This window comes from Mustela lutreola, chromosome 1, assembly GCF_030435805.1.
Source record: "Mustela lutreola isolate mMusLut2 chromosome 1, mMusLut2.pri, whole genome shotgun sequence".
NCBI classification, from domain to species: domain Eukaryota; kingdom Metazoa; phylum Chordata; class Mammalia; order Carnivora; family Mustelidae; genus Mustela; species Mustela lutreola.
Window position 1 is genome coordinate 288,884,583 of NC_081290.1, and position 275,628 is coordinate 289,160,210.

Here is a 275,628-nt window from a genome sequence, read left to right on the forward strand (position 1 = left end):
AGAGGTGGAGATGGTTTGACCTGGAGGATTTGTTGGTGGGGGAGAGGGGCAGGGTGTACCACGAACTTGCGACTCTGGGCCAGAGATTCCTGCAAGGCCAGATGTGCTCTGACCCAAAAGAGATGTAGAATGATGCCAGGGAACAAAAGCCACACAGTTGACCAGCTCACATTAAGCCCATCCCCCTGACAAGGGGAGGGGCAATGCACCCAGGCAAAGATGCCTAGGAATCCGAGCAGCAGGCACGGCCCCCAGAAGACAGACTAGAAGAAGAGGCGAACGATAAGCTTATTTCCCACAGGATTGTAAAACTCCAGCACCAGGGGAAAATAACATAGGGAGCTCCAAGGGTTCCCTTATGACTTGTCTATACGTTAGGCTAAAATGTTTACATTCCTTCTTTAATTTCTTTTCTTATTTTTTCTTTCTTTTTCTTTGTTTTTACCCTGTTCCCATTTCAAATAGATTCTTACTTCCCAACCTATTTTATTTTATTTTTTTATTTATTTGTGAGAGACAGAAAGAGCAAGAGAAGGAGGAGAGCAGAGGGAGAGGGAGAAGCAGACCCCCCACTGAGCAGGGAGCCTGACACGGGGCTCAATCCCAGAACCTTGGGATCATGACATGAGCTGAAGGCAGCTGCTTAACTGATTGAGCCACCTGGGCACACCCCCAACCAATGTTTTTAAGTTGCTTCTTAACTTTTGTTTTTTTCACATCTATGTTTTAAAGATTTATGCCCCATACTAGCCTGCTTTTCACTCTACTCAATTTATCTTAATATATATATAAGTTCTGATTTCTTTGCTGTTTGGGGATATAGTGCCTTCTACCACACAGACCAAAAATCAAACAAGAACAGGCAGATCGCCCTGTTTTGTCCACCCTGAGAAATTATAATCTCTCTCCCCACCATCCCCATTTTTTCTTTTTTATTGTTTTAGATCATCTTGGCTCTGCTTGCATACCTGTGGTGGCTTTTGACCACTTCATATTTTTTCTAAGGTGCATTTTGCTTGAGTCATGGTTGATATTTTGGATTCTGTCCATTCACTCAACCATCCCTTGATAGAATGACTAGGAAGAGGAACTCCCAACAAAAAAAAAAAAGAACCAGAGACAATGTACTCTGCCACAGAACTAATGGATATGGATATAAGCAAGATGTCATAGATGGAATTCAGGATAGTAATCATAAAGTCAATAGCTAGGCTTGAAAAAAAGCATTAGTGGCAATATAGAATCTCTAAGAGCAGAAATGAGATCCAATCAAGCTGAACTTAAAAATGAGATACAGTCTAAACTGGATACTCCAACAGCCAGGGTTTATGAGGTAGAATAACCAATCAGTGACCTAGAAGAAGAGCTGATAGAAAGGAAGTCGAGGAATATAGGAATAGGCAGCTAGTAGTCCATGAAAACAGACAGATCAATGATGCCATGAAACATTCCAATGTCAGAATTATTGGGATCTGAGGGAGTGGCGGGAGAGAGAGGAATAAAAGGTATATTTGAGCAAATCACAGCTGAGAACTTCCCCAGTCTGGGGAAGGAAACAAGCATTCATATCCAAGAGGAAGAGAGGACCCCACCCAAAATCAATAAAAATAGATGAACATTCTGACATATAATAGTGAAGCTTGCAAATCTTAAAGCCAAGGAAGCTATCCTGAGAGAAGCTAGATGAAAGAGATTCCTTATGTGTGGAGGGAGGAACATCAGAATAACATCAGACCTATCCACAGAGTCCTGGCAAGCCAGAAAGGCCTGGCAAGACATATTCAGGGGACTAACTGAGAAGAACATGCAAGAGGGATGGGGCAGCTGGGTGATGGATATTGGGGAGGGTATGTGCTATGATGAGTGCTGTGAATTGTGTAAGACTGATGAATCACAGACCTGTACCCTGAAATAATACATTATATGTTAATTAATTAATTAGTTAATTAATCTTTGAAATGTATCTAAGAATACTTTATCCAGCAAGGCTGTCATTCAGAATGGATGGAGAGATAAAGAGCTTTCTGGACCAGCAGAAACTGAAAGAATATGTGACCACCAAGCCAGCCCTGCAAGAAATATTAAGGGGGATTCTGTAAAAGAAGAAAACCCCAAGAGTAATATGGACGAGAAATTGATAGAGACTACCTAGAGGATCAGGGACTTTACAGGTAGTATGATGGCACTAAAATTGTATCTTTCAATAGTTACTCTCAATGCAAATGTATTAAATACTCCAATCAAAAGATACAGGGTTTCAGATTGGATTTTAAAAGCAGGACCCATCCACATACTGTCTACAAGAGACTCATCTTGAACCTAAAGACACCTCCAGATTGAAAGTAAGGGCACAGAGAACAATTTACCATGCCAATAGACCTCAAAGGAAAGCTGAGGTAGCAATTCTCATATCATACAAATTAGATTTTAAACCAAAGACTATAGTAAGAGATGTAGAGGGACACTATATCATTCTGAAAGGGTCTATCCAAAAAAAGATCTAACAATTGTAATTATCTATGCCCCCAACCTGAGAGCAGCTAACTACCTAAACCAACTAATAACCAAAATAAGGAATCATACTGATAATAGTACATTGATAATAGGAGACTTCAACACTCCCCTCACAGCAATGGACAGACCCCCTAAGCAGAAGATCAACAAACAAGAGCTTTGAAGGACACACTGGACCAAATGGACTTCATAGATACATACAGAACATTCCATCCTAAAACAACAGTCTTCTAATTCTTCTTGAGTGCCCATGGAAATTTCTCCAGAACAGATCACATACTGAATCATACATCTGGTCTCAACTGATAACAAAAGACTAAGATTATTCCCTGCATATTTTCAGACCACAATGCTTTGAAACTGGAACTCAACCACAAAAAAAATTTTGAAAGGAACACAAACACTTAGAGGTTAAAAAGCATCCTGCTAAAGAGTGAATGGGTCAACCAGGAAATTAGAGAGGAACTTAAACAATTCATGCAAACCAATGAAAATGAAAACAAATCAGTTCAAAATCTATGGGATACTGCCAAGGCAGTCCTCAGAGGGAAGTATACAACCATCCAAGTCTCACTCAAAAAATTAGAAAAATCCCTAATGGCTAGTGATGATGAACATTTTTTCATGTGTCTGATAGCCATTTGTATGTCTTCATTGAAGAAGTGTCTGTTCATATCTTCTGCCCATTTTTTGATATGATTATCTGTTTTGTGTGTGTTGAGTTTGAGGAGTTCTTTAAAGATCCTGGATATCAACCTTTTGTCTGTACTGTCATTTGCAAATATCTTCTCCCATTCCATGTGTTGCCTCTTTGTTTTCGACTGTTTCCTTTGCTGTGCAGAAGCTTTTGATCTTGATGAAGTCCCAAAAGTTTATTTTCACTTTTGTTTCCTTTGCCTTTGGAGACATATCTTGAAAGAAGTTGCTGTGGCTGATATCGAAGAGGTTACTGCCTATGTTCTCCTCTAGGATTCTGATGGATTCCTGTCTCATGTTGAGGTCTTTTATCCATTTTTAGTTTATCTTTGTGTACAGTGTAAGAGAATGGTCAAGTTTCATTCTTCTACATATAGCTGTCCAGTTTTTCCAGCACCATTTGTTGAAGAGATTGTCTTTTACCATGCTGTCTTGGTGATCACAGCTTTGTAGTAAAGCTTGAAATCAGGTAACGTGATGCCCCCAGTTTTATTTTTGTTTTTCAACATTTCCTCAGTGATTCAGGGTCTCTTCTGATTCCATACAAATTTTAGGATTATTTGCTCCAGCTCTTTGAAAAACACCGGTGGAATTTTTATTGGAATGGCATTAAAAGTATAGATTGCTCTAGGCAGTATAGACATTTTAACAATGTTTATTCTTCTGATCCAAGAGCATGGAATGGTCTTCCATCTTTTTGTGTCTTCTTCAATTTCTTTCATGAGTGTTCTGTAGTTCCTCGAGTACTAGCCATCAGGGAGATTCAAATTAAAACCACATTGAGATATCACCTTACACCAGTTAGAATGGCCAAAATTAGCAAGACAGGAAACAACATGTGTTGGAGGGGATGTGGAGAAAGGGGAACCCTCTTACACTGTTGATGGGAATGCAAGTTGGTGCAGCCACTTTGGAGAACAGTGTGGAGATTCCTCAAGAAATTAAAAATAGAGCTTCCCTATGATCCTGCCATTGCACTCCTAGGCATTTACCCCAAAGATACAGATGTAGTGAAAAGAAGGGCCATCTGTACCCCAATGTTTAGAGCAGCAATGGCCACGGTCGCCAAACTGTGGAAGGAACCAAGATGCCCTTCAACGGACGAATGGATAAGGAAGATGTGGTCCATATACACTGTGGAGTATTATGCCTCCATCAGAAAGGATGAATACCCAACTTTTGTAGCAACATGGATGGGACTGGAAGAGATTATGCTGAGTGAAATAAGTCAAGCAGAGAGAGTCAATTATCATATGGTTTCACTTATTTGTGGAGCATAACAAATAGCATGGAGGACAAGGGGAATTAGAGAAGAGAAGGGAGTTGGGGGAAATTGGAAGGGGAGGTGAACCATGAGAGACTATGGACTCTGAAAAACAATCTGAGGGGTTTGAAGTGGTGGGGGGTGGGAGGTTGGGGGAATCAGGTGGTGGGTATTAGAGAGGGCATGGATTGCATGGAGCACTGGGTGTGGTGCAAAAACAATGAATACTGTTATGCTGAAAATAAATTTTAAAAAATTAGAAAAATCCCATGCACAAGCTAACCTCACCCCTGAAGGATCTGGAGAAAGAACAGCAAATAAAGCCTTTAAAAAGCAGCAGAAGAGAAATTATAAAGATTAGAGCAGAAATCAATGAAATAGAATTAGAAGAATAGTAGAATAGATCAATGAAACTAGAAGCTGGTTCTTTGAAAAAATAAACCTCTGGCCAGAATTATCCAAAAGAAAAGATAATTGACCCAAATTAATAAAATCTTGAATGAAAGTGGAGAAATCACAACTAATACCAAGGAAATAGAGACAATTATTATAACTTACTACCACATACCGAAGCTACGTGCCAACAAACTAGGTAATCTGGAAGAAATGGATGCATTCTTGGATACTTATAAGCTACCAAGACTGAAACTGGAAGAAATAGACAATCTGAACCAACCAATAACCAGCAAGGAAATTGAAGCAGTCATCAAAAACTTCCCAAAAAACAAGAGTCCAGGGCCAGATGGCTTCCCAGGGAAATTCCACCAAACATCTAAAGAAGTCATACCTATACTACTGAAGCTATTCTGAAAAATAGAAATGGAAGGAAAACTCCCAGACTTGTTCTATGAGGCCAGGATTACACCAATCCCAAAACCATACAAAGACCCCACCAAAAAGAAGAATTACAGACTAATATTCCTGATGAACATGGACGTCAAAATATTCAACAAGATCCTAGCCCACAGGACCCAACAGTACATTAAAAGGATTATTCACCAGCACCAGGTGGGATTTATCCCTGGGATACAAGAATGTTTCAACATTTGCAAATCAATCAATGTGATGTACTACATTAATTAAAGAAACAGTAAGAACTGTATGATCCTCTCAATAGATGCAGAAAAAGCATTTGACAAAATTCAGCATTCTTTCCTGATTAAAACTCTTCAAAATATAGGGATAGAGGGAACATACCTCAATATCATAAAAGCCATTTATGAAAAGCCCTCTGTGAATATCATTCTCAACAAGGAAAAACTGAGAGCTTTTTCCTTGAGGGCAGGACACAACAAGGATGCCCACTCTCACCACTTTTGCTCAACATAATGCTAGAAGTCCTAGCCTCAGCAATCACAACAAAAAGAAATGAAAGTCATTCAAACCAGCAAAGAGGTCAAACTCTCTCTCTTTGCAGATGATATGATACTTTATGAGGAAGACCCAAAAGACTCCACCCCAAATTACTAGAACTCATACAGTAATTGATCAGCACGGCAGGATACAAAATCAATGCACAGAAATCAGTTGCATTTCTTTTGTTTTTTTAAGATGCAGCAATGAAAAATAGTTGTAGTTCCATGGTCATGGATAGGAATAAACATTGTGAAAATGTCTATGCCGCGCAGAGCAATTGACACTTTCAATGCCAACCCTATCAAAATACCATCGACATTTTTTACAGAGCTGGAACAAGGAACCCTAAAATTTGTATGAAACCAGAAAAGATCCCAAATTGCCCGGGGATTGTTGAAAAAGAAAATCAAAGCTGGAGGCATCACAGTCTGACTTCAAGCTATATTATAAAGCTGTGATCATCAAGACAGCATGGTATTGGCACAAACAGACACATAGATCAATGGAACAGAATAGAGAGCCGCAAAATGCACCCTCAACTCTATGGTCAACTAATCTTCAAAAATCAGGAAAGAATATCCAATGGGAAAAAGACAGTTTCTTCAATAAATGGTGCTGGGAGAATTGGACAGCCACATGCAGAAGAATGAAAGCATGTACATTGTCTTACACCACACACAAAGATAAACTCAAAATGGATGAGACCTCAGTGTGAGATGGGAGTCCATCAAAATCCTAGAGGAGAACATAGAGAGTAACCTCTTTCACATTGACCACAGAGACTTCTTTCAACACGTGTCTCTAAAGACAAGGGAAACAAAATCAAAATGAACTTTTGGGACTTCATCAAGATAAAAATCTTTTTCACAACAAAGGAAACAGTCAACAAAACTAAGAGGTAATCTTCTCCACAGAATGGGAGAAGATATTTGCAAATGACATATCAGATAAAGAGTTGGTATCCAAGATCTTTAAAGAACTTCACAAACTCAATACCTCCCCAAGAATTAATAATAATAATAATAATAATCCAGTCAATCCAGTCAATAAATGGGCAGAAGACATGAACAGACCTTTTCCAAAGACATACAAATGGCTAACAGACACATGACAAAATGTTCAACATCATTAGCCATCAGGAAAATACAAATAAAGACCACTATGAGATAATACCTTTCACCAGTTAGAATGGCAAAAATTGGGGCATCTGGGTGGCTCAGTCATCAAGCGACTGCCTTTGGCTCAGATCATGATCCAAAAGTCCTGGAATCGAGTCCCTCACAGGGTTCCCTGTTCTGTGGAAAGCCTGTTCTCCCTCTCCCATTCCCCCTGCGTGTGCTCCCTCTGCACTGTGTCTCTTTCTGCCAAATCAATAAAGAAAATCTTTTTTAAAAATTAGAATGGCAAAAACTAACAAGACAGGAAATGCTAACAAGGATGTGGAGAAAGGGGAACCCTCTTACACTGTTGGTGGGAACGCAAGCTGGTGCAGCCACCCAGGAAGACAGTATGGAGGGTCCTCAAGATATTAAAAACTAGAGCTACCCTACGACCCAGAGATTGCACTACTAGGTTCTTACCCCAAAGATACAGATGTAGTAAAAAGAAGGGCCATCTGCACCCCAATGTCCATAGGTCAATGTCCACACTTGCCAAACTGTGGACAGAGCGGAGACGCCCTTCAACAGATGAATGGACAAAGAAGATGTGGTCCATGTATACGATGGATTATTCCTCAGCCATCAGAAAGGATGAATCCCCACCATTTGCATCGACATGGGTGGGACTGGAGGGGATCCTGCTGCGTGAAGTACATCGAGCCGAGAAAGACACTTACCGTATGTTCTCCGTCGTACGTGGGACGTGCGGAGCACGAGGAGCAGCGCAGCGGACCCCAGGGGAGGGAGGGAAACTGAGGGGAAAGAAATCGGAGAGGGAGACAAACCATGAGAGATTCTGGACTCCAGGAACCGAACTGAGGGCTACAGAGGGGAGGGGGATGGGGTAACCGGGTGACGGTACTAAGGACGGCGCGTGTTGGGATGAGCCGGGGGTTATCTGCGACTAATGAATCGCTGAACACGACACTGAAAACTAATGATATACTATATGTTGGCTAAACAAACATAATAACAAATAAATTAAAACATTAAAAAGTAAAGACTATGTCCTACGGAACAAATGCTGGCTAGCCCCAAGAAGACCACAGGTGAGGCTATTTGTGAAAACATTCCTTATAAGAGGAAGTATGCGAAAGCTTCCCAACAGTCCGGCAGGTGACTTGGTGAGGTAAGAAAGCTTTGCATGCACAGGTGGACGCCAGGCAGTGGCCCAGACTGCAATCTTCACGTCTGAGAAGGTAATTTTGTCACCAGGAAGGATTATGAGGGGCTCAGTCTCTCGGGCTTCTGAGAGCCCGGACCTGAGTGACAGGTATGTAAGTGCACCCCACTGCTCTGCCGGGCCAGCGCTAGTGACCCACCTCGGGAGCACCCTGTTGCGGGGGGCTAGGCGCCCCCCTCCTGGGGCTCAGTGCATGTGCCCTTCTTTGCTTGCCAAGACGTTTTGTCTAGAACTACAGAGGAAGGTTTGTCCCTGTGAGAAGGTGACATATAACGCACACAGAACTGATGAACCAGGGAGGGACAGTATATGGCTTTAAAGTGTGGGGACAAAGATGAGAGAAAACGTCCACGTGTAGAGAGCGATGCGGGCGGCAGAGACGGAGGGTGAGCACAAGATTTTTTGCACATCTTCCAGGACTATTTGCCTTTTAAACTACATATTTATGATACTGATTTTAAATGTAGCTTAAGGTAACATGTAAGGGGCACTGGGGGGGCTCCGTGGGTTAAGCCTCCAACTCTCGGTTTGGGCTCGGGTCCTGATCCCAGGGTTGTGAGGTCAAGCCCTGCACCGGCTCCCGGCTCCACTCGGAGTCTGCGTGGGGTCCTTTCTCCTTTCTTTCCCTGCCCCTCCCTGGCTCGTGCCCTCTCTCTCTCAAGTAAGTGAATATATCGTCCCTTTTTTGTCTTTTTTCTTTTTGTTGTGTTATGTTAGTCACCACACAGTACATCATTGGTTTTTGGCGTTGTGTTCCATGATTCGCTGTTTGCGTGTAACACCCAGTGCTCCGAGCAACCTGTGCCCTCCTTAATACCCACCGCGGGGCCAACCCTCCCCCACCCCCTCCCCCCGACACCCTCATTTTATTCCCCAGAGTCCACAGTCTCTCATGGTTCACCTCCCCCTCCAATTTCCCCCGCTTCATTTTTCCCTTTAGTCTCCTAATGTCCTCCGTGCTGCTCCTTATGCTCCACATGTAAGTGAAACCTTATAATAATTGACTTTCTCTGCTTGACTTACTTCACTCAGCAGAATCCCCTCCAGTCCTGTCCCTGTCGATGCAAATGGTGGGTGTGCATCCTTCCTGCTGGCTGAGTAATAGTCCATTGTATGTATGGACCACATCTTAAAAAAAAAATAAAATAAAATAACATAAATGTAAAATAATCCAGACCACTTAATTTTAAATAAACAGTCTTCTAAGTAATTCTTAAAGACACAGACATTGTGGGCATCAGGACTCCCGGCCCCTTAGGGAGAAACACTGGGTCTCTCAGCAATGGCTGCAACCCCTCGCCGGCACTGCGAGCCCTTAGTGAGCACCTGCTGGATGCCGGCCTTGCTCTGGCCCTGGGGTAATGGCAGTAAACAGTACGTGAGACCCGACCTTGAGGTCTGATCTTCCAGGGGAAAGAGGCAGGCAGGAGCCTCAACGCAGCCTGCGAGGGGTGCAGAGTTCTGAAAGCTGCATAGGAAAAGGAAGGGAGCTGGCGGGAGCTGGTCCTGCCGGGCGCCGCGCGGAAAGACATGGAAGCAGCTGGGGGCCCGGTGCAGACAGCCCTCCTGTTCCATCCCAGTCTAGGTCACAGCTGTGCTATGGCCCCTCCACGAAGCAAGGGGGAGGTGTGTTTCTCCTAAAGGGAAAACCATTCCATGTGAAGAGCTAACCTTGCACTGAGAGTGTCTCTTTGCTAACTCTGGACACTAACATCTCCTTAACCGATACTGACTTCATGAGAGATGCTGTTTACTTCCTCACTGGGCAAAATTAAGAGCTGTCAGCAGTAAGCCCTTCGCTCCACTTTTCTTCTTAATTTTATAGATCTAAGAAATTCGGAATCTGACAACCATTCTTAGGCCTAGTAAGACATTCATTCTCTTCCACAGCAAAAATCTATCAGATAATGTGGTGGTCTGCTGACTTTCCTGGTGTGTCCACCTGGACACCAGAAAGCTCTCTGTGGATATCCACAGAAAAGAAGGCAGTCCCCAAACTCTTCATCAGAAGGCTGGCTGCAACTGTCTTATGTGTATACCAACTAGAATGATGCTGCCCACATTTCTTTGTCAGCAACCTGACTTTTTTCATAAAATATATAGCCTGGAGGGGCACCTGGGTGGCTTAGTCGGTTGAGCGTCAACTCTTTTTTCTTTAAGATTTTATTTATTTATTTGTCAGAGAGAGAGAGAGAGCACGGGCAGGCAGAGTGGCAGGCAGAGGCAGAGAGAGAAGCAGGCTCCCCTCTAGGCAAGGAGCCTGATGCAGGACTCGATCCCAGGACCCTGGGATCATGACCTGAGCCAAAGGCAGTAGCTTAACTGACTGAGCCACCCAGGCTACCTTGAGCATCAACTCTTAATCTCAGCTCAGGTCTTGATCTCAGGGCTGTGAGCTCAAGCCCCACACTGGGCTCCACACTAAGAAACCCATCACCGTATATCATGGATATCCCTCCTAGGAAGAAGACAGGTGTAAGTTTGGGTTTCACCAGGCACGGGCATGCATGTAAATAACTTTTACACAAGTAGGATCATGTAACATACTGGATTCATTTTTGTATTCTCCACTGCCTCTTTGCCTGCCTCCTACGGCCGGCCTCCTCTGTCCCCAACAACTATTCTGCTCCTCCCTGACGCACATACACAAAATATGTGTGAGGGATATTTCATACTCTTTCCGCAACCCTCCCTCCTGCCGTGTGGCAGGAGGAACAATTGGTCCAGGCTCTCAGGAAAACAGCATGGTGGTTCCTCAAAAAATTAAAAATAGAACTTCCATGTGATCCAGTCATTCCAGCCCTGGGTATTTATCCAAAGAAAACAAAAACACGAATTCAAACAGATACCTGCAGCCTCACATTCATGGAGGCATTACTGACCACAGCCAAGGTACGGAAGCTGCCCAAGTGTCCATCCATGGATGAATGGATAAAGAAGATGTGGGGTGTGTACAGTGGACTATCTCTCGGCCATAAAAACAGAATGAAATCTTGCCATTTGCAATGATGTGGATGGAGCTAGAGAGTGTGATGCTGAGTGAAATTAGTCAGAGAAAAGCAAACACCATGTGACTTCACTCATATGTGGAATTTTAAGAAACAGAACAAATGAGCAGCAGGGAAACAAAAGAGACAAACCAGGAAACAGAGTCTTAACTCTAAAAAACACACTGATGAGCCCGGAGGTGGGTGGGAAGGTGGGGGACGGGGACGGGCGATGGGGTGAGCAGTGCTCTGTTGCCCTGCTGTGGTGAGCACCAGGCGACGGGCAGAAGGGACCTCGCACACCTGAAACCAGCATCGCACTGGATGTCGACTGTCCCTCAACAGCTGGGAAGAAATAAACAAGAAGAAATACTTCGTACGGTTTTGTTCCCAAAATGAGATCCGATTGTGCTTGTTTCTCTACATCCACTTTTCTCACCAACAAATTCCTTGGGGAAATTTCTCCAATTCAACCTATATGGCTAATCTAATGTTTCTAATAGGTATTATTATTGGTGTCGAATTTGGTTGGGGGGGTTGCCAATGTGTGTGTGTGTGTGTGTGTGTGTGTACATATATATATGGTCTGTTTCTACTCACTTTTTACTTTTAGTAATTTCAAGGCAATTGTATTGATACCACCTAATTTTATTAAATGATGCTTTCAAAATAAAACTACACCAACTTACATCCCAAGAACAATGTACAAGAGCTCCTTTCCCCAACTTCATGAGCAATGGCTATCATCACTCCTGCTAATTTTTACCAGACTGGTGGATATCCATATCTTATTTTTAATTTGCTTTTATCTGACTGCCAGTGAATCTGACCTATTTGTCAACGTGTAGGAGCCATTGTGCTGTAAGGACCAGAACCAGTGGACAAGTCCAGCAAGGACTCAGGACACAAGATCAACACATGGAAACTGACGGTATGTCTGTTCACTTCTCATGAAGGATCTGAACACAAAATTAAGGAAAAAACCTCATGCCCAACAGAAGGAGAATGAAAGAATAAAATACTTGGGAATGGATTTAACAGGAGAGGTACAAAGCCAATATGCTGAAAGTGACAAAACATTGTTAAAAGAAATTAAAGGATATGTAAGTAAATGTGGAGATTGAATGTTTGAGCCCCACCAAACGCACTCACTGAGCACTGGGTGTAGACACGGAGACTCAATGGAAGTGATTGTGGTTACATAAGGTTAGAAGGGTGGGCTGATCCCAGAGGACTGGTGTCCTGGTAGGAAGAGACCCAGAGCACTCTCTCCATCTCTCGCTCTCCACTGTTCTCTCTCCATCTCTCTCTCCTCTCTCTCTCTCTCTCTCTCCTGCTAGGGAAAGGCAGTGTGTCCACACAGTGAGAACACAGCCATCTGCAACCCAAAGGAAGGATTTTCACCAGAAACTGAATCTGTAGGCACCCTGCTTTGGGGCTCTGCCCTCCAGGACCATGAGAATTAATTTCATTTGTTTAAGCCATCATGTCTGGCATTTTGTTATGGCAGCCAGAGCTCATTAATACAAAGCTCACAGGCCTGGAGACTTAATGAAGTTGAGATGGCAAGACTGAGTCACAGAGTCAGTGTGCTCCCCGTCAGAATCGCAGCTGTCTTCTTGGTGGGAACTGAGAAGCTGACTCTAAAGCCCACATGGAAACCCAAGTGACCTTGAGCAGCCAAAACAATCTTTGAAAAGGATGGGGCACCTGGGTGGCTCAGTGGGTTAAAGCCTCTGCCTTTGGCTCAGGTCATGATCTCAGGGTCCTGGGATCGAGTCCCGCGTCAGGCTCTCTGCTCAGCGGGGAGCCTGCTTCCCTCTCTCTCTCTCTGCCTGACTCTCTGCCTGCTTGTGATCTCTGTCAAATAAATAAATAAAATCTTTTAAATTAAAAAAAAGAGAGAGAACAGAGGGGAGGAGCAAGATGGTAGAGCAGAAAAAGATTTTTCTTTTTTTTTCTTTCTTTTTTAAAGATTTTAAATAAAATCTCATAAATAAATCTTTAAATAAAATCCCCCTCCTTTCTCCTCTGAGAGAGGCAGCGCAGGAGAGTGTAACAGGAATCTGCTGGGTTTGGAGACTCCAAACGGGGTGTGCACCAGAGACAGAAACGCTCCACCACAGGCCAGCTGAGCTCCCAGCGAGCCCTGCCAGACACCAAGGAGACAGGAGCGATTGACTGCTTTTCTCCGAGGGCGCACTGAGGAGTGGGGCTTCAAGCTCTTGGCTCCTCCAGACCCGGGGATTGGGCAGCCGCCATCCTCATTCCCGTCCTCCGGAACTCTACAGAAAGTGCTCAGGGAACAAAAGCTCCTGAGAGCAAACCCCAGCAGATGACTTAGGCCGGCCCCTGGCAAGGGCGGAGCAATTCCGCGGTAGGCAAGGACATCTGAGAATCACCGCAAGAGGCCCCTCCCCCAGAAGATCAGCAAGAACATCCCGCCAAGGCCAACTTCACTCTCAATGAGAACGGCAGAACTCCAGAGCTAGGGGAGTGCAACACATAGAATTCATGGCTTTTCCTCATGATCCTTTAGTGTTTCAAAGTTAATTTTTTTATTTAATTTTTTTCTTATTTTACTTTTTAAATTTTTCCTCTTTCCTATTTTAACGTTTTTTAACTTTTATCAATACCTTTTTTAAAAAAATCCTTTTTAATTTTGATTGTTATAGTCATATTCTATCCCTTCATTGTATTTAACCTTATTTTTTGTATACATACACGTTTCACTTTCTTTAAAATTTTGGGATACAGTTTCTTCAACAGATCAAAATATACCCTAAATCCAGTGTATGACATTGGTCTAGTCTCCAGCCTGATCACATTCTTTCCTTTTTTTTTAACCAACTTCTTATCAATTTCTTTTTTAGAATCTTTTTTAAGTTTCATCTTTACAGTCATATTCTATCCCTTCATCGTGTTTACCCTTATTTTTGTATATATGTCTTTATTTCTTTAAAATTTGGGGAGACAGTTTCTTCTAACAGACCAAAACACACCCAAAATCAAGTGTGTGGTCCTGTTCTATTCACCAGTCGAGAATAAAAAATATAGATATATAGATACATACATACATATCTATCTATATATATATACCAAACCTGAAGAGACCCAAAACTGGGGGGGGGGGGAGAGAAAAGGAGAAAAAGTATATGTATATCTTTCTTTCTTTCTTTCTTTCTTCTCCCCCAAGTCACAGGTCTCTTCCAATTTGGTTAGTGTGTATTTTTCTGGGGTCATTGCTGCCCTTTTAGTATTTTGTGCTCTCGTTCATCTATTCTTATCTAGATAAAATGACAAGGTGGAAAAACTCACCCCCAAAACAAACAAACAAAAAGAGAACAAAAGGCAACAGTGAAGGCTAGGGACCTAATCAATATGGACATTAGTAAAATGCCAGAACTACAGTTCAGAATGATGATTCTTAAGGTGCTACTGGGCTCAAAAAAAAGCATGGGAGATACTAGACAATCCCTTTCTGGAGAAATAAAATGCCTTTCTGGAAAAATAAAAGAACTAAAATCTAACCAAGTTGAAATAAAAAAAGCTATTAATGAGGTGCAATAAAAGATGGGGGCTCTTACTGCTAAGATAAATGAGGCAGAAGAGAGAATTAGTGATATAGAAGACCAACTGATGGAGAATAAAGAAGCTGAGAAAAAGAGAGACAAACAACCACTGGACCACGAGGGGAGAATTTGAGAGATAAGTGATACCGTAAGATGAAACAATATTAGAATAACTGAGATCCCAGAAGAAGAAGAAAGAGAGAGGGGGCAAAAAATGTATTGGAGCAAATTATAGCAGGGAATTTCTCTGATTTGGTGACGGGAACAAGCATCAAAATCCAGGAGGTGGCGCACCTGTGTAGCTCAGTTGGTTAAGCGGCTGCCTTTGGCTCAGATCATGATCCAGGGTCCTGGGATTGAGCCCCACATCAGGCTCCCTGTTTGGCAGAGAGCCAGCTTCTTCCTCTCCCTCTGCCTGCTGCACTGTCTACTTGTGCTCTCTCTATCCATCAAATAAATAAATAAAATCTTTTTTTTAATCCAGAAGGCATAAAGAACCCCCCTCAAAAAAAAAAAAAAAAATAGGTCAATATCCCATCATCTAATAGTAAAACTTACGAGTTTCAGTGACAGAAAATCCTAAAAGCAGCTTGGGACAAGAAGCCTGTAACATACAATGGTAGAAATATTAGACTGACAGCCGACCTATCCACAGAGACCTGGCAGGCCAGAAAGGGCTGGCATGATATATTCAGAGCACTAAATGAGAAAAACATGCATCTAAGAATACTATATCCAGCTAGTCTGTCACTGAAAATAGAAGAGAGATAAAAAGCTTCCAGGACAAATAAAAACTAAAAGAATTTACAAACACCAAACTAGCCCTACAGGAAACATTGAAAGGGATCCTCTAAGCAAAGACAGAGCCTAAAAGTAATAGACCAGAAAGGAACAGAGACAATAAACAGTAACAGTCACCTTACAGACAATACAATGGCACTAAATTCATATTTCTCAATAGTTACCCTGAATGTAAATGGGCTAAATGCCCCAATAAAAAGACACAGGGCATCAGAATGGATTAAAAACACAAGACCCATTGATATGCTGTCTGCAAGAAATTCATTTTAGATCCAAAGACACTTCCAGATTTAAAATGAGGGGATGGAAAACAATTCACCATGCTAATGGACATCACAAGAAAGCTGGGGTAGCAAACCTTACATCAGATAAATTATATTTTAAGCCAAAGTCTATAATATCATACTTAAGGGATCTCTCCAACAAGAAATCTAACAATTTTGCAGACTTAGGGTTTGGGGGAGGGGAGTTAGGTGAGCCTGGTGGTGGGTATGAAGTAGGGCATATATTTCATGGAGCACTGGGTGTGCTGCATAAACAATGAATCTTGGAACACTGAAAAAATAAAATTAAATTAAAAAGAAAAGAGAGAAATATCTATGCCCCTAACATGGGAGCAGCCAATTGTATAAACCAATTAATAACAAACACATCAACAATAATACCTTAATAGTAGGGGACTTAAACACCCCTCCTCACTGAAATGGACAGATCATCTAAGCAAAAGATCAAGAAGGAAATACAGACTTCAAATGACACACTGGACCGGACGGACATCACAGATATATTCAGAACATTGTATCTCAAAACAACAAGTAGACTTTCTTCTCTAGTGCACATGAAACATTCTCCAGAATAGATCATATCCTGGGTCACAAATCAGGTCTCAAGTGGTACCAAAAGATTGGAATCATTCCCTACATATTTTCAGACAACACTGCTTTGAAACTAGAACTCAACCACAAGAGGAAAGCTGGAAAGAACTCAAATACATGGAGGCTAAAAAGCATCCTACTAAAAAATGAATGGGTCAACCAGGAAATTAAAGAAGAATTTTTAAAAATTTATGGAAACAAATGAAAATGAAAACATAACTGTTCAAAATCTTTGGGACACAGCAAAAGTAGTCCTGCAAGGAATGTATATAACAATACAAGCCTTTCTCAAGAAACAAGAAAGGTCTCAAACACACAACCTAACCCTACACCTAAAGGAGCTGCAGAAAGAACAACAAAGAAAGCCTAAACCCAGCAGGAGAAGAGAAATAATAAAGATGAGACCAGAAACCGATGAAATTAAAACCAAAAGAACAGTAGAACAAATCAACAAAACTAGAAGCTGGTTCTTTGAAAGAATTAATAAGATTGATAAACCCCTGGCCAGACTTACCAAAAAGAAGAGAGAAAGGACCCAAATAAGTAAAATCATGAATGAAAGAGGAGAGATCACAACCAACACCAAAGAAATACAAACAATTGTAAGAACATACTATGAGCAACTCTACGCCAACAAATTTGACAATCTGGAAGAAATGGATGCATTCCTAGAGACATATAAACTACCACAACCATACCAGGAAGAAATAGAAAACCTGAACAGACCCATAACCAGTAAGGAGATTGAAGCAGACATCAAAAATCTCCCAGCAAGGGGTGCCTGGGTGGCTCAGTGGGTTAGGCAGCTGCCTTCGGCTCAGGTCATGATCTCAAGGTCCTGGGATCGAGTCCCACATCGGGCTCTCTGCTCAGCGGGGAGCCTGCTTCCCTCTCTCTCTCTCTGCCTGCCTCTCCGTCTACTTGTGATTTCTCTCTGTCAAATAAATAAATAAAATCTTTTAAAAAAAAAAAATCTCCCAGCAAACAAGAATACAGGACCAGACAGTTTCCCAGGGGAATTCTAGCAAACATTTAAAGAATTGATACCTATTCTCCTGAAATTGTTCCAAAATATAGAAATGAAGGATAAACTTCCAAACCCATTTTATGAGGCCAGCATCACCTTGATCCCAAAACCAGACAAGGATCCCATCAAAAAAGAGAATTACAGACCAATATCCTTGATGAACACAGATGCAAAAATTCTCACCAAAATACTAGGCAATAGGATCCAACAGTACATTAAAAGGATTAGTCACCACGACCAAGTGGGATTTATTCCAGAGCTGCAAGGTTGGTTCAACATCTGCAAATCAATCAATGTGATACAATACATTAATAAAAGAAAAAACAAGAACCATATGATACTCTCAATAGATGCTGAAAAAGCATTTGACTAAGTATAGCACCCTTTCTTGATCAAAACTCTTCAGTGTAGGGATAAAGGGTACATACCTCAATATCATCAAAGCCATCTATGAAAAACCCACAGTGAATATCATTCTCAATGGGGAAAAACTGAAAGCTTTTCCCCTAAGGTCAGGAACACAGTGGGACTGTCCACTATCACCACTGCTATTCATCACAGTACTAGAAGTCCTAACCTCAGCAATCAGAAAACAAAAAGAAATTAAAGGCATCCAAATCTGCAAAGAAGTCAAACTATCACTCTTTGCATATTATATGATAGTATATATGGAAAACCCAAAAGACTACACTCCAAAACTTCTAGAACTTGTACCTGAATTCAGTAAAGTGTCAGGATATAAAATCAATGCACAGAAATCAGTTGCATTTCTTTACATCAACAGCAAGACAGAAGAAAGAGAAATTAAGGAGTCAATCCCATTTACTACTGCACCCAAAACCATAAGATACCTAGGAATAAACCTATCCAAAGAGGTAAAGAATCTGTACTCAGAAAACTATAAAGTACTCATGAAAGAAATTGAGGAAGACCCAAAGAAATGGAAAAACCTTCATGGATTAGAAGAACAAGTATTGTGAAAATGTCTGTGCTACCCAAGGCAATCTGCACATCTAATGCAATCCCTATCAAAATACCATCAATTTCGTTCAAAGAAAATGAACAAATAATCCTAAAATTTATGTGGAACCAGAAAAGACCCCAAATAGAGGAATGTTGAAAAAGAAAACCAAAGTTGGTGGCATCACAATTCCAGACTTAAGCTCTATTACAAAGCTGTCATCATCAAGACAGCATGGTACTGACACAAAAACAGACACATAGATCAATGGAACAGAACAGAGAGCCCAGGAATTGACCCTCAACTCTATGGTCAACTAATCTTCAACAAAGCAGGAAAGAATGTCCAGTGGGAAAAAGACAGCCTCTTCAACAAAATATGTTGGGAAAATTGGACAGCCAAATGCAGAAAAATGAAACTGGACCATTTCCTTACACCACACACGAAAATAGACTCAAAATGGATGAAGGACCTCAATGTGTGAAAGGAATCCATCAAAACCCTTGAGGAGAACACAGGCAGCAACCTCTTTGACCTCAGCCACAACAACTTCTTCCTAGGAACATCACCAAAGGCAAGGAAGCAAGGGGAAAAGTGAACTATTGGGACTTTATCTAGATCAAAAGCTTTTGCACAGCAAAGGAAACGGTTAACAAAACCAAAAGACAACTGACAGAATGGGAGAAGATATTTGCAAACAACATATCAGATAAAGGGCTCGTATCCAAAATCTATAAAGCCTTATCAAACTCAACACCCAAAGAACAATCCAATCAAGAAATGGGCAGAGGACATGAACAGACATTTCTGCAAAGAAGACATCCAGATGGCCAACAGACACATGAAAAAGTGCTCCACGTCACTCAGCATCAGGGAAATACAAATCAAAACCACAATGAGATATCACCTCACACCAGTCAGAATGGCTAAAATCAACAAGTCAGGAAATGACCGATGCTGGCGAGGATGTGGAGAAAGGGGAACCCTCCTACACTGTTGGAATGCAAGCTGGTGCAACCACTGTGGAAAACAGCATGTTGGTTCCTCAAAAAGTCGAAAATAGAGCCACCCTATGACCCAGCAAGATACAAATGTAGTGGGGCGCCTGGGTGGCTCAGTGGGTTAAGCTGCTGCCTTTGGCTCAGGTCATGATCTCAGGGTCCTGGGATCAAGTCCCACATCGGGCTCTCTGCTCAGCAGGGAGCCTGCTTCCCTTCCTCTCTCTCTGCCTGCCTCTCCGTCTACTTGTGATTTCTCTCTGTCAAATAAATAAATAAAAATCTTAAAAAAAAAATTTGTTAAAGATACAAATGTAGTGATCTGAAGGGGCACGTGCACCCAATGTTTGTAGCGGCAATGTGCACAATAGTCAGACTATGGAAAGAACCTAGATGTCCATCAACAGATGAATGGATAAAGAAGATGTGGTGTGTGTATATATATATATGTGTGTGTGTATATATGTATATATATATAAAATACAATATTATGCAACCATCAGAAAATGAAATTTTGCCATTTGCAATGATGTGGATGGAACTAGAGGGTTTTATGCTGAGCGAAATAAGTCAATAAGAGAAAGACAATTATCATATGATCTCCCTGATATGAGGAATTTGAGAGGGAGCGTGGGGCGTTGTGGGGGTAGGGAGGGAAAAAAATTGAAACAAGATGGGATCGGGAGGGAGACAAACCAGAAGAGACTCTTAATCTCAGAAAACAAACTGAGCGTTGCTGGGGAGGAGGGAAGGGATGGGGTGGCTGGTGATGAACACTGGGGAGGGCAGTGCAATGGTGAGTGCTGCGGAATGTGTAAGACTGATGATTCACAGACATGTACCTTGAAGCAAATAATACATTATATGCTAATTTAAAAAATAAAAATATATAAATAAAATGAAAAAAAAAGGGAGAACAAAGTTGGGGTTCACATTTCCTGATGTCAAAACCTGCCAGAAAGCCACGGTGGTGAAGACAGTGTGGCACTGGCTTAAGGACACACACACAGACCAATGGAATAAAATAGAGAGCCTCATGCACATGGCCAGGTTTTGACGAGGGAGTCAAGATCCCTGGGTAAAGAAGCGTCTCTTCAGAGAATGGGGCTGGGCTGACTGCACAGCCACATATGAGGGGACGAGTCAGAGCTGTACATGACACCACACACAGAAGCTAATTCAAAATGGATCAACAAGCCCAAATTTAAGAATCAAACTGTACCACTCTTGGAAGGGGACCTGGTTAGATCTTCATGAACTTGGGTCTGGCAGTGGTATCTTAGGTCTGATGTCACAAGACAGGAACAAAAGAAAAAAATAGATAAATTGGACATCATCAAAATTTGAAGAGTTTATGCCTCAAAGGACATGGTCAAGACAGTGAAGATGAAGCCTAAGGTGGGAGAAAATATCTACAGATCCCAGGACCGATAAGGCGCTAGTGTCCAAAATATATAAAGAACTCTTGCAAATCGAAAATACAAAGATAGGGGTGGCTGGGTGGCTCAGCGGGTTAAAGCCTCTGCCTTCAGCTCAGGTCATGATCTCAGGGTCCTGGGGTCAAGCCCCACATTGGGCTCTCTGCTCAGCAGGGAGCCTGCTTCCTCCTCTCTCCCTGCCTGCCTCTCTGCCTGCTTGTGATCTCTGTCTGTCAAATAGTTGAATAATAAAAAACAAAACAAAACAAAGCAACAGAACTAAAAATCAGATAGCCAACAAGCACACGAAAATATTCTCAACATCATTAGCATCAGGCAAGTACAAATCCTCACCAGAGAGAGTACCACTTCATGCCCACCAGGATGGCTCGATAGAAAATATGAGACACTAGCAAGCGTCAGAGAGGATGCGGGAAACATGGGACCCTCGTAACTGTTGCTGGGAGCATGAGCTGCTCAGCCACTGTGGAAGGCAGCCCGGCAGCTCCTCCAAGCTAAACGCAGAGTCCCACCGTCTGACCCAGAAGTCCACCCAAGAGAATGAAAACATATGTCCACAGGATGCCTGCACTCAAAAGCTCATGGCAGCATCTTCACAACAGCCAAATGTCCATCAGATGATGGTTGGATAAAAGATGTAGCTGACCCATAAAATGGATTATTATTAACAAATAGTATCTGATAAACAAATAGTACCTGATAAACAAATAGTATCTGATAAAAAGGAATGAAGTATGGCATAGGCTACAGCAAGAATAAAACTCCACACGTTATGCTAAGTGGAAGAAGCCATTTGCAGAAGACTGCCTATTATAGCATTTTATTTTTATGTAATTTCCAAAATAGGCAAATACATAGAGACAGAAGGCAAATGAGTAGTTGTGTAAAGCTGGAGCCAGGGAGGATGAATTGGGGGGTTTTCTCCTGAGGTGATGAACATTCTGTATGCTCCATGGTGGGTGTAGTTGTGGAAACACTGACCACCACCCAGCTGTGCACCTTCAGTGGGTCAGTGCTATGCTGTGTCAGTTTTATGCCAACCAGCCATTACAAAAGAAGTCATCGGAGAGGTTGAAGGTCAGTGGAGAGGGTCCCTGCCCCTGGATGGAGGGTCCTTGTGAGGTCAGGGCACAGAAGAGTGTAAGCTAGAAAGGGGGTAGAGTAGTTGGGGGAGAGGTGCATAGTCGAGCACGATATGGGGTTGGGCTCATCAAGAGAAAAGTCAAGTAGACCCCCAACCGAGCGGAGAGGTCAAGACACCGAGAAGACCCAGAAACTATCGGAGAGCACGGCCTCGAGCCGGTAGCCAAACTCACTGAGCAGTGCGGTCCTGGCGTCCTGTTCGCATGACCAACCAACCACGGCAAAGCTGCAGGGTTCAAGGGGCATGAGGAGCACCCTAGGTCCAGAGCCAGTTCCCAAAGTTGGCAGTGGGGATTGTCATTTGCACGACTCAGTTCCTGTATAACCTTTTATAGTTTTGTCCAAAGATAAGTCCAATTCCAAAAGTGAGATATCGAAATCTCCTTCCGTAATTCCATTTTTACTTGTCTCCCCCATGCACTTGTAATCATTTTTGTTGAACAATGCAGCAGCTCTGCTGTTCGGGACACACAGGTCCACCGTAGTTTCAGCTTTTCCGTAGAGCTCACCTGCTAGCCTCAGCCTCTTTACCCCGTTCAGTGCTTTTAACCTTCAACGTCACCTAGTACACTTGCTGCCATGGGCTTGTCCATTCTTCTCCTCTGTATCACTCACCTGATTTTCAGCGCTTCTCCATCGCTCTGTTACATGTTTCTTGGAAACTTCCTGTGACCGAGTTTTGACTTTTTCCACAAGTCCCTGTCTTCCTCAGAAGAAGGCATCCCCCTCCTGAGGAGGCTGTCCTGTTACTCGGTGTCTGGACAGAGCATCCCTCAAGGATTTCTGCAGACGGGTGGGTTCCTGTATCCTCATTCTTTCTGTGTGGGGGTTTCCACAATATTCCTCAGGGTCGTTTCTCCTAGCAATCCTCCCTGAGACTCAATGAGTCTTTCCAAATGCTGACTCGACTGCTAACTAGCTCTGGGGATTGTCTTACTGGACGCATCACTCCTGCCTCTGCCCTGGCCGTCTGCCTGCCCCTGACCGCACTCCTATTGTTCCTGCATGCCATGTCCTCGGTGGGATCTCACCCCTTCCTCTTGTCGCTTTGCTTTGTGCTCCTGTTCTGTGATGTGAGATTTTCCTTTCACTTAAGTCTTCCGGAGCAATCATCTCAGCCCGTGACTGTCCTTCAAGTCATCCACATCTGCATCTGCATCTACAGCTACGGTTTTTTGCTAAATTGTACTTCTTTGAGGCAGTTTTAAGTTCACAACAAAACTTAGAATAAGCTGCAGAGGTCTCCCACAGACCCCTTGCCTCCCCACATGCACAGCCTCAGTCACCGTCGACGTCTCCACCAGACACAGCTTTGTTGAAGCTGATGAATCTGCACTGACATCCTTGGGTGCAAAGTCCTTCATCTACACCTTCACTCGTGATGTCATATGTTCTATGGGTTTTAACACACATATAATGGCATGTATCCACCACCACAGTGTCACACGGAGGGGTCTCCCTGCCATAAAGCCCTCCCCGCCCCACCTGTTAACCCCTCCCCCCACTCCAAACTGTACGACCGCCGATCCCTGTACCGTCTCCCTAGTTCTGCCTTTTCCAGAATGTCTTAGAGCTGGGATCCCACAGTCTGTGGTTGTCTCCTTTCACTTAGGAAGAGGGATTTAAGGCGTCTCCATGACTTTTCATGGCTTGATAGCTTATTTTTTAAACATTTTTAGCATATTTAATTTTAAAGAATATTCTAGTGTCTGGATGGACCACAGTTTATTTATCCATAACCTGCCGAAGGGCATCTTGGTTGCTTCCAAGTTTTGCCAATTATAAGTAAAGCTTCTATAAGCATCTATATGCAGGGTTTTGAGTGCACATGAGCTTTTGCTCCGTTGAGTTAATGTTAAGGAGCACAATTGCTGGATCGTATGGGAAGTGTTTCGTTTTGCAAGAAACCACCAAACTGTCTTCCAGAGGGGCCGCACCATTCTGAATGCCCACCGTGGTTAGAGAGCGCTCCTGCTGCTCCTTGTCCTTGCCAACACTTGGTGCTGCTTGTTTAGTTCTTCTAAATCATGATTTTTTTAGTTTAGTGACATGACATGATTGCTTATGTAGAAAATCTCACATAATCAACAAAAAAATATAGAGCTACTAAGTGATGGTAGCAAAGTTGCACGATACAAGGTTAATATAAAACATCAATTGCTTTTTCATATCCCAGCAAGGAGCATTTAGAATTTGACATTAAAAACTCAATATCATTTACATTAGCACCAAAAAATGAATTATTTAGGTAAAAACCTAATAATATATATAAGATATATTCAAGGAATCTAAAAAACTCTAATGAAAGAGATCATTCCAACTTGATGTGCAGATTCAGTGTGAGCCCAATAAAGATCCCAGCCTGTTGTCGACAAACTGGTGCTGGAGACTCTAGCAAAAAGCAAAAGACCCCGAACAGCCAACACTAATAGAGGAAAACAGAGCCCGAAGACTAACACTCCTCAGCTCGAGACCCACCACAGGCCACAGTAATCAGGATGACATGGCACTGCCGATAAAACAGACAGATACACGGAGCCATGAACAGAGAACCCGGAAACAGACGCACACAAAGGTAGTCAGCGGATGTGACAAAGGGGCAAAGGACATTCAGGGGAGAAAGGACAGTCTTTCCAGAAAACCGTGCTGGGCCTCTTGGACATCTCCATGCGAGAAAAGAAAAAAGAGGGGCTCCTGGGTGGCTCAGTTGGCTAAGCATCTGCCTTTGACTCAGGCCATGATCCCAGAGTCCTGGGATCACATCCCAGGATCGGCACCCAGCTCAGTGGGGGGCCTGCTTCTCCCTGTACCCCTCCCCCTGCTTGTACTGTCTCTCAAGTAAATAAATAAAATCTTTAAAGAAAAGAAAAAAGAAAGAATCTATATCCAGACCTTACACCCTTCCCAAAAATAAACTCAAAATGGACCACAGACCTCGCATAAGACACAAAACTATTAAAGTCCTAGAAGATAACAGAAGAGAAAATCTAGGTGATCTTGGGTTTGGTGACTACTTAGACACAACACCAAAAGGACATCCTTCCAAAAAAATTTAACAGAAAAATTTGTTAAGTTGTACTTCATGAACATTAAAGACATCTGCTCTATGAAAGACACTGAGAAAATGAAAACACAAGACACAGCCTGGCAGGGGGGGACACAAAACACATGTCAGATACAGGAATTGTATCCAAAATATACAAAGAAATTTTAAAACTCAACAATAAGAAAACAATTCAATCTAAAAATGGGCAAAAGAGCTGTACATACACTTCACCAAAGAAGACACAGAGATGGCACATAATCATATGAAAAGATGCTCTATGTTCTAGGTCACTCAGGAAATGCAAATCAAAACAACATTGAGATATCATCACACACCCCTGCTGGGAATACAATAATGGTGCAACCACTTTGGGCAATTTCTTACAAAACTAAATATACTCTTACCTTATGATTCAGCAGTCACATTCCTTGGTGAATTCCTTGGAGGTGAGAATTTACATCCATACAAAAACCTCCATGTGGATATTTCTAGCAGCTTTATTTATAATTGTCAAAACTTGGAAATAGCCAAGATGGCCGTCAGTAGACGAATGGATAAATAAACTGTGAAAAGTCCAGACAACGAAATACCATTCGGTAGTAAAAAGAAATGAGCTATCAAGCCATGAAAAGTCATGGAGGCACTTTAAATGCATCTTACTAAGTGGGAAAAAAAAGTCCAAAATGGCCACATACTACCTGATCCAAACGCTATGATGTTCTGGAAAAGGCAAAACAAAGGAACTGATAACAAGATCAGTGGTTGCCAAGGGTTGGAGGAGGGAGGGAGAGAGATGAACAGGCAGAGCACAGAGGATTTTAAGGCAGTGAAACTATTATTCTGTGTGGTACCATCACCAAGAATATATGTCATAATGATTTTTCGAATCCATGGAATATGCAACAAGAGTGACCCTAAACTATGGACTTCAATTAACACTAGTGTATCCATATTGGTTCATAAGTTGCAACAAATGTACCACATGAGATGTAAGAAATATGGAAAATTCAGGGGGTGGTGAGGAAAGAGGGTATATGGGAATCCCCTGTACTTTTCACTCATTTTTTCCTGTAAACCCGAACCTGCTAAAACTGAATTGTCTATTTTTTTTAATCTCCATGGGCATACACTTGACTTGTCTGAACTAGTCTTCCTCTCTTGTTCACCTGACATTCATCCCACCAGAAACTCCATTTTATTGAGATCTGGTGCCCAGACTCCTTGTCCCTCCAACTTGCTCACCCCCTTGTGTGATGCATGTGTCCTGCTGCCCCGTGGGGCCCACTTCACCTGCTGGAGCATCTGTAATGGCTGCATTCCCACAAGATGTGGAAGTTCAGACCTCCAGCGAGGCAACAGGTGGGATCCACTCTGTTCCTCAGTGCTCCCATGTCCTTCCAGAAGTAGAGGACTCATTTCATCTTTTTCTTAACTGTGCAGGAGCAGAGGCAGAGAACGCTCAGGAGGCAGACAGACACTAATTTGCACTGTGCTCCATGGCTTAATGTGGTCAGTCCTTGCCTAGGCCAGGGTCTCTGACTGTTCCCAACTTCTCATCAAGCTCAGAGGTTCAAGGAAAGCTGAGCCTCCTCTACCAGCTCACCTATGACCTCCCTGTCTGCTGCCCTTGAAAGACCCATGGCTGAGAATCAAGGTTGGCAACAGGGAAAAGATGCTACATAGTCAAGCTGCCATCACCAAAGAATGCCCTCTAAATTTTACTTCTGGATGTAGATGCAAACGTTATCAACTGAATACAACAATGTATCAAACTAAAAACACACTATGACCAAGCTGGGTTGCATCCTCAAGCACACAAGGATAGTTCAATACCAGGAACTCCAGTCAAAGCAGCAGATAGACAAAGCGCCACCTTCCCATTGACTAGGAAGACCTGGGATGAGAGCACAAGCCAGGCGCAGAGACAGCGCACTGATGTGTTAAATTCACTGTTCAATCAAGTACAAGGCTAACCTCATGAGGAATAAGGTGCATCACTTCAGAAATTATCACATAACGTGCTGATTTGGAGGATCCCTTGTTAGTATCAGAATCAGAGGTAAAGACTATAAAGACAAGGTGGGAAATTTTTATATTAAGGGGAGCAGTCCAGCCATGGGTGGATGGTTGGAGGCCAGTCAGCAGGAGGCTGATGTCCAAAGGCATGGCCAAGAGAAATTAGGAGCAGGGACATCTGGTATGCAGACTTAAGTTTTCCTTCTCAGTAGAGTAATCCTCTTGTGCTCACCTCAAGCTTTATAATCATCTCTTCAACCAAGAAACCTTGCATTGGCCATGGCTTGCTGTTTGGAAATAAATCACCCCTTCTCCTTTGGGGCAATGCTGAGAAGGGCAGCAGACTCAGAAGCTGGACGAAGTAGCTCAAAATGAATGGATGGTCTGAATGGAAAGAAGACAAACAGGAACCAGAGATATTTCTGCGGTTTTCAGAAATAATCAAGGAGAAAAAGGATTCCTTTCCAAATACCAGGACAGGGGCTGGATTATTCTTATTCTGGTCATTAAGGAATGGGCGTTTCCAGAAGGGACAAGGCATGGATAAACTGATGGAATATAAACACACACACACTTACTCGTACTTACAGAAACCAACCAAAATGTCATCCCTAGATGGCAGGATTATGGGAATTCTTTTCTTCTTTAGATTTTTATTGTTTCCAGTAAAGACGATGGACGATTTTTACGATCTTAACATAGAAGAGGACTATTGGAAGAGGTCAGCACAGCACAGGTAATGGCACCGGGGCAGGAGGAGCCATAGGTCACTTGAGGCCGACAGAGAGTGCAGGTGACCAGTGCCTGGGCTCCTCGGGAAACAAAGACATCCTGGAGCTGAGGTTCTAATTATAGGGCTCAAAACAAAAGTGGAAGAAGACAAATTTAGGAAACAGAAAGTGGATGCTCACCTGAGCCAGTAGGAAGGCACTGGCAAAGAGGAAAAATAGGGCTGGAAAACAGTATAAACAGGCACAAGGAAGTGACCTTGTGGCCTGTGAAGCCACTAGACAGGTATATAAAGGGTCCTGGCCCAGAAGTATCCACACCTGAGCACCTGTCCTCTGCACCTGCTCCTCTGACCTGATCCACTCTCAACCCACCAGAACCATGAGCTGCTGTGGCTGTTCCGGGGGCTGTGGCTCCAGCTGTGGGGGCTGCGGGTCCGGCTGTGGGGGCTGTGGCTCCAGCTGTGGGGGCTGCTGTGTGCCCGTGTGCTGCTGCAAGCCCGTGTGCTGCTGTGTGCCAGCCTGTTCCTGCTCCAGCTGTGGCTCCTGTGGGGGCTGCAAGGGGGGCTGTGGCTCCTGTGGGGGCTGCAAGGGGGGTAGTGGCTCCTGTGGGGGCTGCAAGGGGGGCTGTGGCTCCTGTGGGGGCTGCAAGGGGGGCTGTGGCTCCTGTAGGGGCTGCAAGGGGGGCTGTGGCTCCTGTGGGGGCTGCAAGGGGGGCAGTGGCTCCTGTGGGGGCTGCAAGGGGGGCTGTGGCTCCTGTGGGGGTTGCAAGGGGGGCTGTGGCTCCTGTGGGGGCTGCAAGGGGGGTTGTGGCTCCTGTGGGGGCTGCAAGGGGGGTTGTGGATCCTGTGGGGGATGCAAGGGGGGCTGTGGCTCCTGTGGGGGTTGCAAGGGGGGCTGTGGCTCCTGTGGCTGCTCCCAGTCCAGCTGCTGCAAGCCTTGCTGCTCCCAGTCCAGCTGCTGCAAGCCCTGCTGCTCCCAGTCCAGCTGCTGCAAGCCCTGCTGCTCCCAATCCTGCTGCTGTGTCCCCTGCTGCTCCCAGTCCAGCTGCTGCAAACCTTGCTGCTGCTCTTCAGGCTGTGGGTCATCCTGCTGCCAGTCCTGCTGCTGTGTCCCCTGCTGCTCCCAGTCCAGCTGCTGTAAGCCCTGCTGCTCCCAGTCCGGCTGCTGTGTCCCCGTCTGCTGTCAGTGCAAGATCTAAAGCTCTGAACCCAAACCTTGGGTTTCTTTCTCAATATTTGGTGAAACCTATATTCTTGTGGTTTCCCTAAATCAGCTCTTTTCACCTGTCCTCTCCTGATGCATCCACAACCTTCTCCTACTTTTCATTCCTACACATACCTCCTTCCTTGACTCATCTCCACCTCTGAGATCTGTCTTTAACCTCATCACTCAGAAATATTTTCTGTAGATGCCTCTGCTTAGAAGCAGGTGCCAGCTGATGCTACAATCAGCTCTTCCAACTTGGGTGGGAGCTGGCTGAGAAGCAAAGTCAGGTCCAGGTTTCTGAGTGAAAATTGAGACTGCTTTAATCTGGCTTCTTAGCCGTAAGGATGCTGGATCCTACTGGGCCACTTTCTGCTCACCTGTAACTCTCCTCTCCCTACAAGAACTTCCTTCTTTCCTGCTGCCTCTAACTCCACTTGTTTAAAACAATAACAATTGTATTTCCCTTTAATAAAATTTATCTTGTCTCTGTAAGCCAACTGTACACTTGGTGTGATTTTTTTCTTTTCAAACTTTTTCCCATATGGTGACAAATTAGCAACATCCTTGTAAATGGGCTTTTGGATCCACCAACTCTGTTGGCACATTCACAAAGAACCATGCATTGACTCCTATGTTCCCAATGGACACCAAACATCTTCACCCTCTCCGCTCCAAGGATAAGAGGGCTCAGCCCCAGCAAAGTGGGCGAGGGAGTCGGCCATGGGAGGTAGAGATGGGCAGCAGGTGCTGGGTGCTGACAACCATCTGAGCAGGGACTAGGCGTGTGCATCCATGTGAGTAAGAGATGGATGACCTTCCCTATCCCCTCACCACCCAGGTCCTATAGAGAACGCTGGTCCTTGGGAAGACCCCAGAACAGGCCAAGTTCAGGGAGAGGAAACATAAGCATCAGGATGTACCTTCCATGTGAGTTACAGTCCACCTTCGATTCAAATACAAAATTAGGATTCTAGGCTTCAAACTGGAGTTACCAGAAAGCTACAGCCCTGCTCACAGCACCATGAGACAACAGTCTCCCCCAGGAGAGGCAAGATCATCTTGGCACAAGGTTGTTTCACACTGACATGCGTGTTGAGACTATCCTCGGAACAGGGAACACAGGCACAGGCACTGTTTTAGAAACTATACCTTTTCCAGGGAGGAGGGGACAAACGTTACATGAGGATGTTCCTCAGCCAAATAAACACTGCATGAAAACACAGAGACACTGTGAGCAGCGAATCCCAATACAGTGTCCAGGAAAACCTAAATGGCTGCAGGTGATGGGCTGAAGAAATCCAGCATGCCCCTGAAGAAAGGATCCTTGAGATAAAAGAGATAAGATGTAAGAGAAAAAGACAAGTTAATCCAGAAATAAAATATCAGACTTTTTCCAAGCATAGTTAGGAGGCAAGGAGAGGGCAAAAATCTGTGCCAGACATCTCGTCTCACCAGGGAACGGGGTTATTGTTTGTTTTGTGATGTCAAAAGAAAATACGACTTAAGGAATTTGGGTCAAAATCTCAGTAGGGGAATTTTAGAAAGGTGGACGCCCTGGGGGCTCATCTGTATATTCCTACATCCCCACATAAAAACAGACCAGGCAGCTAGACAGGAAAACCAAAATTCCTTGGCTGAAATTTATAACAAGATCAGGTGAACTCCAAGGTACAAATTCTCAAGAGCCACAAGTTCCCTGTGGTATCAGCATCTCTGCAGGAGAAAGCAAAAGGAAGCAAAGGGACATGTGAGAGAGCTGAAGGCAGGACAGCCTCAGAAGAACCACTGGTCTATGTCAGAAAGCATGGTGTGTGCCTGGAGTTTAGCATCTGAACCTGGACGGCTTTCCCCACCGTGAAGGGGAGTGGCTTTAGGGGACTTCAGTGAGTCCTTAGGGCAAGAGATGGGCAACAGAAACAAACTCGACCCGACAGACCAACAAGTAGCCTGCCATTTCAAAACAAGCTAATAAACAACCAGAGGAACATAAACAAGACAAAGGAACAACATAAGACAGAACACCAAGTTTGGATGAGGGGAAACCCCTCATGGGAAAATGAGAGATAGAAGGAAAATCACTCCAGAAATCAAGACTAAAATGAAGGAAACACGGCAAACGAAAAAAAACACATTTTAAGGTCAAAATGAATGAGATAAAAAGGATTCAAGAGAGAGTGATGAATATTGAACACAGGCAAAGAAGATCCCAAGTGTTAAGCGTGGTCCTTGGGGAGAAAGGAAGCTGTGTGGGACAGTCACACGATGAAATCAACCTGAAAAGGCACGAGGAAGGAGAGGAGAGAAAGACTGACAGGCTGAATCTATATTAAATACAAAATAAGAGGCAGGTTTAAAACCAAATGTGTCAGAAATTACACTAAGTAGAAATGGACAAAAATATGCTACCTTAAATACAAAGATTGCTGGAGTAGATTTGCTTTTAATCTAATTTCATACCAACTCAAAAGCCACATTTAACCAAAGTATAGAGAAAGGTTAAAAATTTAAAAATGGGGAAAGATATGCATGCAAACAAAGCTCTGTCAATAGCAGGCCAAACAGAAACAAAAAGCCCCAAAGAGTTACTGGAGAAGACGAGTATCGCTTCCATAAACTAAGAGTTCCCACCACTTAAAATTTGCGTGTACGGAACGAAACAGCCTTAAAAAAGGAAGCAAAGCAGAATGGGACAAACTATGGAATGAAGTGGACCAAACCATAATCAGAGTGGAAGACTCTGAGGTTCCTTCTCCGTATTTTATACACAAGCGACAAGAAACATGGGGCAGATGTGGGGGATCTGGGCCCCCAAGTTAACAAACTGACCCAATAGGATTCATGGCAAGTGTTGTGCCACCAACTATACAATTCCACTCTTCTAAGTGCATGTAGAGCAGTCACAAAAATGAACGAAGCCTTGCCATGAAGCCTCAGCATGCACGGTGAATTCTATAAGTCACGTCGCCAGCTAATGGGTCCTCCCTGTTTATTACTTACCTTTTCTCCTTCATCCTCAGGCCAACCCCACCACCCTCCACAGACACCTGTCCGCACACCCTTCTCTATCACCTTCTGGAAATGTGTTTCCACATGTGGGCATACAGTCATGACAAGTAGTATTTTCCTAGAATGGGTGTTTATTTTTATTCATGGGGGGTTTAAAGCTTGTTCGATTTCTCAGTATTTTTTTTTTTAAGCAAATCTGAGATTGATTTGTTTTGCTACATAAAAATACAATAAATTATTTCTGGCCACTATATCGTATTCCGTTATATACATAGACCATGTTGTGAGAGTTCAGTGCCCTTTTGGGAGCTCTTTGCTGAGACAATACACCGTAATTAATATCCTTCTTCCTTAGCATCTGTATGAGTGTTTCTCTGGATAGAATCTGCACGTCAAAGGTACGCATGTACTCCACTCACGAAATCCCACCAGGCTGTATGAGCATTCTTCTGGGGTACATACAGGGGGACAATCTACTTGTCACAAGGAAGAGATAATACCCCGTATCAAAAATGCTGACAGAGTTCTCCCTCTCTTCAAAAACACAGTGGTATTTTGTTTTAATTTGGTTTCCTCTGGGGGCACCTGGGTGGCTCCATCAGTTAAGTGTCTGCTTTCAGCTCAGGCCATGAGCCCGCAGTCCTAGGATGGAGTTTGTGCTGGTCTCCCGGCTCAGCAGAGCATCCGCTTCTCCCTCTCCCTCTGCCATTGCCCCCGCTTGTGCTCTCTGGCTCCCGTTCTCTGGCGCTCTCTCTCTCTCTCTCTCTCTCTCTCTCTCTCTCTCTGTGTCAAATAAATAAGTAAAACTCAAAATAATAATAACAACAACAACTTGCTTTCCGCTGATGAAAATCAGGGTGACCGTCTCTTTGTGTTCTTATTGGCCGCGTGTGAACGCTCACTTCCCAGTCTCTGTCCATTCCCTGGTGGTTTGCAGTTCCTAGTACAGTCTAGACATTAACCCCTTAGTGATTATAAGCAGCAAGTGTCTTCCCCTGAAAGTCCAACCATCTTTTTATGTTGTTCCACAGTGACTGCCACTGAACACAAATGTATATAATTCTGATGCAGTTAAATCCACCATTTTCCTAACTATTACTTGTGCTCTGGGATCATATTTAAGAATTCCTTTCCTACCCTGAGCATAATAACCATAACCTCCAACAGATACTATCTCCTACACTTTGTATTTTCTCCTTCGCTTTTACATATACTTTAAGACCTTAAATCCATCTGTATTTTGGGGGGTGCGGCATTACCATCTAATTTTAATTTTCTTTTTTTTAAGATTTTTTTAATTTATTTAACGGACAGAGATCACAAGTAGGCAGAGAGGCAAGCAGAGAGAGAGAGAGTGGAGGAAACAAGCTTCCCGCTGAGCAGAACTCTGGGATCATGGCCTGAGCCAAAGGCAGAGGCTTTAACCCACTGAGCCACCCGGGAGCCCCTAATTTTAACTATCTGTATAGAGTGAGCCACCTTCCCCATTCAATTTCCTCATTCAAAAGTAGAGTTCCCAAATACATGGGCCTTTTATGGGTTCTTGTTCTGTATCTTCATCTATTTATCTGTTCCTATGTTAGCAGCAAGCTTTTATTAGATAAGAATTTATTCTATGTTTATTTTATATTTAATAATATCTGGCAGATATTTTGCTTATTATTCACAATTGCCTCAGTTATTCATGAACTTTGCACATAAATTTTAGATCTGTGGGAGAAATTCCAAAATTAAATCCTGTGGAATTCCAACTAAAATCGCACGGAATACATGGACTAACACGGGAGAAATTAATGTTTTATAATGCTGTCTGGCTATCCACGAACATGGTATACTTCTCCATTTATCCAATTCTTTATGGCTCAGAAGAAAGAAAGAAAGAAAGAGAGAGAGAAAGAGAGGGAGAGATGGAAAGAGAGGTGGGAAGGAAGGAAGAAAGAAAAAGATTGTTAGGGGCGCCTGGGTGGCTCAGTGGGTTAAAGCCTCTGCCTTCGGCTCAGGTCATGATCTCAGGGTCCTGGGATGGAGCCCCGTATCGGGCTCTCTGCTCAGCGCGGAGCCTGCTTCCTCCTCTCTCTCTGCCTGCCTCTCTGCCTACTTATGATCACTCTGTCAAATAAATAAATAAAATCTTTTAAAAAAAAAAAAAGAAAGAAAAAAATTTTTACAGTTTCCCCACAGAAGTCTCAGGCATTCTTTATCAATTAGTTCTTAGATATGTAATGTTTTGTTCACACTTTAAATAACTTATTTCCCACTAGATTTTCTCATTATTTGTGGTGAATAAGAATATGAGATTAATTCACAATAACACACTGGCATGCACTGAAGGGGACAATGGTGAGTGTGGGTGGAGAACAGGGACTCCCACCCATGCTCAGGGTGAAGAGCAGCCCAGCCCAAGCCCCTCCACTCCAAAGTGCAGGAGGGCTTTTAGGCAGGAAAGTGGCATAAGCTGTCAAATTGCAAAAGAAAGGAAACAAAAGGTCCAACAATGGGTAAAGGGATGAATCGATGGTTGTAGCTTCAGGAAGAAAATAGGTTAACTAGAGCCGTACAAACCACCTAGAGAAATCTCTTTACTACAACCACTGCATTTTGCAAAAGCAGTTTTCAGGAGAAAAGTAGTGCATTACCACTTACTATACTAAGTTTAAAGCCCGCAAAATAATGTTTCAAGAACACACGTAATATGTTTATTAAGCATGTGAAGACCACATGGGACTAACACTTTCCGATTCAGGAACTTGCCTAGGGTAGGAGGAAACAATGCGAGAAGAGGCGTGGACAGGGATTCACCCATCTTCCTACTGTTTTCATAACTCGGACATTTTTACATGTTTTTTTATGTGTTATTGCGTATACCCCTTGTACAGCTAAAATAAACCACTGTTAATCAAGTGACACTCTGCAGTTAAAGGGAATGAGCTGAACCCTTGCAAGGGATGGGGAACTCCCTCAAGTCTAGACATGGATTCTGGGAGGGGCTAGGTCCCAACGAGTAGCCAATAGCAGCTAATGGCACATAGACTTTACACCAGAGGCTGATGTCTAAAGGAAAACAGGAAGGGAGATCCTAAACATAGCACAAACAAGAACCAGGAAGTGACCATGTGGCCAGCATCACACCTCACACTGGGGCAGGAGTATATAAAGGGCTCCCGGCCCAGGAGGCCCCACACCTGAGCACCTGTCCTCTGCACCTGCTCCTCTGACCTGCTCCACCCTCAATCCACCAGAACCATGGGCTGCTGTGGTTGTTCCGGGGGCTGTGGCTCCAGCTGTGGGGGCTGTGGCTCCAGCTGTGGGGGCTGCTGTGTGCCCGTGTGCTGCTGCAAGCCCGTGTGCTGCTGTGTGCCAGCCTGTTCCTGCTCCAGCTGTGGCTCCTGTGGGGGCTGCAAGGGGGGCTGTGGCTCCTGTGGGGGCTGCAAGGGGGGCTGTGGCTCCTGTGGGGGCTGCAAGGGGGGCTGTGGCTCCTGTGGGGGCTGCAAGGGGGGCTGTGGCTCCTGTGGGGGCTGCAAGGGGGGTTGTGGCTCCTGTGGGGGATGCAAGGGGGGCTGTGGCTCCTGTGGGGGTTGCAAGGGGGGCTGTGGCTCCTGTGGGGGTTGCAAGGGGGGCTGTGGCTCCTGTGGCTGCTCCCAGTCCAGCTGCTGCAAGCCTTGCTGCTCCCAGTCCAGCTGCTGCAAGCCCTGCTGCTCCCAGTCCAGCTGCTGCAAGCCCTGCTGCTCCCAGTCCAGCTGCTGCAAGCCCTGCTGCTCCCAGTCCAGCTGCTGCAAACCTTGCTGCTGCTCTTCAGGCTGTGGGTCATCCTGCTGCCAGTCCTGCTGCTGTGTCCCCTGCTGCTCCCAGTCCAGCTGCTGTAAGCCCTGCTGCTCCCAGTCCGGCTGCTGTGTCCCCGTCTGCTGTCAGTGCAAGATCTAAAGCTCTGAACCCAAACCTTGGGTTTCTTTCTCAATATTTGGTGAAACCTATATTCTTGTGGTTTCCCTAAATCAGCTCTTTTCACCTGTCCTCTCCTGATGCATCCACAACCTTCTCCTACTTTTCATTCCTATACATACCTCCTTCCTTGACTCATCTCCACCTCTGAGATCTGTCTTTAACCTCATCACTCAGAAATATTTTCTGTAGATGCCTCTGCTTAGAAGCAGGTGCCAGCTGATGCTACAATCAGCTCTTCCAACTTGGGTGGGAGCTGGCTGAGAAGCAAAGTCAGGTCCAGGTTTCTGAGTGAAAATTGAGACTGCTTTAATCTGGCTTCTTAGCCGTAAGGATGCTGGATCCTACTGGGCCACTTTCTGCTCACCTGTAACTCTCCTCTCCCTACAAGAACTTCCTTCTTTCCTGCTGCCTCTAACTCCACTTGTTTAAAACAATAACAATTGTATTTCCCTTTAATAAAATTTATCTTGTCTCTGTAAGCCAACTGTACACTTGGTGTGATTTTTTTCTTTTCAAACTTTTTCCCATATGGTGACAAATTAGCAACATCCTTGTAAATGGGCTTTTGGATCCACCAACTCTGTTGGCACATTCACAAAGAACCATGCATTGACTCCTATGTTCCCAATGGACACCAAACATCTTCACCCTCTCCGCTCCAAGGATAAGAGGGCTCAGCCCCAGCAAAGTGGGCGAGGGAGTCGGCCATGGGAGGTAGAGATGGGCAGCAGGTGCTGGGTGCTGACAACCATCTGAGCAGGGACTAGGCGTGTGCATCCATGTGAGTAAGAGATGGATGACCTTCCCTATCCCCTCACCACCCAGGTCCTATAGAGAACGCTGGTCCTTGGGAAGACCCCAGAACAGGCCAAGTTCAGGGAGAGGAAACATAAGCATCAGGATGTACCTTCCATGTGAGTTACAGTCCACCTTCGATTCAAATACAAAATTAGGATTCTAGGCTTCAAACTGGAGTTACCAGAAAGCTACAGCCCTGCTCACAGCACCATGAGACAACAGTCTCCCCCAGGAGAGGCAAGATCATCTTGGCACAAGGTTGTTTCACACTGACATGCGTGTTGAGACTATCCTCGGAACAGGGAACACAGGCACAGGCACTGTTTTAGAAACTATACCTTTTCCAGGGAGGAGGGGACAAACGTTACATGAGGATGTTCCTCAGCCAAATAAACACTGCATGAAAACACAGAGACACTGTGAGCAGCGAATCCCAATACAGTGTCCAGGAAAACCTAAATGGCTGCAGGTGATGGGCTGAAGAAATCCAGCATGCCCCTGAAGAAAGGATCCTTGAGATAAAAGAGATAAGATGTAAGAGAAAAAGACAAGTTAATCCAGAAATAAAATATCAGACTTTTTCCAAGCATAGTTAGGAGGCAAGGAGAGGGCAAAAATCTGTGCCAGACATCTCGTCTCACCAGGGAACGGGGTTATTGTTTGTTTTGTGATGTCAAAAGAAAATACGACTTAAGGAATTTGGGTCAAAATCTCAGTAGGGGAATTTTAGAAAGGTGGACGCCCTGGGGGCTCATCTGTATATTCCTACATCCCCACATAAAAACAGACCAGGCAGCTAGACAGGAAAACCAAAATTCCTTGGCTGAAATTTATAACAAGATCAGGTGAACTCCAAGGTACAAATTCTCAAGAGCCACAAGTTCCCTGTGGTATCAGCATCTCTGCAGGAGAAAGCAAAAGGAAGCAAAGGGACATGTGAGAGAGCTGAAGGCAGGACAGCCTCAGAAGAACCACTGGTCTATGTCAGAAAGCATGGTGTGTGCCTGGAGTTTAGCATCTGAACCTGGACGGCTTTCCCCACCGTGAAGGGGAGTGGCTTTAGGGGACTTCAGTGAGTCCTTAGGGCAAGAGATGGGCAACAGAAACAAACTCGACCCGACAGACCAACAAGTAGCCTGCCATTTCAAAACAAGCTAATAAACAACCAGAGGAACATAAACAAGACAAAGGAACAACATAAGACAGAACACCAAGTTTGGATGAGGGGAAACCCCTCATGGGAAAATGAGAGATAGAAGGAAAATCACTCCAGAAATCAAGACTAAAATGAAGGAAACACGGCAAACGAAAAAAAACACATTTTAAGGTCAAAATGAATGAGATAAAAAGGATTCAAGAGAGAGTGATGAATATTGAACACAGGCAAAGAAGATCCCAAGTGTTAAGCGTGGTCCTTGGGGAGAAAGGAAGCTGTGTGGGACAGTCACACGATGAAATCAACCTGAAAAGGCACGAGGAAGGAGAGGAGAGAAAGACTGACAGGCTGAATCTATATTAAATACAAAATAAGAGGCAGGTTTAAAACCAAATGTGTCAGAAATTACACTAAGTAGAAATGGACAAAAATATGCTACCTTAAATACAAAGATTGCTGGAGTAGATTTGCTTTTAATCTAATTTCATACCAACTCAAAAGCCACATTTAACCAAAGTATAGAGAAAGGTTAAAAATTTAAAAATGGGGAAAGATATGCATGCAAACAAAGCTCTGTCAATAGCAGGCCAAACAGAAACAAAAAGCCCCAAAGAGTTACTGGAGAAGACGAGTATCGCTTCCATAAACTAAGAGTTCCCACCACTTAAAATTTGCGTGTACGGAACGAAACAGCCTTAAAAAAGGAAGCAAAGCAGAATGGGACAAACTATGGAATGAAGTGGACCAAACCATAATCAGAGTGGAAGACTCTGAGGTTCCTTCTCCGTATTTTATACACAAGCGACAAGAAACATGGGGCAGATGTGGGGGATCTGGGCCCCCAAGTTAACAAACTGACCCAATAGGATTCATGGCAAGTGTTGTGCCACCAACTATACAATTCCACTCTTCTAAGTGCATGTAGAGCAGTCACAAAAATGAACGAAGCCTTGCCATGAAGCCTCAGCATGCACGGTGAATTCTATAAGTCACGTCGCCAGCTAATGGGTCCTCCCTGTTTATTACTTACCTTTTCTCCTTCATCCTCAGGCCAACCCCACCACCCTCCACAGACACCTGTCCGCACACCCTTCTCTATCACCTTCTGGAAATGTGTTTCCACATGTGGGCATACAGTCATGACAAGTAGTATTTTCCTAGAATGGGTGTTTATTTTTATTCATGGGGGGTTTAAAGCTTGTTCGATTTCTCAGTATTTTTTTTTTTAAGCAAATCTGAGATTGATTTGTTTTGCTACATAAAAATACAATAAATTATTTCTGGCCACTATATCGTATTCCGTTATATACATAGACCATGTTGTGAGAGTTCAGTGCCCTTTTGGGAGCTCTTTGCTGAGACAATACACCGTAATTAATATCCTTCTTCCTTAGCATCTGTATGAGTGTTTCTCTGGATAGAATCTGCACGTCAAAGGTACGCATGTACTCCACTCACGAAATCCCACCAGGCTGTATGAGCATTCTTCTGGGGTACATACAGGGGGACAATCTACTTGTCACAAGGAAGAGATAATACCCCGTATCAAAAATGCTGACAGAGTTCTCCCTCTCTTCAAAAACACAGTGGTATTTTGTTTTAATTTGGTTTCCTCTGGGGGCACCTGGGTGGCTCCATCAGTTAAGTGTCTGCTTTCAGCTCAGGCCATGAGCCCGCAGTCCTAGGATGGAGTTTGTGCTGGTCTCCCGGCTCAGCAGAGCATCCGCTTCTCCCTCTCCCTCTGCCATTGCCCCCGCTTGTGCTCTCTGGCTCCCGTTCTCTGGCGCTCGCTCTCTCTCTCTCTCTCTCTCTCTCTCTCTCTGTCAAATAAATAAGTAAAACTCAAAATAATAATAACAACAACAACTTGCTTTCCGCTGATGAAAATCAGGGTGACCGTCTCTTTGTGTTCTTATTGGCCGCGTGTGAACGCTCACTTCCCAGTCTCTGTCCATTCCCTGGTGGTTTGCAGTTCCTAGTACAGTCTAGACATTAACCCCTTAGTGATTATAAGCAGCAAGTGTCTTCCCCTGAAAGTCCAACCATCTTTTTATGTTGTTCCACAGTGACTGCCACTGAACACAAATGTATATAATTCTGATGCAGTTAAATCCACCATTTTCCTAACTATTACTTGTGCTCTGGGATCATATTTAAGAATTCCTTTCCTACCCTGAGCATAATAACCATAACCTCCAACAGATACTATCTCCTACACTTTGTATTTTCTCCTTCGCTTTTACATATACTTTAAGACCTTAAATCCATCTGTATTTTGGGGGGTGCGGCATTACCATCTAATTTTAATTTTCTTTTTTTTAAGATTTTTTTAATTTATTTAACGGACAGAGATCACAAGTAGGCAGAGAGGCAAGCAGAGAGAGAGAGAGTGGAGGAAACAAGCTTCCCGCTGAGCAGAACTCTGGGATCATGGCCTGAGCCAAAGGCAGAGGCTTTAACCCACTGAGCCACCCGGGAGCCCCTAATTTTAACTATCTGTATAGAGTGAGCCACCTTCCCCATTCAATTTCCTCATTCAAAAGTAGAGTTCCCAAATACATGGGCCTTTTATGGGTTCTTGTTCTGTATCTTCATCTATTTATCTGTTCCTATGTTAGCAGCAAGCTTTTATTAGATAAGAATTTATTCTATGTTTATTTTATATTTAATAATATCTGGCAGATATTTTGCTTATTATTCACAATTGCCTCAGTTATTCATGAACTTTGCACATAAATTTTAGATCTGTGGGAGAAATTCCAAAATTAAATCCTGTGGAATTCCAACTAAAATCGCACGGAATACATGGACTAACACGGGAGAAATTAATGTTTTATAATGCTGTCTGGCTATCCACGAACATGGTATACTTCTCCATTTATCCAATTCTTTATGGCTCAGAAGAAAGAAAGAAAGAAAGAGAGAGAGAAAGAGAGGGAGAGATGGAAAGAGAGGTGGGAAGGAAGGAAGAAAGAAAAAGATTGTTAGGGGCGCCTGGGTGGCTCAGTGGGTTAAAGCCTCTGCCTTCGGCTCAGGTCATGATCTCAGGGTCCTGGGATGGAGCCCCGTATCGGGCTCTCTGCTCAGCGCGGAGCCTGCTTCCTCCTCTCTCTCTGCCTGCCTCTCTGCCTACTTATGATCACTCTGTCAAATAAATAAATAAAATCTTTTAAAAAAAAAAAAAGAAAGAAAAAAATTTTTACAGTTTCCCCACAGAAGTCTCAGGCATTCTTTATCAATTAGTTCTTAGATATGTAATGTTTTGTTCACACTTTAAATAACTTATTTCCCACTAGATTTTCTCATTATTTGTGGTGAATAAGAATATGAGATTAATTCACAATAACACACTGGCATGCACTGAAGGGGACAATGGTGAGTGTGGGTGGAGAACAGGGACTCCCACCCATGCTCAGGGTGAAGAGCAGCCCAGCCCAAGCCCCTCCACTCCAAAGTGCAGGAGGGCTTTTAGGCAGGAAAGTGGCATAAGCTGTCAAATTGCAAAAGAAAGGAAACAAAAGGTCCAACAATGGGTAAAGGGATGAATCGATGGTTGTAGCTTCAGGAAGAAAATAGGTTAACTAGAGCCGTACAAACCACCTAGAGAAATCTCTTTACTACAACCACTGCATTTTGCAAAAGCAGTTTTCAGGAGAAAAGTAGTGCATTACCACTTACTATACTAAGTTTAAAGCCCGCAAAATAATGTTTCAAGAACACACGTAATATGTTTATTAAGCATGTGAAGACCACATGGGACTAACACTTTCCGATTCAGGAACTTGCCTAGGGTAGGAGGAAACAATGCGAGAAGAGGCGTGGACAGGGATTCACCCATCTTCCTACTGTTTTCATAACTCGGACATTTTTACATGTTTTTTTATGTGTTATTGCGTATACCCCTTGTACAGCTAAAATAAACCACTGTTAATCAAGTGACACTCTGCAGTTAAAGGGAATGAGCTGAACCCTTGCAAGGGATGGGGAACTCCCTCAAGTCTAGACATGGATTCTGGGAGGGGCTAGGTCCCAACGAGTAGCCAATAGCAGCTAATGGCACATAGACTTTACACCAGAGGCTGATGTCTAAAGGAAAACAGGAAGGGAGATCCTAAACATAGCACAAACAAGAACCAGGAAGTGACCATGTGGCCAGCATCACACCTCACACTGGGGCAGGAGTATATAAAGGGCTCCCGGCCCAGGAGGCCCCACACCTGAGCACCTGTCCTCTGCACCTGCTCCTCTGACCTGCTCCACCCTCAATCCACCAGAACCATGGGCTGCTGTGGTTGTTCCGGGGGCTGTGGCTCCAGCTGTGGGGGCTGTGGCTCCAGCTGTGGGGGCTGTGGCTCCAGCTGTGGGGGCTGCTGTGTGCCCGTGTGCTGCTGCAAGCCCGTGTGCTGCTGTGTGCCAGCCTGTTCCTGCTCCAGCTGTGGCTCCTGTGGGGGCTGCAAGGGGGGCTGTGGCTCCTGTGGGGGCTGCAAGGGGGGCTGTGGCTCCTGTGGGGGCTGCAAGGGGGGCTGTGGCTCCTGTGGGGGCTGCAAGGGGGGCTGTGGCTCCTGTGGGGGCTGCAAGGGGGGTTGTGGCTCCTGTGGGGGATGCAAGGGGGGCTGTGGCTCCTGTGGGGGTTGCAAGGGGGGCTGTGGCTCCTGTGGGGGTTGCAAGGGGGGCTGTGGCTCCTGTGGCTGCTCCCAGTCCAGCTGCTGCAAGCCTTGCTGCTCCCAGTCCAGCTGCTGCAAGCCCTGCTGCTCCCAGTCCAGCTGCTGCAAGCCCTGCTGCTCCCAATCCTGCTGTTGTGTCCCCTGCTGCTCCCAGTCCAGCTGCTGCAAACCTTGCTGCTGCTCTTCAGGCTGTGGGTCATCCTGCTGCCAGTCCTGCTGCTGTGTCCCCTGCTGCTCCCAGTCCAGCTGCTGTAAGCCCTGCTGCTCCCAGTCCGGCTGCTGTGTCCCCGTCTGCTGTCAGTGCAAGATCTAAAGCTCTGAACCCAAACCTTGGGTTTCTTTCTCAATATTTGGTGAAACCTATATTCTTGTGGTTTCCCTAAATCAGCTCTTTTCACCTGTCCTCTCCTGATGCATCCACAACCTTCTCCTACTTTTCATTCCTATACATACCTCCTTCCTTGACTCATCTCCACCTCTGAGATCTGTCTTTAACCTCATCACTCAGAAATATTTTCTGTAGATGCCTCTGCTTAGAAGCAGGTGCCAGCTGATGCTACAATCAGCTCTTCCAACTTGGGTGGGAGCTGGCTGAGAAGCAAAGTCAGGTCCAGGTTTCTGAGTGAAAATTGAGACTGCTTTAATCTGGCTTCTTAGCCGTAAGGATGCTGGATCCTACTGGGCCACTTTCTGCTCACCTGTAACTCTCCTCTCCCTACAAGAACTTCCTTCTTTCCTGCTGCCTCTAACTCCACTTGTTTAAAACAATAACAATTGTATTTCCCTTTAATAAAATTTATCTTGTCTCTGTAAGCCAACTGTACACTTGGTGTGATTTTTTTCTTTTCAAACTTTTTCCCATATGGTGACAAATTAGCAACATCCTTGTAAATGGGCTTTTGGATCCACCAACTCTGTTGGCACATTCACAAAGAACCATGCATTGACTCCTATGTTCCCAATGGACACCAAACATCTTCACCCTCTCCGCTCCAAGGATAAGAGGGCTCAGCCCCAGCAAAGTGGGCGAGGGAGTCGGCCATGGGAGGTAGAGATGGGCAGCAGGTGCTGGGTGCTGACAACCATCTGAGCAGGGACTAGGCGTGTGCATCCATGTGAGTAAGAGATGGATGACCTTCCCTATCCCCTCACCACCCAGGTCCTATAGAGAACGCTGGTCCTTGGGAAGACCCCAGAACAGGCCAAGTTCAGGGAGAGGAAACATAAGCATCAGGATGTACCTTCCATGTGAGTTACAGTCCACCTTCGATTCAAATACAAAATTAGGATTCTAGGCTTCAAACTGGAGTTACCAGAAAGCTACAGCCCTGCTCACAGCACCATGAGACAACAGTCTCCCCCAGGAGAGGCAAGATCATCTTGGCACAAGGTTGTTTCACACTGACATGCGTGTTGAGACTATCCTCGGAACAGGGAACACAGGCACAGGCACTGTTTTAGAAACTATACCTTTTCCAGGGAGGAGGGGACAAACGTTACATGAGGATGTTCCTCAGCCAAATAAACACTGCATGAAAACACAGAGACACTGTGAGCAGCGAATCCCAATACAGTGTCCAGGAAAACCTAAATGGCTGCAGGTGATGGGCTGAAGAAATCCAGCATGCCCCTGAAGAAAGGATCCTTGAGATAAAAGAGATAAGATGTAAGAGAAAAAGACAAGTTAATCCAGAAATAAAATATCAGACTTTTTCCAAGCATAGTTAGGAGGCAAGGAGAGGGCAAAAATCTGTGCCAGACATCTCGTCTCACCAGGGAACGGGGTTATTGTTTGTTTTGTGATGTCAAAAGAAAATACGACTTAAGGAATTTGGGTCAAAATCTCAGTAGGGGAATTTTAGAAAGGTGGACGCCCTGGGGGCTCATCTGTATATTCCTACATCCCCACATAAAAACAGACCAGGCAGCTAGACAGGAAAACCAAAATTCCTTGGCTGAAATTTATAACAAGATCAGGTGAACTCCAAGGTACAAATTCTCAAGAGCCACAAGTTCCCTGTGGTATCAGCATCTCTGCAGGAGAAAGCAAAAGGAAGCAAAGGGACATGTGAGAGAGCTGAAGGCAGGACAGCCTCAGAAGAACCACTGGTCTATGTCAGAAAGCATGGTGTGTGCCTGGAGTTTAGCATCTGAACCTGGACGGCTTTCCCCACCGTGAAGGGGAGTGGCTTTAGGGGACTTCAGTGAGTCCTTAGGGCAAGAGATGGGCAACAGAAACAAACTCGACCCGACAGACCAACAAGTAGCCTGCCATTTCAAAACAAGCTAATAAACAACCAGAGGAACATAAACAAGACAAAGGAACAACATAAGACAGAACACCAAGTTTGGATGAGGGGAAACCCCTCATGGGAAAATGAGAGATAGAAGGAAAATCACTCCAGAAATCAAGACTAAAATGAAGGAAACACGGCAAACGAAAAAAAACACATTTTAAGGTCAAAATGAATGAGATAAAAAGGATTCAAGAGAGAGTGATGAATATTGAACACAGGCAAAGAAGATCGCAAGTGTTAAGCGTGGTCCTTGGGGAGAAAGGAAGCTGTGTGGGACAGTCACACGATGAAATCAACCTGAAAAGGCACGAGGAAGGAGAGGAGAGAAAGACTGACAGGCTGAATCTATATTAAATACAAAATAAGAGGCAGGTTTAAAACCAAATGTGTCAGAAATTACACTAAGTAGAAATGGACAAAAATATGCTACCTTAAATACAAAGATTGCTGGAGTAGATTTGCTTTTAATCTAATTTCATACCAATTCAAAAGCCACATTTAACCAAAGTATAGAGAAAGGTTAAAAATTTAAAAATGGGGAAAGATATGCATGCAAACAAAGCTCTGTCAATAGCAGGCCAAACAGAAACAAAAAGCCCCAAAGAGTTACTGGAGAAGACGAGTATCGCTTCCATAAACTAAGAGTTCCCACCACTTAAAATTTGCGTGTACGGAACGAAACAGCCTTAAAAAAGGAAGCAAAGCAGAATGGGACAAACTATGGAATGAAGTGGACCAAACCATAATCAGAGTGGAAGACTCTGAGGTTCCTTCTCCGTATTTTATACACAAGCGACAAGAAACATGGGGCAGATGTGGGGGATCTGGGCCCCCAAGTTAACAAACTGACCCAATAGGATTCATGGCAAGTGTTGTGCCACCAACTATACAATTCCACTCTTCTAAGTGCATGTAGAGCAGTCACAAAAATGAACGAAGCCTTGCCATGAAGCCTCAGCATGCACGGTGAATTCTATAAGTCACGTCGCCAGCTAATGGGTCCTCCCTGTTTATTACTTACCTTTTCTCCTTCATCCTCAGGCCAACCCCACCACCCTCCACAGACACCTGTCCGCACACCCTTCTCTATCACCTTCTGGAAATGTGTTTCCACATGTGGGCATACAGTCATGACAAGTAGTATTTTCCTAGAATGGGTGTTTATTTTTATTCATGGGGGGTTTAAAGCTTGTTCGATTTCTCAGTATTTTTTTTTTTTAAGCAAATCTGAGATTGATTTGTTTTGCTACATAAAAATACAATAAATTATTTCTGGCCACTATATCGTATTCCGTTATATACATAGACCATGTTGTGAGAGTTCAGTGCCCTTTTGGGAGCTCTTTGCTGAGACAATACACCGTAATTAATATCCTTCTTCCTTAGCATCTGTATGAGTGTTTCTCTGGATAGAATCTGCACGTCAAAGGTACGCATGTACTCCACTCACGAAATCCCACCAGGCTGTATGAGCATTCTTCTGGGGTACATACAGGGGGACAATCTACTTGTCACAAGGAAGAGATAATACCCCGTATCAAAAATGCTGACAGAGTTCTCCCTCTCTTCAAAAACACAGTGGTATTTTGTTTTAATTTGGTTTCCTCTGGGGGCACCTGGGTGGCTCCATCAGTTAAGTGTCTGCTTTCAGCTCAGGCCATGAGCCCGCAGTCCTAGGATGGAGTTTGTGCTGGTCTCCCGGCTCAGCAGAGCATCCGCTTCTCCCTCTCCCTCTGCCATTGCCCCCGCTTGTGCTCTCTGGCTCCCGTTCTCTGGCGCTCTCTCTCTCTCTCTCTCTCTCTCTCTCTCTCTCTGTGTCAAATAAATAAGTAAAACTCAAAATAATAATAACAACAACAACTTGCTTTCCGCTGATGAAAATCAGGGTGACCGTCTCTTTGTGTTCTTATTGGCCGCGTGTGAACGCTCACTTCCCAGTCTCTGTCCATTCCCTGGTGGTTTGCAGTTCCTAGTACAGTCTAGACATTAACCCCTTAGTGATTATAAGCAGCAAGTGTCTTCCCCTGAAAGTCCAACCATCTTTTTATGTTGTTCCACAGTGACTGCCACTGAACACAAATGTATATAATTCTGATGCAGTTAAATCCACCATTTTCCTAACTATTACTTGTGCTCTGGGATCATATTTAAGAATTCCTTTCCTACCCTGAGCATAATAACCATAACCTCCAACAGATACTATCTCCTACACTTTGTATTTTCTCCTTCGCTTTTACATATACTTTAAGACCTTAAATCCATCTGTATTTTGGGGGGTGCGGCATTACCATCTAATTTTAATTTTCTTTTTTTTAAGATTTTTTTAATTTATTTAACGGACAGAGATCACAAGTAGGCAGAGAGGCAAGCAGAGAGAGAGAGAGTGGAGGAAACAAGCTTCCCGCTGAGCAGAACTCTGGGATCATGGCCTGAGCCAAAGGCAGAGGCTTTAACCCACTGAGCCACCCGGGAGCCCCTAATTTTAACTATCTGTATAGAGTGAGCCACCTTCCCCATTCAATTTCCTCATTCAAAAGTAGAGTTCCCAAATACATGGGCCTTTTATGGGTTCTTGTTCTGTATCTTCATCTATTTATCTGTTCCTATGTTAGCAGCAAGCTTTTATTAGATAAGAATTTATTCTATGTTTATTTTATATTTAATAATATCTGGCAGATATTTTGCTTATTATTCACAATTGCCTCAGTTATTCATGAACTTTGCACATAAATTTTAGATCTGTGGGAGAAATTCCAAAATTAAATCCTGTGGAATTCCAACTAAAATCGCACGGAATACATGGACTAACACGGGAGAAATTAATGTTTTATAATGCTGTCTGGCTATCCACGAACATGGTATACTTCTCCATTTATCCAATTCTTTATGGCTCAGAAGAAAGAAAGAAAGAAAGAGAGAGAGAAAGAGAGGGAGAGATGGAAAGAGAGGTGGGAAGGAAGGAAGAAAGAAAAAGATTGTTAGGGGCGCCTGGGTGGCTCAGTGGGTTAAAGCCTCTGCCTTCGGCTCAGGTCATGATCTCAGGGTCCTGGGATGGAGCCCCGTATCGGGCTCTCTGCTCAGCGCGGAGCCTGCTTCCTCCTCTCTCTCTGCCTGCCTCTCTGCCTACTTATGATCACTCTGTCAAATAAATAAATAAAATCTTTTAAAAAAAAAAAAAGAAAGAAAAAAATTTTTACAGTTTCCCCACAGAAGTCTCAGGCATTCTTTATCAATTAGTTCTTAGATATGTAATGTTTTGTTCACACTTTAAATAACTTATTTCCCACTAGATTTTCTCATTATTTGTGGTGAATAAGAATATGAGATTAATTCACAATAACACACTGGCATGCACTGAAGGGGACAATGGTGAGTGTGGGTGGAGAACAGGGACTCCCACCCATGCTCAGGGTGAAGAGCAGCCCAGCCCAAGCCCCTCCACTCCAAAGTGCAGGAGGGCTTTTAGGCAGGAAAGTGGCATAAGCTGTCAAATTGCAAAAGAAAGGAAACAAAAGGTCCAACAATGGGTAAAGGGATGAATCGATGGTTGTAGCTTCAGGAAGAAAATAGGTTAACTAGAGCCGTACAAACCACCTAGAGAAATCTCTTTACTACAACCACTGCATTTTGCAAAAGCAGTTTTCAGGAGAAAAGTAGTGCATTACCACTTACTATACTAAGTTTAAAGCCCGCAAAATAATGTTTCAAGAACACACGTAATATGTTTATTAAGCATGTGAAGACCACATGGGACTAACACTTTCCGATTCAGGAACTTGCCTAGGGTAGGAGGAAACAATGCGAGAAGAGGCGTGGACAGGGATTCACCCATCTTCCTACTGTTTTCATAACTCGGACATTTTTACATGTTTTTTTATGTGTTATTGCGTATACCCCTTGTACAGCTAAAATAAACCACTGTTAATCAAGTGACACTCTGCAGTTAAAGGGAATGAGCTGAACCCTTGCAAGGGATGGGGAACTCCCTCAAGTCTAGACATGGATTCTGGGAGGGGCTAGGTCCCAACGAGTAGCCAATAGCAGCTAATGGCACATAGACTTTACACCAGAGGCTGATGTCTAAAGGAAAACAGGAAGGGAGATCCTAAACATAGCACAAACAAGAACCAGGAAGTGACCATGTGGCCAGCATCACACCTCACACTGGGGCAGGAGTATATAAAGGGCTCCCGGCCCAGGAGGCCCCACACCTGAGCACCTGTCCTCTGCACCTGCTCCTCTGACCTGCTCCACCCTCAATCCACCAGAACCATGGGCTGCTGTGGTTGTTCCGGGGGCTGTGGCTCCAGCTGTGGGGGCTGTGGCTCCAGCTGTGGGGGCTGTGGCTCCAGCTGTGGGGGCTGCTGTGTGCCCGTGTGCTGCTGCAAGCCCGTGTGCTGCTGTGTGCCAGCCTGTTCCTGCTCCAGCTGTGGCTCCTGTGGGGGCTGCAAGGGGGGCTGTGGCTCCTGTGGGGGCTGCAAGGGGGGCTGTGGCTCCTGTGGGGGCTGCAAGGGGGGCTGTGGCTCCTGTGGGGGCTGCAAGGGGGGCTGTGGCTCCTGTGGGAGCTGCAAGGGGGGCTGTGGCTCCTGTGGGGGCTGCAAGGGGGGCTGTGGCTCCTGTGGGGGCTGCAAGGGGGGCTGTGGCTCCTGTGGGGGCTCCAAGGGGGGCTGTGGCTCCTGTGGGGGCTCCAAGGGGGGCTGTGGTTCCAGCTGTGGGGGCTGTGGCTCTGGCTGCTGTGTCCCCGTCTGCTGCTGCAAGCCCGTGTGCTGCTGTGTCCCAGCCTGTTCCTGCTCCAGCTGTGGCTCATGTGGGTGCTCCAAAGGGGGTTGTGGCTCCTGTGGCTCCTGTGGCTGCTCCCAGTCCAGCTGCTGCAAACCCTGCTGTTCCCAGTCCAGCTGCTGTAAGCCCTGCTGCTCCCAGTCCAGCTGCTGTGTCCCCTGCTGCTCCCAGTCCAGCTGCTGCAAGCCCTGCTGCTCCCAGTCCAGCTGCTGCAAACCTTGTTGCTCTCAGTCCAGCTGCTGTGTCCCTGTTTGCTGCCAGTGCAAGATCTGATTTTCCATTTTCACAGGGACTCTTACCAAAGGCAGGGCCATCCCGGGTCCGAGTCATGGATTCCAGCACAGCCATATCTGCCTTTTCCATGAATGCCTGATCCAGACCCTCCTCCAAGCCGGTATTCTGTCATCCCCCTCCTCCCTTGCCCCCTGTGAGCATTTCTCTTTGAGTTCCTCCAAGAAAATACAATGGACACTTGTATCCAAGAATGACTTCCAAGACTTCCCCTTTCCCAGAACCTGGAGCCCTTTCCCAGGCACCTGCAGAAGTGGCGCACCCCAAGCCCTGCCTGCCCAGCACCTTCTGCAGCAAGAACGTCCAAGCAGGGGCAGCACGAGGATTCCTCAGCTCTGCTCGGTCTGCAGTCACCAATTTCTCAGCTATCTGTCTTTGAAGCATCTAATAAAGCCATTGTCCCCAAACCCCACCACTGTGTCAATGTGTGTATGTTTCCATCTCTCTGGTGGGAGGGGGAGGTGAACTGGAATAACATGTCTGCCCATGCTCAGTTCCTGGACCTGCTCACAGGCCCCCTGTCCTAGGCTCCCAGAGTGCCCTTGGCAAATGCTGATCTGCTCCCCATCTGCAAACACTCGGGGTGTTTCCTACAGCTGACTAGCTGAGAAGCCTTGAATCAATCATTCTTCCCAGAACCTTTTCCACACCTGTAAAATAGGTTGCTGACAAAGCGCCTTCCTCATAGTTCAGGCATGGTAAAGCAGCCATCCTAGATGGACTCCATCCTGATGGACAGCCGGCCTCCTCCAGGCTCCATGCTGAGGAGGTAGGCATGGCCCTGTTGTCTTTCCTAAAGCAATCTTACCAAAATGAAATCACCTCCAACTGTCTCCTGTGTGGATCTGGCAGTGTGCTACACACCAAATGCTTGCAGCAGCCCCAGCCTACAGATGTAAAATGAAGCACAAAGAGACTACGTGCAATAAGGAGCCCAGCGCCATCATTGACGTTGGGCCGCTGACAGTTTTCAGGGGCTCCCCACGGCCAGGCAGCCAATGAGAAAGCCCACTGCCACTGGCAGGGATGTTCAAACCATTCAATCTCTAGCCTGTATGGGAACCCTAAGCCTACACCCACCCCTAACCATGAGAAAAACAAAAGCACATTCCTCTCTTCACTCGTCATTCCAAACCAGCTTGGGTGTCTGCCCTGCTCACCCAGAGTCTAGGTAAGTAATAAACCTTTTCCTACCCTCTTGGTGTATGCGCAGTGTCATCGGTCTCATATCTGCACCACTTTGGGGTAGAGACTTGATCCTTCCCCCATGAGGCAACCACAAGATAGTAACACCTTGTCCATACTTCAAATGTAGAGAGCTACAGAGCCAGGACTGAAAACCAAATAGTCCGTTTCTCAGTCCACCCTCCTAACCCCTCAACTATGAAGGTTTATGATGATGCATAAAAGCTTTCCACTTCTAGAGGGAATGTAGTATTTATGGAAGGTTGACAATCCTATTGCAGCAACTAGGAAAGGCCAAACTAGTTTCAAAACCCATAGAGTAAAAGATGCTAGCAAATTGTATGTGGTGTGTATTTTATCACAATTTGTAAAAAGTGGAACACATATATAATATTAGGGCACTGTAGAATCAGGGAGGACCAGAAAAAAGTAAGTCTCACAAGGGAAAGCTCTCTGAGATGAACTAAGGATCAACCACCACATGTTCTACCATTGGGGAATTAGACACTTCCGGGTGTGGGCTGATCATCAGATGTGATCCAGAAGGAGGGGCTCTACAGGGAAAAAGAAAACCCACAGAACTTGCCATTGCCGCCAGGGCTGGTGTAGAAAATTGGGACATTTGCTAAGTCCAGGGCTATGAGAGCCACAAAACTTTACCTGAGGCTTCTACAGGTGAAGTGAAATGTCCTGAACCTCATTGTACTTAGCACACAATGTCCTTCTAGAGAAAAACGTTTCTGCCTCAGACACAAGACACATGTCCCATAAGACATTTTCCAAATATTGAAGTTGACTGAGCAGAAAATTAAAGAGCTAAGTTGAAAATATTTGAGGAAAAGTACAGAGGTCCCCACAGCCTTGCAGCCCTGAGGAGATAGAGAGGACCCAGGCTGTTCACCAGACACCAGAAGAGCCACACCTAGAAGGCTCACAAGCACAGTGAGCCCAAACCCAGCCCAGTCTCTACTGGATTGGAGTGTTCAGCTTCTTGCCTTACCAGGATAAGAGAGGAAAGGCCAAGTGCCCCATTAGATGGTATCAACTAGATCCTCCCTAGCCCTCTTATACAAATATCCAGCACACACTCAAAAAGTCTGGATAGAGGAAGTGGCAGGAAAATGTGATCGATAATGGAGAGGAAAATGAACAACAGAAGCAGGGCCACAGATAAACCATATACTGGAGTAAGCAAACATAAATTTTAAATAGCTATGATAAATATGTCAAACGAAATAAAGGAAAAGGTAAGCAAAATGGATGAAAAGATTATCTTTTTCAGCAAAGAATTAGAATATATTTTAAAACGTTCAATGGAAGAACATCCTTATACTGAAAAATGCAGTATCTGAACTACCTAAAACTAATGACTCATTGGGCGGGTTGGACAACAGAAACCAGGTTTAGAGAACACAGATATACACCAATGGGAAATACCCTGACTGAAGCAAAGAAAGAATAAACACAGAGAATAGAAAGAGTACAAAACATGAGACACAGGGAACCGCTTAAAACCTGCTTTGGACTCCCAGAAGGAGAGCAAGAAATAATAGAGTGAAGGCCGTACAAAGAGAACATGATATAATATTTACCCAGAATTGTTGAAAACCATGAATCTACAGATCTAAGAAGTTGGGCAAACTCACAGCAGAATGAATAAATAGAAAACCACAGGGAGGCATACCATGGGAAATCTTCCAAGCACCAAAGATCAAGAGAAAACTATTAGAGCAACAGGAGAAAAAGAACAGGTTATCTTTGGAGGAACAACCATAAGAGTGACGGCTGATTTTTAAATAGAAGTGATAGAAGCCAGAAGACATGGAAGAGCAGAAAGAAAAAAATACCCACCAACCTAGAACTTTACATCTAACGAAAATAATCCTCAAAATGCAACTGAAATAGAGTTGTTTTCAGATGAGAGACATTATCACCAAAAGATCTATACCACAGGAAATAAGGCTGGAGGAAAAGAACCCCCTAGTGAAGCATGGGACTTCAGGAATGAGCAGAGAGCATTGGAAACTGCAAATATGTGGGTAAGTACAAAAGAAAATTAACTGCTTAAAACACCATATTAATGTCCTGTAAGATATTTAACATTTTTGGAAGTAAAATATAGAGGATAAATGGAATTAAACAGATTCACGGTTCTTGCCTTGTTCAGAAGTCATAAGACTACAAATTGGTAGTTTATTATAATAAGTCAAGGACATGGGGGTGCCTGGGTGGCTCAGTGGGTTAAAGCCTCTGCCTTCGGCTCAGGGCATGATCCCAAGGTCCTTGGATCGAGCCCCGCATCAGGCTTTCTGCTCAGCGGGGAGCCTGCTCCCCTCCCCCCGCCTGCCTCTCTGCCTGCTTGTGATCTCCGTCTGTCAAATAAATAAATAAAATCTTTAAAAAACATAAGTCAAGGGCACGAAATATCATCTCTAGGATAACCACTAAAGACTAGTACAGGAATATAGAACTCAACGGATGGCTAATAGAGAAACTGAATGAATAAAGTCCAAAAGAAAGCAAAAAAGAAGCAAGAAAGGAACAAAGTAGAGGTGGAAGAAATGGATACTTAACCAGCTGCTAATAAACATGAGCAGAGTCCATGGTCAGAGGCTGAGGGACACCCAAGTAGGGCCATGAGTGTTGCTGGCTCTCCTACAGCACAGGGCCCGGGAGAGCTTCCGGTCTCCAAGGAGAGAGCATAGCTGCACCGTTTCCTGACAGCCACAATCATCCCTGAGGGCAATGACCCCCACGAAGTCCTGAGACACAGACCTACAGAGAGCAGGAGAGGAGCCAGCCAGCCCTCCGGGTCACAGGCCAGGGAACAGAGATGGTCTGGATGCCCAGGGACTGGCAAAGGTCATGCCCTCCCAAGTGTTGGCCACAAGCAGGCATCACCCACAGTCCACTCTGCAGACTTGCAATTTGCATTTCTGTTTAATGCTCACAGTAGGGCCAACCCAGAGAGATAGCCTCAACACTGATAAAATCCCACAGACGCCATGGGGCGGGGGGCATCCCAAGCCTGAGCGCTGAGGCTGCTCGCGATGGGCCATGTTGGCCACAGACAGGCATCCCGAGGGCAAGCTGTTCACCTGACAACGACCGATGAACCGATAAGGAGCATCCCACCTTGTCAGCCCCAGAGGTCCTGAGCCCTGGGAGGCTGTGAAGATTTAGGGCCTAAAATGTCCTGGATAAAGATAGGTGTCCCCTGCCCCAAACCATGCAGTCTCCTTAGTGTTACGCAAACTGTGGACAGGAGCACGAATACACCCCCCAAGGGACCTAGCCATGGCCGTACCACACGGTAGAGGCGGTGATTCAAAGAGCAGGTCCCCAGAGAGCAAATACATGAGGCACTCAGAAATGTGGGCCACGTGCGGAGCCATGGGAGGCCCCAAGGGGGCATCAGGCACCTTTCAAACCAAAAGGGCTGCCTCAAAGCAAAATCCTCATGGAGGTCAGGTGCCCTCTGCCCAAGGAATTGAGAGCCAGTGTTTGCCTGAGAACAGATCCCTCTGTGGGCACCCCTACTCCCAGACTCATAGCCCTGTGTCCTCATTCGATGGTCTGCAGGGGAAGGGGATGGGCATGGGGCTGAGGTCTCTTGGCCGCAGGGAGACGAAGGTCTCGTGGCCGGGCAAGTGTACAATGGGCCAGACGCTGCAGATCTCCGTGTCTGTGTCAAATATGATGGCCAGGGGAGTCACCCAGTGGTGGTGGAGGGAGCCTCCCGGAGGACAGCTTTGTGGCCAGGGGCGGAGAACGGCTCATTCAGATTGGAAAACTAGAATAGTCTCCTTAAAGTTGGTTAACAGGATGGTTACAGGACCCCGCTTGTAACAACCCTCCCCCCAGTGTCCGCTGGCCCCTCACCAGCCTGGTCCCTCGCCTCGCTTCCAGACAGGGCCAGCCCCAGGTCTGACCTTCAGCAACAGGAGTCCCAGGAGACTCTGCACGCTGCTCCAACTTTACTGGACCCACGAAGCTCCGGGCCCTCCAGTGGCCTCCTAAAAGAGCTGATTTCACACACAGTGCAAGTTCAGGGAAGTCGGTTCCCCGTGAAGTGAGCTCTCATCTACGAGAACAGAACACAGGAGGACAAAGTGCTCTCCCTTCTTCCTCCATGAAGACTGCCCTGAGATGCGGTGTCTCCATGAGGCCTCCCGGGGCTGGCCTGCGTAGACAAGCAGCCTGCAGTAGACAAACTCCCGCCGCACTCCGGCTTCCTTTGTGGCAACCCTTCAACAGCTGCACCGGCGCTCAGCTTTGCCTCTGGCTGCTTTGCAGGCAGCTCAGGCTGAGACTCTTACCGTCCCCAGGGACATCTGACATTATGATGGAGGGACACTAGCCAATGCAACGTGACAAGGAAAAGAAATGGGTGACGTCGGCCTCGGAAAGAAACAAGTGTGGGGCCCACAGATGTGTGATGGGCTACTTGGAAAGTCCACGTGAGTTGACAGGTAATCTGGTGGAACGAAATGAGGGAATTCAGGAAGGCTGGATCAAAGCCGTCGAGCAAGTGACAACGCATCGGAAACGAGGATTTTACCGACAGCCCTTCCCGACAGCAACAGAAATCACAAGGCAAGTAGAAGTGTATCTCACAGGCATGGGACATTTAAAAGCCAAACCTGCGTGTGGATGAGAGGAGCCAACAGTGTTCTCCAAATTAAGCTACCAGTTCAATGCAGCTGCGGCCACAAGGCCAAATGTTGACGAGGTCATTAAAAAACGGGCCTTTCACAACCCACCGGCGGGCGATTATTGTATTCCCGCTTTGAGAGCAGTTCAGCAACGTCCGGAAAGCTAAAGGCAAGCGTAGCCTGTAACCCGATGACCGCACTTCTGGGCACACACCTCAGAGAGATCCGGCCCAAAAGCCCTGGGACAGAATCTCTCAAAGATTGACCTACGAACAGCAGTTTCTTGTAAGTCAAAGCTGCACCTACCGTGTGACCCAGCAGCCACACGCCTGCGTACTTACTCTGGAGACATGAAAACTTCTATTAGCCCAAAACCTGCACTGGGATGTTTGTAACAGCTTTATTCATAATCTCCAAAAATTGAAAAGACCCCCAGTGCCTGTCAGCAAGTCCTGGGTACGCTGTTTCTAAATTCGCCACCATTTACTTCCCAGCAGTAAAAAGGACCGAGCTACGGACACACCCAGCAACTTGGATGAGACCGAAGCCTCGGGGTGCCCGAAGTTTCGATGCGGCACAACTCCGTCCCTCTGATGCTTCTCAGAAGGACGGAACAATATCGATGGAGACAGACCAGGGGCTGCCAAGGGGCAGGAGGGGGAGGAGGGTGTCCCCATAAAGAACTAGCATGAGGGATAGTCTTCGGGTGACAGAGCAGTCCTGTACCCTGATTATGAGGATGGGCTTGAATCTAAGTAGGTGTCAAAACCCAAAAGAGTCAAGTTGGCTGAGATGGTGAGAAACTGGGACCCTTGGGCCTTGTTGGTGGAAATTGAAAACAGAGCAGCTGCTGTGGGAGACGGTCGGATGGTTTCTGAGTTGTTAAACATGTACATCACAGGGTCTGGTCATTCCACATCGGGGTATATCCCCCAAAGAGTGGAAAGCAGAGCCTCATACAGATACTGGTACACTGGGGCGCCTGGGGGGCTCAATTGTTAAGCCTCTGCCTTTGGCTCAGGTCATGATCTCAGGGTTCTAGGATGGAGGCCCGCGTCTGGCTCCCTGCTCAGTGGAGAGTCTGCTTCTCCCTCTCCCTCTCGCTCTGCCCCCCGCCCCCCGCCCCTCTGCCCCCCGCCCCGCTCCTGCTATCCCTCTCTCTCACTTGCTCTCGCTCTATCTCAAGTAAATAAACACAATCTCTAAAAATAAATACTGGTACACAGATTTTCACGGCAGCATTATTCACAGTAGACAAAGGTGGACACAACCCAAGAAAGAGTCCCAAGACAGGGGAATGGATACGCAAAATCTGGAATACTATTCCGCCTTAAAGAGGAAGGAGATTTCTTTTTTTTTTTTTTTCTGACACCCGCGACAGCACAGACGAACCTGGAGGACGCGACGCTCAGTGTAAGAAACCAGACACGAAGGACCCATCCGGCAGGATTCCACGCATGAATCCTGGAGGAGTCGAATTCACAGACTTAGAAAGTTGAATGGTGGGGGCCAGGGGCCAGGGCAGGGACAACGGGGTTTAGCATTTAACGGGGACAGAGTTTCAGTTTGGCAAGACGACGAAGTCTGGACAGGGTTGCTGGCGATGGTTCCACAGGGTGTGAGTGCAGCTCGCCCCTGAGCCGTCCACTTAAAAATGGCTAAAATGCAACTTTTCTATTATGCGTATCTCATCACAATAAAAAAGTCAATGACTCAGGGTTACTACATGGTAATTTGAAAAATTAAATAAAATGACGCAAAAAAGGAAAAACCAGAAACTGAATGTGCATACAGATCCTCTGAATTTGTTAAAACACAGAGTCTGACTTAGCAGACTTGAGTGGGGGCCGGGAGTCCGGGTTCCTAACACAGTCACGGGTGGTGCGGACACAAGCTGCTGGGGACGACCGTGACTTACACAGTGCTAGTGACCGGAATGTTCCTTGCAACACTGCTGCGTGTCGAAAAACTTGCAAGCAAGCTACGTGTCCATCGGTAGAGGAATGGCTAAGTGAGGGTCTGCTCATTCAGCGCCCACCCGGCCGGCAGCTCACGTGCATGGCGTCGGCTCGCCCGCATCAACCAGGATAAACAGGCCGGAACGTGGGCGGAAAAAGTGAATCGAAGGACTGATGTTGTGCTGTGACACTTATCCATGAATATTGAAAAGCACACAAGATCCGATCGTGGGCCGCGTGCAAGACCGTTCACTGATACAGACAGAGGCCAGAACACAGCCGGCACCCTGAACCTGGGCTCCGGACGGGCCAGGACAGACCTGGGGAGCCCCCAGGATGCAGACTGTTGTTTTTCTAACCTGAATCAAAACCGGAAAACTGCTGACATGGTCGGGTCCAGGAGCTAGATGTTTGTTACAGCATCCTCCGTGTTTCTCAGGGTGTTTTGGCTTTTTTCTAGATCATGATTAAAACCCAGGAAAGAAAATCATCTTTAATGTGTTATGAGAAACAGAGAAGGTGCTGCCCATTGTGCTGGTCGTTTAATAGCCAAAATATGGAGATAATCTTCCATATAACTCCATAAAATTCCTTCAAATACCAATGGACGTGCCTAAAATGCGACACCACCCGGACACGTGTCACCTGGTGGTGGCAAAGCAGGTCCCTAGATCAACCCGAAAAGCACTTCCTGCAGCTGAAGAAACGGGCGACCCTGTCTGCAGAGTTCAAAGTTCGAAGTTCGGGGACAGGCAGCGCTGACTGCTAGGTCAGAAGGTGAGGGACAGCTGGCTGGGAGGGGGGTAGGGAACTTCCCGGGGTGCGGGGAACGTTGGAGCCCTCACGAGGGTGGTGGTAACACCGGGGCACACAGTTGTCCGAGCCCACCTCCTTGGACAAGGGCGATGGGCATTTTATTGTTAACAATGACGACTTAAAAAAAAAAAAAAAGAGTCAGGTCGTGGGAAGAGCAAGGCCATGGATACGCGCTTAGCGGGAGTCTCCGGTGGAAACGCTGAGTTGCAAATGAGCATGAAAAAGCGGACCCCACTCGTCTTCTGGCGCGGAGAGACTGTGGTAATAAGGAAAGCCGGCCCTGGGCACCGTCCCGGAGGCTGGTCGGGCGCGGCCGGGCGGCAGAGGGCGCGCACGGACCGACCTTCCAGCTGCGCCCGCACCTGCCGGACTCCCGCACCCGCCGCGGGGGCGGACGCGACCCGCCCAGCTCCGGGTGCTGCTCCACAGCTGGGAGCGCGGACCCCCGGAGCCGCGATCACCCAGCGGGCAGCCGTACTTGGACCTGGCCCCGCATGACACGGGGGCCACTGGCTGGGGAGCTGGAGAGCCCGGGAGGGGTTCCCTTCCACGCACCACCCGGGGCTCCGACCGCAGCCCTCCCCAAGTCGCCCCCGCCCCTCCACGTTGCGCCCCTTGGAGCAGGAGTCTCGGCGTCCTGGAGGAGAGCCAGGGGAGGGAATTTAGCCCCGGGACTGGGAAGAACCTAGGACAGAGCTAGTGGCCTTGGAAAACCACAATACCTCCCTAACCCTGGCCCCACCGCTGGAAAACTCCAGGTTGTAAGTGCTCATTCCCAGGAGAAGTGACAGGATCATAAAATAATTATGGCCCAAACACGGCTCCCTGGCCAGGCAGAGCCCCAGAAAGCTGCAGGCCACCCCCACCCATTCACCTACTCTGGCTTCCAGAAGGAAGAGAGGCCACCATCACCTGCCCCTCCGTTTACTGCCATCTGCTCAGGCTCAGAGAGGAGCTGCCCAGGGCCCCGCCAGCCTTCTTTGGGGCAAAGGGCACTCCCAGGCCATCTGCGGGCCCTAGCCATCTCTGAGCTGAGCAGAAGAGGAACCCACTTGGACACCGTCCACCTTCCTCCTTTCCTGGGCTCATCCTGGGCCTGGACAGGGAGCAAGGCCAGCTCCTTCAGCTAAAGACTGACAACCTCCCAACTTCTGTCAATCCCAGGCCCTCTGGCTCTGTCTCTGCTCCCCAAAGGTCGTGTGTGTTCCCTGCAGCCACCTGGCCCCATCTGAGGCGCAGCCAGAATCCTCCTGTCCCTTCCGAGGGCACACCACTTTTCAGACAGGAGTGGGCCAAACGCAGCAAGGCCCCACTGCATGGCCCCACCCAGCACTGACCTGGACACGCATCTCTCGAGCTCAGGGTCTGCCCCGGCCAGGACCTCTCCTCCGCAGGGCCCTCTTCCTCCAGGCTCCAGCTAGGGACAGAGAAAGAGGAAGGACCTGAACCCAGCCCCAGCCCCAGCCCCCAAATAGCCCCTGGGTTCCCAGCGCTTCCTTCCAGGACAGGCCTGTTTGTCTGTGACTTTGGCTCTGTGCCAGGAACACCCCCCCCACACACCCCATATACAAAGATCCTGACATTCTTCCAGCCAGCAAGGAAGGAGGCCCCAGGCATTTCCTAAACACCTCCTCTGCGAAGCTTGGAGGTCACAGGTGACAGTGCCTGCTCTCCAGAACTGAGGACCAGAAAGGGGCCCCCAGAACCCCAGCCAGTGCCCGCCTGCAGCCCAGTGCCCTCCCGCAGGCCCACACAGAGCTCTGGGGTCCTGAGTGTGCCTTTTCTCCGACTCCTCATTCAACCAGGGATAGCTAAGAGTTGCCTCCCAGCTCCCTCCTTCCAAGGGAAGGGGCTGCACTCCCTGAGGGCCGAAGCCCTTCTAGGAGCCCCAAGGAGGCCCTGGGAGACCTGCCAAGGCCAGGGGACTCCAGGCTGGAAGAAAGATCACCCTCACTCACCATCAGGGGGCCTTAGAGGAGGGGGTTTAGAAACATCAGAGCTGTCTAGTCACCCCCACCCCAATAATTACTTTCAAAGGTTCCCATCAGCTCATGGGCCGGGGTCTTTATCCTCTCTCTCAGAGCTAACCCCCTAGTGCCTGGCACAGGGCTGGCCCCAGAAGGCACTCGCTCGGAGTAAGTACCTGGTGAATCAGTAGTGCAGGAGGGCATCTCCTTTCCTGGCTCTGCTGGCTTCTGCTCCCTGGCCTCCTCCAAGTCTTTCCTGCCTGGGGGTTGGGGGGGGGGGGGCGGTCCCTCCTGCACCTTGGGTGCCTCCACAGTCTCCCCTCACTGCCTGCATGTCACCTCCTGGGGTGGCCTCCAGACCGCACACCCCCTTGTGTCTGGCCCCTGTTTGTTTCCGTCCCAGCCCTGCTCAAGGTGTAATTACCTATGTTGTGCCCGCTCTGGACTCCCAGCGCCTGTTCCCCAGCGCACCGAGGTCGCCTGGGGGCAGCCCCTCACTGGGGGTGGGGAGAACACACACGGTCAGAGTGGACCCCGATGAGCGCTGGTTAGGGGCGGTCTTTCCCTGCAAGCGCCAGGGGCTGGAGGGGATCTGGCTCGGGGACCAGCTCGGGGACAAGCTCGGGGACAGCGCTGCACTGGGGACTCCCAGAGAACAGATGTGTGACCCGACGCAAACCCCCTAGCCTCTGGGCTTCCAGTTTCCTGCCTAGCGACGCGGAAACCCAGCTTCCCACCCCCGGGGTCGTGGAAAGGGTCGGCGTGGGTGCTGCAGGGGAAGTGCCGGCCGGGCCTAGCGCCCCGCGGGCCCCCGAGGCTGGCGAGCGCCCCTCGGGGCCTGCAGGCCCCGCGCGAACAAAGGCTGGGGGCGCGGGAGGCGGCGCCAGCTCGGACCCGGCCGCCGCGGAGAGAAAGCCCTCGCGCCGGGACCCGTGCAGCCGGCCCCTCCCCGGGCGTGAGCGCCGCGGGCCCGGCTTCCCCGGGCGGCGGGGCCGGGCGCGAGGCCGGGAAGGCTTCCCGGAGGCGGGGGCCCCCGGCGGCACGGGAGGGACGCCGTGCGGTCCCTTTAAGAGCCGGTGCAGGGCGAGGGGCGGAGGGCAGAGGGCGGAGGGCGGCGGCCCGCCCGGCCCGCCGCCCCCCCGCGGCCGCCGCCTCTGATCTGCACCCGCGGCCCCGCTCCGGCTGACGTCACCTGCCCTCGAGCCGCGCGCGCTGATTGGCTGCAGGTGACGTCAGGGCCTTTTTCGCTCGGCATGACCTCATCCCCGCCGGCGGCCCCGCCCTCCGCCCCGGGCCTGTCACTCGCGGCCGAGCGCGGCGGCCGAGCCGGCTCCGCGCCCCCCGCCCGGACGCCGGAGCCCGAGCCGCGCCGGAGCCGCACCGGCCGCGCCCGCCGAGCCCGGGGTGGGATGCGCGCCGCGAGCGCGCGTGCCCGCCCGCAGTGCGCGCGCCCCGGCCCGAGCGAGCGCTCCCCGCGGCGGCGGCGGCGACGGCGGCGACGGCGACGCGGCCCGCGCGCTCCCCCGGCCCCTGCCCCGGCTGCGCGGGCCCCCGCCGGGCCCATGGGCGGCGCGGCCGAGCGGGCGCGCTGAGCGGGCGCGGGTCCCCGTGCGCCCCGGACGCGAGCGACGGCGAGGTGAGCGGGGGCGCCGAGCGGGGACGCGCGGGGCGCGGGCAGGGGCTCGGCCCGGGGGGCGCTGCGTCGGGAGCGCTGGGGCGGCTGCACCCGGCGGGCGCCCGGGAGGAGGAGGCGGCCGCGAGGTGAGCGACCCGGCTCCGGGGGGCGCCGCGGACCGGCGGGGGAAGCCCTTCGCGCGCCTCCCGCAGAGCCCGGTGGACCCCGGCCCGGGCCCCGCGCCCCCCACCGCGCTTCGTCGCCTTTCTCCTCGAAATTCCTTATTTCGGGGGGGAGGGGCATGCAGTGAGGACCCAGGGCCTTGGCCCCTTGCGATCCAGCGTGGGTCTGTATGGAGCCCTGCGAGGGCCCCAGACCCAAGGATGGCCCCCACCCCGCCATGTCGGCCCCAAACTGGAGAAGGTCGTCCCTGCCTCCGCGGGTTGGGGATGCAGGCCTTGAGCAAAGGAGCGGAGGGTTTTAGCCTGCGGGCGGCCCAGGAAAGGGCCCATTCCGCGTTTGCTGGGGAGGGACTGCAGATCCATATCCCCCGTGTGGCCGGCCTCCGCGGGGGCCCCCACCTCAGGGTGCTCCGCGGGCCTCTGCAGAATAAAGACCATCCGGCCGCCGGCTGCAGAGGCAGCGGCGGCGGGTGCTGGGGGAGGGGCTGGCACTGCCAGGCTGAGAGCAAGCAGGCTCCCTCAGCCTGTCCGCCCACCTTGGCGGGGAGGGGTACCTTCCAGTCTGGCCCAGAGGCGATGAGGCTGCAGTGGGCCCAGCCCCCCGTCAGGTCACCCTCCTGGGACAATTTGCCTCCTGACTTCCTGCTGCAGAAATGTACCGGCTTCTGCAGGGTGGGGGTTGGGGGCCTGGGTGCTGCGGGGATTGCGGGGTGCAGGGGGAGCCCGTGCAGTGGAGGACGGAGGTGGTAGGGTCTAGTGGTGTGCCGCAGCTTGGGGCGGGTGTGGGGGTGCTGCAGGCTGGGGGGGGCAGTGATCTGCCGAGCCCCCTGCCCCTGGGGGTCTGAGTGGGGTCCGAGGGAGGGTCCGTGCACTCCCCACTACCTCCCTCAGACCTTGCTCCAAGGGCAGCTGGTGGGGGGGAATGAGCCTAGCATCCCGCGCCCCAACCCTGCTCACGGAGACAGCGGTCCCAGGAATTCACTGCTCAGATGTTTAATGAGCCTCTGCCTGGTAGAGCAGCTCGAGTGGCTGGGGGTTCATCCTGAAGCCTGACTGAATCCCGCGGCAGTAGGCCAAGGGCTCCAGGACAGTTGCTGAGCGGTTCTGGTCTCCTGGCTCCAGGATAGTTGCTGAGCGGTTCTGGTCTCCTGCTGCCCTCAGCCCTCCCTCTGGAAGCTCCTGTGCCCCAGAGGCTGCCCCCAGGAATGCTGGCCTCCATGCACACGGGTGCAGAAAGATGCTGGAAGTCACCCATCGCTCTAGAACCTTACCCAGCATCGTCTCCTCTCCAGCAGAGGCTGACCTTGCGGCCCGGATGTTTCAAGTGGACAGAGGGCCCACAGGGGTGTGGAAGCCAGAGGGCATCCTGGCTGCATCTCCAGAGGGTGCGGCTTAGAGGGAGGGAGAGGAAGGAGCCAAAGCCACAGCCAGAGGGACATGGGTCAGACTCTGACCACCCAGCCTGCATGGGCTGTGTCCTCCTCTGCCTGGCCCACTCCAGGCGGTGACTGCTGGATGTCCCGGGACGGCCCACGTGCGTAACATGGGCGGACAGTGACCAGAAGTCTTGCAGATTGGTAGGGCTAGAACCACCCAGTCAGGAGCAGGGGAGACCTAGAAGTGTAGGGTCCTAAGCATGCCCTCCGTAGGGATCACACGTGGACACCTCCTCCCGCAGGCTCTGCCCAGACCCCTGTGAACTGAGGGGGCAGAGCCCCCCACCCTACTGTCTCCCAGGCCTGTGCCCTCCCCAGACCAAGTTGGCTCTGCTTGGCCTTGCCACATCACAGAGGGGATGCAGTAGAGGTCGGCTTGGACCCTTTTCCATTTAGCCCAGAGGAATGAGGGGGCCAGGATTAGAGCCTTTGGGGGTCCCTGATGAGAGCAGGTGAGGGAAAAATGAGCTGACTTGGTGTGAGCCACCAATCAGTCTCTCTCCTGGCCTCTCTGTGCAGCCGTCTCTGCACCCCCCAGTGCACTGGGTCACAGCGAGCTGGACATCTCAGCATTCTGGGGACCCCCATGGCCAGGTCCTCCCGAGGGCCTGCCTGTGTATGCCAGGTACCATTTGGGCTGGAGACACCTCCTGAGGGAGATCCACTGTCCCCCATGGCTGACAGTCCTGACAGTCGTCTCCAGAGGTAGTGAGCTCCCCGTCACTAGGTGCGGAGCAGGAGATGTTGGTGAAGGCGCCGTCGGCAGGGAGTTTTCTGGTCACGCATGTCCCTTGTTCAGAGATAAGAGCGTGCCCCATGGAGGCCCAGGGAGCCCTTGGTGTGATGAGATCTTGGAGCTGCCCCTGGGTTCGGGTGTCCCGGGGTTTGGGGGAGATCGGCGTGCAGAGGGTGGGAGTGACTGCGCCCAGTGACCTCACGTGAACACACATGTCTGCGTGTGAGTGGTTGCACAAGGGGCCGGCCTGGAGAATGGGAAAGAGGCGAGCCAACAACGTGTGGACAGTGTGCCGAGGGTCCCGTCCTGGCACGCGGCACAGAAACCAGGCTGTGCCGTGAATGTGGCCTTCCCGGACAAGGGGTGGTTGTCTGCCGCCTCCCGGCAGGGGGATAGGGGCGGCAGGCAGGTGCGGAGGGGCCTCTGGCCTTCCAACCGGGAACTGCCCAGTCTCCTCAGTGAGGAGCCCTGTGATGGGGGTCTCTGGGCTTGTGCCTCCCTCCCACCTCCATCCCACTGGCGCCCAGGTGCTGTGTCCCCTCAGAATGGGGTCTGGGCTGAGCCTGGAGTGGGTCCTTGAAATCAGAGAGGCCCAAGACCTTGCAGGGTCTGTGTCCTCTGGGCCCACCCTGCCTGTTCTAGCCGCATGCTTCAGCCTGAGACTGTGCTAAGCTCCCCCTAGCCCCGCTGGAGCTCTGGGCCCTGGATCCGGGCGCAGCAAGTGAGGGTCCACCCCCAGGAGCTTTCGATTCACTCCCAGGAGGCCAGCTCCGTGCCAGACGGCCCCTGCAGGAAGTGCGCCTGGGCCAGACCTCGGCCCTTGGAGAAGGCATCCCCGAGGGCGGGAGGTCGGGAGCCCGTGTGCAGGGGCCCTCGGGGCAAGCAAGGAGGGGTGGGGCCGGGTGGAGCAGAGGGCGGTTGGGCGTGCTGGAGGAATGTCACGCCTGGGCTTTGGGTCTCCTGGTGGCGCCAGGCCCCAGCTACCGGGCACCTGCAGGCAGCCAGGAGTGGGCCGCCGGCCGCACCGCCAGCGGCCGCGAGCGGGTGCCGCAGGAGCAGCGGTTGCCGGGCGCCGCTGCGGTCGCCATGGCGACGACGGAGGCGCTAACTTGCTAATGAGTCCCCCTCGGCTGCAAATAACAATACCGGAGCGGATCGTGGGGCCGCGCCGGAGAGCTCCGTGAGGGAGGCGGGGCTGAGACCAGGTACTAGGCGGGGGGAGCCTGTCGGCCCACCCTCCAGCGGCTCCCGCCCCCCGCCACCGTCCTGCAGCCCCCCAGCCCTGCTGGGCTCTTCCCCGCACTCCTCCTAGCCGGCCTCCCTCCTGTCCTGCAGAGGGAGCGGGCGCCTCTTCACACCCCAGCCCCTGCCCCAGCCAGCTCGGGGTCCGAAGGCAGTGTTTGTGCCCCGCGACTGCAGGGAGGGCCAAGGACCTCCCTTCGGCCCCTTCCTCTCCCTGCCCGAAGTGCTGTCCCCTCTCGCGCCCGTCTGCGCTCACCTGGCTGATGGGAAACCTGCCCGCCCCTCTGCCCGGACGCGTCTGCCCCAGGGACTGGGTGGGCCTCTGCGCTGGGCTCCTGGTCAGGCATGGGGCCAGAGGCTCACGCAGGCCTGGAGCGGGCGGCCCGTCTGCCACAGTCTTGAGGTGCAGAGGGCAACTCAGTAGCTTCTCAAAACATCTCGGACAGGAATAGAATTGGGGGCCCTCACCACACAGGCTGGGACCCCCACAGCAGACAGGGCCCCCTCAGCAGGGGAGGTCCCCCAGGCGGGTGCAGACTCCACAAACAGGACCCCCCAGCTGGTGAAGAGCCCCCTTGGCATGTGGGGTACCCCTTTTGGCAGATGGGCCCTTTTGCTGTTGGCCTTGCTTGGTTTGGCCCTTGGGAGGGATAGCGGCCCCAGCTGCACCCCAGCTGTGGAGAGGCCGGGCACCTGCCCGGGGAGCCAGGCATCTATGAACGGGATCCCGGGGCCCTGCCTTCTGGCCAGGGCCATCCCGGCCACTTCCCGTTGGGCCAGCTCCAGTGGCCCAGCCTAAGGCTGCCCATGGCCAGCAGGCATGGTCTACATCTGCCTGGCACCTAGTTCTCTCTGAAGCCCGCCATCCCCACCCCACCCCACCTGACGAGGGACAAGTGTCCTTGGGAGGCCTCACCTGCCACAGCTGGAGGCTCGTCCTCTGACATCTGCCCCCCCAGCCTCTCCTGTGCCAGAGCTGTGTAGGGGTGCGGTGGAGGGAAGACCCCGTGTGAACAGCAGTGGTAGAGGCTGTGGGTCCTGACCAGTCCCCGTGGGGTGACCTGAAGCTAACCCCTCCCCTTGCCCAAGTCTCCATCTGCCCATCTTTAAAGTCAAGTCCACACTTTCACGCTGTGCATCCTGGTGGGCCGGGTGGCGAGGTGGGCCTAGGAAAGGCTGGTCCTGGCAGGTGGCAGGGCAGGTGGGGCGTGGGGGTGGGGCTGGGAAGTGTGTGGCAGAGGCCAGAGTACCAAACCCGCAAGAGGGGTCTCAGCCCCAGGATCTGGGGTCCCTTGTACTTCCTCCACACAGCCCTCAGCCCGAGAGCCCTTACAGGCCATGCTGAGAGTCCCCGCACCCCAAGGGTCCTACATCTGGGTCACCTACTTTGCCTTTCATCCATACCACCCCATCCTGGGACCTACCAGCCCCTAGAAGGGTCCCCCTAAACCTCAGACCTTCAGTGTGGCCCGACACAGCCTGCCATGCAGCCTGCTCCAGTCAGCGAGCGTGTGACGCGCTCCTGCAGGGAGACAGACACTGGCCCCAGACCCTTTTTGCGGCAGGCGCTAGGGCTCAGGCTGCGGGACTGGGACAATGGCAGCCCCGGAGGAGCCCCACCTCCATGCCCAAGACCCCCTGCCCCCCCCCCAGGAGCCCAGCAGCGTGTGTGGACGCAGCCCGAACCCCCCTTCCTCGGGGTCCAGATGGTCCGCTCAGGGAGTGATAGTGCTGCAGGCAGCCGGAGGGGGCCGGTGTCCTGGGGCAGGGAGCGGGTTCTGGACCCTGCCCAGCCCAGAGTTCTGGAGAAGACGTGTGGGCGGGGTGGGGGGGTGGGGGCATCCCAGCAGAGGGATGACAGAAGCTTGAGGGCAGAATGAAGGGTTCCGGATCAAGTGAGTGTCCGTGAACCCAAGGGCCGGGGGAGGGGTCCTCAGGCCCCTCCTCCCTGTCCAGCCAGTGCTTCCCTCTGGGGTCCTCCATCTGCCCTACTGTATCCCACTGGGAGGCTGTCGCCGCGGCCTGCACAGTGCAGTGCCGGATGGGACCCCTGGGGCCCGCTTTCCCAGTCCGATGGCCTGCCTCACTCACCCCGCATGTCTGGGCCTCACCTTTCATGGAGCCAGAGGGGCTGCTGATTCACCCCAGGCAAGGTAGGGGCCCCTGGGTGCCTGCCGGCTCGGCCGTTCCGGTGCCCTTGGGTCCGGAGGTCAGCCCTGCCTGGGGTGCTGGCCAGGTGCCCACCATGGGGGCCCACAGCCCCACTCACCATCTGCCTCTCCCTGCAGGTCTGGCACCATGCCCGGGCCCTCTGCACTCTAGGCCACATCCCCGGCCTGCGGAGCAGCCCCTGGACACTTCAGGGCTCACCCCTTCCCCACTGCCCCCGGCCCCACCATGGCAGGGGACCGACTCCCTCGGAAGGTGATGGATGCCAAGAAGCTGGCCAGCCTCCTGCGGGGCGGACCTGGGGGACCGCTGGTCATCGACAGCCGCTCATTTGTGGAATACAACAGCTGGCACGTGCTCAGCTCCGTGAACATCTGCTGCTCCAAGCTGGTGAAGCGGCGGCTGCAGCAGGGCAAGGTGACCATCGCCGAGCTCATCCAGCCGGCCGCGCGCGGCCAGGTACCAGCCGGTGTGCCCCACGCCCTGTCCCTCCCCCACCCTACCCCCACCCAGGTTCCTGTCACTTCCAGGGGCCAGGCCAGAGCCCCTCAGCTGGGTACACAGGGGCCCTCCACTGGCCACACCCCCGCCCTCAAACCGGCACTGGGCTCCCCGGTCCGAATGCTAGCCTGGGCCCGGCAGGCAGCTCCCACCCCCCTCGCCGAGCTTCCTCCTCCCCTCCCCGGGGAGGCCCTCTGCAGAGCCCATCTCCCCAGAGACGAGCCCCTCCCAACCGGGGCCTGCTGACCCTATCTAGGTCCTCACTCAGCCCCGGAGTAGAGGTCTCCCCATGTAAGACTGGATGGTGTCCCTGGGGCCCAGGCCAGGGCTCAGAGGGGCAGTGGACCCAGAGGGCAGCTGGTCAGGAGCACACCGAGTGCTGTGAGAACCCAGAGGAAGATGGGGGAGGCCAGAGGCTAATGCTGAGCATCTCTGTGCCCAGCCCCCCAGTTCTTTCCCTGGAGTTCTGAGTGACCCAGAATTCGCTCTCCGTGCCCCTCCCCCATGAATGTCCCAGGTCACCTGCAGGGGACAATCCTGTCTCCATTAGCCAGGAGCATCAGGTCCAGCACTGGGAGGGACCACTGGCCCCCTGACCTGGGAGGGCGAGGACACCTCCAGTCGGGGAGTGACACGGCCAGCAGCCCCGAGCTGGGGAGGGGTCTGTCACAGGCCCTGCACCAGCAGAGCTGGATGTGAGGGACCCAGGTGGCACAGCCACTTACGGGGAGTTCCCCCCACCCCCACCAAGGCCAGAGCGAGCTCCCTGCAGCCTCAGGGAGGGAACCCGGTGATTACTCACCCCCATCGAGGACTCCCAGGCAGAGCGCAATCCCATTGGCTGCTGGTGACATCATCGACCCAGGGTTGGCGGCTCAGCTGGCTTAGGGCCTGAGTTGCTTGGGGGGCAGGGCAGTAGCCACTGGGAGTAAAATCCGGGCTGGGCATTCCGGATGGGAAGAGGGCAGGGGAGCCCCAACGTCCAGCTGCCTCCTGAATGAAGAGGGGCTCTTACAGCAGCCCCCACGTTTCCCATCGCTGGCTGGGGAGTTGGCCACATCCAAAGACACCACCCTCAGAAGCGCTGAAATGGCCTCCCAGTGACCCTGGGGATGGTTTTCCCTTGGCCTCAGCCCCCCGACGGCGTGTGTACCCTCATGTCACCGTGGCCACCCGTGTGTGCCCGAGGACCCGGTTACACTCACAGCATCTTATCCTAGGGGGCCTGGCCCACCGGGGGTGCCAGCAATGTCTGTCCTTAGCGGAGGTGCCTGTGTGAGAGGGCAGGCACGAGGAGGAGCGTGCCCCTGTTCCTGCTGGCTCTGGGGGCCTGCCTGTGTCGCTGTGGGCACTCACACCTGTGCAGGTGTGAGCTGTGAGATGGGTGGGTAGCAGAGAGCCTGACCAGTAGCAGCAGGCGGCAGCAGGGGATGGGGCATCAGGCACGTGCCCAGCAGTGCCCTGACCTCTGCCCTTATGGCCTCCAGGTGGAGGCCACAGAGCCACAGGACGTGGTCGTCTATGACCAGAGCACACGGGATGCCAGCGTGCTGGCCGCGGACAGCTTCCTCTCCATCCTGCTCAGCAAGCTGGACGGCTGCTTCGACAGTGTGGCCATCCTCACGGGTGAGCTCCAGATAGCCCCGGGGTAGGGGCCTCTGGGCGCCCTCTCCTCACTGGGACCTTAGCTTTGGGGGGGGGGGCATTGGGGGAGTCAGTCTCTGGATCCACCTCTGCTCTCTTCTCTGAGCCCAGAAACCAGCAGGTACTGGGGGCAGTGTCGGTGGGGGGGAGCACTGTCTCAGTAACTAGAGAACTAGAGTTCTCCCCAGCTCCGTTGTTCCCTCCCCTGGACCCACACGCTTTAGCACCCCTCCAGCATGAGCCTACCCTGCCCCTAGCCGGTGAAGAGGTAGGCCGGAGGAAACCGGTAAATGCCATCTGTAGCAGGAGAGGAGGGGAGCGATCTAGGCCGAGATGAGTGTCTGACCCTCCAGCTGTCTGAGAGGGGGGCATAGCCCCTGTCCTCTGCAAACCCCAATCCGACCAGAACTCGTCCCAGACAGGGAGTACCTCTGAACGCTGCAGCCAGCCCAGGATGCCTGGCCCCTGCTGGGGACCAGTAGAGGTCCCTGTGGGGCTTCCCAGACCCCAGATGCAGCCCAGGCACCCCGGAGGCTGGGAAGGCCCCCGTGCGTGCGCGTGTGCACACACACACACACACACACACAGGCTCCACCCTGGTTCTTGATGATTCCTTCCTCCGGTTGGCAGGGCCTGGGGCACTTCTGTAGACCCCACCTCCCAGACACAACCCAGGTTCCAGGGATGGGTTGAGCTGGCCTGTCTTGGACGGTGCACTCTCCCTGCCCAGGTCTGGGGCCTTTGGGGGCACTCCTGCCCCTGGCCTCTGCAGCCTGGGGCTGTGACCAGTTGGGGGAGGCTGGAGAGGGCTGAAGGGGGTGTCAGCAACCTCCCCATGGCGGGACACCTCCGTACAGTCACCAAGTCTGCCCTGAGCCGCCTCTTACGTGTGGGCATGCTGCGGAGTGGTCCGTGGGCATAGGGCTGGCCCTTTGGCACTGGTGCCCCGCGGGAGCATGGGCCTTCACCACAGTCCACGGGAGGCTTACCGGTGGGTCCGTGTCGTATGCGGGTGTATGTGCTGCCGTCTACGCATGCGCTGGGTCTACTACAATCAGAGGGTGTCTGCATCTATGCGTGGCTCTGGGAGGCTGGTGATCTGTGCTTGCTTGTGCAATGGGACGTGGGGTTTGTGTGTGTGTGTTGGGGGGGGTCTCTCGCCACAGAATTGCAGACTCTCTGATTCCACCACTGAACCCTGGGCTCCATTTGAGGGCTGAGCAGGGAGGGAGGACCGAGGCTCTGGGCTTTCTCAGGGGGTGTCCTGAGCAGAACAGGAGCCCAGCTGAGCCCCCAGTGTGTGTGTGTGTGTGTGTGTGTGTGTGTGTGCGCGCGCGCCTGTGCTCTCTAGTCAGTAGTGGGAGCCACCAGGCTTTCTGGGAGTCTGAGAAACCAGACCCAGAGCAGCGCCCTCCCTGACCCCCAGGCTTCCCAGGAAAGCCCAGAACCTCTAGTGCTGTCTCCTCTGGAGGCTGTGGCTCCTCACCCGGCAGCCATAGGGCAGGTCTCCGATGTGCCAGGAGGGCTCACCTGACACTGGCTGTGCCCCACTTGGTGCGCTCAACTCTTGGGGCTGCCACCTGCTCTTTGTTCCCTGCCGGCCCCTCCCTGCGACGGTAGAGTATTTGACCCCATTTCCCAGAGGGCCAAGCCAGACAGAAGTCCCGACCCACCGCAGCATGAGAAGGGCTCACAGCGGCACCGAGTCAGGACTGGGACTCGGGGACAGCCTGAGAGCCTGGTCCGCAGCTCCCACCCCTGAGGCCAGCGCAAGGCCGCAGGGGGTGAGAACGGGAAGGCAAGGCTGAGTGGGAACCAGGGTGCTGCCCCGCCGGAAAGGGCGAGTGACTTTCCAGGGTCCGTAGCGCAGGAGGAGGGGGCTCCGCGGAGGCCAAACGGGGCGGACCCCACACGCGGTGGGCGGGGCCGGGGCGCGCCAGGAGGACGTCGCGGCCGGGGACAGAGGGAGGCCTCTCGGGGACCGGGGAGGCTGGCGGCCGCGGAGGAGGGAGATGGGGCAGGGCGCGGGGTCCGGAACCGGCCGGGACCGCCGCCGCCCTCCCCAGGCCGCTCGGCGGTGACGTCCAGCGGGGCGGGGACCGAAGGCGAGCCTGGCCCTTTAAGCGGCGGGCGGCCGGGTGCGCGCTGCTGCGGAATGCGGGCTGCTGCGGTCGCGGCGCCGGCTCGGTGCGCCCCCGCGGCCCGACCCCGCGCGCGCCGCCCTCGGACCCTGGCCGGAGACCGCGGCGGGAGCGGCCCCTGCGCGGAGGGTGCGCGGAGCGTGCGCGGGGCCGGGGGCGGGGCGGTTGGTGCGGGCAGATGCGGGCCCTCCCGGGGCGCGGGGACCGCGGCTGCGGGGCGTACCGCCGACCTGTGGGCCGGAGAGCGCCTGGAGGGAGCGCGGCCGGGGCCAGGGCCGGCCCGGGGCCCGAGCGGTCGGTGCGGTCCGTGCGTCCTGGGAGCGAGCTCCTGTGCGAGTCCGCGGCTCCATTGTGCGGCGGCGCGCGCTGGGAAGCTGCGAGGTAGAGGGAGGTGGAAGTCCCTCCTGAAGCAAGGTGCCCTTGGGGATGCCTGGGGGATGGGGGCGCCTCCCCCCCACCCCACGCGAGGAGTGCCAGCACCTGAGGGTCCGGGCCTGCTGCCACTGATAACAGGGTGGACCTCTCCAGCAACCCGGAGCCCCGCGGGGGTGTCCTGACATCACTGGAGGGGCGGGGCCACAGGCTCTGCTGCCCTTGGCCCAGGTGGGGGGCTTGTCGGAGTCACCACAAGCTGCTTGGCTCTTCCGGAAGGGGAGGCAGACCTGTGGGGCTTTACCTGAGGGGTTGCAGTCAAAACTGGCAGGTCTGCACCTGTCCAGAGATCCCCCTTTGTAGGGGAAGTTGCTGGTGGCATAAGCCCAGCCCTCCTCGGCTTGGATGAGGCCCCCCAGAGAGCTCGGGAGGCTTATGGTAGAGACGAGTCTTTGGCAGAGACCCTGCAAACATCCCGTCTGCTGGGGGGGGGGGGGCGTTGTCCTCCAGCAGGAACACCCAGGGGACCCCAGGCTCTGGCCGGTGAGCAAGAGCCCAGCCCCCACACCAGGGCAGCTTTTGCCCGTGGGTGGCCTGTTGGCTGTGCTCATAGTCAGCCACTTCTCCCTGTCCAGCCAGCAGGTTGCCGCGGTAGGGAGAGCTTCTCCTCCAAGGCAGCTGCCTCTACTCCCTCAGCCTGCAGGGCCCCCCCATCAACCCTGCCCCCCACCAAAGGCAAGCTGTCATTGGGGGCACAAGGAACGCTCCTGGCACTCTGGTTGGGAGTTTGTACAAACTGGTCGTGGAGCTGGGCCAGGGGTGAAGGCTGAGGGCACCAGGCATCTCTGTCCCGGGAAATCAGCCAGGTGTGAGGCACCAGCTGTGTCTGCAGACGGGGAAAGAGCACTGGGGCTTGTGTGGCCTGGGCCCCCGCCGCACCCCAGTGCACTACGGTGGGCATCTGTCCGCTTGAACTCTGTAGTGGATCAGTCCACGGAGGGCAGGGAATGTCCGCAGGCCTCGTGTCCCCAAAAGTGTGGTTTGCCCCAGAGCGGCCGCCAGGGACTATGATCTCACCGTCCAGGAGCTGGCGGCCACCAGCTGCCTGGGTGCAGGCCGCTTAGTTCTCCGTGTGTCTTCACGGCCACCGCCTCTGTCGAGACTCACAACTGTGCTATGTGGCAGGCTGGCTGGGGAAACCGGCCAGAGGTGTAGTAAGTCCCGCCCGTGGTCACTCACGGAGTCAGAGATATACCAGGGATTCCCGCTGGGGTCTTTGAGGCTGGCAGATGGGCTCCTTCCACTGACCTGTGGCCCAGGACGTGGTGGAGCAGGGGAGGCAGGGGCACCTGCCAGCCACGTGTAGCACGTGTGCCCGCTGCAGGTCCTGCTTGCTCCCCGTCCTCTGGTGTTGTACTCTGGGCAGAAGAGAGCCCAAACTGGAGCACAGGTGCCCTGCAGGCTATGCCAATTCCAGGAGGTGACGACATGCCCAGGGGCAGGAGGGCCCCCCTCCAAAGCCCTTGCCTCCTGGTCCTGGCACCTAGGCTTGGCCAGGGGCTCCCAGCCAACTAGCATCAGGGAGGGATTGCATCAGCCCTGGGGGAGAGGCAGGAAGGCCCAGGCTGGCCCTTGGCCACCACAGGCACAGAAGAGCCACGCCCTCGACAGGGACCTTCCATGGCGGTGGAGCCGCCCCCCTCCCCAGTCCTGCACGTGCTGGGCCAGCCCGCAGCCTCGAGCCCGCGTTTATGGGCATCACAGCAGCGTCCTGGCAGGCACAGCTCCTAATTAGTCCGGGGAGGAATGCGGGCATAGGGATAGGCTGTATATGCGCCCAGCATGCGCCTCGACTCTGTGAGTGCAGCCCTCCGGCACCCTGTGCTGACTCCTGGTGCTCAGGCCAGAGTCTCACCACCTGGCACTGCGTGGGGCAGGGGGTCCAGGCTGCGGCCAAGATGGAGGGACGGTCGGTACCCGGGGCTCGCTCTCGCGCCCAGCCTGCCCACCGCCTGACCCACATGTCCACTCCTCCTGCAGGGGGCTTCGCCACCTTCTCCTCCTGCTTCCCTGGCCTCTGTGAGGGCAAGCCAGCCGCCCTGCTGCCCATGAGCCTCTCCCAGCCCTGCCTGCCTGTGCCCAGCGTGGGCCTGACCCGCATCTTGCCTCACCTCTACCTGGGCTCGCAGAAAGATGTCCTGAACAAGGTGTGTACAAAGCTGGGCTCTGGCCGTCTGCAAGGGGGGAGAGGCCAGAGCTCAGAAGCAGTTCCAGGGCTGGTTTGGGGAGGGGGGTGAGAAGGGAGCTGAAAGCCAGCGGGGGGGGGGGGTGGATGAGTGTCTTGTGGGGGGAGCCTGGGCTGGGGCGCGAGAGGACAGGGGCCCGAGCAGAGCCACGCCGCCGAGCAGAGCCACGCCGCCGGTGGAGAGGCAGCTCCCAGCCCCTTAGGCGGTGGAGCCCACATGCCAAACAGCTGATGTCACTGGCCCCCGGGCAGCCCTGAAAGAATCCCGTGTTGTAAAATTGTGAGGAGGGAAGAGGCAAAGGCGCCGCCCAGCAGCCATAACATTCCTGGGAGCCTACCTCAGGCGGCGGGTGGCGCTTGGGGGACCAGCCTCCCGGGCTCCCCCACCCCTCCAGCGCCACTGGTGGCTCGGAACTCCAGGTGGAAGTGGGGAGGGGCTCCCACCTCCAAGGCACCCCCTCCTCCAGCTCTTCCTCCCGCCCCTCCAGGACCTGATGACCCAGAACGGAATAAGCTACGTCCTCAATGCCAGCAACTCCTGCCCCAAGCCGGACTTCATCTGCGAGAGCCGGTTCATGCGCATCCCCGTCAACGACAGCTACTGCGAGAAGCTGCTGCCCTGGCTGGACAAGTCCATCGAGTTCATCGGTGAGTGGGCGGGGGAGGGGCGGGGCGGGGCGGCGCCAGGCGTCTCCTGGAGGGGTGGAGGCTCAGTGACCGCCCGGGTGGGGGGGGCCTGGGCCTGAGATGTGGGGCTGGGGTTGTGGGCGCTGGGGCCAGTAAGGTCCCCTGCTGGGGTTAGGGAAGGGCCCTGCACCCTGAGCTTTCACCTGTCCACCAACACCTCCCCCCACCGGCCCTGCCTCCAGATAAAGCTAAGCTGTCCAGTTGCCAGGTCATCGTCCACTGTCTGGCTGGCATCTCCCGTTCGGCCACCATTGCCATCGCTTACATCATGAAGACCATGGGCATGTCCTCAGATGATGCCTACAGGTAGCCTCTCCTTTCTTCCTGGGCCCAGAAGTTTAAGGCTGGAGATGGCCCTTCCCGTGCCCCTCTCCACCCACTAGCAGCTAGCTGCAGAAGGCCCGAGCCCAGCTCCAGCAGTCCCGGATGGGTCCGCACATCAGCTGCGAGCCTAAGTGTGGGCAGGGGGCCGGGGGTGCGGGGAGCGGGGAGCAGGAGGGGCAGAAGGAGGGGAGGAGAAGTAGGAGGAGGGGGTGGGGGGCAGGGAGAGCAGGGGGAGAGTTGGAGGAGGAGGGGAGGGGGCGGAGGAGGGAGGAGGGGCAGGCGATGGAGGGGGGGGCGACAGGAAGGGCGGGGGCAGGGCAGGGAGATAAGGGGAGCAGGAGAAAGGGGGAGGGGCAGGGAGAGCAGGGGAGAGCAGGAGGGGTGGGGGCAGGGCAGCGGGACGGGGGAGGGGACATGGGGGGCAGGAGGAAGGGGGAGCAGGGGGCAGGGGGAGGAGGAGGGAGCCCCGTCTCAAAACAGCCCCCTTCCCCCAGGTTCGTGAAGGACCGGCGCCCATCCATTTCGCCCAACTTCAACTTCCTGGGCCAGCTGCTGGAGTACGAGCGCAGCCTGAAGCTGCTGGCCGCCCTGCAGGGAGACGGGGCGTCCCACCCCGGGACGCCCGAGCCCCTCCCGGGCCCCGCGGCCCCACTGCCGCCGCTGCCACCACCTACCTCAGAGAGCGCCGCCACCGGGAGCGCAGCGGCCGGTGCGGCCAGGGAGGGCGCACCGGGCGCCGGTGGGGAGCTGCCCGCGCCCGCCGCCCCCGCCGCCGCCGCCGCCCCGGCCACCAGCGCGCTGCAGCAGGGCCTGCGCGGCCTGCACCTCTCCTCCGACCGCCTGCAGGACACCAACCGCCTGAAGCGCTCCTTCTCGCTGGACATCAAGTCGGCCTACGCCCCCAGCCGGCGGCCGGACGACCCCGGGCCCCCCGACCCCGGGGAGGCCCCCAAGGTGTGCAAGCTGGACAGCCCGTCGGGGGGCGCGCTGGGCCTGCCCTCCCCGGGCCCCGACAGCCCAGACGCGGCGTCGGAGACGCGCCCGCGCCTCCGCCGGCGGCCCCGGCCTCCCGCCGGCTCCCCGGCCCGCTCCCCGGCGCACGGCCTCGGCCTGAACTTCGGCGACGCCTCGCGGCAGACTCCGCGGCTGGGCCTCTCGGCGCTGTCGGCCCCGGGGCTGCCGGGCCCCGGCCAGCCGGTGGGCCCCGGGAGCTGGGCGCCGCCGCTCGACTCCCCCGGCACGCCGTCGCCCGACGGGCCCTGGTGCTTCAGCCCCGAGGGCGCGCAGGGCGCGGGCGGCCCACGGTTTGGCGCTTTCGGCCGGGCGGGCGCGCAGGGCTCAGGGGGCGGCGACCCGCGGCGGCGGGAGGCGGCAAGGGCCGAGGCCCGGGACGCGCGGACCGGCTGGCCGGACGAGCCGGCCCCGGAGACGCAGTTCAAGCGCCGAAGCTGTCAGATGGAGTTCGAGGAGGGCATGGTGGAGGGGCGCGCGCGCGGCGAGGAGCTGGCTGCCCTGGGCAAGCAGGCCAGCTTCTCGGGCAGCGTGGAGGTCATCGAGGTGTCCTGACGGTGGCCGGGGGACCCAGCGCCCTACGGTCCGCTGCCCTCGGCTCCCTGGCCTGGGCCGCCGGCAGCCGGGCCCACTATAAATATATATTATATATAATGCAAAGAAAGGTAAATGGTTTTACTGCGATTTTTATCGAGAAGTAAATATTTCGATTTTTTATTTATTTAAGCTGTTCATTCTGGCAACGATTTGGCAACAGTGCGGGCGGCCCCCGGACCTCTATTTTTACTGTCTGGTATTTAAACTGAAACCCACGTTTCTAAGCAATATGAGGCCACCTTCAGTCCCAAGCTGGGGTGCCAGGCCTGGGGTCCCCTCCCCACCCTCCCCCCCCAGGAAACACTGCTGACCGTTGCAAAGAGGCTGCCCAGCTTTTGTGCACTTTTTACATAAGAAAAAGGGGAAAGAGGAGAAAAAAAAAACTTTGCCACAAACTGAGCCGCAGAACCTCCCTGTCCCCCCCTGCCCCCCTCCGCTCCTCCTCCTCTGCTCCTTTCTGGGCTCTGCACCAAAGTCTAGGTGGGGGAAGTGTCCCCGGGGCTGGGGTGAGGCTGAGGTGGCTCTGCCCGCTGGAGGCTCCCCTAACCACATGCCTCCCCCACCCCCCCATCCTGGCCCTCGCCTGGCTGGTGTCGACTGGCATCCGGCCTGGAGAGGTGAGGGTGTTTGGAGGGGCTGAGGCTAGAACAGGATAGGGGCTCGGTGGGTGTCGGATTATGTGGGTCCCCGGGCAGGGATGGAAGTGGAATGGCCCCCACTCCCACCCGAGCTCCCGTCCTTCCACGGGGTTCAGCAGGACTGTTCCGTCCAGCCTGCTCTCCTGTCTCTGCTTTGCAGAGCTGCCTAGCGCCACCCGCCAGGTAGGGGACAACAGGAGAAGCTCAGCCGGGGGGTGTCAGGTCAGGTCGACCCCCCCCCCTCAGCCCCGGAGAGCTGGGCTAGCGAGTGCTGGCTCCCCGGGTCACAGGGCGGATGGATTTTGAGTTCTGGGCTCTTCCCCACCCAGGCCCCAGGCCAGACCTGAATTCGGGTATGTTCCTGCAGGTGGGGGTCTCCATGAGGAGCTGCCTTGCGGCGGGGGGGGGGGGGGGGGGGGTGGTGAACAGACACTGTGGCAGACACTTCTGCTTCCCGGGGATGGGGTCCTTAGCTCTGGGAGAGCTGTCTCCAGGCAGATCAAGGCCCCTGATGTGGCCAGATGGCCCCATGCCTGCCCCCCACCCCATGGAGTCCTTGGAGAAGAGCCCTCCCACACTCCCCTTTCCTGGGGAGCTCTCGCCTCCGCAGCCTCCCTGGTATCCTCAAGGTGAAGGCCAGATGGCTTTTTGACCCCGGAGGGGCCCTCCTGGTCCTTTACCTCCTGGTGGTAAAGGCAAGGAAAATGCCCCCGCTGCCCCCTGCCCCACACCCTCTTGGGTCTTTGGGACCCGTGGCTTTTGGAGGCAGGAGCAGATATCCTAGGACACCCCTCAGATGTCCTAAAGTCCTGGGTGGGGGGGCCGGTCGCCTTGGGAAGAGGCCAGGGGCTTGGCAGGAGGGCAGCTGGGTGGGACCGAGTCCTGGGGAGCAGCTGGGTGGGACCGCGTCCTGGGGAGCAGCTGGGTGGGACCGAGTCCTGGGGGGCAGCTGGGTGGTACCGAGTCCGGGAGCAGCTGCCCGTGTAGTTGTTTCTTCTGTTTGTTCTGTTGACCTGCGGCCTGTGCCCCTGTCACCCTCCTTTAAGCAAAAGTCCTCTTCCTGTTCCCCTTGTCCCCACCCCTCTCCCCAAGAAAATAAGCTATCATCGTTGTGTTTGCAATCTATGGATTAGAGGTTTAAGTATTTATTATTGGTTAATTATTATTATTATGATTGATTATGTAAACTTGCCTTCTGTCTGTCTATCGCGTTGGGTTTCTGAGGTGACCCTGGGTGTGGAGGATGCACTGGTCCCCACCTCCGCGCCCCACCCCTGTGCTGTCCAGGAGACAGTGGTCTGGGGCCACTGGTTGGGCCCCAGACTCTGGAGGCAGGTCCCACAGCCCCTGTCCTTTCCTCTCTGCCCTCTGCCCTTTCTCTAGGGCCGCCAGCATCTCTCGTGACTTCGGTCATGGAGTGTGGGGGGCTCGTGCTCTTGAGGCACTGGTCACCCCAAAGTAGCAGCTGCAATGTGGGGGGAGGTCCTGTCCCGGCCACCCCCTCTCCTGTCCTGGGGGGGGGGGGGACCGGACCCTGGCACAAGCCCCTCCCCAGTCACTTCCACACACTGCCTGAGGCAGGGCGGGGCCGGGCCCCAGCCCTCCCCCCCTCTCGCCCTGCCCCTGGCCCTGGCATTGGGGGTCACCCCAGAATGGACCCCGCCCCCTCCTAACACTTGCTGGAAGGTCCAGTGGAGGGGAGGTGGTAGGGCCCGCACCCCCCCCCACCCCACACAGCTCCCAGTCTCTCTGGACTGGGTGGCGCTCCTGCCCCAGAACCCCTCCCCCAGCGCGGCCACACTCTGCTCCCTGTCCTGTCCCCTTCTTTTGTATTTGGAAACAACGTGTTGTAATAAATCCTGACATGGATGTTTTCCCCGTGCCTCTGGCTGCCTCTTTCTTCAGGCTGGGGGGTGGGGGGAGTGGAGAGCGTGAGCCAGCGGCCCTGCAGGCTTCCTGAGGCCAGGACCCTGGGCCGTTGGCCCAGGACAGCGAGCCAGCTTCCGCAGGACTCAGGGCCTGGGACCCCGAGGGCGGGTTAGGCAGGGTGGGGGAGGCCTGTGTGGGGAAGGGGCCCTGGCCTCATCCTCCAACGTGGAACACCCTTGTTTGTTGTCACATGCTGGTGAAAATTTTACCAACTTACAACTCTGTCCAATCAAAACGGGGCTTTGCCCGCAGCCACCTCCCCAGTGTAAGCACGGACACGGCGCATCCCCGCACACCTCCACACGCGCCGAGCACGCCGCCCGACTTCTGCTGGCAGATGGTTTGCTCGTGTTTGCAACCGGCTTTCTCATTCTTCCAGCCAACTGCTGGAAGAACACGTGGGCTACATGTGGCCACAAGGACCGAAGACTCAGAAGGGCATCTGGTGGAATACCAGGGGACTCAGCCACTATTGTCCCCGGCCCCTGGGTTCCTCGCCCTGGAGTCACCCTGCCCTGCCCACCAACCTTCCCGACGGGGCCGCGCACCTGTACCTGCGCCTGCGCCTGCACCAGCACCTGCACCTGCGCCTGCACCAGCACCTGCACCTGCAGCTGCACCTGCACTTGCGCGGACTCCCACCAGAGCACGTAGCCCTCAGGCCGCAGCAGCCCGGAGGTTAGTGCTTCCCCCCCCCCCCCCCCCACTGGTGTGGTGACAGCCACAGCTCAGAACATTCAGCACTACTCTACTGGGACAGACTTTCAGACCGGACTTCTCCAGGTCACTCTGATGCTGGCTGTTACTATAGCGACGGCTCCTGCGCACTGAGCTCACAGTGTGCCAGGCCCGACTCCTGCTTCTGGTCATTTCCCGGGACGGCTCTCCCCCGCTCCAGGGGGGCTGCCAGATACGGCCCAGCCCTACGGCCCTCTAGCCAATGCCTCGGACCCTCCTTGGGTCTCTGGCCTGCTTCTTTCTAGGGACACTTCCCTAGGTCCACGTGGCAGGTAGGCCAAACCCGGGACAAGGGCCAGACCTCTGCGTGCGCACGCGTGCATGGGAACTCACATGCACAAGAGTGCCCGCACACGCATGCAGGGTGTGCGTGTTCCAGGAGCCTGGGAGAGGAGCGGAAGCAGGAGACAGGCTCAGCGGGCCCCTCTCCGGGGCTGTGGCAGGAGGCAGGGTCCTTGAATCCAGCATCCCTAGGAGCCCTCAAGAGGCTGAACACTAGAAGCACTGGGCTGTCCCTAAAGGCTAAAGCGGGGCTATTTTTAGCTCAAGAACATCTATTTATAACTCTGGCAGCCCGGTGGAGTCCCTAAAGCCGGGGAGTGGAAGAAAGCCGATGGCTGTCTCCGGCCCCATGGTGGTGCCTCCTGCTCCCCCAGGCCCAGGAGCCCCTGCCTCTGTAGGAGGCAGGCTGGTGGCGGCTCTCCCAGGAAGACCACAAGGGCACAGAAGGCCAAAGGACCCTGGGAGCAGTGGAAGGATGCACTTGGGGTGGGGGGAAGCCGTCTCCCAAGTTGCCCAGGCCCCGGCAGGTCACCTGGCCCAAGGGCGGAAGGAAGAAGGTGTTGAGGCCAGGCCCACACACCCACGGGCTGACCTCCACCTGCTCTCGACAACGAAGCCAGGCACTGTCCCAGGGGCTCTTCTGTGAACGCTGGGCATCCTGCCTGCTTCTGCCTCTCACTCTCCGGACCCCCTTGATCAAGAGCTTTAGGCTCTCCGTGGGTTTCAAATGGGCGAGTACGTTGTCAGTGAAGGGTTGTTCTGGTAGGTCTCAGCCTGTGAGTAGTGATGCTGGGGATGCCTGGGCCCTCCTGTGCGCCCGCACTACTGCTGGGGGGCCACTAGACGCCTTTCCCCACAGGGGCCAATGTCGTGGCTGGACGAGCCCTATTGGTCCTTCTCACGATGACAGGACACACTTGACCTAGAGCCATCAGGGGGCTCTGTGGAAGCTTCCTGACTCACAGGCCCTGGAGGGAGTAGGCACATCTGAGGCCACAGGTCAAGGTCGTGGGGAGAGGAGAGGGAGGCAGCATGGACCTCGGTCTCTAACTCTTCGGGTTTGGGGGTGGGGGCTGAGGTTTCCAGAGTGGCCGCCCAGGACCTTCTGGGGCAGAACTGCTCGGTGGGGCAGCTGGGCTCTCTCCATCTAGCTCTGGCAATGTGTCTATTTGAGATGGGTGTCTTTGAAGTGACTGCCTGGGCACTCCGAAGCTTAATGCCAGGCATTTCCATTAGCAATCAGAAACGCTTATCTGCCAAGCACTTAGGCTCCAGGGCTGGCGGGGGGCGGGGGTACGTGGTTGAGCCCATGGGTGATTAGGGAGCCGATGGGCAGATGGCGGTGCGTGGAAAGGAGGATGAGGTGGCCGGCTGGTGGACAGGTCGTCGAGAGCGTAGACGTGTGCCTAGATGAGGAGCTGGGGAGCCGGCCCGGCGGGTGGGTTAGTGGGGGGGAGGCGGGCGGGCGCGGGGAGAAGGCGGGGAGGTACTCGCCCGGTCTGTAGTGCTGGTGCGTTCCTGCTCCTCTACCTGACGTTGCAGGCCTGTGCTTACCTCCGTCCCAGCACTGGACCGTGTGGGGCACCCAGTCCTGCTGAGACAAAGTGATCAGTACGTGTTCGCTCTATAAACCGCGGGCTCAGAGCTGGCACCACTGCAGAGACCGGGTTAACCCTCTCCAAGGCCCAGGGAGGGGCTAAAAGACAGACAATGGGCTCAGAATGGAGTCACCTGTGCTAAGCCCCCCCACCCCCAGCAAAGCAAGAGTTCACACCTCCCCTAACTGCAGATTCAGCCCCTCCCAGGAGCGGAGTCGGTTTGGAATTTCCTGGCCAGCACCCGTGAGTTCGTCCGCAGGATAATAGCCCAGCTTTCCCCAAGGGAAGGTGACCTTCCTGAAACAGTCCGTCTTCCAGCTTGCTTGTCCCCTCCACCCTGCTGCCTGTAAAACATTCCACTCTGCGTGACTCCCCGGAGCCCCCTCCTGCCTGCTAGGTGCGGTGCTGTCCAATTGATGGACAGTTAGGTCTTCAAATGTACTCAGTTGTATTTTTTTTTTTTTTAAACAAGGGCAACTGACTTTGCAAGCTCCCTCGAAGCGGGGCAGAATTGGGGCGGGCTCGGTTTCTGATCTCTGGGCTCTGATCACCCCAGTTGAGCAGTCCCTGGAGGTGTCTTTGAAAGGACCAGCCTCAGGAGCCCCTCGGGCCCCTTCCAGCACAGAGGGAGACTCAAGGCTCAGACATGAGGGGGCGTAGAGCCAGGGAAGCACGAAGCCACTGGCTCCCAGGAAGGCTTGGGGTGAGGGGCTGGCTTCTGAAGGCCAGGTTGGATCTGGGGGTCCGGGACATGGGTTGCAAGGAGACACTGCAGCCAGAGCCACAGAGAAATGTGGAGGTGGGGCCGCACATGACGGGGTCCAGGCGGAAGCTGACCACCTCTGGCCAAGGTGAGGTCTAATGGGAGGGGGGTGCCTGGCTCTGGATGACAGGGGGCTGAAAGGGATCATCTCTTCTGCCAAAAACCTGTCCTTCCTGAGAAGTCACAGAACCTCCAAGGGTCTGAAGAGAAAATGCAGACTGGCAGTTGAGGGTCCCGCTCTGCAGAAAGGGGCACAGCGGCTGGTGGGTCCAGCACCAACAGGGGCACTGCCAGCAGAGCTTCCCGGGGCGGGGGGGGGGGGCAAGGTCCCCCTCCCAGGGGACAGGGCTCCTCCAGCCGACCCCCCAGAGTGATCTCATGCTTTTGTCAGGGGGCTGGGGTCTAGGCGGGCGAGGCAGTCCCAGGATCTATCCCTGGCCCTGGGAGTGAGGGTCTCCAGACACAAGGTCATCTCTGAAGGAGAGGCCAGGCCCTGGCGATGGTGCTGGCAGCTTCATGGAGGTGAGGGGGAGGACAGAGGACACCACCCCAAGGACAGAACCAGAGCTAGGCTTGGTCAGGGAGAGGGCACCAGGCTGAGATGGCGGTGCTGTGCCCAGAGCCCTGAGGAGGTCTTGGTAGGCTGGGGAAAAGACAAACGTGCTTTCTTACCCAAACACACCTGGGCCACAGGGCAGACTGAGGTCAGGGGTGGGTCTTCACTGGGAAGCCCCTCAGGCATCTCAAAGCGGAGCAGATCTTCCAACGACCCCTGCCCTGTTCCCGGGGAATGCCAGGAATGGGGTGATCTCAGGAAGGAAAGGGGTGGGCAGAGGGGGGCTCCCTGAAGTCGGATAGGACCAGAGCAGACTGGGTTCCATAAGGGACCTTCATTCCAGAGGCCAGAGGCGGAGGCCACGGTGGGCAGTCCTGGGCAGCCCTCTGGAAGCCTTCTCCCTGGCTCTTTGCAAATACCAAAGATGAAATCAGAGTGGCAAAGGCCCTTCTTCAGGACAAGCCAGCCAGTTGCTCTGGGAACAGAAAGGAAAGATGCTTCCCCTCCCCAACCCCGGTCTTGAATTAGGGGGCTACCTCCCCTAACCCAGCTCCTGGCCTCCCTGGGCTCCTCTCCTGCTTCTGAGCCCCAGCCAGTGAGCGTATGCACACACACACACACCTGGCACTAGGGACCCTACAGGACAGATAGATGGCGGCACACAGGGGTGGTGGCACCCCTGGAGTGGGGCTGGGCTAAGCCAGACTCAGTCTGATGCAACTGGCGGCCATTGCTATAAATAGCCAAGGAGAGCTTGAAATAGAAGTGGGTGAGGACGAGGGAAGCGGCTGGACTCCTGGAGCCCATGGAGTGGAGAAAAGGCCAGAGCGCCGAAAACAAAGCCAGGACCTGGAGTGCCCCCACCCCCACCCAGCCCGTCCAATGGGGTGTTTGTGCACAGAAACAGCTGGGGGTAGGGTGCAGTCAAGAACCCTGCTGGCCCAGTGCTGAGGGCTGGAGGGCTGGCCCTTGACTAAGAAGGGTGGGGACACGGGCCCCCTACAGTGTGCCCCCCCCCCCCCAGTCTCAGGTAGTGGGAAGGCCCCTCCTTGGATGCCTAGCAGGGATGAGATTCTTGGCCCTCCAGCAGACCCCACACACCTCCCAGGGACTGAGACTAGCCGGCCCAGGCTGCGCAGGAAGGGGGCTCACTAGGCAACCCCGTAGCTGCAAGGTGCGGCAGGAGCATCCCCTCGGTTCAGTGGCACCATCCCGCCGGCCCAGGACACGCTGGCGCTGATGGGCCGGCCCTGGGGTGAGGGGAGGGATATCTGTTCTCTCCTCCACCTGTTTATCTGGGAGTTCGGAGACTTGGTTCAAGGGCCCCACAGTGCGGCCCCGAGGTGGAAGGGAGAAACCCAGGGCTTCCTCCCTGCACCCCCACGGTCCCCATGATTTCTGCCCAGGTTCCTACTGGGGACACTCCCCCCAGGGGCGCACCCCTCTGTGTTGTTGATCGCTGTTGGAGGGTCAGGTCTTGGGGACAGAGTGGGCAGGCTGGTGGCTGGGCGGCAGGCGTTAGGGCTGATAAAGAACGAGGGGGCCCTGGGCGCCGCTGATAAGGCCTGTCCCCCCGGAGTCCAGCCCTAACAGGAAGGGCAGGAAGGGCAGGACTGGGGGCATTAGGGCAGGGTGGGGGAGGGGACGTTGGGGCCCTCGCCTCCCCCTGCGGGTGGCTGGCCCCGCCCTCCCCAAAGCCCCGGGACCCCGCTGGACAAGGAGGCAGCCGCTCCGCCAGAGGCAGGACAGCGGGCGCGGGGCGCGGGCGGGGGCGGGGCCGCGGCCGCGGGACGGGCGGTGACGTCAGCCCAGGTGCGCGCGCCCCGAGCCCCGAGGGCCTCCAGGCTCCCTGAGCCGCGCCCCTGCCGCGCTCTGGCCGCCCCCGCGCCCGCACTGCCTGGCCAGCCCGGGCTCCGAGGGTCGGGCCGTTGGGTGCGGGGGTGCGCCGCTCGCCAGGAGCCCGCCCGGCCCGCCGCGGCGCCCCTCACCGGCCCTGCGCCGCGCCCGCGCGCTCCCCGGGCTCCTCGGGCTCCCTCGGGCTCCCTCGCGGGCCGGCCGGGAGCGGAGGGCGCGCGGGAGCACCTGCTCCGCGTGGAGCCCGAGGCCCTCGCGCACCCCTCCCAGGCCCCGGCCTGACCCCAGGCGCGGACGTCTGCTGGGCAGGGCGGGCCGAAAGTCCCGCCCCGAACTGCCGTCCAGTCCCAGCCAGGGTCGCGGTGAGCGTCCTCCGCCCCGGGCTCGGGGCTGGCCGGGCCGACCCGCCGCGCCCCGAGCCGCGAGCGCAGACGCGGCCCGGCAGCGCCCCCTGCTGCCCGCGATCGTGGGGGGGGGCCGGGTCGCGGGCCGAGCCCCCAGCCCCGCGCGGCCTCCCTGCCGCGGGTTCGGGTCTCCCGCGGTCTTGGGCGCCCGCGGCCCCCGCTTGCCCCTCCTGAGGCCCTTCCTTGGCCCACCCGCGGCCTCAGTTGCCCGAGACGTGCTGTGGGTCTTCACGCCCCGCGGGCGGGTCAGCCCCACCCGGGGCTCCAGCGGAACCCTTGCGCGGCCGGCCCGGCACCTGCCGTCGGATTTCCTCCCCGACCTTCAGACCGGGGTACGCCGAGCTGCTGGTCGCCGTCCGCAGTCCCGGCTCTCAGCACCTCCCGCTGTGCCCGCTGCCCCGCACCTGGGCCCCCGCCCCCGCAGCGCTGTCCCTCACTCCGCCTGCCCCATCTGCGCCTCTCACCGCACGGTTCTGTCCGCCCTACTCCGCCCCTTCTCTCGCGCACCCGCCCTCCTCCCAGGAGCTGTCTACAAAGCACCTTTTCTCCTCCCGCAACTGCCCCCTCCCTTGGTCTGCCCGTGCGCCGCAGGCCCTCTCTGGCCTCCCCAGCCCTGGGTGCAGGGCTCCCTGAGTCCCCTCATCGCTGAGGCGACAGGACATGCACGCCTGTCCCCTCTGTTTGGGGTCTGCGCCCTGCTGTCCGGCAGGACCTGAAACGGAGAGACCCCTTCTCTGCCTCCATCCCCGCGTGGGGTGCTCCTGCGTGTGGCTGGGTCCAGATGTCGCCTCTTTATTTCTAAGTTGAGCTCACATGCTGAGGTCTTAGGGCTCAGACTCACACACAGCGTTTGTGGGAGGGACACCATTCAGCATGTGACAAGGGTCAGTGGAGGGAGAGAGGAAGGGACCCACGCACACTTCATGCCCGTCAGGGAGGCCCCTCAGCCCGCTGTCACAGGCCTGCTCAGCCGCCTGCCCTGGACACAAGGCTTTGTGGCGCTGGGTCTGCAGAGCCTCTCCACGGCTGACTGGGGACTTTGCAGTCCCGAGGTCAGTCAGGGAAAGCCGTTAGGGGCCATCTGGCCCCAGGCTTCTCACCTGGCCACCTTTCCAGATCACCTGGGAGCATCTTTATGTGCGGATCCCTAGCCCCCCACCCCCAGGCCTACAAAGTCCGACTCTAAGGAGGGACAGGGCCCAGGAATCCCTCCAGAGGGTCTGCCGTGCCAACTGATGGGGAGATCTGGAATTTGGGACCCCAGGCTCGTGGCTCCCACCCATGGGGTGGAGGGGTCAAGGGGCCCGAGCTGGCTAGGGGTGGCTGACTCCCTCCCGGGCCTGCTCCTTCCACTACCACTTGCCCAGGGCCCTCTTCAGACAACCCTTGGACTGGAGCTGGGAGGGCTGTATGGAGTGGGGGATGAGGGGAGAGAGTGTTGGTGACCCAGCGGCCACTATCCCTGACCCCAGACACCTTCAGGCTCTGCTGGCTGGCTGGAACCCAAAGCCACCCAGGAAGGGAGGTTTTGGGGAGGGGTCCCATGAAAACCCCTGGAAGGGGTAGGTGGAAGGGTGTGAGACCTCTGTGGTCCCTAACACCTTGCCTACCCTCTTCTTCCCCCTCAGACATTTCTGGGGACCCCACCCTACCCAGGGGAGAGGGGCCAAGGGTGGCCTTTCAAGGCCCCTCTGAGGTGTCCGCACAGGAGCCCATCCCCCCCCCCATGGCCAAACCAGGGCTGGAATTGGGGATAGAGCCAGGCCCTGCTGTTCCAACCCCTCTAAGCCCCCACACCCCCCAAGTCACCATCAGCTCATCTCCACAGCGCCCTTCCCGGGGCCCAAGGCTCCCACCAAGATAGCCTCTGCCACACATCATCTGGCCAGTCTGGCTCCCAGCTCTGGGCTGCTGGGGGTGGGCTCAGCATCAGCTCCCCCAGGCCTCCTAAAGAGCACAGCAGGGCCAGCTCTGCACCAGCCCCCGGGGAAGCGCCCCCCGCCCTCCGCAACCTCGGTGTGGGTCTGTGGGAGAGAACATCGCTGCCTTACTTTCCTGCTCTCACCTTTTGTGATTTTTTTTTCAACTTACTAGCATGTATTACAGCCACCCCCCAGGGTGCTGAGGATCTGCATAAGATAGACCCTTCACCCCCAAAGTGCCCCCAGCCCCCCAATACAATGGAAGATGAGTGGCCGGGGACATTCGGCATGCCGCCACAGTGACATCAGCAGTTCCCGTGACCGGGCAAGGAATGCCACTAGTTGAAGGAAGTAGTGCCTAGAGGAAGGGGCATTTAACAGAGGCTTTGAGGGATGAGCTGGAGCTCTCTGGAAGGAAGGGCACTGCAGGTGGAAGGATCAGCACGTGCAAAGTCCTGTGATGTGAGAGAGCCGACCAGTTCAGGCAACACAAGTCATTACTGAGCAGACGTCTGCCCCGGGCCGGGTGCTCTCCAGGGTGCAGAGTGGGATTCGTGTGGGGAGAAGGCGGGGGCTGGGTCAGCTGCTAAGGGTTGGGTTCTGTCCTGAAGGCGAAGAATGCAGCCTGGGCCAGCACCTCAGAAGGGGTTGCTAGGAGGCCGGCAGCACAGAGCCGGGGAGGAGTGGGGGATCCCCCACGGGGTGGAGGCAGCGGGACGGGCGGTGGGCCCGGACAGAAGGGCACCTCCTAACGCAGGAGGAGAGGGACTTTCCTGCTCCGAGGTGTGGCCGGCAGGCGACGCTGTGCAGTTGTTTCCTTAAGACACAAGCTAAGTAAGCGGACTCCATCTGCGGTGGGGGCGGGGGCTGGCAGGGGTCTCTTCGGCATCAAGAAGGACCGTTCTGAGGGTCCTCAGGAGAGGCAAGATGGACACAGTGGAGAAGGCCGCTGGCCCTTCCTACTAGGCCTGGGGACAGTGGCTCACAGGTTGGCCTGGGAAATCCCACTGCTCTTGCTTTCTCCTCTTGCCAGGGCTCCCCTGGGCCCTGTCCTAGGACCCCACTGCCTCCCAAGCCAGCTCTGGCTGTTGGGGGAGGATCCTGCTGGGGTCAGGGCACCCCCAGCCCCTGGACGACCCCGCTCCTTGCCTGGAAGTGGAGAATATGGGGCTTCCTGCCAGCAGTATCTGGCATCCGGGCCTCTGGACGGGTCAGAACCCTCCCGCGTGGGTGGAGGTGAGGCCCCCGGGGAGCAGAATTCCCCCAGGAAACGAGGTGGGGTGGGCCCCCCTGGGAGGCACGATTCCCCTGGAGGACAGGGTGGGACCCCCAGGAGGTGGGGTGGGGGCAGGAGGGATCCCCAGAGGAGGAGAGGGGGGTGGGTCTCCCCGCAGCCCCGGGAAGGCCAGGCCAGCCAGAACCACCTCCCCCCCCCCCGGAAGCGGGACGGAGGTAGGATTCCAGGGAGGTGGGAGGCGGACCCAGGAACGCAGTCTGCAGGCCAGCCCCTTCCCACCTGCCCACTTTCGGTCTCTGAACTCGGGTCTGGAGCGTGGGTCCCAGGGCCGGGGCTGAGGCTATGGTGAGGCAAGAGAGGCACCTAGGCAGCCCCACGACCCGAGACGAGACGAGGGCCTCCTCGCTCTTTGTACCCGCCTGAGACTCCTCTGTGGATGCCCCGGGTTCCAGTCCCACGCAGGGGGTCAGGGTGTCCTTCAACTCCCAGTGTCATTGAAGCTGGACACGTTCCTAACGCTCACGTGTTCATCTTTGGAAGAGTAGGAGACCTGGCAGCGCTGGGCCTGGGGTCCTCAGCAGCACTAATCAGAGGGAGAGCATCTTGGTCTCGGGGGCCCTTTGCTAACAGGACATGTGGAAACTTAGACGCAGACACTTAGGTTCACGAAGTCACTCCTTGCCGACCCGGGCTGGATGGCGAGCAGTTAAAATGGAACTGTCCCTTGCTGTGGGAGAGAAGCCAGCAGGACAGTCAGGGCCATGGAGCTTGGACAGGCTCCCCATGGTGCATTCTCTTCGGCTGCGGAGGCCTGGGAAGAGGGAGCTCCTCTCCTGCAGTGAAGGCCGAGAGAGAGCGGAGGTGACGCCCCGTGCCGTTGGAGATCCCACCTGGAGGTTCAAGCGAGGGCAAAGCCAAGAGGCTGGGAACGCGTAGGACAGCTCCAAGTTCTGCCTTAGCCGTTTGTTCCTAAGAAAGAAGCTTGACGACCACCCCAGGACCTGGCGTTTCATTCGTGACAAGTCCCACATAGACCCACGACGCTTGGCAGACCTGTAGCTCTCTGGGACGTACCAAGTCCCGCCTAAATCCCGCCTAAAGCATGTCGTATGTGCTGTGGGTCATGGGACTAAGGAACCACACCTGTTATGGGTTGAATCATGTGCCCCAAAAAGACTTGTGGAAGTCCTAATCCCTGGTACCTGTGAATGTGACCTTATCTGCAAATGGGGTCTCTGCAGAGGTCATTGAGGTGAGCTGAGGTCATCAGGGTGGGCCCATCCAGCGACTGGCATCCGAATAAAACGAGGGCAGTTTGGAGGCGGACCCAGACCCCTGTGGGGAGAAGGCGGTGTGAAGAGGGGGCAGAGACCGGAGCGCGTGAGGTGCCTACAGGCCCGCGAGTAAGGTCCTCCAAGAGACCTGCCGACACCCCGCCTGGGACTTGCGACCTCCGGGACCGTCAGGGATACACGCCTGTTGTTTTAAGCCACGTGCTTTGTGCTCAGATCCCGCGCTGGTGTTTGGAAAGGTTAAGTCTGCACACACAGGGGTCCCCGGAGCCCCAGCCTGTGTCCGGGGGACGGCGGAGGGCAGGCGCTGGCCCAGCCTCTGAACGGAAGCACAACGATGAGCCTGCGGGCGCAGAGGAAACAGCAGGCATCGTTAACGGACGAGGCCCTCCTCCTGTGCAGGCAGCGGCCGCCCGTGGGTTCAGCAAGGAGGAGTTCTGCAGCACGGTCACCGTCACCGGTTCTCAGGGGGTCCTGGCTGGCTCGAGCTCTGACCTTGGCTGTTTTCAGTCATCTTCGAGCTCTGGGGAGGGAGGCTTGGAGGAGGAGGAGGAGGAGGGAGCGCCTGGAATGCCAGATGTGCGGTGGGAAGGTGAGAAACGCAGGAGCAGGAGCAGGAGCAGCCGGCCTCCGCAGCCCCCGGGCTGCAAGGTGGACAGACCCTCCATTCCTCTAAGTCGGGCAGCTGAGGGCCCCCACCTGCAGGAACCTGGTGTCCGGGGCTGGTCAGCACCCGGAAGTGATCCCAGGGGATACGGGTTAGGAGCGGCCCTCCCGAAGCCTTGGCCCTGAGCCCCAGTTGCCCGATGGGCACGGCTCCCACCCCCCGGCACCCCCAAAGCGGCCTGTTGCTCTCACTGCGGGGAGGAGCTGGAGTCTGGGCCTCTGGAGGCAGCCGTGGTGAGGTTGCCGCGGAGGGGGCCCCTGGGCCGGCGGTTCCCCTGAGGGGTCAACTTCTGCTGTTTCACAGGACCCAGAGTGCCCCTGGGAAGCAGGACTTAGCGGGAAGCTGGTGGGCTTGAGAGCAGGCGATTCTGCAATCCCACCCCCAACCCCCAGCTTGCGGAAGGACTTTGGGCAGTCCCTGCCTCTCTAAGAGCCTCAAATCACTGCCCAAGTGGGGTGCCATGTAGCTAGCGCGGACGCGGCTGCAGGGCCACTGCGGGGCTATGGGGAAGGACAACCCCGGGTCTGCTGGGGGACCGGACAGGTGTGGGGGGGCAACGCCCCGGGTCTGCGGGAACACGCCACGGGGTCTGGGTGTTTGCTGATGCCTCAGGAGAGACAAGGAGCCATCAACCACCAAAGCTCTCAGGGGACTGGTGTCCCTCCCCGCCCTTCCCAGAGCAGACCCCCAGGCTTCTCCGACAATCACACGCTGACCCTCAGCTGGCCCTCCGTGTTGCCCCGGCGCGACTGGCCCACACCGTCAGCCTTACTTGGGATCGTACCACGGGACCAGCACAGGAGGCAAGAGGGGGCCATTGTTCTCCAGCTGCAGACAGTGTGTGTCACAAGGCCTCCCGCAGGGCAGCGAGCCCAGGGAAGGGACGCTCTGGCCGGACCCACAGGGTGGGGGGCGGGCCCCGCTGGAGGGCGGGGAGCGAGTGGGGAGACAGGGTCAGCCAGGGTCAGCCCAGACAGCGCCGGCAGTGAGGGACGGGGAGGACCCAGCAGGGCGGTCAGGCCTGGCACAGACACTCATCTTTCCCCTGAGTCCTGGCCACGCAGTCACCTTTGTGCCCAAGTGTCACCCTCCCCCCCACAACAGAGGACAATTTCCTTGGGGGATTCCTGCAGGACCCCCGGAAAGCAAGCCCTGTTTCCCAGGGTGGGAACTCCTGGCTGGCACAGCGCCTTGGAGTCTGGGCAGGAGGCAGGTGCCTGGTGGAGGAGGTGGGCACGAGGAGCCACTGTTGGCGACGAAGTACACAAACCCGGTGACTTGAAACAACAGAAATGTATTGTCTCACAGTCCCGGAAATCAGAACCCCAAATCTTTGCAGCACCAGCTCCTCCGAGGCTGTGGGTGAGGACGGGGCCCAGGCCTCCCCGGCTCAGAGGTGGCTGTCCTCTCCCGGCCTTGCCTCCGGGCTCTCGACTCCCCCCTTGTGACATGGACGCCTGCCGTCCCGTTTGAGGTGCCCACCCTAATCTCTGGGTCCTCAACCTGCCTGATGTGATCTGCGGTTACCCTCCTTACAGGTCAGGTCCCCTCCTGAGGTCGTGGGGAGACGAGGCCCCCTGTCATCGGTGTTCCTGGGTCTGACGTGTTGCGTTTCGCCCTCGCTGGTCCGCGAGCGATGTAAGGTGACGTCCGCCTGTGAGCTCCGTCTCCCCACCGTATGCTCCGCACTCGACGCGTGTGTGGCTCCCAGTTGGCGCTGCGTCCTTCCTGCTGAATGAGGGACAGCCCCGCAAGAAGGAAGGGCGGACGCCGCTGCCTTTCCGCCTCCCGCCCCCTCGGAGCAGCACCTGTCTCCGGAAAAGTCACGGAGGGGAGCGCCACTGCCCCAGACCTGAGCACACAGAGGACGGGAACCGGCCTGTGCTGGGGAAGGAGGCCCGTTGCCGGTGGACCGTCTGTGACCGCGAGCTTAAAGACAGCACAACTGCACGCGCGGCTGTTCCTCTGGGCATGATGCCCTTCCTGGGGTGAGCCGTGCACCGACTACTCCGGCGTAGGTCCTGCAGACCCGGCCCCGCCCCGTCCCAGAAACCACGATGCTGGGAGCAGCACGGGGTCCTTCCGCGAGGCCAGGGTGCGCCTCCCTCCCCCACCACCAACGTGCCACCGGTCGGGTCGCCGCTGATGGTTTCCACCACGCTTCAGTCCACACCGGTTCCGATCGTCCGGCCGGCCTCGGGGTTTCACCCCACTCCATCGTGCGGAAGACGTCCTGCCCGTGGGCCACGGAACCCCGGACTTAGCGATGCTCTGGACATTAACAAAGCACATCTGCTTGCCAGAGGGAGGTACCCCCTGCCAGTTCGGGGACTTGGACCCACCCACGAGAAATTTCCAGAGTTCAGTGGTCTGGGAATGTCACGACACCCCCGCAAAGTGCAGGACAAGTCTTACACCGTCGTCACCTTAACACCAGGAAGAAGACGTACGTGTGCGTGAGCGTAGCAATCGGGCAGTTACCTTCAGTCTCAGGTAACAGAAACGAGGAAGAACGGTGACTTAATCCAGATGTCTTTTTTTTTCTTCTTCAGAGATTTTACTTATTTATTCGACAGAGACAGACACAGAAAGAGGCGACACAAGCTGCGGAGCGGCGGGCGGAGGGGGAAGCAGGCTCCCCAGCGAGCAGGGAGCCCGACGCGGGGCTCGATCCCAGCACCCTGAGATCATGACCTGAGCTGAAGGCAGAAGCTCAACAGATGGAGCCCCCCAGGAATCCCGAGATGGCAGGAACGTGAGTCCCCACTCTCCGCTCGGCCGGCAGCAGCCTCACAGCCCAACGTGGCTGCCAGATCTTCAGCCATCGCTGGCCTGTTCTCAGCAGGCACCAGGAGACTGGACCGGGGCTGCAGGTGGACAGGAAGTACGTCCTGGAAGCCGCCCCAAACCTCCACTCTGCCTGCCCCCCCCACCCCCAAAGAGGCAGTAGGGAGGGTGAGGCACAAAACGGCAGAGGGGAGAGGGAGGGTCTGGACGCCAGGCGGTTCCTTCCCATCTCTGACTGACTCCCCGTCTGCTCTTCTCGTCCAACGAGCCCAGCGCAGACCAGACGGCCCCTTCCTGGGCCCCAGACCCGGAGGGGTCAGCACGCGGAAGGCAGCGGCGAGCTGTCACCGGGAAGACCGACAGGGCCCCGGGGCTCGGGAGCAACGCCGTATCCTCTGGGAACATCAGTCCCGATTCTCTGAGATGCACTTTTCCCCTGCCACCAGGGGCCAGGGCAGAGATGTCACAGGCCATGGGGACCCGAACCGCCCACTAGGGACAGGGCGACATGGAGCCAAAAGGTGGCGTGTGCCCAGCCATGCACCATTGTCAGGGGAAAGGGCACCAACCTCCAGCCCAGGTGAGCGGCCGTGAGCCGGGAGGTCGCCCTCGCGAAGGCCCGTGCTCCTTCCCTGTCCCCTCACCTGGGACCTCACCGAGGTCCTCACGACCACGCGTTCCGCAGCATCGTTCTCCCCACCTCTCCGCAGACACAGAGTCACAGGGTCACTCAACGACGGGTCCCAAGTCACCCCGCCGGTGACAAGAAGAGCAGAGATCCGAGCCGCACACCCTGGAGGGGACGTGGGTCGCCGGTCCTCCTTGGGGGCAGGAGGGAGGCGCCGAGCCGCAGCACTCCCCAGCCCCAGGCGGCCCACGGGTGGGTGGGGGCTCACGGACAGGCGCAGCCGGATGCCAGTGGGACCCGCGTGGGACCCGCCCAAGCTCCGTCCCCAGGGACCTGTCCCAGGTGGAGGAGGGGCTGGGCAGGCCCAGCCGCATGTGCGCTGCAGCTCCCGGAGTGGGGACAGGTGCCGCCAGGTCTCTGCGGCCTGTCCTGGGCCTGGCTGCTGGTGGCGAAGGTCGCGGGCCCCCAGCATCAGGACCTCTCGGGCACTCAAGGGGGACAAGGAAGGTCGGAGGCACCAGCGCAGCTGTGAGGACATGGGGGCAGGGGTCTGAGCCCGCAGGACCCCCTCCTTTCCGAGGCATCGGGAGGACAGCGGTGCTGGGGTCAGGGCAAGCGGGGCGCCCCCCGCTGCCATCTGCACCCCCGGAGCCCCTTCCATGGGGGGCGCCCGGACTCTCCAGGGCCCTTGCCCGGGCTGGGGGTCGCAGCACCGGGCGGCCGACCGCGCAGGCCCCCAATGCCCCGCGGCCCAGAGGACCCCCCCCCACCAGGACGCAGCCGGCGCTGGGCCCGTCTTCGCGGTCGGACCCCCACCCCCAGGCTCGCTCCCGGCGCGCACGGCGCCCCCCACCCGCCCCGGCACCCGAGCTCCCAGGGCAGCGCCCCGCGGGTGTGCGGGCTGCTCTCTGCTGCGGGGCGGCAGGGGCTAGGGGCGGGGGGGGGGCGCGAGCCCAGAGGCCTGGGGGTCCGCTGCCCGCGACAGCCCTCCCGCCTTAGCCTCCCGCCCCACCCCTGCCCCAGGTTTGCAGAGAAGGCGAGGTGGGGGCAGGGGCTCTGGAGCAGCTCTGCGGGGGAGGGGGGCCGCCGGGCACAGGGGTGCGGGGGTCAGGCCAGGCCAGGACACTGTCCCGGGGGCAGGGGCCAGCGGGGCGTGAGGGACATCTGGGGTCTGAGAGGTCAGTCAGACCGTGAAGAGACATCCGGACATGAGGGGACATCCGGGGCGTGACGGGTCAGCCAGGGTGTGAGGGGACATCCTGGGCGTGAGGGGACATCCGGGGCGTGAGGGGTCAGCCTGGAGTGTGAGGGGTCATCCGGGACCTGAGGGGACATCGGGGCGCGACGGGACATCCGGGCGCGCGCGGGGGGAGGGGCGCGGGGGAGGTGGAAGCGGGGAGCGGAGGAGGGGGAGGAGGAACCCGCTCAAGATCCAGGCTGGGCCCCGGAGAGGGGGGAGGGGCGCAGGGGCCGCGGGACTACGCTTCCCGGCAGGCGGCGCGCGGCGCGTCACTTCCGGCGGCGCTCGCGGCGCGCGTGTGGGAGCGAGCGAGCGAGTGTTTACTTCCGGCCGCCGCCGCCGCCGCGGGCTGAGGGCCGAGCGTGTCGGGCGGCGGGCCCCGAGCAGCCATGGACTGGCTCATGGGGTGAGTGGGGCGGCCGGGCGGGCGGGCCGGGGCCGCGGTGGGGGCCGCGGGGCGCGCTGCGGGCGGCGCCGGGCGAGCGCGCGGGGCCGGGGCGGCGCGGGCCGGGCGGGCGAGGGGCGTCTCCTCGGGGCCGGGGTCGCGGACGGGAGCCGCTCGGAGGGGGCGGCCGCCGGCCTGGGCAGGACGCGGGCCGCGGGCCGGGGGCCGGGGGCCGGGGGCGCCGCGGGGCGCCGGCTCCGGAAGGACGAACTTTCGCGCCGGCCGGCGCCGTCCTGAGCCGCGAGCGGAGGAGCCGGCGGCCCCGGTTCGCGCGTCCGGCCGCGGGGCTCGGGGCTCGGGGCTCGGGGCTCGGGGCTCGGCCGCGGGGCAGGCGGGGCGGGCGGGCCGGAGCCGGGGCCGGAGCCGGAGCCGGAGGGAGCGCGGCGCGGCTCGCGGGAACCCGCCGCCGCCGGGAAGTTGCTCGCGGACCCGCTGTCAGAACTTTGCGGCGTCTGCGCCGCGGCCGGGGCGGCGGGTCCTCCTCCGTCCCGCTCGGCGCCGCGTAGCTCCCCGACCGCGGGGCAGGGCGGGGCGGGGCGGGGCGGGGCGGGGCGGGGCGGGGCGGGGCGGCCGTCCGGGCGCTGGGGCCGCGCGTGCGGGGCCGCTGCGGTCGGCCCGGGGCGGGCGGACGTGCTGGTCGCCCGCGCGGGTCCCTGAGGGAGGCGCCCGCTCGGACGGCTGGTTTCCGGGGCGGGGCGGGGCGGGGGCCGTCGGCGGGACCGCGGAGGCGGCTCGCACCCGTCCGGGCCGGCGGGTCGGCTGGAGGCCGGCGGAAGGGACGCCGGGGGCGCGAGCCCACGGGGGCGGCCGCGTCGGGAGCCCGGAGGGAAGCGCCCCGCGTGGCCGGGGCCGCCGCTCTGCCGGCCTCGGGCAGAGTCACGTTGCTGTCCTAGTCGCGCCGCCGGGAGCCCTGGGCCCTGCGGTGGCCGCTGCACGTCTCCGGACCTGCGCCGTCAGAGCCGTGCGGGAGGACTCGGAAGGCGAAGCCGAGGCCGCGGAGGAACGCGCTTCGCACGCGGCCCGGCGCGGGGGCGTCGCGGCTCGGTCAGCAGCGAGCGGGGCCTCCTGGACGCCTTTGCAGCCGCAGGCGCGCAGCCCGGAGGCCAAGCAGCCAGACCCCAGCCCGCAGGGGCTGCTGCGTCGGAGGGGCGTTGCTGGGCTCCAACCGGCCGTGCTTTGCGCCCCAAGCCCGGGGCGTGGGGGAGGCGCTGACGGTCGTCCCGCCGCTGACTTCTCGCGGCCCCGTCGGAGGAGCAGGGGCTCCGCGCCCGAACCCGAGCAGCGCTCAGTCCTCTGAACTGGCTGGGTTCGGGGCGTTGTGGGCTTTGTGCCATCACTGTGCCTGTCCCAAGCTCCCCCCGCCGCTGGGCTTCCGGGGACTGGCCCCCCAGGCCCCCCTCAAGACTTCGGAAGCAGGCGGTCATCTGGGAGAGGTCATCTGGGAGAGGTCATCTGGGAGAGGTCGGCGCAGGACTCCCCTCCCGGTCGGAGCGGAGCAGGCAGGTCCGGGTGCTGGAGGAAGACAGCTGGGAAAGGGACGCGCCGGCGGCTGCTTCCACGGGCGCTGCGGGGGCAGAGCTCGGGGAGGCTCTGGAATCCTTCAGCGGACACTGGAGGCCCCCAAAGAGGGGTCAGGACGGAGTGTGGTGATCTCTGTGTGTTTCTCACTGTCGTGGCACAGCGCACCGTGGACTGTGCGTTCTTGCCCAGCCCCTTACTTGTGAGTCCGCCAGCCTGCTAGAGCAGAAGTGACAGGATTTCAGCGGTCAAGTAGTGAGTTTTCTCAGGAGCCTGTTTTCAAGGTGTTGGGGGGGGCGGCCTGGGAGCCCCGAGCGCTCTGTCCCCCCGCCGGGTGCTGTGTCTGCTGGAGGCAGGGAGGCCCAGCCCCGTGCCAGTCCCCGCAGGTGAGGGGGCTCACCCCGCGGGCACCTGTCGTGGGACCAGCTGGGGCTTCCGTTGGCGTTAACCCTCTAATGGTTTTCAGCGCACGAGGAAGCGCGCTTGCTTCTGCTAACTCGCAGCTCGCTGTCAGCCCGGTAGTTGGGGACATGGTTCTCTCTTAGGTTTGAACACTTTGTTTGTTTTTGGCGGAAGAGTTTCTCTGCGTGGTCCTGTCCGGCGGCGGGCAGGCTCCGCTGCAGTAGCAGGCACCGCTCCCGCCCTCTCTGCCGGCCGCTGTCGCTGTCGGGAGCAGAGCCCGAACAGGAGCACGTCCGGTCAGGAGAGCGCTTCGCAGAGTAACACGGGCGGCCGTGTGGGAAGAAAGGGCGGTCTGGCGGGAAAGCCGCCCGTGAGCCAAGAGCAGCGCCGGCGTGTTGCGACTTGCTGTCGGAGTTCGCCCGGACGTGGAGCTCGGGCTTCCCGACATCCCTCTGCTCGGCTTGGAACAGGCCGGCAGGAATTTTTCCGTCTTTTTACAAGGAGTGATTTCTCACTTGAGAGGGGTCAGTCCTTGCGGTGTGGCCGTGTCTTTGGTCCTTGGCTGTCTCCCTTCTGGACAGCCGAGGACAGGATGCTGCCCTTGCCCTGGGCAGGACGGGAGCCCCAGAAGGGACGCTGCCTGGGCTGCTCCAGATTCCACGTGGCCTGGGGCAGTGTGGCACGGGGACTTCCGCTCGTGCGTACCAGCAGTGACCGGCGTCGGTGCACAGACGGTAGACGTGCCGCTTCACTTTGACCCAGCAGAACACACAGTCCAGACGCTTCCAAGCATCTGGGAATGTAGACGAGGAAATGCACCTCCTCCCACTTCGGAGTCAGGGGGAGCAGGGCGAGCCGCCCGCGGGTCCTGGGCGGGGCCGGCGGGGAGCAGTTTGCCGGGACATGCCCGCCCTGGGCCCGCAGCCGCGGCGGGGGCAGGTGCACAGGGGCCCCCTGCCCGGGGCTGCTTGCTGCCCTGGAGCAGTGAGGAGGTGGGTGCGCTGCGTGGCCGGGAGCGCCCCGCTCTGCCGGAGACCTGCCTCCGGCCTTGGCCGTGGAGCGCGACACACGTCACGGGTTGGCGCTCTTGGTCCGCGGGCAGGCGTGTTGGATGGCTCGGGGCTCAATGGCCGGCCTGGCTTTGCCGTCAGGGCTCTCGTGCTGGGCGGAGGAGGTAGACCCCGTGCGCACGGGCCTGTGTGGGCGCGCCGCGGGGCGCTCGGGGCCTTTTCTTTGCACTTTGCCTTCGGGCGGACGTTGCCCTGGACGGACAGACCATAAGGACACCCTGACTGAACCTGCTGGAGTCTCTGGACTTTTCTCCAACGGTCTCGTTGAGGGTAGTTTACATACCACGCAGGTTACTGTTTCAAGTCTAACAATTAGGTGACTTTTAGTAAAATCGTAGGGTGGTGTAGCTGTCAACACAGTTTACTTCAGACGTTGCCACCCGCCCAGAGGAGCCTTGCGCCCCACAGCAGTCACTCCCTGTCCCACCCCTGGGTCGTCACTGATGGACCTTCTCTCTCTCTCTGTGTTTCTCGCTTTGCCGATTCTGGGCATTTCCCACAGATGGGGTCACAGCACAGGGTCTTCTGTAGCCGGTTCCCTTAGCGACCGTTTTAAAAGTTGGTTCGTGTTGTGCACGTATCTGCCATCAGTCCGTTTCATCGCAAGTGGCAGTCCGGAGTCTGGAGCTCTGCACGCTGCTCTGTCGATAGCGATAGCGGCGTTCTGCCCACTTTCTGCCCATCGTGAGGGATGCCGCTGTGACCCAGCCTTTGCCCACAGTGAGCTGGACCCCTTCTCCGCTGGGGAGACCCCGGGTCCTGACTGCACACTCCCTCTGTGGGGGGCAGGCCCCGCACCTCCAAGATCAAGGACGCATAGCGTCTGCTTTCTGAGGCTGGCATGAGGGCCACGGACACGGGGGACGGAGTGTGGAGGAGTGAATGAGGTCGAGCTGGAGGTGGGGAGGCCAGGCCGGCAGGGTGGCTCCGAGCAGGGGTGCGCATTGGCTCCTGTGGGAAGAAGTGTAGGAATTTTCCAGATAGGAAGTAGGAAGGGTTCTGGCCCAAGCCGGTGCAAAGGCGTGGAGGCCTGAGCGGCAGAAGCGTCCTCCAGCTGTCCGCCCCCTTGGGGAACACGTCCAGGGACAGCCACTGTGCCAGTGGCCCCACTCAGGCAGTCCTTACGACCTGGGCCTGATTCGCATCCAGATTCCATTTGAGGAGAGCGGCGGTCCCGTGAACCCCTTCGTGGGCCGAACTCTGTGCCCCCGGGAGCCCCGCATCTCTCATCTGTCCCTGTGCTTGCAGCGTCCCCTGGGAGCCTTGTGCAGAGTGTCCTCAGAGTCGTGCCTCTGGATGGGAACTCACTGGAGGTGCCGCGGAAATGCTTTGCCGGGAAACGGGTTGGGCGGGAAGTGTTGCCAGCCTTGGGCAGGGTAGCAAGTGCGTCTGAGACGTCTGCAGCCCGGGAGGGCCCGGGTCCACCCTCATCGGGGTCCTGCCTCTGGCCTTCGTTCTGCTGTTTGTACCACCGCCCGGGGCCCTGGAAGAGCCAGACGGCACGGGGACGCTGGCTGCCAGGCCCTGTCAGCAGCTGGCCGCAGCTTGGGAGGGGTTCTCCGGGGACTGCGGGGCCATCGTCAGCTCTGAGGTCTCCTGTGGGAGGGGGCCGTGGCCTCCGCCGTGGCCGCGTGTGTTGGGAAGGTGGGTGTCGGTGGTCTCGGTGGGGGCGCCTGTGCTGGTGTTCCCGCTGCCCCAGCACTTCCTGCATCGCCCTTGCGGTGGTCCTGGAGACTCAGACACGGCCAGACCCCCCACTCTTGGTTTTGTGGTGAACGTGCTGGTGTGGCGACAGAGGTGCTCGGTGAGCCTCTCTCTGCACTTTTCGGGCACCTGGACCCTGGGAGCTGGTCAGGGAGCTGCTCTTGGTCCCCGCTGGTGACTCACGTGTGCCTTTGCTGCCGTGGCTGCCGGCCTGTCCGGAAGAGGAGGCGGCGCGCGTGTTCCTGTCTGACGTGCTGGGAGCGCCTCGGCTCTTTGTCTCCCCGTGTTTGTTTTTCTCGCGCAGGATCTCTCCCGGCTGGGCACGCCCGTGTGCGTTGAGCGCGGCTCTGTAGAACCCCCGGGAGCGTGGGGCAAGGAGCGAACCTGGAAGCTTGGAGGAGGAGGAGGCGGTGGTGGGTGGGTGGGGTGTCCAGGCCACGTGGGGGCTGTGGGCTGTTCCGGGGGACCGTGCGGCTGTGGCCGCATTCACGTTGTCACCTTCTGGCTCCTTTCTCTTTGAAGGGTTTTCCCGTGCTAGCTCGAAAGAGCCGACAGTGCACCGTTGCTGGGTTGCTGGGGCGGGACACTCATTCTTTTCCTTCCTGTCACCGTTCCCGGTTTGTCCGGGGATAGTGCGGCGTGTGGTCGCGACCTACCAGACCTACCCCGTATGGCACCTTTCCGTTGGTTTGGCATGTTGCCGGTATGTCGAGGTATGGTGGCAGTTTTCGGTGTTTATTGAGCATTTCTGTGTAGGGTGAGGCCAGAGCTCCCACCTGGGCCTGCAGCTCCCCCCAGCAGGCCGGCTGGCGTCCGGAAGCAGGGATGTGGCCGTCTTTCTCTTCTCCCCTCCAGCCTTTCCGCCAGGCCGGCCCTGGGCTCCCGGACTGTTCTCTCCGAGGGTGCGGCACCCCTGGAGCTCGCTGTCGGGGCGGGGTCTGCCCTGCCCACACCCAGTGGAGCGCTCAGCCCCTTGGCCGTGGGCCGTCCCCTCCAAGGGCCGCAGCTGGAGCCCCCTGCGTATCTTGGCGGTTTCACGCGCAAGAATAGTGTGGGGGGCTCCGGCGGGTGGTAGGTGTGTGCCCCACCTCCAGTCCTGGGGTCTTCCGTACCTGGCCCCACTGTGCCAGATAAACGTGGCTCTCTTCTGGGGCCCGTCTGAGCAGTTCCTCAGCTCGGGCTTTGAATCGTGTCTGTTGCTGTCAAAGGAACCCCAGAACTTCTGGCTCCAGAGGAGGACTGCTGCCTCGGACAGCTCTGCAGGCTGCTGGCTGGGGCCTCAGTTGCCCCATAGAGCCCCTTTGCGTGTGGACTCTGGTGCAGAGTTCTCATCCTTTTTGGTCTCAACACACTCCCCCCCACGTTTTTAAAAATGATTGAGCTTGTATGGTTATAGCTGTCAGTGTTTACCGTAATAGAAGTGGAAGAAAAGAGATTTGAAAACTATTCTTTAACTCATTTGAAAAGAACAATAAACCCAGCATGTGTTAGCATGAATTTGTTTTTAACTTTTGTTTCTTTGACAGGAAGCGCAAGCAGGCAGAGTAGCAGGTAGTGGGAGAGGGAGGAGCAGAGTCCCCGCGGGGCAGGGAGCCCGATGCGGGGCTCCATCGCAGGACCCTGGGACCATGGCCTGAGCCGAAGGCAGTCGCCTAACCCACTGAGCCACTCTGATGTCCCTAAACTTTTTTTTTTTTTAAATAAATAACCATATTTTGCGGCATAAAACACATGATAAGAGTGCCCTGACTCTTTTGTAAGCCTCATGAGCTGGACCCTTATGTCTGCTTCTGGGTTTGTTTTGTTATAATCTTACCACGACTCATCGCTTCTGGAAAGCTCTGCCGTGCCCGGGTGCGAGAACGGGAGAGGCGAGTGCCGTCGTCACGTGGGTGCAGGAGCCACACTTCAGGCGCCGTGGCGAGGGCTCTTTGCCTGGCCTTGCTCCAGAGCGGAGCCGCGGCGGAAGCTGTCGAAGACCAGTGTCACCTCCGCTGTGTCGGTCAGACAAGTCACAGAGCCACCCTGATACAGTGCGAGGGGACGGACTCTGCCCCTTGAAGGAGGGGTCTCCCATGTGGGGAGGGGGCGGTGGCTGCCGGCCCCACCTGCAGAGCACGGCACGCGGCCGGGGACGCTGGGTCCGTCCTCACCGGGCGGCCCCGAGGTCTGTCAGGAGACCAGCTGGGCTTTTCCGCGCAGAGGCGTTTAGGGCGCTGTGGCTCAGGGACCATGTGCCTCAGGGTTGAGTCCCGACTCTGCAGCTCCGTTAGGGCTTCCTGAGCCTCGGTTTGCTCATCTGCAACACGGCGCCAGGGGACCCCTTCCTAGCCGTGGCTGGGGGACTCTGTGAGGTGCCCCCGTACAGTGCGGGCGCGGCTCAGGGGCTTGCCGTGGAGGGCCCCGCCTCCCCCAGCCGCCGGGGGGCTTGGCACCAGCCTGGCCTCTGATCCCTTTGTGCGGCCCCGGGTGGGCGTGGGGTGGGGGTCCTCGCTCTCCCGCTCCCCCACCGGGGCTTGTGTGCACAGCACCCACGGCGGCTCGGCGCCCGTGGCCACCTGCACACGGGGCCTGGTGTGTGCAACGTACGTCCCTGTCACCATCGCACTGCCGTCCCTCTCCGCGTGTCCTCACTGGGAACCGTGGCGCTGCAGCCCTTAGGGTGGGGCTGTCGCCCAGCATGTCACTTGGTCACTGTCACGTCTGCTTGCTCTCGGACAGCTGCTGTTGGTGTGCAGCTAGCCCTGGTGTCCTGATCCCTAAGGAGAGCCCCGTCTGATGGCCACACCGTCCTGTGGGCACAGCTGCTCCCGGGATCGCAAGGTTGGCACCCGGAGCATAGCCCAGGGCTTTTGTGGCAGGTCTGACTTTCAGGGTGCCTGTGGGCGGAGGGCGGGGGTCTTGGGGCTTGGCTGTCTCTGGAGGCTGCCTGACGCCATCCGCAAGCGGACAGCACCGTCCCTCAGTGGCCTGCCCGCTCCCCGAGCTGGGAGAACCTGCTCATTGCAGGCTTGCCTTCCCCCGCCGGATGCCGGCACCCCAGCCGGGACGGCCCCACTGCTGTCGGAAAGGCACTGGGGAAGCCCGTTTGCTCTCCCTCCTCCACCTCGGGCTGCTTGCTGGGTCGTCCCTTGGCTTCCCTGCTCCAGGCCTGTCCTGACGCCCTGGGACTCAGGGTGGGGAAGGCGCGGCAGCCTTTGCCGTCAGAGGCGTGAGGCCGTGGCTGCTCATTCCCTGGGGTCTGCGCCTTCTCAGCGGCGAGTATGTGCCTGGTGCCGAAGGCGGGAGGCCGAGCAGGTGCTGGCCTGGGAGGTGCCGTCGGCCCTGGATCGCACGCCTCCTGAAGCCAGCCTTACACGGACGGCTGACTAACTGGGGTGTCAGTACAGACTACAAAACCCCACCTGGCAGCAGGCGTCGGAGCACACAGCCTTCCCCCCGATAGTTGCGCAGTGGGTTGGAAGCCCCCGCCAGCAGCCCCTGGGGCAGGCCTCCCCTTCCAGGAGGTTCACCCCTTCAGCCATGCTTCCTGCCTCTGCTTAACCCTGGCTCACCGAAGCAGACCCCCTTGATAGGTCACGACGACGGTCTCCCATTCAAAGAGCTGGGGGCATCAGCCGAGTGTTCCCAGCAGGAGCGGTGGGAGGGGGTGCCCTGGAGGTGATGTTTACCGAGTGGGCCCCCCAGGTCCAGCAGCGGGTCCAGCGGCATGGGCACTGCAGGCCAGTGGGAGACAGCTGAGTGCTCCTGTCGCCGCGGCTTGATCTTAGTGGTGGGCAGCAGGGGCGGTCCTGGTGCTGATCCTAGCATGTGGCCTTCTAAGGTCCTTATCCTCCTGGGCCTGGTTCGTTGCTGAGGCAGTGGGAGTGAGCTGTTTTCCTTCCCTTACTGTGTGGCGGCCGTGGTTCTAGATGGTTGGGGTTGCCCACATGGAGATGCCTGGCACCGGGGTGGCCGGGGAGGGTGGGGGAGGGTGGGAGAGGGTGGGTCATTGGTTGGTTGGGAGGAGAGAGTGGGGAGCCCTGCACGGGGAGCTCCTGGGGCCTCCTTGGTCCCTTCTGGCTGCTGGGAAGGATGGGCATGTGCTGGGGGTCTCTGGGACTTGCAGTCTGTCTTCTCAGACGCACCCTGTGTGGTGGCCCACCTCTGACACTGCTGGCGCAAGCTGGCAGCACCAGCTTGGTTTCCGCGCCCCCCAGGCTGTACCTCTGAAGGGTGGGGCGGACTCGTACCTACTCTGGGTTCCCCAGGGCCTGGTGCACTGGCACAGCCAGGACCTGGTCCCTGCATGAAGTGACGGATGCTCCCGCTGTCCTCAGTGGCGTTCCACGGAGCGGCTGCCAGGCGGTGGGTCTCTCCCTGGACTGGTCTCACCTGCTGTGGAGGTTCTGGTTGGACACATTGCAGGGTTGGGTGGGGCTTCTGGCTCCTGGTGGGTGGAGGCCAGGAAGTAGTGCCAGGATGACCCCGCCGTGGGAATGACCCAGCCCTGGGAGTCAGCCTTGTGCCAGGAAGCCGGCCTGGGCCAGGCCGAGACCGCACGGCCATGAGTCACGGGAGGTGACCCTGGCCTTGACTGCTGTCCGCAGACGCAGGTGATTGCCGGTCCCGTGTGTGGCTCAGCAGGCGGAGACCTGCAGAACCAGGCCTGTCACGGCAGCGTGGGTGCATTTCTGCCACTCACTGGGTTGGGCTGCGCTGGGGAGACGTGGATGGGTAGAAGGCTTCCTTGTGCTGCGCGGCCGTCTCGGTGGGCCGTGCCTGGGGCCGCCAGAGTAGACGCACGTGCACCTGTCATTTGCAGGGACCGCACCCTTTGGAGTCCTTACTGTTCCCTCCACGCAGAGCGCTCTTCGAGGCCCATGGAGAAGAGAGAGTGGGGGGCAGCTGCAGGGGGCACTGGACCACCAAAGTGCATGAGAGGGTGGAGGTCCGCTTGGATGTCCAGGGAGTCTGAAGAATCCCAGAACCTGACTTAAACGCTCTGAAGTTCCCTGAGTACAGCGGCGCGGACACTCGTGTTCTCTGCGCTGCCTTAGAGCGCCGGCGGGCCTTCCTCCGTGGCTCTGCTGGCGCGGCGCGAGGGAGCCCTCAAGGGTGCCTGCGCCCGCGGAACTTGGTTTCACGGGTCTGTTGTCGAAACAGGAAAGCACGGGACGTGCAGACACCGAAAAGTGAGTGATCCCAGCACCCAGAGAGCGTGACTTCACGCTGGGAGCTGGTGTCGCACGCGGTGCACTTGGCCCAGCGGTCAGCATCCGCGGCCGCCCACGGATGTGCGTGACCCCCTCGCCCTCCGTGGTGGGTGTTCAGGGTCTCCTCCCGGCGGACGGCGGTTCGGAGCATCCTTGCACGTCAGCGCCCAGCGCGGGCCTTTCCTCAGGAGTTCTGGGAGGGGACCGGTGGGCTCCCGGAGGGGGGTCTTCCTGGAGGCGTTCGAGCCCGCACGCTCCTCGGGCGCTGGCGTGCGCTCGCCCCCGTTTTGTGACCAGCTGCCGGCGTTACTCTCCTGTGACGAAGATCTTTGCCACTTCGGTAAGTAAGGACGGGTGTTTGGTCAGTGCACGCTCCCTTGCAGAGGGCTGGGGCTGGTGTTCTGGGACGCGGGGCCCTGTGTCCTTGGGGAAGCAGCCGTCTGCTCGCTGTGCACGAGCGGCCCAGCTTTCTGAGGACCGGCCCGAGTCCCGTGTACTCCAGGGGTAGTGATCCCAAGTACTGAGCTTTCGAGTTTGTTCTTAAAGGAGCGAGAGTAGGGGAGACACTCGAACTGGCCCAGTGGGACTCCCCCCGACCCTGCTTCTTGCTGTGTTTCCTGAGGGCGTGCGTTCTCGAGCTGGGCGGAGTGCGCGTGTGGCCCTACTGGGCCGGCCAGAGATCCCCGGGCAGTTCAGGCTGTGCCGGGAGACCAGTGATGCTGCAGGGTGTGAGTGTGTTTGGGCCGAGCGGGCCCCAGGCCCTGGGCGTGGCAGCTCCGGGTCGTAGCCTGGGGAGGGCTGCGGACACAGCAGAGCTTGGCCCTGCGCTTTTACTCCTGGCCGGCGTGGGGGGATCTTCCCAGCATCTCGTGTCTTCTCGTACAGTCTCTCCGTCACCGCCCCACACACTCGCACATGCACTCGCACATGCACTCACACACGTGTTGCTGGACGCGTGTGCACCACTTGGTGTGCTCTCTGGGAAGAAATTCCGTTCACGTCGGTGCCAGGCGCTGGCCAGGAGCGCCAGGCTTGCCCAGGGCCTGCTCGGGCCGCGTTGGGTCGCTGAGGCCGCAGAGTACCGAGAAGGCAGCGCGGCCATGGGGGCGATGTGGGGACCCCAGAGCAGGGTTTCTCAAAGTGCCCCTCAAGGACTTCTCATGCTCTGAGGTGTTGGGTGAGTTAGGGGTCCGCTTGGAAGCTCGGTGGACAGCAGTTCTGGCTCAGAGCAGTCCCCAGGAGGATCCCTGGGAACGGCTCACACAGTGGCCGAGAGCCCCCCACCCCCCAGCCCTCTTCCCAGTCCCTCGGCACCTGTCCTCTTGGCGGTTGGGGTGAGTGAACAAAGGGCTGGGAAGGAATCCAGGCCGCCAGCCCGGCCCTCCCCTGCCAGCGCTGCCCTCCGGCTGAGGATGGGCGGCAGAGAGGAGTCCCCCCGGGGGCCTGGTGTCCTCTGGGCCGTGCTCCTGAAGTGTGCTTACTTCTTGCTCTGGGTGGTGTGACCTTCCCTCCTGGCTGGTGAGCTGGGGAGTGGCCCAGGGCAGAGAGTGTGGGGCCTGAGGCTGCCCGCGCTTTCCTGAGTGTGTGACTCGGCCGTGCCGCCGAGCACTGTGGCTTCCGCGGGAGATCGGGGCCAGTACCTGTTTGCCGGACTGTGGCCCTCCCGCCCGTAAGCGGGGTGTTTGTGCCGCACTGGCTTTCCCGCGCCCGGAATAAAGTCTGTCACGAGTGCTGCCCCTTCAGCGCGGGCTTCATCTTCTGCCACAGACCCCTGGTAGCCTCTGTCGTCCTTGGTGTGGTCAGGGAGAAGGCCGCCCCGGGAAGCCCTGTGCCTGCCGGCGGGCAGCTGGCCCGGTGAGTGTCGGCAGCCCGCGTGTGTCCTGTGGGCACTGCCCTCGGGCGGGGGTGCCGGCGGGGAGGCGAGGGCGCTGGTTCTGCCCTCTGCAGGCCGCGTGGTCTCAGGCATCACGACTGCCCCCTGTGCCTCAGGCCCCCGGGTCCCAGCGCCTGCCCTGTGGGATGGTCGTGGCTGGGGCGGACTTTGTAGCAGGTGCCTGGTGGGTGGTGGGCACGGGCTTTGTTGTAACCCAGTTTCCTGGTTTCAGAGAGACGGACGTGCTCCGCCAAGGGCACAACGGGGGTCACTCTGTCCGCACACGGGCTGTCCCTGCTGCCACTCTGCCTCCTGGGAGTGGCCCCCCGGCCTGAGCTCTGTGTTGGTGGTGGGCAGAGGGCGCTCGCTTCTCTCCTGTGCTTTGGTCTCGGGGTTTGCTCGTGGCTGTCCCTTCTCCGCTGCTAGGGTTTTGAAACGCTTTGTAATTAAAATCTTGTTTTCAAGTACATTCTATTGTTCCTGCTGGGAAGGCCTCCTACCTTTTTGGCTGAAGAAGTGCTGGGCTCAGCGGACTTGTGTCAGGAGTTCCTGGCATTTATAATTCACGTGAAAACAAACGTGTTGTCTTGTTGTGACCTCGCTGGCTTTGGTGTGCTTCCTCCAAGGCCGACGGAGAGCAGCTGCTGTTCAGCGACGCGGACGGTCAGCCCCAAGGTGTGCCCCTCTGTCTTCAGGGCTCTGCGAGGAGCAGGGCAGCGGCCTGCGGGCTCTCTGCTTGCTGGGCACGGGGGTGGGGGCCTGGGGACAGGGCTTGCGCTCTGTATGGGTTTCCCTCCCCTCTGGCCTCCTCACGGAACTCGCGGTTTTAAGGAGTGGTTTGTGGTTTGCTGGCCCCTGAGGTCTGAGCTGTCACCAGGATCGTGGCCGGGGCCCTCAGTTTCCCCAAAGGGTGTCCTCTCTCCTGAGGCTCGGTGGGAGGGCACAGCCCACTGCCCTGCTGCTGGTGCCAGAGGAGGCCTTTGTGGGTGGGGCTCACATGGCTCTCAGGGGGCGCCGGGGCCCTGCCCAGCCCTGTCTCAGACTTCCGCCCTGGACCACTGGGGCCTGAGATGGACGAGGGGGTGCAGGGGGCCTCCGAAGATGGGTCTGTGCCAGCCGGCACCAGGGCCCAGACCGCCCCCTGCCCAATAGGTCCTCCCCCACTCTGCGCCAGCGCCCTGGGTCGTTCAGTGAGTTCTCAGACGGAGACCTGGGGAGCTGCTGTGCTCCCGGGATGGAGCGCCTCAGCCGTGCGCTCGCGGTCATTGTACCTGGCATCTGGCCGAGGCCGGAGGCACTGTCGTTGGAGCAGCACAGGCCACGGGACCCGAGGGGTCCTGCAGTCCGTGTCCCCTGCTGGCCCGCGTCTGCCTCCCGTTGCGTGGTGCACACTGCCTGCTCCTCTCAGCACAGCAGGGACCCGTGGGTCAGGGCCGGCCAGGGGCTTGGGCTGGTGGCAGGCTCAGTGTGGTGGGATGCGCTGTCGTCGCCGTCCCCTGGACTGGGTGCCGCCCCTTCCTCCTGCCGGCAGCGTGCCTGTGGGCCTTTGGTGTCGGGCTGCAAGTTGCAGCCACACCCGTGTGTGAGGCCCGCGGTTCCATGCCAGCTGGGGCGACGTTCCGGCATGGGCTCCTGTGGGACCTGTTCCTACCGCACCTGGTGGTGATCGCACGGTAGGAGCAGGTGCTGCTGTGCGGGACTCGGGGGGCTGGGGTCTCCTCCGTGGCCGGCCCTGTGCACCCCTGGCCAGGTGCTTTTCTCGGCCTGCAGCAGTTGGTAGCTGCAGTGCCATAGGTGACAAAGGTGCCAGGCTCAGGCGGGCTTGTCCCCTGGGAGAGTGAGGTTGGGACCAGGCAGTGGGGGTGGGCTGTAGTGTAGGGGCCAGAGCCAGGGCCCATGGGGTGCTGGACTTTGAGTCTGTTCTGATGGTTTGTTTTTGGACCAGGGACTCAGATGTAGGTAGGGTCAAGACGTGGTACCTGTAGATGTCCCCACTTGTCCTGTCGGCGTTCTGTGCCGGTTCTACAGTAGCTACGGCTCAGTGTGCGCCTGGTTAACACAGCAGCTGGGAGCACAGTCGTGGCGGGGCCACCCTGCCCTCCAGAGCCAGGTGGCCCTGCCAGGAGCCGTCCGCAGGAGCACTGCTGTTTTCCGTGTCTTTTCTGTCCCAGAACTCAGAGTCCTTTGAATTCTAATGAAAATAATAAAATGTCCCCTGAAATGACATTTGCAGGGGTCTAGGGCGAAGACTGTGCTCTTTGACCTGTGTGCCTGGGCCAAGAGCCTGTGCCCATGCAGGCCCTGTCCCGGCTGCACACACCTCGTGGCTCCAGCTGTGGGCCTGTCCAGGAGCCAGCCTAGACTGCATAACCTGGCGGGGGCCATGGCTTTGCTGCACTCCCTTCAGGCAGGCTGTGGGGCTCTGGGCTCTCCCAGATGTGGGCTTAGGGACTGCCTGTTCTTATCTTTGACTCTGATCTTCCACAGGCCAGCAGAAAGCTGATCATATCATACTCCTGCTTAAAAGACCCTTTGTCCAAATTTTCCATCTCCCTCCAGCCCAGGGTTACCTGCAGCCTGGTCAGCCCTTTGCTGTGCCCTTTCCAGGTGAGATCCCTGACCTGCGCTCACGCGGTGTTCGTGGCCTGGAGGGTCTCCCATCTGCGTGTCTGCCAAAGAACGCCTACAGATGGCCAACAGGTACCTACAAAGATGCTTGTCATCACTCATCAGGGAGATGGACATCACAACCACCACCTGTGCTGTCCCCTCACACCCGTCGGAATGGCGGCCATAAAGAAGCCAGGCGGCAGCCAGTGTTGGTGAGGGTGCAGAAAAGTGTCCTGCCCACAGAGGTGTCAGTGGTGCAGCCGCTGGGGAAGACAGTGTGGAGTTTCCTCAAGAAGTTAAAACCAGAGTTACCGTATGATCGAGCATTTTCTCTTCTGGGTCTTTATCCAAACAAAATCGATCTTGAAGACACGCCTGTGTTCCCATCATCGTTCCCGGAGTTATTCTCAACAGGCAGCGTCCGGAAGCAACCTGTGTAGGTCGACAGGGAAATGTGGTGTCTCTTCACAATGGAATGCCGTTCAGCCTTAGCAGAGACGGAAATCCTGTCATTTGCGACTACGTGCGTGACCCTGGGGGGCGTTGTGCTAAGAGAAATAAGCCCGATGGAGAAAGACAGCGCATGGCATCGCTTATAAGTGGAATCTAAAAAAAGAAGAGTCAAACTCAGGAACAGAGTGATAGAGAAGTGCCAGGGGCTGGGGGAAGTAAGAGATTGGTAAAAGGACACAAAATTTTAGGAAAAAACACTGCTTGTCCTAACTTTGCCTCCCCTCTTGTTCCTACCTTCCGGGTCCCTGGACAGCCTCTGGGGAGGATGTGGAGCTGCCCTGCTGGCCTGGGGCCTTAGGAAGGTGTTGGGAGGCTGAGTCCACCCCCGCCTGCACTAATGCCTGGGAAGAGCGGGTCCTGGTCACGGCAGCTCAGCTTAGCTGCACCCTAACCATACCTGCTAGCTGGCCGAGGTCCGCGGGATTCTAGCCGATTGAGCAGGGAGCCCCGCAGCGCAGGCTGCACGTCCTCTTGAAGTGCTCAGGGGAGAGCACAGACTGATGGAAACCTCAGCAGGTTTCCGCCCACTGCGGCCGTCCCCAGCGTGTTCTTGGTCCAAGTGGAACCCAACCAGAAATCAACAACCAAGAGGCCGACTCCCTGTGTTTGGGCATGAGGAGGATATACACTTTTACGGATCTGGGGGGGGACAAAGAATGATGCGTAATGGAAAGCGGAAAATATTTTTAGCTGAAAGATAACAAAGATACTACCTGTTGAGACTTGTGGGCTGCATGTGGACCAGAGAGCAGTACAGAGCCTTGGATGCACAGATCAGAAAGGAAGGTGTCACCGCAGGGCAGTCTTAGCCAGAGGACGTGGAGGGATGGGAGGTGCGAGCTTGGGAGCAGCCGCTGTCGCGCCGGAAACGGGGTCTTCGGCAGAGTCGCCAAGGCCGGAGTCCGACGCGCTGACCATAGGGCTAAAGGGAAGGTCTCCAGCAAGCCTGTTCTACAGAGGAAAGGGAAGGTGCAGAGTCTTTGTAAGGAAGCGTGCGGGGTCGGCTGCACAGCCGTGTATTAGGAACGTCTTTGTCCGTAGGTCATACCGTACCGAGAGCACTGGGGCCGGGAGGAGAGTAGGTGTCAGAGTTCTAGAGCCACACGCGCTCATCGAGTGCTTCGGGTGCGTGGAAGCGTACACCTAGACTTCGAAAAAAATAACGTGAGATGTTTCTGTGTCCTCTGTCACATTTTCAAAGGATGATAATTTGGGCCAAACAGAATTATTAAAATTCATTTCGCCTCTTTCCTTTTACTCTTTAATGTGGCTGCTAGAAAATGAGAGATTACAGACGTGGCTGGCATTTGTGGCTTGTGGTGTGTTTCTCTTGGACAGCGCTGTTCGGGAAGATAGCACAGAAGACGCTATTCTTGGCCTTTGGGTTAAGAGCGGTTTTCCTAAATAGGGCCAGGAAGTGCTGATCATAGAGGAAAAGAGAATTTGGTTTACATTAAGATCGAGAAGCTCTGTTCATCAGAAGATAGCCCCAGAAGAGCAAAAAGGCCAGCGCCCTGGGGAAATGTGTGGCATGTGGCATGGACTAAAGGGGGTGCGGCCAGACCTTGTGGAAGGGCAGGAAACAGGTGGGAGCCTCTGGGGGGTGCCGCAACGTTGGGCACTGCACGCGGCCGACCTCGTAGGTCTGTAATGGTCACCCCAGTGGGCGGCACGCAGACTGGCCTTCCTTTCAGCCCATTTCCTCTTAAGTGTATGGCGGTAGCCAGGTGTGTGGGCAGACCTTCCCCCTCCGGCCTGCCTGCAGCGCTGCTCGTCTGCCTTTTGTTTGAATTTGTATATTATTATTCTTTAGTCTTTAATTTTTGGGGGGAGCGGCAGAAAGAGAGAGAATCCCAAGCAGGCTCCACGCCCAGCATGGGGTCTGACGTGGGCCTCATCTCAGGACCCTGAGATTGTGAGTTGAGCTGAAATCAGGAGTAGGACACCCGGCTACACCCCCCGGGCGCCTCTTGTTCTTGAGAGTCCTGCGTCCTGACCCTCACCCCCATTCTGGAAGCTGTGCAGGCGACGTTCCTTTCTCTTAGAGGTCACTTACTGCGCAGACCCTAAACTCAATGTCTGATGCTAATGAGCCCCTTTGTCTCCCTGCCCGTCCCGCGCCCCCCCCCCCCCCCCGTGGCTTCCAGACCTCAGACCGGACCCCCTCATGTGGTCTCGGGACTTGTGTGCACTCACAGACGCGCTCGCTCGCGCACTGTGTTGTACCCGTGCACGCGTTAGCTCTGGTTCGCACGCTGGGTTTCTCTCGGGGTGTGTATTTTCTTGTTACCAGATTTCTGTGGGTTTCTGCGCGTCTGGTCTTCTCCCTCCTGAAGGACATCCTTTCCATTTCCTTTCTTCAGTGTTGGGCCGCGGGTGAGGAGCTCCCCATCCCCGTCAGCCTGAAACGGCCTCCGGTCCGCCTTCATCGTTGACACACGTTTTCGCTGCACAGCGCGGTTTCGCCTGCTTTCTTCCAGCCCCTTTTCGATGTCCATCCACTGGCTTCTGGTTCTGGTTCTGGTTCTGGTGTTGCTTTGAGAACCTGGCTGTCCGGTAGACTCTTGCTCCTCTGGGAGCGATCTGCTCCCCCACGCGCAGCTGCTGCTGTTTCCTTCCTGGCTGCTGCAGTTTCAGGGTCCGGAGTGGCAGAAGTTGTCTCCGTGTTCCCTGGGTGCCCGTCCACTCTCCGAGCCTTGCACAGGTTTGCTCGCCGGTTCCCTCCCGCCGCCCCGCGCCTCCGCCCCCAACACACACGCATGTGCGTGCATGTATGTGTGTATACATATATTTTCTTTTCTTAACGGTTTGAGAGTGACTTGCTTCTTTAACCCAAGACAAGACAGAATGTATATTCTCGTGAAGGTGCTTGGTTGCACTGCACTAAGAGTCCGTGCCTCTGGCCACTCAGGGTCGCTGAGAGACAGGACCTAAGTCACTGCTGAGAGTCACAGGGAAGGGAGAAGGCAGAGGTGAGGGTGATGTGGTATCGGGGTAAGAAACACTCCAGGTGTGGGGCGCCTGGGGGGCTCAGTCGGTTAAGCATCTGCCTTGGCCCAGCTCATGATCCCAGGGTCCAGGGACCGAGCCCTGCATCAGGGTCCCCGCTCGGTGGGACGCCTGCTTCTCCCTCTCCCTCTCTCCTCCTCCTGCTTCTGCTTTCACTCGCGCTCTCCCAGCCCCCGAGGCCCATGCAGCAGAGCCTGGGCGGGGGCGGGCCTGGAGAGCCGAGTCTCTGGGGGTCGCCCAGCCGGCCTGCCCTCTGAAAGCCCCACTGGCGTGCGTGTCCACCCTCCAGCTCCTGAGGCCACAGAGACCAGACCCTTCCTGGGAAGCAAGGAAAAGAGAATGGATGGGACTTGGGGGAGAAGTTTGGTGGCTGCTTCTGGGCTCACAGGCAGCATAACCTACAAAGCAGCGGGTATTCCCAAATAAATATGTGTGTTGCGCGATTGTCACAGCCCGGCTGTCCTTTAAGAGATGGGTAAAGCCGTCTTTGTTCATGAGAACCAACCAGTAAGGCCCTTGCTCCTCACGCCTGCGCCGCTCAGTAGGGCTGTTTCCAGCTGCCGAGAGGCGCACCGGGTGTCCTTCGCTGCCTGTCTGCCGCACCGCTGGCTCTCGTGCTGCACCCTGCAGCGGTGACGTTGGAGGCGCCCAAGTCTGCGGCGTGTGCGACCGTGGAAGGAGTCGTTGGGACCTGTAGAAGTTGTCTTCACTCCAGCGACCTTCCTTCCCGCTGTGACCTTAGGTGAACTTGGGCTCTGACTTCCCTTCCGGAAACAAACCCCGAGGCTCGTGTGAAGCCCTGTGGTGCTCCCCCAACAGATCCCGAGACTTGGCGGGCCCCACTGGTGGCCTCCCCCTCTCTTGGGGCAGCGTCTCTGTCAGGGCCACAGCCTGTCATCCTTTCCCCCCCAAGGTGGCCAAGGCTGCCTGGGACAGAAAGGTTCCAGGTCCCAGCCCTGGTCTCTTTCTCGGATCCCACAGGGTGCTGGGTTCTCTCCAGGCTCTGTTCCCCTCTGCGGGCTCCACTTGCTGGCCGTCTCCTTGGACGCAGGGCAGTGAGTCCCGTGGTGCCGTGTCCAAGGGTCTGTCTCTAGGGCTGGCCAGGGCAGGTGCCCAGCGATACGTGTCCCGTGGGTGTCACACACAGGGCTGTCTCAGCCTCCTCCGCTGCGTCCACCCAGCCTCTTGCCGGGGAGCCCAGGGAGTGCAGTCTGCCTGACCACATCTGTCTTGGAGCGCCCAAGGGCATGGGCTCTGGGTGGGGCATTCATGAGAAGAACCCTGAGGCTGCTTGCTTTCTCCACCTGCCCCCGTGTGGAGGGGGCTCATCCAGTCCCCTGCAGAGGTGTCGGAGAGCCCGGGCTCTGGGGCATCAAAGCAGCCATTCAGTGAAAGAAGCTCTGGTTTGCGGCCCCCAGCCTGCTCACCCATCCATCCCAGGTGACTGGGGACAGCGCCCCGAGGTCATGATGCTGGGCAGACAGAAACAGACCCTGAACCCCGTCAGAGTGAGTGGACAGATGCACGGATCATGCCCCGGCTGGCTGCGGAGTGCCGCCTCCTCCCGCAGTCCAGGAGGGTGCCGCGCCCAGCGGAGGGATGTCCTTCTAGGCTGTCCTCTCGTGGGTCTGGTCTCTGTTCATAAGAGTGGCCGCGGGCAGGGAGGGAGCGTGATTCACAACACCTCGGGCGTCCCGAGTCTGCGTGCCGGCCGGAGGACCTCCCTCTGCGGAGCTCAGCCTTCCTGCGGTCCCTGTGCGCCACTGAGGTTGGAGCTGGGCACGGGCTGTTGTTTACTTGGTGTCTTGTTTCTCCTCACTGGGTGAGAGGGAGGGAGCAGGGGGTTAAACACATCGCCAAAAGTCACATGCCGGTGTCCGGGCAGCCTGGGCTGCAGCGCTCTGAACACAGACCGCCTGTTGGTGGCTTGGTTACCCCAGGGTCTCCCAAATCAGCCTAGGAAGTTCCGGGTGAGCGTTGATTTCTCTGTCGGTTTACCCGCCCTCAGAATTCAGGGGCCGTTCCCTCGCACCTGCTCAGAGCGGCCTGGAGGGTCTCCAGTTCCGCGTGCTTCCGGAAGAGTTTCCCGCTGGAGGCCGTCTCGGTGGTGGGGTCCGGGCGCTCTCGCTGCTCGTGGGCCTCCGGAGGAAGCCGCGAGGGCCGGCTCTGCTGTGGAGCCCTCGGCCGGGCGCGGAGTCTCTCTGGTCCTCACGCGTCAGCACAGATCCCTCTCGGCTTCTTGGAGTTTCCGGAGTGCAGTCGTTCTGAAGTTGGGGCTTACATTTCGTCTTGGGGACGGGCTCCTGTGGTGCAGAGGGTCCCTTCTGCCCTAGTCGTTGCCTCGCCCTGTGGTGACCGGTCGCTCCGTTACCGCCCTTCTCCGCTGACCTCTTTCCGTGAAGTAAAAAGCAGGTCTTCCTGTTTGGTGGGCTTTGTAAACTTTGTTTTCATGGTGTGGGGGCGGCACCCAAATGTGTTCTTTTTTGTGTGCGCGCTGGAGGTCCCCTCTTCTGCTGTCTGGACTAGCCTCCTCGCTGCTTCTGTCCGAGCCGGGGCTTCTGTCCTGCAGTCGGGCTCCGACAGGGAAGGGAGCCGTGGTTAGCGTTTGTGAGACGGCTCTGCTCCGTCCGACCTTGCTGCTTTGGGGTTTGTCTGTGCCCCAGGGCCTGGGGGCTGCCATCTGCCTCCCACGTTGGCTCCTTCCCCGGTTGGACTCGCCTCGCGTTCCGGGGGCACCTGCTGTCGGCAGTGGCTGGCCCCCGGCACTCAGAAAGCCTTGGTCTCCCTTCTCCCCCCGTGGCACGGTGCCACTCCGTTGTGTGACTGTAGTCCAGACGCCGGCCCCGAGACGGTCCCCAGCGGCGGCCTGCTCTCAGCAGGTCAGCAGTGCCCACCGTAGCTCCTCAGCAAGGTCGAGTGGACTGCTCTGCCCCCCACTCCAGTTCAGAGCACTGCCTCCCGGGGCCCGGGCTGGCCTCTGGGCCAGGGAGTGAGGCGTGGACTCTGAGTGGCTCTCGGCTGGGTGTGGCGGCATAACCATGGTCAGAACATCCTTGGCCGGTTATTTATTGAACTCAACAGTGTGATGTGCAGGACAGACCGTGGTGTGTCTGCCCGGCCGTAGTCCCCGTGGGTTTCTGCGTGAGCGCTGAGCACAGCAGCACAAGGCAGTGTCTTCCTCTGGCCCGTGGGGGCATTGCAGGACAGGGGAGGAGTCCTGATGGCTGTGGAGCCCTGGGGGACTGTCCCCTGGCTGCCGTGCTCTTGGGTTTTGGCTCGCCACTCCTGTCTCAGCTTCCTCCTTCTGGTGCGTGTGAACAGTTCCCTGTCTTGCTCGGCTCGGGTGGCCGTTGGCAGCACTACTCCCTCACCTGATGAAGGGGCCCCGGGTTTGCAGCCCCAGGATTTCCGATCGTCTGTGTTGGGGAAAGAGCCCAGCAGGATCACCTGGGTTAGGGGCCAGACTTGGTTATCCAAAGGGACTTGATCCAGGGAGGCCAGGAGCTGGGTGCTGGGCTTAGGGCAGAAAGAGCAGCTGTCCCAGGTGCCCACGTCCAGATGCCAAAGCACAGAGTGGCAGATCCCAGACTCTTACTGAGCTGAGGCTGCCCGAATGAAAGGCGAGTGTTGTGCTTCCTGACAACCACTTCAGGGGTCCGGGGACACGGGAGGAAGCGGCCTGGGCCTTGAGTAGCATTCCTCCCCCGAGCTTGTGGTTCCGGAGCCTCCAGGCTCCCCACTTAACTGCTTCTCTTAACTTCCCTCATAACTGCCAGAGCCTGTTGGGTCGGCAGGGCTCCAGGGTTGGGGATGCCGTCGGCGTGATGCTGGGGGCCGCCGCAGAAGCAGGCAGGACACCCCCGGGCACCTCGACTGCAGCGCGGGCTGGGAGTTCGGGGGTGTTGGGCGTTGCATTCTGTAAGACACGTTTTGGAAGAACTTCCAGTAAGTGAAGCTTCCAGTAACTGTCTGGAGCAAAATTTGAGACGCGGCTTTGAAAGGAGCAACGCTCGGTTGACGTTCAGGGCTAGCTTGCGGAGAGCCTGGTTCGGTGGACACACTTAACTGCATTGCGTTCGGAGAGCGTTTTCCGTCGGTTCTGTTTGTACGTGTGGCTTTGTTTGTTGACGCGGCAGCGCCTTCTCCTCGGGACTGTGGCAGAGCCACGCGTGCTCGCGGCTGCTTCCCCTGCACCAGCCTCTTCTGCAGAGGGTGCCTCGCGGTTCTCACGGTAGGTAGACCTCCCAGCAGATCAGTCCTGGCCGGCGGGCTCGCCGAGGCCCGGTGTCCCACACAGACTGTCCCTCGTGAGAGGCCGGACACAGTGACCATTTGTTCCAGGTCAAACGTTTGAAACTTCGTGATCATGAAATTCATTTTATAAAGTGACTTAGAATATGCTGTCTGTGCCCGTCTGTGTGTGTCGGCATGTGTGTGCGTGAGTGAGACAGACCGGCCTGGGGCATGTGCCAGTGATCATTTCTGTTCTGTGTTCTTTTTTTTTTTCCCCTGAAAGATCTGACCCGCCAAGGCAATTTTACAACCCGCATTAGTGGGTTCCGCTCGTAGTATGAGAAACACGGTTCCGGAGTCCTTTCCATTCTGAAATAAGAAAGTGGAAGAAAAAATCACACGAGAGGACATGCATTTAAAATGTGAGAAAACGCAGGCTCGCTCACTCAGAATTGTTTCCTGACACACGGGGACGTTGGGGGACGGCCCTGTCAGCGGGCTGTGCTGAGCACTCGCCAGAGGTCGCCAGCCGACCCGTGTGTCGCACCACGGAGGGTGCGCACCGCGTGCGTGTGCGCGGCGTGTGGGCTGTGCCCCTGCCAAGCATGGTGCGCTCCTCCTCCTGGGAGGGCTGCCAAGGTAGTGATCTGTGCCATGGGGCTGGTCGGGTGGACCGAGGCTCCCCCGCCACTGTGGGGGTGGGAGTCCTGAAGCACTGGCGTCAGGGGAGGGTATGCACCAAGCACAGCCTCACTCCGGGGGAGGGGGGTCGCTGGCTCTTGAAGTACCAGGACCTGGGCTTTTCACCTCAGTCCCTGGTTGCTGCTGGGCTGCAGAGGGCAGGATGTGGGTTCCCGTGTCCCCTGCTCTCTGTACCCCTTCCCAGGCAGCTCCCTCCACCATCCCCAGCTCACCCTGGACCCTCGGGCCCAGCAGCTTCTGCCTTGCATTTCCTCTGCTTGTGGGGACTGAGTGACGAGGCCGTGGTTAGGAATCAGAGTCAGGACTTCCGTGAGAAGATGTGGCCCTCGCGTTGTGTGTGCACGTGTGGTTCTCTGTCACGGAGTCCGCTTTCCCCGAATGAGCAAAGGCTTTTCCCAAGCAGGACAGTCTTGCCTGTCACCCCTCCTTGCACCAGGCCTTCCCCCCGAATGTATGCGGTGCCTGCCTGGAAGCGGGGTGGGGGGCGCTCGATGCCTGGGTGTTCGGCCCTCTGGGCAGGGAAGTCCCCACAGGCGGCAGCAGGTGGCCCCAGCGCCAAGCCATGTCTTGTTCTGCAGCGGGGGCAGCTCTTCCTCCTTTCGGGGGTGCTGAGGATGCAGAGGCCTTGCTGGGAAGGCCTCTGGGGAGCAGGGCTCAGCCTCAGGCCTCTGCTCAGGGCCAGCATGAGGGGAGGCGAGAGCAGCAGGACGTGCTGGGTGGACACGGTTCCCATCTCCGCCTTGGGCAGGACCTTCCCAGGGAAGGGTTGCTGTTACTCTCCGAGCTGTCGGGGGCCAGAGGAGCCAGAGCTCCCCACTGCTTCTGTGGGGCATTCAGTGGCGAGGTGCTCGGGGTTATTTCTAGGAGTGTCGTTTGGGGCTCTTCAGAGTACTGCGGTGGACGTCTGTGGGCGCCCTCTCTTCCTGCCATTGTGAGCCTTGGCCTCTTGGGCTATGCCTGTGCCCTGGCTGGACCAGGCTCGCTCCCTCCCACATGTCCCGAGTTCCTGTCCGGTGCCTGTGGCCCCCTGTGTCATCACCCGTGTCCCCATCTGGGTGGCCCGTCTTTGGCCCAGACCCCACGCGTCCGACAGCGAGCTCCTCCTTTCCCTGCCGCAGGTGCCCGGTGGGCCTTCTTTCTGCGGGCACCGCTCGTTGGCCTGCTCAGCCGCTGCCGTGAGCCTCTGGTTTCTTTGTCTCCAAGCCCTGTGAGGTCGGCTCTGGTGCCAAGGCGCACCCCAAGCCCACTGTGTTCTGGCCGTGCACATGGTGTCCTGGAGGAGCCCTGCTGCTTCTCTGCCTGGGCACCGGAGGGCCTCTTGCAGCAGCACGTCGGCTGTGGCTCTGCCTCCAGGGTCCCCCCGGGGTTCTGCTGCACCAGACTCCCGGGGTGGCTTGCGGCTCTGGACTCTTGGGCCCTCACCCCCTGCTCCGCTCTGCCGCCTAGGCCCCGTGGCAGCCTGCTGGCTTCCTGCCTCCTGCGCGGCCGGATCCTTTGTGCCCCGGAGTCTTGGCACTTCCCGGTTCCTCCAGACCTTTGCGTGGCCTGTCCCTTTATATCGCTCAGGTCTCTGTGCTGATGTCCCCCCACCAGGACACTGTCCCTGACCTCCTGCTTCCAGTGAACTCTCCGTCCAGTGCCCCGATCACTGCTGCCCGTCGCTTCACCGCTGTCTTCTCCACGGCACATGTTAACCGGAAAGCACCAGAGTTCTCCGGGTTTGTCTCCATCGCTGGAAGCCTCGGTTTCCTGGAGGCAGGGATGTGGGCCAACTGTGTAGCTGACCTGGCTGTGTCCCTGACGGCAGAGCAGGCCAGGCAGGCGGGATGGACGTCGGCCGAACTGCCCGTCCCCGACAGCCCCGCCCAGGCCTCACTGCTGCTACGCATCAGCCCATGGGTGGCCAGGCTGGCAAAGTCCTCCCTTCACTGCCCGGGCCGCCGGTCTGTGTGCCAGGGCCAGGCCTCTGTGGTGAGTCTTGCAGGCCGAGCCGTCCTTGGTGCTCCCCAAGGCAGGGAGTGGGCCGTGAGAGGGGCCTTGTCAGGGTTCCTGGGGCCAAGACTCCACCCCAGCCGTGGCTGGTACCAGTCGAGACCCCGCTGTGGATGGGAGGGGTGATGGTGTCCATCTCGAGGCAGAGGTGCAGGCCGCAGAGGGGCTGCGTGAACCGTGCTGGATGGGGCCTCCCCACGGCGGGGGCCCCACTGAGGCCCCTGCTGCCAGAGGGTTCTTTGGGCGGGGGTGGTCCTGAGGGAATATGCTTCCTTACACTAGTGAAGTTTCGGCACTGGGGGGAGGGGAGTTCTGAGGGACACAGGAGGCGGGAGTCCAGAGGGACAGGTTTCAGGCTGGCCTCTCAGAGGCGAGGCATGCTTCGGAGAAAGCCTTCGGAGGGGCTTAGTGTGGCCTCTGTGTTTTCCCACGACTGCTGGGTGTCGCAGGGAGAGGGTTGTGTTGCTCGGACCTCACGGAGGCGGCCCGTCAGGGTTCCGCTCAGGGCCCCAGCAGGTTGCAGGACCCGCCTGGGGGACTGAGGTGGGGATGGGGAGGACCGTGTGGCGGGCGCCCTTGTTCCTGCCCTCAGCGCATGCCTTCAGGGTTCTCGTGGTCACCCCGTTGGATAGGTGACAGAAGCAGGCACGGAGCGGGTAGGAAGCTGCCTGAGGGCCGGGGAGGTCTGGGTGCTAGAGTTGCACCTGGCACCGCCATGCTGCGGCCTGTCCCAAGGCCCCCCGGTCGGGTTTGAGAACTAATTGAGGGAAGTGACCATGGCCTTCAGGTTGGGGCCGGGGGAGATGGGGCAGCCTCGTTGCTGAGACGCGGGCGGGCCTGTCCTCTTGTTCTTCAGGGCGTGGTGAGTCGGAGGTGCCCTGGTGTGTCCGTGTGCTGGGGCAGAGGAGCGAGCTGGGCCTGGGGAAGGCAGGGCGGAGGCGAAGAGCAGGTGCAGGGCTGGGCTCCGAGGAGCCGGGCGCTTGGCTGGGAGGAGCTGTGGGGATCCCTTGGTGCGTGGGAGCCGGACTCACTGGGCCGGACTGAAGGGTACGGGGCTGAGTGTGGCCTTAGCAAGAGCCGTGTTGGTGTGTGTCGGGGCAGGGATGGGCGAGCGGGTGTGCGGACCTCAGGGAAGGTGGAGACGAGGCTTCCCGGAACTCGGCTGTGAAGGGCAGGAGGCGGGGCTTGTCCGGTGGGCTTCCCTGCTGGGCCGGTCTCCATCTCCGCCGTCTTCCTCCCGTGGCGTTTTCTCCTTGTGTTGTTGAGCAGCGCAGGAGAGAACAGGCCGCGAGAGGCGCGTTGGCCCCGTGCCTGCCTCAGGCCGTCCGGGCGCGCCGCGGGAGCTCGGCCTCGTGTGACGCGCTCTTAGAGAAGGAGGCTCGGGTCCCGTCCCAGCGGTGCAGGGGACCCCCACATCCATCCCTCCTCCTCCCCGCGCCCGCTTCCCTCTCACGGGCGCACAGGCCCTACGTCTGGACGCATGGAGTGTTCTCCCCTGGTCCTGTGCGTTTGAAACAAAAATGGGGCGACTGTTCTGGACACAGTTTCTGGTGCCACGCGCCCCCCGCCCCCGTGTGAATGTGACGTGGCGAGCTCAGGTCGGGGGTGCTGCTGCTGTGGGTGGTAGTCAGGTGGGCGGCGTGAGCCGTGTCACGGGCCGTCTTGGCCTACCGTCTTTGCTGCTGGGTTTTTACCAGGGGCGTCACTGCTGTCCGCTCCCTTGGCGACACGTTCTCTCCCATTCTGTTACCCCGTCCCGCGCGGTGGCCGAGGCCCGCTCCGGCCGGGTTTGCCCGTCCGCCGCAGCGTGATTCCACTGCCGTCTGCGTGTCTCTGTCGGTGGGGCCGAGCCTAGTTTTAGGTCTTCCTCTGACAGAAGTCTCGGTAGGTTTTCCGCTGAGTTGCTCATTCCGGTCTCCGAGGGCCGTGTTGACTGGTGTGGTCGCTGCCAAGAAAGAGGATTTTCTTATTTTTTCGTTTAGTCACGGTCACCATGCAGAGGACTTCCCTCCGGGCGGCTGGAGGGAGTGTGCGGAGGTGGCGAGACCGGGGGAGCAGCTCGTGCTCGGTGCCCTCTGTTTGCCTTGCCCTGGCACCGTGTGGCAGGACGACTCCAGTCTCCTCTCCCAGCCTCGCTTGCCAGAGCCGTCCCTCTCCCTTGTCACGTCAGTTCTGATGGTTTTAGAGACCGTCCGAGCATGGCGTGTTCGGAGCCTTTCCCCACCAGCCCCCCGCCAGGCAGCCAGCCTTCTTGGGCCCGGGGACATCTGGGAGCTGTGGTCGCCCCCGCACGAGTGCCGCATCTGCTCCCTTGGGCTGCACTGCAAGGCGGCCCAGAGATGGGAGTTGTTGCTGGAGACCCACGTGCCCACTCGCCGAGGCCTCTGGCAGGCTGACCCCTGCCCCCCTACCTGCCCTCCAGACCTCTGGACACAGGCTTGAGCTGCACACCTGCCGTGCTTCTGAGCTGAGGGGGCATGTGCAGTGCAGAAAGTGGGTCCAGACCCTGCGGCCCGCGGTGGGACTTGGCGGGGACTTACTGGGAGCTGGAGCAGGAGGAGGGATTTGAAGGAGCAGCTGAGAGTGGAAGGAGCCAGTGTCCACCAGAGGGCGCAGGTGACCACGCAGGTGGGTCGGTGGCCAGAGGGTCCCCATGAAGACGAGCGGGGTCACAGTGCCAGCGAGAGCTGCCGTGTGTGTGCACGTGTACACGCGTGTGTTACTACTGGTCCGTGCCCCGCGGCCCCACATGTCTGCTGTGGGCTGCCGGGAGCCCGAGGGTCCTGCCTCCGGGTGCACCCCTGTCCCGAGGACGGGAGGCCTCAGGGCGTGCTGCCACCAGCAGGACTCCGTGTGAGGCTGGCTTACCGGCTGTCCCACGACTGTCACGGACTCCCACTGGCCAGTGTCAGGGGCACCCGTGGTTCGGTCTTGGACTCTGCTAATTGAAAAAGATCTTTTGTTGTCCTCACTGGTGCACTTTTGACCTGGTTTATTTTAGCCCCTCCTCCCACAGTTTTGTTCTGGAGATTCTAGGCAGCCCCTGCCCACCTCCTGCCTCGAAGCGCCCGTCAGGGGGTGGTCTTCAGGGGAACGTGTCCATTTTGTGTCTGCGTTGGGCTCCCCGTTGGGCTCTGAGCTCTGCAGAGCAGGTGTGTGGTCGGGACTAGCTGCATGTGGCCCTGATGGGTGCCAGTACTTGAGTCCCTCTCAAAGGGGGCAGCAAGAGGAGGGGTTGTGCCACACGGTTGACCTTGAGTTAAGTATTTGCTTTTCAAGGTTCCTCCTGAAGACGGTAGCCCTATTTGAAGCTTACTGTCCACTTGTGCCCACTCTCCCCTGAGGGCCTAGGGCCAAGGACCAGGTAACTGCCAAGACCAGGAGCTCTGCCTGCGGCTGCAGTGGGAAGGTGGGGCGGGGTCCCCTCTGCGCCACCCAAGCATGCTCCAGGTGGTTTCGGAGCTCCGCGCAGGTATAGGACGTGAGCAGCGGCAGGGGGAGCTAGCCCCCTTCTCTGAGCAGGCGTGTGTGCACCTTCCCCTGCCTGCACCCCCTCCGGGAGACCGGATTAGCAACCTCAGCCAGGCTCCGGGTTGAGTCCCCACAGGCTTGACTTGGGCTTTGCCCTTGGCCTCAGGGCGCACTCACTTGCATGGAGAAGCAGTGTCTAGAGAACTTGGGCGGGAACTGGGGTGTATGGCCCATGGCCAGGGGCAGGGAATAACTCACGGACCCTCAAGGTTGAGCCCATGGCTTTCTGACTGTCTGGGGGTATGAGACGGAGGGGTTATCCTGAGGGGCTGGCTGGGAAGTCGGGCCGGGGCTGGGCTGCCTGGAGAGGCCGTCAGGGCACGTTGCTTCTGAGGCCGGCTGGCCCGACCGCGGAGTCCAGTAGCATCCTAGTAGGGCAGGGGCTGCCTCTGTGAATCTCCCTGAGCCAGGTGGGACGTCCTGCTAACCGATGAGTGGGACTGACAGTGCCCCCGGGCTCCTTTGTGTGCTAGAGACCCCAGCCCGCACGGACTCAGGGATGGTCATGGGGCCGGTAGCCGCCAGGCTGCCTCCAGGCCCAGCTCAGCCCCACCGCTGCCCTCTCATATGCAGAGAGAAGTGGGCGTTGTCTTCGGGGGGGGGGGGAGGACCTAGTGGATTCTCAAGGGAAGGAACCAGGAGCCACCTGCCTGCATCCGGGGTTGCACTTGGCCCTGATGTGCACATATGATGCGCTGGACTTCTGCCTGGAGACCCTGTTCCCTCCCCAGCCCCACTGAAGTGAGAGCCAAGGAAACCGGAAAGGCAGAAGCCCTCAGAAACAAAGATGGGGGGGTGGTGGTGCAGTAGGTGGTTCTGGAACCATCTGGGTTTGGAAGCCGGGACAACGGTGGGCAGATTGGGTGCAGACTCAGTAGAGCGGAAAGCTGGCCTCCGGGGAGCCAGCCGTCCTGAGGAAGCTCCGAATGGTTCCTGATGGGTGGAGTCTCGGCACCTCCCAAGAGGTAGCTGGAGGTCTGGAGAGGTGTTTCAGAAGTAGCTGGACACCTGCACCCCTGCTCAGGGCACGAGTCACAGGCCCTGTCCTGGGCACCACTAGGCACAGAAAGCCTTGAGGACATCCTACTGCCGTGGTGTCAAGATCCCCCTCCTCACTCCTGGTCTGTCTCCAGGACGCTGCCCTCCAGGCGGAAGAAGGGGGAGTCTGAGCGGCCACAGAGAGAACAGCTGCCGACCCTGACGTGGGGGCGTCCCTTCGTGCTCCCAGCAGGGAGTCAGGTGGCCCCGGTGAAGCCCTTGGGACCATCTTTGTGCTCTTCTGTGCCTCCTGTGGAGTGGGAGCGGACAGCTGGGGGTGCGCAGACACGCGGGGTAAGGCGTGACCAGGAGGGAGGGAAGGGGAAGGCGCCGCGCTCTGAGCGCACACGAGGCAGCGCACCCCTGTCTCGGGCCAGAGCTTGCATGCCCCAGAGCGAGGAAACGGCACAGGAAAGGGACATCCAAAGAACTAAAAAGAATGTTTGGAAATTAGAAGTGCAGGAGCCAACCAAGAGGCCGTGGGATAAGAGGTAAGATTGGGCGCATTTCCCAGCAAGTAGAGCAGAGAGCCAGGGCTGGACCCCGGAGTGCAGAGGTGAGGATGTCTGCGTCCACGCCTGCGCAGGGGGCATGCGGCCACAGGGGCCTTCCAGAAGGAGCGGAAGCAGAAGGAGGGTGTCACCCAAGCAGCGCAGCCTGTTTCCAGGCTGTGAGTCCACATCGAATAGGCTGGCCTGGTGCCTCACTCAGGGAGTGTCCCCCATTCCCACAACATTTCAGAACACCGGGATAAAGAAAGGATCCCAAGAACTTGGCAGAGAGAATGAGACAGAACAAAACACCAGGAATCCAGACACAGATTCCAACCCAGAAATGAGAAGATAGTCTTCAAGATTCCACCAGAAAGGATTTCCAGCGCAGGCTTCGCATCAGACAAGCCATCAGTCACCTGCGGGGTTTGGATCCGAGATTTCTCAGACCTTCTCACGCAGGTTCGGAAGCAAAGGACTACTTCCGGGTGCCCCCTCCTTTAGGAAGCTTCTGAGAAGACCTGGTGCCGAGGGAGAGGAGAGGCAGCCCTGTGGACAGCTGGGGAGCAGGCGTGGTCCGAGTCGGGCACCCCGGGGCGGGACACCTGCCCACGGCTGAAGGACAGGGCCGTGACCTCACCGCCGGGGTGGGCAGCAGGAAACCATGGGGAACATAGGGCAGTTCGGGCCCCTTTGGGGCCTTGATTCAGTTCTGCGTCTTGGTGGGCCCCATTCTTCTATCCCTAGCTTCCCTCGTTAATAATGCCTGGCTTCAGGTTTCCAGAAAGTGGCATCAGACCTGGATCTGGGAGAGAGGTGTCGGGGCGCCTGTCGCTCCTTCCCTCCTGTCTCTCTCCAGCGCTGTGTGTGCCGCGTAGTTTCCGAAGGCGTGTTTTAGGAACAGGCAGGAACAGCAGACGGAGGCTCACCCACAACCCCAGAGTTCCCTGCAAGGTGCTTATAACAGAAGCCCCCCGGACGCTGGGGGCTGCCGTGTGCTCTGCACTCGGGTCAGCGGGTTGGGTCAGCCCCCCGGAGGCCCAGCTATGTGTGTACGAGTCCCATGGTGTGGTGGTGGCGCTGTGGGGCCGCAGCATCCATACCTGCCCACTTCTCAGGTTCCCAGGGCAGTCGGATGAGAGCTGACAAAGGCGTGGGTTGATGCCAGCATTTCTGTCCCTTTGGCTACCACCTCCTTGTGCCCTCCACAGCCACCCCTGTTGTGTCACACCCACAGAGCCTGTCCTGGGTGCTGCCGGTCGGGTCTCCTTGGGCCTCAGGGTCCCCTGCGTGCATGTAGCAGTGAGTGCGTGGGATGGGTTAGGGTTAGGGGTTCCTCTCAAGTGCTGAGCAGGCTAAGGTGTGGCAGCCTCTCGGCGTTCTGCAGCTGGTGGCCCCAGGAGTCGCCTTCCCACTGTGGCCAGAGCTCCTTTGAGTGCTGTCAAGGTCCTCCTGTGGCCGTCACTTCTGCCCCTTGGGGATAGTTAGGAAGGGCATTGTCCTGGGGCACTCAGTGCGGGTTTCACTTTATGGGAACCTGCCAGATGTTCAGCTGCGTCTCATTAAAATTCTTTATTAGGATGTACATAGGGACATTTTTTTCATAATAAAAGCAAGATAACTGAATATTTGGAGACATGGGGAAAAATCACTCTTTTGTTGCTGTTTTCATGTATGACTTTTTCCAAAATTATAGTAGCTTTTTTCTTTTTCTGATTATATGGAAAATTCTAATAATTCATTAATTTATAAAGAAGTGAAATCCACATCACACCTTGCCCCGAAGGAGCTGTTCTGGGTGGCACCTCTGGCCCCGCCCAGTTGCCCTGTGCCGGGGCCCACCCGCGCCAGTGCGCGCCCCACACAGACGCGCCACGGCCGCCGCCGTTGTCACCGTGTGTTACCCGCCGGGCCCCCGCGGGCGGAGGCAGTTTCCAGCATCTTAGTTTCGAGCGGTGCTTCTTTGTGTTTCTTTATTTGTAAGCTGTTCTGAGGTTTTGAGTATCGGTGATAAATTCCTAGAAGTAGACTTTCTGGTCCCAGGGTCTTCACGTCGTGCGTTCCGGAACATTTTGTCAGGCGGCCTATGGTGGGGGGGTGAGCCTCCCCGGCACTGGCTCTCCTTGTCCTTGATCAGAAACGTCCTCTTGTCTTCTGTGGGTTTGCTTCCGAGTTAGAGAACTTGATCTTTTCTTCTTATGATTATTGACCATTCATCGGGGTTTCTTTTCCGCTTATGGATGGCTTTTTCCTTGCCCTGGTGGGGGGAGGGTGGTCGTGCTTTTCTTGATGATTTCCGGTTCTGATTTGCATGTCGGGAGTCGGGTCATGCAGGAGCACGTGTTAGCACCGCTCCTGGTGATGAACCAAGTGCTGTCCACCGCGTGGGTGCGGAAGATGACGGGCCCATTTCCCGCTCTCACCGGGCTCACGTGGACGCAGCGAGGTACACGGGGTGCTGTGTGAGTTTTGGAGGGCTGAGGGTCTCAGGTGACCTTCAGGCTAGGAGCGAGGAGTCTTTCCCGAGGCGCTTTCTTGCTGAGTACGGAGCAAGACAAGGTTTATGAGGCGGCCGTCTGTGTGTGTCCCAGAGCCAGGCTGGCCTGGTGGGCACTGGGCAGGGACACACTTCCCGTGGGGCCTCGAAGACCCTTGAGAGTCCATGAGCCTTCACCGCAGTTGGGGTCCTGGGGGGCTTCATGTGAAGAAGGGAGACAAACAGGCAAGCCCTCTGAGGACTGGGGCAGGGCCAGCGGGGGGCTGGGGGGGCTGCACGGCTGAGGCGGCACCAGGGCAGGAGGCCAGGCTGCTGTGTGGACTCTCTGTCCCCAAGCCGGCTCGCTGTGCCGAGTGTCTCCCCGACGGCTTCTCTGAGCCTCCCCCTGCGGACTCGGAAGCCTGTGCCTTGGCGCGTCCGGCTCTGGCTTCCCTCCCGCACCTGACACTGTCCTCCTCGTCTCCGAGAAGAGAGCAGAGCTTGCGGTCAGAGGGGACCGTGCTGTGGGGGAGCGGGAGCAGGGGAGGGGACCCGGGCCCTTTGCCCAGCACAGCCTCAGTCTTCCTTTCTGCAGCAGTCAGGGTCAGGCCCCACGTCCGCGACGGGACGTGGCCGGTACTCGGCCGCAAGGTGCCTGCTGGCAGTGCCCTCGCAGGGGTGGAGTTCTGGGGCTTTCTGGCCTCATGCTCCTATTAAAAGGGTAAGCCAGGCGCCGCTGGCTTCCAGGTGCTGCTGGCTTTGCCGCATGAAGCTGTCGGTGCCTCCCAGTGCCCTGCATCCTCCCTAGACCGGTGGCGTGCGGTGCTCTCGGGCTGCGCTGTGCAGGGCTGCGCTGTGCAGGGCTGTGAGGGGCAGGCTGACCCTCGGCTCACTAACTGGGGCAACCATGGGCCTGGGGTGCCGTGGGTTAGAGCTTGTCCCCACCCCCTTGGGCTCCTTGCCGGTGCCTGTCTCAGGGTGCATCCATCTCCGGAAGCTTCTCTCCGTCCTTCCGTGATATACCGGTGCCCCCGTTTCTCTCTGGTATTTTTCTAATGAAAGGCTGTTTCTTGCTTCTGTTTCCGTGTTTGGGGTTGGGGGCCCGCTTGGCAGCATTTGTGCTGCGGTCCCCGCGGGAGCGGCGGGGGGGGGGGGGGAGGCTAGTGCAGTGCCGGAGTGAGGCGGGGGGCGGGGCATGAGGGAGTAAGGGCCCTGGGAGAGGGGAGCACAGGCGGCATCTCACCGGGCTCTGCTCCCTCCCACGCGGCCTCTGAGCCTCCTTCCTGGACTGAGCCTGGGCTAAATCTCGCAGCCCAGGCTTCTGTACCAGCAGGGAGGGCGGGGCGGTGTGGCGGGACCAGGCGCCCTGTTCTTAGGCAGCCTGGGCTTGGGGAGGCTACGGGGTGTAGAGAGGCGGCCACCTGCCTGGAGCAGCCGGCCTTCCCGATCCCACACCCTGTCCCGGGGGGTCCGTGCTGGTGCGCCCGCCCTCCTTTGTAAACAGCCCATCCGGCCCTCACCTGGGCCCCGAGGCGGGCAGGGGAGGGCTAGTGCCCTAGACAGAGGGTGCTGTCGAGTCAGCGGTCCCAGCAGCCTGCGGCGAGCAGGCCACCTTGCTTACGCCCCGGCCAGCGGGTGCTTGTCTTGGCAGGTGCCAGTGTCGGGGTCAGGAGGGAAGACTTGCCGGAGGCGGCTGCCGTGCGGTCTGGACGCCCCTGCCCTTCTGTGGCCAGCGGTGGCCAGGGGCCAGGTGGGATGACTAGGCAGGCTTCAACAGCCACTTTCATTGTTTGCAGTTTGGCTTGACTTGAACTTGGAACAGAGCGGTTTTGGGGGTGTGGTGGAGCGTCTCTCTGCTTTCTGGATGTGCGCTAATATCCTGGCGTCCAGCCCCGTGTGGGCCACAGCCTACCTCCTCTGCCCATCCGGCCGGCTCTTGCGGCCTGACCTCAGACCTGCTTCCCGGTGACCTGGTGATCCGTGGCTGCCCTGGTGCTGGGCTCCAGGAGGATGCTTGACCTCTAGTCTGACCCCTGCGTGTCTTCCTCATCTACCACCCAGAGGTCCTTCCCTGGCCACCCCAGCCTGGTTTACAGGGGTGTTGGGCAAGTGTGTGAGGAATGCAGGCTGAGCCCCGCTTGGCCACAGGCGCAGGCCTGGCCCTGGCTCTCATCCACCCCCGTGTCTTCGTTCCTGCCTTGTCGTAGCGGCTTTGGCCCCCACTCGACGCCAGTACCAGGGTGATCCTCAGAAGGGGGCCAGGCTGTCACTGCTCCTGTTTTCCGTGGCCAGAGTGCAAAGGGGGTGGGTATCGTGTGTTGGGCCTTGCCCCCTTTGGCGTGCAGCCGTGGTGGGTTTGGGGCTTTCCCCCGTCTCGGGTTCCTCCCTCTGCTGCTGGGGCTGGAGGGAAGCAAGGCTGCGGTGGCCAGACCGTCCAGGGCCTGCTCTCTGCTCGGGACAGCTGAGCTCTGGGCCAGCAGGGAAATAAGCTTCCCTTTCCTGATGTGCCCATCCCCTCTTGGCGGGTGGCGGGGCGCGTTCAAAGCAACAGCTCCGGAGCAGACCCCATGTCAGATCTCTGCCACGGGATGTGCAGACAGCTGAAGGGTGAGTGCGGTGCGCTGGGGCGGGGGCCGCTGCTCGGCCGTGGGCTTGCATGCAGGCATCCCTCCCAGCCAGCGCCAGCCCCCTGTGGCAGAGGCAGTGGGAATGGGGTGGGGACGCCGAGTCCCAGGACTCCAGTGGCTTGTTCTTTTCTGTCCTTCGCCTCTTGTGTGCACAGGGAGGTCTCAGGGCAGCCTACGAAGAGTTAGGACCTGGTGGCCTGGTGCATGCTGACCACATCACAAGCCCTGGCCACTTGTGTGCAGGGCCACCTGGCTCAGTGGACCTGGCCCGCTGTGGGCAGGATGGCGACTCCGTCCTGTGTGTCCTGGACAGTGTGGGGTGGGGACCTCTGGCTGCAGGACACTGTGTCAGCCCCTGCTCCAGTAGCTCTGGCCACAGAAAACCTGCCCCACACCCAGTTACCACCTCCCGACCCAGAGCCCTTCCTCTGCTATGTCAGTCCTGCGGCTCCCACTGCTGACGAGGCTCCCCGAGTGGTTGCTGCTGGGTGACAGCCTGCTTTTCCTTGTGCGGCGACGCTAGCTCTGTGACCCCACGCGGGTGGTGACCGCCACGACATCTGCTGTCCAAAAGAACAGAAGGAGTGTTCTTTGGGACCCTCCCCAGCTGCTTCCACGAGTGGGGGCAGCAGCCTCCCTGCCACGGAAGGTTCGCGTACATTCCAGGGGAGGAGCCTGATGCAGCGGGTGGGCCCTGCCTGGCTGTGTGTGCCCACGGGGGCTGCTGGGCCCTTGGGTGCGGCCCCGGGGAGGGGTCTCGCGGGGGTCCGGCTGGCTGGCGGCTTCTCTGCAGGTCTCACTGGCAGCTGGGCGAGTGAGACCTTCCCCTCCATGGGCAGAAGCTCTGGTGCCTGTGTGGGGTCGCACAGAACAGGGCTGAGAAGACCGGAGCTGCCGCCCTGTGTGCAGACAGGGTGTCCCAGACGCTCTGTGTGAACGGTTGGTCACAACAGAGCTCGTGGGGCGAGCGTGGTTGCGAGTGGCCTGCAGGTGGCTTTCAGATGAGCAGACCACATGCCGCCACGACGTCCAGGGTCGGAAAGGGGCAGCGTGCAGAGGCCCTCACAGCCCTTCCCGTCCGCCCCTCCTGACTCTAGATCGTGCGCCGGCTCTCGGGACCCCACAGCGCTGCCCCCTCTTTGGGGCGTGGCTCCCTGCCGTCTCCTCTCTGTCTGTGGGACCCGCGGTTGGTGTCCCAGGCGGGAGCTCCTGCTTCCTTGGTGGCACGGGATGTTTTCTGCATATCTGCGATGAGCGTGATGGCTACGTGCTTACACTCATCAGGATTCGCCGGTCTACAGTGTGCGCTTTGGTGGGTTCTAGCAGACGTGTGCAGCTGTCAGAGTGACGGTCCAGAACACTCAGTGTCCCCGGGTCCCACACCCCTGGCCACCACTGCCCTTCTCCCCAGCACGGTTGTTTTGTGCTTGCTGGGATTCGTGCCCACAGGAGCACAGACTCATGTGGGCTCTGCCCTGTCACGGCACGGGTGCTCTGGGGTCCGTCCCGGTTGTGTGTTCTGTACGCGGTTCCTTGTCCTGGCTGAGCTGGCGCCCCTTCCGCAGACAAGACCGTTTGCTTAGCTGCCTGCCGCTGGGCGCTCGGGTTGTCTCCCACAGCCATGCCGTGAGCCGTCCCGGACCGGTCTTCGTCTGTCCCGCAGAGGCGGGAGACCTTCTGGGGCGCACAGGTGGTGCACGCCTGAGCTGGGAGGACTGTGTTGGTCCGGAAGTGCCTGTCCCGTCCGCTCCGCCGGCAGCGCTCAGCCTCTCTTTTGGTGACGTCCTGCTCATTGGTCACTGTCTTCCAAGGACTGCCCTGTCGGCAGCTGGCCTTTGTACGTGGGACACTGAGGTCCTGCTCCTGCTGCTTTCCAGAACTTTCTGGGCTGGCGTATGTATGTCATGTGAGCTCCTGGGGGGCCAGGGTCAGGCAGGCAGTGATCCAGGGTGGGCACGAGCACCCGTCTGTCTCTGTCCTTCTCGAGCTGGCAGCTGTGCACGTGGCGGAGCCGGGAGGCGAGGAGAGGAGGTCTGACACCAGCCGTTTCCCTGCATGTGCTTTTCCATTCCCTGAAACTGCTCTTTGCACCCCTTTTTGGACGTGGATCCGTCACCAGTGGAAACTCTTGAGCCAACCAGAAGCCTGGTTGCCGGGCCCCTGAGCTTTGCCCAGACATCAGAGCTCCTCCGGTGTTTAGGAAATTGTGTTGCTTGTGCCAGGCGCGGCGACAGAGGGTGAGGTTAGCATGTAGTGACCTTCACTCAGCCAGAAGGCCGTCAGGAGCACGTCTGGTGCCAGAGCTGTGTCCGCCATCGGACTCTATCTGCAGGTTGTGTAAAGAGCTTCCTGGGAAGATGCAAGATGAGTCACAGCCACTCAAACAGTTCACAGGAGAAGTGAGGAAGGTCCTCGCCGCGCTCCGGGTGCTAGGACATGGCCACTCACAAATCGGGACACCCTGCTTTCCCGACGTGGGTCCCGGTGTGGCCGCGGGGCACGTGACCAGTAAGCCAGGTGCCAGGCTGCGTGTGCTAGTGGAGAGGAAGAGCAGTGGGGGCTGAGTGTGCTGGTGCGGGGAGGCGTCTCTCGGGGCTGGCGAGTGAGAACCCGACAGGTCAGGAGAAAGAGTCGAGGGACGGCAGGTGGGCCATAGCCCCGAGGTGGCCGCGAGCTCCTGCTCTCACAGTGTGGTCGGGGCTGGCGTGGCCCGGCAGTGCAGGGGGCACGGGCTCTGGAGGTGAGGGGATGAGCCTTAGGAAGAAAGTACGGTTGCCGAGTGGTCCGATGCAGGCACACGCGCACACACACGTGTACCCATCTACATGTGCACACAGCTACATGCACGCACACTCACACGACTCACACGCACTCGTATGCACACTCGGCTGCATACACTCACGTTCGTACACACTACACGCACCACTCATGCACTCTCGCACGCACACACACACAGCCCATGCGCAGGAACAGTCACAAGTGCACACACCTGTGCACGCATACGCAAACGTATACACACACTCGGCTTTGCAACGTGTGGTCCCTGGAGGAGGCCGTGTGCGGGCCAGACGGTCCAGATGCTTGGCTCAGGCAGGGAGAAGCAGTGGGCGTGGGGGTGGACTGGCGGCTGGACAGCTTTCTTGGTCCGCTCGCCTGGGGCTCTGCGGAAACACTTTTGCTTTGGTGCACCTGGCGTCTGCCCTGTGTGTCTTTAAGGGGTTTGTGTGGCTCTTCGTCGTCGTCAGTTTTCTGGACGCGAAAGGGCTATGAGAGTGTCTGCTCTGGTCACCTGGCTGGGCGAGGAGGGCCTGCTGAGATCACGCACGTGGGCCGCCGTCTGGAGAGTTCCGGCATGGGGGCGTTCCGCTGCTTTGCCGGGGCTCCGTCTGCGAGCCAGCACTGGGCCCGCTGATCTGGGGATAAAACAACCATCGTCCTGTCGCCGGCCTTCGGGCCCCTGGGGAGGTTTGGGCGTTCCAGCTTGACTGTTCGTGCCGGGAAGGTTCTCTCCGCGATGCCGGCGCCCAAACTGAAGAGCGCGTCTGCCTTATTTACTGAGAAGGCAGCAGGGCCCCAGGTCTGCGGCCGCGGGAGAGGATGTCCGAGGAGCCGCTCTCCGGGGCCGGCTCTTCTCAGAATCCTGCTCCCTCCTGCCGGCCTGGTCTGTGCTCTGGGGGATGCTGGGGAGGAGCCCGCACTGCTGACCTGCTCGCGGGCACCTCTCTGTGCCGTGGTGTCTGCCTCTGGCTGCTTTGAAGGCCTCTGTGGTCCTTAGAACCGAGGTCCAGGGCAGGACGTTTGTTTTCTTAAGTTCTCAGCTCTGCTCTCTGCCTGGAAGGTGCCACCTTCCCTACAGGCTCTCCGAGGACCAGGAGGGAGAGCCGCCTGTCCCAAAGGTCTGCTCAGCAGGCGCTTCCTTCTTGTGGAGCCCAGGTCGGCAGCAGCCCGTTCTGGATTTCTTCCTGAGAGCGCTCCCTCCAGGCACGAGGTGTGTGAGGAATGGCTGCAACACGCTGGCCAGGTCCTCGCCAGCCAGGCTCTCGGGCGCCGCCTCTGCTCACCCGGGTGCGGCACTCACTTGGGAGCAGAGAGCAGTGGGACAGCAGGGAGGCAGCTCTGGTGGCTCGAGACCCCCGGCCGGGGTGGCCTGAGCTGTCTGGGCCTAAGGAGGTACGTGGGGCACGGGCTCTGCACTAGGGGGTCAGGCCACCCGTGGAGGGGCTCGGCCGCCTTTGGAACCGCGCAGTGCTGGGCATGTCGAGGCGCTGCTGGCCAAGCACGCTGTCGAGCTCTGGGGACATCGCTCAGCCGGTCAGTGCCCGGAGGGCCTGGGGTGGGGGCTGCTGCCTCCCCGTCTTCAGGGTGAGACGGGGCTCTTGTCAGGGCCGCTGGACCAAGCTAAAGGTTCAGTTCTCCGCACAGTGACAGATGTCACCCGAGGTGACAGTGCAAGCATCGGTGGTCACCCAGGGCCTCTGGGCAGCTCCGTAGCAGCAGGGGGCAGCGCTGTTAGCTGAGCCCTGCACGTGCCTCCGCTCCGTCCAGAACAGCCCCTGTCCCCTGCCTCTCGTCCTGTCGCCGTGACCCGGCCGCCTGCCCGCCCAGCCCACACAAGTCAGTCCTCTGCCCACGGCTCTTCCACCCTCCAGGGGTTCCCATGTGCCTCAGGCACAGTCCAGGCCTCAGTCTCACTGCCCGGCTCTTCCGTGCTCTCCACACGGCGCTCCTGGGGGTCGGGCCTCTCCTCCGCACGCTCCTTTCCGGCATCTGCACGGGCTGTTCCTGCACAGATGCTTCTTTCCCTGGCCCTCCGGAGCCCTCCTCCGTCAGCCCTCACACACCCGGACCCCCCCACCCCGGGCATGCTGGCGTCGACGCGCGTGTGTTCAGAGCCCCACCGGGCGCGGGTGCTGCTTTGCTGAGTGAGTGTCGGGCCCGGATGCAGGGAGCCTGTGCACGTGGGCCGTGCCCCCCTGACACCTACCACCTGGAAGCCGTGCACGCTCCTCGGACAGGCTCCTTGAGGAGGTGGTCCCGCTTCCCGGGGAGCAGTACTCTGGCCTGACACTGCGTAGCAAGTGTGTGGGAGCCGGGGACCCCAGCACGCCTGGGGCCTCCCAGTCACACGCTGCTCGGCCTTCGGGCGCCCTCAGCCTGGCCACGTGTCCACTGCCTGTGGTAGGTGTTGGCTCGTGGAGAGCACGTCAGGAGTGTTCACACCTCAAGGCCAGATGTCCCCAGGACCTTACAGGTCATGTTGGGGCTGGGGGCTGAAGCCATTGGCCCCACACTGGCAAGTAGCACCCATGCCTTCCCGTCCAAGTCGCTGTGCAGTCTGAGGGGTGTGCGGACGGGCCCCTGGGAGGCCGCCGCTTGCTCCCAGACCCCCCCGGGGCTGGATGTCAGGCCCTCCTGCCTGTGGTGGTCACCCAAGGCTCCCGGCTGTGGCAGTCCAGCAAAGGACAGGCTTTCATGGTGGCCAGCAGGGCCTCAGCCAGGTGGCAAGCAGAATGCACATGCGTGTGTCTGTGTGCAGGGGGTGGATTGGGGTTCCCGGTGGCAGGCAGCAGAGCCCGGGTGGGGTGCGGGTCTCCTCCGGGATGACCGCGTCAGAAAGACCTATTTTTGTCCTCACTTCCTTATTTAACCACGGGCTCCTTGGCCCGCCTCTCTCCACACGCGCTGGGTTTGTGCCCCCGCCGCGCCAGCCGCACCCCACAGGCTCGGCAGAGCGCCCAGGAGGCAGCACGCGTCCCAGCTCCCCGAGCCGGCATGTCCCAGGAGCCAGGAGAGCCGCCACGCCCTGCGGGCCAGCCCAGCCCGGCCCGGCCCGGCACAGACTGGTGCTCTGGGCACACGCCCCCCCAGCACCCGCCCGCCCCCTGGTGTCCACCGCATCTGCAGACAGTCCCTGTTCTGTGGTGGCCACCCCGTGTGCCCCATCACAGAGGGAGCCGTGCGTGTGCACAGGCACCGGCTGGGGTCCGGCTGCCATGCCAGGGGACATCTGCGTGCCGCAGGCTCGGCGTGGCAGTGCACTTGGGGCACCTGGGCCCCATCGCCCCTGGTCCTGGTGAGACACTGGGGGCAGAGGCCACCTGCAGGAGCCAGAAGAGGAGCCGGGCTCCTGGGCGAGCACTCGGTGGAGGCAGGAGCAGCTGTGCTGGCAGGGCTGGGGCTGGGGCTGCGTCCAGGTCCCAGAGCCTGAGCTGGAGCAGGCGTCACAGGCCCTGACACCGCCTGGCGCTGGGCCCGCTGCTGTCTTTGGCTGGAGTCCGCTGACTTTGATGTCCCCTGAGGACCCTGGCCCGGGCAGGCGCCGTGGCCCACGGGTGCCCTGCCACCATCCGCTCTCTCCTGGGTCAGAGGGTGTTTTAGGGGATGTGGCCCCTTTCACACAGGTCTGTGGGTTTTGTGCTGTCACCCAGCCCTTGTGTGGGCGAGTGAGCGCCGGGGCAGCAGCGTGGGACAGAGAAGACAGACTGGAGGGCACAGGGCGGACGGTGGGAGACCGTCGGCCGCTGCGGTCCTGCGGTGAGCGAGGGGAGCATCCCCGCCGACGCGCTGTGGATGGCATCGAGGACCTGCTGGGGACGGATGTGGGGCGGGGGGGGCGGGGGGGGCGGGGGGGGCGGGGAGCGCGGAGCGTGCGTCTCTGGAGGACCCAGGAGCGGCCGCACTAGAGGCGCAAGGCTGGGTTTAAGGTGGCCGTTGGGACGGGTTGAGTGAGGACGTGTGATGGGCGTCGCCGGCGTCTGTCGTGTGTGATGCCCACAGGCTGCGCACGGGACGGGGCCGGTCCTGTACGTGTACACGTGTGTGCCCCACTGCATGGAGCCCTCTCCACAGTCCAGGAAGTGAACGTCCCCGTCACCCGCTTCCAGGTGACCCCGGCCAGCTCCTCTCCGTATGGATCAGTGACGTTTTCCGGCCACTCATGTAGCGAAATCCCCTCAGCGCGGGTCTGCGGTCGCACCCTGCTGTGTATGTCGGAGGTCGTTCCCGCGTGTCCTCCGGTGGGACTCTGCGCCCCGGGCAGGCCTCTGCAGGCCCATCTGTCCCCCGGCCGGGGGCCGTGAGGGCGGCTTCCCCACGTTGGCTGATGCGGACGAAGCTGCGGAACGTGTGTGTGTGCAGGGGTGCGCAGACACGCTTTCTCCTCAGCGCAGCGCCTGGGCTGGACGACACGTGTGTGTTTACATGTGTCGGTCGTGCCGTGCGGCAGTGCGCCCGCCAGTACCGGTGCCGGCTGCAAGCGAGAGCCCTGGAGTCCGCCCCTTGTCAGCCCGGGCACGCGGGCTCTGCCGTCGCCCTCGTAAGGGAGCGAGGCCGTTGGTTCGTGAGGTCTCATGTCGCCTTTCCTCGGGGCCTAGCAGCCACCAGCGCCTTTTTTGTGCGGACTGCTCTGCGGTGAGGAGGGTCTGCTCGGGCCGTTTGCCTGTTTTCTATGGGATTCGGTCTCGTTCAGTCATGGGGGCATCACACCTTCCGGATGCAAGTCCCTTGTCGGACACGCTGTCGGAGGGTGTCCCACGAGCATCAGCCGGCCGGGCGGTGCGGGCTCACGGGGTGGGGGCTGCCTCTCGCTTCAGCTCCCCCTGGTTCCATCTGGGGAAGCCCCGTGTGCCGTGTCTTCGGGTCCCTTCATCCGTGCTCCTGCTGCCTTCGCTGGGCTGTCGCCCCACCCCAAGCGCTTTTCGTCACAAAGCGCTGTAGATTGTGCGTCTGGAAGGTCAATGTGGGTCTGAAAGCAAGTCTTCCCTGTGTCTCCCTGACGTGCTCAGTGTCCCCTGCGGGGTCTGGAGCGGGTGGGGGCACCGCTGCGCTGACCTGCTCCTGTTGTCCGGCCGCGCTGGGGTCCTTTTCGGTTGGTCGCTTCACTCTGGCTCGCACTCTCCTCCCGTGAAGGCGCGGTTCCGGCTGGACGCGGCGGCGTGTCAGCTCTGCCTTCACTGGTGCTGCGTGGTTTTGGACGCTTGTAGCTGCTCTCGGGCGTGTTCCGTGCACTGGCTGTGGAAGTGGCTGCTCCTCTTGGGTTCTCGTCTGTGTGGTTGGTCCCCGGGGCTGCGGCGTGGCTCCGCGTGGAGCTGGTTCTTCTCGCTACAGTGCAGACCTTCTCGAGCATCACACGGGGCGCCTTGGTTCTCGGTTTTCCACTCTGGCTAGTGGCAGAGGGGTTCTTCCCGCACCACATGCGCCTCGAGGCCTGTGCCTCTACCCCTTCCAGGTGGTTCGTCCCCCACGCGCATCCCGGCCAGTGCTTGGCCAAGGACCCCCTGAGGCCCACAGCACACCCGTGCAGCTCTCTTCTTAGGGTGCCCTGCGCCTCCGCCTCTGGCCTCCCCGGCTTCCTGGCGGAGACTGGTCGGTTCAGGGCCCCGCTGGGCTTCTCCCCGTGGTGCGGACTGACCTTGTGTGCTCCTGCCCAGGCTCGCTGTGCTTTGCTGTCTGGCGTCTCGGGTCCTGAAAGCTGTCCCAGGTGTTATTCAATGTCTTGTTTTCAGCAGGAGGTAAAATTCGGTCCCTGTTACTGCACCTTGACCAGGGTGAAAGCTCCGACTGGAAGTTCTGTTTTGAACTTCTTCTGTACACGCTTCTCTGACACTTCGCAAAGCCAAGCGAGGTTTGAAATTGCTCTGATTTCCCCCGGCTCGCTTTCTGTGGTGTGTGATCGCGGTGGCCCGTTTGTTGGCAGAGAAGGGCAGCCCTAACGTAGGGCAAGCCCTGCTTCTGCTCGCTCCTTCGGTGTGACGTGTGTAGGGGTGGGGTGCACGCTGCCTGCTCCCGCGGCCCCACGGAGCTTCCATCCACACGCCCCCGGCCAGCCGCTGACACAGTACCAGGCCTGGCGGGACGGTGGGGCTCCAGCCTGCCACAGTGCAGGGCCAGCGGCAGAGCACTCGTGAGGAGAAGACCCGCGACACACCAGGTGAGAGGGACAGCTCCCGAGGACGCCTGTCTCCCTCGTGCCTCCTCTGGAGGAGTGGAAGTCCTTCCCCAGGCCAAGCAGAGGCGGGCCTGGGTGTGAGGAGACGGGACACGGTCTCAGCAGCAGAGCACTCCCCGCCACCCGGTAGTTCTGGAGAAGTCCCGACACGTCCTCGTTCGTAGACTTCGCTCTGAAGGTACACGTGTGCCCCGCCAAGCCCTCCTTTCGTGTGTTGTAAAAGCCCGTGGTGCCTGGAGGAGCCCGGGGGCACCCTCACCCTGGGGCGCGCCTGTGTGTCCCAGGTCCCCTCGGAAGGCCCGCGTGCAGAGCCAGAGCCCTTGCTGTCCGGAGGAGGACACGCTTGCCGTCACTGGGGACGAGAGCGTGGCGCTCCGGACCTGGCTGAGCCCTGCCTCGGTTGGGTAGCCGGGGTGTCCTGGGGGCCTGACTCTGCTGCGCCCAGGTCACACTCACACGGGCTCTGCGACACCGCGTGTGGCACCATACGTGTCGTCATGCCTTTGCCGCGTTAGCCGCTCCAGGGCGGCCCTGTGCCCTGAGCAAGGGCGCTGCCCAGGACGCCGCAAGCCCACGTGTCCGAGGCGGGCCTGGGTCGGCGCTGCCGGCAGAATTCGCGTCCAGACACGGGCTGTGTGGTTAAGGGCGAGGTTTCAGTGGACCCAGGGGCCCTGGGCTCGCTCTCTGCGTGCACACCCAGTGTGACCCTAATCTGCCTGTCCTCCCCCCCATCATCGGAGCTACTCGGAAGCCGACTCTGGGTGCCCTGACAGGATAGGGCCGCTTCTCCCTGAGCAGAGCGCGGCTCGCAGGTCGAAGCAGGCCTTGCCACGACATCATACAGCCGGGCAGCATCCGTGTTTCTCTAGCTCCTTCCGACGCCTTTCACTGCTTGGATGCAAGGAGGTCCACGTGTTGTAGTTCGCTGACGGGCTTTATAATTCTCTTTTGTAGCTTTGTATTTTGAAATGATCATAAACTCACAAGAAAGTGCCCCAGAGAAGCCGGCGTCCCATTCGGCCAGCCCTTGAGTGGTGACACTGTGGGCAGCTGCGTTGTCAGAGGGTGGCGTTGGCACAGCACTGTTCCCTCAGTTGCAGACTTGACTCAGCGAGTCCCTCAGTCCGCACGTCCTGCCCTTCTCTTCTCCCGCTGTGGCCCCCCTGAGGAGAGCCGGCAGCTTCTGTGCTGTTCCCGCCATGCCGGCGACACAGTGCAGCACGTTCCCCCGTGTGTCCTGTCCGTCGTCGGCTGTCCCGGGACACTAGCTGGACGGAGTTCTAATCCGGGGAGCAAGACTCCTCGCGGGGGGCGGCGTCTCTCCAGCGGGAGGCTTGTGCTCTCAGGCGGTCTGTGACCTGCTTGGGGACTCTTGACCACTGCCCAGAATCGCTCCTTTGTTAGGCGTTACAAAGGCCACACGGCAGCCTCCTGTCCCCGGTGGTCGACGGAGTAGTCGCGGAAGGAAAACCTGCCCCTTTCCAACTAGCCAGGCCTCTGGAGGAGCAGGACACGTGCTGCCTCTGTCCTTTCATTGGCCGGCCTTCAGAATTCCGATGCGGACTTGCTTCTGCGCCACCTTGGCGTCCAGGGGTGAACATGAAGTGTTTGTGTGGGAAGTAGCGTGCATCGGGACTCCCCACCGCTGTGTTTCAAGCCATGGGGTTGTTGTCCTTCCCGAGGTCATCAATCGCCCCGCCCTTGGCCAGGCAATGTCTCCAAGCTAGCTCGGAGTCGGTGATGCTGACCTTCCCGGCCACACACAGAGAGCAGGGTGCACCCCTGGAACCCAAACTCCAGAGCCCGCCTGGCTAGTGCAGGGGCCGCGACGTGTGGAGGCCGCAGCCTGCACGTCAGGCGTGCTCTCCACTTCTGAGCTGGCCGTGTTTCCTTGGCCTTCTCAGTGGACAGACGCAGAAAAGGTGTGAGTGTGGAGAAGCCAGGAGATCTTCCGGGGGTTTCAGGACCTCCCCTTCGTCTGCATCTCCACGCCGTAGAGCTTGTTCTCGGCCGTACCCACCCCCATGCCCATCCCACACCAACTGTACCCACAAGAGAAGCACAGGGAACGGGAGCCCCGCGTGTGGGAGGGCGTGCAGGCTGGACCCTGCACCCCGCACGGTCAGCGGAATGGAAGCCGGGCAGCTGCTGTGGAAGACGTCGTGGCGGTTCCTGCAGAAATTGAGAATGGAATGACCGTGTGATCGGGCCGTTCCTCTTCTAGTTATGCACCCAGAGAACCGAAAGCAGGGATGCGTGTGGACGCTTGCACGCCCGCGTTCACAGCCGCTGACCCACGGGAGCAGCCCCCACGTCCATCGACGGACACGTGGGTACACGTGGTCCATCCACAACACCAGCCTGTCCCTCGGAGGGACACACAGACACCTGCCACAGCGGATGGACTTGGGGGACGTGGTGAGGAGTGAAATAGGCCAGACACAGAGGGACAAATACTGCAGGATCCCACCCAGATGGGGTCCCTGGAGTCTCCGGATTCGCAGGGACAGAGAGTGGACGGTGGTGCCAGGGGCCAGGGGAGGCATGGGGGTCGGTGTCTCAGGGGGACAGAGAGTAGATGATGGGGCCTGGGGAAGGGCTGGGGGGTGGTATTTCATGAGGACAAAGTTTCTGTTTGGGAAGATGGAAAGTTCTGGAGACCCTTGGTAAGGATGGCTTCACAACATGCTTAATGCATCTGATCTGGTGAAGATGGTACATTTATGTGCATTTTTGGTATGATAAAAAAGAAGACTGTTTAGAAATGTTGATCTTTTAAATACAAAACGGATGAAAGACGTAAACGTGGACAGGAAACCGTCACAATCCTAGCAGGACCGCCCCAGCACTCTCCCTCCGTGACCTCTTGGTCGCGAGCCGCTTCTTGCTGGACGAGTCCCCGGAGGCCAGGGAAACAGAAGCAAAAATGAACTACCGGGACGTCAGGATGCAGAGCTTCTGCGCAGCAGAGGAGAGTGGCCAGGACCACAGGGGTCTACCGAGCAGGAGACGTGTCTGCAAGTGACGCACCCGGTAAAGGGTCCGTGTCCACAACCTGTAAAGAACTCCCCAAACTCAGCCCTCAAACAGCAGACAATGCAGTTAAGAAATGGGCAGGAGACACCAACACTTTCCCAAGAAGACCCCTGACGGCCCACAGAGACGGAAAAGACGCTCAACCTCACTCAGCGTCGGAAAACGCATCGAAACCGCGGCGAGACGCCACGTGGCGCCTGTCAGAACGGCCGGAGCGAGTCGGGAAACGCCAGGTGTCGGCGAGGACGCGGACAAAGGGGAGCCTCGTCCCTGCGGGCGGGACGCGGGCTGGGGCAGCCCCACGGGGACGCGGTGGGCAGGGGCCTCGGGGAGGGGACATGGAGCTGCCGCCGCCCCAGCGGTCGCGGGCTGGGGACTCCCCCGAAGGATACAGAGAGAAGCCGTGAGGGGCCCCGCGCGCCCCAGCGTTCCCAGCAGCGCTGTCGACAGCAGCCGGGCGAGGGAGACGGTCCACGTCCGTCTCCGCGGACGAGTGGGTACAGATGGGGTATGTCCGTATGTGCGGGGCATCCCTCGGCCGTCAGAAAGCACGACCGCTCGCCGTTCGCGGTGACGTGCGTGGAGCCCGAGAGGCTTTTTAAATAAAGATTTTACTTGTTGATTGATCGATCGATCGATCGGTCTGAGACAGGAGGCGCACGGCCGTGAGCGGGGGCAGGAGCTTAGGGCACGGGAGAGGGACAGGAGGCGGCCGAGCGTGGGAGACTCTCCGTGAGGCGGATGGAGGCGGCGGGGGCCGGGCTGGCTGCGGTGGGCGTCCAGGAGGGCACCGGCTGCGCCGAGCACTGGCTGTTGTCGGTGCGGAATCCCCGAATTGCGCGCCGGAACCCGGCACTGCGCTGTATGCCTGCAAACGAGAATTTAAATAAAAATTAGGAAGAAAAGATAAATTGTAATTTCTAAGTGTTGATATTTTTCTGCAGGTAGCTTCGTGTAGCCCCCAGTCCCACTGTCTTCACGGGAGACGTGTTAACTTAGGCCAGAGCGTCTTCCCGTTCCCCTTCCTCGTACACCGGACTCGGGAGTGCTGCTGTGGTGTCGTCGGCTCTGTGGACGTCCTCAGCGCCGTTGGCTGTGGCAGAACCGCCTGGAGAGCTTGTTCACCCACGTGCCGGCTTCAGTGCAGAGTGCGCAGGCTGGTGGGGCTGGGGGTCCTGAGAGCTGGCATTTCAGGCAGCTTCCAGATGCTGCTGCTAGTCTGGGGGCGCTTGGGAAGCCTCCATGGGCCTGAGCTCCTTGTGTACACCACAGCAGGCCTGTTCACCCCCACACGGTCAGCAGGTGCGGCCGGGCGATGGTCGGGGAGGGCGGGGGGCTGCCTGGCCTCAGCCCGTGTCTCCAGATAGTACCCAGTGTTCCCTAGGACAGTATCGCTCCCAGCTGAGAACTTCCACTTGAAAGACACTTTGGGTGGGTCTGGGGTCTTCGGCTCACCTTTTCTCTCCTTTTCTCTTTGAGCAAACTTGGCCGACCTCGCTCAGGCCACCAGCCAGCACAGGACATCATGGATGGGCTGCGTAGACAGCACCCTTAGTCTCATGGGGTCCTGGCTGCTTTAGGTGTTGGGGGTCTGGGGGCGGAGATCAGTTTCTCTCCTTCAAGGTCACCCATCCCATTGTGGGGCCCACCCCATGGCCTCACTGCCCCTCATCACCTCCCAGAGGCTCCGAGTCCAGACACCAGCCCCAGCAGGTAGGAACGGTTGGCCACACGCATTCCGTCTGTAACAGTGGCTCCTCATGGAAAGTGTTGTTCGGAGTCTGATGAAAATACAGCTTCCCCCGCAGCTAGCCGTCTTGTGCAGGGAGTTGTCCGTGTCCCAAGTGCACTGGTGGACGGTGAGTCCCCCGTGGGCAGCTGTGCCTTCGTGTGTGCCCGTTCCCTGTGCCGTGTCGTTGTCTTCAGGTCACCTGTGGCTTTCGCTAAAATGCCTGATCTTCCCTTCTTAAAAAACTTCGTCTTTTCAAATTGGCAGATAGTTTCCAGACAGATGTCAAGTGTGCCGTTAGCTGAGTCTTGAGAGATGCGAGCACCCTGTGCTTCAACCCCCAGCCCGGAACATTCTGTCCTCCCGGTGTCCCTGCCGCCCCCCTCCTGAGAGGGATTGACTTCGGTGAAGGTCAGCTGCACCTTTTGTAGAGCTTCGTATGAATGGAGCCGTCTTCTTGCTGGCACTTCCCTCACCTGGTGTCTGAGGTTGAGCGCGGGGTGCGTCTCACTGGATACGTCCGGCGTCTGGGGGCAGAGCCGTGTCTGTGGGATGAACAGCCCGGAATCCGTCGGCTCCTCCGGCGGTGGACTCCGCGCTTGTTCACAGCATCTGGCTGCCGTGGTGGCGCCGCCGTGAGCGTCCTGGGGCGCCCTCGTGAGCACACTTCGTTGCCGTTGGCTGAGTGCTCGGGCTCAGGCCCGCCGGTCCGGAGCGGATGGCAGGTTCCGCTCTAGGGCCAGCTGCCAGCGGTGCTCTTGGGCGGCTGTGCCGGGTCCTGCTCCTGGCCGCAGCTTGGCAGCATGCGGCTGCCCTGCCTTCTCACCCGCGCTCGGGGCTGGGTGTGTCTGATGTCAGCCAGTCTTGTCGGGGGTGGATCACCTGTGCTTCGCCGCTGACCCGCAGTTCCTCATGTTTGTCTGCTAGTCTGGTAGCTTCTGTGGTGACGTGTGCCGGGCTTTGCCCCTTGGGGCTTGTGCGCACAACCCCGAGATCAAGAACCTGAGCTGAGATCAAGAGTCAGACGCGTAACCCACAGAGCCACCAGGCGCCCCTTAACTTGTGACGTCGTTGTTGCTGTTGGTGGTTGCCCTTTTCCCGTTGAGAAGGTTCCCTTCTAGTCCGTCCTGCTGGGAGCGTAAGCGCACGTTTTGCCATGTCCTGTCGAGTCAGCTCTTCCTCCTTTAGTCTGGAAATGTGGTGGGTTCTATTCCCTGGTCCTCACGTGCCAGCTGAGCTCAGACTCCAGACACGGAGCTTTCCTGGTTATGATGCTCCTTGATACGTCGCTGCATTGGTTCTGCCAGTGTTTTTTTTTTCTGTTTTCATTTATTTATTTGACAGATCACAAGTAGGCAGAGAGGCAGGTGGGGCGGGGGGAAGCAGGCTCCTGCTGAGCAGAGAGCCCAATGCGGGGCTCGATCCCAGGACCCTGGGACCATGACCTGAGCCGAAGGCAGCGGCTGAGTGCTCGGGCTCAGGCACTGAGCCCCCCAGGCGCCTGCTAGTATTTTCTGAGGGAGTTTTACCCGTGTTCCTGCGGGACAGTCTGTAACTGATCTCACCTCGTGCTGTTCTTCCTCAGCCGCTCTGACCGGCTGCGCGCTGTTTCCTCGTCTGTCTCCTGACAACGTGTGCATAAGAATGGTTCTCTCCCTGTCTTTGTCCAGGTGGTGGGGGGGGAGAGGCAGAGGGAGACCCTCAAGCAGACTCCCCACTGAGTGCAGAGCCCGACACGGGACTCGATCCCACGACCCCGAGGTCGGGACCTGAGCCGAAACCAAGAGTCCGCGGGCGGACGGAGCCGCCCAGGCACCCCCAGTACTACTCCTCTGTGTATTTGGTAGAATTCACTCACAAAGCCGCCTGCTTCTGGCATTTCCTTGTAGAAAGGTTTTTTTTTTTTTTTTTTTTTTTTAATTCCCCCGAGGGGGTGTAGAAAGGTTTTTAATGATAAATTCAGCCTTCCTATTTGTTCTTTTGTCCATTTGGGGAAATTATGTTTGTACAAGAGTTTGTGTGTGTCATTTCCGCCCACACTCGGTGGTCCCCGCCCGCGGGCCCCTGGATCGTCGCGTGGCCTAAAGGCCTTGCCGCGTGCCGCGTCGCTCTTGCGTCGGGTCTGTTGCTCAGGCTCTCGTTTCTCCCGGTTATGGTAACGTTCGTTGCTGCTTTGTGTACCTGTGCGCGTGCGTGGGTGCGCACGCGTGTCAGATGGGTGGTGGCAAGTGTGGCCGGAGCTCCAGCTGTTCACCCTTCCTTGCAGAGTGCCGTGCCGCTCTGGCCTGCGGCTGCTCTGCGGCTGGCTCAGCAGGGCCCTTGGAGGCTGGGTGAGGCCTAGCGAGGGCAGCTCTGGGGAGACCTTCCTCCGGGCTGCCGCAGCCCTGCTCCTCACGCGGCTTCCAGGGCAGCGGGCGGGCGCCTCTGTGGATGCCCTCCGTGTCTGCTCTGGGGGCAGCAGGGCCTGCCGTTGCCTGTAGCTGCTCTTTGCCAGGCCCTGTGGAGGGGCCCTGCGTGCCCTCGTCGGAGTGGTTGGTCAGAGGCTTAACTGGCTCCGTCCTTCTTTTTGGAGGCCCTTCTCCGGGCCAGCGGGCCAGTAGCCCAGCTGTCCGGTACGCGGCCCTGCATGTCCCAGCAGCCCCAGCTCTGACCCTGGCCTCTGTCCAAGGCCGCGGGGCCTGCATGGGCTCCGCCTTCCCGCATCCCAGCCTCCGGCACACGGTGGCTCTCTGCTCACCCTCGGGTCGCCTGCTCTCAGGCACCGTCCCGAGCCACCAGCGTGCTGTCCAGCATCTGACGCCCACTGCTTTGTGATTCACCCAGTTTGTAGCTGCTGGTGATGGAGGGGTCCTCCCGGGACCCGCCGCCCTGCCATCACGCACCCGAATGTCTCCTCATTCCTTTTTGATCCAAAAAACTCCTTCTTTCTCTCTTGTGTTCCTTGCCACGTTGGCTTTGTGTCCCTTCCGACTGCGCCTGCATTTCAGGGGCTCATTTCTGGTTCCGCCTGCGAGCTCTTCGCCCCTCTCTTCCGATCTTAAGTTACTTGACTGCTGAGACGGCCTCACTTGTGCGCGTCTTTCCGGGCTGTTTCGACGGTTGGGGGCTGCTCATCCTGTCTTGTCTTCTGTGTCGTTGGACTCAGCCACAGAGCCCTTCCCACGTGCTGCTCAGTGAAGCCTGCGCTTTCCCGCGCCACTCGTCAGGGTGCCGGGCCCGTTGGCCTTCCTGCCTGACCGTGTGGCGCTCCCTCTGCCGTGACTGGTTTTGGCGAAGTGATTCAGACCCTGTGTCTCCTCAGAGGTGTCTCTGTTGGAGGGGGAGGCCCTAGACAGGCCAGGGGACGGCGGCAGGAGTGACCCGCAGGTAATGGGTCTGTCGGGGGCGTCAGGATGAGCGTGTGCACACTGTGCTGCGGCGGCAGGTGAGCACACACGCGTCTCCCTGCTGTCTGGGGACCAGGGAGGGGACCGCCCGGCAGCCGGCTGTCAGCTTCTCATCTTCTGCAGTAGAAGGGGCCAGGGCTCCCTGGAGAACTGGCTGGTTCTGATCGCAGGGCGGGCCGTGGAACACGGTGAGCCCGCACGACCTGCTGCTGCTCCGCTGCGGCCCTGCAGGCTGGTCCTCCCCTCCCGGGGGACTCCGTCTCGCCAGGGCAGGTGTGGCCCTCCCATTAGTGGGTCTGCCCCGGGCCGGCAGCGAGTGAAGGGGGTGCCTGAGGTCATGCAGACTCCCAGGCTGGCCCTGGGGACAGTGTGCTGCCGGGACAGAAGGAGCCTCTCTTGTCCTGCCTCCCCGGTGACTGGAGCGCTGTTGCTGGTGTCTTCGGCTGTGCCGGGCAGAGGCTGCCTTTTGCTGTGACACGTTGATCTGTCCTTTCCGTGGCTTTGGGGGCCCTTGCAGAGTTGGGTTGAACTTGGACAGATGAGAAGGTCAGCAGGGCCCTTTGTGGGACGTGGCCTTTTGGGGTGGGGGGAGGGCAGAGCCAAGCTGGGCGTACGGGCGCAGGAGCCCTGCGGACTTCGGCCGTGCTCTGTGCTGGGTGCGGCTTCTCAGAGGAGCCCGTGGGGCCGGGCCATCACTGTATGTGGTCAGATCTGAAGCCAGGGCCTGTGGTCAGAACTGAAGCCAGGGCCTGTGGTCAGAACTGAAGCCAGGGCCTGTGGTCAGATCTGAAGCCAGGGCCTGTGGTCAGATCTGAAGCCAGGGCTGAGCGGAGCGCCGTCCTCTTCCAGACGCGGGCCCTCCTGTGCCCTGCGGTCTCCCGGGTCGAGAACTGCTGCAAAGAAGGCCTTGGGCACTCGGCTTCTGGCAGCCCCACAGGACGGCGCTCTGGGCATTCTGTGGAGACCTGCCCTCCAGAAGTAGCCTCTGCCCAGTGCCCACTCACTGCCCCTCGGGACACCCCGGGAGCCGGCCAGCCTTGTCTTTCCAGGGCCTGTGAGTGTCGGTGGGCCGCGGGGACCGGGCCTGTGCTCTGCAGGCGTGTGGCCAGCCTGTCTGTCTGCAGCCCGGCGTCCCGGCCCCGCCGCTGTCTTGTCTCAGCTCGGCTGGGGTCAGGCGAGGGGTGTATGTCGGCCGCACGAGCTCCTGGGGCAGAGCTGCTGCCTGCCCTGTCAGAAGGGCCATGTGGTGCCACCCTGGGCCTCGCCGATGGGTCCTTCCCAGCCATCTCCTGGGCAGTGGCCTTCATCCCACATGGTGCCCGCAAGGCGCCACTTAGAAAAGGCCATTGAGACACTCCCTCATTTAAGTGGACTTGGCCAGCCCTCGCCTGTAGAAGGAGCAGCTGCTTGCCCCCCCGCCCCCCCCGCCGTGTCCTCATTGGCTGGTGTCCTGGAGGGGAGGAGGAGGGAGGAGCGGGAGGAGGGACGCTGTCGGGCTGTGCGCCGCCCTGGCTCCCACTTGCCGTGCCGGTCCCTGCGCTGCCCCAGCATGCTTGCAGATCCCAGCAGTCTCCCCACAGACCGAGCTCTGCTCAGCCAGCCCCCCAAAGCCGGACTCAGCTGCAAAATGGTGCTTCAGGCTGTTGGCAAAGTGCTCAGGTGAACGGGGCGGGGGCGGCGGGGGCGGTCGGGGGTCCCTAGTCCCGGCCCGGGCTCAGCCTGGGGAACAGTGGCTGTAATTGCGGGCGGCGTGTAGCCGCGGGGCGGGGCGGGGGAGCCCTGGGATTTGGACGGGAACTTTGTTTGGAGCCACGTTTTCCCTGAGTGCCGGCATGTCCCGTTGCTCCTGTCCTGTCGCTCGTGGCGGAGCTTGTGCTCCCGGAGGGGGTGCGGCCCTGCAGGCTCTGGGGGAGGACGAGGGGCCCGCCGGTGAGCCGGCTCCCTCCTTGTGGTTAACCATGTCTGTGACCACGGCAGTCCTGCCTTGCCCGCTCCCAGGCCTGCCAGACCAGCGTGGTGTCTGTCTGGTTGTCCCCAGATGGGATGACCGGAAACTGTCCCTGAGTAGCCTTGTCCAGAGACCTGACCATGGGACACAGCTGTCCGCTCTAGGGGCCGTTTCTGACAGCTTTTTAAATTGTTTTTTCTGACCTGTGGAGGGGTCTGGAGACACTCTCCAGTGCTGGTTCTGCGTCTGGGTGGAAGCTGCTTCGGGCGCTGGCAGAGCGAGCGTGGCCTGCTGGTGGGAGTGTGTGGGGGTGGCGGGCAGCAGCAGGCCGGCCTGACCCTCAAAGGGGGCGGTCCTGTGCTGTGCCGGGGGGCTCGGAGGGGCTGCAGGACACCCGTGCTGACAGGAGCCCGTGCCGGGATGGGTCACGGTGTAGACTCAGACCCAGCTTCCTGCGGTACGAACCTCTTAGGTTGGCCTGAGAACAGCGGGTCATCATTTTTAAAATGGAAAGTGAATGTCTCTTGCTTTTCCAGTTCTGTCTTTAATTGTAACGAAGCTGAGCAGGCCTCTGGGTGACTGTCTGAGTGGGGAAGCCAAGCCCAGCTGGTGGTCAGCATAGGGTGACCGAGGCAGTCTAGAGCCTCCGACTGACTGTGGGCACCTCTGGTTTTCACTCTTCTCTTCCCCGGGATCCATCCCCACAGCCGGTCACCTGCGTGCCACATGGGAGGACTCACAGTGACTTCCTAGTAGAAACCAGAGACCCCACCTGTTAGCCCTGAGCTGTCCTTCCGTAATGTTAGCTTGTGAGCTTTGGAACCGTGGGTGCCGGTGTGGGTGCGTGTCCTGTGCGCATGTGCACGGTGGGAGAGAGCGAATGCTGAAGCAGGCTCTGCAGAGGACAGAGGCAAGACTGAGCTGGCCGGGCGTCGGCGCGTCGCTGCAGGGGACGAGCCAGGCCACTCTCACCAGGGTGCCGAGAGGACTTCTCAGGGCGGGTGACGCTCCAGCCTGGTGCCAGAGGAAGAGTGGTCCTTCACCGATGGAGAAGTGAAAGTCTGAGGCTGGTGGCCACGCTGTGGCCCTGGCCGGGGGTCAGACGGGGCGCGCAGCACCCGATGGTGTGCACGTTGTGTCCACGGTGTCTGTGTACCTTTCTCAGTCTGCCTTGCCGTCCTCCGTCTCGACGGGTCTCGTTGTGTAGGGACACAAGGGCTTATGAAAGCTTGGCTGTTTGGGGGTGCTGACCGCCAGGCAGTTAACCCAAGATGAGAAATGACCTGCGCGCCCCTCTCCACAGCATCCGCTGGCCGTGGCCTGTGGGGATTTGATGGGGGTCCCATGGGGGGTGTCTTCCCAGCTTTTGGTTTCCGAGGCTGTGCAGCGGGAGGGAGTAGAGTGACACCAGGGCACTAGAGTGGCAAGGACGCGACACAGGCGGGCACCTCCACGTGTCCGAAGTGGTTTTCAGGCCCACTGCGTCGGAAACCTGGGGGTCGGGAGTGGTGCCAAGCCCTGGTGTTTTCACTCGGCCCGGGGCTGAGGGTGATGTCTGGTCCTGGTGGGGGCCCCGGGTGTGCCCTGACCGTCTGGGTGACAGGGCTGTCTAACGTCCCTACAGAGCCTGGACTTTGGGCCCGGCGGCCCCATGGGGAGCAGATGGGCCTGTGCACAGGACCCGGGGGAGCTCCTGCCCCACCCAACCTGCCACCCCAGACGGCCGCGCCGGTCGGGACCGGGCCTAGGCGCTCCCTCCTGTGTTAGCCTGATGTGGGGAGCGGCGGGCTGCGCCCAGGACCGTGGAGACCCTGCTCGTGCTCAGTCCTCAGACGCCCGCCCCGGGGGCCCCTCCTTTCCCAGGCTGCCGCCAGCACGGGCTCTGTTGCCCTGGAGCACTGTCTCTGGGGCCTTTGCGCACCATGCGTCCACCGTTCCTGCGTCCGCGCGCCCCTCCTCATCCTGCTCCCCCACCCCCGGGTCTCTGGTCTCCATCCAGTGAGGCCACCTCCAGACCGGCAGCGGCAGCGGCTGCGCGTCTCACCATCCACCTCCTCCCACGCGGCGTCTCGTGCTTCCCTTGACCTCCCACGCCTGCCCTGCCTCCTTTACAGCCAGACCCCGCTGTCCTGGGATGCCGGCGTCCCGGGGCACCGCAGGGGCAGCGGCGGGGCGGAGGGGGGTTCTCCGGGTTCAGTGTGGCCCACCCCCCGCTGGGCGCAGTTGGCCCTGCTCTGTGCCTGGGGACCACCAGCCCCTTGCCCCACCGTGGCCGAGACCTTGAGGAGGCATCCCATGTTCCAGACCTGGCAGTTACCGATTGCTCCTGGAGGGTGGGTCCAGGGCACCCCACATCTGCCGGTGGGGGCCGGCTCTCGGTGGGGAGCGTCAGCACGGGGCCCTCGAGTGTTCCCGGCGCTCCTGGCAGGTGCTTCTCTCCTGGTGTGTCTGCATCCCTAGGGGAGACCCCTGCTGTGGCTGTCGGGCGGCGTCACTCCTGCGCCCTTGTGTCCCCTTGCTCACATGGTGGGGTCTGTGGTGGTGCCGGCTCACAGCCCGAGGGGCCTTCCCGGTGGGACCGGTGGTATGTGTCAGGCCAAGCACGTGTGGGCCGTGGGGACTGCTGCGGAGGTGGTAAAGGTGTCGGGAGCAGGGGAGGGTGAGGTGAGGACACAGTAGAAAGATGTTCTCCGTGGAGCCTGGGCCCCTCCCAGATGGCTGGTCTGGCCTCGGAGCCCACCCGTTCGACCAGGAGCGGCGTGCAGGGTTCTGTTGGGAGGTCTCTATGTGTGCCTGTGGCTATGTTCTCCCCGCCACCCCCCCCCCAGGGTGCCAGCAGGTCCTGTGGCAGGCCACAGCCTTGTGTCCACCATCCGGTCCCTTCACTGCCACCCTGGGGGTCCCAGTGAGCAGTATAGGGGGAGAGCCAGAGAGGAGGAGCCCGGCCGTGCGGCCCCCAGACAGCCGTCTGGGCTGTGGCTGGACAGAGCCTGCTCCAGAGCTCAGTGCCAGTGGGGTGGGGTGCATGGGATCTTGTGTTCTCCCCCCATGTGGCGGTAGGGACAGGCATCACATGGCCTGTTGCTGCCGAGGGCAGAGGAACGGGGCTGGGCCAGGGCCACTTCCGGCACTCAGAAGGGCCAAATGGTTTGCCGCGGCCGGGACAGAACTTGGGGTGGGAGGGCCCCGTGTGGCAGGGTTTGCAAGACCGTTCCCACCCGGGGGCCCGGGCCTGTACCTTTGCGTCCGTGCCCATCGTCACTGCCTGCCTGTGGGACTGAAGGAAAGAAGACCCCGTGACCAGGCTGTGCGGAAATCTGCACTGGCTGGCCTGGGAGAGGGGCCCGTTCCAGATTGCACAGAGGTCCAGGGCTCCCAGGCCCTCCCTGGATGATGGGGACAGGGGAGCTTGGGGGAAGCAGCTTGGAAAAGTCCAGCTTGGCGGGCCTGGTGTGCACCTGCCTTTTTGCCCCGCTTCTTGCAGAACAGGTGTGGACAGCAGCAGGGGAGAAGGGTGGGGAGGCGGAGGCCTTCTGATCACAGATGTCGCAGCCCACGCCCTTCCAGGGCTCCTAGTCTCCCCTGGAAATGGACTTGCCAGCACAAGGGTGCCACACCCTTCCTGAGGCAGAGTCCCCAAGTGGGCCCCAGTGTGGCCTCAGTGGCAACTTGTCCTGTGCCGGTTCCCGCTGCTGCTCCGGCACCAGCTGCCCATAGGCTGGTTCTGCTGCATGGTCCTCACGTCACTTGCTGACGCGGCTCCTGGACAGCAGGACGAAGAGGAGGTCAGGCAGCCGTCTTCAGCCCGGGCCCCTCATGCCGCATCCCCACACGTGTGATAGTAGAGTCCTCTCGACCCAAAAGTCGAGGCCTAGCATGTGTGGCGAGCTCAGGGCTGGTCCTAGCCAGGTGTGAGTCGAGGGGAGGCACAGGCAGGGGTGCGCCTAGAGCACAGGTGGGGAGGCGGGGGTCAGATGGGGCCTAGACGCAGCGGGGGGTGAGCAGGGCAGAACCGGCGCAGGCTGCAGGTGCATCCCGTGGGCTGGTCCCTCGTGCCTGGCGCTGTGGGCACAGATCGTCTTTCCAGGCCACTTCAGGCTTTCTGGCAGGGCGGCATGCGACTCAGTAGCAGAGACCAGGGTCAGGAGAAGGGTAGGGGGCAGGGAGTGAACTGGCCGCCCAGCCTCCTGGTGGAGCATCTGAGGGCATGGCAGAGCCCTTGGGCTTCCTGAGCCCTCTCAGGGCCCAGTCTTCCTCTGCGTGCTCTGGGGAAGGTCGGAGCCTTGCTGTCTTGTCCAAGGGGCCACAGGGCCCTGAGAGGCATGTGTCCACTCTTGTCCCCAGTGGCAAGTCCCGCCCAGCCAGACGGACCCCTGATGTCCTCACTGCAGGTGTGTGTGACAGAGCGAGGAAGAGACGTTCACGCGCTTGCTCCCGCGGCCCAGGCCGCATGCGGCCCCTCCCTGTCCCCAGGACACTGTGGCCCTGCATGGCATTGGCCACTCCCGGTGGTGCACCAGGAGGCTGAGAACACGTCGCCTTTTAAGGAGAAGATTTGCTGAGAAGCTGATGGAAAACATTTCCCTGGCATTCGGGGAGCATTTTTCCTTCCTGTTTCTCTTAAGTAAACCACTAGCAACATTTCCAAACAGACGAAAAGGACAGGGTCAGGGAGCCGCAGAGACCTTTTGCCCCACTGGAGCGAGGGCGGGGAAGGAGCACAAGGAGCTGGGTGCCCGGAGTCCTTAGGACGGCCGTGTCCGGCTCGGCCACAGCGGGCTGCGCCCCAGCTGAGACCCGCGGAGCATTCACATTTGGGCCGCCGGGCCGGAGACGGAGGCCAGGGGTGAGCCGGTTTGCTTCTCCTTGCGCGGGCGCTGCAGACGCCGAGGGTGTGAGCGTGTGGGGCCTGGCCAGGTATGGCAGCCCCGAGGCCAGGTCCTCAGTCTGCCTGCCCCCAGCCGCCAGCCCCCCAGCCCAGCCAGCACCCCGACCATAGCCCACCAGGTGTGTGGGCGGCCTCACGGCCATCCCGACGGTCGTGTGCGCGGCTGGGCTGTGGGGCGGGCGTGCTCACTCCTGCCCCTCAGCGCCGTGGAGCACGACGGGGGCTCTGAAGGACATGTCTGCTGGAACTCCGAGGCCTCCATCTGTCTCATCCTGTCCCCGGGGGAAGACGGACACGCTTCCCCGGAGCGTCTGCTCCTGGGGCGGGGATGACACCTCCTTGAGAATTTATAGCCAAAGGTGGCCTTTCTGGTCAGTAGGATGTCCTGACAGTATTGACCTGCGGTTTGTTTCTGCGAGTCGCACTGGGTCCCCTTGTAGCGTTGAAAACGGAGTCGTCCCACGGAGAACCAAGAGACTCGTGCTGTTAGGCATGTTCCTTCGGTTTCTTGAACTTCCCCCAGGAACCGAATTCTAACCCTTTGACGGTAGGGGGAGTCCCTGCAGGTACAGGAGGGTTACAGCATTGCTCTGAGCTGCTCCCCAGATGGCAGGACTCCCCCTGCTCCTTCACACTGGGCGGTTGCTGCTGGGAAGGGCCATGTCCACACACGGCCCTCCACGGGATCCAGTGTCCGGGCCCATTTGCCCAGTGTGGGCTCCATTGTGACGTTCAGTGACTTATGACAGACCCAGCCTGGGCCGTGTTCCCAGCCGTGGGCTCTGGGCCACTGTCCTGGCCACTTTTCCCTCTTAGGACACGTTCTACCTAGTTTGGGCAACTAGGCTGCACACACCGCGGCCCTGGCTCTGGCCGGCTGGCACGAGGTGAGTCTGGGAGGCCCTTCAGCCCCGAGAACTCTGGTTGATGGGGCATAGGTACTGATGTTTGCAGGATTTGAAGGAAAAACAGACGTTTCAAAAATGTGTATTTAGTCCTGTAAAAATAGCTATAACGAGCCCATTCTGTTTCTGTATGACAGTGTATTTTTGTGGAAAACAACTATTTTTGTAAGCAGAAAAATCTTCTGGTGCAAAGAGGTCATTTGCGATCTCTGTAATGCCTGGTTCATGCCCACCTCCCCGCCCCCGCCCGGATCCTGCCCTGTGGGCTTGGGGCAGAGCCCAGGTGAGCAGGATGGGGCCGTGCAGGGGAGTCCCAGGCGCATGGGCACACAGCGAGGCCTCTCTGAGGCCGGGCGGGGGGGTCGGCTGCACAGAAGGATGCGGGGGCCTGGGCCAGGAGAGCTCGGCCCTGTGTCCCACCTGGCAGCCCTGCGGGCCAAGGTGTCTGCAGTGTCACGTGTGGGGGCTGGAGCCTGACTAGTGCGGCTGCCAGCCCCCCCTTCAATGGGCCCCGAACCACCTGCCTGTCCTGGCGTCCGTGTGTGGCCCTGTGGCATCAGGCCTCTGGCATGTGTGTCCGCATCCCACTTCCTGTCATGGCGCGGGGGGCTCGGCCAGTCGGGCCGTGGGCCCCTGACAATGGCAGGGGAGGGCAGAGCAGCTTCCTTTCCATTCCTGGGGCCCGCTGGGAGCAGAGTCTCCTGGGCTCTCAGAAAGAGCCCCTGGTTGTCCCACTGGCGGGGACAGCCCAGCTCACGTCCTGAGACCCAGCTCGTGGCCTCCATGCCTGTCTTTGTCACGCAGTGACCCCCGCTGCCTTGTCTCCGGCAGGAAGTCTAAAGCAAAGCCCAACGGAAAGAAGCCCGCCGCGGAGGAGAAGAAGATGTACCTGGAGCCAGAGTACGCCAGGTCCAGGATCACCGACGTCGGCTTCAAGGAGCTGGTGGTGCTGCCCCGGGAGATCGACCTCAACGAGTGGCTGGCCAGCAACAGTGCGTGGGGCGCCGGGTCGGGGAGGGCACCGCAGTGGGCCGCAGGCCCTTACCCGACCGAGGACTCCCTGGAGCCGGTGGCCGGCCCTGCACTGTGCTTAGGGTCCCCAACACCAGGACCCGTTTCAGGTCCTGGCTGGGCCAGGGCTGGGCCACCGGTGCCAGGGAGTGTCTGGAGTGGGTGTGTGGCTGCAGGGCTGGCAGTGTCGAGTTTGTGGGAAGGCTGCGGCCTGTGGGAGGGGAGAGTGGACCTGAACTCCAGCCACCTGGCAGGCCTGGGGCTCGGGGCTCACGGTATGGCTGCCTGCCGCAGCCCTCGCGGAGGGGACTCCGGTTGGCCGCTGGCTCTCTGCCCGGCTTGGTGCTACGCAGACACATGCCCGTCGCGCACGACAGCGGCCAGTGGCCGGCGTCCAGGGCCATTGCTCTGCACTGGGACGTGCGTCTCTGGTCTGTGGTATGCGCCGGCTTTGCGTGGGTCCGCAGGGCACTGGGACGCAGAACGGTGCCGCAGTGGTGGCTTCTCATGCCCAGGCCTTCTCTTCTTTTGCAGCCACCACATTTTTCCACCACGTCAACCTACAGTACAGCACCATCTCAGAGTTCTGCACAGGAGAGGCGTGCCAGACGATGGCCGTGTGCAACACGTGAGTCACTCACGGCACCCCGGCAGTGTCTCCTCAGCAGGGTCCTGGCTGCGGCGGCCCCTCCTGTCCCTGTGGGGACAGAGGCCAGACAGGGGAGGCACTCTGTGGTATAGGGTCTGTTGGGGTGTGGGGTGCCAGCCGGCCAGAGGCAGGTGGCTGAGCTCCGTGGGGCGGGGGTGTTTCCACAGTACGTGCCTCAGTGGGTTTTGTAAGACCACGGCACGTCAGGAAGCTACAGGTGCTTCCCTGCTTCAGCTAGCTGTCCGGTTGCAGGATGGCTTTTCCCGAGAGCTCCTGCTCGGTGTCAAAGGAGTGAGGAGGGGGACAGCGAGGGACTGGGTGGAGAGGCCGCTCGTTGCTTTCTCCGTTGGCTGGTTTTTTTGGAGCTGGGATGCCTTCTCAGTGAGTTTTCCATGGGCCCAGATGCGTTCGTTTTCCTCTGGAAGCTTGTGTACACTTGTGTCCTCAGTAGGCAGGAACCCCAGGGGCTTCGAGGCACCCTGGTGGATTGGCGGCAGCTGCTGCTCGGGGCGGGGGCGGGAGAGCCACTGCACGGCATGGGCTTGCCACTGGCCTCTGATCGCAGAAGGGGTGGACGGCGGCTGCAGACAGAAGGCCAGCTGCTGGGCTCAGCCTGGGGCTGTTGGGACTGAGGCGACAGCATGGGAGCCCTTTTCTCACACCTTCTCTTATCGTTAGGGCTGCTGCTAGCACGCGGGAGCCTCTAGCCCCTGCTGCGTAGAAAGTCAGCTGCCGGCCAGGCTCCCAGGCATAGACCCGGCTCCAGCTCAGGCACGCGGAGGTCTCAGCCCTGCCAGGCCCCACTTTTGTGGCTCCAGCAGGTCACAGCTCAGGGCCAGGTCCTATGGGAGCAAATGTAGACAGTGGTTGGAGAGCCAACTCCACTCTGTCACCCAGAAAGGGCCACTGATGGGAGCCCAGACATTACATGTGTCCCCACTGGCCGCAGCCAGGGATGACCCGGGAGGGCGGGGCAGGTGAGCCTGGGGGAGGGAAGTGCCCTCAGCAGAGCAGAGCAGAGCGCCCCGCTGCAGATGCTGGAGGCCAGCGGCGACCGTGTCCTAGAGCTGCCCTGTGTGTGGCACACTCGGAAGGACGCTTGCTGGCTGTGCCCAACCCAGCGGAGTCCGAGGTGGCCCGTAGGGCAGGCAGTGGGAAGCTTGTCTCTGCTCCCAGTGTCCTTCAGTATCTCCAGGCTTGAGAAGACACTCCTTGAAAGTGCGTAGAGCTCGGTGTGAGATGGAATCTGGGGAGCTTGAGCCCCCACTTCTCGTTCTTCTTGGCTGCAGCTGCCTTCGCAGGGTCTTCGAGGCTTCCAGGGCCTGGCGTGTTCTACTGCCTTCCTAGCAGCTGTTTGATGTCAAATTAGGTGAGGAGAAAAAGTCAGGTTTGCCAGAGGTCCCCGAGCTGCCCCAGGACCAACATGTGTGCCTGGGGCCTGGAGCGGGGCTGAGACCTGTGTCCACCCTGCTGGGCCCTAGACTTGGAAACCAGAGGGTTGTGTTGGGAGGCCCAGAAGGTGACAAGAAAGGGCTACATGGAGAATGTGTTTGAAGAAATAATGGCTGGAAGCTTTCCAAGCTTGGCAGACGCTAACATACAATTCAAGAAGCTGAGTGAACTCCAAGTAGGACGGACTGTTGAGTTCCATGCACAGGCGGGTCATAACAAAACTGGGCAAAGAGAAGGCCTTCCCGGAGCAGAGCCAGCCCTCGAGGACATGGGTGAGTGACTGCTGTGCTCATCGGAACCCTTGGGCCACAAGGAAGCTCTGCCACATTTCTAACGTGTTGCCAGTAAAGAGCAATCAGGCCTAGTCCTCCTTCCGGCAAACATGTCCTTCAGGGCTTGGCTGAAATACGGACATTTCTCCGATGGCGGAAGACTTAAAGCATCCACAGTGGCAGACCTGCTTCTGCAAGGGGTCCCCAAGCAAGGGGACCGGGACCGTCCGTCCAGAACGAGCAGCAGGGATGGAAGTAGGGACTGTCCCTTTCGAGTGCTTTGAGCCATCTGATGAGTGACAGCAGAGGAGATGGCGGCGGGCTGGGCTGGCGTGGCGGGAGAGCAGGTGGGGTGTGCATTCCGACTCCGGCGAGCGGCCTCCGGTGAGTCGTGTAGAGGGGGTAGTCAGAGTTGCAGTCGGTAAACTGAAAGGGAAGAGGAACCCATAACCCAAAAGAAGGCAGGAAAGAGGAGTTACAAGGGACGAGAAGCAGAGGGGCCAAACAGTAAATGAAAGATGGTAAAAAATTCAAGCACACCAGCCATTCCCGGAAACGTCAGCAGCACAGAGGCGCTGAGTGCAAGGCAGAGAGTCGGCTGCCGCTCGTGGGGCCGTGCGCCCAGGGCCCCCGCTGGGAGCCGGGTTCTGCGGACCACACCAAACCCTGTGGCCTGCGGTCAAGTTTCATCGGTAAATCAGGTAGAGAGGTTAACACGCGCGACCGGTAACAGAACGGGACAGTGACAGCAGCGTGCCGTCATCAGTCACGCGAGTGCGGTCTCTCTCAAGGTCTCCTGCTGCCTGTACCCGCTTTCTCCCGCTGACCGTGTGCCACTGTGAAACATGGGTGGGGGTGGCGTGGCGGCGTGGCACGCCCGCCCATCACGCAGAGCCTCCGCTGCCGCGCCCGGAGGCGGCGCCGGTCTGCTTCTGGACGGCGCCTGTCGCCAGGAACTGGGACCCAGGAACGTGAAACCGCCGACAGAGGGGCCCCGCTCTGCAGGAGTGAACGTCTGCCCAGAGCCGCTGCAGAGCGCTCACAAGTCCGCAAGGATACAGGACGGAGTCGCACCGTCGGCCGGCTGGGCTGGGTGCGTTTCACTGTCGACCACCAAGGCCGTGTCCTTCTCAAGCGCACGTGGCGTGAGTAGTCCGCAAAAGAGATCGCATCCTGGCTCACAGGACAGCCCTGTGCAAACTCGAACGGGTCAGGGCGCTACTGCATTCCTTACCTGACCGTCGCGGGGGTGAACTAGAATCAGTCACAGGAAGGGCACAGGAAGATCTCCGAGTACTTGGGAATGACGCACGGGTCGGAACGGAGGTCTCGGAGGGAATGAGAAATGTTTTAAACTGAGATGCAGCGCACCCGAATTTGTGAGACACGGCGGAGCTTTGAGGGGATCTGTAGGGTTACGTGTTCGTTACAGGAGAAGGATCTCAAATCAGGAACCTCAGCTTCCATTAAGAAACTAGAAAAAGAACGATAGACCCAGAGTGAGTGGAAGAAAGGAATAGCGGAGTAGGAGTCCCTGAAATTGACCTCTGGAAACAGGAAAATCCGTGAAACCAGTAGCCGATTTCTTGAAAAGTTCAGGGAATTTGATGGGTCTTTCGCAAGACGGATGGGTAGAAACGGAGCAGGATGTCAGGATGAGAATGAAGGGGACGTCACTGTAGACTCCGCAGATACTAAGCGGATATTAAGGAAACGTACCCAAAAAAACGTACCAACATACATAAAATGTACCTACATACATAAGTTGGGCAGTTTAAATGGACTGATTCCTTGGTAAGAACAAAATAGCAAAATTCACTCAAATGGGCAGTGCTGTCCAGCAAGAGACCAGGAGTAGAAGGCATCCACAGGGGAGAACTGGAAGTGCCCCCGTTACTGCGTACGGCACGGTTGTCTGTGTAGGAAACCCCCAGCAGTGCACACTTGGAGCCCCAAACTAAGAGAATCGCACCATTTACAACAGCCCCACAGAGGACGAAGTGCTCAGGGATAAACCCGGGACAGCACGCACCCACGCGCCGCCATGGGCGAGGGGCCAGGGAGCAGCCGCGGGGAGGCCCGCAGAGCCGGGGGGCGCGTGGCCTTTGTGGCCACCGAGTGTGAGCTCCCTGGGATCCGTCTTCTCATTTCTTGCCTCCTCGGCCCGAATCCCGGCAGAGCATTTGCAGGCAGGGACCAGTCGACGCGGATGGTGCGCGGACGGGCCCGGCCGCTGGTAGGGCCACAGCAGTGCTGAGGAGAGAACCGTGAGGCTGCAGGCCCCCGCCCCCCGGCCCCCGTCGTGGGCACGCCGCGGCGATCGGGGACGTGTGGGGAACGGACACATGGAGCAGGGCGCCGTGCAGGCTCCGCAGACAGACCCGCACAAAGGCGGCCATCTGGTTGTGACGGAGATGCCGGAAGGCTGGTCTGTCAAACCAGCGCGGTGGAAGACGGGCCTCCGGACGCCAGGGAGAGAAGAGTGAGTCTTGACCCAAACCGCACACTTTATGCCAAAATTAGCTTCAGATGGATTCTAAATTGTGAAACCAGAAGACTTTCGGAAGAAAAGAAGGGGAGATCGTCACGGCCTACGGCTGGGTGAGGAGCTCTCGGCCGCGACGCAGGCCCGCCGTCGAGGAGGAAGCAGCAGGGGCTGGGCGCAGTCCGCGGAACTTCGGCTCTGAGGAGGGCGCGTTCGGAGGAGGAAGACAGACCACAGGCCAGTCACACACCGGGGAGGGCACTGGCGCCCAGCGCGGATGAGGAGCCCTCACAGCAGCATGGTCGCCGGCGGGCCCGGGCTGGACGCACGGGTCAGCAGAGAGGGCCGGGGAGGACGGCGTGCCCCGTGCTGGCGGAGTGACCTGCGAGCCTGGCCGACGGCGGCGGGTGGCCTCTTTGGGGCCCAGCACTGCTGATCTGGAGCGTTCACCTGAGAGAGGCGAGAGCTTGTGCTCACACAGAGCCCTGCCCAGGGGCACTTAGAGTCGCCTGAGCCAGGGCTGCCCCAGACTGGCAGTGAGCCCGGTGTCTTCCGGCAGGCAGACGGCTGGGCACACCGGCCCCTCTGCGCTGGAGGAGGAAGGGCCTCGGGGCGCACACCGAGACGCGGCTGGAGCCGGAGCCCGGCTCAGGATGTCCCGTGGTGTTCCCCAGGGGCCCTCCCTGCTGTGTCAGGGTGGGCCGGGGTTCCTGGGCCTGGGTGGGTGACGTGGAAGGACCGCCTGCCCGAGCGCCGCTGTACTGCGCCATCGCAAAAAACGAAAACAAGAGGGATGTTGACAGCAGAGTGTCTCGTCTTTCAGACAGAAGGGGCAGTCCTTGTCCCTCAGGAGCTTGTCTCTCAGGGCTGCACGTGGTGGGGACACACATCCCAGTTTCTGGCTGCGGTTGTGTTTTCTGGCCCTCTGGTCCCTGTGGCCTGGTGTGTCGGCACCTGTCCTTGGTGCGGGGGGATCGGTGGGGCAGGCGTCTGGCGCCCGCCACAGACATGGACCTTACAGCAGATGTGGGCCTCAGCCCGGCCCCCAAACACCGGGCTCCGCCTCTGGCACGGGGACCCCTCGGGCTGTCCAGAGAAACACAGAAAGGGGCTTTGTCTTTGTGTCCTCAGGTGATCTGACCCGGCCTGTGCTGATGTCTGGGCGGGCAGGAGGAGGGTCCGGCAGAGCCTCCTTGTGGTGGTGGGGTGGGGGGTGCTGGGTGCTGGGGCAGGTGTCCCAGCAGATGGGCGCGCTGATGGATTTTCACCTCCTGGGGGCAGGCCAGGAGTCAGGCACGCTTCTCAGGGCTTTTGTCTTTTCAGCTCCATTGCCCACTTACACTCCTGGGCCTTGTGCGGCACCTGGCTCCGGGCTCTTGGGCAGTCCGGCCTCCCTGCAGGTGCGCCGCAGTGCCCAGAAGCAGCCCGAGAGCAGGTCCAGCGGGAAGGTCTGCCTTCTGCAAAGTCACACCCCAGACCTTCTGCCTCCGAGTGGCAGTTGGGCCGCTTACCCCTTATTCACGAAGGGCTGGCCTCCTCCCTGAGCCTGTCCATTAGTGTGGAGGCTGTGCTTTCCTGGTCTCGTCAGCGGGCCCTGCACCCCACCCGGGGCCAGGCAGAGCGCCTGCTCCTGCTAGACGGAGGCGGGCTTCTGGAGCAGAGGCGGCGGCGGTGGTGGACTGTCCCGAGGGCCTTGGCCAGGGTCAGGCTGACCGTGGGAAATGGGAACCCCCACTGTCCTGAGGACAGGTCCGACAGAGTGCTGGGCATAGGCCGGCCCTCATGCCAGGCAGGGGTGCTTGGTCCACTCAAGAAATCAGGCTGGGTAGGCTGAGCCAGCGGCGGGGAGAGAACGGACAGGTCTGCTGTTGGTGTCTGTACGGCAGGCTCTGACCTGGACGCTGCTCTGAGTCGGTGCAGGCAGCCCCTTGTGGGACGCAGCTGGGGGTCTCCAGTGCTGGGGAGCAGTGTGTCTGCCCCTGGGGGCTCTGGGAGGGGGAGCCTGGGCACCTGCTACGCATCCACTGCTGGTGGCCAGGGGAGGGTGTGACGGGTCCCTCTGCCCCACAGACAGTACTACTGGTACGATGAGCGGGGGAAGAAGGTCAAGTGCACCGCTCCCCAGTACGTCGACTTTGTTATGAGCTCCGTGCAGAAGCTGGTGACGGACGAGGACGTGTTCCCCACGAAGTACGGTACGTCTCTGCCCGGCTGCACTCCTCCCTGCTGGGCGGCTGTGGCTGCCGACGCGACAGGGCCAGACCTCCGGGACGGGGCGGCTGTGTGGCCTTGGCTCTGAAGCCAGGCAGGTGGGCGCTGGCAGGGGTTAGCCTAGGCTGGGTCAAGACCCCACCCATGCCAGGCTCTGGGACCTCTGGCCTCTGCCTCCAGCTCCACCCCCTGTACAGTGGGGCCACTGCAGTCCCCCTCACCGGGGGTCTGACAGGCAGGAAGCAGTAGCCGCCTCGCGTCCCGACCTGGGCAGGTCCTGCCGGGGGCTCCAGGCCAGTACGGAGCTAACGGACGGTGCTCGGCCAGCAGGAGGCACCCGTGCACCTTGGTTCCGTCCTCGTCTGTGGCCAGCCATGTAGAGGCCCAAGAGCGTCTGTCAGGGAAGCACATTGACCCTGGGGCCGAGTCCGAGCTTCGGATGGCCCATGGCAGGGTCACGGGCCCCTCGACGCAGAGGTGGCCCGTGCAGATCAGCAGACACCCGGCTCTTGGGGCCCCGGGGGATAGGTCACTCGGGTGCCTGCCAGTGGGCTGCTGAGTGGGGAGGGCATGGCTGCAGGACCCTCCGGCCGGGGGGAGCCGGGCCCCGAGAGGCGGGGTGACGGAGTGGAGGGCAGGCTGACGCCGCGGGCTCTCCCCCCCAGGCAGAGAATTCCCCAGCTCGTTCGAGGCTCTGGTGAAGAAGATCTGCAAGTACCTGTTCCACGTGCTGGCGCACATCTACTGGTCCCACTTCAAGGAGACGCTGGCCCTCGAGCTGCACGGACACTTGAACACACTCTACGCCCACTTCATCCTCTTCGCCAGGGAGTTCAACTTGCTCGACCCCAAAGAGACCGCCGTCATGGACGACCTCACGGAGGTGCTGTGCAGCGGCGGGGGCCGCGGCGGGGGCGGGGGGGCCGGGGCCAGCGGCGGGGGCGCGGGGGCACAGAACCACGGGAAGGAGAGGTGAGCCCCCGGCCGGACAGGCGCGCACGTGTGCAGAGAGACGGAGGTGCGTGTGCTGCGTGTGTGCGTACGCACTGGGTGCGCTCGGCGGGAGGCCTGAGAGGTCGTGGCGCCCCCCCACCCGGCCTGGGCGTGCCGAGAGCGGGCTCCCCAGATGCTGGCAGGCTGCACGTCGGACTGGCTCCCCGCCGGGGTTTTCCTGTTGGACGGATGAGTGCCGCTTGTCAAGAAGGACCTTTGGATTTCATTCATTCGCTCAACAAACATTTATGGGACTGCTGGTCTGAGTTTCCTTCTCCTGTGCGGCTTTCCTTTCCTTGGTCTTCCGTGTGGCCCCCGCCCTGCCTCCCCGCCCCGCTCCTGCCCCGGGGACTCTGCTGTTTTGAGAGAAATACGCCAGTGAGAGCTGGGGCCCCTTCCCAGGAGGGACTTGGGTTCCGTCTGGTTGGTTTCCAGGGTGGAGCTGTTTCAGAGGTTCCTCCCCAGCCCCCCTCAGACCTCCCCTCTCCTGGCCTTGCTTGGATCCTGGCTGGCGGCGGCTCTGAGCCGGTGGAGGGAGTGGCCAGGGGTGCCCCTAGCGGCCCTGACCCTGTGGCTGTGTTCCCCTCTCTCCTGGCCCGCTGCTCACGAGGGCCCCTGGACTAGCTGGGCCTAGGACCGAGGTGCCTGGGCGGGTGGCCTGTGTGGAGATGCGGCTGTTGGTGGGAGGCTGGGTGTCCCTGTTCGGCGCACCTGTCCGGGCGTAATAAAAAGAATTCTCTCAGGTTAGTGCTTGCGTGTGTGCTCAGCGTCTCGGTGGTCCGTGCTGCGGGCGCCAGGGCTGGTGCGAGACTGAGGGTGGCCTGGCCGAACAGCTGGGACCATGGCCTGCCTCCTGGCCACCCTGGGCTGGGCTCTTCCTGCCAGGGCCAGCCGCAGGCTGCCCTGCTGACCTGTGTCCTCACGGGGCCTGCGGGGCTCGGGAAGCTCAGTGTGAGGGCCACCTGTCTCGTTTCCCGTGCTCCAGGGAGCCTTGACCGCTCTCGTGTGCTGTGCCTCCCGTGCAGGCGGCAGGGACCCTAGAGTGTGTGCTGGAGCGGGCTGGGGGGGCCTGGCCAGCCTGGCCCCGGGGCTCTGCTGCAGGAGCCAGCCCTGGCCTGGGCCCTGTGGTCTGAGGGGTGAGCAGAGAGAAAGCTCGGGAGCGGCGGGGGGGAGTACAGAGGCCGGGTGGAGCGGCCCCTGAACCGAAGCCAGAGCTTTTCTAGGCTCTGTGCGGGCGGAGACACGAGAGGAGGCTCCGGCAGGGTCCTGCCCTCCTGCCCTGACTTCTTGCCTGGGGACAGCCGGTGGCTGTCGTGCTCACCGCCCCCCAGCACCCACATAGCCCGAAAAGGTGGGGGTCCTGATCTCTGCCTCCTGACTCTCGCGGCTCCCATGCCCTCCACCCTCGCTGTCACCGCACCAGGTCGGTCCTATTCCTGTCCTCCCGCTGCTCATCTGGCCCTGAAGTTCGGCTGCTGCCAGACGTGCTTGGGGCTTTCCTCCACGTCCCGGGCCATCACCAGCCCCAGCCCTGGCCAGAGACCAGAGCCCACCCCCCACCTCTGCTGCCCACGATGGGGGTCTTCCCAGCCTGTGGTGGCCCCTGACCCGCCTACCTTCTCTGCACTCCTGGTGATGGTTCCTCCTCCTCCTGCCCGGAGAACCGCCCCTGACAGTCCTGCCGCCAGCCACGAAGTGCAGGCGCCCTGCAGTGCCTTGTCTCCGTGTCCTGGCCCCGACCTGTCCCCCAGGGTCCCGCACCATCTCCCTGAGCCTCCCTGCCCCAGAGTACCTCCCCCGTTGGCTGCACAGTGGTGTGCTGGGGGTGACTTTAAAATCCCCTGGTGCTTCAGCCGGTCTCCACCCCACTGACTCAGGCCCTGGACCGGAAGGCAGACATCAGAGTTGTTTCACAGTGACTTTAACGTGCACCATTCTAGAAGCTTCCACCCACATCGTCTGCTGAACTCACTCGTGCTCTGAGCCCTGCAAGAAGGCTCCTGGGCCCTACTGTACCCCTTGGGGCCTGCTGCCATCTCACTGGAGCTCATGCCTCTGTCTTTGTCTGGTCAGGAGTTCCGGGTCATGGGGAATCCTACCCTCTCTGTCCCCCAATCACTGGACACGTCCGCAGCATCTACACTGCATCTGTGACCAGGGGTAGGAGACCTCTCCGCTGAGGCCAGCAGATGTTAACTCCCACAGGGGTGGGCTCCTCTGACCTGAGCGTGAACCCCCTGCCCCGCTGCTTCCCCAGACACTGCAGCCGGCTCTGTGGGCTGCAGGGAGGTCATAGCCCCTCCCTGAGCAAGGCCTGGGCCCAACGCCACCTTGAGGTCGCCCTGTCGTCCCTGTCATGCTCTCTCCCTCTGCTGTCTGGGTCTCACTGTGGCCTCAGCCTGCTGGGCAGTGTGGGCCCCGGCCCCTCCCCATGCCTCCCCCGCAGGTCCTTCTGCTTCTCTAGGCATGTGCGCCCAAAGTAGAGGCCTCAGGAACTTGACCACAAGCCTGGCTGTCGGAGTCAAAGGTAGGGGTCCTCCATGACCTGAGGGGCCAGGGAGCACCTCCTGGGGGAAGGCAGAAGGCCAGGGCCTGGCTCCACTGGCCTTTCTGGCCAGAGTCCCAGGCTAGGGGTGGGGAGCAGGCCGGGCAGCCTCGTGTCCACTGTGTCTCCAGGAGTGGGGTCTGGCTGCTGTATGTAGGCCTGAGAGCAGTCAGGGGCTCTGTGGCTGGCCGGGGCAGGGGGTGGGGGTGGGCACTGCTGGTGCCAGGAGGACACGGGCACTTATGGTTCGAGCTGCTTGATGGAGTCTGGATGCAGTGTGCACTCGTGTGCACGCGTGATCTCTGCGTCTGCAGAAGGCTGTCCCAGATGCCCGTGGTCGGGTTTCTCTGACTCAGGAAGGAGCTGTGGGATCCCCAGGCACATGGGGGCCATGGGTACAGCGCCGGTCACCGGGCCTCAGAGAGTCTCCTGGGAAGGGCCAAGCAGCCAGGGTGAGCAGCCGCCTGCAGGCCGCCGAGGGGAGGGCGATGCCCTGTGCTCCCCACCGGCCAGCTGCCTCTGCTGTAAGAGCCCGGGCATCCCGGCCGCTTGGGCCGTGGTGAGGCCTTCTGGGCACACACAGTGCAGTGGCTGCGTGTGGCGCTCCTGGGTCCCGGTGGCAGCCGGGCTCAGTGCTGAGACACAGCTTCCGGTGAGACCCTCAGGCGTCTCCGCTCCAGCCAGATGACCTGCACCCCTCCCCCCAAGTTGTTAGCTCCGTCCTGGCAGCCAAGACACAGCACAAGGGTCAGCAGAGGAGGGTGGCGGGAGAAAGACCTGGCCACCACAGCCGGGAGAAGGGGCCGTGAGCCGGGGTGCCGCACCTTGAGAAGCTGGAGGAAGGAGGGACGTTTCGTCCCCACGCTTGAGCCTCAAGAGGAGCCTGCCCGGCTGACATTTGGGTGGAGCCCCGTGGGACCCACTTCCGGAGCTGGGGGCTAAGCCGCTGCCTCTGTGGCGTCCTGCACAGGGGTGACGGGACACGAACGCAGACTGTGGTCCCGGGAGGGGGGCGGGGGCGGTGCCACCACAGCCAGCATCTGCAAACACAGACGTGGCCTTGGGTGTGAGGCATGCGGAGGCCGGAAGGGTGGCGAGGGGCACGGCGGGAAAAGCGCAGGTTTCCCGAAGCAGCCGATCGGGAGGAGGAAGTCCGGGCTGTTGGTGACGCCGCCAGCAAAGACTCCCCAGACATGGGGCGGCGCGGAGGGGACCTGGCAGAGGCCCCCTGAGGGACGCCTGAAACCGTCGCCAGCGCCTGTCTGCAGAAGCAGGAATGGGACGGGCCCTGTGGGCAGGGCCCAGGGGAGTGACGATCGTGTCCGTGGGCACAGAGGAAAGGGGACCCTTGACGTGCAGGGTCACGTGGTGGAAATCTCCGCGGACGGGGCGCGCAGGCAAGGAGCTCGCCGAGGGCAGCCTGCGGGAAGACAGAGCTTGGGAACAAAAGGGACCTGACCCTGAGCGACATGGGAGCTTCGTGGCCAACCCAAGTGGCAAAAACGCTAAAATGGAGGTTCACTGTCAGAAAAAGTGTGCTCTAGAGAACAGGTCGAGGCCGTCAGGGGTGAGGAAGCCGCGCGAGCTCGGTGCACTCGGTTGCGCAGACGCCCCGAGGGGACGGCATGTGTGACTAGGAGACACCCCGTGCATTTTCGCAAAAGCCAAATTTGCTCTTACAGAGCAAATCCCTATGACACACACAGGAGACCCACACTGTCCCTGGAGGTCTCACACCAACGGAGACCCTGCCAGCTGGGACACCCGAGTCCCTTGGTGAACTTCCTTAGAAGAAAGCACGACCCGGAGGGGCGAGCCTGCAGCCACACGGTTCTTCCCAGGCCGTGGCGGCCCTCATGGCGCTTGCCGGGCTGGACTGTGAAGTTGCCCGGCACCTCCTTCGCTTGTCTCCCTTGGGGCACCGGAATGTCTGTAACCATCGCATCCTGGAAGCGCGTGGCGCTTCTGCTGTCAAAGGAAAGGACTTTGCACTGGGAGGGATCGGACTCAAATTCTCACCCATACCTGATTGAGGTGACTTAGGTGACCTCTGGGGCTTGACCTGATGCTGCTGTGTGGGGAACCCGGCTTGGCGTGAGTGTTTTTCCATGCAAGATGAATGGGAACTTGCTAGAGGGCAGTCCGTGCGGGCCAGAATCACGCCCCCCTCCAAGTGTCTGCACCCTAGTCCCGGATCTGTGAGCACAGCACCTGACGCGCAGAGCGGAGTCCAAGCTGCTCATCAGTTTAACTTGGAAGCCAAATGATCAGGGCGGGTGTCGTCACCAGGTTCTTAAAGCCGGAGGAGGGGCAGAAGGGGAACCAGAGAACCAGAGGCCACAGGAGGACTCAGCCCAACGTCCCAGGCTGTGAGGTCAGAGGAAGGCCCCACAGCCAAGGAACGTGGGTGCCTCCGGAGACTGGGAAGGGCCAGGATGCGGGTTCTCCCCCAGAGCCTCCAGAGAGAATCGGCCCTGCCAACAGAGTGACTTTAGCCCCGTGAGACCCAGTCCTTGGCCGCCAGAACTCAAGAGGACAATCTGTGTGTTATGTCTGCTTCGTTAGAGCAGCAACTGGAAGCAAACGTGTCTTGAGGATGAGCCACAGAGCTCTTGTGGGGCGATTCTGGGGGCACAAGACATGACCGTCAAGACACTCAGCCCAGGGGCTGACCCCAGAAGGGGTTCGGCTAGCGGCAGCAGCTCCTGGGCCTGGGACCAGCAGCACAGACTCGGCCGTCCCACCTGAGCGGAGGCCGACCGCTCCCCGGCCGGAGGTGCTCCCTCCCTCGCGTGACTTCGCCCCAGCTGCTTTCTCCTCCGTGTCACTGCCCTGACGCTCTCAGGCCACCGGCCCTCCCCTCTGCTCCCTGCTCCCCTCCAGCCTTGATGAATCGCACCGGAAGAAGTTTGGGCTGGTGGTGGGGAGTGGGCTGGACGCAGGAGGGGAGGAGAAGCCAGGGGACGGGGGGCACTGGACTTGGTGATTCCACCCCTGGTGACCTGGGGTGAGGGCAGAGGGGACTGGGCCCTGAGCCACAGGGAGAGGGGGAGGGCAGGATGGGGAGGCGGAACCACCACCCAGCGAGGGCCAGGCCGCTTCCGGAGCTGAGCTCCCTGGCACGGGACATGCGTGAGCGACAGGGGCTGCCGCAGCCCTGCCCCAAGCCGGCCTTGTGACACCGGCAGTCGCTCCTCAGCTCAGAGCCGGCGGGGCCCTCAGCCTCCACTGCCGGCTGAGAACGTGTGCACGCGCCCCTCGTGTGTGTCTCCACCCTGCCTCTGCTGCCTGTGGCCCTCGCCCCCCAGGGTGGGCACGCGTGCCATCACCTGCCTCCACTGCCTTCCGCCGTGACGCTGGTGGACACGCAGCCACTGGTGTGTTCACCAGTGCCCCAGGCCAGCCGTGGCCGTGGCACCTGAAACATGCCAGGCCTGAGAACGAGTCAGTCCCAGAGGCCGTCCCTCACCGGGCGCGAGACCTGCCCGTTCCCGTTTCTGCCTCACAGAGATACCGTGAGGACCGGCTCAGGGCCAAGTGCTCAGGACAGGGGCTGTTACGGAGTTCCAGGTGGTGGTTTTATACATAACACACGTTAGTGGGTGTTAGGAATACCAGCAGTTTTTGGCTTCACTTGCCTTGGTTTCTGTTTCTTACAACCAAGAGAGAGCTCGGTATCTGAAGCGGGATGGCGGGCGGGCCCTTCCTGCCCAAGGGGCGTGATGGCGACAGGTAGAGTCTGGCAGGTTGTGGGCTACACCGAGATGCTCTGAGGATCCCTGCCGTGTGGCCCGTTAAGGCTGACACGTTGCCAGTGTTTGCAGAAGGCCGAGCAGCAGAAGGTGAGGTCTGTGTCAGACGCAGATGCACAGCCACTGGTCAGGAAGACCTCCCCCGCGGCCAGCAGCCAGGACCCCAGCAGCTCTGTGACCAGGCCACCAGACCCACTCCTCCAGCTCACAGGGCACCGCACGGTTCAGGGACTATAGTGCATGCCCTGCCCTCTGCAGTACCTTCTGGGCGCCCACCCCCTCAGAAGCAGAGGGCTGCTCTACAGCCGGCCCTGGAAGAGCCCACCCAGTTCCACGTCCCCAGACTCTTCCTCCGGTCCTGGGCCTGGAGCAGAGCTGGAGGCCGCTGCCATCGCCACCGCGCTGCCAAGCTTAGCGTGAGTCGGGGCAGCACTGTCCTCCAGCCAGATGGCACAGGAGGTGAGAGTGTGGACTCTAGGGAGGGTTCTGTCCACCAGGGGACGCATGGCAACATGGGGAATAGTTGTCATGTAGGGCTGGGGGCGCTATGGGCGTCTAGTTGGGCGGCGCGCAGAGATGCTGCTGATGCCCTTCAGGGCGCAGGTCGGCCCCTGCCCCAGAGCCATTCAGCTGCACCGATCAGCGCTGTGGTGGCGGGACCCTGCTCGAGGCAGACAGCCGGGTGCGGTCAGGCCCTACTACCAAGCCGTGGCCATGCTGGGCCTGGTCGCCTTCACACACGGGGAGACAGGGCCTGTGAGGGAGGTGGGTGGCGTGGTTCGCTGCTGCTCGCCCGTCCTCAACGGCTGGGTGGGAGGCGGACTCCCAGGTGCTGCTGTGTGACCTGGGGCTGGGTGGCCCTGGGGCTCCTGGGGGTCTGGACTTGCCCTTCGCGCTGCAGCAGCAGAGGAGTGGTTGGTCAGTGCGCGGTCGTGCTGCCTACAAGGCTGGCAGGCACGGTGGGCACCGGCTGGGACCTTTTCCCTCTGTGGAAGAGGCCGGCCCAAATTCTCTGGCCCATCACCTCCAGGGCTGCGTCCCAGCGCCCCATCCGCCTCTTGCCAAGCAAGGGCAGGAGGAAGGCTCATTCTCTAGATGCCAGCTGACCCCACAAGGTCTTTGGGGGACGACAGCAGACCTGCAGGAGCAGGCAGGGCAGTGCCTCCCCGTGCCCCCTCCCCAGGGGCCTTCCCCGCCTCCAGTCCAGCCCACGATGCCTACTCAGTGTGGAGGCAGACCCCTGACCCTGCACGGGAGTGGGTCTGTCCTCTTCACCCGGGGCAGAAGGTGGCATCGAGCATCATCCACAGCGGCAGAGCCCAGAGGAGTGTGTTGGGGACAGGAGCTGCTCCCGCTCGCCCCACATCCCCCCCCCCCTTGGACGGAGACTGGCGTCGGGTGTTTTTACTGAAGGAATTTATTGTTCTTGAACTAAGGGTGCTCACAGTTATTCGACAGGGATACACTGGGTGGGGCTTGTTTCCGTGACGTCTGCGTGTGTCCCGAGTACAAAAGAGGAAGGCTGACAAGAGGTATTGCTTTCGGTGTCTTCTGTCTCTGGAGAAGCCCCTCCCGCTCGTGCCGCGAGGCGTAGCTGCTGTGGGTGTGTGACTGTCTGTGTGCGGAGATCCCAGCGGTGGTGGGGGACGGCGTAACCGAAGCGTTAAGAGCGATCCACAAGGGGGGAGGCGGGGGAGGGGGGAGGCGGGGGAGGGGGGAGGCGGAGGAGACACCTGAAGCAAAGTGGACTCCTTACCGCAAAGGCATGCAATCGGAACCCGCCGGCCGGCCCCTGTCCCCCGGCGCCTCCCGAGGGCAGCCGGGCACCTGGGCGCTCGCTACATGCGGGCTCGGCGCCGGCCTGGAGGGACCGGGCCCACCAACACAAAGCAGCAGAAGCTGGGGACAGGACGAAGCGAGGCGGCCGCATCCCACCACCTCGCTGTGTACAGAGAACACACACTGCGGAGAGTGCCGCTAACTTTCTTTTACTTTTTCCTTTTTTTTTAAAAACTTTTTGTCATTTTAGTAAAAAAAAACCCTGCGGTGCCTCTGCTGTCCTGTGTGTGGGAGGCCAGCTCAGGGCCTTTCTGCTACCCGCACTCTCAGCGGCAAAACCCAGATGGTCCCCAGCCTGCGCCGGGCCGCGCCCCTGGGCGGTGCCATCCCGCTCCCCCGACGGCGCCCCGGGCCCCCGTGGGGCTGGAGTCGTTTCTGCGCAGGGACGGGCCAGAACATGGGACAGAGCGGACCGCGCCGTTCCTTAAATATATATATATGTGCATGTATATAGAAAGACCCGAACACAAAACCTGGCCCTGCCCCAGCGGCTCCCCCCACCCCCACACCCTTTTCCAAAAACAACCAAGAAAAAAAGTTTATAAAAATATCTTGCAGGAATTCTTTAAAGTTTACAGTAGCTCGCGGGCGCTGCCCCCGCCGGCCTGCCCCGCCGCCGCCCCCTTGGGCGCTCTGCCGGCTCCAGCCTCCGGGCGCCGCGGCCCCCACCCCGCCCCAGACACGCAGACAGACCGACGGCCGCTGCCCCTTCCCTGAAGGAGGAGTAAGGGACTCAATAAGTGAGCGCAGCAAATAAATAACACTGGTCTCGGCCGGCCCTGGCGCGGGCAGGCGGCTCCGGGGCCTCCAGGCTCCGTGTCCACCGGGCCGGGAAGGGTCGCCAAGCGCGAGCGCACGCGGCAGCCCCGGGCGAGCGGGGGGCGGGGGCGGCGGACGCGAGCGAGCGGCGGGAGGGGCGGCGGGGCGGGGCGGGGCGGACGCGGGCGGGCTGACCGGCCGACTCGGCCCGCCGCGGCCCTGCCCCGGACGCCGGCCTGGGCCTGCCGCGCGGCGGAGGGGCGAGGGGGGGGTCCCCGCGGGTCCGGAGCCGAGCCCGGGCGGAGCCGCCACGCCGACCGGCGCGCGGGGGGGCGGGGCCTCGGCGCGGGGGCGGGGCCTCGGCGCGGGGGGCGGGGCGGCGGCGGCAGCAGGAGACGAGGGAGGGCGAGTCCGCGGCAGCTGCCTTCGGTCAGCCGGTGTCCGGCGCGGAGCCCCGAGGACGGCCTCGTGGAGGTGACATGTTAAGTTTTCGGGACAGTTCCTGGTATCAGAGCGGAAACAGTGGCCGCGTCAGAGACAGGCAGAGACAGAGACAGCGGGAGAGAGAAAGCGCGGGCGCGGCGGCGCGGGCGGTGGCCCCCGTGCCCCCTTTCCTCTCCTCCCCGGGCGGCCGGCGGGGGCAGCGGCTACGGGGCTAAGGCTGCTCGCGGCGGGCGGCGGGCGGCGCCGTCCGGGCCGGGTCCGGGGCCGGCGGGCACGCGGCGTCCCCTCCAGGGCCCGGGCCGGCGGCCGCGGCGTCACCGAGGGGGCCGTGGGCACTCCGCTTGGCGGCCGTGCTGGGGGCCGGGGCCGCCTGCCCGTTCTTCTCGTCTGAAAAAAGTTGTTTAATTACGTCAAAGAAGCTACTCAATGGGCTGCCTGGGTGCACAGAACAGAAGGAGAGAAACAGAAGAGGGGGGAGGGGAGAGAGAACACACGCGTGAACCCGCGGTCGCCGCCGGGGCCGGGCCCACCAGCGAGGCGCGGCCGGCCGGGCGGCGGGCGGCGGGCGGCGGGCGGGGCGGGCGCGCGGAGGGACCCCCTCCTCCTCCCTCCCCGGGCCGGGCCCCTCCCCTCCCCCACCCCGGGCAGGCGGGGCCGGCCCGTCCCTCGGCGGACCCCGCGGCGGAGGAGGAACCACCGCGCCCGCACGCCGCAGGGCTGAGCAGGAGCCGGGGCCCCCCAGGCCGGCTCCGTGCGTGCGGCCGGGGGGAGCCGTCCCTGGGCCCGGGGAGGCTGCAGCCAGCGCGCCCGCCACGCTCCTCCCCGGAGCCTTGGAGCCCCGCCCCTGGCCAGCCCGGGCAGCACCGCATGGACACAGAGGTCAGCAGCAGACAGACAGATGGACGGATGGGTGGACAGGCGTGGAGGGCTTGGGTGTGGGAGGGCCGGGGGCAGGCAGCCAGAGTGGAGCCCTGATCCCAGAGGGCCTGTCCTGAGCGCAAGAGGAAGAGGGCAGACATGGTCTGACCACCCCCACCTGGGTGGGCCTGTTCTCGCTGTCCTGCGGCCTCTGCTCTGCTCTGATCGTCAGACCTGACTCCCGCGGCCCCAGCGGCGGTGCGCTCGCACCGCACGCCGTCACCCCCCTCCAGGGCACGGAGAGCGTTACACCAGCCTCCTGCTCAAGAGCTGCAGTCCACCCAGACCCCAGGCCAGAGCCCACACGCAGGACCCTTGCCAGCTCTGGAGCATGAGGACCCTTTACTGCTCTGAGCCTTGGGGTCCCTTCCTGGCCTGCTTGGATCCTAGGGCAGGGCCTGTGGCTGCCCTAGGGCGGTGGGTGACCGAGGCTGCTCCTCGCAGAGGTGGGGGACTGGGTGGGCACGAGTGTGCACGTCTGGACCCCGCGTATACACAGGAACCCCAGGATGGCCCTAAGGGTGGTGGGGGCAGCACCCTGCCAGGAGCAGGCTGCAGGTGGGGGTATAGGCTGGGGGGTCCCAGGTGAGCGTGGGGGGTTCTTACCACATTTGGAAAGCCTCCCCGTCATCATTTCCATACAGTTAGTGGTGTCTGGAGCACAGAATGGAGAAAGGAGGGAGGGAGACGTGTGAAAAAGTCTTCCCGCTTGGATTCCTGGCCAGGCGCTGCCCTCAGCCTCTGGCCAGGCCCCCAGGGAGGGGCGGGGCCCGGCGTGGGGCGGGGCCCGGCGTGGGGCGGGGCCATAGCCGAGTAGGGGGTTTGCTGGGGCCGGCCCACCAGAGGGAGGGGCAACGCCGGGAGAGGTGGAGCCCAGAGCGGGGTGGGAGGGGGGCCTGGGGGGTGGAGCCTGGGGTGCGGCCTGCCCAGAACGTGGGCACTGAGTGGGGGCCTTCTCAGGGCAGAGGAAAAGTCCTGCCACCAGAGCCAGAACACAGGCCTTGCCCTGCCCTCGGGTGTCCTGGGCGTGGTCCTCCATTCCCTCTGTCCTCCCCTGGGCCCCAGACATAGGTTCTGGTGCCGAGAATGCCAGGCTCTGGCCACCTGTGTGTCCTCCCTCTGCCACTGAGCGGCTCCGGCAGCTGCACAGCTCCCACCTGCCCTCAGCTCCAGTCGACTCGCCCTTCTCTGACCGTCTCCCGTCTCTGACCCTAGCCCCCAGCAGGGACTAGGCTGGGGGCTTCTCCCTCAAGGCCCTCACAGGGGCCCCCGCTGAGAGGGAGGTGACCTCTCAGCCTCCTGTCCCTGTTGGAGCAACCACCAGATGTCTTGCCCTGGTAGCTGAGCGGCCCCCACTTCTGCCCCCTGCTCCCAGGACTGAGCTCGCCAGAGGAGGGCACCCAGAGCAGGGGGGCGGGGAGGGAGGAGGGTGCTGGGAAAGGCCAGAGTCCAAGGAGACCCTCAGAAGGCCTGGGGAGGGGGCCAGGGCATGGGCTGGCATCCCGGATTAGGCTTCCCAGGTCTCAGGCCCCTGAAGGAGGGCAGGGGAGATGGGCTTGAGGCCCAGATGGGGCACCCAGGAGCTTGCAGGGACAGAGCTAACAGAGGCCCCTGCTCTGGCACGGGGTTAGGACCGGGGCACAGCCCAGGGGAAGGGTAGTGTCCAGCTCATTCACTGCTGTGCCTGGGACTTGGCACGAGGAACGCCGGCTAAGGGGCAGGATGACCCCTCTTAGGTTACTGTCCATGGCCCAGCCAGGCGCAGAGAAACTGTGACCCCCAGACAGTGGCTGCAGGCCCAGGCATCCGCTGGACAGCGCAACAGGCACTGGCCTTTGCGCACCTCACTGGACAAGCTCTGTCCTTCCCTGGCCTCAGTTTCCCTCTGTCACCCCTACTCTGCTCTGAGATGGGCGCCTTCAAAGCTCAGGGAGCCACCCCTGCCCCACGGCCTGCCTCCTATGCCAACCCGGCTCCCGGGGCCAGGCTGCTGGGCCAGCCCTGCCCTGCCCTCCCCATGGGGCGACGAGGCACATGTCGGGAGACAACAGGGTAAACACACACAATGAAATGAGGATGGCGGGGGGAGGGACGGGCGGGCCAGGCTGGACGAGGGGCCCACGGAGGCGCCAGCCAGCTGCCGGGGATGCTCGAGAAACGGGGCTCGGGCTGGATGGGGTGCTCCGGGCCCCAGACCCTGACCCTGACACGGGCCTCCCGGCAAGCCGTGCCTTCCCAACATTCCGACAGCCGCCACGGCCTCGCTAATGGACAGTGACGCATGCACGTGCCCGCCCGGCCCAGGCACAGGCTCACCCCCCCCCCCACAGGGGGCACGTAGCCCACTCCCCGCCAGATGCTGAGCGGTGTGGGCCCTCTCGGGCCCTCGGAGCCCCAGCACGTCCAGGCCTGGGCCGACCCTTTCCGTGTGACCCCCTATAGGCCCGGCTGGGGAGCTCCTCCTTTGGGAACTCATGGCCAGATGATCACAGGCCTGTTGCCGGGAAGGCGGGCAGCAGGCAGCCCCACCGTGGGTCAGCCAGCGTGGGCGCTGGGCCCATAGCCTCGCAGGGTACCACTGGAGGAGCCCCGAGGGCGGCCGGCTCCCACGCAGGACCTTGGCCACTGCTCTCCTGCCCTCACTGACCCGGGGCCAGGCTGCCCGTGACTGGCTGCTCAGCCTAGGTGCTTGGCCCTATGCGGCCTCTCCAGGCCCAGGAGTGGCCGCTGGATGTGTGAGCGGGCACGGGGTGCCCTTCTGGGGGCCAGTCTGGCTCTCGCCAGAGGACCTGCCCGCAGCCCCCTCCCTGCCCCTGTGGCGGGGCCAGACACCTTACCTGCCAGCGTCAGAGGCTACTCTCGTAGCTGGTGGCCACCTTCTGGCCCTTAAGCCCAGCACCCCAGCTTAGTCCTGGCGCTGGCGGGGGGGGTTCTACAGTGGACAAGAGGCGCCTTTCAGTGTGGTGTGCTGGGCCCTACCTCCCTGGGTGTGCAGAGATGGGCCGGCCCACTGCGCCGGGGAGGGCCCTGCCCCCTGGGGGGGCCACGTCAGAGGGGCCACACCCCTGCTCACCAGCCCGCAGGGCGGCCCGAGCTGAGCCCCCGCTCACCTGACAAGTGCTGGGCGGAGGGCTGGTCATGTGTGCTCAGTAACTGGGTCTGAATGGTCTCCACGACCCTCTTGAAGCGGCGGCTGGGGCCTGGGGGAAACAGGGCGTCACGGCCGGGACGGGGCTGGTGCCCGGAGCCCGCGCCCGGCCCACGGCTCACCTGACAGGAGCGTGAATGTGACGGAGTAGATGCCGTTCTCCTTGTGCGCTGCCCCGCCCTCGGTGTAGGTGATGTCCACTTGGAATTTGACCGGCTTCTGGAACACGGCCGGGCCCCCCGTCGCCTTATACTCCGCCCGGAAGCTCGTCTGGGAGATGACACTGTGGCTGAGGCTGGGGATCTGCAGGCGGGAGGGCGGCGTGGGTGGGCGGCGGGGGTGTGCGGGGCCCCCGCCCGCACCACCGCACCCCCCGCAGGCCGGGCCCGGACCTCTGCCTCTCGGCTTGGGTGCGGGTTGGGGACGTGGGAGCAGAGTGGAAGAGGAGCGGGCTGGGCGACACAGGGTCAAGGAGACCCCACGGCGCGGTGGCCAGGACCAGGGTCTCCGAGGTAGGGGCCCCACGGCCATTGCCGAGGTGGGCACCCACTGCTCTGTGGGCTCGGGAAAGGGGCCGCTCCCAGGATGGGCAGAGAGGCCTCTGAGCACTTGGCATAGGAGCAGCCAGGGGAAATGCCCTTGAAACCAAGTCAGGAGGCCGTCTGGCCCTGGAGGGGTCACCCCAGGCCAGGGCTCTGCAGCCCAGGAGTGCTGTGCTGGCCTTGCAGTTGGAAGGCCCGGTGCATGCCGGGGGCCGAACCAGGCCGCCATGGCAGGTGGGCCCCCAGCCCTTGGGGAACCTGAGCTGAGGCCACACCAGGCTGAAGAAACCCATGACAGGTCCCAGCCCTGAACGGGGTGGGGGGGGGGGATCCCCAGGGGACCCCACGCCGGGCCAGGCCCCCTGCAGGACGCTGGAAGCAGACATTCAGGGCTTTCTGTTCCTCGTGCTCAGGGTCTCACAGACACGAATGGAGCACCCCCAGGGCCCGAGCACAGCCTGGCCTCTGTGGAGCCAGAGGGGCTCCAGGAGGCGGCAGCCAGTGGGGGGTGGGGAGCGCGCATGGGAGCCAGAGACAGGCCCTGGGACAGACTCGGCAGAGGTCCCTCTGTGTCCAGGCCCTGGTCCCCGCCCCCGTGAGCAGCCTGTGCTTCACTCCCTGTCTCAGTGAGCTGTCCCCACCCAACCTGCTGCTCCCGCAGCCGGGGCTGCTCACGATGACAGCCGGCCTCCCACCCCAGCCCAGGGCCGTGCAGCGACCGTCTGGCTCCAGCCAGTGTCCATGTGGGACGCATGTCCCCAGCCAGGGGGAGGCTCACCGACAGGAAGGCGTGAACTATGTCCGCTTTGATGGAGCTCAGGGCTTTGTCCTTGATGACCACGAAGATCTGCTCCTCCTTCTCCAGGTTGATAAAGTTCCCAAACCAGGACTTCTTGGCGAGCCTGCGGGAGGGGGAGGGGGCAGAGGGCAGCTCGCGTCAGGGTGTGCTGTCAGCCAAGCCTCCTGGGCAGGGCCAGCTTACTGCCCCGACTCCTGCCGCCCTGACCCTACAGTGCTAATGCTAATCCCACGGTCTCGGCCTGGCCCCATACCCCCAGGCCTGCCTGGGCCTGGGCAGTGCCCACCAGAAAGGACAGCGGAGCACACCCTGACACCCAGGCCTGCTCCTCTCTGTTTCAGCCACCAAGTTTTGGGGCAATTTGCAGCAGTCCTGCAGCCACCTGGAAGAAGGTGTCCCCTGGCCCTGGGACTGTATGGGGGGGGGGGCGGGGGCAATGCGGAAGGCCAGGGTACGGGGTCAGGGCTGGTGGGGGAGCTCTGCACCCATAAGGACAAGTGAACGGGAGAGACCCTGCATGGACAGTGGGGCCTGAGGGCTCGGGATGCTACGTGCCCCTCCCATCTGGTGGGACAGCCTCGGCTCCCCCCAGCCACCCTGTCCTCGAGGACCAGGGGCTACTCAGCTGCCTGCTGCCCAGCCCAGGTCAGTCTGGGACACAAAGGCTGTTCCAAAGCCCAGTGCTGTGCTGGGCAGGTCAGCGGTATACCCTCCTGCACACAGCCCCTCCCTCACTGGTGCCCAGGGTTCCCCTTCCTGCCCTGTCTTCCGTCCGGCCTTGTTACCCTGTCCAGCATCTGCATCTGACCTGCGCTGTCTGCAACCCCCCCGCTGCTGTGCACACTAGCATGGGTACCCTCAGATGGCCCCGTGATCCTGCACACCCCTCCCTGAGGCGGGGACAGGCCAGTACTTTCTTCTAAGCAGAATGAGTGACAGATGTCACCTCCAAGAACATGGCACTCAAGGCCATGTCTCCTGCTTGCTAGCAGGTCTCCACTGCATGGTGATGGAGCGGCCCTTGGTCCAGAAGCCAACAGACCCTGAATCCCACCGACGACTACAGGAGCTTGGCCACAGGTCCTGACCCAGCTGAGCCTGGAGGTGACCACAGCCCACAGACTGTAAGGTGAAGGGACCTCCTGAGCCGGCCTGGGGCCTGACCCACAGAACCCGAGACGTGGAGTGGGTGGTGTCAGAGCTGCTGAGCCCGGAGCCATCTGCCAGGTGGCAGGGCCAACGTGTCCTGACTGCCGTCCCGCAGCTCCGCCGATGGAACACACCCATTCGGCCCACGAGGCACAAGCAGGGCCGCGGCCCATCATCTTGCCCCGGCATGGGCATCAGCGCTGGCAGGGGGAACTGTAAGGGCAGATTCTCCGGCACCTCTCGGTGGCTTTCCCAAGCACGTGATTTCCCTTTCCGTGCCCAATTCCACCGCTGGCCCCTTCTCTGCCCAGGGATCCCGGGCCAACCACAGCGCGGAGGGGATGACGGGCAGGCATGTCCTGCCAGACCTCCTGTCTTCTCCCCCACATCCTGCCTTCTGCCCACTGTGCGCTCTAGGTCCAGCTACTCCCCGCCGTGCCCTAGCACCTGCAGCCCAGCAAGTACGCAGAGGGGCAGTTCTGGGACCCGCATACAGGGCTCCTGCTTCCTCCCTTGACAAAGAACAGCACCAAAAACACGACTTGTTTGCAGTGTGGGAGCTGGCAGTTTGGCACCGGGTGGAATAGGCAGTCCCGTGCCCGGAAGAAGCCTGAAGGAGCCAGAGAGGCAGTGCCAACCAACTTCAGTGCGGGCTGGGCCATCCAGGCAGCTGCTGGGCATCTCGGAGTAAAGCAGACCACTCTCCTGGCATGGTGGGCCTCGTCCAAGCAGGTGAAGGCCTCCGGAGCAAAGGCTGCAGCTTCCCCAAGTGCTACTCAATGCCACAGCATGAATTCCCCACCTGCACATGTCACACTCAGGGCTGTGACGTCACCCAAACCGGAACCTGCACCTGCTGAATCTGCGGTCTCAGATCTGCCAGCCCCCAGACCTGCACACTCACGCACACACGCCGTCCCGGGAGCTTCCCTGCGGACCCCGACACGCCGCAGGCGAGCGCGTCCTCCATAGGAGGCGGTGCCGAGGCACTAGCTGCACAGGCCTGTGGGGCCACGGCGTGCCTGCTCTGTCCCATCGCCACACCCGCCAGGCGGTGGGCGCTGGCCAGGAGCCCTGGGGGTGGGGGCGGCGAGGCCTCCGGAGGGACTGGAGGGGGAAGAAGGGGAGGCTGTGGGCCACCGACTCGGCGTCAGGTGCCGTGGGGTCTAACCAGCCTGAACGCCCAACAATCCCGTTACAGGGGTGTCTGCGAGCGCCGTGACAACAGCAGGACGTTTCGGCTGAGGGGCACTAACGGTGGGATGGGTTCCCTAACCCCGACACGCTGCGGCCCAGAGTCAGCCAGCATCCCCAGGCCTCACGCAGAGCAAGCCACGTGGTGGCACTTCTGCTTGGCGACGAGACTGTGGCCTCTGCGGAGGCTGCCTGTGCCCTCGCCAGCCCTGCCCAGCGTCCGCAGCAGGTTCCTGTGTGCGTCGTCTTCCCGGGGCTGCAGGACCAAGGCCGCTGCCGGGGTGAGGAGAGCAGGCAGGGCTGCTCCAGCGAGTCCTCGGTCCAGACTGGCTGTGGGCTGAGCTGTGGCTCTGCTCGCCCACCGCCTCCCACGGCAGCTCCCTCCTCTTGGCGAAGGTCCGCAGACGGCCTGGCCGCTCCTGGCCTTGAACAACGCCACCATCCCCTGGACACGAGCTCCCGCCACGCCGCCCATGACTCTTCCTCATCCTCTTCGGCTGGCGCCAAGGTTTCACCTTGAGACGCTCCGTCCCCGCGAGCCCCCAAGTTTCTGGCCACATTCCGCCTCCGTTGTGTCCAGCACAGGCCTCCTTGGAGGCTGCTCGGCTGCAAACCCCACAGGCCGGTCCTCCTTGGGCTCCCTGTACTGGGGCTGAGCCCGTGTCCAGAGCAGGGTGAGCACCCATGCCATGAGGCTGAGGTTCTGGTCCCCACGGCTCCCCCAGCGTGCAGGCCAGAGCCTTCAGCGGGCAAGCCCCAGCCCCGCCGAGGCATGGCTGTGCTGTCCGTTGCCTCCTGCCAGCCCCAGGCTGTGGCTTCTGAGCCCAGCCAGGAGGAGCCAGCCAGCTCCCTCTGCACTGAGAGTCCTGCTCCCTAACCTGGCATTCCGGGTGTCCGAGACAGAGCTGTGGGTGCTGGAGAGGAGGTGTCCCAGGCGGGAGGTAGAGGGGGGACCTGGGCAAGCCCAGGGGCACAGGGAGAGAGGAGGGAAGACCTGGAGAGGCTGGGGTGCTTCGTCCTGCAGCCCTTGAGGGCCCCCTGGCCTGCCGTGTGGGAGGCTCCAGCGCAGACCCCCGGCCACCTCGGTGTCTGGGCACCGGGATGGCGGCCAGGGGCTCCCCCTCAACCTTGGGCAGCCGCCACTTACTCTGGAGACGACTCCGGGGTCAGGTTGGACATCTCCTCGGGTGTTGGAACTGTGCACGTGGAAAGGACAAAAGACATGACCGCCGTGCTCTTGTCGCCCCCGCCCCAACGCTGTGCCCGCAGTCCCACGCGCCCACGGGCTCCTGCCCCTGCCAGAGCCCAGGGCCAGGGGGCTGCCCCAGCCTCTGGTGCTATAATCAGGCCAGGCCTACTCTGGCCTCCAGCTGTCCCTGCTGTCCCCCGACAGATGGCACTGGTCCCCCGCGCCCACCCATTGGCTGTGCCGCAGGTCCGGATGGCCTGGCAGTGCCCATGGAGCTTTGGCAGCGGGCACTCTGCAACGGGCTCCCCCCGCAACCCCGTCCCACAGGCCTGCGGACGGCCCTCAGCCCACCCGCCTGGACTCTGGCCTCTGGCTGTCCTCCCAGGGCTCCAGGAGCCTGGCCTCAAGTGACCACTGGGCTGAAGAGAAGCCCCGGAGCTGGGAGGGGCCCCGAGGCCACGGCCACCAGGCCCCAATGCGCAGCGGGCAAGCCTGGGAGCGAGCCGCCATCTGGAGGCCCCGCCTGGGCCTGTGCCGGCCTAGAGAACACAGACTACTGCCCGGGGCCCAGCGCAGAGTGGCGACCCTCGTCCCTCCACGGACCCTGCAGTTTCCGGCGGTGGAAGCGCGGCGACCCCAGGAAGCTGTTCTTGATGGAGTTGAGCCGCGTCCTCCAGGGCACCCCTCCGACGCTGGGGCTGGACGGGGGCGTGGGGTTCGGCGTGCCGGCCGGGCTCTCCTTGGGCGTATGCACGGGCGTCCCCTTAGGGGTGGGGAGGGGACTACCCCTTGGAGAGGGGTGAGGGGTCACCTGTATGGTGGGGACAGATTTGGTGTTTGGTTCAGTCCCGGCGGCCAGGAGCCGGGTCGAGGCCGGCAGGGTCGGCGGGCCCGGGGGCAGGGCAAGCTGGGGGCCTGGGCCCCCTGGGACAGGGGGTCGGGCCTGGGTGCCGGCTGGGAGTGGGTTGGACTTGGTGCCCTGCAGCGGCTTGTCGGTCAGCTTGGCCTTGCTCGGCAAGGTCTGGGTCTTGGGGTTGGGCCGTGAGGCGGCCTGTGGAGGGAGGACGTGTCCGGGCCGAGAGGCGCTCCGGCAAGCTTCCGGCTCCGCGGAGGTGGCCAGGGGGCAGGCCACGAAGGGGCTCTCGGGGGGTGGGGGGGGCAGGGCAAACTTTCTAACAGGCTACAGGGTGGTGCGGAGGGCGGGGGCAGAGCGCGAGGGTCCCCGAGGGTCCGCCATGCAAGCGCCCCCCGCCCCCCCCACCGCATGCACACACACAGCACCAGGAGGACCCGAAAGAAATGTTCAAGCAGGACCCCAAGGCAGGACCGGCGGGGACAGGCGGGCATGGGGGGTGGGAGCATTTGCCGTAAAAGAAAACAAATAACAGACGAGAAAACAAACAAACAAAACAAAAGAACGTGCAGTTAGCCACAGCAGAAGCAACCACGGGGGCCCGGCAGCAGGTGGGGGGCACGGGCCCAGCCAGGGCTCTGGGAGCCTCCCTGCCCCCCCGCCGGTGCACGCTGGGCTTCTGGGAGCTGGGGGTCGGGGCGGGGGCTCACCCGGGGGCTGCTCAGCGGGCTGGTGGACAGGCCCGAGGAAGCGCCACTGATGGACCTGGACCTGTGGACACCGGTGCAGGCAGGTCAGCCAGGGGGGCCGCAGCTCCTGGCTTCTCTCCCCCGGGCCGACCCTCCGAGAGGCCGGGAGCCCCGGCCGAGAGCCTTGAGGCCGCCCTGGCCTGCGCACACCTGGCCACACGCAGGGCTGTCCTGCTGTCCCCGCCCCGCCTCTCCCAGGACCGGGGAGGGCCCTGTCAGAGCCCAGTGGGGTGGCTCGATGCCCGTCTCGGGCTCGTATCCTCCAGGCGGGAGGCCCAGGCCGGGATGGCACCAGGGAGCCCTCAGCACGGGTGTTGTCTGGGGCTTGGGTGGACGGAGGGACGAGGGAGACAGGTGCTTCCTGGGAGCTGCGTCCAGCCCCTGTGTCAGGTCCACTCTCCAGCTCCTGGTGCTCTGAGCCCGGCCAGAACCCCCAAAGCTGAATTGTCACAGGCCCTGAGTCCTGTGCTCGACAGAGTCTCCCGTCCTAGCGTGTGGGCCACCAAGTGGGCACTGGCTCAGTCCTCCATGCCCACAGCCCACCTGCCTGGCCCAGAGCTGCCCACAGCATGCCAGCCCACAGCCCTCTCCTCACTGGCACCCCGAGGGCTGGGGCCAGGCCAGGCTGGGGTGAGCACTGGCGGGGACCACGAGCCTGGTCCACCACTGGCCCCACTGGGCCCGCAGACCTGGCGGGGCAGGAACCAGGCCGCCTGCGAGGCAGGAGCCTCCCTCTACCGCACCACACGGCCTCAGGAAAGGCCCACCATGCTCGCTCAGCCCTGGGTGCTGGCACCTGCCACCCTTCGAGGAAGGAAATGGGGCGGGGCGGAGGGCAAGGCAGCCCCAGGAGAGAAGAGGAAGAGTGAAGGCCCGCCCCAGGCAGCCCAGCCCCAAGGGGGCCCGCGCCCACCCACTCACACCCCGGCCCAGTCCCTGGGCCTCAGGGAGGCGCTGAGCCCACTCCGACCGGGGCTCCGGCATCTGCAGGCCGGGGCCCCATGGCAGGGACCCTCCAACTGCACCACCTAACGCAGCCACGGAGCCAGGGTGTGGCGCTGACCTTGGTCCCAGTCCCCCCCGCCCCCGCCCCGCCTGCGCACAGCCAGGACAGTGCCCAGAGCCAGGCCTGGGTCCAAAGCTTTCAGACGCTGGAAGGGACTGGGGGCCATCGGTCCCGGCTGCTGCCCACCCCAGCAGTCACAGGCCAGCCGGGCAGCCGCCAAGAGCAAGGCCCAGCGCCTGGGGCCTGCCTGCTCCTGAGCCAGCCATGCACCCGTCGCTCGGCACAAGGAAACCAGAAAAGCAGCAGTGGAAGGGGGGGGCTGGGGAGCCGCCTCCACACAGTCCTGTCTGACCAGGCCGCACCTGCCAGGGACAGAAAGGAAGGGCCCGCGTGCAGAGCAGCCAGGGCAGGTGGGCGGCGAAAGGCCAGCAGGGCGCAGGCAGGGGCACGGAGAGGCACGGGAGCAGGCGGGAAAACAGGTGAGGCCCGGCCACCGTCACCCACGGGCAGCGGGTCCTGCAGGGACAGGGCTGGGGGCTCGGGAACGCCGGGCCCCATGCAGAGACCCAAGAAACCGTCATGCTTCCTGCCGCCTCCTGGGGAGCCTGCCACGCCCTGGCCTGCCGCGCCCGCTCCGACCCCTGTGGGCAGCACGGCGTGGGGGAGGGGAGGGCAGCCACACAGAGGAGGCCTCGCAGCTCACAGACACTCGGGGGTCCCCGGGCAGGGAGAGCGCAGCGGGTCTCCCCACCCGGTCAGGCTGGCCACGGGCCTTGCCCCAGCAGCCCACGCCTCCTCAGGGCCACAGGCCCGGCCCTGCCACCAGGCCCAGCGTCGTCCTTGGGGCTGGGGGGTGGGGGATGGGCGGGCAGGGTGTATACCTGTCTTCTTTGCTGAATTGGGGGTGGGCTTCAGCGATATCCAGGCTTTTACTGAACACTGCTTTACTACAGCAGGAACAAAGTGAGAAAACAGAGTTACTGACGCAGCCCCACTCAGCGGCCCGGGAGGCTGGGCCTCCGCGCAGCCCCACACGAGCTGGGCATGGCCTACCCGGCCCGAGGCCAGGCACGCGGACACGAGGGCAGGTCGGGCAGGAGAGTGCCGGGGCCACGACGCGCCCCACCCTGGTGACCTGCTGGCGGGGGGCCTGGCCAGGCCTTGGAGGTGCCCAGCACCCACCACCAGTCCGAGGACCCCTCCAGCCCCGGCCAGTGGCCCGCTGTGGCCCAGGGCCAAGCGGCCAAGCCGGAAGAAGAAGCAGGGCCTGGGGCGGCAGGGCTGTGCAGGGGCAGCCGGCAGGAAGGGCTCCAGGGACCGCCAGGATGGTCCACAGCGGACCCTGTCCCAGCTCCTCCGGCCCCAAGGTGGCCAGGCCTGGAAGGCGGAGCAGACACTGAGCTTGGCGGCCTCCTGTGCCCGGCCCCTGCTCAGGGCAGACGAGGAGGGAGAGGCGTGGGGTGGCCGAGATGCGGTGGCCCCTGTTGGCACGCAGCCGCACTGGGAGGTCGACCGGGAGAGCAGGGCGAGGCTCAGGAAAGGGGGGCTGCGGAGAGGCAGCCTCTCGCCCTGGGGGCCTGCTGGGGACAAGGGCACCCACAACAGGCAGGACCCGAGGCACAGTCAGGGGCAGCGGCTCAGCTAGCAGAGACCTTCTCCCCCACCACCCTCACCAGCCCCTCCAGTGCCAGATCCCACGGGCAGGAGCCGTGGTGGTCTGCAGCCAGCCTGTTTCCCCAGGGGAGGCTTGGGACCACCAAGGGAGCTGAGAACCACCAGCCCAGTTTTATCCCGATGGTGGCCGTTTGCTGGCAAATACCCCGAGGCCCGGCTGTCCCCAGCGCTCAACCCTGAGCTGACCAGGGGCAGCCTCAGAGCTGGGACCCGCATAGCGGGGTCTCCACGTCCCAGGGCTAGGGCGCAAGCCCCCACCTAGACAGGAACACGGGGTCCCTCCCCGCGCAGGCCCTGCCCAGGGCCAGGATGAGGACTGGCCAAGGGCCCTGCCTGGCCAGCCAGAATGAGCCGAGGCTCTGCAGGACCAGGTCACCCTTCCTTCCTCCAGGGGCGCTGCTGGCTCAGCCCAGACCTGCTGGTGTCCAGGCTCCTTCCTTGTCCTTGACCCCCACTGCCGCAGGGGACCCAAACACAGGGCCAGCATCACGTGCGGACAGGCCTTCCGGGTGGCTCTGAACACGGCCTGACCCCACTGTAGCCAAGTCCAGTCCACTCCAGTCCAGCCCAACCAGCCCCGTACAACACAGGCCAACAGAGCACAGCCCAGTCCAGCTCAGCCCAGCCTAGCCCAGTTCAGCCCAGCTCAGCCCAGCCCAGTCTAGCCCATACCAGCTCAGTCCAGCCCAGCCCCGTCCAGCTCAGCCCACCCCAGACCAGATTAGACCAGCCCAGTGGCTCAGTCCAGCCCAGCCCAGTTCAGCTCAGTGCAGTCCAGCCCAAGCAGCCCGGCACAGCGTCGTCGGGCCCCACCCAGTGGCCTTAACGCAGCCCCAAGGCCGGGGGGGCAGAGATGAGCCAGGCCAGGCCCAGCACAGCCGGCGAGGGGTGCCGACGCTGGCCAGGCCAGGCCACCAGGAGGCAGAGCACTGGAAGCTCCTGGAAGGCACGCACCTCTGGCCATGCTGGGCCATCTCGATGGCCCTCCGCGCGGGCACCGGGGAGCCGCCGTCCGTCACGCTGAGCACCTCCATGGACTTGCGTTCAGGCCGCCGCTTGCCGTGCCGGTTCAGCATCGGGGAGTCCACACGCTTCCGGGGAGGGTCTGTGTGCAGACAGGGGTCAGGGCCCGGCCTGGGCCTGAGAGGGGCAGCATGGGGCCAGACCACCCTGCCACCGTGTACCTATTTCATTTCTGGGGGGCAGGTCCTCATCCTCGTGGCTCGGGTACCTTTCTTTCCGGTCCAGGAGAAGGAAATAAATCATCTTCTCCTGGTTCTCCCTGCGGGGTGGGGAGGGAGGTAGCGAGAGGGATGGGCAAGTCCGTTCCCGGAGGGGCCCCGCCCCGCGGCCGCGCCGCCCCAGCGCCCACGTACTCCTCGGACAGCAGGTCCTGCAGAAGCTTGTTGCGGTCCCGGAAGCAGCCCAGCGAGTGCATGCTGTCCAGCACGTCGGGGTCGATGTCCTCCAGGCTGGGCAGCGAGCGGATCTGCACCTTGCGGGGGATGGGCTGCTCTGGCTCCGGCTCGTTCTTGCCCCCTCTGCGGACGACAGGCACCGCGGGGTCACTCCCCACCCCTTCCGCAGCCTGGGCCTCCTCCGCCCTCACCCCGAGGTGCCGGGACGGCGGGGCCCACCCCTTCCTGGGCCCCGAGTCTTACTGCTCTCCCTGTGCCCAGCCCCTGCACGCCTCCTGCGTCCTGCCCGAGCCCAGCGCAGGCCGGCCCGGGACCCTGGAGAGCCAGGAGCGGCTGAGGCTTGGGCCAGGCCTGCGCTGGGCTGGGTCACCCCCCGCCTTCCCTAGCAGGCCCTCCAGGCCACAGTGACGGGTGACAGGCAAAGCAGGGGGTGTGGGAGGAGGGGCTACTTACATATACCATATGTGTTTCTGAATGTGCTCTAGCTACAAGGAAAGAGAAACAGGGAGTTAGTACGAGGAGGGACCGAGGAGCCCACGTTAGGAGGCGGGGTGGGGAGCACGGAGCTCAGGAGTGTGCAAGAGAGGACAGCAGGGGAGGAAGGGGCTGCGGGACGGGGACAGGGCATGGGGACAATGTGGGTGCAGGCCGGGAAGAGTGTGGGGAGGGGCTGTGTTCCCGGAGGCTCCAGGCCAGCACCCCGACCCTGCCTACCCCCGATGGAAGAGAAAATGCTGACGCAGAGAGAGAAGGAAGGTGAGCAGGGCCGGAGGGGCTGCAGGCGTGGGGGGCCTGGGCGGCAGAGGGACTGAGCTCGAAAGCAGAGTGGCCTCGGGGGTCTCAGGGCTCTGGGACGGAGGTCAAGGGAGGAGGGCAGGAGGGCAGGGGAAGCGGCCAGGGCGGCCCTCCTGTGCACAGGAAGGGGCTGGGTGCAGGTGTGAGCAGGAGGCTGGGGGCCGGCCCTGCTCTCTGCCCGGCTCCCCGGGGGACAGCTTGGCTGGGGAGGGAGGGGGAGAGTGGCCTCTTGGGCCCTGGGCCGCCCTTGTCCCGGAGAGAACAGCCAGACGAGTCCTGCCGGCATGCTCTGGGGACCGGCCCTCCTGGCAGTGACTGAGCCCCAGGGAGGCAGGAGGTGGCCAGCTGGGGGCTTCTTTGAGAACCAGCTTTCCTGGACCCTCCCCAGCCCACCTGCCAGGAGCAGGGGTTGCGCGGAGCCCTTCACACTGACCAGGCCCGGGAGAGCCCAGGACACGGGGGCCGGCATCAGCCGGCGCTCCCCTGCCAGGCACAGCAGCCCTGTCCACACCCGTGCACGCGCACACCGTGCCCGCTTACCCAGTGCTCGGGCACCACGCACGCCCCGCACGGGCATGGGGAGGGGGGAGGCTCCCGGCGAGCGCCCATCCTGCCCCCGAAGGAGGCGCCCTGAGGGGACGGGGCCCAGGCAGGGTCCCGCGAGGGGAGCGAGGCGGCGTCGGAGGGAGCGGGAGGCCGCGGCACGCACCGTGAGGCGCCGGGTGGCGTCCACCTCGATCATGCCACGCAGCAGGCTCTGGCAGTCGGGCGGGATGAAGTGGGGCATGTGGAACACGCCGCGCTTCACCTTCTCCAGCAGCTGCCGCAGGTTGTCGTCGTCGAAGGGCAGAGCCCCCTGCGGGCAGGGGACGGCGGTCACCGCGGGAGGGGTGCACGGGGCGCACGGCGGGGCGGGGGCGGGGGGCTCACCACCAGCAGGGCGAAGAGGATGACGCCGCAGCTCCACACGTCCGCCTTGCGGCCGTCGTACTTCTCCCCCTGTGGGCGGCAGCGGGGGGCTCGGTGAGCGGCCGGCCTCGCTGGGACGCTGCGGCCCCGGGCGCGGGGAGGGGGTGGGCCGGGGGCGGGGGTCGGACGGGGCCCGGGGCATGGGGGGCTGCGAGGCTCCGGCGGCGAACCCCCTGGATATACGGTGACGAGGTGGGGGACGGGGCGGCGGCTACTCACCCGGATCACCTCAGGGCAGGCGTAGTGGGGGGATCTGCGGGCAAAAGCAGCCGTCAGGCCCGGGGATCAGACCCGCTGTGGGCCCGGGTCACCCCAGCCCGCCCGCACTCGGGGCTGCCCCCCAGGACCAGTGGAGACCCCGGAGGCACACTCTGCCTGCAGGAGGTGCCCAACAGGAGGCTCAAGGTAGGGCCGAGCCCCTCACAACCTAATCCCCACTGCGTGCTTCTAGGGGAGACTGAGGCACAGGAGGCTGTGGGCTCCGCCACACTGCAGGCAGTCAAAGGAGAGAAGCGTCCCGGGAAGCAGCACAGGGCTGAGCGCGCTGAGCGCGTGGGCAGCCGTTGGGATAGGACCGGCCTCCCCGAACCGGGGAGCAGGGGGAGCTGTCCCGAAGGGTCACCAGGTGGTCCCTTCACGGCATCGCCCTTGGCAGCGAAATCTGGGAGCACAGGCAGAGGCCCTGGAGCTCCAGGCCGTCCCAGCGGGGCAGCCGCGACCACGGGCAGCGTGGACAGGGCGGGCGGGGGCCTCAGGGTCGGACACTCACCCGCAGCTGGTCTCCAGCAGACTGTCGCCAACCTGCAGCGACGCCATCCCGAAGTCGGCAACCCGGATGTTGTTCTTCTCGTCCAGCAGGAGGTTTTCCGGCTTCAGATCCCTGTGGCTGGAAGGCGGCCGGGTTGAGGCTGAGCAGTCCCCCAGCTGCCGCCCCTCCCCAGAAGCCCATCGGCACAGTGTGGGGCCAATGGCAGCCCAGCCTAGTGATGTCACAGGCAGCCAATGGGAAGTCACCATCCTGGTGGCTGTGGTCTCGGGAACGGAGACACAGGGACCCTCTGGGGTCACACCACATGCTCCCCGCCCCAGGGCCGGCTTTGCTTTACTCCCTGGGGCCGCCCCACCATTAGTGCTCTGCACCAGGGCCGACCTGGGACCCCCAATCCAGAGTGGCCTGGCCCCAAGACCCCCGAGAAGCCTGAGGAGGGGCTCCTGGAGCCTGGGGCAGACACCTAGCAGAAGCTTCCAGACAGAACATGCCGCCGGCTCCAGGCGCAGAGGGGCGCAAGGGTGGGGCAGAGGTACCTGGTGGGCGGTTATCTGATGGGGGTGGGGGTACCTGCAGGGAGTGGGGGGCACCTGGGTGTAGGGGGACCTGGTGGGGGATGAGGGTGTCCCTCGTGGGGAACGGAGGCGCACCCTGCCGGGGCTGGGGACACCCGGCGGGGGTCGGGGCACGCACCATATAGAGTGGCTGTGACAAAAGTCCAGCGCGGAGATGATCTGCCGGAAGAACTTCCGGGCCTCTTTGGGGGTCAGCCTCCCCTTCTTGACAAGGTAGTCAAAGAGCTCCCCGCCAGACACGTGTTCTAGCACCAGGTATCTGCGGGGCACAGGTGGGATTCGGGGGCTGCACGACGTCCGACCCACCTGCCCTGGGGCCACTCAGCCACGGGGGCACTGGCCAGAGGCCTCAGGCCGGCACCCCGCCCCAGCGCCACCCCCCACCTGTCCCAGCCTCGATTACCCTCAGCACAAGCCCCCTCCCCCCACCTCCTGGCAGGCCTGCTTCAGGCACTGCCATGCGGGGAGCCCTCTGCTGTGCAGAATTCCAGGCTCAGGGCCACCCCCGGGCCCCTGGCTGAGGGGCACTGTGGCGGCCGACCCCCGCGCGTGACCGTTCCAGGCCCTCCCAGGCTAACCCAGCTCAGGCTCCCAGAGCGGGGCCCTGATTCAGACACTCGGGCCCTCAGGGAGGCCTGGCCAGTAGTCCGGACCTCTAAATGGGGTGAGCAAGGGGCTGGAACAGGGCAGGGCCCGGGGACCCTAGGGGTGGCCCTCACACCGGGCCTCGGAAAACAGACGGGAAAGGTGGGCGTGGCCCAGCTGGCCGGGGGCGGGGGCGCGACTACCCCGTCTCAGCTCCCCAGAGCCTAGAGGCCTGGACTGGTGCAGGAGCTGGGGGCTGGGCCACCAGAAGGGCTGTGACGGGGTACGGTGGGCCAGTGGCCTTGAGGCCCACCGCTCCCCTCTGCCACCCCTTCGTGCCTTCCCCTCTGCCGCATCGGGTCACTGGCAGGGGGGCCCAGGGCCACGGTGGGAGGGACGCCGAGGCAGGGGGCACAGCACGGCCCAAGATGTGCGCACGAGGACACCTGCAGGACCCCGTGGAGGTGCTGGGAAGGGGGCGTCTCCAGAGCAGGGCGTGCAGGAAGGGAGGGGTCGGTGGGGGTGGGGGTGCAGGGGGCCTGCGTGCAGGGGCTGGAAAGGCGGACAGGGCACCGGGTGGGATTCAGGCCGAAGGGGCCATCCAGGGGGTCCCATCCTGCTCCTGAGCGGGAGGGTCCGACCAAAGCACAAGCCATGGGCTGGCCTCACTGGCAGGGACCCCCGACTGCCCTCCAGCTGCAGGCTCCCCAGGTGGCCTTGGGCTTGGGGGGTCCTAGGGAGCGTGCAGGGACCCCCAGGTCCCAGCTGGGCCACCCGATCCCCCTCGTGCTGGGCGTGGTGTCCCTGTCACCAGGCCTTTGCCTGGGCTGTGCCTCCCCGCCCCGCACTGGGCTGCTGACCAGGCCCTCACTGGCTTCCTGACCCCCCCCCCACCAAGGTGGCCTCCTTGGGGCCAGAGGCTCTGCCTGTCACCCCCCGCCCCAGGTCTGTCCTCACGAGGATCCCCACAGTAGTGAGACGTGCTGCATCTGCTGCTGTGTGTGGAGGCGGCCAACATCACCTGCCCCCAAACTCATGGGACACCACTGCACACTGCAAGGGGGACCCCAGTCAGGCCGACAGTGGGGGGTCGTGCAGGAGCGTGTCTCAGGGGGCAGGGTTCCTCCTGCCCACAGCATCAGGGACCCCAGGGCCGGGACCTGCCACCCAGCACCTCACACTTGTACTGACCAGCCAGCTCCTGTCACCTGCAAACACTGGGGTCCCAGCTAGCACAGCAGGGACACCGCCCACGGGGCCCAGAGAGTGAGTCCCTTGTCGGAGCGCCCGCGGTTTGGACCGAAGGCCCGTCCTCGACCCGTGTGCCCGAGCCTCCCTGCTCCCCCGGGGCTGCCCTCTGTGGCCAGCTTCGTGCCCCAACCCCATTGCCCAGGACAAGTGGGCTGCGGACGGCCACCTGAGCCAGCGGGCTCCCAGGCCTCCCCGGGGCTGGGGCTTGGAGCTGAGCCCTCAAGGGTCCCCTCCCCTGCTCAAGTTTCTCCACTCAGGGCCAACACGCCCGAGGGCTTGGGCATCACAGGCTGGGCCTCCTGCGGTCACACAAGCGGGAGTGACAGGGCTGGGCGCCCCCTTGTTGTGACCCTGGCAGGGTACCGCCACCCACAGCCCAGGTGAGCTCAGGGAGGCCACACAGCTGGCGATCGGGGCGGGGGGGTGCTCCGCTTTCCCACCCAGGTGTGCCTGGGACATGAGATTTCCGCTGGCCTCTGAGGTCAGCCGCGCTCAGCAGCATGGGAGCCGGGCATCCCGGGGAGGGCAGGACAGCGGGTCAGGCGAGGGGCCTGGTGAGCCATCGGCCGGCCTGGGGTCTCAGCCGCGTGGATGAGCAGACGGGGAGCTCAGTGGGAATGGGGAGAGTCCCCAGGAGCCCCGGCAGAGTCTAGGAGCTTGTGGCATTAGCTCGCTGGGGCCAAGGGCCTCCTGCTGCTTGACCCTGGCTGCCAGCCTCCGCCTCCAGGAAGCCCTACCCCCTGGGTGGTTCAAGCTGATGGCTCGGCCAGGAGGTCTGGGCCAGGAGCGCTGAGCGTGGAAGCCTCCCGAGAGCTCCCCTCCCTGCTCACCGGGGCCCCCTCCCCAGGGGGCTGCCTGTGCCCTCCCCAAGGCCCCACCCCGGCTCTCCAGACCCGGCAATACCTACAAATATTTTTTGTTTTCATAAACATCGTGTAGCTTTAGGACATGGGGGTGTTCGATGAGCTTCAGGATGGCGATCTCCCGCTCCACCTGCTCGGGGAGAAGAGGTCCGGCTGGGGGCAGGCTTGCTGCCCAGCTCCCCGCACCCACCGCCCCATCCGCCCCGACCCGCAGCCCCGGGGCCGCGCTGTGGGGGACACCAGCACCCGCTGCCCTGCCCTCCACAGGTCTCTGGCTGGTGGGGAGACAGGGGGCTCGAGCAGACCATGCCCCCTGGATGCCTCGACGGGGTCACGGGGGCAGCAGGAGGCTTGGAGGAGGGCCGGCCTAGCGATGGGGCCCGCACCTCTGTGGACTGGCCCATCCCCCGCAGGGTCATCCCACGAGGGGGCTGCCTCCCGGTGCTTCCACCCAGATCCTGCCAGGCCTCCGGCAGAGTGCGACCCAGTTGGACCCCCAGGCCCCAGCCATGGAGCTCTCGTCTCTCTGGCTTGGAGCGCTTTCGGGCATCTAGAACACTGTCCTCAGTTGAAGACACGAGGCCCGGGTGCTGTCAAGGCAAGGTCAGGGTCGACCTGCTCCCATCCAAGCAAGCAGCACCTCCCCTTGCAACTGCACCACGCGTGGCCCTCAGGGTTCCCCAGTGGGGCCCACACGAGTCCCCCCCGCCCTCCGACGAGGTCCTCTTCCTCGTCAGCAGCCTCCATCCCACAGGCGGCCGGTCACCGCCCTCCTGGCACCGCCCTCCTGGCACGTGGGCCCCACCCGCCCCCTTGGGAGATGTCTGGGAGCGTGTGGGAGGCACAGTCCACGAGGCAGTGGAGACAGGGCCCCGCCCCCAGCATGCCCCCTGCCGGCCAGGTCTGACGGCTCCTCCCCCACAGGCAAGCGGGCAGGTGGGGGAACCCGAGGCCCTTCCTGCTGAGCATCTGGAACCAAAGGGGCCCAGACTCCACCAGGTGAGGGGCCGCTCGGACCCGGGAACCCGCCCATTCTCTTTCCCCGCTCAGAGGCAGGGGCCCCTCCTGAGTCAAGCCGTGGAAGCCAAGGCCCCAGCGGGTGGGCACAGCGTCCCGGGGGACCCGCTGGCCCAGCTTCCCCACACCCCGGCTCACCTTCATCAGCACAGACTCGCTGAGCTTCTCTCGGTTGACGATTTTAATAGCCACCTTCTGGCACGTGACACAGTGGATCCCCAGCTTCACCAGGCCTGTGGGGTAGAGAAGCCCCTGAGACCCCAGCCAGGACTCAACCAGCACGGCCCTCCCTGCTTCCCACCGACACCCCCACCCCACCCCTGCTCCTGGCCCCTCATTTGGGCTCTGAGCCCTGCCCCGACCCCCATCGGCCCAGCGCACCTCCTGCTGGACGCCCCCAGCCCCCGTCTGCCAGCCCACGCTCCTTGATCCCTGCCAGGACAACTCCGTCCTGCGGTGTCCCTGCCTCACAGCACAGCCCCCGCCTCGGAACCAGCCCTCTGACCTCCTAGAGTCCCCCGTGCTCTGGAGGTCATGGAACCCAGAGTCCCCCCCACGCCAGGCCTTCCGCCACTGCCCAGCCATCTCCAGTGGGGGAGGCAGGGTGACTTTGGGCTCAGGGCCACCCCGCCCCCTTAGTGCCCCCTCCCCCCAGGATGCGCGGCCTCTGCCACCCGACCCCCAGCCTCCCTTCAGCCTGCACGTCTCTGGACAGAGGAGCCCCGAGTCTGGTCACTGCCGTCTCCAGGACAGCAGGACAGGCCCAAGGCTGCTCCCCGGACAGCAGCACCCCAGCCTTCCACGCCCCACGCCCCCCACCCCTGGCCGCCCCCCACGGGGCAGAACACAAATTCACTCTTTCGCATGTTGGGCCCGAGCCCAACACCCTGCTCCAGTTCTGACCGCCGGCCCCAGGCCTCCACGTCTCCTGCCTCCCCTCGCCGGCCAGGAGAGCCCTCTGGGGCCACCACAGCCCCACCCCTCCTGCAGCCCAGGCCGCTGCCAGCACCCTCCAGACCTCTGGGTGGACTGCTCTGTGGCCTGCGGCCTAGGAACACCCATCTCCATCCCCGAGCCTGGGCCCCGACTGCGACATTCCCCAGGGCGACTTTCATTCCTAGGCAGGCACGTGAAAGCTCTTGCGATGGCTGGACCCACTCCAGCACTTGGGGGCCCAAGGGGAGCCAGGGGACCCCATTCACCTTGGCATCGCACCCCAACCTTGGGACGCCCTGCCTGTGGACACTGAGGGGCACCGTGCTGTGTTAGCCAGACTCCATCAAAGTCGGGACCCTGACTGCATGCGCACCCCGTGCTGCTGGGGTGACCCGGCCTCCCCCACTGTTGCTGCTTTAACCGTGACCTTGACCCCTTTGTCATGCTCACCGGCTGCTGGGTTTCGCCTGGGTCGGGGGGATTCTTTTTTTTTTTCTATTTATAAAAGATTTTATTTATTTATTTGACAGACAGAGATCACAAGCAGGCAGAGAGGCAGGCAGAGAGAGAGAGGAGGAAGCAGGCTCCCTGCTGAGCAGAGAGTCCAATGTGGGGCTCGATCCCAGGACCCTGGGATCATGACCTGAGCTGAAGGCAGTGGCTTAACCCACTGAGCCACCCAGGCGTCCCGGTCGGGGGGATTCTTACCAACCTGTAAGAGCCCCTCGACTTTTATGGGAAATGAATTCCTTGTCACGTGTGCAGAAGACACCTTCCCTTCACAGACCACACGTCCGTAATTTTACGTGGCCTCTGTGTCCCTCCACGGAACATGGTCCCAGCTGCCCTTCCCAGCATGGCTTCTTGCCCCTGCCCCGTGCTGGGGTGGGTGGGCCTGCGGCCAGCCTCTCTGTGTGCTTGGGGAGCTCGCCCAGAGGGCAGGAGGGGGGGCGTGGGCCTTCGTGGGCGATGCCCAGGGGTCGTGTGCACACTCAGGGAACGACAGATGGGCTCCTGGGCTCCAGCACGGTGTGCCCAGCGAGCCCCCGCACCCCCAGCTCCCACCCCAGGGAGGCCCGCAGACCCCAGGGAGGCCCACAGACCCCAGGGCTCTTGCCAGCTGTCTTTGATCTGCTCCGGGCCCTGTGATTCCAGGGCAGCAGGAAGAGCACAGAGAGCCCCGCAGGAGGGCGCTGCTGGCATCTGCCTGTAATTCAGGGCTGGAGGCCCAGGACTCCCTGCCCCCAGCCCAGCCCCCCAGACCACGGCACCAGCCAGAGTTAGAAGCAAAACTCGTGCCTGACAGGTCCCCGGGACAAGGCTGACGGGACGGGGTGCCAGGGAGACAAGCAGCAAACGCGGCCACCCCATGGAAGACAAGCTCCTCCAAGTCCGGAAGGGCCCGGGACAGACGCCGGAGACGGCTGGCACAGGAGCCCCAGAGACCCCCCAGGCCCAAACGCCGTGGCTCCATTCCCAACCACAGGTGGGCACGGCCCTGGGCCGGCTCTGCGGGCCATTCCCGCACCGACCAATGGGAGGGACGGGGCGTCTTTGGACAAGAAGGACTTCGGGAACCGTGGCTCGGGCACCAGGGTAGTGGGCACACGGCCAGGAGGACGCGCCCACAGACGCACCTCACACAGCCGTGCACACGGGTCCTCGGGAGGCGGGAATTGCAGACGAGTGGGGAGAAATGTCATCCTGCTTCCAGAAAAGGAAAATAAACGGGCGTCCAAGGGACAGGATGCTGTCCAGAAGCAGAAAGCCGCTCCGTTGGTGTCGCCACCGAGCGCCACGCCAGGCACCGTGGGACGCAGGGAATGCGGCGGCCGCACCACCAGCCGCTGCCCAGCTGCCCAGGGGAAGAGACGTGCTGAACGAGCCCCGCGCAGGGCAGCCCCAGAGCAGTGGGGACCCGGATGCTACGGGCCAGTCCTGAGTGGAGGCCTCCTGCGGTTCGTCCGTGACCTTCCCCTCCTTCTTGGCCGTGGCCCTTCAGAAAAAACCCTGCTGGAGCGCCCTGCGTCCTGGGACCCCCCAAAGTAGGACCCGAATTCCCTTTGGTCTGGACAGGGGTCTGGGCGCAGGTGACGGTGTCGCATCAGGGAGAGCCACAGTCTGAGTGTCCACCATGGGCCGGGTGTCGAGGGCCCTCCGCAGAGAGGAGCCCGGAGCCTGCGAGGTGTGCGGCCAGCTGCGCCCGTCCCCACCGCACTCCAGCTGGCTGTGGACCGGGGCCACATGAATGCCACAGCCTCTGCAGGCACCTGGGAACACCACCGGCCCCAGAGAGTCCGCAAAGGGACGCACACAGGGCACCTGCAGCTCCTGCTCGGGGCAGCCGGAAGCAAAGGGAGAAGTGGCTGTTTTTGCCTTTTCTCCTCCAAATCACCGAGCACCTGCATAGGTGGGGACCTGGGAAGGCCGCTGCCCACGGTCGGTTACTGTCCAGACTCCTGGGCCTTCGATCGCCCCTGCCCTCTCCGGCCTGCACGGCCCCACCCTCGAGGAGGCCAGGAGTTTCTGCCAGAGGCCCACCTGCTGCTCCCCTCACCCCCGCAGTCCCTCCTGCCCCCGCCCAGGAGAGGGTGGGAGTTCGGGGGGGGGGGGTGGGAGTTGGTGTCCGCACACAGGGCCCGTGAGGAAGGCCCCCGAGGGCAGCGGATGTGGGACGCGGGCAGGCTCGCAGGTGGTGAGCTGTGGACCGGTCGCAGCAGAGTCCCCTGGGGAGGAGCCTGGTCAGGAAAAGGACGGCCACTGTCCACGGTGCTGACTGAGCCTGGGGCGCCCTCGCAGGGCCCCGCCTGTGTGCTCACATCGGCCCCCCCACGCTGTGTCAGCGGGTCCTTGGACTTAGGGGACCCGGGGAGGGCTCCCACTGCAGGTTCTGGGAAGGGAGACTCGTGATGGGGGGAGGGGGGTTGCTTCTGCTGGGCCAGGACGGAAGGGCAGGGCAGTGTGACGCTCTGTCTGCATCTCAGGAGAAAACAGTGTCCAGCCGCTGGCCCTCACGGGACCATGCAAGGGTCACTAACACCGGGGATGGGAGATCGTCCCTCCTCCGTCATGAGCTGCCGCACCTCTGGGGCCCTGCAGCGGCTCCCAATACCACAAGCGTAGCCAAAGGGGACCCATTTTCTGCCTCCATGGCCAGTGTCACTGTGGGGCCTCATTTGTAGGCACGTAAGGGGGGGTGCTCCAGGGCCCGGCACAGCGGACATGACAGTCTTGCCGGGGTGGACAGGCCCTGTCACCCCTCCTGTCTGGGCTCTCCTGGGAGGAGGGAGGAAGGGGCACCACACCGGTTGTTGGGAAAATGAGTCAGCAGGGCTGGTGGCCCTGAGCCGGGCCCAGCTCCCCGGGGCTGGGCTGCCCACAGCAGGGCAGCGGGAGAAGGCGGGAGAGGGCAGGTAGGGGCCCATGGGACTGCGGGGGGCAAAGGGACTGGGAACAGCAGCACACAGACTCCTCTTGGGAGCCGCCTGGACCCGTGCTCCGCGCAGCCCCCACCCCGCCACTGCCCTGGACCTTCTCTGGGGCCTGAACTTCCCAGGCTCTGCTCCCAAGGGCCAGCCTGGCAGCCGCACTGGGGTAAGCCACAGACATCGCAGGTGGTCCTGCCCTGGCCACCGGCCCCACATGGAGCAGCTCCCCGTGCCACGGCCAGGACCCACATGCCCGGGTGTGGAGGCGGAACCAGAACGGCAAGGCCCAGGCACAGTGCTCCCCCAGGACCTGCGTGGGCAGCCAGAGACCGTGGGCCCCACAGCCAGCTGGCCCAGGGGGCTTCCCAGAGAAGCTGAAGATCGAACTGAGCCCAGAGGACAGCAGGACTCAGGTGGGGACTGCAGAGGCCCCGCCCCCAGCTCTTGGGAGCAGCTCGAGGGCAGAGGCGGTGAGCACAGGCCGCATGTGCAGGCCAGTGGCCGTCTGCAGGGCCCCCTGCGGCCTCTTCCTGCCACGCTGTCACTGGCCTCTCCGGACTGCAACAGCCTGCCAGAGGACCCCTAGAGACCCCCCTCCTGGAAGCCTCCCAGCCACGTGGCCCCACCCGTACCGCACCAGGCTGGCCTGTGTGCCATGAGATGTGGCGGAACAACCAGCCATCCTTCAGGCTGGGTGGTGACCAGAGCTTTTGGGGTCTGCTCCCTGGGATCCCTGCTCTGAGGAGCCTGCTGCCTCGTCCTGTGGCCAAGAACCAGCCTGACCCACCCTGGGAGCCTGAGAGGAGCCCAGGCATGGCCGCCCAGCTTGGCTGCCCCACGATTCCTCACCCTCAGGAGCCATGAGACAATGTTCGCAGTCTCAGGCCCCCAAGTTTTGGGGAGACTTTGTTAGGTCACAGGACACGGAGACGCTGCCTTCCCGCCCCCTGGGTCCAGGTGGATGCCGGCCCCGGCATTCGCTAGGAGCTGAACCAACTGGCGGGGTGGCCTCCCAGAGGCAGGGACAGCCAGGCAACCTGGGCGGGTGCGCCCAGACACGGTCTCAGTGTCCTCACCTCACCTGTGCAAGTGGGGAGAACAGCCTGTCCCACCCAGGCCCTTCTGGACACCCTGGAGCTCTCTCCCTCAGACTCTGGGATGGGGGAGGGGGCGGGGGACACACGGGGGCAGGTCTGGTCTGCCTCTTTCTCCGCATCCCTGTCTGCGGTGGGCAGCCCCAGAGACCTGCTGGTGGCCTCCCATGGCGAGAGGCACCCCGCTAGCCTGTCTCGACCCCCAGCCTGCTGGGCAGCTCCTGACCCTGGGTCTGAGAACAAATGCTCCCGGGCCCTGGGCAGGAGGTGGTGCGGGGGGGGGGGGGGTGGCGCTCAGGTGCATGGACGCTGGTGGGGGAGGAGCAGATGAGACCTGGCCGTCCCGCTCCTGCTGGGACACAGTGCCACCTGGTCCCTGGGGGTGTCTGTCCCCTCTCCCTTCAGTGCCGGGGATGTTCCTGCCACTGGGTGTCCCCGAGGAAAGGGAACTACTCACGCTGGCTCTATCTCTTAGCCTGACCCAGAGCCCCTTCCACGGTGTGCCTGGGCAGGCAGGGAATCCCGAGGCTGGGCAGGAGGCCGCCGACAGGGGCAAGGTGAAGGTGCCCTTCATGCCCTCCTGGTTCTCCCCCATGCCCTCTTCACCCCCACACTCAGCCTCATTCAGGGCCGGGGGCACCCGCGGAGGCAGTGGGGGACCCTGGGGGTGCCACAGTGAGACTTTCAAGAACCTCACAGGGGACTTTCCAGGTGACCACTGAGGGCTCCCGGCACCAACCGAAGCCCCCTGAGCCCGCGGGCAGGAAACTGCGGTGCAGACGGGGACAGCGTGGGGACCCCTGGGGACCCAGACCACACACAGATTGTGCAAGGACGGGTGGTGGCCTCGAGGAGACACATCCATGTGATAATATCTGGACCCCATGAATGCGACCTTAATTCGGGGTGGGGGGAGCCTTTGCAGAAGTATATTTGTAGATCTCGATACGAGCATTCTCGGGGTTTGGGGCAGCCCCTAAATGCAGTGACAGGGCTCTTACTAGAGGCACAGAGAAGTGTCGTGGGGACATGACGGGGCTCCGCGGGGCGGCCGGCACACCAGGGGCCTGGAATGTGCCCCTACAACCCAGAGAAAGAGACGTCGTCCTTCCGGGGACAAGGTATGGGGCAGCTCCTCATAGCGGCCCCAGAAGCCCAGCGCAGGACCTGCTGCACTCATGGGAGTGTTTACCTCGAGTTTCCTTTCCTCTCAAATGAGATGCGCCTCAGAAGGGCTTTCTGCACCTGCTGCCACAACCCCAGCTAAGCACAGGGCTCCAGATCCCTCACGGTGACCAGAGCCCCTCCCCCCGCACGCCCACACTCAGCCAACTGCCCTGCTGCCTGCCCCACCCCCACCACCAGTCTCTCAACCCAGCAGGGCTCCAGGGATTTAAGGACAGGATTTGCTGCGGGGCTGGGGTGGGGGGGGGCGCGGATTCTGCTTCCTCCCTAAGCGGCTCTGCCTGCGCCAGGCACAGCCCTGTGGGGAGGCACCCTATGAGCTGCATCTAGTCACCTAAGGCCATGCTAAGGCCCTGGGGTAGGGCGTGCTCTGGGGGATGGTCAGGCCTGAATGTGGCCGCCCGCTCCAGCCAGACCACTGCCCAGAAAGGAAGCTTCCAAGGATCCTCCTCTTAAGCCTTGATCCTTACAATAGTCCACTTCCATTCTCAGAAGAGGAGACAGGCTGGGCCTGCCTGACCCCAGGGCCCATTCTCCTGCCACTGCCCAAGGGGTCAGGGTGAAGCCTACCCACGCCTAGGCCTCCCCAGCAGGTGCAGCCACAAGCCCCACCCCCAGCACCACCTCACAACAGGCTTAGTTAGTAGGCGGGTGCTGGGCAAAGACACAGGATGAACCTCGGAGACACTAATGGGAATGAACCCAGGTTCCCAGGGCCCCTCCCCCAGCCACCGCCCGGTCCCTTCAGCACCATGGACGGGGCTCAACGCAGCCCTGGCTTGAGTCCAAGCAGCTGACTGCTCAGGGCTACTGGCGGAGCTGGGGGCGGGACACGGGACACCAGAGCCAGGGTGCCCTGGGGTGTCAGCGCTCCCTGGGCAGCTCCTCCAGCCACACCCCTGCTCCTTTCTGAGCCTGGAGCCAAGGCCTGCCTGCACCACATTCTGGGGGTCACAGCCCTGAGGTAACCTCTAAACCCAGGATACCAAGGAACACAGAGCTCTCCGGGACAACCAGGGCGGCGCCAGCAGCGATCTCAGGAGATCCCGCCCGAGGTCCCCGGCACCGGGCGCAGGGTGTGGGTAAGCCCTCAGCGTCTATAACGCCTCCTTCCAAAGGGTGGGGAGGAGCAAGCCCCCATCCCTCTGGGAAGAGCACCCGGCTTGTGGCAACCTGCAGCCGGGGAGAGTTGAGGAGGCCAGGACCCGGCAGGGGCGCAGGGTCGGCTCACAAAATCCCCCAGGAGTGGCGTGGAATGAGGGCGGAGCGGGGGGCGGAGCGGGGGGCGGAGCGGCTGCCGGCTCTCGGGTCTCCAGAGGCTCCGAGCCCCATGCTCAGGGAGAACGCAAGGTCCCTCTGGCCTCCAGTGTGATGACATCAGTGTGCAGGCCCCACGAGCAGTCCCCCCGCCTGGAAGCCCCACCAGGTCTGGGTTGACCCCTCTTCAGGCCAGGCGGCGGCGGGGGGGGGGGGGGGGGCGGTTACTCGCGCTCCCAGGGAAGCTGTGCTGGGAGGGAGAGAGTTCACACAGGTACGTGTGAAAGATGCGGGCAGGGCCGTGCTGAGCCGCGGCCCCTCCACCCCACCCCAGCTGCCTCCCACCACAGGACGGGTCCCTCACCAGCTGCTTGACCGCCATTTCCAAGAGCCTCCCCCTCCTCCCGGACTGAGGTGCTTGTGGGCAGGCTGGGGAAGGTCAGGGACTGAAGATCCAACCTTAGACCCCTCACCCTGTGTGTGCTCCCTTGGATAAAGGGCCACACGCGCACCCTCCTGCTGGCAGCACCCCTTGCCCCCCTGCAGCCTGAAAGGACATCCAGTCGTCAGACCTGAGCCCAGGAAGAGGGTTGGGGGCCACCCACCCCAAGCCCTCAGCAGCCCCCTGTCCCCTCTTCCAGGGGCTGGTCCAGGGCCGCCCACACTCACATCTGGCTTCCAGGGTCGCTCCTGGGCAGGCAGAGGGCAGAAGCTGCGCCTGCGGGGGCGGGTTCGGTTCCCAGGTTTCAGGAGACCCTCTGCCCGCCCAGTTGCCTCAGGTCCTAGCCCGGGGCACCTGGACCCAGCGGACTCGCTTCAAACGCACCGCCTTGGCAGACGTTGGGCCGCCAGCCCGCCCTCCCCAGCCCTGCACCGCCGGGGGCTCCACGGACTCGCAGACCGGGAGGGCGGCCCCTTTGAAGTTGTCCAGACCTCAAAGAGCACTCGTGGCCTCCCGCCCCGCAGCGGCGGCCTCCGGGCCTGCGGTCCTCCCGTGCGCCCACCCGAACTCCTTTCCCGCCTGCGGGCCCCTGCCCCAGCTCTAGGGAGGGGGTGCGGGGCCGGCGTCTTGGTTCTCTCAGCCTCCTCTGGGGGCTCAGAGCTTCCCCACCCCCTCCTCTGTTTGGGAGGCGGGGAGGCCCGGATCGCATGACCCACCCCCAACCTGCGCGGGGCCCGTCCGCCCGCGTCCGCCCGCATCGGCCCGCGCGCCCGGCTTCTGGGCCGGCCGCCGCGCCCCGCGACGCCCCCGCACCCGCCATCACGCGGCCGGGCCCGGTCCGCCCCCACGCACGCTCTTCCAGGTTGGAAAGGAGGCCCGATGGGGGACCCGGAGGGGGGAGGGAGGGAGCGCGGGCCCCAGCCGGCTCCTCTCAATATAGACTCCGCGGTGTCCTTCGCCCACAGGCGCGGGGGGCGGCGCGCGTCTCTTGGGAGACAACTGTTCGCGCTCTGAAAAGGAACCTCTCAAATTAAATTAATTAAGGCCTGGAATATTTCACACCCGCCGAAGCCGCTGCTGCCTCTGCGGGGCTCTCCGCCCTCCCACCCACAGCACCCAAACACGACGCGGGGGCCTGCCAGCCCCTCGGCTCCGTGGACCGCGGCCCCGCCCGCTGCTGCCCTTGACCCAGGGGAGGAGAGGCCGGCCCTCCGCCCCCGCCCGCGCCGCCTTCCCGCCTCCCCCGTTCCGGTCCGGGTCCCCTCGGGACAGCCAGGCTCTTCTGCCCCAAAGCCCTGGCAGGTGGAGCAGGTGGGGGCTGCCGGGCGGCGGGCAAGGGCCACGGAGCCAGGGCACCGGCTTTGAAACGTGGCTCCTGCGCCCCTCGTGGGGTGGGTGCTTCGGTGGCCCCTTCAGCCTTGAGGGTGTCCTCACACCCTCTCCTGCCTGTGCTAAGTAAAGACGGCATGAGCGCCCCCCAGGTGGCTGGTCCTGAGCCTCCTGTCCCTGATCCCTGCCCCTCCCAGAAGCAGTCTGGGCCTGGCCCCCCAGACGGCCCAGCTATGCAGGTAGCCAGGGGTTCTCTGTGCTGGAGACCAGTCAGTCGAGCCAGGCACACTCTCGCCAAAGCCCAAAGTCAGCCTTCAGAGGCTTGGCACGGTTGGGGCACAGAGCCAGCTGAAGATCCGAAGAGGACTGCATGTGCCCCTCCTCCAAAAAACTCCTTCTTGGTTCTTCGCCCACCTGGAGGGGGTGGCCAGGGACCACCCACTGGGACCCCAGTATTAGGAACTGGCTTGCCAGGACCCAGCTGGAGGGTTGAGGGTGCGGCCCTCCTGGGACTGCAGACCCTCCCGCCCCATGCGACCTCCCAAGTTCAGAGCTGAGAAGGGCGGAGATGCTGGGCTTCTGCCGGACAGCACAGACATGTCAAGCCCCCAGACCCAGGCTCAGTGACAAAGGCACTCCCCACCCCACCCAGAGGCAGACATGTGTTCAGGAAGCACCAGAAGCATTTCCTCAGCAAGCCACAATAAGGTGCCATTCAAAGGTGTTGCCACTGGGGACACATGACAAATGAGACAAGGAAACTGGAGGGAGGAAGATGGGCCCCCAGAGGACTTTGCTGGCCCAGGCGCTGGAAGAGGAGGCAGACCTGGGTGCAGTTCTGGAGAAAAGAGGGAGCCCGGCAGATGCTGGCGGGGGGGACGTGTGGAAGAGGCCCCGCTGCGGACAGGTGTCTGGCGAGGCTGCCAGAGCCCTGCGGTCCAAGAGACCTGCGTCCGTTGTGTTTGTCTGCTGTCAGTGCCACCTTCTGGGTTAAAAAATGGTGGTGAAAAGGAGATCTCAAAACACTCCAAAAACAGAAGGCAGGGGGCAGGTGTGGGGGACAGGGCAAGGATGGGGCCTCCAGTTGCCAGGGGACCCAAGAGAAGTGCCAGGTGTCAGGTTTAGCCAGGGACCGCAGGGCAGGCCTGAGGGTAGAGCTGCGGAGACAGATGTGCCACTTACTGAGGATGCAGATGTGGGAGCAACCCAGGCTGGCGCCCCCTTCTCCATGCCCAGAACGGGACACAGACTGGGACAAACTGGGACAAAATCCTGTACTTTAGGGGCCACAAGCCTGCCCTGAGCAAGTCTTCCTTCTCCCGGCAGTCTCACTGCCCAGTCCCCGCCCCGCGGCGCACCCCCGTCAGACTGACCACACTCTGTGCGCAGGCAGGAGTACCCTCCCAGAGGGACCCGGTTAAGAAAACATCCCTCCTTCTCACACAAGGAGCCTCACCACCCACCCAGGCCCCCTCCATGTAGGTAACAGCCAACTGGATGTTACCAGAGGGAGTCCAAGACGGAGAAACAGAACTGACCTGGGAGAAACAGGCAGTCAGAAAGGCTTTTACGGATCACTGCACTGGCGCAGATTTAATAAGTTGCTACATCTATAAAACAAGAAGTCTACAAGAGGGATTAGAAACAAGAAAGAGCTTCAGGAAAGCAAGGACAGTAATTGCTGGAAAACCAGCGGCTGAAAGAAGGACCACAGCATGGAACCCAGAGACCGGAAGGAAGGTGGACCAGAAGGTGCTGATAACCCGGGAAGCTGGCAGCTGACCAAAGGAAGAAGCTGAGAGTGGGCAGCAGAAGTCCCCAAGACCCCAGGCCCAGTGGGCATAGACCGTCCCAGGGAAAGGCCCAACAGTCCTGCCCGGCCACAGAACGCAAGCAGAGCCACATGTGGGCACAGCCTTGCCAGTGAGATCCCAGGAGCTTGTTTCACTGCCTCAGTCACTCACTGACTCGGCAAGGATTCACGGGGCTTCTACGAGTGACAGGCATTCGAAACAACAGGGAATAAAAAGAAGCAACGTCCACACTGTGGGGTTCACGCCTTCCATATACTTAGCTAGAGCTGACCAGAAACTCCCGGAAGTGACCACTCAGTCTTAACCCAGCCAGAGCCCTGCCCAGATCAAACTGACCCGCCCTGCCCTAAATGCCTGAGAGGGAAAGTGGAGCCCATTCTGGAAAAGCCCAAAACCCTCCCTACTGCAGTTGAACTGTCTTCTTAAATAGACAGTGTCCAGCATACAATAAAAAGGATGCCATCCATAAAGAAGCAGAGAAGTGTGACCTATTCTCAAGAGAAAAAACAGCCATTAGAAGCAGGCTACCGCTAACCCAAATATTAGAGTTTTCAGAAAAGGATTTCAAGATAATATTATAAATACACATTTTTTTCTCCTCTCTCCCCCTCCTCTTCCCTCATAAATGTATTTTTTAATCACAGTAAAGGACAGACCAAAAGAATTCACCAGATGGGCTTGTGAGCAGACCAGACACAAAAGAAAGGATTCATGAACTCTAAGACAGGGCAACAGAAAGTGCCCAGACTGAAACACAGAAAGCCAAAGAAGGAAAAACCAAGCATAACAGCACCTCAGAGGCCTGTGGGACAACAACAGAAAGTCTCATTGTAACAGGAGCCCCAGGGAAAGAGGAGAGAAAGAAAACAGAGCAGAAGACATATTTTACGAGATAAGAGCCATGATCTTCCCCTAACGGTATTACATAGATCAGCCCACAGATCCAGGAAGCTCACCGAAGTGAAAGCGGAACAGAAACACGGAGAGCCACGCCAAGCGCACCCCTGCTACCATGATACAATGGAAAGAAAGAGAGAAAAATCTGAAAACTAGCCAGCGACAAGGAGGCACAGCACACCCGGGGGGAGGGCCAGCTGTGCCCGTCTTCTTGCGGCCAGGAGTCAGTGGCTTGGTCACTACCTCAGTGCGAACTCCAGATCCAGCAAAAATAGCCCTCAAAAGTAAGGGGATATAACGACATTTGTAAGGACCTCCCCATGGGATCTCTGGCCCGAGATTCTGAGAATCACATCCATAGAGTAACCCCTCATGAGATTCTAAGTGGAAAGACGTATAGCAAAAATATGAATGAAAAAGAGATTAAAGTAACTTTAAAAAAGACACGTTTGAGACAAAATAAGACAGGGAAAGAGGCACACGTGTAGCAAGACGGGACAAACAGGAGGAGGGCACGCTCGAATCACACCGTGTCCGCAGCTACATAGAACATCTACGCAAAACGTAGATGGCTAAATGCTACGGTAATAACAGGCTGTTGTGGGGGGGGGGGGGAGCCCAGGGGCTGACCTCATGTTGTTTACGAGAGACACACTTTAAATCAAAGGACACACTAGGTTGTAAGCAAAAGGGTGAGGAAGACGGGCCCTGCCAACCCTCAGCACACGGGCAAGGACAGGATCCCCCAAGACGAGCATGGACGGAGAACGGGCGAGCTGACCCGGGTGCTCCTGGACGAGGAGGAGCCGCTGGGCAGACAGGGGGGGCGTGGGGACAAATGTGGAATTTCATCAGTGAAGTGCAGAGCGGAACACAGAACGTCCAACTGCGCCACGTGCTCGTTGAGGAAGGGCTGAGAAGGGACCCCGCGGTACCGCACAGGTCACTCAGTAGGGTGGCAGGGTCAAGACACAGACAGATGTGGGCTCAAGAGCTTTAATGTACATGGGGGTGACGAGAAAGGCAGGTGAGCCAGACGGGCACCTTTCCTCCGTCCCCCTGAGGTCAGGAGTTAATGGAGACAAAGTCGCTCAAAGCGCCGGGGGCGAAGGACTGCCCGCGGGGGCCCGGGTGCACGGAGAGGGTCCTCTCAGCTGCGCGACAGAAGCCCGCTCGCCCACGTACCTTCTCCGAGGAGGTCACCTGACAAAGTGAGCGGCAGAGGACGTAATGGATCCCACCCAGAGGGGCTCCTGGGAAACCCCCTGAAGGTGGCTTCTTGAGAGAGAGAGACAGAGTCCTGAGCAGACTCCACAGCCGGAGCCTGACGCGGGCCCGGCCTCACAAGGCCGAGCTCACGACCTGAGCCGGAACCAAGAGCGGGACAGAACGGAGCCGCGCGCAGCCCTGAGGGCGGCTCTTGCAGAGAGACACGGCGGATTGAAGGACGTCCGGGGGCTCTCAGGAGGCCACCAGGAAGACGGAGAACTGGAGAAGATGAATGGTCTGCGCGTCCTTCCCTGCCCATCCCCCATCCTCCTGTTTTTCTCTCTCTCTTACTCTCTCTCTCACACACACACTCACTTAAATGAGTTTGTGATAAATAGTGCAATTTTTTTAAAAAAGGCAACTAGTAACTCTAGAAAAATCAAAGGACTCCAAGCAAGTTGTGTTGCACAAGGAATGCGTCACAGTTGCAAACATTCATGGGGTATCAGAAAAGAGAATCCACTCAAAGGACTTTGAAAACTCGGATTTTCCCAAACCCTAACAGCCCGGCCTCGGGCAGGCGCACAGGCGCAGCCTCCTCCCCGTGGCCCCGCGCTCCGGCCCGACAAGGGAGAGAATTCGGGCCTGCGACCCCGCCCAGCACTGAACGACATCCCCACGTCGACAATCACGAGACCCTCCTTGTGACGTCCGTTCTGAGAGTCAAGCTACGGCGGCCAGACAACGCGGAGCGGCTAAAGCACAGACGGGGGTGTGATCTGGGGCACGGGGACAGGAGGAAGAGACGCTGCTGCCGCTCGGAGCCAGGCCAATGTGTTGGTCACAAACCCAAACCTCGCTGGGGCGCCGGGGACCGAGCACGGCCGACACGGGGATGCAGGGTCCGCTGGGCTTTGCCTCGAGTGCCTGTCCGGATGCGGGGATGAGCCCCCCTCCGGGAGCACCAAGACTGGGAACGGCTCAGGGAAGTGGCCGTGGGGGCTGCACGCGGGGTGTCGCACAGCCGGACCACTCGGAGCGGAGCCCGCAGCCCGCGACTGGCCCCGGCGCGCGCTTGTGACCCCCAGGAGAGGACAAGGTCGGAGGAGCCGGTAAGGTGTGTGGCGCGTGTGCAGACTTCGGAGATCCTCCCTCCACCCCCAACCGCTTCCCTCCGACGCGTCACACTGCCGTCCGGAGCTGAGAATCACACAAGTCAGCGCTCCACGGAGGGGCCGCAGCGCCCGTGCGGACCACGTGTGATCGGCCACTCGGGCAGCGCCTTGGTACAGAATAAAGAAGAGCCAGCGCAGGGTCTCTAGGGCTGTCGAGACCAGCGGCGAGCTCTCAGGCCCTGTAGAAAGCCCGGCGGGCACAGGGGACGGTCCCACATCGATGCGGGACACAGTTCTGGGCCACCCCAGGCAGGAAGCCGTCCTCCCAGGAGGACTCCCTGCACCTGCCGCCTGGCCTCCCAGCGGCTGCCTCCCCCCAGATTGCCCCCCCAGCCATGGGGAGGGACCCCATGTGCTAAGGGCCCCGGGGTTGCCACAGGGGCCAGTAATGAACTCAGAACCATCTTGTTCTGAGTGCCGGCCGGCCACGGACTTCAGAACTCCTGACTTGCACAGATCTGTAAACGCTAAGTCACAGAAGTCCTGAGAGCAACGGTGGCCCCCAGGAGTTCTGGTGCCTCTGTGCAACCAGGAGGGGGGCGGCAGGGCGGGTGACCAGGCAGCAGGTGACCAGGTGACCCACGTGGCCCCCCAATCCCGGAACTGTGCTCCGCTTTAAAACTTTAACCAATGACACATGGTGAACTGCAGGCACAACTTTCTTGATCAGTACAAATCTCAGTTCCTACGTGGGGTATTTTACTGTTTGAAAATGGAAATAAATTCTTCTTTTCAAATTGACGATCATTAGTTGTTCTAAAACTAAAGCCCCGGGGGCATCTGGGTGGCTCAATGGGTTAAGCCTCTGCCTTGGACTCGGGTCATGATCTCAGGGTCCTGGGATCGAGCCCCACATCGGGCTCTCTGCTCAGCGGGGAGCCTGCTTCCCCCCCTCTCTCTGCCTGCCTGCCTGCTTACTTATGATCTCTCTCCCTCTGTCAAATAAAAGAAAAAATCTTAAAAAAAAAATTTATTAAAAGAAAAAAAAAGAGAACTAAAGCCCAGATCAAGAGAAAGCAGTCGTCGCTGGTCAGCACTCAATAGTCACCCACTGGCCATACAAAGGACGGCCCAGGCGGCCCACTCTGGGCATCAGGGTGGGACAAAGGTGCCGGTCCTGGGGAGGGGCCCCTTCTCCAGGGGGGGTACAGCGGGGCTGCAGCCAGCTCCCCACACGTCCCCACGGGCATCCGGACAAAGCCGTGGTGGGCAGCCCCACTCCCGTGCCAAGCTCTGCGGATAAGCCTCGACCCCAGGGGTGGCCCCAGTCCCATGCCCTGCAGCGCTGACCGGGGCGGCCCCTGGCCTTGGTCCTTGAGCCACTCCAAGGGCCACATCCATCTCACTGCAGGCCACCCAGGCTGGGGCCGGCAGCCAGTACGCCCAGCAGAGCATCGTTGCCCTTTCCCAGGAGGGCCAGAGCCACTGCCAGGTTCACCGGCCCCTGGACCACCAGTGTCACCAAAGACAGCACGCGTCACTGGTGCAGTGCGGGTGGGTGGCAGCTCGTCCCTCCAGCTGTGGAGCTGAGCTCAGGACCCCTTCTCCAGGCTCCCATAAGCTCTGGGATACACGGGCTCAGAGCACAGCAACCACGTGGGAAGCCAAGCCAGGGCTCAGCCCCAGCTCCACAAGCCCCGGCGCTCCAGGTCCACTCCCCTCCTGCCCTGGGCGGCCTTTGGGGGACCCCGAGGGCGGGTGCGGCCAAACCCACAGCCCTGCACAGGCCCCTGGGCCCCAGCCCAGCCTGGCCGGCGCCCATGTCGCCTCACTCAGTGGGCTCACCCCAACTTCGTCTGCTCGGGCTGCCCCTCCCCCGCCTCTCAGGAATACTTTTCTTAGACTGGAAACAGTCAAATTAAGTCCAACCAAAAAAAAACGAGCATTTTACCAAACCGGCTCTGAAATCTGTCTGCTTGTCCAGTGCCAGGAGCAGCGGACACCCCTTTGCCACCAAACGGCTTCTCAGGGGAGCAAGCACAGCAGGTATAGCCCCAACTCGGAAAACGGCCCCTCAGAAAAGGGACAGGAAGCTGCTCCCAGTGCTGACCCAAGGCCGTCTTCCTGCTTCCCACCTGCTCTCAGAGGCCTGTGTGCTCCTACCCCAGGCCCTCAGCCAGAGGGGAGGGAGGCTGCATCCGCCCGGGGCCAGGACCCCAGCCTTGGGAATAGACAGAGACCCCACAGGGTCATGAGGGCAGGGGAACAGGGGAGCTCCCCCAGAGCCAGCAGCCGAAGGCCCCACCAGTGGCTTTCCTGGGACCCTCCCTGCCTCCGGGAATAGGTCAGCTTCTCTGCTCTGAGGCCATGTCCCCAGAGGGAGCCTCCTCACCCCAAAGGGGAGGGCAGCCGCAGGGGCCGGGCATGGGGAGGCGAGCCCACCACACACGCCGGCTCTGCCCCTGCAACCGCCCACTGCACTCCCTCTGGTTAGTGCTGGGCAGGGAGCGCGGGAGGGGCCGGAGAAGCACACTCACACCCACATACACACGCATGCACGCCGCGGTCCAAGTGTGACGTGCTTCCCATCACCGAACGCCTCCTTCCTAAGGAAGGATCGAGAAGCCAGCCCGCAGCCTGGGCCTTCTGAACTCTCTGCCACCAGGGGACTGCCCAGGCCCCAGGCCCCCCACAGCGGCCAGTCTCCCACAGCCGCCTGCTCAGGGCCCCTGATGGAGAAATCCAGTCCCGGGGAAGCGCCCTTGGAGTTCCCCCAAGGGTCAGCACTGGGCCTGCAGGGCCGTAACAGAAGGTGGGGCAGGGGCGGGGTCCCCTGGGCGGACGAGAGGGCAGCCACGCCAGGGCACAGACCAGGGGCATGCGTCCGTCCTTGGAGGTCCCAGGGGAGCCTTCGGAGGCATCAGGCTGAAGGCTGCGGTGGGGGTGGGGGGGGACATTGCCGGGCACAGCTGATGGGTCATATGCCCCCAGGGGGGCCATGGGCTGCTGGGGTCAGCACAGCAGCTCCAGGACAGGTCCTGGGATGCCACCGGCCCCCTCTGACCCTGGCTTCTCTCCCAGCCCTGAGGTCTGCAACGTGCCCAGGTCCTTCCCAACAAGGCCCACAGGGCAGAAGGCATAGAAGCTCCTCCCACGAGCCCAAGAGCCATGGGGGGACCTCTGGGTGGGGCCAGGGGAGGGGCCAAGGGATAAAGCCCAGGGAAGAGAGAGCTCCTGCCCGCAAGCCCCACCCACAGCTAGTTTTGGGGAGAAGCTAGTGGGGTAGGGGTGGGGTGTGCAGGACAGGGCCTCTGACACCGAATCGCGTGGGAGAGCCCGCCCCTGAAGTGGCCCGGCCAGGGGACCCCAGCCTCAGCGGGCGGCCAGCGGCCTCCTCAGCCACGGGGTGGGCAGTGGCAGGCCCAAGGACTCGGCTCAGGTGCACACCTTCCCACCTGGGAACCTGACAGCTGGGGCCCGCGTGGCCCAGGGGAGACACGGAGCCCTTCCCATGGGTGGCTCTGTCCCACTCAGACCCACGCGCGCCCGCACGGACTCACCCTCGTGTGGGGAATAAGGCGGTCTGGGCTGAGCCCGCGGGTGGAAGGTGCCTCTGAGGTCAGGGCCAGCCTGGCTTTGAAAGCTGGGGGTGCGGGCTCCAGGGGGCCCAGGTGGTTTCCCAGGGGGGCCCGGGCCCCGCCTCTCAGCAGCAGAGGAGCACAGGCAGGGGAAAGGGTGTGTCCCCAGAGCTGGCTGGGGTCGTGGGGTCAGAAGCCTGTCCAGGGCCGGGGGTAGAGCCCTGCCCACGGGGCAGCTGCAGGCCCCCTCCCCGCCCCGACTCTGCCCGCTGACTCGGGCTGGGATGTCCAGGTGGGGGCTCTGGCCCAGGAGCCAGGACGAAACAGGGAGAAGCAGGCGAGAGGGCCCCACGGTGAGCAGGGGTGAGGCTGGAGGCTGCCAGTGGGGCTACCTTTGCCCCCCGGGGCAGTCGGGCCACCTTGGAGGCCAGGTTGGGGAGCCTGCTCAGCCTGGTGGCGGGCGTTCCCACCGCAGCCCTGAAGGACCCCCGGCTGGTCTCCAAACCCTGAAGGACCCCGGCTGGTCTCCAAACCGGAGCTGCCTCATACAAAGCCCTCCCCTCCTCTCTCCTGCCAAACCGCCCTCTGTTGCCATGGCAACGAGAGCAGAAAAGGCAGGCCGCACTAAGGCTCCCCCCTCCACCCCCTGCTCTCCGGGCTCCTCGGCCGGGCAGCACCCAGTGGACACCCGGCCTCCCCGCCCCCGGCACGCGGGCCTGGCTTCAGCTCACGAACACCCGCTCCACCACCCACTCGGCGCCCCCCCCCAAGCCCCGCCCTGGAACACCCTGCCCCGGGCAGCGCCCGCCAGTCTTGCACTGGGGAATGGCTGGTGGCCTGTCTGGTCCCTGCCCCCCCTGCCTCCCAGTGCTCAAGCCCAGAAGCACCCAGGGGGGGCCAGCCCCTCCCCGACGGCCCACCCTGAGGGATGCGGAGACTCTGCTGGGGAGGCTCAGGAGGGTCCCGGCTAGCGCGTGGGTGCGCCCCGCAGGTGAGCCAGCCGCAGCCGAACCCGGGCCGGCCAAGGACACGGCCCAGAATCACGGCGGCCCCCAGGCTCTGCTGTCCAGGGCAGCTACAGGGGCCCGAGGGCGCGGGGCGGGTGCAGGGTGGAGGTGGCCCAGAGCAGCAGCGGCCTGCGGGCGCCCTGGTGCGTTCTCACACCCCTGGCAGGCCGACGGCACAGGGGTGCCTTTCTCCACAAGGCCCCGCTCGAGTTCCTCAACCTGCCCGAAGGCCCACGAGCCGCAGACTCAGGCGAGCGCCCGGCGTGCGGGATGGAGGCTGCCCTCAGGCTCGTCCGGGTTACCACCGAAGCCCGCCTCTCCCCCGGGCTGCCCTTGGCAGCGGCTCGAGGCAGCTCCAGGGCCAGGAACCATGCGGCCTCTCTCTAGGCGCACACCGAGACCCATCTGCATGGTCAGCCAGCCATGGGGACGCCCCCGTAAGAGCCCTCGGCCCCTGCAGCGGCCGCCCGGTGTGTGCAGGGGAGCACTGCGGGCACGGGCGTCCCTGCTCCCCCGACCACGGAGGAAAGGCCCACTGCACTGGGGAAGCGGCCCCTGACCGGCTCCTTCAGAAGCCGCCGAGGCCACGTCGTTCGAGAGCGCCAAGGGTGAGAGGAGCGGCTCGTCACACACCCACCCAGACAGCGGCTGCGGGCCGGCCTGCGCAGCGCCAGAGGCCATCCTGGAGGACCGCTCCCGGCCTGGCCACCTCTCCACACTCAGGCACAGGGCCCGGGAGCGGGGGAGGCAGCCGGGCTCCATGCTGCTCCGGGGACTGCGGGAGCAAGAGGATGCCAGCACTCCCGGGTCGGTCTGGCCCTTTCTGCCCAGGGACTCCCTGCACCGGCCACCTCCCTGGTGGTGGACAGGGCAGACATCGAGTGCGCCTCCCGTGATACTGCATCTGCCCTCCAAGGGCTGCTGCCCAGGGACCCGTGCCCCAGGTCTGTCTGGACTCGGTCCCACTGCAAGCGGGGACGTGCTCAGGGCCACGGAAGGGGCAGGGGCCAGGGGGTCAGGGGGCCGGTCTCTTCTCCCAGGAGTACGGCTGCTGAGGAAACCAGAGGCTGGGGGCTGCCACAGATCCCCAGACTGGCGGGAAGGGCAGGAGCCCCCTCCGGAGGACTGCTGGCTGGGGGAGGCAGGGATTCCCTCTCCCCCAGAGTCACAAGCTTGGCGCTGGGTGGTTGCCATGGTAACCACAGAGGCATCAAGATTCACAGGGCTGTGTGATGCAACAGGCACCGCCTCCCCCCGACCCCCTGACCATTCCTCCAGGACGAGGAGCCCCAGATGGCCTCCTCACCGGGAGCCAGGCAGGGGGCAGCCGTTCCTCCCTCAGCCGCCTGCCCCTGGCTGACAGCCAGAGCAGGGGCTCCGGCAGACCCAGCAGGGCCCACGCGCCCAGCTAGCATCCCCGAGGGATGACCACTGACGGTGTGCCCAGCTCTGCGCCCTATGGGCATGAGCCCCAGGTGCTCGGGAACCTGAAGACCCAACCTGAGAACCACAGGGGCCCCTCTGCCTGGGGGAGTCGGGGGACAGTGAGGAGGTGCCCCCCAACCTGGGTCCCAATGCCCCCTGACCACATGCAGGCTGGGGCAGGATGCCCAAGGGGACCCCGCAGCCTGGCCTGGGGCACAGAAGGCTGTGGAGCCAGTAGTCCTGGGGCTAGCCCGGGAAATTGCCCAGCAGACGGCTGGCCCCACCCCTGCAGGTCGCCCCTGCCCCCCACCCGGAGCCTCCGCCCACTCTGCACCATGAATCCAGTTCCCATAGGGGCAGCTGAGGGCAAGAGACTTTGGCTAACTAGTTTTTCAATTCAATACTGTAAAATTATCCCAGTGAAATATTTTGATTAAGCCCAGTAGCTATTCAGAAATTCAACCTTGGCGAGTTCTGTTTTTTGTTTTTTTGTTGTTGTTCAAGCTGGTGCCCTAGTTTAGAAGCCTCAGGACTGGGGCTAATGACGGGGTCACCTGCCAATGCCCACATGCCGGAGGGAAAGGTGCGGTGCTGAGGAGCCTCGGGAAGGGGGTGGGATTGCGGGGAGCATCCGGCAGAGGGCGAGGGCCTGGGGGCTGCCGCGGAGGGAAGAGGGCTGGGGAGCCCCACGTGCAGCGAGGCGAGACCCCAGGGGGCCAGGGTCACACCTGCAGAGTGGACGCCATGGCGTGGCCAGCAGCTGTCCAGTGCCCCAGGGAGGTGTGGAGGGACTGCCTGAGTCTGTGCCCAAGCGCCCGGCAGGGGAAAGACCAGGGGTTGCCCAGAGAGAGGAGCAGCTGGCAATCCGGGTCCCCGGGGTCCCAGCAGCAGACTCAGACCTCAACCTACCTGCCCAGCAGAGCACAAAGGCCTTCCCTCCGTACTGTCTCCACAACTGCCAGCACCCGTCCCGCCAGGCCCCCGGCACAGCAATGGGCTTGCCCGCCCTGGGAAGCCCGAGGGAGCCACCACCTGCCACCGCAAACACAGACAGACACCCACGGCCTCTGGGGGCCAGGCCCAACCCTGTCCAACTCCACACACACCTGCTAGGCATGAGGGACCCTCTGGCACAGAGCCAGGCCCAGGGCCACCCAGAAGCCAAGGTAGGGGTGCAAACATTTCCTAGAAGCCGTGGGGCCTTCTCAATGGGGCAGGAGCCGCGAGAGAGCAGACGCCAGAGGCCGGACACCCTCCATCCGTGCCTGCTCCCCAGCTCCCAGGAGCACCCGTGGCCCAGCCACCAGCCCGCTGACACAGGACACAGGGAAGCCACATGCTGCTGAGGGCCCCTGCATCTGCCAGCCAGCCTGGGGTCAGGCAGATGAAGGCGTAGTCCCCTGCCTGGGGCCACCAGGCACCCCCAGACTCCCCTTAGCCCAGCATGCCCAGGAGGGCTGCCCGGGTCAGCCTCAGAGACGCACAGGCTCCCATAGCTGAGCAGGCTGGAGGGGAAGAAGCGATAGGGCAGACAGAGCCCCGTGGGGCCGTCCCCCAGGTAGGACAAGTCTGTGGGTCCTTCACAGGAAACCATGGCCATCTCTGCAGGGGAGCAGACAACACGGGGCTGCTCAGAACTCCGTCGGTGCGGGGTTTAGCGCTGAAAGCAAACCAACCAACGAAACAACCAACCTGGTCAGCACTTAAAACACTCTGACTTGGTTTCCCCAATCACTAGGAAGGTTTTGTGTCCGCCCTCCCAGGGGCCCGCAAGCTTGTGCCCTCTCCCTGCCGGGGGGGCGGGGGTCACTGAGTTAGGCCCTCTGCCCAGACTTCTCCCGGGGAGAGCAGTGCTGGCTCTGCGGCCCGGCCGGACAGGAAGGCTCTTCCTAGAAAAGGAAGCCGGGGCAGGGAGCCCAGTGCCCGGAGCCCGCGGGGTGTGGCAGGGCAGGCCCAGGCCCCAGTCCATACCAAGGCACAGACACCCCGACTGTAGGGACCACCTAAGCCAGGGGAGTTAGGGGCTGAGGCGGGTGCTGGGGCAGGGTGCCTGGGCTCAGGGACCCTGGCCAGTGTCGTACATGACCCAGATGTGAAGGCACCGGGGCTGGAGGCGGGGGGCAACAAGTGGGTCATTCCTGGTCTGGCCAAGGCTGCCCAGGCAGCCTGGTACTGGGCTTGGGTGAGGCACAGCGGTCGGGGGTACTTCTCAGCCCCTCTGCTAGGGAGTGACCTCCATGGGGGCAAAGCCATACATGCTCGTGTCCCTTGGGGGGTCATGCTCCCAGACACACAGAGGGCGGGCCACACACCCTGCGCCCGATCCCCGCAGCAGGGGAGAACGTGCCGAGGCCCCATGCCCCCACTGCCACCCCGCTGGGGTGGGAGCCAGGAGTGCCAGGAGGACGTAATCTCCGGCGCGGGCTACTAATGGAATCTGCTTACCGGGCGCGGGCAGGGTGGGGGGAGAGGCAAAGACCCCCTGCCCACAGGTGTCCCTCTCATCCTCCCAAACCCCTGCCCGGGTCCCCTGCCTGGAGCTGTCCGCAGTCACCTCTGTCACCTCCTCTCCCCTCAGCACTGGCCCTCGGGGGCTGGAGATGGGTTCAAGACCCCAGAAACGAGCAGCCCCTCCTCTGACGGCCACGGCCTGCCGGCGCCCAAGCTCAGGCCTGCTGCTCCCGGGCCCAAGGCCCCTGCTTGGTGGCCCTGGACCACTGCCCTGACCTGCTAACACCCAGTGACCTGAACCCCGAGCCAGGCCCAGCCCCACCAGCCTCCCCCACCCTCAGGAGCACCCACCTGGGCCGGGGAAGGTACTGATACTCACACATGTGCCCTCTGCCCTCGGGAACCTGCAAACCAGTCTCAGAGCAGGCCCCCTGGACACGGGCCAGGGTGAGGAAGGCCTGTACCCAAGTGGAGGCCACCCGTCCTAAGGCCACACACACCAGACCTGCCATCACCCTGCTGGCCTGCGGCTCCCAGGCTCTGTCTCTGCTGACCTGTGGATGGGCCCCCGACAAGCCGAGGAGAGGCTCAGGGCCCCTTGCTCCCCAAACGCCCAGTCAGCACCTGGCCTGAGCCTGCCTAGAGCTGATGCCCCCGCCACCACATGCCCATCCTGTTTCTGGGGGCTACAGGGCTTCCAAGGCAGAGGCCACTAGTCATCTAAAAGAAGTGCCCTGAAATAATAAAATTAAATTGAATTAAAATAAGTAAATTTAAAAAAAATAAAACAAGTGCCCCTGCGAGTGGGCTGGCAGCGGGGGTGGTGGTGCTGGACAGCAGGATGCCCCACAGCAGTGAGCTGCTGAGACCAGCATGGAAGGGTAGAGCCGGCCAGACGGGGACTGGATTGCGTGCCCACAGCCGCCAGCAACTCTCGGGGGCCTGGCTTCCCCAGGGGCCTCTTCCAGGCTCCGGAAGGGCCAGTCACGCAGACACTAAGGTTAAAGGTGTCCCTCGATAGAGTGACCTACTGCCCCCTCTTGAAGTCCTGCTGCAGAGGCAGATGGGGGGACCCTGCCAGGGGCCACCAGGGCTGTGCCTGTCCCCTGGGACTGTCACCTACGGGCCCCCAGCCAGGTGGACTCGGGATGCGGCAGATGCCTGGACAGAAGGAGCAGTGAAGGAGGCTGCAGGGCTAACAGGCTCAGCCCTGGTCCCCAGCGCTCCCCTGGACCTGGCCTTCTGTCCGATCCCCCGCTGGTCATCTGCACCCCCCAGCCTGGCTCCCAAAGGGGGCGGCAGCAGCCCGACGAGGAGGTAATCCCCACACTGATCCATGGACCAAGGATGGCATGGCCTGGGGTGAGGAGCGGCCACCCTTCTGGGTCTCTGAACATGGGGATACCATGACTGGCCTCCCCACGTGACCCAACCGGGCTCCCCAGCCCTCTCCAGCAGACGTGAGGGCAGTGCGGTGCAGAGGGGCTGCTAGGACACAGAGCCCCAAGGTCAGAGGCCCCAAGGCTAACTGACCAAAGGCAAGCTGTGGAATAGGGTCTGAGCACCCCGCAGGCAGAGGAACTGGGTGGGGCATAGATGTGGCCTGTCTCTACCTCCCTGGGCAGCGCCCAGGACAGCAGCTCTCTGGGGACGCAGAGGACAATGCACACCACAGCCCCTCCCCTAGCCAGACTCCGACAGGTGCTCCCCTGAAGACCCCAGGCCACCAGGTGCCACCTGGGGGTTCCCCTCCAGCCTCTGCCAAGCCTCATGCGTCTGTTGTGCCAGCCAGGACCACACCGCCCGTGTGTGCAGATGCCTCCATGGCGTCTGCTGGAGGGTGTTCTATCTGTGCCACTTTATGATTAGTTATAAATCCCCTGGGATTTGGGCTTTAGAGTCAGCAAACCTCCAATCTGAGACAAGCCCTCCACCTCTTTAGAGATAAGCCAGCATCAGCCCCTCGCTCTCCACCAAGCCCAGCAGCCGTCCAGCAACAGGAAACACTCCCTCCTGTCTTCTTCTCAGCTCTCGTGGGAGATACCCATGCCCACCCCCAGCTAGCCCAGGATGGTGGTCCTGGGGTTGAGGGCCTGGCTTCCTGAATTCTATCCCCTGCCCCAGTGCCCAGCCCCAGGGAGAGGGTGGCAAGAGCAGACTGCGCACGGAGCGCCATGGGCCGGGGAGACAGGGGCACAGGGTGATACTTGACGCCTCCACCCCCCACATCTCTGTCCCCCCCAAGGTGAGGGCTCAAGCAGGCACACTTCTAACCCACAGCCCAGCCCCTTTGGCCACCCCAAGGCCATCCACTGAGGGCTCAATGTCCTGCATAAACCCCTGCACGTCAACCACGCTCAGGCCACAGGACCCCTGAAACAAGGGGCCCCAAAGGGTTGCCACAGGGGACTGGCCAGTGGGGACCAGCCTTCCTCCCCAAGGAGTCCCAACGGTGTCGGCCACCTGCAGCCTCCAGGGCACTGGGCCAGGCAACGGGTCAAGTCCCCCAGGTTGCTCTGTGCCCTCGCCACTCCCCCCCAAACACATCTCCAAGGGGACCCGAGGGGAAGTTTCCTGCCTCTGGAGATACAAAGCAAATACCACAGGAGGACCAGGGGCCGCCCAGGGAAGTCACCTCGAATCAACCCCAGGGGGAGGGAAGTCTCCCTCATGGCCCCGCCTTGGAGGACAGGCAGCAATGACGGTCGTGACTCTGGGGCCTCAGCCTCCCCTTGCCCCCAGAGTCAGTGGCAGCCCCAGGAGGTCTGGCCCCCAGCTCCTTCTGCAGGGAGAGCAGCGACAGGGGACTGGGGGCTCCCCTGGGAGCTGCCACTAAGCACACCTAGCCCCCCAGCACCTTCCTCCTCCTGCCCCTTGTCAGCACAGAAGTGGCCCGACAGCCGGGCTAAAACGCAGGCGCTGGCCGGACACCTTCCCGCAGCGGCAGAGGTCTGAGGACGCGCCAGCCGCAGCCTCCCTCCCCAGGAGCGGAAGCTGCAGACTTCAGCACGGCGCTGCTGGACAGCTCCCCACCCGCAGGCCGGCTCCGCGGACAGAGAGCAGCCCCTTGGCCTCGGCCACAACCAGGACCCCACCCAGGGCAGTTTTCTCTCAGCCCTGAAGACCCCAGAGTCAGGGTGCAGCCAGCAAGGCCCCCCACCCAGGAGGGTGCAGGAGAAATGGGGGCATGACCTGAGGCCTTGTGGCTGCGCCCCCTGGAGACTCAGGAAGCAGGGGGCAGGGTAAGGGGGGCTGCCAGCTGCTGGCAGGAACCAGTGAAGGGCACTCCGGGGCAGAGTGCAGGGGTCCCAGGTTGTCCCATGCACCACCCCCATCCCCGTGCCAGTTCCTGATGGCCCTGCTGGCCAGCAGGCCATGCTCCAGGGACAGGGCTCACAGGGAGCTGGCGCCGGAGCACAAGGCTCCTGAGGGCCCCTGCCTTCACAGAGGGGCAGAGGGCGTAGGCGTAAAGAGAGAGGCTTTCAGGTGACCGTGATCCTGGTCAGACGGTTCAGCAAGACGCACACGCCCATCTGGGGAACACACCTGCACAGGCAGCCTGAGCCCTGACCACGGCGGGAGCGGGCATGGCCTCCTCAAGCAGGCCTAGCCCCAGGCAGGAAGCCCAAGAACACACACAGTGTAGGGGGTGCCAGGAGTCACTGGTTCTGCGTGAGGTCACATGCGGAAGGCCCAGGCCCGGTGTGCTGGCTGAGCCGCTCGGCGAGGACGGAGCTGGCCCGTGGGCCCAGGGTGGGCAGGGCTGCGGCCCCCCAGCCCAAGCTCCAGCTACGACACGTGCTGCTGTCCGCCTGCCTTTCCAGGCCACAGTGAGCCGGCTCTCAGGGAGACGACCACCGTAGCCAGGGCCTGAGGCTGGTGTGGAGCCAAGGGCCAGCGGGATACAAGGAGGGGCAGTGGGGTCCACACGCCGATGGAGCCTCCCTCTGCCACGCTGCTATGGTCATGGGGTCTTGGGAGGCGGGACCAGGGGAGAACCAGAGGCCGGCCCCACCTGCATGACCCTGCACGACCCCCACTCCTCCACATGCAGCAGCCCCACCGGGCCTGCACCTCTGTGCACACAGCAGTCACCAGAGCTTCAGGACGGGTCAGGGCTATGGCCCCTAGGCAGCCCTGAGCCTGTGTTCTGCCGTGACCCACACCTGGCTCCCAGCCTGGAGGGTCCATGGTCTAGACGGTGCGGACCACAGGCCGCTACACCGACCTCGCTGCACCGGGACAGGATACAGCCTCACACCGTGCGCCCCCCTACCAGCAGCTGCATCCCGGGGGAGCTCAGGAACTCAGACCCTCACGGTCCCAGGCCTCGGGGTGATGCCCAGCTTGAGGACCCCTGGCAGCAGCGTCTGGCCCCGGGCCCCGCCGGCCTCCAGGCACCCGGGGCAGAGACCCAGCCAGTGGTGGAGACTCAGCCTCCAGGAAACGGTCACTTCTTATGAAGGATCTAGCATCTGGCTGACTTCTGCCAGTTTAGGGACCTGGTGCTGGCTGCACGGGGTGACCTGGCACTGTGCTTTCCTAGAGTCTCTGTCAGACACCCACACCAAAATATCTAAACTATGGCTGGGACTCGCCTCCAAATAAGGCAGGCTGGGGGAGGGGGCGAGATCGCTCTCCTGTTGCCGGGGCTGGGGTGGGCTCTCGGGGCCTGGGTGCTCTTCTGTGTCTGAAAATGCCCCTGTGTGGAAGAAGGGGAGAAGCCGGTTCCCATGAAGCCCCCAGCTGTGGTCCCAGCAGACAGGCAGGGCCCGATCCGGGGGGATGGCGGGGGCAGGACAGAGGAAGCCGCCGGCCGGCCAGCAGCGAAGCATGGAGCGGAGGCGTCCCAGGGCAGCAGGGCGTTGCAGGGTGGAGGAAGGGACAGGACGAGCTCTTCACCAGCCCAGAGCCTTCGGGGTGAGGCAGCCACCACCCTGAGGCCCCGCGACTGTGCCCCCTGCTCCCCGACCCTGCAGCCCAGCACAGCTGGCCCCGCTGGCCTTGCATCAATGCCCACTCGGCCCCTGATGAGCACTCAGAACATCACACCCGCCAGGACACGAGTCAATGAGACAACTCACCGGTCCTCATTCCTCCCCGCGGGCCCCTGCCCAGGCCGGGGCTCCTTCACGCACCGTGGCCGGCACATGGCCCGAGGGGGATACTGGGTACAGCAGCCACACTGGGCCCCTGCCGAGCCCTAGGGTAGCCGTGTCCCTCACCAGCATGACACGTGAGGAGATCTGAGAAACAGCATAGGGACGGGACCCTCTCCAAGAGGTCGCAGAGACCACCCACAATCTGAGCTCTTCACGGACGGCCCGGTGGGGGCCCGGCCCTGGGGGGTCTGGGCTGACCCTGGAGACCCCAGACAGTCACAACACCCCACACCTTCCTGCTGACTCTGGCAGGGGGCGGCCGGCCCAGCCCCTTCCAGGCTCCCACACGCCATATGCCAAGAGAGGACGCAGGAGGTAGGGACAGGTCAGAGGCCTCAGGGTCACGCCTACAGCTCAGCCGACCGCACACATCTCGATGGTCCCAGGGGACCTGGGGCTCCCCAAACACATGGAAACTGCCCCCCTGAAGAGCAAAGAGTCTGGAAAGTTCCACCTTGTCCCTCACCGCAGGCATCAAGGGCTCACGCCTTGATGCTGTCCATACCCAGCAGGAAAACTGCCCAGGCTATACCCAGGCCCCGGGCTCCCCACCCCGGCTAGGGGGCTTCATCTGGCCTCTGCAGACCTGAGCTCCCGACGACCCCTGCCCACTTGTGCCCTGGCCTCCAGCTTGAGAGCAATAGTACCACCGGGGAAGCGGGACACAGGGGCCCAGTCTGCTGGTGACCCCCATGTCTCAGAGAGAATTAGGGGCCTTAAGCTACCCTGCCTCAGGGCTGCCTCCCCACCCCAGCCCTGCCTCACCCCGTGGCCGTCTCTGTCCATGTCTTGGCCCCCCTTGGGAGGCCCCCTAGTCAGGGAGAGAGCCAGCCAGGGCTCAGGAGAGCTCACAGCCAGGCCAGGCCAAGCAGGGGCTCCCTAGCTGGTCGCCTCCTCTCGCTGGCCACAGGGATGGACCTGCCAGGTGCCCAGGCGGCCACCCCCAGCACAGAGGCCCCAGGCCCCTCCCACCCTGACCCTTGGCCCAAGCCAGCAGCTCCCCAGGAGGTACCCGGGCCAAACCGGCCCTCGCAGATGCCACATTCCTGGCCAGGCAGCCTCCCGCCGCCCCCACAGACGGCCCACGGCTCCGAGGCTGACGTATCCCCAGCGCCCGCTGCACCACTCAGCCGCATAATCGCGGTTTGGGCTGCTCTCCCACCTCCGCCCCGGGGCCAGCCCTGCCCTCCAGGGCACACAGTCTCCCCTGCCTGAGCCCAGAGTGGGCGGCAGTGGGTGGAAGGTGCCTCCATCACGCGTGGGCTGTTGAGGGCCTAGTCCCGGGGACCCTCAGCCCCTCCACCAGTCCCCAAACCAGAACCAGGAGGCCCTGGGAATCCTCTGTGCCCTGTGGTCAGGCTCAAGTGGGGTCGGCCCCAGGCCCCTGCGCGGACAAGGATGTGGCAGGCACCGGGGGGTGTGGCTCTGTCCTCACAAGCTCGCCCCCAGCCAGGGTGTGTGTCCCCAGGATCTCATGCGGTGTTCTATGCTTCCGTGTCCCCTCCAAACACACCCGGAGGGACCCCGCTGCCCCAGGGCACAGCAAAGAGACCGCCCGGAAGAGAAGCGCTGCTCTTGGACGCCGCGGGGCCTTTGGGAGCACTGGCCGGGGGGTGGGGTTGCTGCCTGGGTCCAGAACACTGGCCCCTCAGAGGCTGCAGAGCACGGCCTGGGCCACCTCTCGGGGTGGGGCCCGACACAATCCGGGCTTTGTCCCTGCAGCCGCAGGCCCGGCCCAGCCTCCATCTTGTCCAGCGTCCGAGACAGCCGGCCAGGGGCCGCCCTGCTCAGCTAGCCGGCACCCCTGAGGCAAGGCCTCAGCCAGCTTGGACACCCGTAGCCAGGCTCAGGGAGGCTCACCCCAAGCCTGGGGCTGACGGGGCCCCGCACCCGGAAGGGCTCCACCAGAGTGGCTATCAGGAGACACCAGCCCTCCCCACACCAAACAGGGCTTCCTGCAGGGCCCCAGGGAACCCAGGGGTCCCTCCTGTCCTCTGAGAGCCCAGATGGGACCTGACAGCCGTGGACCCGCTGTCCCGCCAGACCCTGCCCGCCGCAGATGTACCCTCCCACGGACACCACTCCCAGCACGAGCCCCACAGAAGCTGCAGGAACCCGGCTCAGGGGCAGGGGGCTGAGCAGCCAAGTCCGGCCAGCCCCTGGCCTAGGCCTCTAGCAAAGACCCACCCCATTAAGCTCTGAGGTGGCCACAAAGTCCTCTGGGCCCACCCTGCATACCCGGAGGGAAAAGCCGATGTGGGGAACACGTGGGGCCCGAGGCCGGTGGCAAGGCCCCTCGGACGCTGTGAGAACCCCGGGAGGCGTGCGGCCCCCCAGGCCCCAGGGACATACTCGCCGTCCGGCCAGGGACCCCAGAGAGTGCGAGCCCTCCCAGGCCCCAGGGACACCGTCCACCAGAGGCAGGCAAAGCAGAGGGGGGCTCTGGGGCCCAGGGAGCCCCAGGCACAGCCACAGCCCATTGGGCAAAGGCAAGGTGACCCCGGCGGTCAACCGCTTCCTCTCCCAGCACAGCCCCTGGCCAGGGTGCAGGCAGGAGAGCAGCCTCACCCATCCACGACCCCTGAAAAAGCCAGTTCGGGGTCCCATGGCCTTGAAGGCACAGGTGTTCTCCAAACCAGAGCAGCAGGCCACCGCGAAGGTGCCCTAACCGCCCCGGCCCGCAGCAGTCCCAGACCCTCCCTCCCATCCGCGTGCACGGGCGGCGTGGCCAGGGCGCAGGCGGCGTGCATTCAGGCCCTGAGGTCACCCACCAGCACCTGTGAAAACCAGGACTCGATCAGCTGGAGACCCGCGCCCCTGGGTGGGGCCCAAGTCAGGCTGGTTTTCTGCGCCAACCCCTGTCCTGGCCCCACAGGGTCCTTCTGGAGACCCTGGTGGGAGTGGGGGGGCAGGGGAGCCCAAGGAGCCAGCCCCGGAGGCCCCCGTCCCACACACTTCACCAGGCGTGGCCAAGCCTCTGAGACCCCAGACAGGGTCACGATGCCCCTGGCCACGCTCAGGCAGGCTGGGTTCGGGGGCAGGACCTGGAGCACCTCACTGTGTGGCTCCTCTCCCCCAAAATAGTCCTGGGTGGCTGCCCCCACCACCACGCCAGAGCCTTCCGTGATGACCTGCTCTGGTCTCTCCCCTTGCAGGTGGGAGCACCCCGTTCCCAGACAGCTCTAGAGACAACCAGGCCCCTGGGCGCAGGACATGCTCTTCCCACCTCACCCTGGGAGCCCTGGCTGGGGGCGGGGGTACTGGCCTCGGAGCTTGGAGCCGAGCCCAGCAGCACCTGGCTTCCCCTTCGCACTGCTGCCCGGGCCGAGCCCTCCGCCTGGCACGTCCTTTCGGCTACACACAGCTCCCCAGCAGGTGGGACCTATGAAAACTCGGGGGTACTCAGAGCTGTGGCCGACCATAGTGGGCAGGGGACACTTTTGAGACCAGGGTCCTAGGCCTCAGCCCACCCCCTGGACCCTCCCATCTTTACCTTCAGAAAACAGCCTGTCCTTTAAGGCGTGACCCCAGAAACCTCCAAGCTGAGCTCCCCTCCACTGGCAGGGACAACCCCCACAGGGACAGCTCTCAGTCCCGGCCCGGGGCTTCCGGGGGACAGCATGCACTGTGGGAGGGGGGCTGGGGAGCGCCTGTGCTGCTCAGTGGCTGGCAGGACACAGGCCTTTCCGGCAGCTCCAGGGGCCCGAGGGAGACAGGCACGGGGGGCTCGGACCACAACTACTGGAGAACAGGGTCCTGCTCGTGGAACACTGAAGCCGAGCCTGTGCCGTGAGCAGGCGGGGCTTTCCCTCCACCCCTGGGGAGCTGCTGTCCTTGAGCAGAGCACTCGGTTCAGAGCCTGCGTCCTGGCTCAGAGACGGGTTAGACAGACAGAGGCCCGCCTGCTGCACCGAGGGCGGAGGCTCACGGGGCGGGGGGAGAGGTCCCCAGACACAGGAGGTCGTCCACACACGGCCAGCAGAGGCCCAGCCACTCTCCGCCCGTCTACCTTCCTTTTGCTCTGGCTGCATCCCCTTCTCTGGGCCTCAGCTCCCAACAGCACCCTGGGGCCACTCCAGCCAGCCCACCCCCGTCCCCCATCCCCAGGGCACCCCCCCTTCCCCCCGCAGCCTCTTGCTGGCTCCCAACTGTCTTCTGCTCAACTTTCTAAAACCAAACACATCCTTGGTGCCCCGGCACCTCCCCTCCCCCTCCTGCCTCGGGCCTGCCCAGCTGCTCCAGCTTGGGGCCATGGGGCACCTGCGGGTCTACCTGTCTCCCCCTCCCTCACCTGTCCCATCGTGGCCAGCTTCCCCCACCCCAGAACTCCTCTCCAGCCTACCTGACACAGGCACCCCATGGGAATTCTCCGAGGGTCCCTCGAGGACCTCCAGGAGCCGACCCAGCCCCCTCCGTGAGGCAGCCCCGGCTCCTCCCTCTCGCCGCCCCCCCACCAGTCTCCCAGCGCAGCCAGGTGAGCTGCAGGGTGCCCCCTGCCCCATGTCTCTTGTGAGCTGGACTGACCCTTCATCTGAACACCAGGCCCCAGCCACGGCCTCCTTGGTTCCCACCCGCAGACAGAGGGTTTCCGAGAGCCCCGCATCTTACTGGGCACCGCTGCTCCGGAAACCACACCCAGAGCCCACTGTTCTCCTCCTCCAGCGGGGTCCCCCGGCCTTCTGGTTGCTGAGCCGCAGCCACGTTTGTCAGGCTGGGGTCTGGGCAGGCCCTGCTCTGCTCCCCGGCCTGAACGGCCCAGAGCACTACAGTGCACAACACCCCCCGGCTCTACACGCCTACCAGGACCCACTTGGGACCCGCCAGCACCCTCCACAGGTCCTCTGCCCCCCAGGTGAAGACGCCTTTCCTGGATCAGGGACTGGATGGACAGCCTTAGCAGTGACACCTGTCTCCCCGAAGGTCCTGAAAACCCAACCCTCCAGTGGAAAACACGACACTGGCTGGGACAGAGACCTCCCAGGGGCTGCCGACCCAGGCGCCCCAGAACGTTAAGGACAGCTGTGCGGAGATGCCCAGGCAGAAGGAAGATGCGCTGGAAACCACAGCCACAGCAGCCTGGAGAGGTGGCCTAACACCCACACGAAGGACAGAGCCCGCCTGCAGAGCCCAGCACGAACCAAGAGCTGCGGGCCACGGGAAAGCTGCGGTAAAAACGCTGGACCAGGCTTGCCACCGGCTCCGCCCTGGGCAGCACTCCCCACCCCACCTGAGTCTGGATGTGCAGGGCTGAGAGGACCAGCAGCCGCCCGGCTGACTCCCTCCCCAAGCGCAGCTTCCCCTTCGCAGGACTCGGGCAGAGTGCACGGAAGAGCAGGGAGAACCCGGGCATGCTGTCGTCCGCAGCGGGCTGGCGGGGGGGGGGGGGGGGCGGCACTTGGAACTACAGTCCTTCATTCTTCCGCTGAGGTCTCCTGGCAGAAAGCCTAGCCCCAGATAAGGTCACACGTTTATCTCCGGAGCAAAAGGACAGGCCTAGGAAACTGCAACTCTCTTGGCATTTGATGCTGAAGACCAGCCAGCAAGCCCCGGGGCCAGGCCCAGAGCACCCACACCCCAAGGACTCCCGTCCAACCACCAAACTCCAGGTGACCCTTCCACAGAAGGGACAGTGAGACAGCACCAAGAGGACAGTCTCCCCCAGCCCTCCTGGGCTGCCGGCACTCGATGAAGCCAGAGGGAACACGGGATGAACAGCCCCCCCGGGGGGGGTTCCACTAGGCCAGCAGCGACTCCCCTCGAAGGGGAGAGGGACCCGAGGAGGAAGGCCGCTCACTTTGTGCGCCCCTGGGAGCTGCTTCTAAACATCACAGGGCAACGTGTTGTTGACACACACGCACAGCACATCCTTTTGTATTCGTTACTGTTAATTACAGTGGAAACCTCCCGTAATTACCTGTACAACAGACAGCTCGATGGCGAGTACGAGACCAGCCCCCGCCATGGAGACGGGCGAGCACGGCCCACGTATAACTCCTTGCTGTCACCACTCACACGGTGACGCTTCCTTATAATCACATTTTATTGGTACAATAATTAGATTATTTCACTGCTTCCCACATTCTGCTGCCCCAGGTCCCTCCCCCACTGAGGACTTCACCAACCACAGTTGTCCCTTGCAGGAAGCATGCATGTTTTGAACTCAGACGGACACCAGCTGTTTGCCACCACGTCCTTGAATCCCAGGCCACACCATCCCCTCTCCCAACAGTGCTGCCCCACTGCCAGAGGCCCCTTGGGATCTCCGTGGTGGGCACAGAGGCTGTGCCCCCAGAGTGGGAGAGGGGCAGCTCCCACCACCCCTGCCAGGTCCCTTCCTAGGCACTTCGCCTTAGTTCCATCCCAGCCGCCCTCCCCGGAGAGCCCAGGGCCTGGCCCACTCTGCTCCCTCACACCACCTCCTAGCTGCAACTCCGCGCCACCCAAGGGCCTTGGGAAGGGCCTGCAGCCTCCTGGGCAGAGCAGCTCCCTCCTGGACCCCCACCCTGCACCGGCAGGGTGGCACCAGCTCCTCCCTTCCTCCTCTCCTCTGCCGGCCCTGGGTCCAAGGAACTTCCAGAGAGACAGGGAGAAGCCGTCAGTGCCAATCGGACCTCTGGACTGCCAGGAGAGGCCCATCCTGGGAGAAGAAAGAAAATGGCTGAGCCTCCCACAAAGCCACTCTGTGAACGCCTGGCCGGCTGGATGAGGGGATGGTGCTCGGCTGGGCGCTAGCCCGATCCCCAGAAAGACAACCGGGACCGGCGAGGGCCCTGCCTCCTCCCACAGGCTGGGATTTGGAGATGTATGATCCGGGATCCCGAATAGGGCCATCAGCCTTCCTGTCCCTCCCCTGGGGGAGTGCAGTGTCGCAGACAGGCCAAACAGCGGCTAGAGGAGTGCAAGGCGCTGTCCAGCCCTCCCGGGCGCCTGGGTACTCTCCCACTCCCACCGTGGAGGAAGGTCCGAGCCTGGCCAAGGTGGCCTGGTTGGCCCGTAAGACGCGTAAGGCCGCCTCCCTGCCCGCCTGCCTGCTTGCTTGCCCACCGCCGCCACCACTACCGCCGCCGCCGCCGCCGGGAGTTGGGGGTCGCGGCCGGGGGCGCGCGGCCCGGGGCGCAGCTGCTCGGGCAGCACGCCTATTAGCGCGGCCGCGGCAGACGGCAGATGGGCGCCCGCTCGGCCCCCTCCTCCCGCGGCACAATGGGCCGGGTCGCTCCGGCGCACAATGCGGCCGGGGCCGCGCACCTGCAGCCGGAGCCGAGGGGCGCTGGCCCGGTCCGGCCCGGCCCGTGCGCCCCCGTCCGCGCCGCGTGTCCTTGGGCCGCGCCCGGCCGACCGCAGCCGCGCGGCCTGCGGGATCCGCGGCGGGACCCGGCGCCCAGCCGCCCATTGTTCGCGGCCGCCGGCCGGAGCCGCGGGCCGGGCCTACAGCTCCCCGCTCGGGACGACCTCCTTCCGGGCGCCCCCTCCCCCGCCAGGCGCGCAGTCAGCACGGCCTCCTCGGTCGCGGGCCTGTGCGCCCCTGCTCCCCGGCGCCCCCGGCCCTTCCCGGCGCCCGGTCCCCATCCATGCCCCCAGTCCCCTTCGATGTCCCCGGTTCCCCCCCCACACACGTGTCCCCGGGCCCCCTCGGTGTCCCCGGTCCCCACGGACCCCTGGTCTCCCCGAAGCCCCCGTCCCCCGGCGCCCCGGTCGCTCCGGCCCCCGCTCTCCATCGGGGTCCGCGGTCCCCTGCGCCCCCCCCCCCGTGCCGCGGTCCCCTGGTTCCCTGCGCCGGGTCCCGGGCCCCCCTCGGTGCTCCCGCTCCCCCCGGGCCCCGGGCGTCCCCGAAAGCCCGCACGGCCCCCGGCGCCGGCCCGCACGCACCTGTCTGCCCCTTGCCCAGCGTCTTCTCCAGCCGGTAGGGCCCCACATACTGCGCGTGCTGCGCCGCGCCGTCCTTCCCCGTCGATGTCATCGCTCCCGGGCCCGGCGCCGGCGACGTGGGAGCCCCGGGCGGGCGGGCGGCGGCGGCAGGGAGGGGCCGCGTCCGTCCGCGTCCGTCCGTCCGTCCGTCCGTCCGCGCGTCCGTGCGCTGGGCCGGGTCCGCGGCGCCCCGGCGGGCCGCGCTCGCTCCGCGCCCCGCGCGCCTCCCCGCGCCGCCGCCCCCCGCGCCCGGCTCCGCTGCGGCCCGGCCCGCGGCGCTGCCTCCGCTCTCGGAGAGGACCCGGCGGGCGGGGGCACCAGGCTTCCGCCGCCGCCGCCGCCGCCGAGGCCCGCGCCCCGCGTCCCGCGCCCCCCGCGCACGCCCGTCCGTCAGTCCGCTGCCGCGCAGCCCAGCCGAGCCGAGGCGCCGGGCCGAGCCGAGCCGCCGAGCTGAGCCGAGCCGAGCCGAGCGGCCGAGCCGAGCCGAGCCGAGCCGAGCCGAGCCGAGCGGCCGGGCCGAGCCGAGCCGAGCCGAGCTTAGCGGCCGAGCCGAGCCGAGCCGAGCCCGAACGAGCACAGCGGCCTGAGGCGGTGGCGGCGAGTGGCTCCTGCGCCCGCCAATCAGCACCATCAACCAGTCAGCGGCGCCCTGGCTCTTCACTCCGCCTTTCGGCCCGCCCCGCCGCTTGAAGCTCCCGTCAGAGCTGGACTCTGTGAGGCGAGGCCGGGAGGGGCCGGGCGAGGCCGACGCGCAGGGGCGGGGCCGGGGCGGGGCCGGGGCGGGGCCGGGCCTGGATGTCTCCAGCTCCGCCGTCCTCCCCCCGGCCCTCGGCCCGCCCGCGCCCGGACCCCGCCCCGCCTGCCGCGCTCCCGCCGCGGAGCCGAGGACCCGGAGGCTCCTCCCGGGTTGGTGCCGCGGCGGGGCCCTCGGTGCCCCCCGGCCCCCGGCCCCTCCCGGCCCCGCCGCGCCGTCCCTGCTGGCCCCGATCACCGCGGTCGGAAGGAGTCTCTCGCCCCGTCCCCTGTCCCGGGAGGGGCGGCGCCGCGGGCGGGGAGCGGCCGAGCCGTGACCTTGCGCCTCCCGCGGCCGCGCCCGGGGCGCTGGCCCCCGCTCCATTCGCCGGGGTGTCCACGGCGACCAGCACAGCGCGGTCAAGGAACTCACCCAGAGTCACACAGCAGCGCCCCACCCCCCGACCCCGGCGGCTCCCGGGCCTCTGCGCGGGCGGCCTTCCGCGGCTCCGCGGCGGGGCCGGGGCGCACTGGCCCCGACGGCTCCGCAGAGGCGTCCGCAGAGGCCGCCGGACGTGGAGGCCCCGATTCTCTCGCAAAGACGCTGGCGCGGCAGAGGGTGGGGGCGGGGGAGCCGGAGCCGGGAGCCCAGGACCCTGCGGGCGCCGGGGCCGCCACCTCGGGGCCGCCGCCGGGCCCCCGGGCCGAGGCGCTGGGCACGCCTGCGGCCCGTGTGCTGCGCGCTCCCCGCCGGGCACCACCAGCGACCCCCAGTCCATCGGGACCCGCCGCCGCTCCTGCCCACCTTGCGGGGAGGGCTCTGGGGACGCTGCGAACTCCGGACCTTTCCAGCGCCCGCCCGGACTGGGGGACTGGCGGAGCTGTTCCCACGCGCCCTCCCCTTTCCCAGCTGGTCCAGGGGACACCTCGCTCCGCGCTCTGCCCCGCTAGGCTGCGCACGAACCAGGTTCTGTGCTAAGTGCCGGGGCCTCGAGAGGTGTGCAGCCCTAGTCAGGGCCCTGGCCGGGGGGAGGGGGCTCCTGCCCGGGGGTGGGGGGCGTGGGGGGGGGTCTCACAGCCTGAAACACAGCGTCAAAGGCTCAGCTCCAGGCGCGGAGCTGTATGGATTTAAGGAGCGTTTGGGACCTTGGACTAAAATGGCCCCGTGGCCAGCTCCCCCTGGACACAGACCAGTGTGCCGGATGCAGAGGGTCCTCTGTAGGCAGAGGTGGGGGGCTAACCCAGGAGTGTCCCCAAGGGGCACCTGCCCGTTGCAGAACGGAGTCACCACAGTCTCCTGAGCCCCCAACCTGCAGTCCTTGTCCCAGATGTCCTGCAGCAGCACTGGGCCCTGTTACCACTCACATCTGACACTCCCGGCTGTCAAGACTCCCACTTCTCCCCACCGCACCCTGCCCCTGGCTCCTGGGGTCTGCCCTCTGGGGCCATTTCTCAGGCTTCTCTGTGGAGCCCCAGCCCACCCACCCACCAAGGTCTCGCTGGGCTGTGTGGCACCCCTGCATGTGCCACTCTGTGTCCTCCAGGCCACCACCTTAACCCATCGCCAGCCCCATCCCCAGCTCCATGGCCCTGGGGCCTTCTGCACCTCTCCTTGTGGCTGTTGCACAAATTCTCAACCTCAACGCGTTCCCAGCAGAACCCCTCATCTTCCTATCTTTGTGGGGGTCCAGAACACGACTCCGCTGGCCAGGCTTCCGTTGGCCCAGTCCGGTGCTGGTCTTGGGGCAGGTGAGGGATCTGGGGGGAAGACCGCCCCCAACACTTGAAGAAGAAACAGCGCAGACACTGCAGAGGGCTTTCAGAGCACGGAGGAGCGGGCCGCTTCCGACGCCTCTCGTGAGACCATCCCAGTACCAGATCCCGACGCGGAGGAGGTAGGAAGCGCAGGTCCAAGGCCAGTGTGGCTCCACAGCGCAGACACAGGACTCCCTCACAGAGTCTTAGCAAGCCGATCTCCGCTTGTGCAAAGAAGAGTGTCGCGCACGGCCAGGCGGGGCTTATTCCGGGAACGTAAGGTTGGTCTAACGTCTTAGGCTGATGGATTGAGCTGGCCGTGTTACTCAGCACCCGTTCACGAGTCAACAAACAACAAATCTGGGGAAACCAGGACCAGCGTCCTCCAATCTGATGAAGAAAGGGAAACAGGAGTCACCCCAGTGGTGAGAGACCGGGTCGGGGTGAGGCGAGAACGTGCCCCAGCATCGCTTTATTCCAGGTAATGAGTCAAGGAGAGCAAACCCCCAAGCCCTTCTGCTTATACTTTGACATGCTTGGAAAGGAACAATTAAGACCATCTCAATTCACAAGTGACATTATTGTCCATAGAAAACCCTGAGCTATAAAACACGAACAGAACTGCCAAGTGTTTGGCAGAGTCACATGGGCTACAAGGCCAGGGTATAACAGCCCTGCTTCCGGGGCACCTGGGTGGCTCAGTGGGTTAAAGCCTCTGCCTTCGGCTCAGGTCATGGTCCCAGAGTCCTGGGATCGAGCCCCGTATTGGGCTCCCTGCTCAGTGGGGAGCCTGCTTCTCCTTCTGCCTGCCGCTCCCCCTGCTTGCACACGCGCTCTCTCTCTCTCTCTCTCTCTCTCTCAAATGAATAAAATCTTTAAAAAAAAAAAAAAAAAAACAAGAACAACAACAACAAACCAGTGCTGCTTCTATATCCTAACAATGGACAATGAGAACCTGAAGTCATAAAAACAATACCATGTACAAATAGAATCAAAACCCTTGAGATACTTGGAGGTAAATTTAACAAAATATGTGTGAAATCTGTTCACAGAACTACAAGATACCACTGAGATCAGACCAAAAAAATGACCTAAGTAAATGGAGCTGTGTGTGCCCGTTCACAGATTCCAACACTCAGTAATGTTAAGATATGGATTCTCCCCAAATCGATCTGCATTTTCAATGCAATTTCCAGCAAAAGCACAGGTAGCTCCTTATTTTCTTTTTTTAAAGGAAATTAACAAGCTGATCCTAAAATTCAAAAGGAAGTACAAAGGACCGAGGAAACCCTTGCCATGCTGAGGAGCGGTCACATCAGGCGCTCATCCTCCCTGACTTCGAGTCTCCCTCCGAAGTTGCATCCGTCAGGACAGAATGCTGTTGGCTTAAAGATAGACCTAGAAACCACGGCACGACAGCAGAGCCCAGAAACCAAGAATGACGTTTGTGGCAGTGGGTTTTCAGCAAAGGAGGCAGGTAACCCCCTGGAGAAATGTACTCATTTCAACGGAAGGTGTTGGACTGGACATCTGTATGCAGATCAGGAGCCTGGAAACTCACGTGGCACTCCCTGCCCAAATCGAGCAGATTAACCAGTCGACGTTCACAAGTATTAACGAGAAACAGTCAGGCAGCGAAACGTAAGAGCGATGCCTGTAAAAGTTCTGGGAGAAAACTTCTGCGTCCTTGGGTTAAGCCAAGATCTCTTAGATAAGATTCCAAAAGTACAAAGCAGAAATTTTGAAAAATAATAATTGGACCTCAATAAAATTAAAAACGTTTGTGCTTCAGAGGGCACCGTGAAGAAAGTGAAATCCACAGGTTGGAGGAAACACTTTCAAAACTTACCCCTGCTGAAAGGTGTGCGTCAAGAATATGTGAAGAGCTCTTACCGGTCAATGAGAGGAGACCGCACTGGGAAGACTGGACAGACGCTTCATCCACAGAGAGGCGTGGACGGCTGACCAGCTGGGGAAAACCTGCTTCACCATCTGATACAGGAAAGGTGACCCCACAGCAAGACCCGCTGTACGCCCAGGGCATTGGCTGAACCTCGGAACACTGGCTCAGTGGGTTTAAGCTTCCATGTGCCGAGGGGAAGGCAAAAGGGTCTGGCCCCTCTGGAAACCGGCTTGACAGGTTCTCCTAACATGCCGCACACTTAGCACTCAATCCACAAATCCCACCCGGAGGCGTTTGCCCAAGAGAAAACCAAAACTTCGGTGCACACCAGAGCTGGGTGCCAACGTGCATAGAGGCTTTATTTGTAACGGCCAGGAAGTGGAAGTGACCCAGATGTCCTTCAGTGGGCGACCGGCTGGATGGGCTGTGGTCCAGTCACACCATGGGATCCCACGATACAAGGGGCGCCCTACACGGACGGAGCTCAGAGACACATTGCAGGGGGCGGGGGGAGACTCGGGGGACACACGCTGGGGTTCCACGTATATGACATCCCAGCAAAAGCAAGACTGCCGTCACAGCAAGCAGACTGTGGCCGCAGGGTCAGAAGCCACTGGCAGAAGGGCAGGAAGGGGCCTTTAGGGGTGCCAGGAATGCTCCCTAGCCTGACAGTGGCATTGAACAGCTGTGCAGTTGTCACCGCCCCCAACTGTGCCTGCAGGACGGCCCCGGTGTTTCTGCCCAAGGGTGTCCCCTCCATGAAACCGGCTGGAGAGAGCGAGTTCCGTCCACGCTGAGGAGCGAGGGAGCAGGTCAGGAGAGAACGCCCGCAGCCCTGGGGGCTTCCTGCATCCGACGGCTGTGGGCAGGTGAGCAGGAGAAGGCCTCCTGGAGGACACGGGCTCGGGCTGCAGGACGTGGACGCAGAGCGCAGTGGGCCACGCCCCCGCTCGGAGATCAGTGGGGACACAGTATCTCCACTGCAGCCTAAGGGTTCCCATGGGCTGGGCCAGGGCTGGGCGTCCTGGCGTCCACCACCCCGAGCGCAGGCCAGCAGGAGGACAGGCCAGAAAGAGCGGGTCTGCACGTGGCCTCTGTGAGAGACACGAGGCCCCAGAGCAGCCGTGGCCAGAGGCTGGCGTGGGGGCGCAGACAGCTACGGCTCAGGCTGGAGGGGCTCAGGGTGTGCCTCGGTGCGTCCCACACCCCCTGTCGAGTCCAGCCGGTGTCAGGCTGTCTGTGGTCGCCCTGGGTCCGGGGACGCCTCCTCTCTGCCTGTCTGACCCGCAATGCGCCTCCCCAGCCCCCAGGATGAGATCTCCTGGGTCCACACTGGTTTCCTGAGGCCTAGGGCTCATGGATTCACGCCGCCGCCTGAGGTTCTTGGACACCCGACATTAAAGACGGTAGGACGCTGCCACCCCACTGCTGACCCTCAGCCACACAGAAGGTGACAAGTCCTGGGGGGAGGGCATAAGTGAGCTGGGTTACTGCTCACGGCCACGGAGGCTGGGCGCCCGGAGCCGACTCCTGGGGAGAATGTACCTGCGGACAGCTGACCGGACGGGTGGGCAGGCCCTGGCTTCCTGGGCCAGGAGAGAACCAAGGGGCCTCCTAGCCCTCCCCCCACCCCATCACCCACAGGGAAACAGGCTTCCCACACGCCTTTGCAAGAGCAATGTGCCCAGAAGGGAAGGATGTTTCCCAGCATCATGTAAGGACTCGGGGACCCTCCTGGACCCCAGCCGCCTTGGGCACTTGTCCATCCTGCCTCCAGGCTTCCTTCCCTGCTCACGCACCACCCCAGCTCTCCCGGGCTTCCCTGTGTCCCCCACGCTGTGCACAGACCCCTGATTCTCTCAGGGGTACATTGAGCCACCTGACCTACATCTGGCCAGGGCCCCACCAGTCCCTCGACCTCACCCTGGGGTCAGCTGTGACCTGAGAGCTGGACCAGGGTGGCTCTGGTCAGGGTCTCTGTTGCCACTCCCCTAGCCTGACCCTGCTCTGCCTCTGGGTCTCGGGGGTCCCCGGGAGGGAGCCCTCGCCTCCCACCTTCCTCTGTCCGTGCATCTCAGAGGACGATGGCCCCGGGTCCTCCTGCCCCCCCCCCCCGGGTCCGTCCACTGCCCTCCCTTCCTCTTCCTGCCCCCACACCAGCCCACAATCACTTAGCTTAGATGATGGCCAGCCCCGACCCACTCTGGAATGGAGCGGAGCCGTCCTAGACACGACAGCCTCTGCCCACCTGAGGGGAATCCAATACACGCCCTTTGTTGTCCATCAGGGGCTGATTGCTGTGTGGCTGGGGGGACCTCTTGTACCGTCCTGGCCCTGAGGGCCACCCTGGCCCCTCCTCCCCCAGTCATCTGGAACTGGGCAGGGCTGTCCATCCCTGAGCTCTGCCAGGAAGGGGCCTGCGGCCAGGACCTCCCTGTGCCCGACCCCTTGCCTGTACCCTGCTTGATGACTTCCGAACGGGCCCACCAAGAGCCTCCTTCCTGACGGTGACCCTCGGTGCCCACACCCCCGACCCCAGGACCCACCCGTCTTCACCAGCAGGCTAGGCCACGCTACCCCATGTGCCCTCTCCCCCACGAGGAGTCGCCACTGTCCAGTGCTCCCCACACCTGGTGCCCCCATGCCTGGTCCCCTGAAGCTCTGCTGGGTCACTCTGGGAGGGGCGCACGGGGCGCAGCCCTATCTGCTGGGTGCTTCCTGCTCATGCTGGGTGGCTCGAAACTCTTTGTCTGTGGCAAGTGGGTGGTAATAATGGTAAGAAGAGGAGACGGGAAGGCACAGTGTGGTAGGAGGCCAGCCAGCACCCCGGAGGCAGGCTCTGGACAAGCCCCCAGCTGGGCCCCGGCTGGCACAGACCCCAGGAAGGCACCTGTAGGAGGAGCCTGGCTTCCTTGTGTGCAGAATGAGGGTGACATTTCCCAGGTGGGCAGAAAACCAGTGAATATGAGTTATGGAGGCGGCGGGGACGGGCAGAGTGTGGCCTCAGAGCTCACCTTGTGCCGAGAGGGAGCAGAGGTGGAGCCTGACATCGGGACTCTGGGCCTGGGGGTGCAGAGAGAAGGCGCCGGTGTCGGGATGCAGGTTCTGGGGGAGCCGGGGGGAGCCCGGCATCAGGACCCCGGTTCTGGGCCGTGGTTCTTAGGGCAGTGGGAGCTGCGGCCGGACACCAGCGCAGGGCCGCAGTGGGGCTGTAACGGGGCTGCGGGTAGAGGACGGGCTGGGGCGGAGCTGGGAGCAGGCGCCTGAGGGCTGGTCTGGGGGTGTAGCGAGGCCCAGGCTAGGGGGAGCCAGGAAAGGGGCAGTTGGGAATCCTGGAGGATCCTTTCCGGTGAATGTTCGGTGTGCCGGTGAGGGGGCAGGGCCAGAGCAGGAAGGGGGGAGTGAGTCCCCACCGGGCTGTGGCGTGGGGGGCGCCAGCGCCCAGGACAGGGACGTGGTGGAGAAGCCCCGGAAGGACATGTCAGGCCTCAGATGCTCAGAAAGACCAACACGGATGAACTACCTGCCCCACGACAGGCCACAAGCTCCTCCCACGTGGCCGCACGGATGCCTTTCCCCCAGGGATCGTGCCCAGGCCCTCGCCACATGTCACAGAGCAGCGTCTCCCCAGCCTCAGGGCCAGGCCCTGCCGGGTGTCTGGCTCTTTGTGTCCTTAAGCCACCCACAGGGAGGGAAGTCGTGCCTGGGGTGATGGGCCCCAAGGGTGGCGCGTGCAAGATGGGCCACGGGGCGGGGCTGGGGGACTTGGAGGGATGGCACCATAAGGCCTGCGGAGGAGACAGAGGACCCAGGATGGGGGCGGCAGAAGCCAACAGCCAAGGGTTAGAAGGAGGCTGGACGCAGGGGTCTGAGAAGTCTCTGCTGAGAAAAGCACACTTGTGCATCTCTTAATTACCAGAGGACATTTTGAAAAATATAAACAAAGTAGAAGCAAAAAAAAAAAATCACTTTTGGTCAAACCACGCAGAGAAGACCACCGTGGTGGCGTGGTTAGCTGTGAGCACGGGTGACTGCCAGGTCTTACCTCGGCCGAGTATGCCGGTGTAGGGCCTCCTTGCTGAGCGCCGTCAGGGCAGAGAAGGAGCGGAGCAGATTTTCTCTATGGTGCCCGCGAGCCTCCTATCCACGAACATGGTCTGTCTCCACATTACATGGTCTGCAGTACTTTCCAGCTTCCTGAAACAGACTGGACGCTTCTTTTGTTAAATTTATTCCTAAGTATTTCTTCTCCTTGATGCTGTAATACATATAATTACTTCCTTAAATTCCTCTTCAGGTCTTCCTTGCTGGCACAGAGAAACAAAAATGATGCTGGCCAGGCTTACTCGTTCTGTCTTCCGTAATCAAGCTCATGCCATCAGCAAATGTAGTTTTACCTCTTTTTCCCCCAATCTGCATGTCTTTATTTCCTTTTCTTGCCTAATTATCCTGCCCAGAACCTCCAGTACTGGATCAAGCCAGCAAGGAGACACATCCTTTCCTTGTTTCCAAACCATGTTCTTGTTCACAAAGAATGCGTCCGATCCCCATTATGAAGGTTGGCGTTAGCTGCAGGATTGTTTGTAAATGTCCTTTATCAGGTTGAAGGAGTTCACTTCTATTCCTAGTTTATTACTTTTTTTTTTGGTCATGAAAGGGTGTTGGATTTTGTCAAATGCTTTTTCCACATCTATTGAGATGACACTATGCTGCTTTTTTTTTAAGCTATTGATATGGTATCTTACATTAGCTGATTTTGATTTTTTAAAAGATGTATTTATTTGAGAGAGAAAGTGCATGCATGAGTGGGGGAGGGCAGAAGGAGAGGAAGAAGCAGACTCCCCACTGAGCAGGGAGGCCAATGCTGGGCTCCATCCCAGGACCCTGGGATCATGACCGAAGCTGAAATCAAGAGTCAGATGTTGGGGCACCTGGGTGGCTCAGTGGGTTAAAGCCTCTGCCTTCGGCTCAGGTCATGATCTCAGGGTCCTGGGATCGAGCCCCACTTCAGGCTCTCTGTTCGGCAGGGAGCCTGCTTCCTCTTCTCTCTCTGCTGCCTCTCTGCCTACTTGTGATCTCTCTCTGTCAAATAAATAAATAAATAAAATCTTAAAAAAAAAATGAGAGAGAGTCAGATGTCTAACTGCGCCACTTAAGCACCCCAACATTAGCTGATTTTCAAACCCTAAACCAGCCTCACATTGCTGGGCTGCACCCTGCTTGGTCATGGTCTATGATCCTTTTTTATAGGACTATAAGCCTTGCTGGATTCCGTCTGCGAATACTTTGTTGAGGATTTTTGTGTCTATATTCATAAGCTATGTCAGTCTGTAGTTTTCTTGTAATGTCTTTGTCTGGTTTGGAATCAGGGTTGTTTAGCCACACAGAACGTGTGGGGAAGGGCTACCTCTTCTTCTTGGGGCAGTTTGTGAAGGGCTGGTGTGAATTCTTCATTAGCTTTGGGTAGAATTCATCAGAGAACCCATGTGGGCAAGGGTTTGTCCTTGTGGGAAGATTGTAAACCACTGACTCACTCACTGTACTTGTTACAGGTCTATCCAGGCTTTCTGTTTCTTCTCGAGTCAGCTTTGGCGCTTTGTGTCTCTCTAGGACTTCACCGCCCCGCCCCCCCCCCCCCAGGTTATCTGATGTGTTGGTGTACAGGCACATTCATATTTCAGAGTCCCTGGTGGTCTTTGGCTTTTACTCTCTACTCTTATGGGGTAACTACAGTGCACAAGGGACCCTCTGAGAATGCAGGTTCAATCTCATTCCTTGTCTGCACATACCTTCCCCGGGTCCTGTGTCCCCAGGCACCCTCTCTCATGCATGTTCATGTCCACATCTCTTCTTGTAAGGCCACCTCGTGTAGTGGTTTAGTTCCCACACTCACGACAGGCGGTGCTGCCCACTCGACCTGAGAACACAGAAGTCTGGGAGCTGTGAGGGTGGGGTGGCCCCCAGGAGACCTGAGAGGCCGGCAAATTCAGATGACAAAGGAGAGGAGGGACACCTGGCTGGCTTAGTCAGGAGAGCACATGACTGCTGATCTCAGGGTCGTGTGAATTCAAGCTCCATGTTGGGTGCGGAGCCTACTTAAAAAATAAAACAAAATAAAAGTTTAAAAAAAGAGAGGGAGGAGGAGAGGGCGGGGCTGGGAGTGGCTTGAGGGGATGGGGAGGGCCCAGGGACAGAGGCAGCCCCCTCGGCCTTCCTCTGGCCCAGGAGCCCCTGTCCTGTGCCCTTGAGGTCATTTTCCACTTATTCTTGGCTTAGTGATGTAGGCCACTTACCAAGAGAGATCCTTGACCAAGCTCATCCAGAGACACAAGGGCTGGGCGGGGAGGGGTGTCTGGCAGCCTGACCGGTCATTGTCAACATGGACATGAAACCCTTGGAGAGCTACCAAGCCCTGCCCACCTGTGTCATTCCTCTCCCGCCTTGCCCTGGAGGCAAACCTAAGAGCTCTATTTCTTCCTGGGCTGCTGGGCTGGTCCCCACTCGGGGTCACCACCCCCCCACCTCAGCTCAGAATGGGGGAGGGAGTGGTGACAAAAGCAGGGGCCTGAAGCGGGTGCTGGGACACAGCTCACTGCTCAGGCCCTCAGAGCCAGCCCGAGGTGCCCTCCCTGCTCTGCCGTGCTAGGATACGCCAGTTCCCAGTGGCTCTGCAGAGGGTCCCAGTGGCGATGCCTCCTTTCCTTCTGCCTGATGGGGGAGAGACCGAGCCCCTGCAGCCGAGGACGGCAGCTCCTCTGGCCGCCCCGCTCCAGTCCCCTGCCACAGCCGCTAAAGCTCTGCCTCCTTCCCCATCTTTGGGTGCAAGAGAAAGAGCTAGAGAGGGAGACAGTAAAGCGAGGAGAGTTCAGGAGTCTGTGCCTGCCTCTGATGGGCGAGGGCTGTCCTGGGGAAAGACAGGTGAGCTCGAGAGCCAGAGGCACCAGGTCCAGAGCAGAGGCACAGGGTCCAGACCAGAGGCACAGGGTCCAGAGCCGAGGATCTGGCCTCAGGGCACAGAAAGACGCCCAGGAAATCAAGGGTGGGATCGGCTGCCCTGGGGCTCCAGGAGGCTGTGAGCTCCCTCCCAGGGAGGTGGGGAGTCTGCCCATCAGCAGGTGGCCATGGAGGAGCCTTGAGAGTGTAGGGACCTCTGACCTGCCAGGTCAAGGGGAAGGGCACACGGCCTTGCAACCGGGCCCATTAGAGGTCATGGGTGGGAAGGGGAGGCAGCTGCGTGATGCACACCCCCACATGTGTATTTCCGTGGGCCACGGAATAAGAAACAGAGCTGGAAGGCCCAGGCTGCTGGAGACAAGCCGCAGGACCGCAGGAAGGCACAGCGCACTACCCAGCAGCCGCCCGTGCACTTAACAATGCTTAAGATGGGAAATCTTACCTATATTTTTAGCCGCAATTAAACGTTTAAAAAATAGGCTGGAAAGAAGATGGGGGTCATATTCTTTAAAAGTGAGGGGCTTTCATTCCGTCCCCCTCGGCCAGGGATGGGGAGCGGGGGCGACAGCGCGGCAGGCAGCCCAAGGGCGCTGGGGGCAGGGGTGGAAGCAGGGCATTGTTTCCCAGTGGCTTGCCCTGCGCAGGCCGGATATTTTTGGAGCATTAATCCGGTTCCTCCGGGGACAGCCCAGCCCCACGCCCCCTCCTCCCGCCCTGGAGGAGGAGGAAGGAGGAAGCAGGCCGAGCTTGCAGGTGCACTCGCGGGGTGAAGGGCTCCGAGCGGGAAGCACCAGCGGGGGAGTGCGTGTTTTTTCCGCCCCGCGCCCTGGGAGCCCGCGCAGAGGCCCCGCGGGGGGGCGGCTGGCGGCCTCTCGGGAGGTGAGGACAGCTGAGCGCGCGGGACTGTGTCCTCCATGCACCGCGGAACCGCTGTCGGTGCAAACCACGCTCCTGTCCCCGGAGAGGCCCCGGCAGCCCCACCGCACCCCGGGAGCCGCATCTCTGCGCCCGCTGACCAGGCCAGTTATTTATGTTTTCATTTTGTTTTTCTTATGATTATCATTACTGTTATTTGTTTTTCAGAATTAGAATCCATCAGATATTCTCTCGCCCGAGAAGCGGGTCACATGTCTCCAAAGGGCGGGCAGACAGCTTTCCTCGGATGGGAGCGGAAGAAAAATATCTCGTAATTACGATGAATGTTAATAATTAAACTTCCTGTAAGTCAGCGGAGAGTCTGTTCCTGGAAGGTGTCTGCTCCACCCGGCATCCGGCGCACATCAGTGTTTCCGCCGAAACTCAGGTTGAAGAAGGGATTTGTGTCCGCACTTTTCTCCGGACCCACAGCACGATGGGTCCCTTGAGCTGACCCATCCCCCGAGTCACGTCGTGTGGGTATGAGGCTGCACGCTGGTGTTTGCATCTCTGATGCGAGCGGGGTCCCGCCGCCGTGAGCTCTGACGCACACTCACTCCCGTCCACACACTCACATGTGCCCACACTCCCAGGCGCCTGTGCTCACCGTCCTGTCCCACCATCCCGGAGAGCCCTGATCTCTGGGTCCCCAGACCCCCCTCACCCCCTGGGTCCTCTGGTGCACTGCCCAGGGCCCAGGAGGAGGCTTAAGCTCCAGGCGGGAGCTGGGGGAGCCCCGGCAAGGCAGGTGCTCTGGGGAAGCAGCCCCTGGGAGGACGGTTCCCACCCCCGTTGCTCAGACTGTGGGTTAGAATTTGGAGTTCTTTTTGGTCACCTAAAGGGGACCCTTTGTGGTTGGGTGTGGCTGTTGGAGGCCCGTGTAAAGTCCCAGAGACCACGTTTTTGGGTCAGTGCCTCTGTGCCACGTGTCAGGAATTCGATGACTGGGGTACCACTGGTCAGGGCAGCGGAGAGTGGCCAGCGGCTCATCCCGGGAGGACCCATCCCGGAGGACAGGGGAGCGCTGGAGCCTCCCTGGTCAGGGAAGACAGCCTGGCCGGATCTGCTCTCTTCCCGAGGATTCCCTGCCCCTCGGCTCTGGTGCACGCGTGCGGCGGCCTCAACGGGGCAGCGGAAAACCTGCCTCCAGGAGCCTTCGGCCCTCCAGCCTGACCCTGACGGCGACTCTCAGAGCTGCTCTTTGCCGCGGGCATCGGCTCCTTCTGCACTCGCCCTGCACCTGCTGCCCCTCTGAGCAGGCTGGGTCCTACCCAGCACTCTCTGTGCATGGGGCTTCCGTGGCCCCGTGGCCCCCTCGACCCGCTCCGGAGGCTCCGGGGCTCCCCTTCTGCTGCTTGCCCTCGCGTGCAGGCGTCGGGTCTCTGTCTTTCAGTCTCCTGGCCTCTCCGGTACTGGTCCTCGGTCCACAGCTCCTCTCAGGGAAGAGCCCAGCTGGACCCAGCCCGGACCCCCCACCCCCCAGAAGCCCCATCAGCACGTGGTGTCCATGTCCCCGCTACTCCTCCAGCCACTGGTCCTAAAGGCACCCCGGGCTTCTCTCTCCCTGCCTGCCCCTCTCTGAATGAATGAATGAATGAATGAATGGGTTAGGCGGGAGCGAGGGAAATACCCGCGGTCCAGGGCAGAGAGCGGCTGGAGGCCGACCTTCTCCCCCAGGAGGACTGGCCAGAGTGGGGCCAGGTGCCCACTCCAGACGAGGCTGCTGCCTTTGCTGAGATACTGGCTTCAGGGTGGTCCCCGCGGTCTGGTCACGCCCAGGTCATGAGACGGCCATGCCTGGAGGAGACAGAGCCCTGACCCCCTCCTTGCTGTGTCCTGGATCGTGGGCCCCAAATTTATACGTTGAAGGCAAACCCCAGTGCCCCAGGATGGGGCCGCATCTGGCGCTGGGGCCTCTAGGAGGTGCTGGAGGGACCACGGGGTCCCCGGGGTGGCCCTGATCCCGTGTGACCCGGGTCCTTACAGGAATTTGGGATCAGGACAGACACGCACAGAGGGATGACCTGTGAGGACCCAGGGAGCGCGCGGCGTCTGCGTATGAGGGGAGAGGCTTCGGGGGGACCCTGCCCTGCCCGCTCCAGCATCCTGGGCATGGGCCACCGGGGACACAGGGGCATAAGGCCTGGGCCGTGGTGTTTCACTGTTTCCGCATTGCCTCGTCTCACACAGGCCTCGCTCTGAGTCTGCTGAGGCTACGGGGGTCAGAGAACTCCCCCCGAGACAGGCCACGGCCCGTCCATCATAGAGTTCCTGACCCAGGCCGTCCTTCCGCCCCGTCACAGAGCAGGACGCCCTCTCCATGGACAGGTGCCTTCTGACGGCACGGGTGTCCCCTCCTGTCCCTGGAGGCCTCGCCAGAGGGGACCCAGGGAGCAGGCTGACACCAGGCCACAGCCCACGGCCATAGCCACTGACCCCAGAGCCAGGCATGGCTCGGCTGGGCCACACACGTTCATTTTGCAGACTGGGATCTGGTTTCTTTGTTATGTGACACTTCACAGCAGGGACTGACTGGCACAGGAATGCAGGCTCCCACCGCTCTGCGCCCCCCGTGAGGGGCCGGGGAGCTCACTCCCCTGCACGTGCCTCTTGCCCCAGCGCTGGGCTTCCCGTCCCTGTCGCCTGTGTCGGTCACAGCACCAGGCTCCACCAGGGCCCCAGGCCTGAGCGCCTACAAGGAGCCAAGAGGGCCTGACCCACGACAAGGACACAAGATCCCACGAAGATGCTCAGAGGCCACGCCGCTGAGGTCACTCCGCGGACGGAGCGCCCTGCCCAGGGAGTCCTACAGACGGCCGAGCTGCTGGTGGGGGCGGGGGAGGCTGGTGACCCCCATCCGGAACGTGAGACCAATGACACAGGGAGATCTCGGGGAGGGGCGGGGTGGTCAGCCTGTTTGGTCTCAGTGGCTGCTGTGTGAGCCCAGGCCAGATGGGCCTCTGGGGCCCACGGGCCACCGCCAGCCAGAGCTGCTGGGAGCTGGTGTCGTCAGCGAGCCTATGTGGGGGGACTGGGCTGCGGGCGTGTGGGCCAGCGCGGGACCCCGCGTCACCCACACTCTCACCACCACCTCCGCAGCTGCCCAGAGAGGCCTTCTGCCCACAAAGGAGCTGGCCCCTTCTTTTTAAGTCTGGCTGGGGCTTTCTGCTGGTTTCCAGAAGGTCGTCTGTTCTCTCCACCTGGGCCACGGGAGAACATAAGGATGACCTGTCCAGCGGGCCGGGAACGGAGTGGGGCTGCAGTCTGAGCACAGACCGTGGCGTGCTCTGGAGGGACGGTTATGCTGTGAAGACACATCCCGGGCTGGGACACGGGCACTGGCCTCTGCGTGGCCCAGCTGAGCGCCGGCGTCCGTCCAGACCCGAGTCGGAATGCCGCCCAGGGCCGTGCAGCAGGGGAGGCAGAAGCTGGCCGGGGCAGCGCCCGAGGAGAGGGGAGAACCCAGCCTGTGGGCTCACTTGGTTTTGGATGAGGTGGACACAGCCGCGGGAGAGGAGGAACGGAAGCGGCCGGGGTCATCAGTCTGAGCTTCCAATCCCCCGAGAGGGTGAGGACGAGAAGACAGCCAGGCGGGACCGGCTGCTCGTGGCATCAAGCCCAGACGCAGGGGGCGGCTGCCAGCCAGGGGGGCTCCTCTTGGGCTGAGGCTCTGGGCTCGGAGGGACTCCGGACACAGCCGGGCGCACCCGCAGCTCCCCGGCATTACTGAGGACAGGAGACTCCGGGTGCCAGTCTACCAGGACGGTCCAGTGGTTACACGTCCCAGGTCAGGTTTCCGCCCCGCCCTGGCTTCAATCTGCCCCCCCCCCCCAGCAATGGCGGGGCCCCTCCCCTGTCCTGGCCTCCCCTGTGCGTGAGGGAGGTGGTGGCAGTGGTTCCCGGGGGGCAGGCACGCAGGCAGGAGTGCGTTGGGGTCCTGGCGGCGCCCTCTTCTTGGGCCTGTGCCGGGGACAGTGCCCGGTGGTCTGGCCACACAGGAGAGACCAGCACAGCTAGTCCAGGACCCCTGGCTGGTCCCCAGGCAGCAGCCTCCAGAGAGGGCTCTGGGCCCCATGTAGGCACAAGCTTTGCTGGGCGGGAGTCCCGGCCTTTCTCTGTGCCGGGGAGGGGGTCTGGGTCTGCCGCAGCGTCTGCCCTCACTGCTGCCCCCACAAGAACAGGCTGGGCTGCTTCGGGGTGTGCAGGCGGTGAGGCAAGGCTGGGGCCCGGGGCCCGAGCCACAAGCCCTGACGTCGGTCCAGCCCAGGCGGGGCACCTCTGCCCGGGCTCACAGCCACCATCCCGCGTGGGAGTAGCAGCAGGCACAGCAGTGTTTCTGGGGCAGCTGACGAGGGGCAGGACGGAGGCCAGGAGCAGGGAAGCGTCCCCAGGACGAGGGACTCACGGGCGGTGGCAGGTAACAAAACGCCACAGACGGGGTGCAGACAGCAGCCAGGCTCGGGCCGGGGTACGGGGTCTGGGGCAGGGGCAGCAGGACCTGGGGCCCTTCCCCCACAGGACGGGGGTCCTATGGGACCAGGGCCCCACCCTCATGACCTTATTTAACCAGAATCATCTCCAAAGGCCCAGTCTCCAAATACATCACACTGTAGGCCCAGGGCTTGTCCTATGACTTGGGGGGAAACAACCCACAGCAGGAGAACATCAGGACGCCTGCGTATCGGCTTTTGGGGCCCTCACACCTGCTCAAGTCTTGGGGATTCTGCTTTGTCTTCTTTCTGGGGAGTGGGCCTCTCTTCCTGGATATGGGTCTCCCTCTGGGTTCCCGGTGCCCTTGTCCTCGGGGCAAGTGTGCAAGGCAGCCCTGCCCGTCCCCCGTCACTGTGGTCACTCCGGAGCCCAACTTGGTCCCAGGGCCGCTGGGCCTGCCCAGTGGGTGCCGTGTGCTCAGCGCACCCAGAGGGACCCCCGACCTGGCCGGGCCCCTCCTTCCCCTCCTCTCCAACCCCTCATGCCCGAGGCTTGTTCTCAAACCTGCGGCTCCACGGCCGTGCACCAAACCTCCCCAGAACTCCGTGGCAGCAACAACCACCGTTCGGCTCACGAGCCTGCGAGTCAGGAGCCAGGGCATGGCAGGCATAGCCGGTGGCCATGCCTGATGCCTGGGGCCGCAGCTGGAGCCTGCAGGGCTAGGCTAGGCTCTGGAATCATCCAGAACCTTCCAAAGGTCCTCACCTCCTCTGACTGGTGCTCTCTCTGCCCATTTCCAGCTCAGAGCTTCTCGGGGGCCCTCAGCTGTCACTGCCTCTCCACGCTCTGACGGTCCTCAGCACTTGGCGTCTGGCTTCCAAGATCGAGGAATGTCCTGGCCTCAGAGGTCACTCAGAAGTCCATGCAGACCTAAGGGCAGGCGAGCAGCCCCCCCCCCCCACCTCGATGCAGCCTGCAGGGCTCGGGGGAGCACGAGGGTCCGCTACACGAAGAGTGGCCAGCCTCGGTCTCCAGCCAGCCTTGATCTGCTACCCCCATCCCCTCGCGGCTGCCACAGCTGCCAGTCCCCAGCATGACCTGCTTCTCCCTGCCGGACTGCTCACGGGCCCCGGCGCGCGGCACCCAAAGCCTTGGCCCAGCCTCGCCCCCCACTCCCCTCGAGGTCCAGAGGGACCTCCTGCTGCCGCGGCCCTGTCGCTGTTCCGCGGCTCACCGTCCGCCCAGGGCCCCTCACTCTGCTGGCCAGGAAGTCACTCATGGAGACTTTCCACTGGGCTGGTAAGGAGATGTCAGCTCCTCCTGGAAGCCCTCCCAGATACTCCTGCCGGACCACGGGTCCCCCCAGGTGCTTCCTGGGGCCTCGCGTGCACCCAGCGGGGTCCTGAGATTGGCAGGAAACGTGACGTGAGGCCAGGACACTGTGTCTGGGACCCCTAGCTGCCAGTCCCCACCTGTCCCCAGGGGACCAGCCCTGGGGCCGGGGCACTGCTGAGCCTGAGTGTGCGTGAGGGTCCCCGCCGGTGGGACCAGAGGCTGTGGGTGCGGGAAGGCGAGCACGTCACGTGAGCCTCCTCGGCCACGGCCGGACGTCAGCGCACACGGTCCTGCTCACCAAAAGCCCCTCCCACGCCTCTGTGGGATTTATTTTGGGTCGGTCCCTGCTGCTCTCCCAACTCGGGCGCAAGCCCCGAGACACTGGGGACACATCCCCTCCTTCCTATGCCCTTTGCGGGGCCCGAGACCAATGACTGTACCTGAGCCGAGCTCTGAGTCTCCAAAAACACACTCGCCCCGTCCTCTCACCCTCCCAGCGGCCGTGCGGGGGACAGACTCGTCCCCAAGGAGAGGGAGCCCACCGCCGCTCAGGGAGAGACCCGAGGAGGGGAGCGGCGGCAAGGGGACGTGGGGGACGCCGAGAAGCCCTGCAGGCAAGGAGGGGGTCCCTGCCAGTCAGTCCCGCGTTACACTGGAGGGCTGGGCGCGCCGGGACTGCGCGAGGACGGGGTGGCGCAGAATCCGGAGTCGGGGTCGGCCAGGCGGGTGAGCAGCGGCGAGGCGAGGCGGAGTGGCGGCTGCGGGCCCCACAGAGCGTCCCCGGGGCGGAGCACATGTCCCGATTCCCGGACGCAGCGTTGCCTGGTGAAGTCTCGGGCACACGCAGCGTGGTGTACGCCTTCGCTCCGTGGACCAGGACACGGCGTGTTGCTCTGGACATTGAATTCACACTGGAAAGAGGGATGTCCCCACAGCGCCATCTCAGGGCACCAGCGTGTTTATCGTGGGACTCAAACCTCCCGGAGAGTGACTGATTTTCCCCATTTTATTATTTACCAAGGGAATGGGCCAAGACAGCCAATAACGAACACGGCTTTGCCTGCTTGTCATTTAGATCACCCGTTTTTCTCGACCTGGGAGAAACGGGAAGATGTTCAGCGAGCTCGACTTCAGGAGTCTGGGTGCGCACATGCGTGTGCGGTCGACACTCTCCCTGGGGGCGGGCGGGCTGCGGCCGGCCCTGGACACTCCTGCGGGCCCCGCAGGGCCCCCGTTCACCGTGGGCGAGCCCGGCCCCGCCCTCCAGCACCCCACACACGCCGCGCCCGTTCTGGAATTTCACATAAATGAAATCAAACTGGACACGTTCTTTTGTGTCTGGCTTCTTTCACGCATAATCGTGCTTTAAATTTCCTTATTTTTGAAAGGATTTCACAGCTTGATGGAGGCACAACCAAAATACCAGTGATGGAAACAGAGCCAGCGAGTGAATGCGCTCCAGAGAAACTGATATTTTAAAATTGTGGTAAAATATACACAGTATAACCTTTATTGCCGTCACCTCCTGTAAGCCCATGGCCAGGGGCACTAAGCATGTTCATGCTGTGCGAGCCTCCCCACCGTTCATCTCGGGAGCTTTCCGTCTTCCCAAACTGAGACTCGGTCCCTATTAAACAGTGATCCCTACCAACCCCCTGAGCCCTGAACCCAACGTCCACTCTCCGTCCCCCTGAGACCTGGATCCCCATCCCTCCCCCGGCCCCGGTGCCCTCCGTCCACTCTCTGTCCCTGCGAATCCAGAGACTCCAGGGACCCCATCTGGGTGGGATCCTGCAGTGTTTGTCCCTCTGCGTCTGCCCTATTTCACTCCGCATCATGTCCCCCGGCTCCAACCAGCTGTGGCCGGTGTCAGTGTGTCCCTCCATGGGGCTGAGGGACAGTATGGTATGTGGATAGACTGAGTGTGTCCGTGTGTCCGTGGATGGACGCAGGGGCTGCTCCCGTGGGTCAGTGGCGGTGAACGCGGGCGTGCGAGCGTCCGCTCACGTCCCTGCTTTCACTCTTGGGCAGAAGTACCGAGGGCTGGGAGTCAGATCGTACAGTGGCTCTGAAACCGCCCCTGTTTTTCCCCGGCAGCCACACCAGCTTACATGCCCGCCGACGGTGCATGGCATCCCAATTTTTCCATGAAGTCACCATCACTTGTTAGCGTGTGGGTCTTTCTGACAGCAGTCATCAGGTGGGTGTCATAATTGGTGTGAGTGATGTCTCATTTGCATTTCCCTGGTCATTAGTGAAGTTGGGCGTCTCTCCACGTGCTTGATAACCATTCACGTATCTTTGGAGAAATGTCTACCCGAGTCCTCTGCCCACGTAAAAGTAGTACAGTCTGTTGTTGTTGAATTGTAAGAGCCATTTATATGTTCAGGATATTAATTATTCATCAGTTACGTGATCATATAAAATCAACTTTGTAGAGTAGTCTGACAAAGGACGCTTAGGACACTCAAAAATGTAAATGGAGGATTGAAGTCTGTGTTGATCAGGGTTCTTAATTACAGACAACAAAACCCACTCTTGGTAACTGAAACAGAGAAGCATTTGTCCAAAAAACGCACAAAAATTCCTCAGGAATCATTGTTCTAGAAACAACCCCCAACCCCAGAAGAGTCCTGGCTACCAAAGGGGCTTCTGGCTCTGCTCCAGCTAAGACGCTGCCAGCGCCAGGAAGGGCACCGTGGACCAGTGCTGGGCAGGTGGCCCTCTGGGAGAGCACCCAGCCTGGCAAAGTGTTTCCCTCCCTCCAGTCTGGGACAGTGACTGGTTCTTTGATGAGCCATTGCAACATTCTATATACGTTACAGACTAACAGAAGGAAGCCTGTGAAATAACAGGAAAGATGCAATCAATTCAAAAGAAATCAGTATTGGGGAGAAAAAGAAACATGGGGCAGTCAGGACCAGTGGAAGTCATGTAACCGGCGGGGACTCAGCCCTTCAGGGTGTCTGTGTCTACACTGCATGTAAGTGGACTAAAGGTTCTCCCTGGAAGATGAAGGTTGTCAGATTGGATAAAAGTGAGCAAGACCCAACTCCATCATGTGCACAGGAAACGTGTCTCAGTCACGCAGACTGAAAATAATGCTGGAAAAGCAAACAGCGCGGGAACGTTGACCGGAAGCAGGAAGTGGGCCACGACATCACCAGAAGGGAGTGAACTCCGAGGCAAAAAAGCACGACTAGAGACAGGACGTCACTTCATAATGGACACAGGACTGTTTCACCAGGGAGGTGTGAGTCTTAATTTCATGCACCTCATAATGACCTCAAAATACATGAAACAAAAATGCGTAGTACTTCTAAGACAGGAGGCTCACCCCCAACCGCAGTGGGACTTTTGACGTCGAAGTGGCAGCACTCGATCCAACGTGAGAGAGGACACCGACCAGCACGCAGACCGCACGAGCAAGACCAAAACGATCGTGACCTGACGGGTGTGCAGAGCGCTAGCCCGGACGACGGCGTTGCTCCTTTTTTGTTTTTTTCTTTAAGCGCGTGGATCATTTACAAAAGCCAATCCTATCTCAGCCCATAAAACAAGTCTTTAAAAACTGGAAAGGACTGGAAGTGTGTAGGGCCTGTTCTCGGGCACAGTGGAATCATACTAGAATCCGACAGAGGAAAGATAAGCAGAAAAATACTCATATATTTAGAAACGAAGACAAACGTTCGGTACCAGCCTGTCGTCAGCTCAGCATCGTCTTCTTCCCGCTGCATTCTCTTCTGTGTCCCTGTAGAGAAAGCTAGTAGCCGGGCTCCCAGAGTCCCTTGAGTGGACGTTCTGACAGTGAGGGACACTTGAGCAGGATTTGGAAGGCAGAGGGAAGGAGCGGCCATTCCTCGCCGTGGCATCTACAGGGGCCCTTGCGGCTGGTGGCGGTAGCTTCCCTCGGCTTCCAGGGTCAGTGTGAGACCCTCCCTGAGTGCGGCAGGGGGCTGAGGTCATTGGGCAGCCTCTAGCGTCACCTGAGGTCCCAGATACAGCCCCCCTGCCCTTTCCGAAACTGACTTTCCTCTCCTGCAACTTCCAAATTTCCCACTGTTCATGTAAGCCCGGAATTTCCTACAATAGATCTCTTTCTATCGTGACTTCAGTTTTTCTGACCAAGTACCCTCTTCTGACCTTCCCACGTACCAGCAGCGCTTCCAGTAGTATCGAACCTTAAATATAGGAATCTGAGGGGCACCTGGGGGCTCAGCTGGTTAAGCCACTGCCTTTGGTTCAGGTCATGATCCTGGAGTCCGGGTTCGTGTCCCGCATCGGGCCCCCTGCTCAGCGGGGAGTCTGCTTCTCCCTCTGCCTCTCCCCTCTCATGCTCTCTCTCTCTCTCACTCCCTCTCTCCCAAGTAAATAAATAAAATCTTTAAAAAAAATTAGGAATCTGGGATTAGTTATCAGATCAGGTTAAGTTTGCTGTCAGTAATGAATTTAGGACCAGTATCAAGCAGGATACGGGGGCGCCTGGATGGCTTAGAAGGTGAGGCGTCCCACTCTTGCTTTTGACTCAGGTCCTGATCTCAGGGTCGAGGTCAAAGTCTTTACCAGGCCCCGCACGCTGTAGGGATCCTGCCCGAGATTCTCTCTCTCCCTCCGCCTCTGCTCCTTCCCCCTCAAATAAATAAACAAATCTTTGTTTAAAAAAATCGGGATACAGATAGTCTGTGAATATAGTTACCAACAAAATTATCACCTCTAATTGTCTGACGAAGGGGCTCTCGCAGCAGGACATGACAATGGAAGGTTGTGAGACGCGGCTGCGTGCACTGGGGGGGGGGGGGACAGCGAGGAAGAGACTAGCCCCATTCTCAGCCCACGGCACAGGGAACCAGCGGGCTTCCAGGGCTCCTTTGCAAAAAAAAAAAAAAAAAAAAAGACCTCTTGTAGGTTTCAGGCAATTTTTTGAAAAGAGGACCGCAAATGGATCAAGAAGACGGGGTGTGTCCGTATGTGCGGGGCATCCCTCGGCCGTCAGAAAGCACGACCGCTCGCCGTTCGCGGTGACGTGCGTGGAGCCCGAGAGGCTTTTTAAATAAAGATTTTACTTGTTGATTGATCGATCGATCGATCGGTCTGAGACAGGAGGCGCACGGCCGTGAGCGGGGGCAGGAGCGGAGGGAGAGGGACGAGCGGACTCCGAGCCGAGCACAGCGCCCGAACCGGGGCTCGATGGAGCCCGAGGGTGTGCTCCGTGGAAGGACGTCGCCGGAGAGAGCCCGCGATCGTGTGAGCTCACTCGTGTGGAGCGCGAGGAGCGGGACAGATGAGCTTAGGGCCCGGGAGAGGGACAGGAGGCGGCCGAGCGTGGGAGACTCTCCGTGAGGCGGATGGAGGCGGCGGGGGCCGGGCTGGCTGCGGTGGGCGTCCAGGAGGGCACCGGCTGCGCCGAGCACTGGCTGTTGTCGGTGCGGAATCCCCGAATTGCGCGCCGGAACCCGGCACTGCGCTGTATGCCTGCAAACGAGAATTAGATACAAGAAAGTCCTTCTTCTTCTTCTTCTTTTCTTTTTTATTTTTTTAGAAGATTTTATTTATTTATTTGACAGACAGAGATCACAAGTAGGCAGAGAGGCAGGCAGAGAGAGGAGGAAGCAGGCTTCCCGCTGAGCAGGGAGCCTGATGCGGGGCTCGACCCCAGGACCCTGAGATCATGACCTGAGCCGAAGGCAGAGGCTTTAACCCACTGAACCACCCACGTGCCCCAAGAAAGTCCTTCTTAAACTTCAGCGAGTGTAAGAAAAACCCACACGTACAAAGCGGACCTCAGACTTCCGTCGCGGCTGCAGAGTTGCAGCTGCCGTAGAAGTCGCGGTTCTCCGGCCACTCTTCAGCCAAAGGGCGTTCATTCGGGAGGAGCGAGGGCACGAGAACCGGAGCGGGTCGTGCTGGGTCCCAGCGAACCGCCCTCGCCAGCAGACGCAGCCCTTTCTGCCCACCCGAGGAGGCATGTCTGCGCCCAAGGACCCTGGGAGGGCCTCGCCGGTGACACCACGGGGAGGAGGGGCCCCGCCTCGAGCCTCCGCCACCGCCCGTCACCGTCTCCAGATCCACACACCGGTGCACCTGTTCGTCCCCCGATCTCCGTGACAAGAAGACGCAGCAGAGGACGGCCGTCTACAAACCGGACGCAGGTCCTCCCAGATGCCCCATCTGCGGGCACCTGGATCTCAGCTGTCCAGACTCCAGAGGTGCCCGGGGTGACGCGGGATGTTGAAGGGCCCCTCTGCGCCCTTCCGGGGCAGCCGCCCAAACTAAGACGCGTCTCCCCTCTGTGTGCTTCCCATGTCCAGGGTACGGAGGAGTAAACTCAGACCGTTCTGTGTCCCGTGCTGAAAGCGACGGGGGTGGGGGGGGGCCACGAAGCCACCATGTGCCCCAGAGGACACACCTTCCAGTGGGCAGAGCCCGGAAAGGAAGTGGCCGAGGCTGCCCTGCTCCTCGGGGGTGCCTGGCGGTTTGTTCTGACGGCGCCAGGCTTGGAAGCGGCTGCTCCGGAGGGAAGGCTGGTGACAAGGAGGTCGGGACGGGCAGGGCGTGTCCAGCGGGCAGGTGGCTGGGAGCTGGCCCTTCACACCAGGAGGGGGGATGTCACACAGGCCCACAAGCAGGGCGTCCCCGCGGCAGGCAGGAGGCTACCGTGGCCTCAAACGTGGCTTTCCCTCCACAAGGCTGTGTGGTCACCGCCACGGAGGGCCCGGCTCACCAACACCAGAGCCGAAGCTGAGCCCCAGAATAGACCCTTCCCCAGAGGGACAGGCCAGTCACCAGGGGGACAGGTTGACATTGTCAGCCCCCTGCTCTGGGGTGGACCTGGGCCTGGAGCCTTCGGGGTCATCTGGGCACAACGTGCCTTCTCCGGCCTGGACCTCGGAGGAGACGCTGGCATGGGGGTGGGCACAGGACCTCCTGTGCTCCGTTAGCCTCTGTCTGGGAAGCACAGAGGGGACTGTGCAGGAGGGTCCCATAGTCTTTTAAAGCCATGTCCCAGCTCTCCAAGTAGCGTGACGGCAGGCTCCCTGCCTCTCAGCCCCCCTCCCCCGACCCTCCCGCCTGGGAGCAGGCGCGTACCTGCCACCGTCCATCCACACACCAAACCGGCCGCTCCGACCCACCTCCCAGCTCTCCGATGCTCTGCCCCATTCACCCCGAGCCCCCCCCCCGCACCCCGCCGCAGGACACCCTCCATGTTGGCTCCTGTGGTCAAACCCAAGGTCCTGTCCAGCCAACCTCCTTCTCCGTGGCACCAGATAACCCTGTGTGACACTGCCTGGCTTCCTCCATGGCGTCTGTCTCCCTCCATGCCGGGTCCCGGGCAGCTCCTGCCCGTTCTGGCCTTCCTGCCTCATCCGTGTCTCTCACTTGTGATTACCTCCGCGTCCCCGACGGTCCCCGACGTCCAGGCCATCCACCAGCGGGCACCGTGACACGCCTCCCTCAGCATCCAGCAGGCATATCAAAGCTGCCGTGTCCAGGGCTGCACTCCTGGTCGGTCCCTGCCCAAGGCGGCCTCCTGCGGAACTTCCCCACCCAGTTCCGTGGGTGGCAGCTCCACCCCGGGGCGCTCCGACCCAAGCCATCAGCCCCAGCCTCCGCACACATCCTGACATCAGCTCTCCTCCCCTGGCTGGCCAAGGAGCTTTCTCCTCGCTCACTTGTCTGCTGTGACCCAACCCTGGGTAGATGTTCCAGCAGCCAGAGCCGAAGCACCCAGTACCATCACCCTCTGTTCAGAGCCTCCAGTGAGCAAATGACTCCCCATCAACTGGGCCCCTGCCACCTTCCTGGCCTCACCACTGCCTACCTCCTGGCCACCCCTAAGCCTGGCCCCATTGGCCTACTTGCAGGCTGCACATGCATGTTGGGCCTACTGTGCCCCAGGACCATGGCACATGCTGTTCTCACTCCCTGCAATCCTCCTCTCTTGAACATGCACGTGAGTGTCCCGGTATCAGGTCCCAGGGCCTCTAGGGTAGGGGAGGCTTCACTTCTCCCTGTTTAAAGTGCCACTCGCCCTACACACACCAGAACCGCCCGCCCCTCCCTCCCTTACTCCCCCTGCACTGTCCACCCCCAGTGGGATCATGTACAGCCTGACATGTATTTCTGCATCTCCACGTCGTCTCCTCAAGGCTGGGGTCTCATCTGCCGTGTGCACAGAGGCGTCAGCAGTACTTCCTAGACGCACACAATTTTATTTGCTATTTATTTCTTCAAAATTTGTAAATTCTGGTAAAATATACATAGCACAAAATGTACCATTTTAATCATTCTCAAGCCTGCGATTTGGTGGCATTTAGTGCATTCTCGTACGCTGGGAAATCATCTGCTGTCCGCTACTGACTCCTAACTGGTCACTGTTGGACGTTACCCGCTAACTTCCATTACACTAGGGGAGGACTAGCTCTGCCACAACACCCACCTGTCCTCTCCCACACCCTCAGGATAAAGAAAACTTATTTGAATGAACAGTCAGTATCTATGCCGCCGTGACCAAGTGCCACGCATCCCCGCGCGCAGACAACGCAGGGCTCCTTCCTCGGACAGCTGACCGGTTTTCCTGGACTTCGTTATTGCCACACTCTGTCACTACCCTTTTCTCTTTAATTCTTTCCAATTGCTCTGCCCGCCGTCGCGCTTTTGATTGTTGCTATACCAATGGGACAGCCGAGTGCTGAACAGCTCGAGAGACGCGGGAACCCACGGGAAGCGCTGGAAGCTTCTCGGCGTGTCCGGCTGGAGCAGGTCACAGACGCCCTCGTGCGGCCACAGCGCCGGGCCGGGGACCCGGCGTACGTGAGGAAGAGTGTGAAGGGGCTTCTGCCCCAGTGTGGAAGGCGGCGCCCGCCCGGGAGGAGCTGTGACGGGAGCAGCTGGCACCGGCCACGGCATGACAGGAAGGACAGAGGCTTCCGTGCGACCAGAACCGGTTCCGCGGGCCATGCACCATCTTGGCCGCTCCCTCCCCACAGCGCAGGACCTTCTAGCTCTGCCCCAGCTACGACAGCCCCTCAGACAAGCACTCTGAGAGCAATTAAGTTCTGCAGCGAATGTTTGCCGACTCGGGAGCGGACGGCCGGGGTGCTTCCGCAGGAGGCCAGCCTCCAGCTGAACCTGGAAACGGAGGAGAGCAGACATTCCTGGGAGAAAAGAGGGGGACCCGGGAAGTGGGGGCATACAAACAAGGGCTGGCTGGCGGGACAGCAGGGGCAGCCTGTGCAGCGAGGGCGGGCTGAGGGGGACACCTGGGGACTGTGACGGAGTGACCCTCGCTCCAACTGCCTCGGGTAGGACCATGGAGCCCTCAAGTCAGGCGCAGCCCCGGGGCAGGAAGCAGGTAGGATGCAACGGGCACTGCAGATGGTTTGTGGGTAGGAGGGGGCTGGGTGTCGGGACAGGCAGGGGAGTCAGCCCAGACAGCCCAGGGTGAAGCACCAAGATGGCAGGAAGTGAGGCCAACAGAAGGTTCTGGAAGGCCAGCAGGACACGGGCAGACTTGCTCCAGGGACAGCAGCCTGGGTTTGGATCTCAGCCTGGGCCGCACGCAGCCCCAAACCCCACACCCAAGGGACTCTGTGGTTTCTCGACAGCAGGCCATGGGCACTCCGGACAGGTGTCTCTCTACCTGAAAAGCCATCCGGCTGAGCACCCGGCCAGCCCCGACCGTCACCGGCAGGCGGGCGGGGCGAGCGCTCCCAGCCTGGATCTTGGAAGAAGACAAAGGCAACCAAGACAGCAGCTGAGGCTCAGGCCCGTCCCCACGCGGCCAGCCCTGCCCGCCCAGAGTCAGGCCAGATGGAGCAGCCGGGCCCCTGGGGACTCAGGGCCTTTGTGCTCTTGGTCCAGTGACAGCCACAAACCATCCATCAAACTGAAGGACCTCATTTAAATTCTAATAGGGAGGGGCCAGGAGGCAGCGGACTTCCCTGGGGCTGCCTTCTCTGTCTGCTCTGCTGACCGTCCGCCGAGGGCTGTCCACACTGGGGTCGCACGGCCCCACGAGAGGCACACAGAAGTGGGGGGCTTTCCTCTGGAAAACTCGGGATGCATGCTCTTGGTGGCGTTCCCAGGGACCCCCCGAATCACGCCACCTGCCGCGGGAAGAAGGGAAGCTGCCCCTCTGGCTCGCAGAGCCGCTCCTCCCCGACGCTGGTGGTGGGGCCCAGGCTGAGCGCTCCGGGTAGACAGACGTGTGTCCCACGAGTGGCTGGATTTTCGGAGAAGGTGTCAGTCCGGCTGGCATCTCGTCTGCCGGAGTTACAAACGCCTGTTCCCTTGGTGCTAGGACGCAGCTCGCCCCCCGGCGCCACGCGGGCACACACACCACAGGCACCGCTGCCCAGGCCCAGCCACCCGGCCGTCCAGCTCAGCCTCGTGCCTGTGCGTTCATTTGGTGCGGGCAGGGGCAGTGAAGGGGGCGCCAGCTAACCCCACAGTATGTGTGACAAGCGGGGGGGCGGGGGGCGGAGGCTGCCGCACGCTGGGGAAGGCGGCACGGACAGAGGCGGAAGGGGTCAGAGGCCGAGCGGGTTCCGGTGGGCACAGCCAGGACTTGGCATTTCATTCTGAGGGAGTGTCCGACGGATCACTAGGAAGACCCTCTCGCCGGACCCCGCCGTGGACTGGAAATGGGGTGAGGCTGGTGGGAACGTCGCGGAGACTGTCGGCTCTCCTTCTGCCTGCGCAGCTGCTGGTGGCCCGTCCGCTCACAGGGATGGTGTGGAGGGGAGCGCGGGGCCCTGGGGAGAAGCCAGAGCTGCAGACGCCCGCTCCAGGTCCTGACAACACGAGCCGCTGCAGTGAAAGCCATAAAGGCCAACCTGTGGGACACGGCCACGCGCGAGGTTTTCCTCTCCGTGTTAAACGCGTCATCAATCCCAATAGTGATTCTATGACGGAGCAATGGTTCCCGTCCACATCCGGAGATCGAGGGATAGAGACTCAGGGGTCAAGGGCCCCAGAAGGCAGGCAAGGTGAGCCCCCCCCGTCTCGACACAAAGGCTTGGTTGACTCGGACAGATACCCTTCAGGGACGGGCTGGAGCGGACAGACGTCCTAGCACGACCTTTGACGGTTGGCTCCCACGCCGTCTCACTGGGCGACACGCCCACCTAGAAAAGCTCCTTTTTCTCTGCGATCCCATGGCGTGCGAGCGTCTCGCCCGACAGCACACGTGTCTTTGTTGCACAGACTCGGTGCCCAGTCATGCCGCGGGTCCGGGAGGCAGTGCCTTGTTATTACGCCGCGGGGAAGCTGCCCCCGGGGTCTTGCCCGAGGGGGCGACATCCCCCTCCGCAGTGGGCACCGAGTGCTTTGCAAGGGCTGTGCTCTCCAGGGCCTCCGGTGCACACAGTCGTGAGGACACTGGCAGAGGCCGGTCTCCTAGGAGCTGCCTCCCCCGCCGCCAGCCTGTCCCCGACCAGTGTCCGGGGCTCACTGGAGCCCTGAGCAGGGGGGCCTCACTGTCCAAATCAGAGTCATTGGAAACAACCCATTTGACGGCAGCCTGTGTTCAGCCCTATCAGAAAACCCCAAGCTCGGGAAATGCGTCTTCCGGCAGACGTATCAGGAAAAGTGTGCGGACCCTCGGGCCGGGCTGTCCCCACACAGCATCTCTGCCTTTCACACCCCGCTGTCCGCCAGCCACCAGGGGCCACTGGCAGCAAGCCTCGAGTCCTATCTCCCAGACAGGCGTCCCGGCGGCAGCTGGGTGTCCCGGGAAGGAACGACGTGGACAGACAAGGGAAAGCAGGAGGCTGGGCGGTGGCAGCCCCGGGGCAGGGCCGTGGGGCGCAGGCACCCGTGGCAGATGCGCAGGGAGACGACGGCAGGCTCTCTCGCGGCTCCCCCGGATCAGAGGCTCTGAAGGCCCCATCCCCGCCCCCTGTGCCCAGTGACCCCGGCCGGGCTTGTCAGCGGGCCTCCAACCAGCCGGGGCTCCGTCCTGGAGCGGCCCGGAGTGGCCTCCCAAGGTGGGATGGGGCGAAGGGGGTGCGAGCCCCGTGGGCCCGTCTGCGTTTGGGGAGGGTCGGTGTCCCGCAGTCCCTCCAATCCACTTCGGTAAAGAATTGCTTTTTTAAAAACTGTTCTTTTCCGGGGCACCTGGGTGGCTCGGTCGGTGAAGCATCTGCCCTCGGCTCGGGTCACCATCTCGGGTCCTGGGATCGAGCCCCGAGTGCAGTCAGGGTCTGCGCTGAGCAGGGAGTCGGCTTCCCCCTCCCTGTACCCCTCCCCCGGCCCGGGTGCCTGCCGGCTCTCGCTCCCTCAAATAAGTAAACAAAATCTTAGAAAGCTGGTTCCAGAGTTCGGCACCAGGGCTCACCCGGGAGCCCCTGCAGAGCCACGAGGGCCTGTCTCCGGCAGCATTGGGCTGGTCCTTGCTGGCCGCGTGGGTACGGATGGCCATTCCCTGGACGGTTCTAGGCTTGTGCCGCCGCCTCTTCTCTGGGCTGATTCTGGCTGAGGCAGGGGCTGGGCGAGGCAGCGGACCCCTCTCCCGGGCCCACCAGCCCTCTGTCCGCCCCCAACCAGGGAGTTCTTCCCTCAGCCTCGACCTGGGGGCACCACCCTGCGCCCTGGGCAGACACAGCGCCGCCCGCCCCCCAGCAGCGGCCAGAAGACCCCGCCCCGTGAGCTGGAGGCTGCCCACGGCTGCCACCCCCGACCCCGGGACTGCCAGCCTGTTGGGGGAGGGGCTCTGACCTTCAGTCCGCACTTCTCCCAGCTTGGGAGACTCGGGCATCTTTCTGTGACTGACCAGGGGCCGCTTTTTTTTTTTTTTCTTTTCAGCGTAACAGAATTCACTGTTTCTGCACCACACCCAGTGCTCCATGCAGTCCGTGCCCTCCTTAATACCCACCACCGGGTTCCCCCAACCTCCCACGCCCCCCTCCAAACCCCTCAGATTGTTTTTCAGAGTCCACAGTCTCTCATGGTTCACCTCCCCTTCCAATTTCCCTCAACTCCCTTCTCCTCTCCATCTCCCTGTGTCCTCCATGCTATTTGTTATGCTCCACAAATAAGTGAAACCATATGATAACTGACTCTCTCTGCTTGACTTATTTCACTCAGCATCATCTCTTCCAGTCCCGTCCATGTTGCTACAAAAGTTGGGTATTCGTCCTTTCTGATGGAGGCATCATACTCCATAGTGTATATGGACCACATCTTCCTTATCCATTCGTCCGTTGAAGGGCATCTTGGTTCTTTCCACAGTTTGGCGGCCGTGGCCATTGCTGCTATAAACATTGGGGTACAGATGCCCCTTCTATTCACGACATCTGTATCTTTGGGGTAAATACCCAGGAGATCAATTGCAGGGTCATAGGGAAGTTCTCTTTTTAATTTCTTGAGGAATCTCCACACTGTTCTCCAAAGAGGCTGCACCAACCTGTATTCCCACCAACAGCGGAAGAGGGTTCCCCTTTCTCCACATCCTCTCCAACACATGTTGTTTCCTGTCTTGCTAATTTTGGCCATTCTAACTGGTGTAAGGTGATATCTCAATGTGGTTTTAATTTGAATCTCGCTGATGGCTAGTGATGATGAACGTTTTTTCATATGTCTGATAGCCATTTGTATGTCTTGATTGGAAAAGTGTCTGTTCATGTCTTCTGCCCATTTTTTGACATGATTATCTGTTTTGTGTGTGTTGAGTTTGAGGAGTTCTTTATAGATCCTGGGTATCAACCTTTTGTCTGTACTGTCATTTGCAAATATCTTCTCCCATTCCGTGGGTTGCCTCTTTGTTTTCTTGACTGTTTCCTTTGCTGTGCAGAAGCTTTTGATCTTGATGAAGTCCCAAAAGTTCATTTTCACTTTTGTTTTTTTGCCTTTGGAGACATATCTTTTTACACCATGTGTGTGAGCTGCTCGTGTCGTCCCCACCCCCCGCCTGGTCTTCCCGTGTTTGAGCTCATTTCCCTCAACTCAGAAGGGACGTTCTGTGCACAGGACGCTGGCCCCCATTCTGGCAGCTCCGCCGGTGGGAAACCTCCCCCAGTTGAGCCGCAGCGGCTGCTTCATCAGTGGGTTTGCCCAGCAGCAAAAGCATTTGCTGATACAGTTAGACTTCTGTGTCATCTTCCTTCGCAGCCTCTGGTTCTGCCTCAGGCTGGAACACCCGTCCCCACCCAGTGCGCAAAGAGGCCCCATCATGTTTCATCGGCTCCTGTGGCTTCCTTTCTGGTTCCCTGTCTAATCTGCTTGGAGCGGATCCAAGGTCATCTCCGTCCACAGGGCCACTGGGGTCCCCTAGCGCTGCTTACTGAGAACCCCATGGTTCCCAAGGCCGCCCTGTCCCAGATGGGCTTCCCACAGTGACCAGCGCCCCCAGGTCGGCACCGGCCGCCAAGCCGCACCAGCTCCGCAGCTCACGGAGGGCTTGGGAGGCTGTCAAGACGTCCCCGCGATGGCTGCTCCTGTCCCTGCTCCATGTTTCTCTCCTGAGAGAACTTCATCACCAGCTCGTTGGTCGGCATGGAATGGCTTCTTGGGGTCTTTGCGGGGGACCCTCCGAACCTGTGGGCTCATTTAGGAAGCACAGAGCTCTGTGCAAGGCCGGGCACCTCCCCCATGTGCGAGCCCTGGGCCTCTTGGGAGGCGCGGACTCCCCCACCCAGGCTTCCCTGCGGCATTCCTGCTGTGGTCCCCAGGGTCCTTCTAAGGGTCGACGCCAGTTTTGCAACTTGGGATGCCAGCACTTAAAATCTCCTGCAAGATGCGAAGCGGGTCCTCAGACAACAGTCCGGACTCATCTTCTTTCCAGAGGGTCCTTCGGTGGCTTTCCGTGGGGCAGGCGCAGAGCTGATGCACTTGTCCAGCCGGGTCCCGAGGTTGTCCCACATGTGGGTGGTACCGCACGTTGTGTCACTGTCCTCCCCTGGGAACAGCAGTGACGAGACGGCCGGCGCCCTGATGCCGTGGGCGGGGAAGGCCTAGGAGGACCGTCCTGTTGGGACTCAGGGCCACCGGCTTCCCCTGTGCCTGCACGCCTGAGAAGACGGGGTTCTGCCTGCTTCTCCCCTTCTCGCGGTCACACACACGGTCGAACTCGGCAGTGAGGGAAGCCGGCCCCGGGCACCTGCTCTCTGCTTCCTCACTTCCGGAGAGTCCCAGAGGGCTCGCTGGGACAGCGCATCTGGTCCACACCCCGGTCTGCTCTCTGTGCCGCGGGGGAGCACAGAGCGGTGGGCTGCGAGAGCGGGTCCTCTTGGAGGGCTCCCCTTCGGTCAAGATGGACGTCCCTCCTTTCCGTCCCAAGTCCCTGACACGAACATCTGTGCCGCAGATACTGTCTGTATCGTCGCGTGGGGCCGCGATCCGTCCTTTCCCTCCTGTCGGGAGCCCGCTCTCCGCGCAGGTCCCGATGCCGTCTGTCGCCTGCGCGGCCACTGCAGAGCTGGAGGCCTCCCCGGAACCGAGGCCTGGCACACTCCTCTGGGACCGCCGAGGGCTGTGCATTTTCTCTCACGTTTCTCACCGCATTCCCTGGCTTTGCCTGGTCCCCGAGGCTGCTGGGTGGTTTGCATCCTGCCTGAATTCTAAATTCCTGCTGGGGCGTCCGGAGGAACCGTGGGCAGGGGAGCACCACTGTGCCGTGGTCACCGCTGAGCAGGGTCAGAGCACGCCGAGGGACGCGGGGACATCTGCTCTGCTGGTCAGCACAGAGTTTGGAGCCCCATGACCCTGGGCCGTGGACTTCACCCTCACAGTGTGGGGGCTCTCTGCCATCTCCGGAAACAGAGAAGCCTCTTACACTGGATTTGAAAGGCTCCCATCAAACCCCCCACACGTGTGTGTGCACACACGCATGTGCAGACACGCCCGGGCACCCCTATGCGCACACACCCGTTGCACACGTCGTGCACTGTCATGTGGGCCCACGGTGCGGGGCTGGGAGGCCAGGAGTGCGGCCTGCCGAGACGCCCGGAACGGTGCGCCGAGAGGCAGACCGCGTGGGAACACGCACGGGCGTGGCGTGGCCCTCGCGGGAGCTGGGAGTCTGCACACACTCAGCCACGCAGGCAGGACGTGGCTTTCCGTTGGAGGCCACACAGCTGGTGGCGGGCCAGCAGCCCGCGGACACCGAGGGGCGTAAGTGCAGGATGGCTCCCTGCTGCCGGCCCTGGGGCACACTCTGGAAATGGGGCCACAGGGGACAGGGACAGATGGAGGGCGAGGACAGGTGCAGGGGAGGCGGGACCCCCGGCCGTGGGTGGGCTCAGGAGCGCAGGGACCCCCCGGCTCAGAAGGCAGATCCGGAGGAAGGTGCAACAGCCCCTGGGGAACGAGCGTCTGCCCAGGAAGGAGAACCTCGGCCGGGGGCGGGGGGGGTGGCGCAGAGACGGACAGAGACTGAGACACTGAGAGACAGCGAGACAGACAGGGACAGGGACAGGCCGCCCCAGGGGACGCCCTGGAGCTGGATCATGGGGTCCGTAGGGGACAGTGGAGTCTGCGGACAAGGTCATGGAATCCAGGGACACCTCGTTCACCCGAAGAACGGACCAATGGTGGTGTGGGCGCCGCCGGGTCCGCGAGTCCAGCCCACGGCGCCTCCCCGCACAGACGCCGCATGTACCCTCGCGTCCCCGCGGACGGCCTGTCTGCACCAGAGCCGCGTGTCCCTGCAGGTCACCCTCGGCACCGCTCGGACAGTGCATGTGCCCATGGGTCACCACCAGAGGGCGCCGCCGACCTCCAGGGACGGGGTGGTGGGGCAGGCGCACAGGCAAGTGGTGGGACTGGGGAGTCTCCCCCCTCACTATCTTCCCAACCGCAGGTCCCCCAAGGCTGGGATGGGGAGAAGCCACTGCGGGGGGCGGGGAGGCGGGGAGCAGCGTGGCAGGCGGGGCCCCGAGAGCCGTGGAGCCCGGGGTGCCGAGCCCAGCTTCCAGGGAGACTCAGAGAGGGAGCCAGAGGTCCTAGTGGGCCCCATGCCGCTGGGTCCCCCGCCTGCAGCAGGCCCCTTGATCCCACCGTGCCTGCTCCCATGGACGCGCCTCGGCTGGAGGAAGGTGCTTTCCGGAAGAGCGTCTGCTCCGTGTTTTAATCCGCATCACTAACCCTTCTCCGGCTCTTTCTGCGGCCCTCGGCTGCCTGAGGGGGCAGGGGGACACTCGGGCTGCATCTGGGGCGTCCCCGCGCACCCCACGCACCGTGGGGACACCGCCCGGTGACTGGGAAGTGCTGAGTTTTGAGTATTCGCTGCCTTTGTCTCTGGTCCAGCGTGTTTCACTGGAAGCTTAGGGACGCTCCTTCCTAGCAGGGCTGTTTCTCGGGGCGGGCTCGCCCCCGGGCAGTCAGCCGTCTGCTCCGCAAGCCTGCGGGAGCTGGGGCCAGCCGGGCGGCCCCGCAGCCGGACAAAGCGGCCAGAGGGTCAGCTCCCCTGGGCCACGCGTGAGGACGTGACTCAGGAACAACGGGGCGCCCGGCCGGCTCAGTCCAAGGGCCCGTGACTCCTCATCTCGGGGCCTCCGCTGGGCCTGCGTGGACGTCGCGGGTGGAGATCGCTGAGAGAAGGGAACAAAACCACCAGACAGCGAAGACCTGCACTTTGTCCCTGCGGCCTCTCGGTTCTGTCCCCCAAGGTCGTGTTGGGACAGCGAAGACCTGCACTTTGTCCCCGCGGCCCTCTCGGTTCTGTCCCCCAAGGTCGTGTTGGGACAGCGAAGACCTGCACTTTGTCCCCGCGGCCCTCTCGGTTCTGTCCCCCAAGGTCGTGTTGGGACAGCGAAGACCTGCACTTTGTCCCCGCGGCCCTCTCGGTTCTGTCCCCCAAGGTCGTGTTGGTTCAAACTCGCGCCTCCAAACATCTCTGACTCGGTTAGCGCTTTGGAAGCTGATGCCCAGGGCTCTGGGAGGAGTTCGGGATTTGACAGGTTCTCTGGAAAGGCCATTCCTGACCCACTGACGCCGTCTCCCTCCTGGGCAGCCGACTTCCTGCATCTGCCTGGACGCACCTGCCGCGGAGCCTCGTCGTGCGAGGCTCCCCTGAGCTCGGTTCCCCCGTCTGCCTGAGCCCAGGTCCCAGGGAGCCGTTAAAGCTGCCCAGAGTGTGAGCGGAGAGGGGACGTGGAGCTGGTCTTGATGGCGGAAGAGGAGTTTTCTACGCAGTGGGTGGTGGAGAGGGACTCGTAGGTGGAGAAGCAGGTGGACGAACGCGGGAGAACCCGCCGCGTGGCGCCCTCAGCATGGAGGGCCTCACCCGCGGATCTTCTCGGCCAGCTTTCTTCTGTACCGGCTAATGTCCTTTGTAATAAAGCCGTCACCTAGTACGCTGGCTGGTTTCCTGAGTCCCCTGAGCCCCTCCAGCAAGTTACCTGAATCCAAGGGGACCTGTGGGAACCTCCGATTTGTAGCCAGTGGGTCAGAAGCACGGGGGCAGCCTAGACCAGCGTCTGCAGTGGGGCCAACTTGGGGGACCCGGCCGTACCCGTGGGGCCTGACGCTATCTCCAGAGACTCCGGTCAGAGTCGAATCAACCCTGTAGGACACCCTGCCGTTGCCCGGGAAGGGTGTGGGGCCGTGGGGAAAACCAAGAAGCATGGAGACACGTCCAGGCCAAAGTGGAGACACTTGCCATGGCCATTGCGACGTCATTCCTACGACAGCACATGGGAACAAGGGGCAAGTGAGGTGCCGTCTCCAGCCGCGGAAGGCTGTTGGGCCAGTGGGACGAAATGAGGCGGGGGTGAGAGCGGGAGCTCGGCGCGCCTGGCTCAGCCCCGCTCATGGCAGGGGAAAGGTAGAAACAGCCTGGGGTCGGTGTCCGTGGCCATGGCCGTAGACCACGTGGTCTGTCTGCACAGGGACGATCCCTCAGCCCGAACAAGGGGGGACACGCTGACTCTGGCCGCAGCAGGGACGGCCCTGGAGGACGAGATATTACCAAGAAGAAAATGTCCGAATGAGGCAAATCTAGAGAGACAGAACGGATTTGTGGTTGTGGGGGCTGGGCGGGGGGTTGGTGAGGGCGAAGGGGATGCGGGGGCTCTTTGGGGGGTTAGGAGAGTCCTAAAGTTGGAGGGGGGATGGGCGCACGATTCTGACGCCCTGACCGCCGTGGAGTTGCGCGGAGTGAAAGGCTTGTGGGGTGTGCGGCCCGGGGAGGGGCAGGGGCAGGGAAGCAGCCCAGGCTGTGTGCGGCGGCGGGGGGACAAGCAGGACTGGGGTGACCCAGAGCAGGACAGGTGGGGGTGGTGGACGTGGAGGACGCGGAACAGAGGGGACTGTGAAGAGGCGACCCCCAGAATCTGTCCTTGTCTCCTTCCAACAGCAGACCCACAGCCCACCCGCCAGGACCACGTTTCCCAGCCACCAAGTTCTGACCATGCGTGGGTCACGTCCTGCGCCCTCGGAAAGCAGCCCGGTCTCCTCTCTGGGGCAGAAGCAGAGCAGGCCCCAGGCACGGAGGCCGGGCAGGCGGTGCGCCGCGGGGCGTGCGGCCTGGTGCAGGCGGTCCCGGAGCACTAAGGCCGGGTGGACCTCGCCGGCTGCGGGGGGCGGAGGGGGCCGCGGCCCAGCCTCACCTGCGTGCAGGCTGCACCGACGCGGGGACACAAGCCAGCACGTTCCAGCCGCCGGGAGAACACGGGGTGTGCGGCCACTTCCTTCTGCCTCCCCCGCCGGGCGGACCGCGACCCGGAGATGGTGGGCCACCCCCTACCGCGCTCGGGGACCCCAGAGCAGGGAGGGCCCTCCAGGCCCGCTCCGGCTCAGACGGCTTCTCCGGGCCTGGCAGCTTTCCCCGCAGAAAAGCGTAAGTGCGCTCGCTTTACAGGTCGTTAGTCTTTCCTCACCTGTGGCCTTTGCTGATCCCTGACGTGGCCGGCGTGTGTCCAGCCTCCTGTGGCCGCCGGGGCCCAGGGGGCCGGCTCACTGGAGACTGACCTCCCCTCGCTGTCCTGAGAACAGGCCCCCGCACCCCGACCCCGGCCACCGCAGCCTCCGCCTTGTCCCCAGCCCAGGCACAGCCGCTCCTGGAAGACACGGGGCGGCTGTAGAACCAGACGTGGCGAGGATCCCGGGCTCTCAGCCCCGGGGCCGGAAACCACCAGGACGAACACGCTCGGGTTCCAGGGCACCAGGCCACCCGTGGGCAAGAACAGAGGGCACGGCGAGCGGCCAGAAGGCAGTCCTAAGAAAACGGGAAGGAGACACCAGAGAGCGGCGCCACCGGGACAGAAACGAAGACTGTCTTCGGTGGGATCATCCGCAGATCGGACGCGGCCGACGGAGGAGTCTCGGAGCTGGGGGACCCCCGAAGAGAAACCCCAATGGCACAGCAGACGGGCTGCCTTCAAAGAGACAGAGCGGAACCCCGCAGAATGGCCAGGGACCGTGGGACCACCGACTTGTGGGTCAAGGGGGACACCATCTTGTCGATGAGCAAACACTGGTTCCTTCACTTGGGGATGCCCCTTGTTGCTTTTCCTTGACCGACTGGCCTGGACTCAGCCCTGCACGAGGTTGGATAGACGCGGCGAGCGCAGGCACCCTCGCCTGGCTCCTGGGCCGGCCCGATGCCCACCGTGGGCACCTCTCACATGTCCTTCACTGTGGGCGCGCCCCTTCTACACCTGTCTTGCCAAAAGCTGACATCCAGGAGGGATCTGGGGGGCCGTCCAGGAGGGATCTGGGGGGCTGTCCATGCCTTTCCCGACTCCGGGTGCTCATCCGGCTCTTCTCCTGTCACTGTGGGGAGTCACACGATAGGACGATTTCCAGGTGTTCACTCGCCCTTGCGTTCCGGAGAAGGCTGCCATGTCGTCACGACATAAGGTCCCGTCCGCATACGGACGAGCTCGGCTGGCTAAAAACCGTGTGGGATCATGGTCCCGAGGAGTCTTCCCGCAACGTCCGCATCTGGCTTTGCGGCGAGTGTGGTGCCGGCCTCAGACCCGGCTGGGGAGAGCCTCCTCATCTCGTCTCCAGAGAGTCTGGGTAGGGATGAGACGTGCTTGCAGAATTCACCAGCAAAGCCACCGGAAAGGCTTTTAACTTCTTTAATAAAGAACCACTTGGGGTGGCCTGAGTGGCCGGATCCGCCGAGCGCCTGACTCGTGATTTCCGCTCAGCTCACGGTCTCGTGGCCGTGGGATCGAGCCCCGCATCGGGCTCTGCGCTCGGCTCGGCGTCTGCTGGAGACGCTCTCTCCCTCTCACGCTCTCTTTCCTGAGTAAATCAATAAAATCTTTTTTCTTTTTTTAAGGAACAATTTGGGTTCTCTATTTCTTTTCGAGGGAGCTCTGGTGATTTTTGTCTTCTAGGGATTTTTCCTACTACATTGTCTTCCACTGAAATTCAGTGCGGTCCCCTACAGCGCCCACTCACCGTCCCTCCTCTAAGTCGCCCCGTAATCAACAGACGAGGTCTTGTTGTCTCCGGCATACGACAAAGTGGCCTGGCATTTGCAGACATACCACGTGGTCACCACAGTCGGTCCCGCTGCCACCTGTCACCTCGTGGGTTAGCGTGTCACCGCTTCCTGTGCTCTGCATGACGCCCTACCCCCGGCGCCCACCAGATTGATCTCTGCGTCAGGGAGCCCGTTTCTGTTTTGTTCTGTTTGTTGTTTCGTCCCTTAAGTTCGACATGAGAGAGACCATGCGCTGTTTGTCTTTCTCTGACTGACCTCACTCAGCGCTATAAGCTCTAGGTCCACCCCGGTCGTCACAGATGGCAGGATCTCACTCATTTTCTGTGGCGGAATAATGTTCCATTGCGCGGGTACCACATCCTCTTCACACACTCATCTACCGGTCGACGTGTGAGGCGCCTCCGTATCTCGGCTACTGTCAACGATGCTGCGGTGAGCACGGGGCAGGGATCTCTTTGAGTTAGCGTTTCATTTCCTGCCTCGTGGAATTGCTGGGTCACATGCGTTCCCTGTTTCTTATTTTTTGAGGACCCTCCGTACCGCTTCCAGAGCGGCTACACCCGTCTGCGCCCCTACCAACCGTGCAATCCGTGATCTCTTTTTGATTTTCGCGGTTCTGACCGGAGTGCGGCAGCGTCTCATCATGTCGATCGCGGGGCGCGGGGCGTCTCTCCATGTCGACACGTCTTCTTTGAAAAGTGTCCGCTTGGGTCCTCTGCCCATTTTTCAGTTGGGTTGTTTGCTTTGGTGTTGAGTTGTATGGGTTCTTCCAACGTTTTAAACAGTGGCCCCTTGTCAGAGATGTCATTCGCAAACACCCTCTCCCAAACCGTGGGCGGCCCTCTCGTTCTGCCGATGCTTCTCTGGCGTCAGGCAGCCTCACCTGAGGGGACGTGTCCAGACGTGCATTGCTAGGACGGAGGTCCCAGCGTTTACTTCCTCCACCGAGGATTTCCGTGTGTGTGGTGTGAGGAAGGGGTCCGTCTCATCCTTCCTCACGGCGCTGTCCGTGTCCCCAGCACCGTTCGTGGAAGGGACTGTTCTCTCCCCATCGCGTGTGCTCGCCTTCCGGTCGCGGACAAATGGGCCCTGTGTGTGCGGGTGCAGTCCTGGGCTCTCTGTTCTGCACTGTTGGCCTCTGCGTCTGGTTTAGTGCCGGCACCACAGTGTGGGGAGGACTATAGATTTCTGGGGAACTCTGCTCCTCAGACTGCACTGGCCCCACGTCACTCCTTTACCATCTGTAGAATCTGAAGTGACACCAACTTTCTCATTCCTGGTATTGGCAATGTGTGTTTTCTCTCTCTTTTTTCCTGATCAGCCAGACCAGAGGCTTATCAATTCTATTGTCTTCCAAAAAAAAAAAAAAGAAGAACCTTTTTTTTCTGATTTTTTTTTCTGACTTTCTGATTTTCTCTGTGGTCTATTTTCTATGTCATTGATTTATTCAATGACGCTTATTTTCTCTTTTTTTTCTGTTCGCTTAGAAGGTACTTACTTTGCTCTTCTTTTTCTCATGTCTCAAGGTAAATGCTGCGGTCAGTGACTTCAGACCTTCCTTCCTTTCTAATGTAGAGATGGATTTCCCCTATATGCCGTGTTAGCTGCCCCCGCAAAACACCCTGGGCTGAGTTTTTAATCTTCACCCAGATCAAAACACTAATTTTCTTCTTAATTTCTTCTTTGACACGTGGGCTAGTTATTTGGTTTCCAAATAATGGGGGGATTTTCTATATCTATTTTCTATATATATCTTTATGTCTAATGTAATTCTGTTTTGGCCAGGCAATGTAATTTGTATGGTTTGAATCTTTTAGACTGTTTTCTGGCCCCTGATACAAGCTGTACTGGTAAATGTTCAGTGTGTGCTTACGAATGCATATTTAACTGTTATGTGAGTTTTTGGTGTCGATCAGATTAGTTGTTTGGCAGTGTTGTTCGGGTTGTGTCCCCATTTGTCCTGCCACACATCGAGGGGAGGGTTATAACTGGACATGTAAACTTGTAGAACTTTTACATCCCCTTGATTTCTTTATCCCTTTAGCATTTTAAAGCGACCAGCCTTATCCTTGGTGGTGCTAAGGCAGACCCTGCCCGGTGGTCCACTCAGGGTCCCGTCGCTCATGTGAATTTCTGCTCTGACTGGTGGGAAGAGGAACTGGTCCAGGCCCTGGGTGGGCTGCTGGCATCACTCTGTAATTCTTACAAGCCGCTCTTTCCCCAGCCATGGGCAGTTTATCCCATGTGTTTGCTGATGTGTCCTCAGCAGGAGACCGTAGGGCACACGTTGCAGACGCCATCGCTCTTTCTCTGGGCAGTTCCCCACCCCCCGTACCCCGCACTGCCGGGGCCGGGGCCGAGTCTCCTAGCTCAGGGAGACCACTGGTCCTCCCTGCCCAGCGGTCCTGAAACCCTCTGCAGGTGGCAAGCAGGGGCGGTCCTCGGGCTCACCTCTGGTCTCCGGTGTCACGGGAATGCTGCCTCAGCCGCCTGACGGGAGGCTCCTGAAAGCTGCCGCCTAAAGCACTCGTGTGGACTTAAAAGCGCGTGGAATCGTCCTGTGGACACCCGCCCGTGGCCCAGCATTCTCAGTGCATACCTATCACGTCTGGTTTTTCCGCGCTTCTGGAGGTGGGCGATGAGGCTGGCCACTTCCCCCGCACAAACAACCTGCAGCAAACAGCCTGAACGCGTTCCCTTGTGCATCCGTGTGCGTGCATCCAGAACGGGTCCCCGGGGACAGCTCAGCAGCACAGCTTACCCTGTGTGGCGGCGCCGCTTTTCCAGAGCACATCCTGCTGCCCCTCTTCCCACCAGTGCCCCGGAGCTTCCCAGCACAGTCCTCCGCGGGGCCTCTGGCCCTTCCTCCCGAATTTTTACTCTTCTGGTAAATGTCAAGTGGTGTCTCATGGTCGTATTATCTCCCTTATTATTCGTGAGCTTGGGCGCATCTCCGTACACCTGTCAAAGCTTTGACTCGCCAGCTCGCAACACCCATTCCTTTACCTGCCTGGTCTCTGTCTCACGTTACGGGAGTTTTGTGACTCATGGGAAGTGTTTGTACGCTGTCAGCACTAGTCACTTGTTGGAGGTGGACAGCACAGACATATGTATCCTTCAGTCGTAACCTCATCTGTGACCCGGGGGAGGAAGGCGCGCCATCCGTGGGACCAACGGGCAAACTCACAAGATGACAGGTGTCAAGCGTGTGGTCGATGCCTGACACAGACTGAGCACTCCAAATGTTCTTTTAACATTATTATTTCTCAAGAATCCCACCCAACACCCCCAGAAAACCTGTCTGGGGCTCCTGGACACATTAGAGGACCCCACAAATGTTGAGACCCATGTGTGCCATTGACACCCTGACACAGATAGGCCAGGGAGGGTGGGGCTCCCATGACAACGTGGAAATGGCCTGGGAGCAGTGACCCCACGGGCAATGACACCACTCGGGACACAGGGCCGAGGCTCCGAATGTCAGCAGTGGGTCTGTGAGACAGCGTGAGCCGTCAGTAAGGGGAACCAGTTTGTGCTCCCTTCACAGCCTGTGCTCTCTATGGAAATACAGCTGGCCTCTAATTCGGCCAAAGGCGTGTTCTCGGCCCCACTCTGTGGCCTCCCCACTCTGCTCATGAAGGGCCCGTGATGACGGCTCATTATTCCAGCTAACATCCCACTCTGGGTTTGAAAACCGCCTGTCTGGCCCGCCTCCCTCTCCTGCTGGATCCCTGTGCCCTTCCTTCTCAGGGACATCTGGTTCCTGCCCCCATCCAGCCTGCTTGGCCTGCTGAACACCTTGCTGTCACGTGAGGTTTGCTACGAGCTCCCCGCCCATTGTAAGGGCCACCTCCCAACTCCCGCTCACGTCTTTCCAGAAGGATCAGTGCAGAGTGACAGCTT

General features: G+C 60.3%; 5 protein-coding genes and 2 pseudogenes across 22 annotated transcripts; 2 read left to right on the top strand and 5 right to left on the bottom strand.

Moving 5' to 3' along the window:
• Positions 1 to 22,084: 22,084 nt before the first annotated feature.
• LOC131813082 (uncharacterized) lies at positions 22,085 to 31,986 on the bottom strand. Its single transcript, XM_059143278.1, has 7 exons — positions 31,973 to 31,986; positions 31,712 to 31,775; positions 28,912 to 28,983; positions 28,634 to 28,824; positions 28,122 to 28,363; positions 27,950 to 27,968; positions 22,085 to 22,202 (listed from the first exon to the last, which is right to left on the bottom strand). Exons 1-7 carry the CDS (start codon positions 31,984 to 31,986, stop codon positions 22,085 to 22,087), a joined length of 720 nt encoding a protein of 239 aa, XP_058999261.1.
• A 3,046-nt stretch (positions 31,987 to 35,032) lies between these two features.
• On the bottom strand, positions 35,033 to 35,601 carry LOC131813144 (uncharacterized; annotated as a pseudogene).
• A 6,362-nt stretch (positions 35,602 to 41,963) lies between these two features.
• On the bottom strand, positions 41,964 to 42,553 carry LOC131813194 (putative uncharacterized protein DDB_G0291608; annotated as a pseudogene).
• Positions 42,554 to 61,997: 19,444 nt separating this feature from the next.
• Positions 61,998 to 79,110, top strand: DUSP8 (dual specificity phosphatase 8). Of its 3 annotated transcripts, none has more exons than XM_059151546.1 (7): positions 61,998 to 62,125; positions 67,989 to 68,286; positions 69,858 to 69,996; positions 74,568 to 74,734; positions 75,261 to 75,420; positions 75,642 to 75,765; positions 76,278 to 79,110. In XM_059151546.1, exons 2-7 carry the CDS (start codon positions 68,098 to 68,100, stop codon positions 77,347 to 77,349), a joined length of 1,851 nt encoding a protein of 616 aa, XP_059007529.1. In that variant the 5' UTR covers positions 61,998 to 62,125; positions 67,989 to 68,097; the 3' UTR covers positions 77,350 to 79,110. The 3 variants fall into 3 exon arrangements, with proteins under 3 accessions (XP_059007529.1, XP_059007507.1, XP_059007518.1); XM_059151524.1 differs by having other exon boundaries at positions 61,999 to 62,125; positions 67,989 to 68,328; XM_059151535.1 differs by lacking the exon at positions 61,998 to 62,125 and adding an exon at positions 62,180 to 62,250 and having other exon boundaries at positions 67,989 to 68,328.
• A 13,522-nt stretch (positions 79,111 to 92,632) lies between these two features.
• LOC131813248 (uncharacterized) lies at positions 92,633 to 95,224 on the bottom strand. Its single transcript, XM_059143629.1, has 2 exons — positions 94,628 to 95,224; positions 92,633 to 94,138 (listed from the first exon to the last, which is right to left on the bottom strand). The coding sequence occupies exons 1-2, from the start codon at positions 95,222 to 95,224 to the stop codon at positions 93,959 to 93,961; spliced, it is 777 nt and encodes a 258-aa protein (XP_058999612.1). The 3' UTR covers positions 92,633 to 93,958.
• Positions 95,225 to 96,210: 986 nt separating this feature from the next.
• Positions 96,211 to 165,638, top strand: MOB2 (MOB kinase activator 2). Of its 3 annotated transcripts, XM_059151575.1 has the most exons (6): positions 96,245 to 96,332; positions 144,283 to 144,486; positions 157,026 to 157,186; positions 157,740 to 157,833; positions 164,134 to 164,258; positions 164,940 to 165,638. In XM_059151575.1, exons 3-6 carry the CDS (start codon positions 157,078 to 157,080, stop codon positions 165,248 to 165,250), a joined length of 639 nt encoding a protein of 212 aa, XP_059007558.1. In that variant the 5' UTR covers positions 96,245 to 96,332; positions 144,283 to 144,486; positions 157,026 to 157,077; the 3' UTR covers positions 165,251 to 165,638. The 3 variants fall into 3 exon arrangements, with proteins under 3 accessions (XP_059007554.1, XP_059007558.1, XP_059007544.1); XM_059151571.1 differs by lacking the exon at positions 144,283 to 144,486 and having other exon boundaries at positions 96,211 to 96,332; XM_059151561.1 differs by lacking the exons at positions 96,245 to 96,332; positions 144,283 to 144,486 and adding an exon at positions 149,960 to 150,112.
• A 7,325-nt stretch (positions 165,639 to 172,963) lies between these two features.
• BRSK2 (BR serine/threonine kinase 2) lies at positions 172,964 to 232,520 on the bottom strand. Of its 14 annotated transcripts, none has more exons than XR_009348614.1 (22): positions 232,265 to 232,515; positions 196,208 to 196,302; positions 195,097 to 195,182; positions 192,472 to 192,612; positions 191,779 to 191,895; positions 191,229 to 191,262; positions 190,971 to 191,039; positions 190,750 to 190,896; positions 189,699 to 189,730; positions 189,204 to 189,368; positions 189,012 to 189,109; positions 188,782 to 188,932; positions 187,035 to 187,100; positions 185,109 to 185,169; positions 184,149 to 184,356; positions 183,504 to 183,552; positions 179,993 to 180,116; positions 178,795 to 178,975; positions 178,635 to 178,724; positions 178,362 to 178,456; positions 176,131 to 176,178; positions 172,964 to 174,664 (listed from the first exon to the last, which is right to left on the bottom strand). XR_009348614.1 is itself a non-coding variant. In XM_059151588.1 (21 exons), the coding sequence occupies exons 1-21, from the start codon at positions 232,353 to 232,355 to the stop codon at positions 174,818 to 174,820; spliced, it is 2,277 nt and encodes a 758-aa protein (XP_059007571.1). In that variant the 5' UTR covers positions 232,356 to 232,518; the 3' UTR covers positions 172,964 to 174,817. The 14 variants fall into 14 exon arrangements, 12 of the variants coding, with proteins under 12 accessions (XP_059007571.1, XP_059007578.1, XP_059007645.1 ...); XR_009348616.1 differs by lacking the exon at positions 172,964 to 174,664 and adding an exon at positions 174,955 to 174,993; XM_059151588.1 differs by lacking the exon at positions 178,362 to 178,456 and having other exon boundaries at positions 172,964 to 175,041; positions 232,265 to 232,518.
• Positions 232,521 to 275,628: the final 43,108 nt, after the last annotated feature.

What these genes read in the sequence shown, in the direction of transcription:
- DUSP8 (XM_059151524.1), top strand. Translation starts at nt 68,098, where the DNA reads ATGGCAGGGGACCGACTCCCTCGGAAGGTGATGGATGCCAAGAAGCTG. An exon ending in AGAAAGATGTCCTGAACAAG is followed by an intron (nt 74,735 to 75,260) that starts GTGTGTACAAAG and finishes CCGCCCCTCCAG; the next exon opens with GACCTGATGACCCAGAACGG. An exon ending in CAAGTCCATCGAGTTCATCG is followed by an intron (nt 75,421 to 75,641) that starts GTGAGTGGGCGG and finishes CCCTGCCTCCAG; the next exon opens with ATAAAGCTAAGCTGTCCAGT.
- LOC131813248 (XM_059143629.1), bottom strand. Translation starts at nt 95,224, where the DNA reads ATGTCCTCACAGCTGCGCTGGTGCCTCCGACCTTCCTTGTCCCCCTTG. An exon ending in GCCGCTCACCTGGGCTGGAG is followed by an intron (nt 94,139 to 94,627) that starts GTTGGTGCCCTT and finishes GTCCACCTGCAG; the next exon opens with CCCCGGTCCAGTCTCCTGGT.
- MOB2 (XM_059151561.1), top strand. Translation starts at nt 150,003, where the DNA reads ATGCTTGCAGATCCCAGCAGTCTCCCCACAGACCGAGCTCTGCTCAGC. An exon ending in ACGATGGCCGTGTGCAACAC is followed by an intron (nt 157,834 to 164,133) that starts GTGAGTCACTCA and finishes TCTGCCCCACAG; the next exon opens with ACAGTACTACTGGTACGATG. An exon ending in CGTGTTCCCCACGAAGTACG is followed by an intron (nt 164,259 to 164,939) that starts GTACGTCTCTGC and finishes TCTCCCCCCCAG; the next exon opens with GCAGAGAATTCCCCAGCTCG.
- BRSK2 (XM_059151588.1), bottom strand. Translation starts at nt 232,355, where the DNA reads ATGACATCGACGGGGAAGGACGGCGCGGCGCAGCACGCGCAGTATGTG. An exon ending in GCGAGTCTGTGCTGATGAAG is followed by an intron (nt 195,183 to 196,207) that starts GTGAGCCGGGGT and finishes CTCCCCGAGCAG; the next exon opens with GTGGAGCGGGAGATCGCCAT. An exon ending in CAATTCAGCAAAGAAGACAG is followed by an intron (nt 185,170 to 187,034) that starts GTATACACCCTG and finishes CGGTGTCCACAG; the next exon opens with GTCCAGGTCCATCAGTGGCG.
- LOC131813082 (XM_059143278.1), bottom strand. An exon ending in TACGGAGAAGGAACCTCAGA is followed by an intron (nt 28,984 to 31,711) that starts GTCTTCCACTCT and finishes AAGAAACCCAAG; the next exon opens with GTTTGGGTTCAGAGCTTTAG. An exon ending in GCCGGACTGGGAGCAGCAGG is followed by an intron (nt 28,825 to 28,911) that starts GCTTACAGCAGC and finishes AGCAGCAGCAAG; the next exon opens with GTTTGCAGCAGCTGGACTGG.